The sequence below is a fragment of the Necator americanus genome, chromosome IV (assembly GCF_031761385.1).
Source record: "Necator americanus strain Aroian chromosome IV, whole genome shotgun sequence".
Lineage (NCBI taxonomy): Eukaryota > Metazoa > Nematoda > Chromadorea > Rhabditida > Ancylostomatidae > Necator > Necator americanus.
This window is the reverse complement of record NC_087374.1, coordinates 7,498,772-7,778,921: the sequence shown is the minus strand read 5'-3', so window position 1 is coordinate 7,778,921 and position 280,150 is coordinate 7,498,772. Positions and strand designations below refer to the sequence as shown.

Sequence of the window (280,150 nt, the reverse complement as noted above, 5' to 3'; positions counted from 1 at the left end):
AATCTACGACTTCGTATAGGCATAACCCACCTGAAACCCACACCACCCCAGATTCGTGGAGTGATGCCTTTAAAACGCTGTCTCTTACGCAACCGTTCCAATTCACAACGTGTTTTCACGTGCTATATAATGAAATGCAATGGCTGCTATAGATCTTTCATAAGTAGCGACTATAATCAGAGTTACCCATTGTATTCTGCTACTCCTCTTCTTGGAGGCAAGTGTAGCACAGTCGGTTAGAGGTTTCGCTCTTTGCACAATCAATCGGAGGTTCGAATCTGCCGTAGTGCTCACCAAGCCTTTCATCCCTCTGGAGTCGATAAATTGGTACCAGACTTGTCTGGGAGGATAAAAACACTGACCTGACACATCGGCTAGCCACCGCAAGCCATTGTATAGGCTAGTTACACGTTCGTGAACCTCAAACGATTCTGGTTTGAAGTGAACGTGGTGGCGCATCCCAAGCGGATTGGTTGACTCCAGACACTTTATTCTTTATCCTTTATCGCATTTCTTGTGTTTCTTGTGCTGTTTTAGCGCGGGGTAGCACAGTTGTCAAGATGTTCGACCTCACTGCATGGTCGATGGTCTGAAACCGCCCTAGAGCCAACCGAGTCTATCGTTCCTCTGGGTGTCGTTGATCTGACACCAAGTTTATCTAGTAAGAAAAAAGTGCTTACTTGTTACATCGACTAGGCCCACAGGTCAACCTACGAATATCCATTCGTAAAACTCGAACGAATCCGAATTCGACGCGTTGGCGGATTGATTACCGTTCGGCACCTCCTTATGCTAACCAATATGCGCTACAGAAGGCGAGAAGCCCTTACGCGAGATCCTCTTCCCAAATCCGGAACGCTACATCAGAACAACGGTTACCAGGCTTTGGGTGACCAACTTATCCTAGAATTAAGGAGTCCATCAGGGCCCTTGGGTGAACGGCTGGAGGGTTCGCAAGCAGATGATCTCATTAACTTTGCTTTTACTGAACCAGCACTAGTAGAAAATAAGGGCCAATCACAGGGATGAACGTTAATAAAGAGAATATCAAGGCAGAATTCCAGCTAGCTAGTGCCATAAAAGACCAACAGAAAGGAAAAAAAAACTGAAATTGTGAGTTAAAGCAGTGTTATTTTTATCATATTGAGTTAATGTTAGACTATGCTTTTTAGAATAATGGGAAAAAGCCGCTGGCTAGGAAAGTAAGTAGAAAGAAACCGGAACAATGACACGCACTCCTGGTGCGTCATTAGCGATGTAGTTGGATACTCCAATTCATGCACTCGAAATTCTGGAAAGCGGGAGTATCGAGACATATTTCCATCTACTTTACTGAAAGCACAGTGAGAACTGCGAGGGCTATGTATACTGTCAGGCGTTCATTTAAGAAAAAAAAAACTGTGAATTAGTTGATAGCAATTGTCTAGCTACAAATAAAGCGAATTATTTCGAACGCATGTGGTCTATACAGGGTGCCATGGAAGTCAAGAATGTGGAAATATGAACATAAAGAAACTATTCGAAGAAACATTCATTATTTTTTAGGGTTTCTCACATGTTTCCGTGGGACCATAACACTTATAACCTACTAAGGAACATTTTCTACAAAAAAAAGTAAGTTTGTTACTTCACCCAACTTTTTAGCTTTTCACTCAAACAACTTCTTATGTGCTGAGTTAGAAAATCGGAGTAACCCTGTCAAGATAACCTTTTTTTAAGGAAACCATGAAGAATTCTGAAGTCTGACATTATAGATCTCGAGGAAATTCTCGAGGACCTTTCAGACATTTTTCTCATTTCGATTTTCTACTTAAATTTTTGGGCAACATTACACATGTTGCAAAAGATAAAAGAGTATAACTCACTATGTAGAAAAATATGGATGCATATAATATGCACGAACAACGGAATTGAAAAATCTTTACAGATCAGTTCTGTTTGACTTAACTCGTCACTCGACGAATCTGAGGTGGTACGGATTTCCGGTGGAGTATCCGCATACGGGATCGTAGATTATGGTGAGGGGAGTGATTCCGTCCATTTCTTCCTAATTGCCGTAAAAAACGGCCCGGAAGATGCGGCTTCGAGCGTTCCGGCGCACTATTTTCTACAATGAGTTCGATTGGAGCGCACTAGCCTTGTACACGCGCCGCATCTTTCGGGCCGTTTCTTACGGGAATTAGGAAAAAATGGACGGAATCGCACTCATTCCCATAATCTACTATCCCGTATACGAATACTCCACCTGAAATCCGTACCGCCTCAGATTCGTGGAGTGATGGCTTTAATCCTTCCATAACTGGTGACACATATATATCCCACTGAACATTCAAAAATTCCTGTGGGGAAAACGGCCGTTTAATTTACTAAACGAACGTATCCAATCAGTGCTCGCGACTTTTGATCGTGAGATGAAGAAGAATTGTTTGTACGAAACACTCCAAGTCAGAGAGGTCCTGGATTTTTGACTTAGTCCTTCCATACTTACATAGATTTTAGTTGTAGGACCAACATGTCACAGTGGTTTTTTTTGTGGGCATTAATATTCCTTTTGGTCATATAGGCATTTGTGTTCAACACAATTTGCTAAGCATTTCTATTGAATTTCAGATAAAATATGAATTGCTGATCGCAATTTCTGGGAGAAGAAAAACGTGCGATTCTTCATGAATCAAGTACCGATGATTTTTGATAGCCCTATCATGACGATAATAGATTTGCTTCCACTGACAACAACACATTTGCTACGCAAGATGTGGATGTATTTTCTGGAAGAGTTTTGATGAAAGCACCAAAGTAGCAAATTTGGCATATTTGAAGTGCTCCACAATAGCCTCTTATGGTGAACTCATCTCGCTTTTTTACGGAAAAAATAGAACGAAGAAAAGAGGAGCTGCAAAAGGTGTCTGGCCACGAAGGTTCATCAAATGCACGAACAATCACATGTGACTGATGGGATCCAAGTATTCCATGTTGGTGAGACGCATTTGTCCCAGTAATTTCATTTTAAAAAATCCGAGTTGGCAAAATCTGAAATTTATTGTAAATCGTATTCAAACCTTGTCAACACATTCCATGTGTTAAGTTGCTTAGTGCTCAGAAAAACAAAGTTCCGCTTGATAGGGTTTAAATTCAAAATTTTCCTGAGAAAAATTCCAGAATTCCAGAATAAAATGTTCTCTCCTTCGTTGAGGTCATGCTAAGGAGTAATAAAGTTTGTCCCATTAAAAAAATAAAATAAAAACGAATTAGGAAAGAGGAAACTTCTTAATTGCATAGCGTGTAGTGTATTTGTGAGAAGGAGCTGAACTTTAAAAAGGCTCGGTGGAAATAACTGATGAGAGAGAACCCCATGAAAAGTGTTGGTAGCATTTCAGGAAGTGGTGTTTTCGAAGCTTATTCACAAAAATTACTACATAACTATAATTGCACCGCATCACCGCATTAACATTTCCGGAAAGGAGAAGCCAACTCACGATAACATCAAATCCGTACCACCCCGATACGATTTTAAAGAATGTGGCGAGAAATCAACAGTGGAGGCATCAGTGTCTGGGAAATTGTGATCCATTTCTACCGTGTCCTAAAGAAACTCTCATGCTCATCCGAATTTAACTAACTTTTTACTGAAATCTCTTTTTCAAGACTTCTCTTCTTCCTTCTACCCAAAATCCAGAAACAACATCAAAAATTACAAATACAAACCAACATTCTTTGCCGCTAAAGGATTTCTCATAGATTTTCTTCAAATCTTTGAGGACCTTCTTATTTGCTAGGTTATTTTGCATTGTTTATTATAAATGAGTTCTCGTCGATTTCGCAAATTAACACCCACGGTAATGATGTGAAAATCGGTGCTGACCGCCATTGGCTGCGAACGACCTAATACCATATTCCAATTAGTGGTAAGCATTTACCGATCTTCTTGATCTCATAATGAACCATTAGGACATGGGATGATCATTTCCGATACTCAATAAAATCAATACCAGATCATTAAAGGAGACCTCAGTACTTTGATTCACGCCATTCAATAAAAAATTCATTCAATGGTCCTAGTGAAGGCGTAGATCCAGAAAGTGATCCAATCCACGGCTCAGTGCACAAGATCCCTGCTCATTTTTCCAGAAAAATGCATTTGCAAGGCTTTTTTCAAAGAAAAACTTTCTCCCCTTAAGAATACGCATCAAACTCGATGACACCACTATTATTTAGAAATTGTATCTGTAGTTTTTTTTTCTTGTCTGACCACACCCTCCAAACATATCATTTTCGTTAAATTTGGATTTACATGTGTGTTCTTCGAGTCTTCCATCGTCTCTGAATAGAAAACGAAAACAAGATCATGAGTCAACAGTTTTCAGATAGATGTATGTATTATCGTTAACTTAGTTCTTTTTTTCTAAACAATTCATTTCAAACAAAAATTTCTTCGTAGGTACCAGAATAATCTTTTAAAAATGTTCACAACAGAAATGTATTGTAATTCACATGATCTGCTCAGTTCTGTTAGTTTTATCCTTTTTTTTTCACCGAAGGAAACCTTAAATCTAGTCAACATACCATAAATGTAGGTAAGGTCTTGTGATATCTAAAATACCTCAAACTGATTTTAGAAAGACCATTAATTAAACGAATTATTATTAGGCCATTAGAGAATTAAACGGTAGGAGAGGATTATCTGGTGGAGAAAATTATGTCAAGCACCTTCTCGAGCCTCGATCGCACTCGACTCACCAAGCAGAGCTTACATGCCAGGAAATCAAATTTGAGATTTTAGTTAGAGACTATTTTATCTCTTACGATCTATGTTCGTGAGAAGATAACGTAGACACAATTTTTATTTATTTATCTTAATTTTTCATATTCCTTCAGAGGGTAAAATACCACTAACTATAAAGCTTACGGATGGACTCCCGATTTTTGGGTATTTTGCTTATGTTACTGTAACATATCGTTACTGTATGTCCTGCTAGTTGGTGGAGATTTTCTTGAAGTGCTAATGCTGTACCATTTCCTGTTGAATCGATAAAAATGCCATTGGTAAGTCACCCTCTTTACATGAAGACAATCAACTCAAACTTGCTGGGGTAAAGTCCCACTAAATGTGCATGACTTGTGTGATCGCTGGGTCAACAAATAATTTTATTTACCGAGGAAAAGGAAATCGAGTCCGATTGGCAGTTCTACTCCTCATAGACGGTCTTCTTTTTTTGAATCCTTGCCGATCACCTCTTTGGCCATCGATTTTCACGTCAGTTAAGGATTTTTTAAAGATCAAATGTTGTGTAGTTCAGGGGAGGAAACCATTACCTATGCGCCTATGGTACAATGAAACACTATAAGGTACGGTCATGGAATACTCTGCACACAACGACCACGAGGATCAAATGATGGTGGAAAAAGTGAAACAATGAGTCCTATTGGCTTGTGCAGTGTCGACAATAGCGCTCAATTCTTAGTTTATTTGGGAAAAATCCTACTTCTCCAAGTTTTTTTTTTGCACATCACTTTGTAGCAGTTTTTTTTTCATATAAATGAATGTTCGAACGAGATAACTTGCGCAATTTAAAAATGAAAAAATAAACCATATTTCGATAATTTTCTTATTTTCTTGGGATGTTTTATCGATCAAACAACATCGATTCAGGAACAGTATAATTATTTGTTTTTTCTTAGGAAAAAGATATCATATACAAGATCTGTCAATCCGAAATCCAAAAAATCCTTCCTGCAAATTTGTGTGCTTTCTTCAGGATGAAAGTTTATCCGAATCCAATCAACGACAATTATAATGTTTATGATGAGTTGAGCCTTGGATGAAGGCTAAGGTTTGCAAGTGTAATAAGCTTTTCTTAGCTTTTTACCACTTCACGGTTCTGAACAACTTCTCAGTCAATAAGTTTCTGGTGATGAGTAAATAAGGTATGGTGTTGTGAGTGATGTCGAAACATGGATCGCAACATTTCTGTCTCTCCTCTATTTGAAAAACTCAGAGTACAGCACCGCCTAATTACTCTTGTCCATAAAACTGACAACTTCCTGCATAACAACCTAATGATAGACTTTCTCAGCGGGTAGCCTCGCTTCTAAAGCCGTAAGCAATCTCTGATTTATCCTTTATGTCGGTGAACTGACCGTCTAATCCATAAATCAAAAAGCCGTTCCGACAGTTATCATCGTCCACAATTAACCACATCGTTTTGACTTCATGTGGTACTGTAACATTCATAGATGTGCAATTCCAGGACAAACGTTTGAAGCGACTTTTTAAGTTTTTAATTCATCAAAAAGTTGAAAGAAAGGAAAATTCAATTAAAATTTGATGTAATTGATTGGTTTTGTTGGTCGAAGTGAAGTTAATCCTACACAGTGACAGTGACTTACAAAAAGCAGACGGAAAGGATTTTCAAACGTTTCGTACTTTTTCCCAAACAAGGAAAGAAATCGAAGGAATTATCTCGAGCACAATTCTCAAAAATTGTTTTTTTTTAATAATGTCTTGAATGTTTATCTCTCATAATTATTAGAAAGATTTTAAGAATTTGAAAGTATCTGTCGGCTAAAAGTCATGTTAGAAATCAGTAATTTATAAAGAAATCATTTTTCAATCCCTAAGCATTCACTGACAATCTTTAAATATACCGTATTCTTTTCCAAACGAGAACAACCACTTGACACCTGACACTAAAGGGATGTATCGTTAAGGTGCTAATACCGGCAGTAAACGAACGATATGAAATTTGATACTCGTCGATGATTCTCGGTTGTCGGTACGACTTTATGATAGAGGTCAATACTTAACCTCTCTTATATCATCCAGAGCATTACAGTACAGTGGAATTCCATTTAGTCGAGTATCACTAGCATTTGGTTAAGTGGTGCTGATGGTGAAGAGGTTGCAAGAATGAACGTAGCAAGCAGATACTGTACTAGAATGCTAGTGTAGTGAGCATCGGTGGTCAGAAGGACACTTAAGCGAACAGACCATGCGCAAGTGTCCGTCCAGATGAACCAACTGGTCGTTTGTCATGCACAGGAACGTTCCAATCTCCTTTCTCTACGAATAATAACGATAAGCAATGGAATCGATTTTCAAAAATTTGAATACTCAACTGAGTTGCTCAAAAACATCTTTCTTTAAACAATTAGACATTCCAAAAATTAGAAATTTTCTTTATCCATGAAATTGTCGAAATAAGTAATATTAAACATATGATGTAATAATAAAGGGTGGCGAAAAATTATCTGCGCCATAAAAAATACCCGAATTTTATTTTTTGCCCACATACAATTTTTTATGATATAATGAAGTAAAACATTTTATAACCACAAAGAATTTTCGAGTTGCAGTCATACAGGCGTCAATTCTTTCCTCATCGAATCGATGGTGGACTGGAGGAATTTAACGTCTAAATTGTTTCAAATTTTCACCAATTCGTTTCGTGAATTCGGCAAATTTTTACGTTTCGATTTCTTGGTTCCTCTTCCATAAACCCCCAAACGGAGAAGTCTAATGGACTGAGTTCCGGGCTGTTCGTAGGATCCAAACCCGTCGCCGAAAAAGAGTCGATTTGGTCTCGCGGAGTGGATCGTTGTTTTGGCAGATAAAGGCATTCCTGGTTAAAAAAAAATCTAGGAACCAATAATTAGCGAAGATATATATTCTAAAAAGAAATGGCACTCATAAAAGATTTATACAGTGTTTAAAATTGAGTTAAATGTCACGCGCACACCACCAGGCATAGTGTCCTAAATATATTAGAAGCACCGAAAAGTTATGCTGTCTTAGCACATTGAAATCTAATTTTTTTTAAAATCTAAAACGTTCTTCGCTTAGCATATTCGTATATTGCTTGCTGCTTGAAAATTTGCTTTTCAGATGGTAGAAGGTTATTTAGAAAAGAGAAGGCGATCGCACCATTAGATTGGAAAAAGTATGCAAAAAAGTAGGTAAAAATCAAGTACTATAAAAAAGTATCGAAATTTCTTTTTTGATTTCACGAAAAGACGAAATTACTTTCTAGTACCTTTAATATATTTTTCGTTACTACCGTATAGTCTCCGCGCTTATCGGTTTGAATGAAATCACTTCTCGTTAACTGGTTGCGGTAGTGGCTCCATTCCGTACGTTGCACGATAATTTATGGTAGAACGCCTTTGTTGCGTACGAAGTCTAATTAGCGCTACTAATCAGTTGTCCACGATGACACCTTCGAAAATCAATGCGCTAGAAGGTAATCGTTCAGGAAGGAGAGCTCGTGCTCTTGCTCACGCCTTGTGGTTTGTGTTTATTGCTAAGTGATTTCATGTCACGCACTTCCTACCGCTGGCAGACAACGTTGCGTAATCAGGTCACCTAAGTAAACTTTAGCGTATGGTACTTCCTTATGAAGGTGATATGCTAATGGTAGGCGATCTCTGGACCTGGTGACCTCAGCACCTTGCAATTCTAACAAAGTAACTGGAACGAATCCTTCCTGTTCTCTTCGTTCATTATTCGAATTTTTGACAATCTATGATAAAAATTTTGACAATTTTCCGAGTTACTGTTTTATTTACCCTGTTACAAACGAAAAATTTCTTTGTCTTAAGGCTACCGCTGACATTTGCCATAAAATATTGAAGGATTTTTTTTGGCTTCTTCGGCAACTCTGTTAGACATTCCGACTCGTCTTCGGTCACTACTTCTTCCATAGTTCATCCAAGAGTAAGGAGAGATTATAATAAATACAATACAATCACCTATATTTTGCAAAAAAAAAAATGCATTTTTTCTGTGGTGTGAAAAAAACTAGTAACAAACAAATAAGAACAACAATAACGTCCAATGATAACGTCAATTTGTGACGAAAATCGCAAAATTACCAGAATATAGGCAATATCTTCAGCATGAGACAATAGATCAGTGCAATGCTCGTCATCTTATTTTGAAATAAATCTGAGGAAGTAAAGAATCGAACTAAATTAGAGAGATATCTAGAGATTTCTGAGTAAATATGAAAAATAGATACAAAATTTTTTCTATACATGTGTTTGTGTGTCAACTAACATTGACATTGTGTCAGTTGACCATCCCATACAAATAACTGTACTCTCCTCCATGCCGCTTCACTACAGCGAACACCTCAGTGTCATCCAAACCTTGCGTTATCGCTCGGGCTGTTATAGAGGTGTCCTCACCGGCTACAGTACTCTTTTAAGGAACCGCCTATCCAAATATGTGATGCAATAAGATTTCCACAAAGTGGAATCGAGCAAAATAATCGACTCAGGTCATCCCGTGATTACGTGGGTCTCTTGTTATTTTAACGCCGAACGAAGCGAATCGTATGAGTGCAGCAGATCATTATCTCGTCATTTGCGGGGAAGGAAACAGTCAGCAGTCATCACGAATCAGGCGACGCTGAATTCAACAAGGGCATTCACTTTTTTAAAACTTGTACGAGTTTTGAAAAAAAAAAACGAACTCCAGTTAATTTGGTTTATGCTGTAAAGTCGCTAATTCTAAGGAACACAACAAAGACGACAGAAAAAGTTGTGGAACAATTAACAATTAACAAGTAGCCCCTTTTCACTGGTTACGCAGACTACTTTTTCGCCTTTTGTCTGAAAAAAAATAGCGACATTACTGTAGTTTACGTTAAGGTGGTAACTAACAAAAGCAAGAAAAAAAAAGATGAAAAGATACATGAAACTCCTCTCTAACAATTAACTCATCAGCAGAATGGTTTAGGGACTGGCTCGGCCAGAAAACCTGATATAACTCAGTAAATAGAGGCTACTTGTTAATTGCCCATTGTTCCACAATTTTTTTGGAATATCTCTAGAAAAATTCATTTTGGATTTCAGAGAGAAGGATATAAAAGCCTTTTCCACTTGCCTTCATTTCCATAGTAGTGAACTTTGCTATTACTCATGATCAGAGGAGATGTTTACGCTTTGGGCATTATGTTCTGAATGGAAACGTCTCGAATAACTACAAAGTGACCCAAAATTCTCTTGACAGTTTAAAATTGGTTAACAATAAGTTGAAGGCTGCAAATTTTATTCAAAAAGATAGCAATTCTGTTGCGCAACATACATACCATTTATCATTAGTTTAGTTTCTTTTTTTCAACGAACTGAGATCCGAAACGACCAGGAAATTTTTTTTGCTGAGTCATTAAGTTTCGACCAAGTGAAAAGTAACTGATCAAATACTTCTGGACAGAATTCTGAGTGTTATTTTAGTAGGTAGATCCAGTTCTGACAAACCTCAAAGTCAAAACTTCCAACCAAACCAGCCTTTTCTGCTAGAGGCACGGGATGCCTTCTACGCCGTTTAAAAAAACACTTGCTCTTCTTCCTTAAAAAAGTCCCTCAAAGCCTGAAAAAAAAAACAAGTCTGAAATAGGAAAATCACAAAATCACTACAACACGTGCCTTCCATAATAGGTTTAACTTTAGGTTCATAGTTTAATTTCGAATAGGTCCTTCTTCTCTCCTTTTGACTCGAAGTTGTTCTCAAGCACAGTTTTTTTCAAAGAATAATCTATAAGACATATGTAAGTGTTATCTTTCCAATGATACTGTAGCTCATTTGCTCCAAAACAAACAAATACGCACACTTCTTCCGAAGAAGATTCATTCCATACCTACTGCTTCATATGCTTGGAATCCTTAAAAAATGAACTAATTTTTTCTCTAGAGGTATTTTTTTTGTTACAAAATCCATGTATCCGTAATACCCCTAATAACAAACATTCGACGACTGATCTTCAGCTGAGAATCAGACCTGGGATCGCTTTAGACAACCACATATGTGTTTACAGGTACAGTTCCCACAAAGATTCTTTTTCTTTCAGGAATGGTCACGCATGACATCCAAATTTAATATTTTCCACAATGTTTCAGAAGCTCGTCCGAACTTTACGAGAATGGACACATTTCCGGAAGGATATGTAACTATCGATATGTAACTTCTCATAAAAAATTATTTTAAATGACATTTTCCTCTAAGTCAGATACGCATGCATTCTCTTAAGTTGGAGATTGATTTTTTTTTCAATTCTTACCATCACCGTGGAGCACGACGCGTAAGGGAAACCGGTCCAATCAAATTGCTTTATTTTTATTCACCTGAGCTTTAGTCTCAGTTTTTGAGTTCATTTCTGAAGTTCACATGGATTTTACTTATTTCTGAACGTTGTATAATGCTCCCTTTATGTCACCTACTACTTTACTACTTCGGGACTCTACTGATCTTTCACCAAACTGCAGTCAATGTCTAACCCTACACTGTGGATTTCTCTTCATTCAACTTTTTTGGATGTATTATCTAACGTGTCTTCACCACTATTGTGACGAATCTACACATCCATCAATTTCTACCATAGTACTATGGCCCGAGGAGTCATGCATGACCTGGAGCGACGAGTGAGGCCTGAGGAAGAGATCCATGTCCAGCTGTCGTATAGTTTGGAGAAGTAATTAATGGTCTCAACTACGGTTATTCGTTTATTTGTCCAACTTTGATGAAAATGGTGAAGAAAAACCCTGTCTAGATAGAAGATTTTGTACGTTGAGGTAGCTGCTTAATACATAATAGTTTAATATTATAATAGAAGAATAGAACACACGATAGTTTACATACCTATTGATTTTCCCTCTTTTTCGGAAAAATAAAATGTCGAAAAAAGAGCTGCAATCCTAGGAACACAGTAACTTGTACTTAGATCCTTTTGTTTAGCCTTTCCAGAGGAAAACTATCGGCCTTCTCGCCTTATTATTTAATTTTTTTTAAGAAGTGTACAAAAAAGAAGGACAAATGCAGATACTCTGGAAAATGAGTTATCCGGCAACCTATTCGACTAATTATTCTGGCACTCCGTAATTGTAGAATATAAAAATTGAATTGAAAACCCCAAAAAAGGTGTACTGTGTCTGACACTACTTTTTTTTAAAATTCATTGCCACTTACAGCAACAATTTGTCCTACATCTGTCGTTGCTGCTACATTCCTAACTCGTTCGAGGCTGATCTCACCTCCGATATGGTCCCGTCAGCGGGGCGGGACGAGTGGGCGGCGCTTGGCGAAGGATCCCTCAACATTTGAACAGCATAGCAGGATTATTGGCATTAAGTGATGTCCTGCTTGGCTATCACCTTCGATGGTCCAAAAACCAAAAATGGTCGACGCCTATTCGAAAATTTCGTCCAAGCGAACAAATACAGTTTCTGGAACAGGTTGGTACTTAATCGTTACTGTTTTCTCTCGTTCTGTTCTGTGTTTTTGTCTCTAGGATTTCAGTTAGGGAATTTTCAGGGAACTTGTTCACGCAGCTGAATCACTGATCTTCATGGGATTCATGCGACCATGTACTGTATTCGTTTCTGCACCGATCACACATCTTCACGCGTTACGAACCGCTTGGGCTCGTCGAGTGTTGAAACCAGCCGATGGTTATCGTATCACTTCACTTGGTATGTGGTTCCTATCACGAAATTACACCACTAATCTTGACATCTCATATTTGTGCTCTTCAAACCGTCATCACCGTTCTACTGTATGGGCATTAAAGGACTAAGAGAATAGTAGTAATCCCCTCCTCTCCGCCAACGGATACTCCTTGAACTCATCTCACCGCCATTTACATCGTCTTTTATCTTGTCGCTAACCGTTTTTCTCGTCCCTGTCCGCGCAAAAAACTTCACCGTAATCCTTATCCTTGCTGAAAGCGTTTTTGGCTCGTGTCGGTACAACTTTGATGTTGTCTTTTGCTAGCGCCATGTTGTGCTAATTGTACACTATAACCACCGCTGTAACACCTTGAGGTCGCCAGATTTATGATCTAATTGACCACCATGTTCTTTTTTCTCGTTTTTTTCCGATGTTTGGTTCCGAGGTGAACAGACGATTGTCTAGAGACAAGAAATTATAAAAAAAGAGTAATCGATGATGGGAACTTGTGGTCACAAACGTTTTCGTTTCCTCTTAGCAATGCTGTCAAACCTGGGCGCCAAATATTCTACCGCTGGTGTCTGCACGTCTTTATATTTATCACTATCTAGATAATTGAGATTTCACCAAACCAGATCATAGAAAAAAAAGAGTCGGTGAAATTCTTAAAAAGAGGTATCCTTTTCAAGAAAAAAAAAACCTGTAAAATCCATGACAATCCAAAAAAGTACAGAACTAATGGAAAAGTTTTCTTGCTGAATTTCTGAGAAAAAGTCGTTTAAGGGCTCGGATAACACAATAGTATTACTCTAATTGGAAGTTTTTTCAATGTTTTAAATCCCTCAGATGGTGCCGATCCATTGAGATCGTTGTGATCGCTTGACTTAGTAAGTTGCCGATGATTGAGCTAGTTTTGCAGGACTTCGCCTAACTTTAACGTTACTGGTAGGGTTTCTGGGAAATTCCCTTTTTGCTTCTTATAATCGCCATCCATGCCTCAGTTAGCCTCCAACTCCCTGAGGACACACAAATGATAAAACTCTTTTGTTCTTAAACCAAACCCTCTTTTTCTTTCGCAGCCTCAAAGAAAAACCCTGGGGTATAGGTTCAAAAGGCTCCCGACAGACCTCGACGTTTCGCGCACCACCAGGACTCTAATAGATCAGCGCTTCACCTCGAGAAACATATGCAAATTTGCGTTACATGCTGCGAAGATATATGGTCCAGATTACGTCAATGCGGTTAATTGCTTTCTTTTGCGGAGTTTCGATCGGTAAGAGCACCTGTTGCCGTACGTGCAATGCGATACGCTTGTACAGGTGCGGAACAGATGTGTTTGGTACTTGACGTTGAAAGTATACGAAGATAAGAGCACAACATTACGACACACACCACACACACAACCAGAAACGTTTCATTTCAGGTGAGATGGGTGCGATACAGACAGTTGAGCAGATGCATTTCGTGCCACTTGCCGATGTACTTTGCGACGCGATCGTAAGTCTAAACCGTACCGGTAAGGCGACAACAATCGCTGCTGTTCGACAATATGTGATACGAAATTGTCCGTATGTGGCTCCACCGACAGTTGAAATGGTGAAATTGACTGTGTCAAATCTTACCGCAACAGGGCTCGTCTATAAAATGGGTGACCATCTGTTCGTTTCCGTTCCAGCACAATCTCCATCTCAAACGAAGGTAAGCAAGAGACATGAGAATAAATTACTTGAAAAATATTCTTGGAAACGTAAACAACCATTTATGAGCTGCTTTAAACATTTAGGACTTGTACTAAACGTACTTCTTAATATAGTTTAACATTTTGACGGCAATTCGTGGCTTCCCTTTTTCATTGAAGTCTCCAGGAACCAGCGTGCTTCTGACCACTGAATATAATAAATAAATGATAATAAAGCCGCCAGAGATAAGAAATAGATTTCCCTTCCCACCTATCCAAGATACCACACCAATTTTTATTTTGAGTTAATAAATCTCTTTGGGAAAAAATACTCTAAAAGATACTCTGCAAATCTGTGGGAGAAGAATAATCCTTTAAGGAAGATATAACCCATCAATGATGCAAAATGTCGTCGGTGTGCTACTAATAGAACTTTCCTAGGGTATTCATCCTCTATGGAAAAATCCAGACACCCTGCACATTTGTACATAAGAAAAATAATCCTTGAAATAAGATATAACCCATCAGTGGTGCAGAGTGTCGTCGGTGTGCTAGTACAGAATATTGCCCTTTCCAGAAAATAGTACACGGCAACGAATTTAAATGGTATCCAAAGCCTATAGGAATGAAGAACAGAGTACTTATTGTCAGCAGCTGAAAATCTCTCGATTTTACGTTTACATCCGTTGCCCTGCGAAAAGAAAACAAATATAAGGCTGCTGCAAAAGAGACAGTAGTTTTGTTCAGCCTGTAGGATTTGTGCTAACAACCTCCTTACCTAACAGAGTTCTTAACGGCTATAGTTGACATAAATACGTTCATGTCGGACTGGCAAGTCATTAGTAGATGTGTATACCAAATCCGGAACAAAATCCACTTTCCACACACACACATCAATATCAGTGAAATCAATATTAAAATAAAAAGTAATGTGAAGTCCTCATGAAGAGCAACGATATCTCTTCAGTTCGTCAAACTTTGAACTGGTCAAAAACAACATTAACGTGAAAATCGTGCACAGAAACAGTAATCCGTAATCCTTCGGCTTCTTTTTTTCTTGGATTAATGAGTGGAACATCCATAGCCACATGCCGCATCCAAACTCCCAATCTTTTGAACAGTTCCATATCAGCATCAGAGGTTCAATAGAAAAAGTAAAATCCATTTCGCATCACGCAGCCTCTCCTCTAAGATCTAGCGGCGGTAAGCTCCACAATCCTTATTCCAGGTAGCCGTAGAGTGCCAGACTGGGATGTCAATCATCCAGCCAGAACCGGAGAAGAAGGAACGTTTCGGTTTCATCGCTCGTATTTTCTCGAGAAAACCACAACAACCTTGCTCACCACAACCCGTACAGTTCTCTGCAAAGATGGCCGTCGACGCATGGAATCGTAAGCCTGCGGCACAAATTACATCCAGGTTCGTGGTTTGCGCCAATCTCACATTCTGACGCGTTTTACATGCGTCCGCCATCGATTCCTTCGCACGGCTCTCACTTTTCTCCCATCTGCTGCTCACTTTAGCGCTCTGGATAGTTTCTGTCAATGTGGGGTCCGTGATGTCGTTGAGAATTGCTAAGAAGTACAGGTGCTAAGTTTGCCACATAGTTAGCTGAGTTAATTAAAATCACCAGGGGGCTCTATGAATCATGATGCTCTATTGTGTTGAGTTGTCCCCGTTTGCCCTTGATGAATAGCATCGATCTCTCTTAATTACCTTGAGTCAAGTGTCACAACATGTCAGAGTTGCTGCGAGCTCTTGACACCTTCAGTTGCTTCTGGACATTCCAATGATGGATGTTGTGAAACAGTTAGATACTGTTTCTCTCATATTATCTCGTCTAGAATCTCTGTGAGATGATGTCAATGATTTTGAATCGTTCATACATTTCCTTTGTTGCTCCTGCCCTCATACGAGCAGGAATTTGACGCTAAATAGTGCCGTATTGAGCATCCGTGGAAACTATTATGGTATGCTGAGAAGTTGTTGCGTAACCGAAGCGAACGTCATCTTAATTGCGGCCTTTGCGTCTCATCCTTGCTTGTCAACCCCTCATTGGTACTTTTGCAGATATCCGAATACACGGGTAAAACATGTCGAAGACCGTGAACATCGACGCATCGTTGCTGAAGAGCGCGAGCCCCGGAGGCATCTTAAATGCGAGCGAATCCAAATCAGCTCTTCTTCGGAGTGTCTCAACTACGGTCCCATTGATCCTCCAGAGTGTTTGCCGGGAAAAGTTGAAGGTAACCAGATTTTATTATGCATAACTGAAACAGTACTTCTAGTCTTTTTAAACATAACTGATCGACAGATAGGAGAGCTCATATTCTAAACGTAGAAGTCGACAGAACTGAAACGGGTAGAGTCTCAAGTAAAAGAAATGCCGACATTGTACTATATGTTCTTTGTCGGGTATTGGATGCGTCATTATCGACGTCGTATTTATTCGTCATGAAATCGTAATGAAAAGCAAATTCAATGAAATTAATTTCCGTTTATCACTTGTAATTCTTGACCAAGATACTCAGACTAGGGTTCATCTGTTTCAGTGATTGAACACATACGAACTCGACGTAGGCGCCGTACCAAGCGCAAAGAAATCCGAACTTCCACTCCTGTTGAAGGTTCAGATTCGGCCTATTCTCCATCTCCCGTCACAGATTCCAATGAAGAGCCAGGGAGTCTAAGTGAACCTGAACAAATAAAAGTGAGCTAGTCGTTTAAAACTGCTTGTCAATAAAGCTCAGCTGTATTACCTCATGAACAACGTTCTCATTCAGGAAAACCACACATATATGAATGTGGCAGCGCACAACTCGACACAATTTGAGGAGATTCCGACAATTGTGTGTCCTTCCGGATATCCTCAGTTCCCTAACCATCTCTAGTGCTGAGCAGGGTTTTCTTCATGGTCATTTCCTAGTCGGGGCACACATCACATTTCTGGTATTCCTCGGCATCGATCATTGACAGATTGTTTTCACATCGCTGCCACTTTGTATTCTCGATACATTTCTCGTTCTTTCTTCTCCATCATGTGATCTTTTCTTGTTCTTTTATCAGCGTATATACATATTATTTTGCATGAATACGATAAACTTTTATACATAAGGAGCTTCAGTCATATGTGCAGGTGTCGTGTTCCAATACTAGACAGAGTACGGTAGCCCTTCAATTTTGTTCAAACAAGAGGTTGTGTGCGTGTGAACGTAGGCGACAGCGTGTTTATGCACATCCGGCAGGTGTCTGTGTAATCTGTGGATTTGGACCAAATAGGTTGTGACTAAGCGGCGTATAGAGGTGGAACGGTTTTGTACGCCTAATAATGTGAAAACTAAGAATTTTGCGAGAGTTCGAACGCCGAACGTTATCGCAGGTGTCATCTTCTCTTACCTTGATAGAAGTCATCTCGGTGTTCGCAACATCAATCAAAATCCCTCCCATCACTCCTCTATGTTCGTGGACGACTTTTCTTTTGGTCATTTTTGTAGATAAAAGTTGCAGATGTCCATAGACGTATCTTCTATGTACAAGATAAACGGGGGTTAATTAGTAGAAAGTGTGCTCCCGTTCTACTTCTTGCCAAGAACATTGTAGAATAGTGTGCGCAACTCCACGAACATGAAAATACAGTGTGATCGTGTTGAATCAATCCGTATTGGAATTCGTTTCTGTCGTACTCCACTGCATATGAACGTTCATTGCTCATTTTACTGCTCTTTATTTGACTTTGTCGATCGTAACGAGATATTTAGCAAACTTGTGCCGTAAGTTAGTATTTTATTAGCAACGGTGGTTTTAAAATGTGTTCGAGTGCAATCCAGTAAAAAAAAAACATCCCAGGCAGTGGCAGAATTCGTCTAACACATGGAAGGTTATGTAAAGTTAGGAAAACGTTTTCACTGCACAACTGAATGGTTTTTGAACTATCTTAGATGCTATTTCGCCGTTTTCTGATGTCTTTATACGTTTTTATCGCGTATAACCTATAAGCGTTATGTTTCTGCAACTGCAATTCTAATAAGTAGAAGTCGCAATCAGAGAGATGTTTTGCTAACCTGTTCCTTTTAAAGTTATCTTTTTTCCTGACAAACGGCCATTAACTTCAGAAACCGTAGCGAGTTTTCTAATCTCAAAATATCCTAACGGTTTATTCGGGGACTACGGCATGACTGCAAAAAGTTGTAAAATTCCCTGATCCAGCATATTGGCTCCTGCCGACATTGACAACCGTCCTGGCTTTGCTTCAAAGCTCCGCTTATGCACGCAGATTTCACAACAACGACAAAAATAGTACCTCCACTGTTGTCGGTGCATGACATTCATGCATTTCTAATGGGCCACACAGTTAATTTCTCTCGTTGTTTTAAGTGAGAGACTATAAGTTGTTTTCATCAAATTATGGTTGGCAACAATCGCGTAAAGGTGGCCCAAACAGTTGTAAAAATTGAAGCGAATCCATCGTCATCAGACCGGTTCTTACATGGAACCGTACCAAACAATTAATTGTTTGAACGTTTTCTTTGTTTCGTTATTATAAATACAGGAAACCGTGCTGAAATTTCATTTTGAATAACATTCAAAGTATTTATCTATTATGCATGGTGCAGTGGTGTACGCTTAGTGAGTTTAATATCTGATATACGTACTGTCAATTTGATGTACCGTCTCGAATTTGGTGTTATTGTGTTGACAAGATTACAAAAATATCAAAAATGACTCATTTCAGTAATCACTCATTTTCGTGAGTTCGTAAAACTTATATTTCTGCGGTCAATGCGGTCGCCTTGCCCAAGCAGTTTGCTGACAGTCATTATTTCGTAACTCAGTTGGTAAGCAAGCATTGACGTTCACATCAACACTGTGCGGTAATACAGACTTCTTCTTTTTTTTATTGATCGAATTTTCAGTGATCATTAGATGGATATACCCGAGCAGGAGTTACCGCCTTCGTATGAATGGTTTGCAGATCAAATTGCTGGTCATCACCCCTCAGTTATCAAAAATGGAAAGAGAGAAATAGGTATGATTTAGAGCGTATCTCGACTTTGAAGCTTCACTGCATTTGCTCTGCTGCCACACCCATCATGTTTGCACAGGTGTTAGCTCATTCAAACGTTATTTACTTCAGTTCTCTCTCTATTAACTCATTACTCACTTCATCATTTATTGTCTCAGGCTCCTCATTCTCAGACCATTTCAGAGTCTCATTGGAATGATTATATTAAAGAAGTTTAGGCATTCTGAAAAAGCATGGCAGCGATAAGATTTTGAAGCCCAAACAAGAAGGATTTCGTGGAGAATGTGAGGTAAAGTGCTACGTCACTCTTTTTTTATCCCTTCAAAGTAAAAAGTAGACTTATATTGATTGAGTTAACAACACATTCGAGTCTATTTGCCTCCACTTAGGAGCCGTGACGTATCGGGAGCAACGTGCGCTCTTTCTCTGCTTAATACTTAATACTAATAACACTTAATACTTAATAATAATAACTCCTTCACACAGCACATTTATCCGGTTGACTATCACATTTATCCGGTTGACATTTATCCGGTTGCGGCGACTGCATATACAACATCTTTTGATGATCGTTGCTAAACGCCAGCTTAACTGCGTTGCAGCCATGCGCAAATGTTCTAAAGCTTAGACTATTGGGACAAAAACGTTGGAAGAGACTGCATGAATATGGCTTATCCTCTAGATTGATAGATTGAAGTTCATTTCACTCTGGGATCGGCTTTATTCTTTGAGTGCAGATGTGGGTTGTGCCCTCTCATCTCGTCTGTTTGGAGAACCAAGTCCCACCCCCTTTTGGGATTTTTTGATATCTCTATATCTATATTATGTTTTCAAATGTTAAACAATTCTACCGCTCACAAAAAAAAAAGAGGAAGAAGAGTGGAAAGGGAATAAACAAGAGGAGATTAACTGAGCAGTGAAAAAAATCAACAGTTCTTTTCTTTTTTGGAAAAGTGCACTTGTTCTTTCATTTGTACTATGGCATTCATGCTATATCACTGCGGTATCCAGGATATTCTCGTGTATCTGCGGCTACGCAATGTTACGCAATGAAGTGAGAGTGACATCTTCAGGTCAATGTCTACAAGATGCTCGAAAGGGCGTTGCGTCAGTCGACTTCCGGACAAGCGAGTGACAGTGGTGGAGGAGATACCAAGTCGACTAAATCAAATTTACGTGTTGGAGTTTTGATGCAAAGATTATTTACTGTTCAGACTAGATGGATGGGCAGAAGTTAATGTTCAAGACGTGAAAGGACTTGCTGAGTTGACTCCTGTCTTTTACGGCCTTACGTCTGTCATGATAGATAAAGAGGGTACGGTAGATTTAGTCTGCTTTTTTTAATAATCTTCTCTGAAATGCCTTTTCAAAGATGTCAAGTTATTTGAGGAAGAGGAGCAACATCCTAGAAGTGTAGACGACTGTTTCCTTCATACAGAAATTAGAAGTCACACATAAAAAATAAACAAAACAACTGTTTTCTTATAATTTGAGAACTCTTTGCTGTTTTAGTGCCGTATACACATTGATGGTGTGCAGTGACGTCACATAAAAATTATTTCTTCCACCTTACATATTATATAATGGTTTCTAAAATTTTGTTTTAGATCACGACTTCATGATCCTCGAGGATGTGACAAATGTTTACTCTCGACCTGCTATTCTGGATGTGAAGATGGGCAAGATTACTTACGATCCTCTCGCTAATGAAGTAAAAAGAGAGAAAGAATTAACGAAATATCCACCACAGAAGATTCTTGGATTTAGACTGCTTGGCTACAGGGTAAGTCAAACTCGTTGGTCACAAGGATCTTCTATTTTGAATCAGCCGGCTGACATCTTCTGAGCCATTCGGCACCAGGTGTCACTTCCGATCGTGTAAGAAAACGAGTTAGAAAGGCAAGGCGATCATTCCGCAACAGCTGTGCGCTGTTTCCGCCGTCTTGATTCGAATCCTAAGCGAAGTACCAGCACATGGCAACAGTCGTGTCGGTGTGATCCCGATCCGTCTCCCTAATTACCGGTTATTCAGCCACTGTTGAAGCGACGAGCCATTGGGAAAAAAGACCCGCCGTTTATGGCGACCACAAGCGAGATGCCGCGAAAAAGATAATGCCGTTCTTTCCGGTCACAAACATCCAAAAGATGCCTACAAGCCTGGCAGTTTTCCGTGGGACTTCCCTGTAGCGTGCATCCCTTCTAATCCTAATCCGCTCCTTGATTCTTTGATGCTTTGCTGTAATTTTGCTGTGATTTACGACTTGAAACGTTGCAAACTTCTTCAGATGCATCGCACTTCTGGCGAAGTAGTTGTCAAAGACAAAGAATGGGGAAAAGCTCATGACGAGAAAAATGTCCTAGATGGTAAACGAATGTGGCATGTAAACGGTACAGATGACAGGTGTATATCTGCCATTTGTATTGTAGCATTCATGTACATTTCGATGAACTTCAAACTTTTATCATTCAGGCCTTCTTGAGTTTCTCAGCGGTCGAGGTGTTGATCCACGTTTGACGTCTGAAGTACTGACAAAAGTGAACGGAGTCAGGAAATGGTTTGCGACTCAGAAGTCATTCCAGTTTTATGCGTCTTCTCTGCTGTTTGTATATGAAAACGATCCTTCCATGCCACCAAATGTCCAAATAGTTATGATCGGTGAGTTCAAGTTCGCGAATATGTTATTTGCATCAAGAAGAGACACCTCAGACATACCTCTGTTAGAGATGAAAAATTAGCATTGAGAGTAGTTCCTCATAGAATAGAGAAAAAAAAGTCATTGTTTCCACTGTACAGCTCCCTGAAATGCGTACAACTACGAACAGAATGACTGCTATTTCTTAGTACGTACGCAAAATACCAACGTATTATGCTTAATACCTTTATCAGTTGTACTTGACCTTATGTTATTTGATGTTTAGCGCTTGTATTCTTATTTTATTTCAGATTTCTCTCATGTTTATCCATCAAACAATCAACTTGATACTAACTACATTCATGGTCTTGACAGATTGTATGCTGAGCTACAGGCAGCCCACAATAAATTCACAACGTTGTCGAAGTCGCAGACTTCCTAAGTGATATATCAACATTCCATTCATGAATTTTAAATCACAGGGGTGATAACCCATAGGCATATGTTTCAAGTATATCTGAATAAAACCATTTATGCGAAATTATTCAAATTAAAGATTCTGAGTAAATTAAAAGCGATTAACACGACGTGTGAGGCAAATAGACTATGTGCGTGATAACATAGCCGAATGGCAAACATCCGCCATTATACACGTTACACATTGGTTTTCTATTTACCAATCAACCACTAGGTATGAGAACATGAAGTACTGTATAGATGCCAATGTGAGGATCGTGAAATGCTTAAAAGAAGATATGTCGAAAAGAAAGAAGCGTAGAGAAAAACGGTAGTTATTCAGTTGAGAAATGCTCAAACATAACATCCATGTTGTCGAGGTCAAGAAGAACAAGAAGTTGAGTTTTTGAGAAACGAGGTACAGAAATCATGAGACATTTTTCTCCGTTCTGCCCTTCATACCACTGAGATTCTGGTAACGGCTGGTTTCCGGCGACAAGGATATGAGGAAATGCACCGTCAAGTATGAGTGGATCTCTGCAAACTATCTAGATATTCGAAGATTTGACGATTTATTTATATGGAGTCAACCTCTTATCAAAGGGAAATCCATCAATTGTGTCAGGACAAGTAGGCGCGATGTGCTGCCAGCAAAGGATGTGCTTCATAAGATCACAACTTGAGCTAACAGCACTCAAACGACGAAGATCAGAGATATTTTGACCTTAAAAAATGGATACTCCGAAAAGGGACATTTTCCAGCGACATTGCTACGACAAATTTGCACCATCGGCAGTTTTTTATGAACTTCTGGGTTATTTTAACGATCACAATTGATCCTAATAGTTAGTTCCCACAATCTCGTAATTTGAATGGGGCCACAAACCGGCTCATCTAGTTGAAGGACGTGCAGAGAGCCGCAAGAGCGATAGCTTCCTGCGCAATCCTAATTACCTATTACGGTTAGACGCGCTAATCATGGTCACGGACTGAGAGTGATGGTTTTGAAGGAACCAGATAAAGAAAAAGGGGATCTCTACGTACATTGAGACGGCGGAAAGAGCATTGTCGCTGTATCCTGAATAAAATTCTACAATAAGAAATCGACCGAATGGTAATTGCTATCGGTTTTTCTCTTCATTAATTTGATGTGCCAGTCCCACAGAACTGATCAAAAGGTCTCGCAGAAGGGTGGCAGCTTTTTCCTTGTCGTTGAAATCGGATCCTTTGCTATAGATTTTTTAGTTAGAGAAAGCCACTTGTCTTGAATAAACTAACCTGAGGTAGCTAGAAAATCCAGATCGCCAAGCGTAAACTCATATGGATTAGTAACCAAAGAGAGAGCAGCACCACTAGCGGAAGTTCGAGGCAGACAAGCACGATGAATAGGTTGTTGAGGCATCTGCTGCATACATGGATCACCAATTCCCGGTACCAGATCAACTTTCACTTTATTCTGAAAGCAAAAATTCAGCGCAACACCTTCACATTCACAACCGATAAGAAGACCAGGTTCAACAAGATCGTTAAAAAAAACTTCTTTAGCACAAAGAGCTATTTGCTTTCCGGGGGAAGAAACTAATCGGTGTTGTCCCATTACTGCTTCTTTTATGCAGTGATTCTATGTGATCTAACTATATCTCATCAATGTAAAACAAGACGCGAGGAAAACAATACTTGAGCCGTTTGCTGCTTATTTAGCGAGATAAAACTGTGCGAATACAGTTTTTTTAGTGTCCATCCACTTGTTCTTTTCTTTTGTCGCTTTCAAATTAATATTTATGACTTCTCCGTATAAAGGAATATCTCGTATGACGATGAGTATCTTGTGAATGCACTTTTGATGGTGCACTGTTTCTAGTGTAAATCTAGTCTAATTTTACTTGGTCCTATCAACAAACTCAGGATTGCAAAGAGATTTCTCAGAGTTTTTAAACGTTTTCTACTTTCTTCCCAACTGTTTTGATCCAACGTTAACCTATCAGTGTCGATACAGATAACACCCACTCACGTGGCTTGTGCTTAGTGGAAAACAAATATCGAAATTTTCATTCATTCCTCAGAAAAAAAAAACTTTTATTTATTCCTCAGAAATAATGCCATTATCTGGGAATTATTGCCAAAGTGAGAATAACGTGTACCAACTTTGAACCATCATCATTTGAAAATGTCAATCTGATATGGTAAGTACTTCGTCACAGCTGTCGCGGAATATGTTCAACCGGCTAGACACGACGCAGGTGCCACTCTCGCTTTGCTTCAAACACGTTCCCTCAGTTTTTTGAAGCTGTTCCAATCGACCAGGGATCTTCCTCACTAGGTCCTGGCTTCTGGTTGAGCAAACTTGATTCCAACTATACGATTTATCAGGAGCTGAGGACATTCGCACTTATCTGAGGAACATTTCTCAGTGGAATTAGGTCAAAATGGATGAGTATTGTTTGTTCGTATCCACGTGATCCAGATAGCAACTCGTCCAAATGAGAAAACCCATTAGCGATTCTGGGCCGTCTTTCACAAGTAGTACGGAGAGATGAGCGGAACCATCTGGTTTTCCGCAACCTACTACCCTGTATAGAAGCTTTCCATGGGAAATCCATACCACGTCATATTCATGATATGCTGCTTTTTAAAGTCAAAGTCAAAAGTTACTGGTGTATCAATCCACTTCGGATAAGTCAATGCGTTTTACTGCAATTCGTTGAGGTTTTGGAACGCGTGTTGGCCTAAGGAATGACTTGCTGTGCCAGCCGATGATCAAGTCAGTGTTTTTATCCTCCCAGACAAGCCTGGTACTAATTTATTGACCCCAGAGGGATGAAAGACTTTGTTTGCACTAGGGCAGTTTCAAACCATCAACTGTACGGCTACAGTGAACCTTTTACAGCGCTATACCCGCCCCTATATAACTAAGCACACAATTGATTGTACTGAAATAGGAGCATTTTTTAAAATTTAGTAGAGCAACCTGACAAGAATTAAAAACCTGATGGCTTTTAACACTAATAAAGAAATATTGTGGGATTTCGGACGATTTTCATACACGAGAAGGTGATCTTCTCAGGTGAACGAACATTACAGAAACTAGTCGTTAAATGAGCTGTTCTTCGACCCTACACATTGAATCCACTATTTTTCGTCAAAAATTAAAAGTCCTTAATTTCTGGACGCCACCATGGATTTAGCACTATCCTCCCTTATCTCTACTAAGCTTCAACAAAATCTGAACGTACTCTAATATCCTGAATTTATGTCTTAGCAAGAAAAAGGTGGTATTATTACCATGTGTTCACTCCAGTGACGCTATCAGGAATTCGATTACATCATGAGGAAGTAATCCTGTATAACCAGCGAGCATAATTATGAACGCATGTGCTAGATCTTGCGCTCAGATGCATCGACCGCTAATCCCTTGATAACACATCCACCAGCATGCAGAAACAGATGGCGCTAAAGAATTGGTCTACGGTTGTAATGGAGGCAAGAAAGTATTTATACTGATTTTATCAATAATTAAGCAAGTGTTTATTGTTAATTTTTCGCTTTGATCAGTACAAGGGAACACCGCACTAACAAAAAAAAAAAATAGAACTGCTACCAAAAACGATAATTGTTGGTTTTTAAATTCTGTTTGGTACCCTCATTTAGTATGGCCAATGCAACTGACGAATTCGTTTTGCATGAGATAAGAAATTAATCCTTAGAGTAACATTAATAGTTCTTCTAACGATCAAGATGTGGGAGAAGAGCTTCGCGACACGATTTTTTACATCCTGTAGGCGTACACCATTTCTGACCTGCTAAAGAATGCGGCTAAATGAAAGCAGGTTTGGAACTGTCCCTTTTGATGCCTCTTCTTCCGCTTTTTCAATAGATCAATCAATGTTTGGGGCAGCGTTCGCAGAACAAAAAAAAAATGAAATAAATGAATATTTTAAAGAAAAACATATGAATCAAGAGCACCTCTGGGAAGAATACGAACACCACCGAGCAAATTTCCGCTGAGATTCTTTACCAGTATTTTCGTAAAGTTGCAACTGTTAACTACAGAAATTGGACTAAAAACGATATGAAAGAAGACGTACCGATACTCGGCTGAGGAGGGTGTCCAGTATAGCGATAGTTTCAACATTCGATGAAGCTTCCTTGTATGTGAGGTTGAGATAGTGAACGGCGGATGCAAATTCTTGTGCCTGAAAGTTGAAGCTGCCATAGTTCCTTGGTAAAGAGAGAAAAAATAAAATCACTTTTTTGCGTGAATAACGAATGAACAGGCAGTTGCTAAGTTTATTTTCTTTGTCATTTCTGAAAACTTTAGTTCAGTGAGCATATACAAACCATAGTTAGACTCAGCTATCTCAAATATTGCAATAGCTCTACCTTAGATAGCTTTCTTATGTGTTAGAAGCCTCTAATTTCATTATGATATATTATCACTGAATTTGCCCCAAAGATACATACGATACAACATCTTTCTTCATGCTCTCTGAAGACAAATTACAGATTCCTACTAGAGCAGAATGTTTCAGAACCTTCCCTCATTCTTTGAACTCAAACAACTTAGAAAAGAGGAAGACAGGATACGGAATAACATACACAGCATGTGGAATTCTAACCTGTCCAATTGCAATACTCTCTCCCAACACAACAAGCCGTTCTATTCGAGAACAAATTGACGTCTGATCAATATGATCGGAAATTTCGTCGTTTAGCCAACGAGACATCAGCTCAAAAGCTGTGGTAACAGCCGCCTATAAATAAGTTAATCTCTTAAGTGATTTTTTATTAATGGCGAGGGCAACTCGATGGAAAACAGACATTTCGAAAAGGAGAATGTTAAACAGACGTCATTGACAGCGTCGCCGGTAAGTTCCAATCCTGAGATGAACGCAACAACGCCTCCTGTTTTCGTGGATGGCCATGGACGCTGAGGGCATGGTGTTGGCCAAATTATTTGCTCAACGTTGAACACATCAGATTTAACCTTAACGTGAATTTGAAAGTTGAATTTGCGGAAAATTTAAAGACAATACAACATGTACCTGAGATCCATACAGCCCTACAGTACAACCTGTTGCCACATCATCCATAGCGATGTTTCCCTGCCAAAAACATTAATATTCACTGGCTACGAGATTAGCTGGAAAACAAGACGTCGAAAACATTTTTTTATTCAGTCTTCATCCCACTCCGATTAAAAAAAAACAGTTCAGCGATTGCTTCATTACTAGTAAAAATCAGACGTACACATACAATTATGCTCACGTTCAATTTAAGGAGACGTGTGGTGGAAAAAGGAAAAAAATGATAAAAGCGTGGTTCGTCGCTATCGTGAACACCGCATGACATGAACACCTCACAATAGAAGGAGGATCAAAAATAGTGATTTTTTTCAATACTTTGATAAGCACTTGAACAAAAAAATCATTTCGTTTTGAGTAGACATGAACTACCTCCAATTTGACTATTTGTTTTTCGTCTTCGAATTCGAGAAAGTCTTTGTTTGATACGATAGACATCATTTCATCGCCATCGTAATCCTCTGGAAGAATAAGTTCTTCTTCAGCAATCTCCTGAATTAAGTGGAAGACGTAAGATGAGGAATATTTCGACAAAATTAAAAAGGATTATGAATGATTATATATAAAAGGAAGTGCATGACTTACCTTCAGCACGCCAGGTCTTTTGCTGATCCTTTTTTCGATGGTTCCAATAACGAAGGCTTTTTCATACATCTCCAGGTCCTCAAGCTGTTTATACTCAATATCGGAACCTAAAGAATACAGCATGACATCCCAGCCTTTCACGACCCATTTCTAATTGAAAACGTCTCTTTCATATCCCATGTTTTATGATGCATTAATTCGGCATCATTAAATCGAATAAAGCAACAATGTCGAAAACACTTCTATTTTGTGAACAAGAATTCCTATTATGAATGCAATCGTAAATAAACTAACCATTACAATTATCTTATTATCAACGTGATCACTGTAAGAAAATTACCAACCTAACATATTCTTTCCGCCTTCCATGATCCTCGGCTTCAAGGCCTCTAATCTGGTGGCATAAACATGGTAATACTGACGTTCAAATGCATCTTGTTTGTCTTGTGGCGTCAAAAGGTACTTCTTGCATCTGTTCATGTAGTTGAGATCAATACGTTCTGATTGAACCATCTATAACGTGCCTCTATTATCGAATGTATTGAAAAGTGTATATCTCGAAACAGAAAAGGAGACCATTACACCACTATCCATAAGCAGTTACTCTCAGACACAGTACGGTCCACTTATCGGAAAGCGCTATCGCGAACGAATGAAAAGAATATGGAACTCAAGAGAAACTTGTGAGTGAGATGTAGTAGTGTTCCAAAAATGTGTCATTTACACATTTTCAAATGTGTCAGCATTTAGGTTTCTACTAGCCACCTGAATTCCGATGCCGAAGCTATGAATCTCTTCTTGTGAATAAAGATGACATTCTATCTTTGTTTTATACATCAACCTTAACTTTCTGTTCTGAATGTTAAACCAGAGAGCAGAAGGACTGCATACTCGACATTACTTGTTATCAACGATAGCTTTAAAAAAAATTGTGACAGAATTTAGGCAAATTCCAGAGTTGGTTTGCCGGGTTCAATTCGGCTAATTCTGCTTTGTTTTGATGAAAATACGATATCACTTTCCGGTACCTTCGGTAGCAGTAACAAGTAAAGTCGCCAAGGCACAAAATCCTCTTTTTGGATACATTTACGGCAAAGAAAGACCTCAAGCGCACTTAAACCACTGAGTTTCAGCTCATACGAATCACAAGGTAAAAGATAAAAAAGGAGAGATGATAGGTGACGGACAACTGGGAGAATCCTTTATGACTATCCACACGTATCCACACGCTTTCTCTTCTCAAAACGTCCTGATTTCTGCAAAAAAAAAAACCGTATATACGGTCGGATCAAGCCTACTTTACTTCAGGTGCAATTGCGTATGCAGTCACCGTTGGATACTCGCCACCTCCACTCAGGTTGCAGCGCACAGCGAGTGCAGCAGCTTGTGCAATTGCACCGCAAGTAGAGTTGCTTTAGGTCAACTTTGCCAAAAACTTAGTGTCATCCTCAAAACGCTGAAAATCTAAGGGTTTTGCAATTAAGAAGGAACTAATTTGTGCCTCAAAAGATCTTCAACTCTGGCTACTTTTGCCTGACACCGACCTCGACTTTAGAATGTAGAAAGTACTTATCCTTGGTAATTATCTTTAACGAACTTCTAAGCGCAACAAAAAAATTGCCTCACTTCAAACGTCATGTTTCAGTCAATAACAGACATCTTGTTTTTCTCTTTTTAAATCATTCCTTTTCATCCCTTCCCTTCTTCCCTATTTCATTATTCTTCTCCATGAAGCGAAGCAATCTTTTCTTTTTTTTGTATGCACTGCTTTACTTAGAGCTGGAAAAAAAAAAGATTGCAAGTGAATTCACTGCCATTCAGATACCACTCACCACTCATGCATCACGCAACTTCTAGTCTTAATGCCATAAAAACATTAAACAATCCCATACCAAAAGTATAGGGATTCTAGGTTCCCAGACAGTACTTTTCTTATTCTTTTCTTTTTTTTTCAACAGCGCGTATAAAATAATCGATTCCGTGTTGAGAATCTGTAGTAAATAGGCAAAACCAAGAGGAATCAAGCCATCATTCAGTACTACGAATTAGACAACAATAAAATTACTCCGCTTCATTAACGGGATCAACCGAGAGCACCATAAAAGAATAAAATACTTTACGTACGCCTACGTTATCATCAATGTACCCTCCCATATTTCTCGAAACCAGATAAGCAACAGTCGAAACAGATAGGCCACCTAAATATTTTACCAAGTAACAGATAAGAAATGTGGGAACAGCTGAAAATTTTGAACAAGTGTAATCTACTCTCCATATAAATAAAATCATTCTATGAACTTAATTTAGTCAGAGTACACATGCATTACCCAGATTATTAGACGCGTAGCATATAACATTATCGACTATAGTTTGAATCACATCAACACCTTAAGCCGACAAAGTATCGCGCTTATCACATAAAACAGAAAGTACGTCTCGGATTTGAGAAAAAAAAAAAAAACTAAAAACAAGTAGAGTATGGTGCGAACAGACAACATTACAACAAAAATGAACAATGCATCACAATAATAATTAGGAGTCATTTAAATATAGATTGTTCGGTTATGAAAGTATATTCCTAATCTCTCGATGAATATAACATAAGAAGTCCACGTAAGACATGACATTTGGCCCAGAACGATCCTGTAACAACAAAATAAAGCTGAGAAATGGAGAAAGTACTAGAAATAGAATCTTTTTTATTACTCACTTCAACCAAAAATTTCTTCATCCATGGTTCTAGCGCATCCTTTTCACGAACGACAAACAATTTTCGTTTTCGGGGACCCACCTAAAGAGCAAAACGAAATAAAGCGCATGGAATTGCCAAATTCATTCTGTATACGAACCTCTTGAAGCAATTCAACTGCTCTTCGAAGCCCTCTCGAACGTGCATTGTCTTTCTCAGGTATCTGGGCCTAAATAAGAATGAATGTATTATCGAATACACATTTCGCAGCCGAACACATAGGAGAACTTCCTATCTCTATTAAATCAGCACCATCTGTTTAATACTAGATGAAAAAAAAATCTGCCAAAAAGAAACCAAATTAAAAAAAAAGAGTAAATGATTTAGGGTAGACAAAATCGCAGCCTAAGTAACAATTCTGATGAAGTCTGAACCAATCCTGTGAAGTGAAAACATTGTCAATTCGTTGAACATAAGTATATGACACTCCTACTCAGATTTGGTTCCATTCTCAATAAAACACATTTTTCTCCCAATCCGGATAATCCTTTCTTAATTTGTAATTAATTTTGATTGCATTATGTAGAAAAATCATCTGAAATATGAATGAACTCCGACTTGACCATCAGGTATGCTTATTCGCATGGTTCATGTATGTCTTTTTCTCATCTTTACTGAGGAATTAATTTGTAAATTTGTACTCATGGGAGAAGAGCACATTCTTGACAATGTTTCAGTTTTTTCTTTAGTTTTGCCAGATTCTTCATTAAAAATATGATAAGAAACCTATCTGCTATTTAAAAGATACAAAAACTTACATTCTCAGTGTCAAGCATGGCAACATTATTAACTCCAAAAATATCTTGCACCCAAGCTTCAGCAACACCAAGTCCAATCCAAAGGAATAACACAATCCCATTATCAATCAAATACGCCTGAAGCAATACACTGTTTAGTGAGATCCAAACAAAAACCCATGCGCACCTTCGAATGAACAAGATTCTCGTAGCTCGCTCTGATGCTTCCAGTAACGTTTGTCAACTCTGAGGGATCATGGAGTTCTAGGTGATCAACAGGAACGATTCTGTAAAACAATTAATTTACATTCTTTTTGTTCACAAGCTGTCAAACTTTAGACGAACTTTGGATACAATAACAACATTGCATGATCTACTCGCATCCCTCGGATCAACTCGATCATCCATACTTTATCGTCGACGGTCATCTCACTGCCTACAAAGGACTTGTTAGTTTTGTTTATTTGTTTAGTTTATTGACATGCATCCAAATTGTACGTAGTGACTATAGAAAAAGATATAGTCATCAATAGCTTTCTAAATTAACATTTTTATCAGAAATGGGACGAATTAAGTGAAGACTGACTTGTTTCCCAGTTGGAAAAGAAATTTACCTAATTGCGTATAATGTACAATTTTCGCTTGTACAAATACACTGTTAAAGAAAGCTACAAGACTTTTGAGCTCCAAGATTCAAAGACCATAATTTTAAAAGTTAACTACTTCATTTCCCACTTCTGAAACCTCCTATGTTAGCATTAATCAAACATTTAAACGAAATGTCACCTCAAAATCCGACCACTTTACTGATATGGCATTCATATTTTTGCCCCTCTACTTCATATGTATCTAACATATCACCCCTTAAAAAACTACAATAGTTACAACCATATCAGAATCTTTTAGAAGTTCTAGGATTTGTTCAACTTTAATGAAGCTTGATGATAATTTTGGAGAAAAAAGCTAACCACCGTTAATCGAGTCATTTTTAACGATGGAGTTGACAAAGAGGGGCAGAAGCTTCAGTGTTTCTGGAAGAATTAGTTGTCCAAGCGGTGCAGATTCACTAACCTTCTCCCTGTAACTTATTATTAATCTTCTCACATAGATATGATTCGTATCTAAAGGAGAATACTGCGAAGAGACAAGAGTTCATAAAGAGACCTATATGTGGCAAGAATCTGCGCACAACGCTGGAAGATTTGCTCTTTCATTTCCTTGTTGCCTTTCTCACGATTCGCTTGGACAGCTGAATAGAAAAATTAGTTTTTTTTTTATCAAACACCGATGAAGAGGAACCCACTCACCATTTTTCAGCAAGTACGATACGAGGGCCCCTTGATCGGCCACTCTGTACAGTTGATTGTAGTCTGATGACACAGGTAGGCAAATGTTGAGAATGCGAAGGCGACGTTGTCCACTTGCAGATGTAAAAAGAACTGCGCACTACAAAAAAAACAGCAGTTTACATTTTAAAAACTCATACAGGTTCGGAAAACAACACAAGCCTACTTGTATGATTGCGTTCTGGTCGGACAGCTTATCGTCATGCTTAAGTTCAGCGAAGAAAGACTGGAAAATAATCACTACCATGATTAACAGTCTACTTAATAAAGATATCAACCAGTAAAACAAACTTTGTCTTCATCGATGGAGGCCATTTCTAGGTCAGTACTGTTTTCCATGTAGAAGGAGCCTTGGAAAAGTACCGGACGAATACCTAAGATTGTAGAGAGAGAAATAAAAAGGATGAGAAGAAATATAACATTATTTAGGAGCACTTCGGGCTACTCAAACTGTGTTATAGAACGTCTTGTACATAAAGATGTGTAGGTACGTTCAGATGCATGTGTTTCACAACTCAACGGGACTCTAAGGCAAATTTCTTGAGCAAAATAAAAAATTTTAAAAAATACAGAACACGAGCCTCGAGTTCATCTTATTCCGTTTTGTGTCCGCTAGACTATGTTGTGAGAAAAAATGGCGAGCTACGGCTGATACAAATATTACCTGCGCTTGATCGAACCCTAGCCATACAATCGAACGCTATTTGACGTGAAATATCATGATCAAGATCAGCAAGGAAACGAGACGCATCCTTATCTGCCTTAACCACAAAGATGAGCCGGTAGCCGGTAATATGGAAATACAACAGTGCCACTGACCACGAAATACTGATATTTGTACACATTGCCACCAGTCACAGCAGATAGTTGGGCTATTGATGCAACATCCATAAAAGAATTCGGGAACAAGAACAAGTCTACCGTAACGCCAGCTTTCACGCACTGTTCACCAAGTTTGGAGTAAAATTCGCCTTGGGGCGTAAGTGCGGTCTGTAAATATTTCCGTGATAAAACATACCAATACAAAATAGCGTGCTGCAAAAAAAAAGAATAGATGAACAACTTGAGTATAATCTAGAAAGGTGCATAAGGACCTTTTCTTTGTCAGTTCCGAGCAGATTTCTTTCATTTCTTGCTTTCAGCTTTCCAGGTGCTTCCAAACTCGGCAGTGAAGTCGAGAAAATGAAGACTTTTCCAGCACGATCGGCACACTAAATTTCCCATCTTCAACAAAAACTTTAACATGAATGTCATCACGGCAGTACGATAAACTAGCTAAAACCCCTTCTTGCCATCCGCAAAAAATCAGACAAAATCTGTTTCACAACTATGTCGCCACTTCCTGTAATGGGAAATCAATGCTAATCTTGTTTCCGAAAGAGAAACTTGGTTTCGTCGACTTTCTAGAATTTTTATGCGGAACAGGTCCCCTCTTCTAATTCAAATTTGAACAACTGACCAAGTACCACAAGAAGTAGCGATCTGAGCAGTTTTGTTTCCGCTAGAACGCCAGCTTTTTGGGAAACTCATTGCGCTAGCAAAAAGTGTTGTAAAAATTCCTACGATTAGAAAAAAAAAGTACCAACGACTGACTGGAATGCTACTGAACCAGAATGAATGATCTGTTCAGTTACGAGTAACACCCGTCAACCACTTAGTGAATTTTCTTACAAGACATTCTGCCCAAGACGAGTAGTGCAAAAAAAAATCGTTTTTATATGAAATTATGTCATTCTTTCTTGGGCTAGATTACGCAAAGGAACCGCAAAGAGGATAAAATTTAAGAATAAGACCTGAAGAGCGTCCAATCCTGCTTGTACAACTGGTCCTAATATGGTTTCAGTAATCTTTGTAGGTGCAAATAAGCGAGGAATTTCTGCGAGCACAGCACGAATTGACGGTGCCGCTTGAGAGTAAGGTAGGAGGAGACCATCAACGATAGGAACAAACATGTCCCCGACATCACCTTAAAGCAAGATTAGTTATTAAAATCCTTATGTAACCATCCTAATCCCTATGTATTTATACACACCTACTACCATCATTGAAGGTTGCGCAGCAGACAAATCGAAGAAATGTACAACCTGGTCGAATGTAGCCAGCCCTACGTGAATAACTGATTCGGAAGCACCAAGTTCCCTAAAAGGAAGAAAATCCACCAAATCTGCAATACGTATAGTATGTTAGGAGCAACCATTGTGTTAACGCACTTGGGCAGACGACTAAGAAGTTTTTCCAAGTTAGAGCAAACAACTTGTAACATGCCATTTTGCACTGCATTGTAGGAAACATCTATCATGAATATAAACGCAGGCTCCTTCGGAGGAAGACCGTTCTGAAGAAAAAAAGGTAACAAAAACTTACATATGGCGAATCGAGAATATTTAACAGAGACTGGAAAGTAAAAAAAGCGACATCTGGCATAAGAAAAAAAAACCTAATCACCTTGCAATACTGTTTAGTGGCAATGAATTCGTAGGCTCCCAAAAACAGTTCTGGCCGATGATCGATATCAGTTCGGCGACCAGTATGGTCCAAATGAGCAAAATAAACATCCTCCACTAAAAGGCAGGAATTGACGTCGATATTGTGAGGAAAGAAGAACTGGAGATTAGTTTGAGACGATTTCCGTGAATTACAATTATGTTCTGATGTTTAAGAAGAGTATCTTACAGGTACCTTTTTGACATATTACTGATATTACTGATACTGACATACAGATATTCATATTTGGAAAATAGAAAGATGTGGAAACACGAATGAAATTATAGGACAAATTAAAATATTGTCTTCAAGCTGAAAAATCATAAACAAAACATATTTTGTCCAAAAGATGGAATTTTGTATCACATTGTTCTTAAGAACAAAAAGTTTGACTCTCAGTTAGAGTAACTTTAATAAAATAGGCCGGAATGGTGAAAATTCACAAGCGGACGATTCACTTCACATTTTAGTCCATCTTATCCAGAATTTAGGGGTTCAGAAAACTGCGATGTGATAAATATGATAAATATCTCAAAATGAAAGACACATGAAGTTCAACGCAGATCTCCGCACAAGTTCTCAGAACAATGATCTCCGAGAAGAAGTATTTTTTCTTATATTTTTACGGTCGAAAAAGGATACTGGAGAAGCAAATAGAACGTGCAATCCCTCTGCTCAAGAAGATCATTCATGCACATTTGAAAATGAAAAAATAAAACAGCCTCATGTTAGGATTTGCGGAATTGTTCGGGAATAGTCAGTCTACACAAAAACGCTAGTTTGTGCAATGTTTTGATAATGTGCATAGAAGAGAGGAAACAGATCCTCTTACGCTAATATGCAGTGAACCGAGAGGAATGCTGGTAACTTTCGTAAGGCAAAAATTGAAGGTTTGAAAAATTGCGTGAATTTTCGGCCTGGTGGTCAGTCACAGGGAGCAGAAATTGTAGGACTTATTATTTGACACATGGTAGAGGATGCACAGTGCTTCTATTCAACAGCTGGTTCGCAGTTTTTCCACAAATAATTTTAATGCCATTGAATTAATGTTGCAAACAATTATTTGCGCAGCAGAACTCTGCAGACTCGACCGAAAATAAACCGCTACTTCCTACCTAAACCAACCAAAATTGCATGAAGCGTCTAACTATGGCTACTTTCATCATTCTTCAGATCAGGACACCGCAGAAGTACGTCCTTAATCTGACTTGGGATTATCCCCTACGAGTTGCTCAGCATTTTCTTTAAAACTTCGTCTTAAATTAATTTGCAGCATGTCGCTTGAACCATGCCGAGATAACTAAGTTATTCAAGTGAGTAATGCAAAATAGCGTAAACCGTATCTTCACAAACAGTGTCTTCCGGCCAATAAAAAAATTCAAATGGATTTGTGAACGGTCTATGAACATGAAATTACAGTTCTGGGAAGAAAAATCGAGTTCCTTGTCCGGTTGTGCCTCCAGCGGATTTACAATGGATATCTGCACGGCACCATTTAACTCCGCCCCCGAGATTGAGGCCACATACAAGGGTGATTGAAAACAGCGCCGTCCTCTCCGAAACCGCTAGGTGAAGACCGCAGCTACCTTTGCGTAGTTTGTTGTGTTTGTTTTTCGTTGGAAAAACATCGAAATAGCATCCCCTTTGAATTAAACATTGCGGACAGGAAGAACAGTGCACGCTTTACAGCAATATGTTAGTTGGTAATATGAGAAAGTGAAGGCGGCATCTTCTTGGGAATAATTTAATTCAAACTTCACTTACCAGGAGTGGAGGCGTGACAAAATGGACAGCGGAATCGCCTTCCTCCATCTTGGAACTCCATGAAAGGACACATATAAGCTTTGCAACGCTGACACCTAACGGGGCCTCCGGGCCCTAAATCGATTACAGAGGGAGGACGCTGAAACAACAAGCACAAATTTATATAGCACTAGAAAAGTACTTCTTAGAATTTCCGACCTCTTGAGAATGAAGCGCAGCAAATGGCGATATAGCTACAGCAAACGGTATCTGCGCTGCTTTGAGCAAGTCGTTTGACGCAGGTGCCATATATATCGTAGATCGCATTAATCTCGGAGAACAATTTCCTACAGATTAATAAACTACAGATTTGAATACAACAATTGCACACAGAAACAAAACAGTAATAAAATAAAGGGAACTGTGACGTGGTTGACCTTGATCGACGGCGTAGAAGTCTGTAGAAACAAGCGGAGGAGGGTTCGCATGTGGATAACCTATAGCGATAGAGCTATGATTAGAAGCATATTAATCAATCTACAATCCCTTTCAAGCTCAAGATTGAAGATAGCCATGCCGACTTAAAAACGAACCTGTAGGAAACTGCCCAGCTTGTGCAGAATCAATTTCCATAACCTCAACCTTAAACAAAGTAAAGATATTTTTTTATTGTACTTTAGTTAGTAAATCTATACGCACAGCACTAGGCATCATGTTCGGATCAAGTCGTTGCTGCGGTTGAGGTTGTGGTTGTCGTGGTTGCATACCTGGAGCTCCCGGAAAGCCAGTGGGAGGACCACCAGGTACCGGTGGAAATCCCGCTGCCATTGGAGCTCCTGGAGGCATAGCGCTAGCTCCTGGAGGCATACCTCCAGGAGGTCCAAAAGATGGTTGACCTCCCATCACTAAAAAGGACGAAACTGCATGCATAATAAGTAGAATCAATTAAATCAAGCTTTTTACAACATACTTGGGTGTCCTGGCGGACCTGAAGGAGCAGAAGAATGGGCAAATCCTGGCTGTGGAAAAGAGGGCATAGCACCACCGTGGACTGGGAAACCTGGAGATGCGTGGGAAGGCACAGAAGACGGGAATGATGGCGGTGGGGGTGCTCCGCTCGGACCCAATTGTGGTTGACGTTGTTGCTGAGAAGGTGCGGGCACAGTTGTGTTGAGAACTCCTGCAGAGTTTAATTGATGTGAAGTCGTCTGAGGATAACCCGGGATCGGAGCATTCTGTTGAGGGCCTGCACTGTAATTAGGTGGAATAGGTAGAGGCTGATTTTGCGTCATATGTGTTGGTTGTGGTGGCCCTGTAGGCGTTGGTATGGGTCCATTCGACTGGCTCACTCCATAAGGATGGTGAGAGCTTGGAAAGTTAGCTACAGATGACGGAGGTTGCACAGGTTGATAACTAGTTGTTGGCGCGCCTGCATGTTGTAGTGGAGGTTGAGATGGCGGCTGCACCGCACTATGAAATCCGTTCACGACAGAAGGAAAAGTAGATGGTTGGTGGGCGGAGGTGGAAACAGGGGCTGGAAAAGGTACCATAGGAGACTGTGCGCTCGTTGCTGCAGGCATTTGCGGTCCGTTGGCAGGATGTGGCGGCATGCCAGGATATCCACGTGAAGCATCCATGGATGGTTTGGGAAATCCACCGATCGCTGAAAATATGGAGAATGTAAGAATCAAAACAGCACAAAAGACATCGACAAAACCAACCAGGTGGAGGTGCGCCTCCTGTAGCCATGTTTGGTGCAGGGAATGTGGCTTGTGGCTGAGCTCCAGGCCCTCCTCCATTTGTAGGAGGGAAAGGAGGCGCAAACATAACTCTAAAACAACTTCAACGTTGGCAGAAAATGCAAATTCCTAGGGGAAATCAGGCGCAGTCGGCACAAAAATCCACGAAACAAATATCTAAGTAACACGAAACACCTATAAGGAACAAAACAACCACGCGAAGAGCAACAGCGCTGAATTCCAAGCTGGATCTTGGATATAAGAAAATGGCTACGCGGAACCTCCACACCGCACAGCCGGAAGGTTTTGGCAACCTTCCAAGTTCCATGTCACTGGTGTAAGAATACCGACGACCAGATAGCTATTCGGGGTGTTCTGTTCAGGACCATCAAACATTGTTCGCCATACCGCCTTCGGTGGTTTCGGGAGTGTTGTGCTGATGATTGTGTGTAGATGTGTTCATCTTCCAACAAGAACTCAAACTAGCTCGTTGTTGTAAGTGTCCTTGGCTTTGTTGTCATGTATTTTGAGTATTCCAGTTCATATTAGTGGGTTCTGCGGTGATTTTACAATATGGGATTCGAAAACTTGGGTCGTTTCAAATGTAGGCATTATAAGACCTCCTAAATGAAGTGAAATAATAGCGGATGGTCTTCATTGCACCCATATTTCATACCTGTTTCGTATCTCAGCTGGTACCGACCTGTCCACGAGCGCGCCGTTTACAATAGTTGTTTGAAATGTCGTGGTTCCAATTATGCATCAGTTTTGCCGTTTTTCTTGAATTGTTAGGGGTCGGATTTTTCTTACCAGCTAGAGTATCTGTAGCTGTGGACTTTGCTTAATGCGAACTATTTCAAAATCGCTTCAATTCTAATAGAAGTGTTGTGGTTATCTCTTCTGCAATTACGACTTTCCACCGTGATGAGATCACCTAAACTGGGTTTATGGCTAGGTCACAGCGATCTGATTAGTTGTGGAATTGGATTGAAGTTCTAGACAGACTGTGTTACTGCAACTGAAGTGATAATTTTACGGTTAGAAGGGGTAGTTTTTTTTTCCAAGAGAACTGTGTGCACCCCGCTTGACAGCACTATCTGAATCTCGGAGAAAAGGCGCAATTCTATTCAGAAATCTAGAGATTTGAGACATTAAAAGCTCTCAGAGCAATTAGAGCACATTACATCTGGGAAAACACAAAATAACATACGCATGCGTCGTCACAAAAGGGATATTTCAAAAAACGCAGCTTTTGAAAGAGTTACCAAGAGGTATGCAAAAGATATTTGTGTTGTATGATACACATCATAGGTGAGCTGTATTGATGTCTGTGTACCGTTTCACCTACCTAAGCAACACTAGAAAAGACAAACATAAACGCTAAGAAGTGGATCTTATCATGATGCAACGATTGTACTATGTTACACATAAGGATTTGATGAGCAAATCTTCATTCGACAGATATATTTCGGATTCATCAGCGTTAGGCGCAACAAATAAATAGGATCCAGAGGTATCACAGTAGTTTGAACCAGAAACTCTTTAAGAGCACTGACAACCAGTAAAAGGAAGAAATTGAAGTGATCAGGACACTCCTATTAACTCGTCAATTTTTGTGCGTAGTGGTTCCAATTCTCTAGTAGGGATCAATTGAAATTGTCGAGCAAAAAGTATGAATTGTTTGAAGGAGGTGTTGAGATGAGGAGTTGCGTTCAGCTCGTTGAATCGGGCAGAGTGGGAAGAGTAGACGTGGGCGTACACGCGGAAAAGACGACGCATTATTCCTTCGCATACTTCGACGAAGTCCCGCGGAAAAGATCGACCTAAGAAAATTGCAGTTAAGTTCAGCAACACTAATGTAAATTAACTTAAACCTTAAACTCAAATTAATTACTAAATTAATTATAACTCAACTACTAATGCTATAAATTGGTTGCGTGAATGAAATTGTGATACACCTACCAATTTGTGAAGGAAACACACATTCATCGTCGAGTTGATCTTGTATCCAAGTCATCATATAATCAATATACATTGGAGCAGAGCAAGATAGGCTGGAATCGAACTTCATTATCAAAATTAGACTCAATCTGAGCGAGTTGGAATGAACTGGCTCAAACGATTCGCCGTCTTAGAGGGCATCATGCACAAATGTAGCCTAGACCACTTGCAGCACAAGTGAAAAGAATCGTCTTCGTATGGTGACAAAAGCATAAGTACAGCACAGCCAAAAATTACATAGACCCAAACAATCGCCCATTTTTGAGAATTCGTTGACATAAAAAAGGTTCATTTTGGATCTGAATTGCTGAAGGGTACAACGAATTCTGTCTAAATGACTCTCCGTTAGAGCCATTACTGAAAAGCTTTCTACTTCTATGATGTACACATAGTTTTTATATGCGAAAAAAATCATCTCAGAGTTGGATTCCTGTCATTTGGGGAATTTTTGCTAAACTAGAAAGTTACCACAAAGCTCTCTTTGGTTTTTTGAACAAACTAGATATGGATTTCTATGTCGAAAGAGGAACATAACTGCGGGAGCGTTTATGAATGCGCCCTTATTGATTTCCAAACAGCTGGATCCAAGTCCTGATTTCCGAGTACAAAGCCCCAATTCCATGTCTTAAGTGGTTTCATATGGTCTCTAGCAGATGAGTTTTCACTTTGAAGACACGATCGGAATGATTTCATAAACTGCGAGACTTTGTTGTTGCACGTTACATCTGCTCTTGCCCAAGAGTATGTTAACAACACTTGCTCACGAAAGATAAGGAGGAACACACAGCAAACTTTCAAAAACCTCAGGTTTTAGCAAAGCAATAAGACAAAGCGACAGTAAATTCGGTTTAGAATAACAAAATATAAAAAAGATAGGAATAAATAAATAGGGAGTTGGATTTGTGCGTACGAGAAAGGAAGAATCTCCCGATAGAAAGTTTTTCCCTTGTCTAAAAAGTTGTGCTTTACTAATTCAACACGGATTTCGGCGGACTCTTAGCGATAGTGAGATGTTAGAAGCAAGAGCACAAGAAATGATGTTTAAAGAACTGGAGAAGTCGTATTTTTGGCCTTAACAGTTGATGTGTGCGAATCATTGTAGAAGAAGCGAAAAACAGCTGTTTCAACAGAACAAGAGCGTGACAATCTAAAGGCATACAACAGACGGACCGAACGGGTTATAACTACTTACATCCTGTCATTTTCAGTCCAGAAATATTCGTGTGTGACCCCAGCTGTCATTTGTGGACAGCTTTCGTTGGTGCAATGGTCAGTAATAGTACCATACAGCATGCGCACTTGATTGAATAGATCCATTACTAAAATAAAAATATGAAAGGAAAAGTGTAAGGTTAATACTGTCATTTTCATTTTTTTTTTTCATGGGACGCGGGGACTGCACAATTTCGAAGAAGCCTTCGTACTCTAAACAATTCTAATTTAACCTATAAAAGGTTATAGCGCCTTGAACAAAATGAAAAGTCGACTTTATTTGTGGTGAAAAAAAAAAACAGAAACAGAAAACTGTTGACAAAACAAAGCAGATCTTATTCCTGTGCACATTCAGTAACGTATAAATGCTCTCTCTCATTTTGAGGACACGTATCTATGTTAACACCTTCTGGACTTCTTGTTTTTTAGTCGTTTCTGCCTCGAGTTCCTTCTATCCTTCTTATTTTAAGCCTCAAAATTCGCGCTACTTCTCGTATTAGTCCTATTACAGATCGGTAGCTGCATAGAGAAGTCAAAAATCTTGAAACATTTGAAAATATCCTGCTTAAACATCTATTCACTTCTCTTACAAATAAGCTAATTCCCATGTAATAAGTCCTAATCTTTTCTCTTTTCGCACTTCAATTATTCTTCAGTGACAGTAAAAAATTTGTAAAAAAATCTCTGTCTGCACCAAATATGCTCCACTTCCGGTAGTGTTTTGAAGTGCTTTATTAACAAAACCATTATGATCTAAGTGTATGCACGACTCAAAAACACTTTCACATATATTTGCGATGGTTCCAGAACGAAGACAGAAATTAAGCTGTTTAAATAAACCTCATTAGTAGTACACTCCAGCGTTATTATTTTGCACGAATCCTCTTTTACTGAGCGCGGTATAGAGGCCTCCACGCTCGGTGGCTCCAATGTTACTAATTTGGAGCTGGATTATTTTAATGCGCACCAAGAATATCAAATGAGTTGTTAACGGTTGAGAGAAAGTTGAAGAATATACTGCTCTTAAAATCTGTTGAATTCGAAACTGTGTTTATGTTCCTTCGTATCTCGGAATGGTAAAGAACGCATCATTTTTGATTTAATCTGGAAAATAAATTAACGTAACAAATCCTTAACAAAATTATCCGAAAAAAAACGAATAGGAAATCTAGATATTGTGAGGAACAAAAGCATAAATATTTCACTTCTATAAAAGTCAATAATTAGAAGGCTCTTTGCTGTGTGAATCATCAATATATTGCCAAACAGAACTAAGCCGTAAAGTATGTTTAGAGTTTTCGTTTGCATGTTCAAAGAAGGATAAAAAAAATCACGAATAATTTCGAGTCATGAAAAACGTTGTGAACAAAGAATGTAAGAAGGTAAGAATAGTTTTAGTACTTGTAGGCATTTCACAGTAAGCGCACAAGCATCAAGGCTATGCTGCAATAGAGGGCAAATCGTGGGAAAATACCCTTTTTTGATCTCCATGTGGACTAGTTTCTATTGAAACTCTGTCAATGATAAATATGCGCTTCCTAGTCCAAGCTCCACCAGCATATAAAATGCCGACAACTGTATTCCAAAATAAAGAAAATGTATGGCGCGTTATCATATTTGTAAGAAACTTTTGTGGGAAAAGGAATTTTGTCAAAATTTGGCATCGAGCATAACCTTTCTTGAACAATGCATTCGACTACATTTTCGTAAGAAATAAGAATTATGCCTTAAAAGAGTGTACTTTAAGCTGAACTGCAAAACGTTTCGAATAAATCACCCGGAGTTACCTCTGTCCGGATATGCAGGATAATAAATCTTATATGATGTACTTACTGTTGACTGCTAGCCACTCGTTAAGGTCTTCTCCAGCTGGTAGCCGGACCACATCATGAAGATTCCCGCTTCCAAGTGTTGGAGCTGTTTGAATAATTGCGTCAGTGTCGTTGCTTGCGTGCGGTGCACGATCAGTACGTAGTCCACTACGCACAGAACTCATCCGCTGAAGAGATGTGCTCCTACTATGTTTGCAGTGCTATTCTTGTTCACGATGTTTAGAATTTTTTTTTCAAAATAAGCGCTTTGTGACTGAAGTGATGAAAGATAACAATCCGAAACGAATCGCCTGAGGAATATCTAAGTAAGCATATTCCATATGAACTAATTTATCCGTAAATAGTGGCTCATACCAGTGACTTGCTAGATGCGATAAAAGTTCGATTTGGTGTAAACAGATCGAGTACAACTGTGGTTTATCCTTCATAAATTGAATAACTTAAACAATTGTAGATAAATCACTCGAGACACATACAACACGCACAATACGGTAAAGAACAGATCCGGAAAGCGTGAAAGGTTAGCAAACGCTAAGCTACCAAGTCGAAATCCTAGAAAATCGCATGTTGTTGTCATCAAGAACCAAATGAGAACAGAAACCTATTTGTGATATTGATCACAATTACATTACTGATACTATAACTGTGAGACATCTTCGCTCTTCATAATGACAGCAGATGTGCGTAAGGATTGCGCGACTGAGGTGTGAAGAAAATGTAAAGATATTATTGACCATGTGTAGGAAGCAACCCACAAATATACTACAGAAAATAGTCCGGTGTTCTTCGCGTTACGTGTGGTTCGCCTCGTCTTGGAGCAGGATCAAATTGCAAGAATGAGTATTTTAATTCATCGTCCAGTTCGACCATAGCTGCTTGATTCCCACATCGATAGCAGTAATTCGGCGCAGAAAATACAGTCACGACGTTGCGATCATGACACCAATTATAACCCTGAATAACGAGAAATAAGATTTATTCGAATAATATGGGAGTCGAAACTACACAGGGTGATTGCTTCAGGAAGATTCTCTTACACAGACACAAAAGTCATAACTCAGCAAGAGATAGCTAGCATCAAAGAAAATGCATGTAACAATTTTGAAACGCTTCGTCTAGCTCAGTAGGTGCACATTTCTATGGACAAGAAAAAATCAGGTCCACAACCTGCGCCTATAACTATATAATACGAAGTCGCCAGAAGTTTTAAACCGATTGCGCAAGCAATCACTACAACTGCAGACAAATTTTGGTGAGCATACGGTGACGAAATTTCGGCTTATTTGTATAGAACTTCAAAAACAATGTTCTGAAGTAGTAAACATAAATAAAAATCAACATCTGTGCGGGAAGCCACCGGTGCTTCAATAAAAAAAAAATAGTAGACCTTTCATCATCGATCAAATAACTTTTAGCTATCTGCTTGAACATTCAAATTGAGGAAAAACATGCTACTGACGAAAAACAAAATCGAGTCCAAACAAAGAGACTCCAAAACTCGAGTATTCGGAGAATTGTAAGAGCGAGGACTAATAAGTGATTCCAGACTTGTAGCATTGTTTAGTGTGCGGCAAGACAGTGGATTACGATCCCAATCGAAATCTTTCTGTTGCTTATAACAAAGACTAGGGCAGCGTTCGGAAAATGGGACAAAACTTAGGAAAGAAGAACAACAACCCTGGAGGGTTTTTTTTTTTAATCAAAATGCACAATTTGTACTTCTAATTGTTAGAACGTAAAACTACTACTGTCATTTTTGCATACATTCAGTTAAAATCACTAATGCATTAGGAAGTGAAGTGCAAAGCTATCTGAAAATTTCGCTGTTGTAAAAAAACGACTAAAAAATTCAAAAACCTTGTGCATTAACCCCATAGTTCCTTACCTTGTCCACGAGCTTCTTTTCCACAAATAAAGTTTTCTTTTGTTAAGGCTTTTTTCTACACCTCGCAATATAAACAGCTGCTGACTTTACAATACTTGAAAGTAAGTGTCTAGCGAAACAATTACCTCCATGACAAGCTGGTGTGCACGGGAAATGAGAGTAAGACCGTTGGAATGATTGAATGTCTCTGATATGTCCTGTCCGAAAGTATAGCCAGCACCGCGAGGAGAGATTCCCCAGCCTCCGCGGTCATCGGGATCGGACCAAAGGAGATCACACATAGGACCTTCGTGTGGAACCTAAACATAGCGGAACCATAAAATTAGTAGTAAAAAAAGAAAAGAAATTTCAGCAAACAATATTTATATACAATACAAATCGGAACTAAAATTTCATGAGTGATGGAAATGTTATAACCCGGTGCGACCAAGATGATAATAATTAAGATAACCAGAAGAACTTTAACATCTTTAAAAAAAGGTCATTGATTACTTCCTTCTACCTAAGAAAAGCCTGACAACTGTAACATCGGAGCTGCACAAGTGAAATACTTCAAGAAAAGTGGCTTAGAAGTTATTAAATTACAAAACTAATGTGATCTTACCATACACAATCGATTCTAGGAACTTAGACTACCGACAAGACTATAAGCAGCAGGGATTTAACATATTTTCATATCAGTTTTCTGAACGTCATCTAACACTCAACTACCAGAGTTTTTTTTTCATAAACTGTTAATAACACAATAGACATCCGTTAACTGAAAATAAGCAGTACTGCTTATCCAAGAGTGAGACTAAGACTTGACTTTTACCTGTAGCACAATCAACATAAGACGTCAGTATCAAAGCTGCATGTTATAGCCCGCACACCTTTGACTGACTGAGCTGAAGATGTGAGAATACTGCCAACGGGAGCCCCGCGAATACATCCTACCCGCATAAAAACAGCCATAAACATACGCGCAACTTATGTGGGAATTTTATCTGTGAGGCCTAATGCAACGTTTAGAACTTCTTCGAACATTCTTCTAGGAAAACTAAAACAAAGAATGCTTTTTTTTTCTTGAAAAAAGGTTTTTTTGTGAAATCCCAACTCCACACACTGTACTACTCAAAGCTTTTGTTCATACAGTTTCTGTACCATGTGGTAGGACTACAACTTCATCAGTAATGTACTGTATATGCATCTACCATTGATTATCTCGCAATAGATTCTCACAGGCGCGTCCTTAATAATATGTATGAGGAAATATGTCCCTAACAAATATAATTCCGCCACCCCTTTTCCGCCTTCTGGTATTACGTTCATCTGCTAATAAGAAATAAAAAAAATAGTGAAGGAAGGAAATAGAGAAGGAGATTGTCTTCACAAACGTCCCAAAATTCCAAAATATTACTGTTTAATACTCGTCTTTTGTGAAATGATAACATGGGAACAGTAATAACGCGACAAAAAGACTGTGGAAGAGGTAAAAGTGCGAAATTCATGCACAAACGCTGAAAAAAAACTTACTTCTTGAATACGATCAAGCGCTCTTATGTGATCAAGTGTGTCAATCGATGGAGATAAACCACCGTGAAGACAAAATATTTGACCATCGACAAGAGCGGTGAGAGGAAAACAGTCGAAAAGATCGGTGAAGTACTTCCATACATTCGAATTACCATACTTGCGCAGGCACTCATCATAAAACCCGTAGACCTGAAAAAAAATTACCCTGTAATCAAATTAATTCTTCGACTGTTGATTGGCTCACAAAGAAGTATTTGTTGAGAAATGGAAAATAATTAGGGTCCCCATAAAAACTGTTGCAACTTCCTTCACATTTGAAACGATCCAGTGTTAAATGTGAGATTTGGTAGGACGACATCACTAGAACATAGCTACGGCCCCTGTATGGTTGACAGAGACCCTTCTCAACTAATGCAAGGACTTCTTAAGCATATTTCCGCTCTATACAGCTATAGGAAAATCTTTCACATCCAAACATTTTTTACTGCCTGTATCACAGTTTTTTAGCGTTTTACAACTGCACATACAATGCAAGTTGAAACACACATTTAAATAGCAAAAAAATATAGCATATGTTTTCTTTTGTACTCCAGATAACACTGGTAGCAAACAACTGGTTAAAGGTGTATATACTCCTGCAACTGCAGCAAATATGAGACGTCGGCCAATACTCTTAGCGGCAGATTACACTCGCCCTTGATAGCTGGCAATTCTACACTTTTCCCAGCAAACCTCACTTGACGTTCTTCGCCGAATGTCAACGAAAAACTTTAAGAGATGAGAAACGAACCCTCTCTACTATTTGCATCATTGCTTGGTATCAGCATTCATACAGAACAACATTAACATCATTTGATCTTCATTCCTATGCTGCTTTTTTTTTCTTTTCTTAAGTTAACCCTTCCACGTGGTTAGTAACGGCTTCGAAAAGTTTGATTTTAGCACAGGCTAAATATTTGGCTAAAAAGCGCAATGTGCAGATGTTGGCGGTTTTCCCTGCAGAAAGACTGGGACCGCAAATCTCACGTTACAAATGAAGTGCTGAAACAAAGCTTCCTGGCCGCGGTATTACATCAAGTAAAATTCTTAGATTGAAAAAAGAAACAAATATTTGTATTTAGAAGTTCTGAAAAGCACATGTGTATGCTTACTGTTGATGTACAACTCAGTATGTTAAACGTAACAACTGTTTTTTTTTTCCTTCTAGCTAAAAGCTCATAAAGTGGATGAAGGATAAAGTGTCTGGCGTTAATCAATCCGCTTCGGATACGCCATTGCGTTCACTTCAATTCAGAATCGTTTTAAGTCTAGGTACGTGTAACTATCCTGTACAACGACTTCTGAGGGCTAGCCGGTGTGTCAAGTCAGTGTTTTTATCCTTCCAGACAAGTTTGGTACCACTTTATCGACCCTGGAGGGATGAAAGTCTTGGTGAACACTCTCGATAGCTGCCATATCGGCGAAAAAAAATATGAGCTACTGGGGCATAATGATACTCCTTAATGATTTTATTCTCTTTTCGTTCTATATAAGGAAAATGTGAATGTAATGCGGTGTTCCATAAGTATTCTGAGACCGATTAACTTCCTCTTTGTAGAACGGAGTAGAGAGAAAACGAGTTCCATACTTCTACTTTGTCTCATGCTGCTATATTTGTGCTGTGAGCACAACTACCTAACCACCAGTGGTGGAATACAAGTGCCGGAGACAAGCGGATGGTGGAGGATCGTTGTAATGAATGATGTCTTAGAAAAATTCATCGTTTGAGAGGAGAAAGCTTTCCGCTTTCAGTTCGCTAATCAAAATATACGAGTACAACATGAATTATGAACGAGACGAACTAAAAGATGGTGTCCTAATTCTTAAACCCATGGAACAAAATAGGGATGATTCTACTCCAACGATCGCACTTATGCCAAAGTATTATCAAAGGGTCCACTGCAGTGAATACACTTTGAGAATCGTCTCAAACACTACGAGAATCAATGTTAAAGAAACAAAGCTTAAATGAGTTCGAATATGATTTTAAAAGTCAGATACATACCTGAGTAATTTGTCGAGACTCGTGATTACCACGAAGAATAGTGACCCTTTCTTTGTACCTTATCTGAAATATGTTCAGTTTTACAGAATTTATAGGAAACATAACTTGATTCTTTGGAATGGAAATAGTAGAAATATTTCATGTCCACTACTATCGTTTAGAACAGTTCCTTTTTTGAAGTGTACAACGAAAAGAAAGATGGGTAGATTCAAAATGACTAGGCTGGCACAGGAACATTAGAGGCCGGTTGTGAAGAAAGGAAATCTCTGGATCTATCTTTGCAAGTTTCTTTTGACGTAAAGAAAAAAGATCAACTATCTGCAAAGGGAAACTGACCTTAAGGCAGACGAGTAGACTAACAGTTTCAACTGAGTAATAACCACGATCAACGTAGTCACCCATGAAGAGATAATTCGTATCTGGGCTTTTGCCTCCCATTTTGAATAACTCCATAAGATCATGGAACTGTCCATGCACGTCACCGCATACAGTCACGGGGCATCGCACCTCTTGCACATTCGACTCCTTTTCCAAGATTTCTTTTGCCTGAGAAACCCAGATAAACAAAGGAAAAAACTTGGACAAACTATAATGACCGCAATAAGCACTCGAAAAATAAAAAACATATTCGGAACCCAAACCTAGCCTCAATTCTCTAAACTTTCAGGAATCCTACCCCTCCAGCTAACAAAACACCTCACAACGTCCGCTCTAAGTATGCAAATAGCAGAAACATTAAATACAGATGAAAATCAGACTTTTCCATGAAACAGTTACGTTAATGTACCACAATAACATTATTTCTTACAACACAACAAAAATATGCAATCTATGTACAGTAAAATGACTATTAGTAAACAGAAATGCTAAATCAGTTAGTAAATGATCATCAATCAAATGCAGTGACCTTCTTTAAATTTCTCTCAGGCGTTTTGTTCACTACTGAATGGAAAGTAAATTTTGAAAAAGTTTATTCATTGGCAAATACGATTTCTCCTGACCACAGATAACTTGGCCTCTCTTTGATCAAAGTCATTGTCGATTTGAACAAATATATGTCACGTAATTTCGAAAGGATATGGTCAGCTATACTATGTGCTAGTACCGATTCAACTCAACGAAAAAAGCTATACAGCGCATGCAAATTTCGACTAAGAACAAGTTTTAAGCACTATAACACGAGGAATGTGATAGTTTTAACTTTGTCTATGATTACGTTTATAAAGCGAGAAAGAAAGAACATCCGCAACCCTCAGCTCGGAGAATGAACAAACCTCCGATTTAAACTGTGGAATTCGAGTAGATGCTCACTCTTCCGTACTAGCTAACAAACTAACCTTTTCGCAAAGGATTTTCACTTGATTCTCAGTAAGTTGCTTGCATTCGTAAAGCTGTTCAATCCACTGATCCACATCTTTAATCATCGCTCGGTCGAGCACGTCTCCCGAAGGCGCCGATTGTACCACGGATGTCATTGGTACTGAACCTTATTGTTAAGAAACAAAATTTACTACAAAATAGTGGGGATGTTGAACAAAATAAAACACGTAACACTGCACCACGATTAAAGTAAGTAGAGAAAACGGAACGTATCACACTGAACGCACGCAATTCTACTAGAGAACAAACAAACAAAGAAGATATATATACATATTTCACGTGTAGAGGTGTTTCACAACATCGAAACCTCTCGAAATCATTGAAGGAAGAAGTAGGTGACCGCGAGTGATACGATGAGTCAACGAAGCGAATCGATGACATTCCACGGCTGGGAAATTATTGAGCGCCAAGTGTGGAGAGCTGTTCCGCCCTACACTACGGCGACGCGTGCGCTCGCGTCGCGTACGCTGAGTATCGTTCTCGGCACGTCTCGAGCGCGAGCACGAACTCAATTCGTAGTTCAGAGGGTTTTTTCCTGGGAATTGATGCCGTTTGGATGTGGTGATTGATTTGCGTCACGCTTGTTCCATCCCATGTTAGGTTGAGGGGAAGTGGTTGATGTCAACATAAGTCTATTTCTCGTGCGGTTGAGGTTTCTCTGACATATTATTGTCCCATGTCAGCATGTTTCTCCTCTACTGTCCGTATGTTTCATTTACTTTTGCGGATGAGTTGTCTTAAGTTTTTTTTCTTTGAAGTTAGTTAGAATTTGGACGGAAGAAAATAAAGGAAGAAGTAGAGCGATATCGTTTTGAATCTCTGCCTTCTCTTTGCCTTTGGTCGAGTTTCAAATGTGTTCGAGTGCTACCAGAAATATTAAACAGTTCAGGAGATTCTATATTTGAAAGAATATCGGTGAGCACTGCTTTTTCTATTTAGGGACTTCAATGTTTCGATTCTGAACGCACACATCATCTGAACGGTGGGGTATTTTTATACGGGATAGTAGATTATGGAGAGGGAGGTGATTCTCTCCATTTCATCCTAATTGCCGTAAAAAAGGGTCCGGGGGATACGGCTTCGAGCGCGCACTTTCTACGAGTCCGATTGGAGCGCGCCAGCCTTGTGCACGAGCCGCATCTTCCGGACCCTTTTTTACGGCGATTAGGAAGAAATGGACAGAATCACCTCCCTCTCCATAATCTACTATCCCGTATAAGAATACCCCACCTGAATTCCGTACCACCTCAAATTCGTGGGGTGATGCCTTTAAGGGAGAAAATCGCGGGTAAAATGTCTGGGGGGCACTTAGTGACGCCCTTATTTCTCGAAGTAAACAATCAAATAAATAGGGGCCCTAAGACCTAAGCATTAATCCTGGAGGACCTATGACATATAAACTGGAGTTAAAAAGAGAAAAAAGTAAGTTAGAGAGTCGGGAAATAAGGGCGATTGCCTCCCCCGCAACTACATTTTCCTGAAAATCGCGCCAAAAATTTTAGTTATCTACGTTTCCCGTTTAATTTGTGTGCCTAGGAAAGTAGGTTTACATGTTTTTAATTGACAGACCTTCTCTTTAAATAAGAACACTGGAAACAGTGTAGTGATGGCTGTAGGTGATAGGGAGGAGCCGGACCCTTCTCAGGTGGAGGGGGTCTAGCTCGTGGGGTGCAGCTCAAATGATGAGGATCCCTTCGCGACCGTCCAAAAGTGAAGGGGTTCGTTCCCCAAACGTCAAAAACTGGGAAGGTCCGTTCGTCAACTGTTCAAAAGTGAAGGGGGTTCGGAGCACTGGGTCCGGATGTCGGATCTCTGGTGATGACAAGGTGGAAACTTCTGTATCCGGACACAGATTAGAAACTACTAGTCATCAACCATTTTTAGTGCGTAGTATGCACTTAAAATGTTTGATGATTAGTTTCTGATTGAATAACTCGTTTTTCTTTAAGTCGTTATAGAAATGAAGTGGTAATGAGAAAACGTCGTAAGCGGCGTACTTACGACGTTTTCTATACATGACATTCAGAACGTCAAGTCAACTACTTCCTTTTTTAGCGGAACCTCATTCAAGGTCAACATTACGGTCAGCATATTAAATTTTACTAGTAACCCTAGCATATGTGGCAGAAAAATGGGGGCTACTTTGCTATACGAAATTTAGGCAAAATTCTAGTAAACTCTGTTCTTCTTTGTTTTTTATTTTATGAATGTTTTCAAATAATTAAATATTATAGTCGTTCGTTGGGCTACTTTGTTGTCATCTACCATACAACTTCTCTAGAAACTACTAATAAAGGCACTAAGGAGAATATTGGCGAAGATTTTCGCATTGAACAGAAAAATGTGAGAGCGAGTATTTGGGTTGACACTTCGAAAAAAAAGAAACGGTTCGTGTGACGTTTTTAAATTCCCGCCCAAGAGTCGACTCAACTTTTTTTAGGGACAAACATTTGAAAGGTGACAACAATGAAAAAAAAGGATCAAAGATCATCAAGGATCCTTTCGGAAGACGATTCCTAGTACTACATTCATCACTGAAAAGTAACATGGAACGTTGTAGAGATCGAGAAGACGAGACGTTGATAGAGATTAGAAATTGTAGTTCAGAAAAGTGATGAGTGAAAAATCTTGTAGCGGCGGTCAGGTTTTCTCCTCTATCTTCACTTCATAGCTCTTAGCTGAAACCTGTTGGGAGCAATTTAAGAAGGTAGGTGTAATGCTCAAGTGGATCTATCTACTGCTTGCCAGATAACCAGCTTGATCTTGCTTATAACATTGATTTTACTGAAGTATTTCTTCTACTAAAAATACAACTAATAGTAGACTCGCTACTGTCCTGACTTACTTGACCTAACCGAGGGGCTGGTATTACTGTCTGACGCAGTTGCCGCACCTTCGCCGAGACTTGTTGTCCCTGAGCATAGCCTTGCTCAAACATTCTCGATCTACAGCAAGAGTTCGTAAAGAAATCTCTCGACTCGTCGACTTTCCATGTACTGCGACGTCTCGCCTGAACTGCCTACCGACACCGAGCGACCCGAGTACCTGAGGTCAACAATGTCCAGCAGTTCAGCGCAAAGAAACCGAGAGTCGCTACCAAAGATTCCATGGTCCGTCTAGGTATTTAACTTATTTGGATCGGACGATGTCTGTGTGCTGGACAAAAGTACATTTTTCTAATATGTGAGTAGATTCTGCCATATAACTGGGCAAGTTATGTAGTCCGTACACAACTTTTAGTATAAACAGGGCCACCGCGAGCAGGTAGCGGCCAAAGTCATATATGTGATCCTGTATGTGGTGCTCAGAACGTTGTCATTTTTCGATTTTCAATTTTTTTTCTATGACACTGCAGTAATTGCACGGTGAAGGCTAGAAACCAGGTTGATTTTACATTATTTTGGTTGCATTCAGCAGTTTTTCTTGGTTTCTTCGACATTTTATGTCTAGGTAGTAGTAAGTATCTTAATCCTATTCCCCGACAAATTTGAAAACCGCTGTTCCGAAAAGAGTACAGTGCTATGCGTGAGGCTGAAGCGATTCACACCAGGAGCAAAAAAAAAAACAGGCCTTCGCTGTTCTTTTGTTCAGGGTTGGGTACAATAAGGAAGGCAGCACACAATAGTTTCCTTTGTTGAAGGGTAATCAGAACAAACGGATGTAGAGGGTAACAATTAAGATGAGGATCACTTCACGACTTCTCAGACGATGCTTTTTTTTCGGTCAGTCTCTTCTGAGGCTCTGGAAGAGGGAGTGAAGAGTGTTCTCAACCAGATAAGAAAACAAGGAAGTAAATAATAAGTACAGGATGAAAAAAGTGTGAGGAAGATGTGGTAAGTAACAAAAATCTGTGTTAAGGTGAGTTTCTAGATTACCTAGGCCGGAATCGTACATGGAACTAATCCCTGCTCCTTTTATCCTCTTTTTTGCGTTTTCACGATGTATTCTTTGTACTTGTTCTGTATTTATCCTTGTCACATCCTTTCTGGTACGCCACTTAGCGTAGTAAATAAGTAAATAAAGAAATAAGCGGAAGACTCTACACAATAAGCTCAGCAGATTATTAGATGTTCTGCCGAGCGGCTTCCATGAACGATCACAAAACATCACAAAAAGAGGAAAACAGCTCCTTTTTTCTTCCAGAAATAAGGAGGGAAAAGAAAAGACAGAAGATAGGATGGAAGGAGCCGTTGTGGAGTTGGTGTGCATAAGGGCTAAATCTGACCGAACGGCATTCGGGTTCTCGATACCCTTCCGTATATTTGTTTCAGGTACATAAACAAGAGCGCGCTCGAGGAGATTACGTATAGGAGACCCCTATTGTTTGATGTTGCTCAACGGGTCGGTATAACACCTCCTTCAATGTTCAATTTCATTGTTTCACAGGACGTACCTGATCACCTTGACTCCCGTTGATCTTCGAACCGGTAGAGCGGGCATGAAATGACGTACTAAGATAGGGAAAAATGCGTTGCGTACAAAAATGTCTGTTTCTCACCATTCACCAACTTTTATACAAGTACAAAAGTTAATGAACGAGGAGGAAATGTGTGTCCGGATAATTAGAGCTTTATTTATGTCGTGGAGCGGGTTTAGCGCAGACGGTAAGAGGTTCCGTTGTCTGAACTGTTGATCGCAGGTTCGAATCCGAACTGGTGCTCACTGAGCCCTTCATCCCTCCGGGGTCGATAAATTGGTACCAGACTTGTCTGCGAGGATAAAAACACGGACTTGACACATCGGCTAGCCACCGCAGGTTATTGTTATAGGGTAGTTACACGTTCGTAAACCTCAAACGATCCTGAATTGAAATGAACGTGGTGGCGCATCCCAAGCGGATTGATTAACTCCACACACTTTATTTACTTTATTTATTTATGTATGTCGCACGACACGTCTAATAAAGGATACAACAACTCCTAAAAAAGATTTTCTCATGCACTTGCTGGAGGTGTACTTGCTCGTGCTGAAAACAATCAGGCATTCATGTATGCGATTTGTGGCGTTCGACCTATATAACCGGTATTGTTATGTGACGGAAGTTTCCCAAAAGGATGAAAGTGAAAAGTGTCTGGTGTTAACCAATCCGCTTGGAATGCGTCGTCGCGTTCACCTCAATCCAGAATTGTTCGAGGTTTACGAACGTGTTTCTGACCCATACAAGGACTTGTGGGGGTTTGCCGATGTATTAAGTCAGTGTTTTTTTTAATCCCCCAGATCATTCTAGTACCAATTTATTGACCCCAAAGGGATGAAGAGCATGGTTCGCACTAGGCCGGATTCGAAACTCTAATCGATTGTGTAGATACAGCGAAGCCTCTTACCGACTGCACTACACCCGTCCTGTGGTGGAATGCTAACCCATATATTCCTAAAAGGGCGCTTTCGTTCAGCACACTGTCAGATTCTATCAGCTAATAGGTTCAATACATTGGGAATATGGTATTTATGGCTAGAAAGACCGATTTCTTCACGCAGAGCTGCAGGTGTTTCCAGATCGAAACTGGAAAAAGTTATCTGACCGAAAACGGAAAATCTATATTGAGAACTTGGATCATCGGAGATTCTAATGATCTTCGACGACATCACGTCGATGAATGCACATAGTTACTTCTATTATAGGACTAGCACCAGATAATTGAGTCAAGATCAAATTCTGTACAGCAACATGGTAGTGATTGTGAGCAAAATTTTGGATTTGATAGTCACATGTGCAATGAGTTTCCGATAAAATCCTGAAAATTGAGGAACTTCTAATGTCGACACTCTGACAGCAGCATCGGCTATAGAGAGCCAAATAGAAGCATCCTTACTTGCATGTGCTTTACTTTGGTTAGTTATGGAAGTCACGTAAGTCAGAGATGTGGAATGCTGACGAATTAAAGGTCTTAGGATATTAAAGACATCCAAACAGCGGAAACTTTTTGCACACCTAGTTCTCGGATAATAAAACCCGTCCGTCAAATGACGACAATAATGTCAACAGTTCTGTCTAAGGTTAAACAACAGAAGTGAAATTCGAAAAAAAAAAACAGAAGATGCCCATAAACTTCCATTGCCTTAAAAACCCCTGCAGCTCCATTTTATATTTTTTTTTTTTTTTTTTTTTTTAATAAATAAAAAAATTTCCCCCCTCTCTTTTTTTTTTTTTTTTTTTTTTTTTTTTTTCATTTTTTTTTTTCCCCTCTTTTTTTTGGGGGGGGGTTTTTTAAAAAAAAAAAAGAAAAAAAAAAACAGAAGATGCCCATAAACTTCCATAGCTTCACACTCTTTGCAGCTTCATTTGAAATAATCAAGACATCAGAATTCCCCCACTTTCATGAGTTTCTGTTTTTCTCACTGGTAAATACTTACTGAAGTTGATTAGCTCTAATAATAATCTATGGTCGGGTAAAACGACGTGAAGCACGGTGCATTTGCGTACGCGCTCGAAACGGGGCGATAGAGGCAGCAGTTGGAACCGAGGTGGGACCATCGCAAACTCCAGCGATGGGTGGTTGTGCCAGCAAGGGTCCCATTGTGCTCTTAACCACTATGTTCTACCGCACCGCTTTGAGAGAAGCAGCGTGCGCAATTGCACCATGTTTCATGTTGTTTTGACCCCACTATATAATACCGTATAATGTGAAGCGCTGTGGAAATTATTAAATACGGTAGCAGTGCTTGTTACATGGAAGGTTTTCCAACGAAATTGCAAAGCAGACCACTATGTTGCCAAGGTACAGTAGACGAGCAGGTGTTGAACTGGGCTAGCACTACTCGTACGCAACGAACACGAGCACTGGTGTGTGGACTGCGCCCGTCGCGCTAAATTGGATGAACACGTTCGGCATCGACTATGCGCTCAGTGCTAGGTTTTTTCTGATTCAATCGTAATCTTCTAGATCTTCTAGGTGGTGCTAACCTTCTATTTTTGCCATTTTTTTAGCTTTAGCCTTCGTCCTCACTTCAAAGTAAGCATCTACCAGTGCGATGCTCCTCGTACTTACAGTCGGGTCAGGACCACTTGATGCTTGGTGCAATTGCGTAGGCGGTTGCGATAAAGGTAGGATCAACCCAATCAGACTGCAAAGATGAGCGAGGACCCCATCAACACCACTTCTAGCGCAGGTGCCTGAGCATTTGCCACATGGTCTTGGCGATTTTGATACGACTGTAAAGTGCTCAGGAAGATCCGAACATAACTCAATGAACGTATAGTGAATCTATGTTCACTACGGTACTCTCACTTTAGAAACCTGCTTGACTGGAACGAGAAATCTCAAACGTTTTGCGCACTAGAGTTAAATATTCTACAGATAGTGTTTCCCTTAAGCTTCCCTTATGGAGGTTCAAACTCAATAGTTTTCACATCGGTCTCAGTGAAGAAGTAGTGTGAGGGATCAAAAAAGTAGTGACTCCTGCAGGAATTTTTATTGTAGGTTTCTGGTCTGAGATTGTCGCTTTCATAGTAATGCGAATATTCGTATAAGGTAATATTCTACAATACCAACTACCGTTCCTAAAAATAACTCAACTATCATTACATAAAAGTAAAAGTATTACTGAAAAGACACAATGGGGAAAAAGATGGTTATGCTATTTAAAGGCATCATCCCACGAATCTGAGGTGGTGCAGATTTCAGGTGGAGTATTCTTACAACGAATAGTAGATTATGGAGAGGAAGGTGATTAGGAAGTTAGGAAGATACGGTTTCAGGCGTTCTGGCGCACTATTTTCCGCAGGGAGTTCGACTGGAGCGCGCCAGCCTTGTGCGGCGCCGCATCTTCCGGTTTTTTTTTTACGGTAATTGGGAAGAAATGGACGGAATCACCCTCCTCTCCATAATCTACTATCCCCTATAAGAATACTCCACCTGGAATCCGTACCACCTCAGATTCGTAGAGTGATGCCTTTAATCCAATGATATTCCATGACTCATCACTATCTTCACTTGTAAACGAAGAAACAAATACAGCTTACATCTTTCTGGAAGGTTCCTGAGAACAAAGAGCTCAAAGAAGAGTAATATATTCTGCTTGTAGACACTAATATTTTGGTTACTTATTCTTATTCTGGAGTTTGTCTATAAGTTTCTCTATGGTTCGAATACGGAATTAGATGGCATGTGTTCAAAGCGAATACGGCACGTTTTGCCAATTTTTCTAATTTTTGAGAATTACTCACGATATTATTGGGGCGGTGTAGCGCAGTCGGTGAGAGGTTCCCCTGTGGCTACAGTCGATCGAAAGTTCGAATCCGCTCTAGTGCAAACCAAGCCTTTCATTCCTTCCTGGTCGATAAGTTGATATCAGGCTGGTCTGGGAGGATAAAAAAACACTGACTTGGCTCGAATGTTCTTTTGTCTTGAAACATCGGCATATTCTGTCTCTGTTTTGTTATAGTGTGCCTGCGAGGTGCGAGGTTTTTAGATGGAACCTTTATTTGCCTGACGTTTCGGCTTTTTCGCCGTCTTTAGAGGCCTGAATAGAGGATGACTGGAGCAATGCTACGTTTATCCCGTCTAGTGCCGCACCACCCTGGGTCAGTGTTTTGATAATCGTTCAGGGTAGTGACAACAGAAACCCATCTACATTGAAAATGGTCTTACGCTTTGCCCCACCGGATGTGGCGCGGCTGGTTGCACGCACTTGCCACTCAGTGTACCAGCGAATGAGTATTACTGCGTGTAGATCACCAGCGACGATATAGATGATTTGATCTACACACAGAATATCAGGCGGTTATAGGTCACAGAGCGGTACAAGTGGCAAGAACTCATTCGTTATCGACAAGCATTCATTCCTATTATTCATTGAAGGGTTCCTTTTAAGAATCCAAAACGTCTCCAACGTCTTCCTTGCCGATATTTCTGTTTCGTGAGCCAGTATAACGCATTTCACATCGTAATCGTTTCCGTTGTGGGCCTCGTGTCTGTGCCTTCCTAGTGGTGTTATCAAACTTTTTCGTCGTTTTCCGGCCATGTGTTCATTAATCCTTACTCCAAGATTCCTACCGGTCTCCCCAACGTAAGTTACATTGCATATCAAGCACTCAATCTCATATATTACCCCCATTTTGGCGCACTCGCCTGTTTTTCCGTAAGGATAAATAACATATCTTTAACAGATGCAGTATCTATCATATAATCTGTTTCTAACAAGCTGGCTTTTGATGCTTGCAATTGGGATATTTACCAAGATCACGTCACTTTGTAATTGTGCTTGGATAATGCTGCGCTAAACAGCGGCACTGACACTGTCAGAGATAAAAGGAAGACAAAGAGAAATTTTGTTTTCGCGCGGAACATTGCTATTTACAGTGCGGGTTCTTCGGTAATGCGGACGTACTGTATGGCCATTAGCACATGCAATTTTCAAGGCTAGTCTTCGTGATTCGTGTCGTTCTTCGTTGCCAATGCATACTTCACTAGCGGTTTTGAGCATATTACGAATCACTGCGCGTTTTGCTGCAGTCGGATGTGCAGATTTGGCGTGCAATATGATGTTCTTGCAAGTTTCTTTGCGATACTACTTTACTCTAATAATGCCGTTTGAAGTACTTATTTGTGTGTTGAGGTACGGAAGCCATCCTTCTTTTGGGGTTTCTCGTGTGAGTCTTATATATTGTGATTGTTGGTTGAGTATTCGGAAACACTCGTCCATTTCGGACTGTGTTGATGTTATGATGCAACAGTCGTCAATATATCTGCAATACGTGCTTGGTCTACGCGAAAGCACTGGTTCTTCGATTCTGCTCATGAAGCAGATCGCCAGTACTGGTGCTAATCGTTGACCCATTACTAGCCCTCTCAGTTGCGCGAAATTATTTCGCAAAATTATTATTAGATTATTAGAGTAAAGTGGTATCGCAAAGAAAGTTGCAAGAACATCGTATTGCACATCCGACTGCAATAAAACGCGCAGTGATTCGTAATATGTTCAAAACCGCTGGTGAAGTATGCACTGGCAACGAAGAACGACACGAATCACGAAGACTAGCCTTGAAAATTGCATGTGCTAATGGACATACAGTACGTCCGCATTACCGAAGAACCCGTACTGTAAATAGCAATGTTCCGCTGACACAAAACACTGACTTGGCTCATCGGCGAGCCCACGCAAGTCATTGTGTAAGGTGCGCATAAACCTCAAACGAGGTCTGAATTGAAGTCGAACGCGTAGGCGCATATTCATAGGGATTGATCAACGCCGTACACTTTATCCTTTATCCTTTAACTGACGATAATTTCAAGAGCTGTTTTCTAACTGCACATGGAAGGTTTCCTCGTCCCTCCTTAGGATCTAAAAAAACAATTCTTCCAGCCACTTTTTAACTTTATCCAAACTTAAAGGCATCACCCCACGAATCTGAGGTGGTACGGATTTCAGGCGTAGTATTCTTATGCGGGATCGTAGATTATGGAGAGAGGGGTGATTCCGTCCATTTCTTCCTAATTGCCGTAAAAAACGGCCCGAAAGATGCGGCTTCGAGCGTTCTGGCGCGCTATTTTTCACAAGGAGTTCGACTGGAGCGCGCCAGCCGTGTGCACAAGCCGCATCATTCGGGCCGTTTTCTACGGCAATTAGGAAGAAATGGACGGAGTCACCCCCTCTCCATAATCTACGATCCCGTATACGAATACTCCACCTGAAATCCGTACCACCTCAGGTTCGTGGGGTGTGCCCATGCTCGTCTATCCTTGAATCTTGGCATTTTGGATTCGTAACTTCTGATTGATTAGCTTGAACTGTGCCCAAAGTTGGTATCGATCCAAACTACCGGCGCTTACCGCCATCTTGGCAGGCCTCTGGCGCTTGTAACACTGTTTTTCAACACAAATGCTAACGTGAGAAAGCAGGTGCGCTTTAAAAAATACTTATATAATAGGATACAATCTCACTCCTCATCATCGCTCACTACAGAACTGTAGAATATGCTGCCCGTCCCCGCGTTCAAATGTTGCCACGCAAATTTAGTCGCACACGCTGAAGCTACATACTTTGGTAGCCTGTATAGTTGGTCGGTCCAATTACCAAAGTTCGAGGCCTTCTTGATCCTTGATTGTCCATACGAATTTGCGTCGGACGAACGGATAATTTTTCGCTTTGTACGGTAGGATTTCCCTTGGTATTTCCGGAAAATGCTTGACGTAGACAAAAAATAATAAGAGCCGAATCCTGCATCACGTTTCACATCGTGTTTATGAAATAAATTCACGGATTTACTATCGTGTTTATGAGATAGATCTATGAGATAGATTCACGGATTTACTGAAAGGATGGATTAAGCTGCGCCAAGCTTTAAAGAGTGGCGCTTAAAGTTTAAATCTTTGAAACATAAATTTTGAAGGTGTGGCAATGTCTTTTTTTATTTCAGAAAGAAATTAAGGCTTCAGTGATTTTCTTCTTGTATCTTTGCATTTGTCTGAGAAACCTGTTTTTCACGCTCCAACTGACACACATACTGCCTACAAACAACTTTTTTTCACGAAAAAAAAACCTTAGAAATAGTCGACAAAAAATACCGAGTGTGCGCTAGCGCTTGTGTTAGAACTCGAAAGAGTGGGAACTCGTGGCTGAATTGCAGAAATGTAATAATGTAATAATGCATTTGCACAAGGTCCCATTAGCGAACGTCCATTTTGAAATTTCGAGATTAAAAGTCGTGAAGACCGACCTAAAATGATCTGTTATGATAAGCTGAAGTGGATTCATGCAGAAATAATTCGAAAATTTTCTACAGAATCTAATTGCTTAAGCTCCATCATTAAAGAGCACGTTAGTGGAATAAGACCTGTTGAGAATTGGGATCTTACCACGCTACTACTCCACAGACAACTCCAACCGTACGTCGCGAAAATTATCCAGAAAGAAATCGAAGAGTTGGAGTGGAATATCACGCGTGATCCGCCGCAAAGTCGCCCTTCATTTGTAGCATTTATCAGAGTTTTCGTTGTTTCTGGTAATGCACGTCATTGACGAAGAAAATAAAATTCAGGAGTCGGGAAGAAGTGTAAAATTGCGTGGTCAGCCTTTTCGAGACAATGTTAGCTGAGCTCTTTGAACAAGGTAGTTTTTAAATCAAAAAGGAAAACATACATTAGAAATTTAGTTAATTTTGGTTGATTTAATTAAGAATTATCATTAAATTAATTGTTATTAAGAATCCGATTAATTTTGTTTTTACTATTATTCTTTAATTACTCTAAATTGGTTTTTAAAGACGACAACAGCCCTGTGAACAATCTAAAAATAATTTCTTTTTTCTATTGTTTTTGTGGATTTGCGTGGTCAACCTTTTCGAGACAACGCTAGCTATGAGCTCTATGAACAAGGTATTTATTCTTTCAGTAATCGATATTGGAAATTTGATAAATTTTAATTGATTTAATTAAGATTATTAAATTAATTATTATTAAGAATTCGATAAATTTTGATTTTACTTTTATTTTTTTAACTACTTTAGATTGATCGTCTTTTTTTAAAACGACCACAGCTCTGTGAACAATCTAACAAATAATTTCTTTTTTCCTCTTGTTTTTATGGATGTGACGTGGATTTATTGACATCATCACCTAGATGACATACATGACCGCTAATTTCAAGAATCATTGTTTACAGCACCTATGGAATTTGCACTGTCCTATTCAGAAAAGCTCGAAGAGAAACCCGAAGTTATCTACGGAGTTCTCGTGCATCCAGACGGAGTTGTTAAGTGCCATACCGCCATGTCTGGCCTATGTACAAGGATTTTTCCCGTCAGGTTTTTTTCCCTTCTCTAGGTGGTTTTTATCATTCAAATTTGGACCTGTCTTTAGTGCCCTGCAAAAAGGACTTATTGGAAAAGTTTATTTCAAAGATGCATATCTACCTGATACAGTACTACTCCATAGTAGTGTATGTTGTTATTCTAACTTGAAACAATTCTTGCACTTCTTAAATTGCTAGTTTTGGCATCCGAAAAAAAAACAACTTCGAAAAAGCTCCTATTTCTGGAAATCTTCCGAGATAAAGACTTAAATGAAGACATTTATGTCAATAATATTCGTCTACCATGTCCGTGGGCGGGTGTAGCGCAGTCGGTTAGAGGGTTCGCTGCCTCCACGATCGATCGGAGGTTCGAATCCGCCCTAGTGCTCACCAAGCCTTTCATCCTTCCGGGGTACGGATAAATTGGTACCAGAATTGTCTGTGAGGATAAGAACACTGACTTGACCCATTGGCTGGCCACCGCAGGTCTTTGAATGGGCCAGTTACACGTTCGTAAATCTCAAACGAATTGACTGAATTGAAGTGAACGTGGTGGCGGATCCCAAGCGGATCGATTAACGCCAGACACTTTATCCTTATCCTTTACTATGTCCTTCACCTGTAAATAGAGGAATATTAACAATTTACGGTCTCCTAAAAGGTTTCTGGAAACAATAAACTTGAAGAAGTCATGAAATGCTCTGTACACGTAGGATCTGCATAGTTTATTATACACATAAAATTTTTATATTCAAGACTCAAAAATGTTTTTTGTGACTCTCTCTGGCTCGAACATAGCTTAGATGATCTGTGTTCGGGGATATCGGATCCGAGAGACGCTTTTTGGGGTTTTTGCAGTTCACGAAAGTAATTGACGACAATTCTAAGAGTTATACACTTCCTGGACTTCGAAAGGATTTGTTCGGCTGATGAGCTTTCTTTTCATCCAAGATGTTCATTTCGTTCACAATAGCGCGACACATATGGCATTTGCATATACCAAAAATACATAAGAAATCTCTCATTTTATCGTCGTGGACCTAAAGAGAACCACATTTTCACTCACTTCTCTTGCTGCACTTTACATATTTGTGATAGGTCCACAAATTTCGACAATGCTTACCTTCCCACCTCTCCTTGTCAGAAGAATTTTATTGTTCTCTTGAGCAGAACAAGCACTTCGCTCCGAAGATGTTCCTTCGGTATTATGCCCGCTTTGAGACGAAACATGAAGCTGTCAAAAACGTAATGATCACTACTTTCAGAACTGGTATCATGTGAAAGATGTGGAAAAATTTGAAGGAAAAAAAAACAAGAAATTATTGTGGATGAACATGGAAATGCAACAGAATATCCGGGTGAACACTATTCTGAGGTGAAGAGGATGCAGGGGAGAATTCTTGTGACGGATGTGAAGGTGAATCCTCACATGAATCATAGCGTGGAACAACACCTGGACCGCATTGCAAATACGCCCAGGATGATAAAAAATGTTGCTTGGAGAAGGGATGCAATTTTCATGGTTCTATGAAGAAGCACCTTCACAAAAAATAGAACTAGGATAAGAGAAAAGGAACGAAAAAACGAATTTCTGCTTCTGAAATAGTTTGAAGCATCGAATTAATTATTTTATTCCTTTTCCGATCGATCTGGTGTGAAAAATTTTGCATTCTTTTTAAAATCAATATTTTTAAATTCACTTTTAAATCAATAATTTTTTCAAAAAATTCATTACCTAGATGAAGCTAATAGTAGCACAGTATACGTTAGGATTCGTCAAATGTAATATATTGCGTCCTTGCGTATCTTTTCTCCCATTTCTGATTTTGAGGTTTTTATTCTATACAGTTTCTTTCGAGAAATTTTTGGCACGGTTAATGGGAAATCGAAGAATCAACGTTGATCTGATGAAGCGAATCCAGAAGCTGGCCGGTGGCGCAGCTCGCGAAAAACGCCGAAAGCTCTTCGATTGCTTCAATAACAACGCGAGACGTCACGCGGCAAAAGCGATGCGGCAATTTTTGCTGGACCTGGGATGGACGACCATGTCCTGCCCTTGCTATAGACTGGAACTTGTCCTATACGAGTACCACCTGTTCCAGCTCTGAAGCTGTATCTGCGCCGCGAAAAGACTTTCAAATACCGCGATGACCTCGAAGACGTACCGGGCGACTTTTTGTCGTCCCAGTCCTCTTCCTTCTCGAATAAAGGCGCTGAGACTTTGCCCATTGAGTGACTATGTGTTGCGGATAATGGTAATTACATTGTCGATCCTTGATTTATACTAATAAAATTTAAAAATTTGATTTCTTCTCTAAAAATGGGAAAAAGATATGCAAAGACCCAATATGAAACATATTATTGATTCTGTGGCAAAAATCTTTGAGGGTGAATAGAGGAAGAATTGTGATTCAACCTCGACCGCATGTAATCAGCAAATTTTGTCATGCCCATTTAAAAAAAATAGTTGGACTCGTTGTTAAATCCAATAAAAAGCGACTCCATTAAGAAAAGACATTATTCTTAGATGCAGCGATCAATTTCATTGTACTTATTTTACCGCGACAATTATTTACACTATTAAGTTGATTTCATTTTACATTTACGTCGACGTTCTATGCCGCGCGTAATGTCTTGCCGATAAGCGCAATTATTAGCGCTTCTGTATTCACGCTTTATCAGCAATAAATCTATTGATACACGTGCCATGCCATATATCTTCAGGACCTCGCCGCCAAGTGATTGCATTGGCTCCACAAGCATTCATAAAGGTCGAACGATTCTGAGTTCAGTCGCATAAGCGCATCCTAAAGGGAGTTAGCAAATGATACCCGCGTCAACCTAATCTTCACGGAACTAAACAGTTTTCTGCAAGGTCTTTTATCAAACAGTCTACCAGAACATGAACGCGTTGGCCTTAGAGCCACACGGAAATTATTGAGAAAAGTTAGTCAGATCGGTGTGAGCAGTTGAAGGAATCATCTCACGAATCTGAGTATAGTACGAATTTCAGGTGGATTATTCGTATATGGGATAGTAGATTATGGAGAGGTGGTGATTCCGTCCTCTCTTCTCTGATTTCTTCCCAACTGCCGTAAAAAAAACGGCCCGGAAGATGCGGCGCGTGCACAAGGCTGGCGCGCCCCAATCGAACTCCTTGCGGAAAATATTGCGCCGGGACGCTCGAAGCCGTATCTTACGGGCCGTTTTTTACGGCAATTAGGAAGAAATGGACGGAATCCCCCCTCTCCATAGTCTCCCATCCCGTGTACGAATACTCCACAGGAAATCCGTACCACCCCAGATTCGTGGGGTGATGCCTTTAAGCGTGAATTGCTATCATCTACTCTAAAAATCTTCATATCAGTGCTTTCAGTAGTTTTCTTTAATTCCAGGAATCTTCACGATATCTTACCACTTCTCGAAACGTTTATATGATAAATTATAGCAATTACACTTGAATAACCACTAGAGTTTTTTCTTCTTTCTATCCGAAAAAACGGAAAATGATAAATAATTTTTGCACATTAAGGGCAGTTTTCTGTTTCTTATTCATGTTTAAAAGAGGAACTTGAAAGAAGTTAGATTAAACCGAGAGAAAAACAAAAATGACAGCATAAACTCGATGAATAAAGAATCCCCTAAACTTTTGTCCCCTAATATATCTATACCTATATCTATATCTATAAAGGATAAAGGATAAAGTTTCTGGCGTTAATCAATCCGCTTGGGATGCGTCTCCCACGTTCACTTCAATTCAGAATCGTTTGAGGTTTACGAATCAATCCAATAAAAAACGATCTGATTAATAAAAAACATTATTATTAGATACAACGATCAATTTCATTGTTCTTATTTTACCGTGACAATTATTTATACTATTAATTCGATTTCATTTTACATTTACGTCGACCTTCTCTGCAGCGCGTAATGTCTGGCCGATAAGCGCAATTGTGCTTCTGTATTCACGCTTTATCAGCAATAAACCTACTGATACACATGCTTATATTCTTCTTTCCACTCTATCGCCTTCCATTTTATCTTCAGAATCACGGTTGAGTTATGGACAAAAACCGTAGAGAATTCTGTGCTAGACTTAATTTTCTTATGTCTATAGCGAATATATTCTCTCTCATCAGTTTTCTCTCCATAAAATATAGTATATAGAACATTTCACTTACGTTTAGAATATGTGGAAGAAGCTCTTCCTTCTCATACTGATCTTATCCGCACAGGTATGAAATATGTGATTGTATCCGTCCATTTTTCCATCTATCAATAGTATTTCAGCTTAATTTAGTTCTTAAACTCTGAATCTATTACTTGGAATAGTGTAAATAATCAAAAATTGCCGGCGTAGTCATTTTTATCAAAGATTTTCACAATAAACATAACATCACTCTTGTAAGATCTCTACCGCAGTAATGAGACGTGCATCTGTTTGTGGTATTTATAAAAGTAATTGAATAATAATAATAATAATAATAATAATAATAATAATAATAATAATAATAATAATAATAATAATAATAATAATAATAATAATAATAAAATAAGATTCATGTAAAGCATGGAATTTGTTTCTAGGACATAGAATTTGGTTGTATGTGAATTTTTAAAACTGAAGCAGAAAAAAAAAACTCACAAATTATTCCTCAACGCTACATTATTGAGTGCGCTAAGATGCGTGGCGCCTCCGGATGGGGAACGAAAATTGATCTACTTGTTATCCATTCCGATATCGCTGAAATGGGAAGAAACAGTTTTCTTATTATCTGATGAAACGCAAGAACAGCGAAGCCTTGGGTCAGCTCTGTCACAAAATTATTTCGTTAATGTATGGGGATGAGAGTGTGGTGGTGTTCACGAGTATGTAGTGATCACTCTCAATCCGTCATAGTCGATCCTGATCCAGAAAAAGCGTTTGAAACACACTTAAATGATCAAATCTCTGCAACGATCCAGCTTATCATAATAGAATAAATAGGATAATAGAACGACGACAGACGTTCAATTCTGGACTACCAGGGAAGGATACTTCTGAAGTACACTTTTATTTCACTCTGTTCGTAGAGAATTTCGTGAAACGCTGTATTTAACTAATTTCAGAACCTTTCCAGTGAGGGAGTCGACGGAATAAACTAGAGATGAGGTTGTATTTGGGATGGTTTCGCTCATCTCTCTAATCGTCGTAAAAAAGCAGCGTGCTGAGGTTCAAACCTATAGTTGTGTCAAAACGACATAAAGCACGGACAGTTGCGTAAGCGGTTGTGCTCAAAGCAGCGCGATGGAGACAGCGATTGGGATCGTGTGAGGAACCTCGCTACCACCACCCAACTCTGCAGTTCTCCATGATCCCACCAACTTCCAACCGCTGTCCCCGCCGCATCGCTTCGAGCGCAGCCACTTACGCAACTGTCCCTGATTCATGTCGTTTTGACCTGACTATACCTCGTAAGAGCAGAAGCGAATCCCACAATTAGGTTTTCTACAGTAGTAGATAAGGATCTGGAACGTAGTTTGCATTTATCACTGGTCCACTGGAATTGGAGGCATACGACGTTGGCCTCAGGTTACGATTACGACTACGTTTTTTTTTGTATACCCACGACTGATGAAATAAAAACTCATAGAATGGAATTTGGGCGGATATAAGGTGGTCCATAAGAGGTCGGCTCTTATGGAGTCTCGAAGGGGGAACTAAGCGAAGCGGTGCGGTGGAGCACTCTGGTCAAGATAAAGTGAGGACTCCTGCTACCGTAGTTCATTGCTGCGGTTCGCGTTGGTCCCTCTTCGATTCCAACCGCTATCTCTAGCGCGTCGCTTCGAGCGCAATCGCTTACGCAACTGCACCGTGCTTCATGTCGTTTTGACCCGACTATACTTCCGCTCCAGACGAAGTAAGACATTTCAAGGTCCGGTTTAGGTGATCGCGAACAAGAGAACCATTTTCTCAGTATCTATTCATTTTACCAGTATGTAAGTGGTTAGCGCTCGGTTAGTTGCCGGAAAAGTAAGCTTGAATTTTGTCCGTGTAGTTGTTACACTTCGTTTCGAAGAGACTTCTTCAGAGGAAATGGACGATTCAATTCACAATCTTAGCAATCAAACCTCTCCGCAACTATCCAGACAAACGCTAAGCCGATTTTTAAAACAGCTAATGTAGCGGTTACATTAAGTCACACATCATTAAATCACGGATTGGAGGACCCTAGCAATGACCGCTGACCTATCGATCACGAGAGCGACTGATTTGAATGCCTTATTCGGACCGGAAGAGCCATCCAAGATATGGTGGTACGAGTTCTGATTGTTCTCGCTGTTCATCTCAAGGTTTTTTGTTTGATATCCAAATTGCTTCTAGTGATTTCCGAATCAAAGTTTTAGATGCGTGCGCCAAGATTCGAACCCTGATTCCAAAATTGGCTCCGTCGTGTTTTTTTGTTTCATCGACACCTAAAAGTGTCGATTCGCCTGACTTATTTTTGCCATTCACATGCTCTTTAATACGAACGTAAAGCGGTCGCGCTGTTCCACCAACATCCAGAGTTTGCGTAGGAAATCAGGTAGGTTACACCGGACGGTTGCAGTTTCAGCATATGTTGACTACAAATATGACAACCACTTCATCCAAGACAGGCAGTCTGCTGGATCGATTTGTTGCTGCTCCTTTAGGGCGGGTGTAGCGCAGTCGGTAAGAGGTTCCGCTGTGACCGAACGATCGATCGGTTGTTCGAGACCGCCCTGGTGCAAACCAACCGTTTCTTCTCTCTGGGGGTCGATGAATTGGTGTCAGACCCATCTGGTAGGATTAAAGAAATCATCCCACGAATCTGATGTACTGATTTCAGGTGGAGTATACGTGTACGGGATAGTAGCTTATGGAGAGGGGATGATTCCGTCCACTTCTTCCTAATTGCCGTAAAAAAACGGCCCGGAATGCGGCGCCGCACAGGGCTGGCACGCTCCAATCGAACTCGTTTTAGAAAATAGTGCGCCGGAATGCTCGAAGCCGTATCTTCCGGGCCGTTTTTCACGGCAATTAGGAGGAAATGGACGGAATCACTTCCCTTTCCTTAATCTACAATCCCTTGTACGTATACTCCACCTGAAATCCGTATTATCTCAGATTCGTGGAGTGATGCATTCAAATCATGATTTGATGCATAGGCTATCCTCCGCAAGTCATTGTATAGGTCAGACACGCGTAAACCTTGATGGATTTTAAATTGAAGCCGGACATTCCAGGCAGATTGATTGACGCCAGACACTATCCTTTATCCTTTGTTGTCTCTTGTTTATCTCCCTGGTCCTGATAAAACCTATGAAGGTTTCCTATACTCTGCCATGGACGTGATAATCGTTTTAGGCAAAATATTCCACATTCCAAGCTGCCAACATTGCAAAACCGTGAGAGACTACTGCGCAACACGCTTTTTATATTCTTTCCAAACAATATATAGTAAAAATAGGGGAGTTTATACTTTCATGCGTAGCGTTTATGGCCAGAAATAACCTGCTAATGCACCTTCATAACATCATATCTTTCCGAAGCACCGCTTTGGTTGAGCTACCCTAGCCCTATGGATGTCATAATGAATGGAATTTTTGCAGGCATGTTAACTGATTCAAAGACTTAACTTACAGAAATAATTAATTAAGTTTCATCACGGTAAATTTTCGGCTTCGTCGCCATCTTCATAGCTTGGATGACAATATGGTGTTTTTTGTTTTGTAGTGATGTGATGTGGTTCAAACATACTCAACGAGTTACTGCTGTGAAACATATAGCAGGGTCAAAACGACACGACGACGAGTACGACAGTTGCGTAAGCGGCTGCGTTCAAAGCGATGCGGGGGAGCGTAGCGTACGGTATTTAGAGCGGACCCTTACTGACACCACTCCTTGCCGATGCTCCCACCTCCATTCCAACCGCTAACTCCACAGCGTTACTTGCAACGCAGCCGTTTACGCAACTGCAGTATGCCTCGTGTCGTTTTGACCCCATTATACTTCTGTTTCTAGCACAACGAACCATTCAAACATTAACGAATGATTTTTCAGTGCATCAACGATGTAGGAGGAAATGATACGGATGGAGGTAAGTGAATATTGATTTTTGTCACCTTCATCCAACTATTTTAAGTCGGTGTAAAAGATTTTGTGTCATGATGATGCGGCACGTACTCGGCGAATGTACGCGCTGAGCCCTCTCTACAGTACGTGAAAAATTCTAGTGTGCCTGTTCTGGCTTTCTACAGTTCTTCATTATCTTTTTTTGTATAATAGTGCATAGACAGGATTATGCAGTTTTGAAAAAGTGTTTTGCTAAACTAAGTTTTATCGTTTGTTCTGCTTTAAAGGCATCATCCCACGAATCTGAGTATGGTACGGATTTCAGGTGGAGTATTCGTATACGGGATAGTACATTATGGAGAGAAGGGTGATTCCCTCCATTTCTTCCTAATTGTCGTAGAAAATGGCTCGGAAGATGCGGCGTGTGCACACGGCTGGCGCGTTCCAATCGAACTCCTTGTGGAAAATAGCGCGGCGGAACGCCTAAAGCCGTATCTTCCGGGCCGTTTTTTTTACGGCAATTAGAAAGAAATGGACGGAATCACTTCCCTTTCCTTAATCTACAATCCCTTGTACGAATACTCCACCTGAAATCCGTATTATCTCAGATTCGTGGGGTGATGTGCCTTTAAGCTCTTAGTCGAAAGGATTTAATTTCGGTCCCAGTTTCTGTGCATTTGTGCATGATTGGCGTTGTTGTAATCGTGATCGAAGTAATATCCGGAAATCTTTCTCGAAAAGGCTAACAATGCAGATAAAAACTTTGAGGAGAAAAGAGAAGTGAATAAATTTGTAGGGGAAATTCCTTAGTAAACAGGTGCAAAACGGTAACAAATTAGGTCACAATTATACAAAAATGTCTGACCGTCTAGCACCGGTGGACTTCCAGACTTGTGGACGTGATCGGCCTTTGACTTTACTAGCACTCATTCAAAAATATCAGAGATCAACGGGAAGATAATCGATAAAAGTGAACACGCAGGAGTGGATGATGTAATTTCCACGTTCTAAAGCATGAGTTTGTAATTTATTATGTAGCAAATGAATTTTAAAAAATTCCCACGATGTTAGCTACCTATAGTTTGCAGTTTCGAGCACATATAACTTATCGTTCTGCAAACAATTTGAGACTCAGGCTTTCGACTTGTTCCGATAACATTCCATAAAAAACCAACACTTACTTTCATCATAAATTTCATTGGGATCGATGTCAACTACTAGTATCGTACTGTTCACATCAAAGTGGAGGTACGAAACGCGCAACACAATCTACTTTCTTTTTTTTCTAACTTCAACCCATAAAGCAATCATTCTCCGAGGCCTTGCGTGAATATGTGCACACGATGTGAAAAATCCTTCGAATACCTCTCGTGTAAAACTAGCGATCATCTCAACAATCTACAGCAATTCTTTCGTCACATCTATTTTTAGGAAAAAATTAAAACTCACCTTCATGTCAACAAATCTGGGAATTTCAGTAGTTAGGATACTTTTTTTTTAGAAATACATTTCAATTACAAGATAAATTGTATAAAACACGATTCTACGAACATTATTGGTGAGATTGGTCCTGGTTCAATGCCGTGCAAGCGTCTTTTGCGGAGCAAATGATTCCGGAACAGTTCCAACAAAAGAATAAAATAATTGTACAGTTGACTACATTAAGAAAAATTCTTTTCTCTTTCTCTTCTTCTTCTTCTTCTTCTACTCATCTTTACTCACTATTTAATAGTGTTTCGTTAATGACTGTATTTTTATGTACCAAAATTATTCCATAAAAGTTCCGGGAATAGTTTGGTTCTGTGCTCTAAAGTTTGCACGATGAAATAAATACATATTTAATAGTTTTTTTCAGCAAGTAGTTCACCAACAGAAAGCACCTCTTCCACATCTCCAGCAGAAGGTGTGTGTTTCGCTAATGACTGTATTTTTATGTACCAAAATTATTCCATAAAAGTTCCGGGAATAGTTTGGTTCTGTGCTCTAAAGTTTGCACGATGAAATAAATACATATTTAATAGTTTTTTTCAGCAAGTAGTTCACCAACAGAAAGCACCTCTTCCACATCTCCAGCAGAAGGTGTGTGTTTCGCTAATGACTGTATTTTTATGTACCAAAATTATTCCATAAAAGTTCCGGGAATAGTTTGGTTCTGTGCTCTAAAGTTTGCACGATGAAATAAATACATATTTAATAGTTTTTTTCAGCAAGTAGTTCACCAACAGAAAGCAGCTCTTCCACATCTCCAGCAGAAGGTGTGTGTTTCGCTAATGACTGTATTTTTATGTACCAAAATTATTCCCCTCCACAACGGTTTACCGCCTCATAGTGGCGTGGAGGTGACACTGGGCGTCGAACTGCGATGCACAGCGGAGGTTCGTCCTCCGGCAGGGTCTCCCAAGCTGAGAAGGAGTTCGACACATCCGACATTCCGACTTCTCGGAATCGGAAGCCTAGCTAAGAGTAAACCACTGCTAAGATTCACCACCGTCTTGGCAAAATGTCGCAAGGTGGTTCCCTGATCCATATAGGTTGGGCGACGACCTGTGGTGGAAGCTAAGCTCGCCGTGGCATGGCTGCTTAGTTTGGGGAAAAGTCTCTTTGCCACTCCAGCATATTCACTGCCTCAGTACCCTGCACACTGGGCCCTGCCGTCTCAGACGTCGGACGGTATGGCGACCGGTGAGAGGCGATCAAATCTCAGGTTGCTCAGGACGTCATTGATTCTGGACCAAGGCGACACACGCACGACTCGCCATGGAGACTGTCTCAGACTGTGTACTTACAACGCGAGAACAGTTTCCACAGACGCCGACCTGCATGCCCTTCTCGGAGCTGCAGAGCGTATCAAATTTCACGTGATTGCTCTGCAGGAGACCAAGTGCAGAAGGAGCGACGTACGACAGATGAATGACGGTACACTCGTCATTCGTGGAGAGAAGGTTCCGTCGCGAAATGTAGGCGGTGTTGGTTTCGTTGTGCACCCATCTGTCGTCCATCTCGTCGATTCACACCAGATCCTGTCACCTCGTCTGGCCATTCTTCGCCTCCGCCCTCTGCGCCAAAAATCCATCAGTATCATCAACTGCTATTCACCAACATCAGCAGCTGATGATTCCGAATTGGACGCGTTTTACGAGGAGCTGGAGGAAGTAGTCCACAACGAGAAGTCCTTTTACAAATTCGTTTTCGGAGACTTCAACGCAAAACTAGGAAAGGCCACAGAAGAGGAATACAGGATTGGAAGATTTGGACTAGGGGACCGGAATGAAAATGGCAATCGTCTCGCCGGGCTGTTGTCCGCCGCTCGCCTATTTCATGGGAACTCTCTTTTCATGAAAAAAGATCATCGTCGGTGGACATGGGAATCGCCCAATGGCGCGACTCGTGCGGAGATCGACCACATACTCACCGACCGGAGGTGGTGTCTACTTGACGTCTCAGTAGTACCATCCTTTTGTAGTGGTTCTGATCACCGTCTCCTTCGTGCGAAAATACGACTTAGCCACACGATGGAAAAGAACATCTGCTATCGGCAACGAAGGAGAAAAGAAGTCGTCTACGACGATTGCGTACTCGAGGACTCCCTGTCCCAAGGTGACTGGCACATCGAGGAGGACCCAAACGTGGACTACGAGATGCTGCTCAGAGGATTACGAGCCTGTGCTGAACGTGCCTCGAAGTCGCGCACGACAAACTTGGATCGAATTTCGAAGACCACCAAGGAATTGTTAGGAAGAAGAAGGGCTTTGAGGCTTGATCCGAATGCATCGCACATTGAGCGGTTAGTAGCAAACACTAGCTGCAGAAAAGCGTTGCAGGAGGATCTTTTGAAGTACAGGCAGAAGAAGATTCTAGAAGCAGCACAAAGAAGAACGAGTCTAAAGAAGTGCCGCAGGGACCTCCGCGAATATAATATTCCGCTAGCAACCTTGCTGAGCGAAGACGGGACTCGCACGTCTTCTCGTCGTGAGATGGAAGTCATTACGGAGAGGTTCTACTCGAACCTTTTCCGTTCATCAACTCCTGTGTCAAGCCCAATCATCCCCACTGGCGATGCTCCACCACGGATTCTCCCTTCGGAAGTACGAGTCGCTATCAAGAGCATGAAACCTGGCACAGCCCCCGGACCTGATTTTATATCAGCAGACTTTCTTCGGGCTGGTGGCCATCCGCTTCATGTAATCTTAGCTGCGCACATGACATCCTATCTTCAGAAAGAAAGGATCCCAGACCAGTGGAAGACCTCGCGAACCGTTCTTATCCATAAGAAAGGTGACCGAGAGGACCTTCGGAACTACCGTCCGATATGCTTGCTGAGCGTGTTATACAAAGTATTCACCAAGATCATCCTCACACGCATATCTAGGACGCTGGATGAAGCCCAGCCTCAAGAACAAGCTGGATTCCGCCAAGGGTTCAGCTGCTTGGACCACATCCAGACCGTGTCGAGGGTCATAGAAGTTTGCCGGGAATACCGCCTGCCCCTTGTTCTAACCTTCGTCGACTATGAGAAAGCCTTTGACAGCGTAGAAACGAATGCAATACTGTCAGCGCTGGTCGATCAAGGTGTGGACGCGTCGTATGTGAGGACATTAGCCAATTGCTACGAACGATGCACGACTAGGATACAGCTTTTCCACCGCCCTCTCACCATACCCATTGGAAAGGGGGTACGACAAGGCGATACTATATCGCCGAAGCTGTTCACGGCTGCATTGCAATGGATAATGAAATCACTATCCTGGGAAGAAAGGGGCATACGTGTTGATGGAAGATTTCTTTCGAACCTTCGTTTCGCGGACGACATCGTTCTCTTTTCGAGCAGTACCAATGAAGCAGAAACGATGCTCAACGAATTGAATGAAGCAGGGAAGAGAATAGGACTACGAATAAACAGAAAGAAGACACAGTTCATGAAGAACGCGCACTGCGAGGACGGAGGAGTACAACTTGAAGGCTCCCAAATCGTGGAAACTCCGTCATAGGTATACCTCGGACGTTCTATGAACATGGAAAACGACTTGAAGGAAGAACTGAATAGAAGAATGAGAGCAGCATGGGCAGCATTCGCAGCCGTCAGGGAAGCTACGGACCAACTGACGGACCATGATCTTCGTGCCCATCTGTTTGACTCGACAGTCCTTCCAGCGCTCTGTTACGCAGCGGAGACGTGGGCAGACACCGCGGCCACGTCTAGGAAGCTACTTACTACCCACAGAGCCCTTGAGAGATGTCTCCTGAAGTTTAACCGGCGCTCGTAGCTCCGACTTAAGAGGAATGTCCCGTCTTCGCGACCCAGCGGAATATGTATCGAAAGCAAAACATAGATGGGCCGGTCACATCATGAGAAGAATCGACGATAGATGGACTAAAAGCACGCTAGAGTGGATCCCAAGGGACGCTAAACGCCCCCGAGGGAGACCGCCAACGAGATGGAGTGACGTGTTCGCTGCACGGATGGACCAGCTGAGAGCTCAGCTGGATACGGCTCAAGGACCTCGTCAACGTCACTCACGAAGCTTGAGAACATCTTGGATGACAATGGCGAGGGAACGAAACGAGTGGAAGAGATGCTGGGGCCCGCACGTCGAGTGAAGACGGGCCATCTAAGTATCTAAGTAAGTATCTAAAATTATTCCATAAAAGTTCCGGGAATAGTTTGGTTCTGTGCTCTAAAGTTTGCACGATGAAATAAATACATATTTAATAGTTTTTTTCAGCAAGTAGTTCACCAACAGAAAGCACCTCTTCCACATCTCCAGCAGAAGGTGTGTGTTTCGCTAATGACTGTATTTTTATGTACCAAAATTATTAGTAAAAGTTCCGGGAATAGTTTGGTTCTGTGCTCTAAAGTTTGCACGATGAAATAAATACATATTTAATAGTTTTTTTCAGCAAGTAGTTCACCAACAGAAAGCACCTCTTCCACATCTCCAGCAGAAGGTGTGTGTTTCGCTAATGACTGTATTTTTATGTACCAAAATTATTAGTAAAAGTTCCGGGAATAGTTTGGTTCTGTGCTCTAAAGTTTGCACGATGAAATAAATACATATTTAATAGTTTTTTTCAGCAAGTAGTTCACCAACAGAAAGCACCTCTTCCACATCTCCAGCAGAAGGTGTGTGTTTCGCTAATGACTGTATTTTTATGTACCAAAATTATTCCATAAAAGTTCCGGGAATAGTTTGGTTCTGTGCTCTAAAGTTTGCACGATGAAATAAATACATATTTAATAGTTTTTTTCAGCAAGTAGTTCACCAACAGAAAGCATCTCTTCCACATCTCCAGCAGAAGGTGTGTGTTTCGCTAATGACTGTATTTTTATGTACCAAAATTATTCCATAAAAGTTCCGGGAATAGTTTGGTTCTGTGCTCTAAAGTTTGCACGATGAAATAAATACATATTTAATAGTTTTTTTCAGCAAGTAGTTCACCAACAGAAAGCACCTCTTCCACATCTCCAGCAGAAGGTGTGTGTTTCGCTAATGACTGTATTTTTATGTACCAAAATTATTCCAGTAAAAGTTCCGGGAATAGTTTGGTTCTGTGCTCTAAAGTTTGCACGATGAAATAAATACATATTTAATAGTTTTTTTCAGCAAGTAGTTCACCAACAGAAAGCACCTCTTCCACATCTCCAGCAGAAGGTGTGTGTTTCGCTAATGACTGTATTTTTATGTACCAAAATTATTCCATAAAAGTTCCGGGAATAGTTTGGTTCTGTGCTCTAAAGTTTGCACGATGAAATAAATACATATTTAATAGTTTTTTTCAGCAAGTAGTCCACCAACAGAAAGCACCTCTTCCACACCTCCAGCAGAAGGTGTGTGTTTCGCTAATGACTGTATTTTTATGTACCAAAATTATTCCAGTAAAAGTTCCGGGAATAGTTTGGTTCTGTGCTCTAAAGTTTGCACGATGAAATAAATACATATTTAATAGTTTTTTTCAGCAAGTAGTCCATCAACAGAAAGCAGCTCTTCCACACCTCCAGCAGAAGGTGTGTGTTTCGCTAATGACTGTATTTTTATGTACCAAAATTATTCCATAAAAGTTCCGGGAATAGTTTGGTTCTGTGCTCTAAAGTTTGCACGATGAAATAAATACATATTTAATAGTTTTTTTCAGCAAGTAGTCCATCAACAGAAAGCAGCTCTTCCACACCTCCAGCAGAAGGTGTGTGTTTCGCTAATGACTGTATTTTTATGTACCAAAATTATTCCATAAAAGTTCCGGGAATAGTTTGGTTCTGTGCTCTAAAGTTTGCACGATGAAATAAATACATATTTAATAGTTTTTTTCAGCAAGTAGTCCATCAACAGAAAGCAGCTCTTCCACACCTCCAGCAGAAGGTGTGTGTTTCGCTAATGACTGTATTTTTATGTACCAAAATTATTCCATAAAAGTTCCGGGAATAGTTTGGTTCCGTGCTCTAAAGTTTGCACGATGAAATAAATACATATTTAATAGTTTTTTTCAGCAAGTGGTTCATCAACAGAAAGCAGCCCTTCCACACCTCCAACAGAAGGTGTGTGTTTCGTCAATAATTACATTTTTATGGATAAGAATTGCTGCCTTACTGTGTCCAACAATCATATGACCTCATTCTTGTGACTTATGACTGTGACTTAGCATAGTTAGTAAGTATGTGTTCCTTTTCACCAACCGGAACCTCAGCAACAGGGATCACTATAGTAAGTCTAAGAACAGGTGTGTTTTATCAATACCGTTTCCATCCGATGCTTGTCTAAGAGGAGGAATTTCTCTATTATAATATACAATCAGGGCGGGTGAAGTGTAGCCATTAGATGTTCTGCTTCCTGCACGATCGATCGGAGGTTCGGATCCGCCCAAGTGCCAACCAAGCCCTTCATCCTTTCGGGATCGATAAGTTGGTACCAAACTTGTGTGGGAAGATAAAAAGCACTGACTTGACACACCGGCTAGCCCCGCAAGTCGTTGTATCGGCCAGTTACACGTTCGCAAACCTTAAGCGATTCTGAGTTGAAGTGAACGTGGGGCGCATCCCAAGCGGATTGATTAAAGCCAGAAACCTTATCCTTTATCCTCAAATATACAACCATGTTACGTATATCAGTCGATTCTATGTATATGTATATATTTGCTGTAAATTTGTAAATTAAAAGAGCGCCATATACAAGTCTGCTACCTGCTCGCGGTAGGTCAGCTTATACTAACTCCAATCAAGGATTTGAGTGTAGAGTCTGGGAACATGCGAGCTAATTGACTTGCACAGTTATAGGTGGAAATTACCTAGATATTGCAAATAAGTGTTTTTGTCCCGTACACCGCCAAAGCTCAACTGAAACAGGTTAAATACCTACAATACCTACCTACCTGCATTTACTGCAGTGTCAAGGATTTGAAAAATGACAACGTTCTGAGCACCACATACAGGATCACATATATGACTCCGGCTGCTACCTGCTCGCGGTGGCCCTGTTTATACTAAAAGTTGTGTACGGGCTAAATAACTTGCCCAGTTATATGGCAGAACCTATTCAGCCATATAACAAAAATGTGCTTTTGTCCAGCACACGGACATAGTCCGATCCAAATAAGTTAAATACCTAGACGGACCATGGAATCTTTGGTAGCGACTCTCGGTTTCTTTGCGCTGAACTGCTGGACATTGTTGACCTCAGGTACTCGGGTCGCTCAGTGTCGGTAGGCAGTTCAGGCGAGACGTCGCAGTACATGGAAAGTCGACGAGTCGAGAGATTTTTTTACGAACTCTTGCTGTAGATGAAGAATGTTTGAGCAAGGCTGTGCTCAGGGACAACACATCTCGGCGAAGGTGCGAGCAACTGCGTCAGACAGTAATACCAGCCGCTCGGTTAGGTCAAGTAAGTCATGTAGATGGAAAGATGACATGGAGGATCAGCGATGTATGCGGTGGCAGCTGTATGTCAACACCGCATACGTTACATCTGCTGTCTTTTCGTAGAGATAGGACGTCAGCTTTAACAATTGCCGATGTTGTTCTAGGCTGACTTCTGTTCCGACAGTAACACCTCATCAGCAGGGAACATTACTGAATCTTCTATAGAACTTGTGTATATGACTAACAAATACGATTTCGCACAGAATCGTCTTAATCACCTCTTGATTTCGTACTTTTTTGCTTTGCTTAAAGGCATCACCTCGCGAATCTGGGATGGTACGGGTTTCAGCCGGGTAATGCCTATGTGGGGCCGTAGATTGTGGGGAGGACGGTGATTCCATTCATTTCTCCCTGTATCAGCGTAAACTGACGACCCCGGAACGCTGCTTCTTACGACTGCTTTTGTTGCATGTAGTATCTAGTTTGATAAGCTGTACTCGAGGTTGTTAAATAAATTTATTAGCTAACGTTTTGGCTCTATCGCCTTCTTCAGAGCCTGAAAAAGGGGGATTCAATCTACAATTCAAACGACCAACCTCTCCACAACTAAACTGATAAACTCCACGCCTACTTTCAATCACCAATTTAATGACTACACTGAATGCTCACCTTAGATCGGAGATGCCTTGCATGGACCGCTGACTGGTCCATCACGAGGGCGAATGGTTCGAATGTCACATTCGGATCGGAAGAACCATTCGAGATATGGCGCGAGTTCCCGCGTTATCGTCAGACATTCGCCCTTGCGGTTCATTTTAGGATTTTTGGCTTGGATCCGAAATGCTTCCAGCGAGTTTCGAGCCAAGGTTTTAGATTCGTGCGCCAAGATTTGGACCCTAACTTCAAAATCGGCTCCGTCATGTTTTTGTGTTCTATGGGCACCTAAAGGTGTCTATTCTCGTAACCTATTCTTGCCGTTCACGTGCTCTTTGATGCTGACTCTACGATCCCATATAAGCGTTACCCGCCTGAAACTCGTACCACCCCAGATTCGTAGGGTAATGCCTTTAAAAAATTTGGAAATATATGCGCTGTTCTGTGATTTTTTCTACAACATTTAGTGGCAGTGATACCATCGCAAAAGCGAGTATTTTCTTGTTTCAAAAAAAAGAGAAGTTTGGGATTGCTTTCAGCGTGAAAATTGATGGGTCTCAACGGATTACTACATTTGTTACCACTTCTGCCACGCGGTAACAGATTGTTACACGTGGGTTGGTGTTTTCGTAAATTAAGAAGAACTAACGAAGTACTGTGAATGCGCCAGGACATATTCATTCCACAGGAGAATGCAATCTTTCCCAATTTTCACCATAAAATGTTTAAAGAGGTAGGCAGAACTTACTGTGCCCCATTACGGTGAAAATTTTGTGTGGAGCGGTTACCATAATCATAGTCAGAGTATGAAGCCCTTTTTGTACTTCAATTTTACTTTAATACGAAGAAGTATGTAAGGGAAATAATAAATTAATAAAATCGGTGTGTACTGGATGTACTGTATCGGAAATGGTTAGCATATTCGTGGTCAGCATATGCTAAGACCTCAACCAGAAAATTCATGCATACTAAGCTTGCTCACAAATCAATAATTCAATAAAGGATAAATGATGAAGTGTCAGGCATTAATCAATCCGCTTGGGATGCGCCACCACGTTCATTTCAATTTAGAATCGTTTGAGGTTTACGAACGTGTAATTGGCCTATACAATGACTTGCGGAGAAAAAAAAGAGAAAAACAACCGCTGTATTTATTTATTGAAAACACCTGCAGGTGTGTCATAAAACAAAAAAAAAGCAAGATGGAAGAGATTTGGATGTCGCTGATGCAAACTGCAGAAATTATGCTCAGAAAAACATAATTCCTTATATGAATTCTTTTAAAGACTGAAACGACAAAGACGACATTTCCTGAAACAACGACTCCGTTACGTACGTTCTATTATATTGTATTTGTTGTGGAACTTGGATATCCTTCTCAACAGGATTGTATTTTTTTCAAAATAGAAAAAGAGGGCGTTTTGGAATGGTCACATAACGTAGTTTGTGGCAGAAATTTGGTCAGTAAGAAATTAGAGGCACCAAATGCCACAACTCTTCCAAATCCTCGAATACTACAATAAGACGTATCCATGTTAGCTTGGTCTCTGAGCACCGCGCACATTACACGCGTATCTGTTCGATTCCCTTTTTCTTATGGTTTGCAAACTTTGTGTATAGATTTTACTAGTATTTTTAGAATAAAAAGGAGTTGCATGTTCAGGTTTCAAGCAACCTCGGCACGTTGGTGACTCAGTGTCTGTTTTTTTTAGTAAAGCCGGATACGAAGTTGTTATAATCTCCTAACGTTTCGGCTAATGTTTTTGTGAGCTCTCCTTCTTTAGAAAAGAAAAAAATTGAAAAGAAAATTGAAAAAAAGTGACTTATCCGATCAAACCCCCGTATTCGTCCAACAATGAAAAACCCAATTCTATTTTTTTTTTTTTGATTTCACAACTGCAAGTGGAACTGTAGATCGGAGGATAAGTCGAAGGATTTCCTGCCAATGCCGGATACCCATGGATGACTACCGCAATCAAATAACGGCGGGTGTAGTGAATCTTAAATAGGAGACGAGTTCCTGCGTAATACAATGGCATTCTTCTTTGCGATTCATCTTTGCTTCTGCAAAATACCTCCAGAGCTTTTTCGGACGCAGTACTGGATCCACACACCAATATCGTGATCTTAAAATCGAAATCGTGTTCGTTGTGAACCCACAGCGTATGTCCACCAATTTGCCTTTGCTCTGCTAATACCCTATCGTCTGTATGATCGTATTTGCACTATGTTGGAGTTCAAAGTAGTCCGGATAACTAAGAAAGTGATTTCATGAGCTGAATCGCGGTTTACCTGACTTCCTATAAACAATGCATGCTAAAACGAATACGTAGGAGAAACTGTTGGAAAAAAAAACAATGCATGCTAAAACGAATACGTAGGAGAAACTGTGTGTTCAAATGAAAGAACACCTGGGCGGCGAAAGCAGATCACAAGGGTCCACGGCATTGCATGCTCATAAGATGCAGCGTCATAACGGAGAAGATTTATTTCTTCGCGCAAGGCTCTGAAGGCGTTTAAGATTCACGCCAAGAGCCCAAATAGAATTGCGAAGAGGAATGTCACTGTATACGAGAAACTCGTTTCCTATTTAAAGACACCACTCCACGAATCTGGCGTGGTATGGATTTTCGATGGTTAAGGACTATACGGGGTCGTAGATATCAGAAACGGGTGGGATAGTGCTCATTTCTTCCTAATTGTCGTAAGAAAAACGGATTGGTAGATGCGGCGGGTGCACAAGGGTGGCGCGCTCCAATAGAACTTCCAACATTCCGGGACGCTGTTTTCTACGACGAGTTCTATTGGAGCGCGCCATCCCTGTGCACTCGCCGTATCTTCCGAGCCGTTTTTTTACGGCAAATAGTTAGAAATGAACATTATCCCACCTGTTTCTGCAATCTACGACCCCGTATAGTCCTTAACCATTGGAAATCCTTACCACCCCAGATTCGTGGGGTGATGTCTTTAAGGCTGTTATTTGATTGTGTTAGTCGCCTCATTACGGGTAGCAGCAGCAAAAAATTTCTCCGACCTTAAAGGCATCACCCCACGAATCTGAGGTGGTGCAAATTTCAGGTGGAGTATTCGTATACGGGATCGTAGATTATTGAGAAAAGGGTGATTCCGTCCATTTCTTGCTAATTGCCGTAAAAAACGGCCCGGAAGATACGGTTTCATTCGTTTTGGCGCACCATTTTGTACAAGAGGTTCGATTGGAGCGCGCCAGTCTTGTGCGGCGCCGCATCTTCCGGGCCGTTTTTTACGGCAATTAGCAAGGAATGGACGGAATCACCTCCCTCTCCGTAGTCTCCCATCCCGTATACGAATACTCCACTTGAAATCTGCATCACCTCAGATTCGTGGGGTGATGCCTTTAAGGTACTGTGTACAATTCCACTTATAGCTGTGAGATCCGAAAGAAGATTTAGGATTCCCTATGTTGGGCGGACAGGGCGTTTGATGGGACGAATCACGTTCGATTTCACCTTCCCAGCGTCTGAAGAAGGCGAACTCGCCGAAACGTCAGCCAAGAATAAAAGATTATAAGCATCTCGTGTTCGGTTGATCTAAAATCACTAAAGAACGAGTATTCAACCGTTTATATTTCACATACATATTTCCGTACACATCCGACTTAGACTTCTGTTTAATACAGAAACCGCGTAGTACAAAATCTGATTTGATCCAAGATGTACGATCAATACATGCAAGAAAAATAATTAAGAAATGGAGCAGAAAGTCCGAGTTTCGCTCGAAACAATTTTGTGATTTTGTGACACGTTTGAGCTACCGATGCTGCAGTATCGGCATGCAACTTATTTTATAAGCGTTATCGAGGTTTTCCTAAAAAAAAAACGCGACTTGACTTTAATATCTCGTCGTTCTTAGATGTGTGCTCTTAGGTGTTGGTGGGAACACAATGGTTTCCATGTTAAAATCCGCGATAGCTACGGTGTCATTCGTGCACGATTCCCACTCAAAATGATAAATTTGAGTGGGAATGCATGCGTAAATGTGCATGTTATCTGCATTAATTGATAAATCTAACGAAAGAAAAAACTATGATTAGGTTTCGTGGATATTTTCCGTAAACGTAGTAGTTCAATGGTAATCATGAGGACGAAATAGTCCCAATTATGTGTATGCAGAGACCGATTACTCATATCTTTCAATTTTTGTGTTTGTATTTTTACAGTAATAAATATATCAGCTAAAATATTGATGAAATGATAATTTTTAGCCTTAACAACCGTTAACGTAAGCAACGACAGAACAGCAATCAATGGGAAACTTTTACTCCAGAAGAGTTTAGCTCTGAGCAACAAAATAAATAGGTATGTTTTGTTTACTACTAAGAATTTTTAGAATTTAAAAATTAAATTAAAGGTAGCAGTATTTCACGAAATTGGCAGTGTTGGGATATATCCAGATTTAGGGAGGAATAGATTAGGAGGATAAACGTGATGACGCTCAGTTTCTCCTAATTTTCCTAAAAAAATACGTGAGTGGGATACGACCTTTGCCTGTGCGAATTTTCCTACGTGGCACTTTATAACATGCCTACCGCGCCACGTCTGCAAGCGTTCGAACAATATTCATGGAAGTTTTCCCGCTAGACTATTTAAATAAGACAAATTCGGAATACGGGAAATTAGTATTTTTGTATAAAATCTGCGGTGAATGTATTTTACGCAATTGAAATTTGAACCACAATTTTTGTAGAAATAAGCATTTAAAAGAGGATTATTTGAACTTGGTCTAAAATGTCTTCATTTCAGCCTAACAAATCAAATCTACAGTCTTGAAGCTGCTATTAATTCCACTAACTCGCCATATTTCACGCAATTGAATCAAATGCGTGAGCAAGCCATTAAAATGAATGCTACACTTGCGACACTTCTAGAAAATCTTGATGTAAGTCTCTGTGATTTAACACTTTTTATCAAAATCACTTCCAATCGGTGTTTTTTTTTTTTTTGATAAAAGTATGTTTGAAGTTTAATTGTTTCCGTTCGGTGAAATTCTTCATTATTTGCCTTTTTTTGAAATTTCTTGGATTTAGGTTCAGCTTAAGCGACAAACCGCTGTCGACATCCAAGTGGCGAATATAACTCGTATGTACGCATGTATGGCAGCGAGTAGCTGTGTCACCAAGGTGAGAGCTCAGTTTTATTTATTTCATTATTATTAATTTTTTTACTTGTTTATTTTTTTTTGTTTATGTTTGCTTGTTATGCCAACGAGGTTTAGGTGAAACTTTTTATTGGCCTGACGTTTCGCCTTGGTCACAATCTTTGAGAACGCGGTGGTTTACCAACCCCGCTTGTCGGTGAAACTCGCCTTTGAAAAAGACGAGTTTACCGAAACGTCAGGCCAATAAAAAGTTTCACCTAAACCTCGTTGGCATAACAAAAAAACATAAATACACTATCAAATTCCGAGGCTTCAAGAAGAGAGGACTTGGAGTTTATTTTTTTCGTTATTATTTATTGTTTATTTTTTATTTTGCAACAATTTTATTTTATTTATTCATTTGTTTTATTTATTTGTTATTATTTGTTTTTTATTTATTATTTTGCAACTATTTATTTCTCAAGATTCCTACTCAGTAAATTTTTGTTTAGAAACCGACTACGACAGTCCCCACAACAACATACCGTTGGTTTTATACCGTTGCAGTTTTTTTTTTCAAAGAGGGGAACGAACAGGTTGTTTCTAAATGGAAAGTTTTTTAGCATTGAGCGTTTGTCCTGACGTGAATCCGCCACCAGCTACTTCAGAAAATCAGACTATTTCTGTGAATGAAACTGAGGTTTGTTTCGCGTTTGCATCTTCCTTCAAGGCAATATCAGCATTGTAATTTTAAGTCAGATTCGGAAGGAAAGTTCCACAAAATATCAGGAATCATTTCCATTTACAAATTCTAGCACACTTAGAGGTGTGCGCCAAAATCTACGGATAAAAAGCAGTTGAGTTGTGAGTCAATCACAGCCCACAGAAAAAAAAAAATATCGAGTGCGCCTTTTGAATCCACGTATCTGTGTCTCAATACAAGAGTCTTCTGTAGCACCAATGCGTAGATCCATGCACAAGTTCCATGAGAGTCGAAAATAATTTAGTGATATACTATACTACAAAGATTTTTGGCGTGATGTATCTCATAACGTAACGTATTCAACACAATAAATAAGGAAAAGAAGACCGTTTTCATACTTTTCACAATCTCTTCATCCTTACCTGACTCCCTGCTTCTTAATATTGCTTGAAGGCATCTTACCACAGAACTGATGGTAGTTGAGAAACCATTAGGAAAATATAGAGTTTGGGATGTAGACTACGAGTACTGATGCGGCACCACAGAATTCCGCCTAATCGTACTGAAAAACAGCGTGGGAACGGCGTTTGTTCCTACGAGATACTTTAGAACAGCCTCCCTTGTACACGCTTCGGTCCCCTCATCAGCCTGTCCCTTAATTTTACAAAAAAAAAGCTGGTGAGAAGACCTTATCGATCTTCGACCACTCGCTTGTGGACGCGGTGCGTGCATAGGGTGTTGCGTCTTCTTGTATCTTGTAGATAGGGACTAATTACGTCAGTTTCTCGATAAGCCGCCCTGGAGCCTTCGGATGTAACAAAATCGCCGCAGGGATTAATCACAAAGCAGAGACCGTTCTTAAAAAAGAAATGTTGAGTCTTTCTTAACTACAACTATACCTGTATTATTATATTTTGTGAATAAAAATGATGGAACATGGATTGTTTTTGAACAAATGGTTCTACCAAAAACCACTTATAAAAGGTTACTACTAAAAAATTATTAAAAGCGTCACCCCACGAATCTGGGGTGGTACGGGTTTCAGGCGGGTAATGCCCTTACGGGGACGTAGACGGTGGGAAGACGATGATTCCATTCATCTCTCCCTCTATCAGTCTAGCAAACGGACGAACAGAACGGAACGCTGATTCTTATGACGTACTCTATTGCAGCGCGCCACCCTTGCGCCCCGCCCCGCCTGCGATTCGTCGAGAACCCATTCGGACGAATCGCAGGCGGGGACGAGACGCAAACGTTGCGCATTGCAATCGAAGCTGTGGGGTGATGCTTTTAACTCATATACAGAGCATACATAGTTGACTTTCAAAGCACTGTTCTCGATTTCGGCTAAGTTCCACAGATTTCGATTACATGAACTAAAATGAAAGTGTAGCGCTTTCCTCATCCACCGACTTCAATCAGTCTAATAGATGAGTTGAAAAATTTTAAAGAATTAGAGAAAAATTTTCCTAAGAAGAAGATTTAGAAAAAGGTAAAGCCCAGACTCTCCTCTTTCTATATAATTAATGTATTTGTATTTGTAGAAGCTGTTAATCGTTTTATATTGACACAACTATAAAAAAGTTTGTAGTCGAATTTTGCTTTCAAGCAATTTCTCGAAGTGTTGGGAATACGGTAACGCGCAGAAACCAGTCTTTTATTTTATTTTCACTTTTTTTAAGTGTTAATATGCAACATATCTCGTGTAATTTACACGAATATATATTATATTATTTATATAATCCTAATTTTCAGAATGTTTACTGTACGGCTGCTTTCTCTTCAGTGAATGCATCGATTGATCTCTACGTGGATGTTGCAATTAATGGTAGCAACGCAGCGCTCAATATTAAAAACGCTGTGACCGGAGATCTGATTATGAAGTTAGTGACGGAGAATTGTTGAAAAATTCAATTCACTCATTTAGTCGATTTCAGTTTCACAAATAGTGATACTGGATTTGTCGAAACCGGCAGTAAGTCTGTAGTGATTGTTTACTCGGCTGATAGGTACTCGTCGATTGGCTTCGACATAACTTACAATACCGTAACAAGTAAGTATTGTTTGGCTTAAAGGCACCACACCAAGAATCTGAGGTAGTGCAGGTTTCAGATGGACAATGCCTATACGGCGGTCGGAGATTGTGGAGAGGAGAGAGATTCCGTCCATTTCTTCCTAAATGCCGTAAAAAGCGGCCCGGAAGATGCGGCTTCGAGCGTTCCGGGGCGCTATGTTCTACGACGAGTTCGGTTGGAGCACGCCAGCCTTGTGCACGCGTCGCATCTTCCGGGCCGTTTTTTTTACGGCTTAATTAGGAAGAAATAGACGGAATCACCCTAGTCTACGACTCCGTTTAGGGATTGCCCACCTGAAATCTGCACCACCCCAGATTCGTGGGGTGATGCCTTTAACTATGCCAGTAGTTGAAATAGATTGAAGATTATTCTTGTTTAAGGTGATCCTTGCAGCGACTATCCATGCGCCGCTAAGAGTGGTAAATGTATGGTGGTGCCTAGCACTGGACTGCCATACTGTCAATGTAACGCGTGTTATTCAGGACAGAACTGTTCAACCGGTATCACCTCATGATTTGGGAGGGAGGGGAGCTTTCAGATAAATTGATACCATGAGAAAGTTCACCGCATAATTTACAATGTTTGAAAAATCCAGAAAACAAGCATCTTTACATTGTTTGGCTGTTCCTTATGCGTCGAATGGAATTGAAAATAACAATCAGGCATTTTTGTGCGGAATTTCTTCTTTAGAGTAGGAAGTTAGTGTGGATTTAAAAAAAAATTGTTAAGACGTCAACAGCTGTTGGATCGTAGCTACATAACCTTGTAGTGAATATGCCGAATAATAGAGTTTGAACGATTGATTCTGATATTCCAAAAAAAAAACTCATAAAGCAGCTCATTCATACGATTTTCTTCGAAATAGAGCTGTTTAGTTATTTTAAAGTCTGAAAATTAGCGAAATTTCTTGTGTACGATTCAAATACGCGAGCATTAAATCGGAACGAAATGAGTTATGAAAAAATTGCGCCCGTGTGTTCCTCAAATAATTCCTCGCAGTTTGCCGCGCTATGATGAATGATGAACAACAGGGAGACGACAACGCCCGCGAACGTTGGGCCTCCACACGCCACGAATTATACTCGGCAAATCAGCTCGTAAGACATTTGATTTCATCGCGTTTAGAAAAAAAAAACTATGAAAGCTGCTTAAAGGCGTCACTAAACGAATCTGGTATGGATTTTCTTGGAGTATATCGGATAGTAGATTATGAATACGGCGGTGGTTCCGCTCAACTCTCCTCGCATCACTGTAAGCAGACGGATTCGGTTCCTTACCGCATTCCGAACCCGTCTCTTTACGTCCTTACGACGTCCTCTATTGTAACGCGCCACCCTTGCGCCCCCCTCCGGCGACCCGTCGAAAATCCATTCGGACGCCCCGATAGGCAATTCGTTTCATTCGACAAGCGGAGGTGGGGCGCAAGGGTGGCGCGTTGAAATAGAGCGCGTCGTAAGAAACAAAGTTACGGAGCTGCCTGTTTACACTGATTTAGGGAGAAATGAGCGGAACCACCCCAGTGTTCATAATCTACGACCCGAATCTACAGGTATACTCTAATGAAAATCCATATCACGCCAGGGGTAGGGGGGTAATTCCTTTAAAGCCGGTGTATTACGAAGTTGACGTGGTACGGAAACACCAGGAAGAAGTTTACCTTCCTGATCGGTTTGTATATTACGAAAACGAGCAAGAAGCCGCATAGTTTCCCCCAATCGTCCTAGAAAACGCAAGTAGAAAACGGCGCGTTTAGTTCCTAAGGGCCTCGTTAGAACGTTGCTCCATGTGCGCGCTCCGATCCCCTCAGCAGCCTACTCATTGGTTTTACTTGAAGAGCCTGGTGTGGAGACCTCATCGATCTTCGACCGTTCGCTCGTGGACGCGGCGCGTGCGCGGGAGTGTCGCGTTGCAGTTGACTTCGTAGGAAAGGACACCGTCTTCCACACCGTTTTTTTTTTACGAAGATTGAGGGAAGATGAGCGATGCCACGCTTTTTTCCGTAATTTACAGATAGAACTCTACGTTCCCCCTTGGGTTTCCGTGTCGCGTCAATTCCGTGATACGGTGGCGTTAAGTACTCATGTTCAAGATCGGATAGTTTCCTGTCGTTTACGGGAAAATCGCAAATATCACTCGAGCGTAGGTAACGGTTAGTTCTCAGTCAGCCTAGAGAGGAAGTGAGTTGAGTGAAGATTTCGCTGCGCCACTTCATGCACTGCTCTTTCCGCAATCTCACCACAAATCATATCGTTTTGATTGTTGTGTAAGTAATAAAGAAATGTGTGCGAGGAAGACAATTACAATTCATTCAGAAACTGATCCTTGCACTATTACTGCTAAGCGACTATGTAAAAATAAAGGGCAAATATGTGGACCTAACCCAACCGTGACAGATTACTGCGGCTATGTCTGTCTTTCTACAACAACAACTCAAGGTCTCGGTAAGTCCATACGCTTCATCGAATATACCGTGTAGATTTTAAAAAGGGTAGATGGAGAAGGATTTTACTTATAAAGAAAAAATAATACTTATATAAGTAGTATGAAATTATTGACGTAGTTCGGGCGTTTACAAAGTACAGATGGTTGTGAAGTGTGCTAAACTCGCATTAACAGTTTGATTTCGCATGTTACTCTCCTAAAAAGTAAAAGCAGTAACTTGAGTTTTTTTCGAGCTTAAGAATGCACACAGAAATAAAGAGCTTTAGCAAAATGTTACATAACATTGGATAGAAAACACTTCAGATGCTCTACACGTTCCGATTTTTAGTTTTTTTTTCTCAATTCTTTTTTTTTCAGATATTTGAAATGAATTGTTAAGTGAAAAAAACGGATTATCTACAACATCGGCTGCTTTTTGCATTTAATCGGGGTGCTGAAATTGCTGAAAGAGCGCTTGAGATCTATGCGGAACGTGAAAGACACCCAATGAGGCTTAAAAAATGGCAGAAAAATGACGTAAGCAAAGAAAAAGAAAGAGATGAGACAGAAAATAGTGAAAGATAAAGTGATTCATGGAAGAACTTGTCCAATAGGTGTAGAACATTGAAAACAATAACTGGAACTATCGATTATTTGCAGTAGTTTTTCTTTATTTCAGAAAAAAAAAGAAGATAAATAGAAAAGTGGATTTTCTCTCAACCTGCAACAATTGGTTCACTGGTTTGTGAACAGTTTTTAAAGTAAAGATTCATTTTCTTCGAATACAGTCTGTGATGACGTTCGAGAATTACTCCTTCGCCATTCACAGCACGGATTTCAGCTTAAGGGGTCTTATCACCCGGATTAAGTGCAAAAAAAAAGGAGAAAAATGCCATAGAAGATACTTTTTTCACATGACAATCGAATTCAATAATCCAAAAAAAGGTGAATCAAAAGAATTTGAAAAAAAGGAGCAGAAACAGAACACAAACCTCTTGTTGTGCGCGAAATTCTCTACCGAACGTTGCATAAGATTTTGTTATTGCGTTTTACGTTTGCGTTTTTAACCTAGCCATTCACTACTTATTCGTCATTCAAGTACAACGTACGGAATACTTTCCATAAATTTCTGAAGCAGAGCCAAATCAAATCACTTAAGAATAGCGCTTTATCTTTTTTTCGAATATCCAGAATATCAGTAATAATGAAAAAGTTCGCAGTGTTCGTTAGAAGATGTCATCTCACAGTCCAGAAAATCATTGGAATTTCACTTCAATTTTGTAGTAATTTGGTACCACCGTAATCCCGAAATATCAGTTGAAACACTACTCGAACCTCTAATCTCCTGCCCGGAAACAGTTCTAAATACAACTGATTTTGAAAGTTTGTCTCTAATGCGATCAAAATATAGACCTTAATGTGTCGATCGGTTAATGGGAACTTGTACCAACTTGCATAACACATATTTGGATCCATTTGGTCCTTGACCGAGTGAGTTTAAGTTCAGCTATTTACTGAAATACTTTTTCAGCACCTACTATTGCTACGTTAACATCATGGTTGCAGTCCTGGAAGATCTGGTGAAGAATGTTTCAGATAACTGAAATAAAAATTTGCATTTTTCTCTGCTGATCTTCATACAATTTCCCCATTCCTCATTTCGGAACAAGAATATGAGTATGAAAAAAATCCTTTCAATTGGGTTGAACAATTTTCGTTCTGCAAAATTCTACAGGTGAGATTTTAGAGAGATTTATGAGAAATAAAGTCGTTGGCAACAAATGGAAAGCAGCAGAACGCGCGTCTTCGATGCGAGAGCTAGAAAGTAGATGTACTGGGAACGTAAACAGCTAACGCACATCATTTTAGGTCTTAAAACATGAACGCTTCTGCTGGGAATTTAGTCTATTTTGCAATTTTTAAATTAAACTCCACATAAACTAAAGAATGTGATTCGCTGGGATGATTTCGAGCGAAGCGATCCCTTCTCTATTCATCTTTTTATTTACTATAATGCGAATCAACTCTTTGTGAGATTGAACAATAGAAATAATAAATAGAACAAATAAAGTAAAAAAACAATAAAGGAACAATAACCCAGACCACAGAATCACTAAGTTAAAATTCATTAGAGGTACCGTCCCACGAATCTGGAGTGGTAAGGGATTCAGGCGGGTACGTGCCTATACGGAGTCGTAAATTGTGGAGAAGAGGGTGATTCCGCTCATCTCTCCGTGTGTCAGCGTAAACGGACGATCCCGGAACGCTGTTTCTTATGACGGCTTCTGTTGCAACAGGCAACGTTTGCGCCCCGCCCACTCGTCCAAACCCCGTGCGGACGACTCGCAGGACGGAGGCGGGGCACAAAGGTTGCGCATTGCACCAGAAGCCGTCGTAAGAAACAACGTTCCGGGGTCGTCCGTTTACACCGATACAAAGAGAAATGAACGGAATCACCCTCTTCACCACAGTCTACGACTCCGAATAGGCATTACCCGCCTGAAACCCGTACCATCCCAGATTCGTGGGGCGATGCCTTTAACACGTCCTCTGTTGGATCAGTTATGAGGACAATTGGCGAGCGTCCAATTTCTCCATATTTTTTGATCAGAGCACTATTATAGACTAGTTGAAAGTTTGCATATGGAAGAGCAACCAACACGCCGCAACTACTGCACAATAGCGCAGTGTGGAGTTACTTGTGAACGGATAGAAGCTCCTACTCCTTAATCTTCCTAACTAGCAGCCTTCTTATAAAATACAAGTCTGATCGTCCGGCTTACGCCGGACTCTCAGACTTTGTGTGGTGTTCGCTTCGCTCACTTTCATCAACTAACCAAAATATACTTTTAAATTGAAATTCAAAAATTAGTGGTAGTGATATTTTCTGTAAATAATAAGAGTTCTGTTTTCATGTTGTATGTTTGATGTTTTCATGTTGTTTCTGTTTGATCCATGAAAGCTTGCAAATAGGTTTCCTGGATTCGACAAAGTGAGATTTGATGAGGTAAATAGCACAGCCCGAAACAGAAGTTTATTGGGAGTAATGAAATAAGTCAAACATACTTGCTATTAGTAGGAAATGAAAAGAGTCAAAACTTTTTTAAAATCTATTGCGCTCTCAGCGCGCACCTACGTTTTAAAATAAGAGCAAAGCATTCTTCACAGCAAGTTGATTTTAACCCCCTAAAAATTATAGTCCATGAAAATGGTGCCATCTAAGGTGCTCGAACAATACGGTTATTAGAGGTACGTATGTACGTATATGTGTATATACATATATATATATATATATATATATATATATATATATATATACATACATACATACATACATACATACATACATACATACATACATACATACATACATACATACATACATACATACATACATACATACATACATACATACATACATACATACATACATACATACATACATACATACATACATACATACATACATACATACATACATACATACCTCCTGCTCTCTGCAAACAGCTACCAAAGAATGAAGTTTTGGCATAAAATGACGTGGAAGACGTCATCTCACTGATAAAGATAAAGTTCCACGTCAAATCGCGCAAACTTTTAGCTCAAAACACTCATTCGTTTTCGTTCCCTACACAGTGTAGACACGATTTGAAAGTGGTATTCGAAGAATGGGTTTTCCTGTTGTTTCTCCCTAACAGTTACGGCAGAATAATGTTTAACATGAAATGACGTGGACAACATCATCGTACTGATAAAGATAGCGTTCCACGTCAGATCACATAAACAGCGTGCTACTATTTAAGCAGCTGTTTGAACGTGTATATCCAGTTTCTGAGGAACAGCGGAGCCGAGTAGGTGGAGCGCAACGCCGAAAGTGGTTACAACTATAAAACTTTTACAACGTCCCTAGCTTTACGACGCCGGCACACCAACTCGACGCCATTGGACCCGTCACACCCCCTTCTAAAGGTATCTATCATCGGTGCACCAACTCTACGCCATTGGACCCGTCGTACCCCCTTTTATAGGTATTTGGTGCCGGTGGACCCGTCGCACCCCCTTCTATAGCAATCCGACGCTGTGGACCCGTCGCACCCCCTTCTAAGGCTATCTGGCGCCGATGGACCCGTCGCACCCCCTTCTATAGGTATCCGACGCCGTGGACCCGTCGCACCCCCTTCTAAGGCTATCTGGCGCCGATGGACCCGTCGCACCCCCTTCTAAGGCTATCTGGCGCCGATGGACCCGTCGCACCCCCTTCTATAGCAATCCGACGCTGTGGACCCGTCGCACCCCCTTCTAAGGCTATCTGGCGCCGATGGACCCGTCGCACCCCCTTCTATAGCAATCCGACGCTGTGGACCCGTCGCACCCCCTTCTAAGGCTATCTGGCGCCGATGGACCCGTCGCACCCCCTTCTAAGGCTATCTGGCGCCGATGGACCCGTCGCACCCCCTTCTATAGGTATCCGACGTCTTGGACCCGTCGCACCCCCTTTTAAGGCTATCTGGCGCCGATGGACCCGTCGCACCCCCTTCTATAGGTATCCGACGCCGTGGACCCGTCGCACCCCCTTCTAAGGCTATCTGGCGCCGATGGACCCGTCGCACCCCCTTCTAAGGCTATCTGGCGCCGATGGACCCGTCGCACCCCCTTCTATAGGTATCCGACGTCTTGGACCCGTCGCACCCCCTTTTAAGGCTATCTGGCGCCGATGGACCCGTCGCACCCCCTTCTATAGGTATCCGACGTCGTGGGACCCGTCGCACCCCCTTCTATAGGTATCCGACGCCGATGGACCCGTCGCACCCCCTTCTAAGGCTATCTGGCGCCGATGGACCCGTCGCACCCCCTTCTATAGGTATCCGACGTCTTGGACCCGTCGCACCCCCTTCTAAGGCTATCTGGCGCCGATGGACCCGTCGCACCCCCTTCTAAGGCTATCTGGCGCCGATGGACCCGTCGCACCCCCTTCTATAGGTATCCGACGTCGTGGGACCCGTCGCACCCCCTTCTAAGGCTATCTGGCGCCGATGGACCCGTCGCACCCCCTTCTATAGGTATCCGACGTCTTGGACCCGTCGCACCCCCTTTTAAGGCTATCTGGCGCCGATGGACCCATCGCACCCCCTTCTATAGGTATCCGACGTCGTGGGACCCGTCGCACCCCCTTCTATAGGTATCCGACGCCGATGGACCCGTCGCACCCCCTTCTAAGGCTATCTGGCGCCGATGGACCCGTCGCACCCCTTCTATAGGTATCCGACGTCTTGGACCCGTCGCACCCCCTTCTAAGGCTATCTGGCGCCGATGGACCCGTCGCACCCCCTTCTAAGGCTATCTGGCGCCGATGGACCCGTCGCACCCCCTTCTATAGGTATCCGACGTCGTGGGACCCGTCGCACCCCCTTCTATAGGTATCCGACGCCGATGGACCCGTCGCACCCCCTTCTATAGGTATCCGACGTCGTGGGACCCGTCGCACCCCCTTCTATAGGTATCCGACGCCGATGGACCCGTCGCACCCCCTTCTAAGGCTATCTGGCGCCGATGGACCCGTCGCACCCCCTTCTATAGGTATCCGACGTCTTGGACCCGTCGCACCCCCTTCTAAGGCTATCTGGCGCCGATGGACCCGTCGCACCCCCTTCTAAGGCTATCTGGCGCCGATGGACCCGTCGCACCCCCTTCTATAGGTATCCGACGTCTTGGACCCGTCGCACCCCCTTCTAAAGCTATCTGGCGCCGATGGACCCGTCGCACCCCCTTCTATAGGTATCCGACGTCGTGGGACCCGTCGCACCCCCTTCTATAGGTATCCGACGCCGATGGACCCGTCGCACCCCCTTCTAAGGCTATCTGGCGCCGATGGACCCGTCGCACCCCCTTCTATAGGTATCCGACGTCTTGGACCCGTCGCACCCCCTTCTAAGGCTATCTGGCGCCGATGGACCCGTCGCACCCCCTTCTAAGGCTATCTGGCGCCGATGGACCCGTCGCACCCCCTTCTATAGGTATCCGACGTCTTGGACCCGTTGCACCCCCTTCTAAGGCTATCTGGCGCCGATGGACCCGTCGCACCCCCTTCTAAGGCTATCTGGCGCCGATGGACCCGTCGCACCCCCTTCTATAGGTATCCGACGTCGTGGGACCCGTCGCACCCCCTTCTATAGGTATCCGACGCCGATGGACCCGTCGCACCCCCTTCTATAGGTATCCGACGCCGGTGGACCCCTTCACACCTCATTTTATAGCTTCCTAGCTTCGAGGCATTAACTCGACGCCGGTGGACCCGTCGCACCCCTCATTTTGAATTTCGTGACTGACACACACACACCACACACACACACACACACACACCACACACACACACACAGACACACGTGACAGAATAAGCCCGTTATTATATAGTAGATTCTTAAAGAAGAAGTTCGAAAAAAAAATTCCTTGCCTATGTTTATGCGTCCAGCGAGAGATTTGGAGACAAGACGGTGTCGAAAACATCGCAGCGTAACAATTCATGGTCCTTTTCACCATTAAAAAAAATCGAAAAATCACTAGAAACAAACACACATTAAAAACTCAAGGGTTATTTCCGACTTTCAGGATCAGGGACAATCCAGTAAATAGTATATGCTTTTTTGTTACGCCAACGACCAACCTTATTGTTGGCCAGACATTTCGACAGCGTCGTGTTTATCAAACGCATGAAAATGGTTTGATGTTTTCTGGCGCTATGCATATTCCATCAAACTCTTCCTCACTCCTTGCCAAACTTCGATATCCCTCTAAGTACACATGAACTCCGAACAGGAAAACAAGCTGACCAGTCTCACCTACTAGTGGCGCTGATAAACCACCGCGTCCTTACAGATTGTCACCTAGAACGAATGAGATCTACACACCGTGCAGTATCCTTAAGTACTTATCTCTGGATAGTGTCTAGGAACTGCATGTGGGAAAATCTTATAGCTCACAGGGTCTCACAGGGAATGGCATAAAGTCACTAGCAATAGCTGAGCACTCATTTTTATTTATTTTATTTTTACAAGCTTGTTCGGCTCCACACTGACGTATTAACTGTAAAGGTTTCGGAAATATTCGTGTTTTATTCACAGATAGATTCCTGACGGAAATGCGAAACGCTTCCAGCGCCTTCCTAGCAGATATTTCTTTTCTAATATCGTACACTCTATTTCAAACTCATTTCCATGTTTCTCATTCTTTTAACGCCCCCATAGTGTCACCGTATTTCCACGCTATCTGCATGTGAATCCAGTGAATAAATAACGGAACAAAGATCAGTCACTACCTGATTTATTTATGAAATTACAGCGGCATGGCGGCAGGCTCAATAGAACATGATCTCAGAGACTGCGTGAGGATTGTACTAGCATAGCCCACTACTCTTAAAGGGATCACCCCACGAATCTGAGGTGGTGCAGATTTCAGGTGGAGCATTCGTATACGGGATGGGAGACTATGGAGAGGGGGGGGGGGGTGTTTCCGTCCATTTCTTCCTAATTGCCGTAAAAAACGGCCCGGAAGATGCGGCGCCGCACAAGGCTGGCGCGCTCCAGTCCAACTTCCTGTAGAAAATAGTGCGCCAGAACGCCTGAAGAGTGATCGTGGAAAGATGCCTTTAAAAAAATCTGATTCGCAATAGAATGTGAAGTTCTCTTTGCACAGTTACCTGCTACTTAGTGTGTTTATTCGTTAGGAAAGGCGATTGCAAGGTAATAGCTCAGCATACTCCTAGTTCTGTCGAATATTTGAGAAGCAATATAGAGATTACATCTTCTGTTTTGGATTTTAATGAAAAGATATGTATGGCGCAACAGAATCGAATGTGATTATGATCGTGAACTATGCAGTGAATAAATAACTCAACAAAGACCAGTTTCTGCTTGATTCCCACATCAGGTGACAAGATATCTGACCTCGTTGAGAGTGAATCGCAGAAGTTCCATTAGGAAGCTACTTAGGAAATAGGTGGAAGTATCTGGTCATAACCAGACAAGTAACTTTTGAAAGTAGCAAATTCTATTACCTTTAGCTAAGTGATTTTTCACCATGAAAATATAGTCGGGTCAATACGACATGAAACACGAGTGTAGCTGCGGTGCATTTGCGTACGCGCTCGAAATGGCCCGGTGAAGGCAGCAGCTGGAACCAAGTTGGAACCGTCGCAAACTGCTGCGATGGGTGGTGCCAGCAAGAATTTCACCACGCTCCTAGCCACTACGCTCCACCGAAGCGCCTCGAAAAAAGCCGCGTACGCAATTGCGTACGTGTTTCATGTCGTTTTGACCCTACTATACGTGAGCATCACGAGAGCATTCTCCGGCAATAAGCAGAGTGGTCATAGACTTTTTTGACTCTGGTTCAAGGCACAATCCGTTACGAATTTTTCCCATTATACAATTTTTTACATACATATTACAAAAAGGTAAGTTGCATATTGGCTTGACGTTTCAGGCTTCAAAGAACGGGAAAGGAAGTAGGAACAGAGATGTTAGCTAATCGAAACGCATTAGTAGGTATGAACGCGTGCTAACAATTTCGGTTTTTGCTTCACAGACTCAGCACACATCTTTGGATTCTTCCTGCTTTGCGGTCTATCCGATTATGGATCCGATTCCGCCTATCAATCCATTAGTATAGGCGGCTCGAAGTGTACGTAGGAGGACCTTCATCGTAGCAGTCAGAGCGAAGCTAGCGATGATCCCACCCCGATTCCAACCGCTAGCTCCACCGGGGCGCTTCGAGAGCAGCCGCCTACGCAGCAGCACCGAGCTTCAGATCTTTTTCAACATGGAGTTAAGGTATAAAGAGGAGGAGTTAAAAGCTTATCAGTGGCAGTTGTACTTTGCTTCCAAATTTACCGTTCTACAGTAATCTAACAAAGTTTATATATTACTTAAAAACTTCGGCTCATAACAATATTTGTCTACGGGTAGTTGATTACCATTCATAGTTACTGATCCCTTTTATAATCATGTAAGCAATAAGTGAAAAACATGATCATGCTGTATAATAGCGGACCCATTCTGTCACGTGTGTATAACGAAGATCCTAAAAGCCCGTGAGAGGGGTACTTCAGATCACGTGAATTGTTGGCCATTTGCATGCGTGTTTCCAATTTCTGAAAGAAGGAATACAATACATGCAGTTTTCATGGCTGTGAGACGGTTGACATCTTATTCAATTTTTGAAAAATTCATTAGAAATTATTCCGCGGCACTACCGCACCGCTGCACACCAAATGGATATTATTGAACCGGCCTCACCGCTTTTAATAATACAGACACAGATACAGCAGAGTCAAAACGACATGAAGCACGGTGCAGTTGCGTAAGCGGTTACGCTCGAAGCGAGACGGCGGAGCGCAGCGGTTAAGAATCGAGTAAGGACCCTTGCTACCACCATCTATTGCTGCAGTTTGCGACGATCTCTCTCCAATTCCAACCGCTGTCTTCATCGCGCTGCTTTGAGCACAACCGCTTACGCAACTGTACCGTGCTTCATGTCGTTTTGACCTGACTATAGATAGGCAGGCAGATAGAGAGACACATACACGCATGTGACAGAATAATCTCGTCACTTTATAGCATGATTATACGGAAACGTGGAATGACATGAACCATTATCATAGTGACAAAAATAAGGGTGCTGCATCATATCAGTAAACTGCTGAGTACTGTTAAAGGCAGCATACCACGAATCGGGTAGTGGTACGGATTTTAGGTGGAGTATTATTATAAGAGAAAGCAGATTATGGAGAGGGGAATGATTCCGTCCATTTCTTCATAATTGCCTTAAAAAACGGCCAGGAAGACGCAGCGCCGCACAAGGCTGGCGCGCTCCAATCGAACCCCTTGTGGAAAATAGTGCGCCAAAACGCTCGAAGCCGTATCTTCCGGGCCGTTTTCTACGGCAATTAGGAAGAAATGGACGGAATCATCCTTCTCTCAGCAATCTACGATACCGTATACGATAGAAGCAAGCGCCTGACAAACATGGTAAAGGTAACTACAGGCAAATAGACATATGGAGGCGTACATTAGGCTGCATGCAGTTATCGTGACCATGGAACGGTTCACAGTTTCTAACTCACTTTTTAACGAAACTGTTTCGAACGATTGCGCACATTAGTCCTCTGATTCAAATTTCTGATACTGACTCACCAATCCGACGCCATGGGACCCGTCTCAGACCATTTCAGCGCTTTTTGGTGCCGGTACACCTGCTCAACGCTATAAGGAACCACCGCACATCATATTACCGCTCTTTGACGCTAGCACCCCTATCTAACGCATTTTTTTTCTTTTTTTCTTACCCTTTTTCTTATACGGCCAATAGTTTAAGTGATCTAGAGTAGAACTTCACCTTTATCAATACGATGATGACGTTCATGTCAGTTCGTATGTAAGGAGATCATTCTGCGCTAATTGTTGAGGAGAAAGGGAGAAAAACTCATACTTCGAATTATGATTACAAGTGGTCACGGTATCGAAGGAATATATAGTCGAATCAAAACGACATGAAGCACGGACAGTTGCGCAAGCGGCTGCGTTCGAAGCGGTGCGGTGGAGACGGTGGTTGGAATTGAGCTGGGACCATTGCTACCTGCAGAGATGGGTGGCACTAGCGAGGATCCTCACACGATCACAACTGCTGCGCTCAAACGTAGTACATTTAGGAATGAAACTATGGAATCATCGTTTCGTTCTATCATCATTTCATCCGTGCTTAAGTTTAAAAAAAGTTAGAAGTAAAGTTTAAAATTTAAAAATTTTTCACTAAGGGGCGGGTATGGCGCAGTAGGTTAGTGTTCCGTCGTAGCCACACGGTTGGAGATTCAAAACAGTCCTAGTCGGAACCAAGCCTTTCATCCTTCCGGGGTCGATAAATTGGTACCAAACTTGTCTGGGGGGACAAAAACACTGACTTGACTCATCGGCTGGCCCCCTTCCCCCCCCCCCCCCCCCTAAGTCATTGTATGGGCCAATACGCGTTCCAAAACCAAAACGATTACGAATTCCAGTAAAACGCGTTGGCGCATCCTAACAGGATCGATACGCCAGTGACTTTACTTTACTTTTCAAATTTTAAAAAAAGGAAAAAGAAGGCATCGTTGGAAAAGTATATATTTAGTTTTTTTTTTTTTACTGAAAATGTTACTGCTTTTAATTTCTATTTTACTTCAATGAAGGTGAGCGAAGCAAGCACAATAAGTCTGATGTTCGGTTTTTCGTTCAAATTGGGAGCACAATAAATAACGGAAGAAAACTAGTGCTCTTCTTGCTAGATTTTTCAATTGTTAGCTGATACTGTTTCAATTTTCCTGAGTTCAGAGAAGTTCTAACAAGTAACAGTACACTAGTAGAAAAAATGAATGCAAGATCTAGTTCTCTTTTATGAAATTCTATTGTAAGTGTTCTTTTTCTGCTTTAGTTTAGGATGTTACTGTAAACATCATTGCTTGTATTTTTGTGGATCGCATCTAAGATAGACTAAGGAGAGTTGGGAATTATTTAAAGTTTTACAGAAACCTTGAAAGTTCAGATAAAGGTGGGTGAATGTTTCGTGATTTGCAAAAGATACATTCCCCATTCTGATTTTGACTCTCATTTATCTCTTGGCGTAACACAAATTCCAAAGGGCAACTGCACTTGTGTTCTGGATTCTTTTTATTTTTGTCTAGTTCTCAACACACTTTACCTATTAAAGTTGATGTCTCTGAAGACGAATATATCCAATTTGAAACGAAATGAAATTTTCTGGCGTCGCAGTACATGTGTGTACTCTTAGATCGCCGCCGAACGTGTTGCCTGGGCGTCCTTAGCAGAGACAATCACATACTTATCGATTATCATCCCATTGATCGGAGACAGCTACCCGCATTCTCCGATCAATTGGATGATAATCGATAAATAACACACAATGATTCGAAAAGCCCTTCCCGGCCGTTAGTAATGAGAAAGAGCTTTTCTTATACGTCTCCGTGACACAATATTATGAAATCGACTTTTACGCGACACTAAAAGACGTAATGCTATCATAGTCGGGTCAAAACGACATGAAACACAGTGCAGTTGCGTAAGCGGTTGCGCTCGAAGCGACAGGGTGGAGCTAGCGGTTGGAATCGAGTTGGGACCATGGGGAACTGCTGCGATGAACGGTGATGGCAAGGGTCCCACAACGATCGTGACCGCTACGATCAAGCACACCGCTTCGAGCGCAGCCACTTATGCAGCCGCACCGAGTTTCAGGTCATCTTGGCAAGACTACATTTTCGGTGGCAACTATTCAATCAGTACAAATAAGCAGTTGAAATGTAAAGCTGGATCCTCATTAACGGTAAGGATCACATCTATCTCCTTATACCGCTCTTAACGGTAAAAAAAAGTCAAGCCACATCAGGATTCTTACTGTTCGAACATTCAAATAATGTATTATATGGGATTTCTTCAGCAAACGGGAATATATTTGTGAACTACTTCATTTCAGCAGACAGCGTCTGCTGTTTACGTCGTGAACAACCGTGCCGCACTGAACCTTCTCATCATTCCCGATGGTGAATGAGTAGATACTCGAACATTTCCCTGAATCCTTCACATTTTGGTGGTTATCTCAGTGGATTGTTTCCCTCACTTCTTGCGGCTGGTTTCAGCCTTGGTGGGTCTTCTCTTTACATATTGTTCTTTCACTTCCATCCTACCCGGATCTAATCCGAAACTCTTAGTTTTTATTTACGTTAATCCCAACACCGGTAGTGTTAGAGTTTGTGTCTATCCAGCTCTTTTCCTCTCTTTCTACTCATGTCTACAATGATTCTCGGATCCATCATTTTTCTCTTCCGTACCTAAGTCTTTTTTTTTCTCGGAGGAACTACCCTGGGATTGAACGCTTGCAGAGGTCAAACTACCCGTTTTTCATGAATCAGAAGAAGAATTTAACTTCTACTTTGTTGCTCACCTTACAGAGTATCTTCTCTTGTGATTTAGATCATTCTCTTGCTATTTTTTACGTTGTTTTTGCGCTTTTACTTTGTGGTAATCGATTTCATCATTTGTGTTTCGAACTTCCGTGTTTTTTTTTTTGAATAGCAATTTTGAAAAAAGTCTATTAATACACACTCATTCAGTTCCTATATTTGGACCCCTTCTTGCGGTTATCTCGTACATTCTTTTTATTTCTCATCCTTTTGATGGAAATTGTATCATACGTTAATTACTTTATTTTCTTTTCTTTTCAAAGTTTAAGGACATAATTCGACATCTTTAAGCCCGTTCTACACGGGATGACAAGAGTCGACGAGCGAGGTTCTGATGAGAATACTCCTATGGATACTGTTGTCGCAAAGAAAAATAATGGTAGAGTAACGTTAAAAGAGTTGAATCGGCTCATCTCCGATGTCCAGGAATATCCTTTGAAGGCTGAGAGCAACTGGTGAGCTTTTCATTTTCTGAATTATATTTATTAGTGTGGAAACAGTTATGAAAGAAAAAGAAAATTTGTCAAAGCTTGAGAAAAGCTCTGGTAAATATTATATTTATAGTAGTTCTTTGGGATTTTTTGGCAGTATTAACGTTCTTCCTCGGCGCTTAGGTCCGAACTATTTGTTTTGTGTTCAGAAATTTGTTGTTTTTCAAATTTCAGAGCTCATCCTTTTTTCCTTTTTCCTCCATTTTTCTTTCACCTACAAATCAAAGCTGTAGAGTCACAGTGTGCGCTTATAACCGATTCCGATACTGTTTCCAAAAAGCGCAACAACCACTTTTTTCGTTTTTAATCCATATTCTTGTATCAAGTTCCAAATACGACATAAATAATCACTGAACGCATAAACTTGGATTATCCTATCACCACCGACATACCTACTGCCATTTAACATTTCTTTGCTATAAATACTCTCCTCAAAAGTGGATTCGTTCAAGTTCTGCGTGCATTATTCGTGCATGATGGATCATGCGCGAAATGAAGAACTTAGAAATCCAGAATTTTCGTCGTGAACAAACTGTTCTTTTGGTACACTAGGTCTAGCCGCGCATTATATTTGTCCTTATATACCTCTTTATGATTTATTACACCATTATCTTTTATCACATCCCAAAATTTCCATTGTTCCATTTTTCGTTCAGGTACGTAGTTAGCAATTCATGGTGGTCCAAAGTTCTTGACGCTGCCAAGCAAGGTTTTGTCGAGGATATTCCTTCAATAAATAACGCTTCTATCTCTTTTAAATGTAAGTGTTCACGAATTTTCTTTTACACCCCGATGATTCTGATGTTACTTTAATAAAAAGTGAAGGTAAATGTACGATATAAATATATGGTGATGCGCTCAATTTTCTGGCATCACCGCCTCATCGAAGTTCCTATTTATTCTACGGTACAATAATATATCAAAATATATGTTGCAACTTTGCATATAGATGTTATTTGGTTTGCTTGCGTTCTATGGATATTCTATCTGTGTTGTATCGTATAATCTATTCTGGATGGTTTTGCTAGAAAAACAAAAGGTACCTTGTCTCCCAGCTTCGGTCAGGCGGGAGGTTAATCTATAATTTTTTTGAGGTGGTGTCCACAATTCGGCATTCGTTCTGGATAATAGCACAACTTTTTGGGAGTACAGCCTATGCACATTCGCAGCTAACCTTTTTGCCGATCTGTACTTAGACCCACCAATGGGGACACCCAAGAGAAGGGGCGAGAGGGAGGGAGAGAGAGACTTTAGTAGAGCAGTGCTTATTTATTTTGGAAATTTGATTTTTGGCTAATACCTTCTGATTGCAAATGTTTTTCCAAAAAATGTTTATACACTTTGGATAACTGTTCAATTGATGTTTATTGCAATTTCACATTATGAAGTAAATATACTTATCATTCTTCAACTTTTTATTCGAAGTGGATTCGATGAGGTTGTTTTGTTTCGACTGTTATTGTCCAGGCGTTTTTGATAATGTACGACGATCGAAATTCTGCAGTACGTTTTGATACATCTAGTAGCACTATGGAACGAATTTTCTTCCCTCAAAGTAGCTGGAACTTCACAATAACGGAAACTTAGCTAGTCATCAGCGGCAGAAATTTGTACTAATTTTTTGGAATTTTTGACATGTGTGGAAATACTCAAGTTGTTCATTTCAGCTGGAAACGCATACTTTTTGCGTTCGAACCTGGCGGAATCTATTGATTTTCATCTTCTACCGGAGCCTGTGTTCAACCGCTTCAAGGAGGTCTATGGTCTCGATCTGGCCGATCGTGATTACATTTGTCGGAAAGTCGTCTCTAAAAATGGGAAACCTGTCGTAGAAGTTTACCCACGTGTAGTCATGGTAAGGTTCTTCCTTGACTGTAGGTTTTTGACGAGAATCTTAGTTGATTCAGGTTCATCTTGCCAGAGATACCTCGAAATGTTGCGAACTGAGACTAACTGGGAGTGACACATTAAGTAAGGTTACCGTTATGCTCTATAATTTCCCCTTTTTCTCTCTGCCTAAACTATTTCATTTAGTGGACCTAAGGGATCGCGCACTCAAGTCCTTGGGATTATCTTCCATACCTCCCGATAGGCTCCGTTTCTACATAGCTCATGGCGATAAATACGAGTTGATAGATATTTCACAGCAGAATATTGATAGCTATTTCGATACTGCTCAGAAGGTACGATTTCTGCTCAACTACCGTTTCTTTTTCAGTCTCCTTTTTAAGGTTTATGTAGATGTATGTAATTCTGACGACGGATGGTTTATAAACAACGATAAGCAGTCAGTTTCGAGGAGTGACTGTGCTTCGAATTCACTTTCTTCATCATATTCGTGAGTTCTGCGTGTGCATTAGAGTTTCATTATAACAAGAGTTATATCTTTCGTGCTTGCTTTTTTGCATTATTTCTTACTTTATGTTGCATCATACTTTCATTTTGATCTCATTACAATTACGCACACAACTAATCATAGTTTTTCTTTGACATCCTAAAAAAAATAACACCACCTTGTTTCGCTAATAGGTGCGATAGGGAGGGCCGGACCTTCCTCAGGTGAAGGGCATTAGCTCATGGGGTTCAGCTCCAGTGATGAGGATCCCTTCGCCAACCGTCTAAAAGTGAAGGGAGTCCTTTCGCGAACCGTCCAAAAATGCAGGAAATCCTTTCGAAAAAGTGAAGAGGGTCGGAGCATCGCTTCCGACTATCGCATCTATTTTTTCGCTCGTTATCTTTCGGCCAAACACTACACTTCTCGAATTTGTCACTTTTCTAAACTAACATCTGTGAGATTTTTATAGCATTAAGTCAAGCAGCACCAATGGTTTTAAAATTGGTAAAGGGTAAAAACAGGTTTTAAATATTTACAACAAATATAACATTGCTGTCGTGTTTGCAAAGCGATTTGGTTGTTACAATAGCCCGTTCGTATTACGTGACACGCTGTGGAAATAGGAGAGCGATAGAAGATTTGGTTGAGTTGATTTCAGTATAGATTAGCTGCATTTCGGTGTAGAGTTCCTTTAGTTTATAGTTGTAGCTCGTTACCTTATGGAGAGAATGGTTTTTCTTCATAACAACGCAAAATATCACAAATTCGCAAGAACTTTACAGAGATTTTGGAATTTCTATGAAAGGTGCTGCCTCAACATCTTATATAGGTCATATATTCCGCCTCCAGATTACCATCCACAACAAAATACCCTTATAAAATATCTTTAATATGCGGATCTTGAACCTTTGGAATATATCAAACTCCACCTTGACAGATTTTTTGAGGTTAAAGAGTGAGAGTACATCTGTTCCTTTTCGTTCCTTCTTTCCGAGTATACTCTTTGGAACATTTTAGAACAATTTTTGTACTGAATTATTAGGTTAGGTGCTCTTTTTTCACAAACGCACACCTTTCACAATTTCACGATTTCTTAATCACGCATTGTTGTTCTTCCGTCAATGTATTCACCATAATTATTTATTACAGTGTTCTGTCTTTCTGGTCTCTTGAAATTATAGCATTCCCAGAAAATTGGAACACTGTGATAGAGACACGGTGCGAACTTATCGGCGCGTGATTAGCAATGCGTGTTTGTGTTGTTAAGCAACCATGAAATTGTAAAGGGAATGCGTGTTTAAAAAATAAGTACCCAACCTAACATTTTCAGTTTTGCGATGCTAGGTGGTGCGAACAGAGTAGCGCTGGTCTGCTGATTACGGATAAGTTGTTCTACGAAAGGCAACAACTGCAATTTATCACTTTAGAGTGTAGTATGTTTCGTTCAACTTTGTTTTAATTAGTGTGCTTGCGGGTCACGTGCGAATACAAACGCGAGATTTGTTGTCTAGAACTTGCCGTAGTGCGCAAATACTGCATACTTTTCTTTTTGCCGAAACTTCGCAGTTTATGAGTCTTAAGAGTATTTTGTAGTTTTTTCTTTCTAAAAATAGCTAAAAGCAATGTTCCGAAACCTAGCATTATTTTATCTCTTTACTTCCTATATTCTCCTTTTGTCATTAGCGTTTAGGTACTCGTGGTGGTCTATGCTAATGCATACGTATCGGTACCTAACGAGTTGGCGTTGGCTGTATGCCATCATTGCATACATACTTCGTGTTCACTTATACCCTATCAGGTCCGTGGGTGGTATATCGATTTGAGTTTTGCCATTACTTCTCTATTTTATACAACCCACGGACCTTACTGCCTATCTAGATGAGTCTGCATTTGGTGGAAAATATTGGTGAATTTTAAAGCATATGGTCCGGGGGTTTCGTCTGTCATTTTTTTCATTCATATCCGTTACGAAAAATCTGTTGTCTAGGAATACTAGATAGCGAAATAATTCATCCACACAAGGATCCTTACACAGCTTTGTTGAATTTTGGCGTTGCACGAAGCAGTGAGCAAGCTATACCAAATTACAGAGAATCTCACTGACGTTTTTACGTTGTTGTTGTGGGGAAATATCTATAGCTGAAGGCTCCTACCCCGAAATGGAGCTCTTGTGAGTTAGCTGGAGTTGTGTGATAAGATAACTGAACGACTAATTTGCAGTTGAACACTGCAAATGATAGTTTGTGTTACTTTAGTGGTTTACACCCTATTTTTTGAATTATAGCCATGAGATTATGGCTGTGGGTGTCACATAAGAGCATGCGATGGCTGCTGAATATAGTCACTAAAGAGGAGGAAATATTACCTTAAAGGCATCACCCCACGAATCTGAGGTGGTACGGATTTCAGGTGGAGTATTCGTATACGGGATGGGAGACTACGGAGAGGGAGGTGATTCCGTCCATTTCTTGCTAATTGCCGTAAAAAACGGCCCGGAAGATGCGGCGCCGCACAAGACTGGCGCGCTCCGATCGAACCTCTCGTACAAAATGGTGCGCCAAAGCGAATGAAGCCGTATCTTCCGGGCCGTTCTTTATGGCAATTAGGAAGAAATGGACGGAATCACCCCCCTCTCCGTAGTCTCCCATCCTGTATACGAATACTCCACCTGAAATCTGCACCACCTCAGATTCGTGGGGTGATGCCTTTAAAGTCATAAACATTGCATGCATATCGAGAGGCAAATGTACCGTAGGTGTTAAGGACAATTAGAGCGTTGCAACTTAGCAGTTGATTTCAACTCAATCTCCTTGAAAGAGCGAGTTTGAGGGTTGTCATCTGTAGACGGTTGAAGTAAAGCATGGCTGCGTTGTCGACAATGGAATGCCAAACAGTTGATTGCCTTAACAGTTGGTCTAGATCGAAAAGTGCTGATATGCGAATAAGTCTCGCTCAAAACGAATTTCCCATGGAACCCAACATATGTCGGATCTTACCGCGGTCTCCTTTAAACCTATTCCAGCAGTAATTGTTGCAAGAAATTTGTAGTGATGAAAACTCGGCTGTGTGATTTTAGGGTAAGTCAAAAAATTACCATGGGTTCAACATAAACTTCGAAGATTACTTACATTTTCTTACAGTCAGTTCATCTTCAAATTTCATTGGTGCTGGATCATTTGAGTCAAGTTTTTGGAGCTGAAACTTTAGTACTTCGGCTTTTTTTGGAAATGTTTGCGAGTTGATAAACTTTCAGCAGAATTGTATGTGGTTGTCATAGAAGTTTCTTTGCTGAATTTATTCCATTGTTCGTCAAAAATATCTTCAGTCACATGTACGTCTTTTCGTTTTGATTACTTATATAATGTGTTCATTTAGAAAAAAAAAACTTTCTTCTATCTCAATACTAAGACGTTAGTGAGCAAACACTTTCATTTCTTTTAACAAAAAAAAAACCTGCGTTGATGTTGCTGTTGCATGCATAAGTTGAATGAAATGCTGTACTCATAGTTCACACTCAGTGCTTAGACACAGCATGTCACAAAACTGACATGGTACGGAAACCTCAGAAAAAACCTAGTTCGGATTGTAGATTACGAAAACGAGCGTGTCCTCAATCAATTCTCCCTTTGCGTGCTGAGAAACGGCGTGGGAACCCCTTTAGTTCCTATGAGGCACGATAGTACGCTCACTTTTGTACCCCATCGCTTCCTCTCAGCATTCATTCATTCCTATTCATTTGTATCATCGATCTTCTACCGCTCGCCCGTGGACGCGTGCACAAAGGTGTCGCGTTGCAAGTGATTTTTTTTTAGAAATGAATGCCATTTTTTTACGATAATGAGGGATGATGAAGGTAACAATGCTCGTTTTTGTAATCTGCATTCCGAACTCTACATTTCCCCTGGGGTTTCCGTGCCACGTCGTCTAGCCGTGATGTACTGCCTTTAATATTCAAGCGTTGTCGTTTGCATTTTGATTCATTTTCAAAGTATCTTCATCTTTGCTAATGAAGTAAGTTGTATGGCAACTTAGAGAAGAAATCGCAAATAAGTAGTGCAAAGTTTTGCGTATCCATTTCTTAGGCGCAGGGGTTAATCGAAAATCAACATCAAACATACGATCTTTGGGAATTTTTTCAGTTTTGGTGTCTACGCATGTCACATCTCTTACCATTTTGTACGTCCCCATTTTTTTCTTTCATGCAATAACCATCGTACTATCCGCTGAAAAGACGCACAACTCCGGAGAGCATGAAGTGCGTCTATAAAACCTTCGACGGTGACTGCATGTAACATGTCGCATTACAACCTTTTACTAGCACTCATTCTCATTTCGCCCTCAAACTCTTGCTTCTTGTTTCTACTGATTTTTCAACAGCGGATGCATTTGCAGCTTTTCGTGAATGTGCTCTCATTAGAATCGTTCTCTTATTAACTTTATTTCATATTGTACAGTAATGAAGTATGTAATAGTGAAGCTGATGATACGAGTTGTGCCAACTACTCTTCTTTTAGGTTCTACGACACATCTCGTGATCGACATGGGACAGTTGTTAAAGGAGCATGCGGTCTTCAAAATCTCGGTAACACATGTTTTATGGCGTCTGCTCTCCAGGTATGTGTTGGTTTCAGCGTGTTTCTTTTATTTCTCCTATCACCTTCATGTTTTCATTTAGTGTCTCTCAAATGTGCCGGAGTTGACAGAATATTTTCTGTCAAATCGATACGTAGCTGATATTAATGAGAGAAATCCCCTCGGAACTCATGGAGAGCTAGCCCGAGCGTATGGGGATCTTCTTCATAACATGTGGTCTGGAGAGAATGTCAGCGTTATGCCGCGCAAAGTCAAGGTATGTCTTTTCGGATAGCTATTATTGGTTTTGACTCATTTTCATCTGCCAATGGGAAGCAAACATTTTTGCTTCTTAAAAAAGTCGAGACATGTTTATTTTATATTTATAATAATGTGTATTATTTTATTTTCACTATTAACTAATAACAAGGCCGATATCTCTAAATAATAATTGACAAGTTAAATGATGATTTTTTTTGGAAGTAACGTTAGAAATAGGAAACAACGCGTGATGTCTCGCATACATCGGTGTATGTCAAGTTAGTTAGTTTGCATGACCTCTTTCAGCAGCCTTTTTTTCAATAGCAATTTTAAGGTAGAATACCACGAATCTGTGGTGGTGCAGATTTCAGGTATAGTATTTGTATACAGGACAGTAGATTATGAAGAGGGGTGTGATTCCGTCCATTTCTTCCCAATTGCCGTAAAAAACGGCCCGAAAGATGCGCGGGTGCACAAAGCTGGCGCTCTCCAGTCGAACTCCTTGTGGAAAATAGTGCGCCGGAACGCTCGAAGCCGTATTTTTCGAGCAGTTTTCCACGGCAATTAGGAAGAAATGGACGGAACCATCCTTCTCTCAGTAATCTACGATCCCGTATACGAATACTCCACCGGAAATCCGTACCACTCCAGACTCGTGGGGTGATGCCTTTAAGCTTTTGCTGAAGTGGAGCTCACGCTGAGGACTCGATTTAATACATGGAAGAAAAAAGTGGAGCTGTTTTTGGTGTAGTATTACACCAAAAACAGCTCCAATTTACATGCCATTACACACTGCTAGATTTGCTAAGAAGTTTCCCGGGTTTTTTCTTTGGAGAATTCCGCTTGCAACATGTAAAGAATGTAACCAGACTTTGTCCAGATTTTGCACAGTTGCGCTGACATTTTTGTTTCCCTCTTATTAATATTTAATTTTTTCGACTTTTCATTTCTGTTACAGATGACCATCGGGCAGTTTGCTCCAAGATTCAGCGGTTATGCTCAACAAGACTCACAAGAGTTGTTGGCTTATGTTCTGGACGGATTACATGAAGATCTGAACAGAATAAAGGTTAAGCCCTATGTTCCTGATGACGAAACATTGGAAAGACTTGAAGAACATGAGGTCTGTTCCGTAGCATATATTGCGTTAGTTTTATGTTTTGAATCCAAAAACATTCATCTACAGCAAGCTGAAAAGTCTTGGCAAGCCTACAAAGCTCGTAATGATAGCATCATAGTTGACCTTGTGCATGGGCAGCTGAAATCGACCTTAGTTTGTCCTGTATGCGCGAAGGTGAGCTTTCGACCGTGTTTCTGAAATTTTCACGCAGATAGGTATTAGGCAGATATTTAGGTCAGCATTAAATTTGATCCGTTTTGCTTCTTGTCCGTCCCCTTGCCACCAAAGGAGAAGGTCAGGCAAATCGTCACTCTAATTTTTAACACAAAGCGGCGATGGGCGAAGGTATAGTATCTTGGTCTTATTTCTTTATGCTGTTAACGTTTTGTCTTAACACTGTTCTTGATTTTGTTTGTTGAATCTTCTTATGTCTCACAAACAACTTTTTCGAAGTAGTTGTGAAGGGTAAAAATTGCATTGCTACGCTTACCTTTTTGCTAAAGTCTGGGATCACGACAGTAGGATAACTGACATCCAACTAACTCAGACTTTTCTGCATTTACGGTCCGCAGAATTTTTCTAGTGAATAAATTAAATTTTCTTCCTCGAAATAGTGTACATTGCTGAGTAAAGGTTTAGGTAATGCTCTCGTAGTAACACCACAGTGAAATTAGTTTAACGGCAGCATACCATGAATCTGACGTGGTGAGGGAATCCGCGGAAAAAAAAAACTTGAGGTGGGATTGTAGATTGCGTGGAAGGGGTGATTCAGCTCAAAAAAAGGACGGCGTGGGAATCGCTTTAGTTCCTATGAGGTACACTAGAGCGCTCCTCTACGTACACGTTCTGGTCCCCTCAGCCGTATTTTTGTTGGTTTTACTTGAAAGGCTGGTGAGGAGAACTCACTAATCTTTGATCGCTCCTTCAGTTTGCGGCGCGTGCACAAGTTTGACGTGTTGCAACTGAAATCGTCGTAAAATAACAATAGATGAGCGGCACCACCCCGGATCTCTCAATCTGCTACTCTATCCCTAGCTTTTCCCGCGGATTCCCTCACCACGTCAGATTCGTGATATGCTGTCCTTAAGTTCAAATCAAGTAGCAAAAATTGGTGCCTCAGTTATGCGCCATATTGAGTAAAGAGTAAAGCGGAGGATTTTAGAGGGATTGTTTGTACATCGAAAATTAAAGGCCATAAATTTGTCATCACCAGGGAACTATTACAGCTGAGTACCTTCAGTGAGAGAGTCTCAACATTTTGGACACGAAGGATGAGCAAAATAGGATTATTTGAAAGGAAACTGACCGTATGCTGACAGTTTCTTTCGGATTGTGAGAGTTCATTTCCACCGTATCGAGGGTTTGCTTGAGAATATAATGGGAGCTAATAACATATCTGGTAGAAGTATCAGCAATGATTTTGTTTTGTTTTGGAAGTTTTTTTTTTATTTGACGCTATTTCTTACCGAAACAAAAGCGAATAATTCCTGGTGGGGAAAGTATAGTATGGCAGCGTACTTCACTGTAGATTTCTAACTCACCTATTCTCAGTTGTTCTTCTTATAGCACAGCCGACATCTGTAAACATATGTCTTTGCAGTTCACGATAACGATGGCTACATCCACAACAGTCCAAGATGCAATCAATACGATGAAGAATTCATTACAAAACATTGGAAACGACTTTACGGGAGAGGTTGTTCTCACACTTATGTCTTCTTTTGAAAAATACGGGACTAATCATCACTATTTTCCAGATTATTGTATACTCGATTGGTACTGGTGATTTTTCTGATGAAGTTCGGTTATTGGACCCTGCAGAGCCTATTTATATAGAGGATAAAACTCAATCGCTTTTTGCTTGTCAAGTTGACCATAATCCTAATACACACAAAGTTGTCGTTATAAAGTATGCTTCACTTATAGAGTATTGTTTTTGGAGGAACTACAGGTAAAAATTGTAGGAACCAAACCCAGACTGGACGCACACTTTCTTTGCCTATGGTGTTCACTCTTCCTAGCCCCGACTACCTCACCAGAAGGTAATAGTTCCATTCAACTCAGTTTTCTGGTGGTACAACAAAGAAATTGTTTAGCTTTCTTGCAAACCGCATTTTGCCTTTCATCTCGGACACATTCATGAAATCGCCTCTAGAGCTGTGCTTATGTGAAGATGATTCACGAAATGGAGAAGAGCGAGGTTAGTTGCATCATTTGATACTATTTACAGTACCTTACATTTCCAAGAAAAACTCCTTTTTTTTGATTTCAGAACGATACAAATTGTTTATAATGCACAATGGTAATGCGGTTCCATTCCCGGAGGCCCCTGATGAACCTGTAGCATGGCCTAGTGGCCTTCCAACACATACTGTTGTTTTCCAATGGAGAGATCCACAATTATTCAATTTATATAAGGGATCCGTAAGTTTATGTTTTCTAGCTTTAATTTTATTTTTAGCGCGATAAATTTATGCGAGTAGTACTGACAAATATTCAGGAAGTTTCTGAGGCCTACCTACCGGTAACTTCAGCTAGCCTACCGTTAGGCCTCAGAAAGCTAGCTGAAGTTAATTTGGTCATGTATAAAACAGTTGGGGCGGGTGTAGTGTAGCGGCTAGAGATTCCGCTTCCTGCACGATCGATCGGAGGTTCCAATCTGCCCTAATGCTTACCAAGCCTTTCATCCCTCCGGGATCGATAAATTGGTACCACACCTGTCTGGGAGGATAAAAATACTGACTTGACACATCAACTAGCCCCGGCAAGTTCTTGTATAGGCCAGTTACACGTTCGTGATTCTGAATTGAAGTGAACGTGGTGGTGCATCCCAAGCGGATTGATCGACGCCGGAAACTTTGTCCACACTTTTATAAAATAGTGAAAATCCTCCAAAACTCCTTCTTATGATTATTCTTGCTTGAAATCTACAAAAAGACCGATGTGTCAAGTCAGTGTTTTCATCCTCCCAGACAAGTCTGGTGCCAATCTAGAATTGTGGTTCTTTTCCTTCTCCATCAATGCCATTGCTGTGATTCTGAGCAGTGATTTTTTTCCTCGTCAAAGCTCTTGAGAATTTTCTCCCGTTTTTTTTCTAGTTGATTTTTTGATATTGCTCCATTCAGGATTTGATTGATCGAGAAGTTTCCGTTTCGTCACGAAAAGACATACATCTTATGGAGTGCATTGATCTGTTTACGAAACAGGAACAATTAGGTGAAGAGGACAGTTGGTAAGCGATGCATACCTCCTAAGATATCTCATAAAATTTGAATACAAACCCAACATTGACTGCTCATTGCTTATTGTGGTCTCCGTGAGCTGAAATAATAGTTCCTATTACTTTCCTATTTCTCTTTCTCTTATTCATTGCTTCTTCATTCTCTTATTCATTGTATTCTCTTGTTCATTTCATCTTAAAACCCATATCTCATGTATGAGTATGTGTGACATACATTTTTCGAACCTTCTCTTTGTTTCCAGGTATTGCCCAAAGTGCAAAAAACACGAAAGAGCAACCAAAAAATTGGACCTTTGGAGTTTACCACAGGTGGATGCAACTAGATAATCCTTTTTTTGTCACCGCTTTACATTTTATTTATCTAAATGTCTAGACATTTTCAGATTCTCATCATCCACTTGAAGAGATTTCAATATAGCAAGTGGCACCGGGACAAAATAGATATACCAGTTGTGGTTCCGGTGAAGTGAGTTTTTGGCTCCAATTTAAACTCAGTTCATCAACCTTTTTAAGAAGAGATCGTTGTTAATGAGATTTCTTTCAATGTTGATCTAATGAACATTTCAGAGGTTTTGAATTGAACTCCAAATTGGCGAATGAGAGGCACGAGCATGTGAAATACGATTTAATAGCTATGAGTCATCATGTTGGTGGGTTAGGTGGAGGACATTACACGGCTTCTGCGCTAAACAAGACAACAGGGAAGTGGTGAGTGGTTTCTTATTTGTGTTTATTTCCTGAACTTTGATGCTTTAAGTGTCTTTGTGGTTTCTTGTAAATCGATTTTGCAAGTAACTACATCTTTTTTTTTAATTTTATTTTTCTTTATTTTTAATTTTTCCTGTTAAGTTACCTTTACCTGGAAACCGCAGCTAATAGCAAAACTCTTCTGGCAACGATATCTTAAATACTTGTTTCTAACTTGTAACTTGTGTTTCGAAGACGAATCTCACATGAGACTCAGCGTCTGTGCTATTCTGTCTTTTGCGATAGAGGACAATATGTTTTTTTTTAATCTGCAGTTGCAGAAATATTTAAAAAGAAACACTGTATTTTCTATTTTGTAGCAAACCTTCGTTCCGTGTAACTGTTTTCTAATGTGAATGTTTGTGATTGTAACAATGAGAAGGCCAAGTTCTGCAAAGCATAGTAGCAAACGTTGTCTTACCAGTACCGGTATGACAACAATTGTATTCCTATATTTTGACCTATTTCATTGCCCAGCCATTGACAAAGTGCAGTTTGCAGCAAAGTGTACCGCTTTATACTCGTATTTGATCCGAGTACGTAAACTTGACCATCCTCGCAGTGTAATAGCTGATGTGATTATTGTTAGTGATTAGAGGATGTTTGTCAAAGCGTTAAGACGCAGCGAGACGATGTCCATGAACAAACGTAAACCAGGTCCGCCAAAAATGCTGTGTTCCCGTCTAGTAAGAGGTAAAACAGATTTTTTGAAACTGCTTCAAACCGCTTACGGATAGCAGTGTTTCAATTAATGTGTGCAGTGGGTGAAATAAGAGATGTATTTTCCTTCTAACTACTGAGCTTGCTATTCTGGTCCACTGGGTTATATGTAGACTAAGAATTCACGAAGAATATGTCTGCGCGTTGGTTCTGTTCCGCACAAAGAGCTACTAAACTTTTATCACGAAAGGGTCGATAAATTGACGCCAACTTTGTCTGGTAGGACACTAAATTCGTTGATGATGGGCCCCACTAATGATCTTATAAGTCGCATACATCCTCAACTAATGCAATGGATTGGTGGACAGTACCGAATTCTTCAAGTTTTTTTTTAATGGCCGACCAATCTTCAATGTTTTAAGTATACTCTATATACCTTTTCCTATATCCTCAAAGTATTCTTTTATTTAAAAAAAAAGAATTAGTTGTGGTATAATCTTATCGAGAACCCCATTATAACCCCTCAGAAGATGGAATTATTGGAATTTTTCGCATTTGAAGTGAACAGCACAGCATACTTTTGTTTTACAGGTACGAATTTAATGACTCTTGCGTTTCCGAGATCGCTGCTCCTGCAGATCCTACCATTGGTCGAACACCGTACATGCTTGTCTATCGGCGTCAACAACCGATCACTGATGGGTTGTTACAAGATGCAAATGTTGAAGAAGAGATGGAAGAATAGATCTGTATTGTGATATTCATGGCAAGTGAGAGCAACAAAATCGTTGCTTTTAAGCCGAAATTTGCGTGCTCAGTAGGGAAGTGGTCTCCTTCTGATGGGCAGGCCCCTGACGTTCGCCTGCATCAGCGCATAGACTCGTTCATAGCTCGCGTTCTCTCAAATTCACATCTTTTGCGAGTTCAAAATGCGACGAACTAGTGTGTGCTTCCTGACTAGTTTCTATCGTTTGCTTCCACAGTTTGAAACTTCATTGTTTTAACTTTGTTTCGAGCGTTTTTAACTTAATAGGGCGTACAAACTTTCTTCGAGAACAAACGGTTTAGTTCCTTTTTTTTTACGTGTCAAGTGTGCTTTTACGAGACAGACATGAAGTCGAGAAGCGTGGCCCTTTAGCTCGATTTAGCTACTCACTGATGCTTGTTTGATATAATGTTTGTACTTGTGCATCGCATCGCTGATGAGTTTGCATTTCGGGCCTTGTAATTTTCTATTGTCTCATGCTAACCCGGTGATACTTTTTAATTTTTCGTGGCCTTTTAAAATCATATTAATTCTTCACAATTCTCGGCACTTGTTTCATTGCAAACCCAGCCGGGGACCATTGCTGTGTTTGTCTTACTTAGTCCTTCGTTTTATTTCTAATGATGTCCCCAATGTCGTCTCTTTCTGAAAATACCGGCGCCCCAGGCTTACCTTGTGATTTCGATTCTTATTGAAGGTTCCGAGTCTATAAACATTTTTAAACTATTGCATTGATTAGTTTTTAATGTTGTGCGAGAATTTTCGTAAAACATCTTTTGATGATTTGAAAGAACGCAATACCAGAAGTCAAGTTTTCAGAAAACATAACCATTTCAATATTATTGCCCGTTTCTCTCTGGGAAAATGACAATCCTATTCTCCACTAGAAACATATAGGCAGGTGATTTATATTTGTTCGTTGGTCTTAAGTTCACCTTAGTTATGATAAAGGTTAAAAAAAAGTACGAGGTGAGTGAACAGAAGGATTGATTTGGGCTAAGTCTTGTCCTACATTGAAGATACGTCGCATCACCTCAATACTTCACGTTTTACGCCGAATATAAGTCCAGATTCATCTAAATGTCGACAAATTATAGAAGGAATAATTTTGACGACTAATAAATCTTCTTTCAATTTTTGTAGACGTATAAGCATAATTGTTTGTTTTTGTTTTCTTTTCAAATAACGTCGCTTAGTCCAAAAGAATAAGCTAAACAGACAGTTACTGCAGATGATCTATCGTGATAGCTCATATTCACTAAGAATTTCCCTGAAAGAGTATTTTTCATCTCAAGGTTGAAAACTAATTTTATCCCCTTAATTGGCATTACTATACAAAAAGTGCAATCCATGACTTATATATGCGTCTTAAGGGCTAAAGTGGTTAAAAAAAAATACGGACGCAGTTGTAAGGATTCTTGTAACGGTAAGAAAATATTAGGGAACTCATGCGAGTTTTTGCATGCAAGCTGTGCACGAACGCACAGTGATATGGTTCAAAATTTTAGCTTTTATTCAGTGATCAGAAAGATTTCGTCCTGACTTTTCCTTGAATTTTCATTGTTCTACTGTAGTCCGCTTGAAACAACATGAACCTCGGTGTAGTTGTTGTTGTATAATTTGCTGCGCTCGAAGCGGTACGAGCGACTCCAGCGATGAGTGGTGCTGTCAAGGGTCCCCTCCCCCCCACTATCTTTAACCGCTACGCTCGGCCGCGCCGCTTCCAGCGCAGCCGCTTACGCAAATGCACCAAACTTCATGTCGTTCTGATCCGACTATAGTACGTTGCACCGAATAGGTTCTTTTTTGGAGAATATCTGACACGGTTTTAGTCTGTCTTTATATATAATCTTTAGGATCTTTATTCTGGAGAGGTAAAGACTCTTATAGAACATCAGTTATTAATGCCAAAGTTTATGCAGCACACATACTTATTATTAGTATACCAACAATTAGATCGTTTCGTTGTATAGCACCGGAGTCCACTAGTTCATGAGACTTCGCTAGCGTCTTATAGGTCCTTCCTTTTGTTTGTTCACAAGGGACATAGTAACAGGAGCTGCTACCCAATACACAATCTGACAACATGGTTCTAAATTCAAATCATTTTCAATTCAATCAAATTCAATCAATTCAAATCGAAAAAAGAAGCTCTGGACACTATATATCTCTACATTGCGTGAGATTGAAATCTGTCGGTAGCTCACTGATAGCAAGAGTCGTCTTCGATAAAATTGTACCAGTTGTTGTATACGCAACCATAATGATATAATTTGACATGTTTCAAAATTGTCGAATTTTTCGTCCGTTCATAAATTGTGAGTAGAACGTTTCCACGTGAAGCTGCGCTTCCATCATCTTCTATATGTAGCTGGAAGAAGCTCTAGTTCTGGTTTTGATTTAACGGACAGATGTATTTTTGAGTTTTTTTTTTTTTGCGGATGCATTTTATCCTTAACGCTACGGTAGTATTTAAACGTCGCAATGCATTGTTTAAGTCCTAGATCTTTGGAAATAAAAAACTAACTGCGGTGATTTTTCGTTTTATTAGAATCTGAATTACATCCTAACAGCAAAATCCAGTTATGTGGCGGAATATAGCGTGGAAGCGAGGTTTATTTATAAATGATTGGGGTTCACACGCTTATTCTTGTGGCGGATGAGTTTCAAATGTGAATGTGATGTTGGGGAAATGCTCTATTGCCCAATGCACGATCGCGATCCGACTACGTTATTGAAGTGAGAAAAACCTTCAAAAATTTTCTGGAAGTAGTGGAAACAGATAGTCTGCAGTTTCATTGATATTTGGGTTTGGGTTCTTGAATAGTTTCATTGGACAATTCTTCACTATTATCAAAGGAGACAGAATGAAAAATTCAATTCATTTTGAAATCTCATGAAAAGGGGGGAGATTTTAAATGGGATCTTTGTGCGAAGCGCATAAGCTCGAAATTGGGTAATCCCTTTAAAAATCAGTTTAGGTGGAATTTTTGGTGCTACGGTCTTTCCATTAGTAGGTGGCGACGAATTTATTCAGAAGTTTAAAGGATAAAGTTCCTGGCGTTAATCAGTGGCTAGCCGATGAGTCAAGTCAGTGTTTTTATCCTCCCAGACAAGTCTGGTACCAATTTATCGACCCCGGAGGTATGAAAAGCTTGGTGAGCACTGAGGCGGATTCGAACCTCCGATCGATCGTGCAGGAAGCGGAACCTCTAGCCGCTATACTACATCCGCCCCGAAGGCATAATCTCCATGAATCTGAGGTGGTACGGATTTCAGGTGGAGTATTTGTATACGGGATCGTAGATTATGGAGAGGTGGGTGATTCTGTCCTGTCCATTTCTTTCTAATTGCCGTAAAAAACGACGCGCTCCAATCGAACTCGTTGTGGGAAATAGCGCGCCGGAACGCTCAAAGCCGTATCTTTAGGGCCATTTTTTACGGCAATTAGGAAGAATAGGAGGAAGTCACCCTCTCTCCTTAATCTGCGATCCCGTATACGAATACTCCACCGGAAATCCGTACCACTCCAGATTCGTGGGGTGATGCCTTCAATACATCAGTTCGCCCCTCAAGTCATTGTAAGGCTGCACGACCGTTCCTTAACGTAAAATGATTCTGGATTGAAGTCGAGCGCGCATCCGCATAAGGATTGATCGACACCATGCCACTTTATCCTTCATTGTGTTGTTTTTGTAGCACAAATAGTATACTGTATTCGAATAGTATACAGTATTCGTGCTCACTGTAACGGTGAACCTGGCTAGTTTCCTTGGAGCAGGAAATGCTACCGAAATACGAAATCTCTACCGAACCTCTATCTCTCATATGATACAATATGCGTACTTTTCGTGAGATACAAGCAGCAACGTCATGTCGCATTACCATACACCATTGGGGTAAATCTAATGATCTAGGCATTTCATTCTTAGTTAGTCGATCTGGATCATCCGTATCCATGTAGCATGAGTTGTAAACGTTGTCGACGCTCTGAAACTTTAACTGAAACTTGCTACTACAATTTACATTTAGCTGTCAACTCGTCACTTACAGAATCAGCTACCACCTCAGCTGAGATCATTGCAGCGACGAAGATTAGTATAGTAACCGTCATTGTACGAGTACAGTTATAAATGAAGCCACCAAGAGGAGAAATGTTTTGATGAGGGTATCATTATTTATCCTATCTTTTTGTTTATAAGATGCAAATATCAACCATCGCGAACTGCAGTGATTGGTGATGCTGGCAAGGGTCCCACCACGAACTTAATCGCTACGCTCCGCCGTTCCGCTTCGAACGCAGCCGCAAACGCAACTGCACCGAGTTTCGTGTCGTTGTGACACGCATGTACAAGAACTGATTCGGATGAGTGTACGACAGAGGAGCGAAGTTATTTCAAGCAGAATTTTGATGACTAAAATTAAATGCAAAATCGTTCTGTAAAATATAGTGGTTACACATCACCATACATATATTACAAAAAAAGTGTTCGACTATTCAGAAAGAAGTAACGAAGTGAGTGTTTCTTCAATGTTACCCTTCGTTGTGAAATATGCATCTTTGGGATTTGAACATATAATCGTCACATTTTTCAGGGATGTAAAGAAGTCCTCTACGAAAGCGTTGTTTTTAAAAGAATATTATTTCCTCATCGGGTGTATAACGTAGTCGGTAAGAGGTCTACTGTCCCGGAACTGTCAATGGTTCGAAACCGTCCGAGTGCCAACTAATCTTTTTATCACTCTGGGGTCGATAAATTGGTAGCAGACCTGTCTTGGTGGATAAAAACACTGATTTCATACATTGGCTAGTGTCCATAAGTCATTGTATAGGTCAGACACGAGTAAGTAAAACTCAAACGATTTTGAATTGAAGCGAACGTGGTGGCGCATCCCAAGCGGATTGATTAACGCCAGACCCCTTATCCTTTTATCGTTTTTATTTTTTCTTCACTGAGAACATTCAGTCCTTTGTTACCGAACTCTAACTAAAAGTAGCCAGTCATACAAAAAGAAATAAGGAAGAAATAAAAGTGATAAAGAGAAGAGTGTAATATTTCATCGTTCAGATATGTACGGTCTTTCATCATTTGGAAAAGCTGCCTCACGGTTCATTCTCCACGAAAGTCGAGCTGCTGAATTGTTGGAGGAGGTTAGCGTTGTATTCGCACAAAGATTTATCCGTATTGAGGCTGCTCAAACGCTAACTAGAGGAGTTAACACCAAACATCATTATTTTGACACTGTTTTTTTTTCTACAGTAATTCACCATACTGCGTTGCTCATACTTAGGCTAGTTGGTAATCCAAACTGTAGTTTTTGTTATTGTTGATTTGCTTGAGTTGTAAACAAGATTAGTATCGACTAGCATCGAGTATAGTAGTAGTCCAACGTATAGAGGTCCAACTTAATGGCATCACCCCACGAATCTGAGGAGGTACGGATTTCAGGTGGAGTATTCGTGTACGGGATCGTAGATTATGGAGAGGGGGGTAATTCCGTCCATTTCTTCCTAATAGCCGTAAAAAACGGTCCAGAAGATGCTGTGTGTGCACAATGCTGGCGCGCTCCAATCGAACTCGTTGTAGAAGATAGCGCACCGGAGCGCTCGAAGCCGTGTCTTCCGGGCTGTTTTTTTTTGCGGAAATTAGGAAGAAATGGACGGGATCACCCCCTCTCCATAATCTACGATCTCGTATACGAATACTCCATCGGAAATACCGTACCACTCCAGATTCGTGAGGTGATGCCTTTAAGCAACAGCCAAAATTGGATTATGGACAAGTTGTAATCTCTATGCCAAGATTTGAGGAAAGTCGAAAAACTTCCGCACTTCTGATTAGAGGTTCGCTTTAGCCACACGGAAAAACCGCCCTGGTGCGAACCAAGTCTTTGATTCCTTCGGGGTCGATAAATTGGTACTGGACTTGTCTGGAAGGATAAAAACACTGACTTGACACATCAGCTGAAATGAAGTGAACGCGATGGCGCATCCGAAGCGGATTGATTAACGCCAGACACTTTATCCTTCATTCTTTATTCTTTATTGAATTGACAAATAATTCATAGGTTTTTTTTTTCAAAATGAAAAGTGCACATTGAAATAAAAGTACTTTTAAAAGTTGTATATAATTCAACAGAGAAGTTCTTACTCCTACAAGACAGTCCCATCATGATTTCTTAAAAATTTTATTGACTTTTCTTTTCAAGTCCGTAAAACTGGGCGTGGAATTGACAAAACTGAGCATTTTCGACACATCCAATTTTTTCCTTCGTAATTAATCGAGATGGTAAGGCCAGAGAATCTGCTTGTGAAATTTCTGTTGTGTATGAGAGGGGCGGAATATTGCATGAAAAATGAAAGAAAAATTGGAAACACTTAAATGCACCATCCACGAATCTGACGTGATAGGGATTTCCGATGGTCAAAGACTATACGGGATCGTAGATTGCAGAAACGGGTGGAATCCCACTCATTTCTTCCTAATCGCCATAAAAAAAAACGGTCCGGAAGATACGACTTCGAGCGTTCCGGCCCGTTATTTTCTGCAATGAGTTCGATTGGAGCGCTCCAGGCTTGTGCATGCGCCGCATCTTCCGGACCGTTTTACGGCAATTAGAAGGAAATGGACGGAATTACCCTTCTCTCCATAATCTACTATCCCGTATACGAATAGTCCACCTGAAATCCGTACCACCTCAGATTCGTGGGGTAATGCCTTTAAAGAAGTACGAAAAAAATTCAGAAAAAAATCAGTCCAACCAGTTTTGTTTCTAAGTTCCAATTTTGAGGTGCTAAAATTTCAGACTAGATTCCTCAAACAAGGAGCTACATCAGTCGAGGTCTTTAATCTCTGGATGATTCACTTTAGAAAAAGATTGATACCTCGCATTTAATAGTACAAAAATTATTGAAGAGGTGCCGCATTTACAGTTTATTATAGTTTTTATAGGTTGATGAGGACGATCTCTTGTTGAATACTGGTCTGAATCCTGAACCGCCGAGTGGAATCCGTCTGACCGTTATTGTTTCCGTGACGGTTCTACTTGTAGCGTACTGTATCGCTTCGGACCATTTGACGCTGTTCTGCTATTTGAGTGTCTGTGCTCTCGTTGGCTTCCTTATCGTGATTGTCGTTAAATGGCGGATCAAATCCTTCGTTAGAAAGTTGGGCGAATTGGATGGAGCGGCCAGAAAAGCGAATCGAGCATTGCTTCAGAGAGAAATGTTAGCTTTCGGGTGTGTTCATTTGTGAAAAGATTAGGTTTTTTTTTTCTCCGCAAATATTTTTTTTAACACTATCTAGGATTTTTTTCAGACTTGGTCTACCCATATCGCAAGCTCTGTCTTCTTGTCGACTTCGTCTTCTTTGTTGTTGTCGAGAGAATATTCTGTGGTTGAATTCGTTAGCACAACGTGTTGTTTCTGCTGGATTCATGTGAGTGCCATTTTTAACTTTAACTTTTTTTCAAACTTTGAATTACCACCTTCTAATGCTAGACATACATTTGTAAAGATATCAATAACTTAAACGGGACCTTTTTCGTTGTCACGGTTCCATAAACTCGAGCGCAAAAATTTTCGGTATTTTTCATACGATTCTTCTTGATGGCAACGTATCATGAGATTTTTCTACGGAACCCTCGGGGAAAACGAAGTGTTCGGGTTACAGATAATAGATTATTGGTTCTGCTCATCGTTGCCTAATCCTCGTAAGGAGAAAACGGCGTGGGAGACGGCGTTCTTTCCTACAAAATCAGCTGGGACGCGCCACCTTTGTGCACGCGCCGCATCCACGAGCGAGCGGTTGAAGATCAATGAGATCTCCTCCTTAAAACATTCAAGTAAAATACATGGATAGGCTACTGAGAAGACCGGAACGTGTACGTAGAAGCGCGTTCTTGCGTGCCTCGTAGGAATTAAAACGGTTCCTATGCCATTTTTGAGGACGATGAGGGGGAATCGAGCGGGGTTACGCTCCTTTTCGTAATATACAATCCGAACTCTACGTTTTCCCTGCGCTTTCCGTACCACGTCAATCTCATGACACGCTACTATTAAATTTTCAGAGCACCCACCTCCATGATTGTCGGATTTTAGAATTGTTTCCTTTCGTTTCTTTTCCTCGTCACTCATCTGTAAAGTCCAAAAACTGCATGAGTGACGTTGAAGGCGTTCAAGTCCTTGAGCCGTATTCGACACAGCTCAGTTGATCTGTCCGACTACCAACTTCCTTTGCGGTTTTCCTCGAGAGCGTTTTTCGTTTGCTGGTATCCAGTCCAATATTAGGGCGTTAGGATTCAGTGCTATAATCTTCGTAAATGTTCACTTTTCTTGTCTTATTTTAATGCCAAACCTCTAGTTTAGCATCGCTACCTCACCGTTCCCATTTCTTATGTTGCTATAAAAACCTGTTGCAGTTTCATCTCGTAGCACTGAGTCCTTGGAATTTTTTTTATTCGAAATTAATGACATAATTATGTATAAGTTATTGCCCATGTTCGACTCTCTTTGAATCTCGGCGTGTTGAAACGTAGTTTTGATTTTTTTGAGCTGTAGCCAAACCCTTGTGACTCGTAGTTGTGGTACGTGGTGGTCTGTTGCGTTACGAAGCCTAGCTAATGAGGTAAGCACTAGCCAATGTGTTGCTGTTTGAGTTTGCCTACCGTTTGGATGCTTTCTGTAAGGTGATGAGGCGCTTGAGAGGATAAATCACTAATAGTTTTGAATTTTCCAGGCTCTGACGAAGGCGATAACGCCAAAACGTTAGCTGTTGTTTAATAAAGGCGATCAATAACAATCCTGGCTACAGCTCAGGAAAATCAATTAAAACTACGTATAATTTGTTTGAGAAAGCGCAACGATGGACAAGTTAAAGATCTCTACCCTTCTTCACTATTCTAAACCAGAAAAAAATCCCGTTTAAACGTTTTCGGGCTGGGAAACCTCGCCCGCAGCATCAGTTATTACGTATCACGTAACAAACGCCAAAGTAATACATATGACGAGCGCCGAATGTGTTCAATGGGATGGCCGCAACGCGTTTGTCGATATGTTTTACCTCTGCTGAACTATAGACTCTCTCTACCTCTTCTTCCCTTGATCTGATCAAAAGCGCATAGCGCATAGCGTAAGCGGCTGCGCTTGAAGCAGTGCAGTAGAGCGTAGCGACTCTCATTCCCATACATTAAAGTACAGTAGCGTGATAACGACTTGAAGAGCGGTGCAATTGCGTAGGTGGCTGCGGTGCAGTTGCGTAGGTGGAGTGTAGCGGTTAGATTCGTGAGGGGACCCTCGCTGCTGTTCGTGACGGTCCCACCTCAATTCGAACCGTTAGGTCCACCGCGCCGCCTCGAGCGCACCCGCTTACGCAACCGCGCCCAGCTTCAACTCGCTTTGACCCAACTACAGTCGAGTTTCAGCGTTGGTGAATGGTGAAAAATAACTAAAATCTATGGACAATTTTATCCAATTATGTTTTCTGGAAATGCGCCTGCTTTTTTGTTTTTTTTTTCCAAACACTGCTTTGCAGGTCAGAGGAAAGTTCTCGTCTGGTGAGCAGCTTCTACACAGGAGAAATGCAGGATCTTGTACACAGCTGTACTTTGGAGACCTCTGAAGTCACTCAAAGAGAGATAGGGGTGCGGCTGTAGATGTTTTTGCTTTTCTGTTTAAATTACTTCTTTTATGTTGTGCTGTGTGAAACATGTGATTTTTGGGGTTATGTTTTCTCTTTTCTTTCGAGGAAGAAGGGCAAAAAAAGTACACTTATTTACCTCGACCCTTGAGTACGTAATTTTTGAACCACCTTTTGTTCTGTCAACAGCTTTACATCTCCTGCTGAACTCATCGATTTGACGAGGCTTTCACGGAATTTTTTTTTTCAGAACTGACTGAGGATTTTATCCTTTTCGAGTGGAAAATAAGGTAGCAAGAACATGTAGAGCTTCAGTAAGTACCAATAGGTGGAAGTAAATTGCAAAACCATCACATGTTAAAAAAAATTGAAGAGAAATGAAGAAGAATGAAAAATTAAATTAAATTAAAGAATTTAAATTCCGAAAATGCATGCGAGAAATTGTCTACCTGTAGCTGTACTTTCAGGCTCTTCTTGATTTGTTTATACTTCATCGAAGCGAAGTTCTTCGTCTCATGGTACTGTACCTGTCTCGTTCTCCCATCTCGTCAACTGTAACTCTTTTACTTCGCGTGTGCTTCCAACTTGATCACGAAATCGACGGTCATATTGAACGGTTAAACGGTATGCACTTTTTATTTCATCTTGTACAAGGTTATTGCTTTGCGACAGTTAATGCAATAATCGCAGATTTCTGGGAATTTTCTCGGAAATCAATCTATCTCTCCTTCGGGTCACAATTCTTCTTCATCCCTTTTTTTACATTTACCTTCGAATAAAACAGATAAAGTGAAAGGTAAAATGTCCGGCCCGGTAAAATGCGTCGATCAATCCCTCTGTGGATGTCCCCACGAGTTTGACTTCAACTCAGAAGGTTCACAAACCCGTGTCTAGCCCATGCAATGACATGCGAGGGCGAGCCAATGTGTCAAATCAGTGTTTGTTTCATCCTTCCAGAAAAGTCTGGTACGAATATACCTGTATATTGACCACAGAGGTTGTGAAAGGCTTAGCTGGCTTGAAGACGGTTTCGAAAGATCGAGCGTGCAGCCACAGCCGAACTTGTTACCGACTGCGTTAAAAGCAGCATACCACGAATCTGAGGTGGTGCGGATTTCAAGTGGAGTATCCGTATACAGGGTCGTAGATTATGGAGACGGAGGTGGTTCCGCTCATCTCTCCCTTCATCACTGCAAACAGCGGCCTCCAGAATGCTGCTTTGTACGACGCCATCTATTGCAAAGCTCCACCTCTTGCGCCGCCTCCGCCCTGCGATTCGTCGAAAATCAATTCGGACTGCTCCGATAGGCAGTAAGGGACGCTACGCTTGCAAAGGTGGCGCGCTGCAATAGAAGGCATCGTAAAAAAACAGCATTCAGGGGCCGGCTGCTTGAGTGATGCAGGGAGAGATCAGCGGAACTACCCCCGTCTCCATAATCCACGACCCCGTATACGGATACTCCACCTAAAATCCGTACCACCCCAGATTCGTGGTATGCTGCCTCTAACCCCTGATAACAAGTTCAAGGCTTCTGTGAAGCGCAGTTTGTGCCACCGCCTTCTAATTGCTTTTATTAAGCTTTGTTTTATTTTTATTAAGGTACCTAACTTCTTCCTTTTATTCTTTTTTTTGTCTAAAGAGAACTTTAAAAAATGTACAGCATTTTATGGTGACGCCATGTTCTTGCAGTTCTTATAAACTCATTATCACGTAAGCGTTCCATTCAACGAAAAATTCGACCGTCATCGGAATTGAAATCTATGGATGAATTAAATGCTGTAGCTTTATCGCTTGAAGATATTATCAGTGGGTAAGTTGTTTTTCCACGTCTTTTTCATCTTTTCCTCCAAGTCATCGAAACCTGAACTGAAATTCAGAATCAATAACGGGGAATTGAGTGCAGATGAAGTGAAGCGAGCACTCAACCGTGTGCTTTCAATGAAAGCCTTTGTTGGTCCCACGTTGAAAAAAGATGTTGATAATGCGATTGAAGACGTCAAACTAGTTGACAGTCATGATACAGTCAAACAGAGTCCGATGATCAGTGAATACGTTCCGAGAGCTCCTGTTTCTGATGAGGTGAGTACTGTAGGGATAAGCTTGCCTTGGAAACTGTTCTATGGGAGCAAAGGAGTGTTCGATTTGGTTGAATTGCTTGGAAATTCGGCCATACTTTAGGTTATATCCTTTCTGACCCGGGTTCTTTTCTAGTTTGAGAATAACGAAGGCGAAAATGAACATGACTTGATCACTTCAATGTATCTCTATATTTTTTTTTGGAATTCAATGCTAAAATTTTTCTTTCATATTTTCCAGAAGGCATTTTTTGAAATTTCCCATGGCGATTCCCGCACAACATGATTGTCAGGACATGAATTGCTTGCGTTGACAATCAGAATTATTAAAATAATAAACTTTTTATTAGGATTTTGTTCTCGTTTTTAATTTGTACTAAAATATGTATAAAAAATGAGAACAAACTTAATGCATCACAGTATTTTGTTGTCTTCCACAACTAGAAACTACAGTAGCTTTCTGAAATTGTCTGAAAAATTAAAAAAAAAAATTACATGATGAAGGAAATCCAGAATTTATAGACTCATATTTCTTGTCTACTTTTGTTTCACTTTTTTAAAACATAGTTTCAGGTATTTGAGGTGATTGCATCACATGAAGATGTTGAGGAACAAGACATTTGCTATTTTGTGGGTCCCGAATTTTTGCAACCATATGGTAATTATAACTTAATTAATTAATTTGTCTAATTAGTCTAGGATATGGAAAACAGTGCTCGCCAGCAAAGTCGTGAACTCATGAATGAGCTGCGCATGATATTGGCGGATCGAGCCACTGAGTTCGCGGCCAGAGAGCGACGCGCGCTTGCCGCGTTCTACGGGATGTCGGACGCTGAGCTGGACGCGCTCGAAGAATCACAGAAGAGTGAGTCCCGGAGGTGTCCTGAGGATAATGAGTCCCGGACAGATGCTGACCTAACTAAGGTGATTTTTTTTCCGAGAATTTGTTTATGTGTTTTTACGTAGACGCCGTAAAATGCAGACAAAAAAATAAATTTACGTGGAATGCATTATTCTATTTTTCCTATATTTTTATTTGATTTTACGCGTCCATCACAAATTGCGATCTTTCTGTGACTGACCACTTCCTCGAGAAGACGTGTCGTGCTTACCAAATTGTACACATTGAACACCGATTACAATTCTTTTCTTGGAAAAATTGAGAAAATGTTTACGGATTCCCCAAGGAAAGCAAGTAATTAGAGGTTTCTTGGCTTCTACCCAGTACCGTATGTATGTGTGTACCCTTTGCTGCTCGTTTTGCTAGTGCTTATTTGTGTTATCTGTTCCTACAATACTACGCCACACACGTGGATAACCATATAAAGAATAAACAAATAAATAAACAATTAAATAAATAAATAGAAAAACTAATTTCTTTTCTTGACACAAAAATTTCATCGCCTCCAATTTAGGCCCCAGCATCGGACACATTTTATGAGTTTTCAAATCAGAACGAACCGTTCACTGTTGAGGACGAGAGCAACTCCGAGAGAGATTCAGGAGAACGACATGCTCGTACTTTACCCAGTGATCTTCTAGCCGCTCTTCGTTTACGGTCGGTCGCTGAGCAAACTATCGGGGACGATGAGGATTAGCATGTGGTGCCGTTGATTCGTGTAATTCCCGTATTGCTCAGTTTTTTTGTGCCTTTAATTGCGTATGTTGCATGGTAATTTGAAAATTTTTCATTGTTCATTCATTTGTAGAACGCCAAAATTCTACATTTTTTTCACTGAAGTGAGGAAAAAATTGTCATATTCAGTCTATTGGGTTTCCCTATACTTGTCCACTAAGGTTCCGGATCTATTGAAACGTGGTAAATCCATTATAGTCAGTTGAGAAGACAAATTTCTTTACTGGAATGACCTTATTGATACCATTTTGAATGAACTTTTTGAATTTGAACACCTAAAAAGTCCTCATGAGTGATGCTTTAGATTTGTTTGTTTGTTTGTCATAATAAATAAAACACTGGTTCATTTCATAGTGTTAATGATATTATTTATTAGCTCATTTTACTTTCTTTCGATAGAATTTTTTTTTCGTTATTTTGTTTTAACTAGGGTGCGCGTAGCGCAATCGGTAAGAGGTTCCGCTGTCTGCACGATCGATCGGAGGTTCGAGTCCGCCGTAGTGCTCACCAAGCTTTCATCCCTCCCCGGGGTCGATAAATTGGTAATAACTGATAGCTATGATTTTACCAGCCTCTGGCGAAGGCGATAACGCAGAAACGTTAGCTGTTAATAAAGGAATATCAATACCAATCTTAACTACATACAGCCCAAGCAAATCAATAATAAAAAACAAAGCAAATCAATAATAAAAAAAATCAAAGTTGTAGCGCAGTCAGTAAGAGGTTCCGCTGTAGCTGCAGCATGATCTATCAGAGGTTCGATTCCGCGCCAGTGCCAACCAAACCTCTCATCCCTCCGGGGTCAATAAATTGGACTTGTCTGCGAGGATGAAAACACGGACCTGACACATCGGCTAGCCACCGCAAGTCATTGTATAGGCCAGTTACACGTTTGTAAACCTCAAACGATTCTGAATTGAAGTGAACGTGGGGGCGCATCCCAAGCGGATTGATTAACGCCAAAAACTTTTTAACTTTAACTTTAAACTGATCACGGATCCAGTGCACGCTTCTCACAGAAACACGGAGGAAGCGGTGAAAGTTCAAAATTCAACGTGTTTGGTGTGGGTTAACCACTTTTGAGTGCAGCAATGCACTGGAACTCCATGGAGGGTCGAAGTGTTCTATGCTTCTACATGCGCGTGTACGTATACACGTACTACGTATATAAGCATTAGCACAGCCAACCGATCAGTCAAGTCGCTTTTCTCATCCTTCCAGAAAAATCTGGCACCAATTTCGAATTTTTTTTTCCAAATTTCCGATTTCGAAAGGATGAAGGGTTTGGTTGGCAAAAAAAAATACCGAGTTTTTTTTTAAAGTTTAGAACGCCTCCAACATTTCGGCAACTACTATTTTGGATTCGTAGGTCAGAATCGATAACCATGCCTAGTAGATGGTGCGATCCGTACGTGATGAAGAAGTAGAGGCGAATAAATGAACTGTGAATTTTCCGATCGAAATTTTACACGCACAACCGCTACTGCAGTAATCAAACTCGAAGATCGAACTCGTGGGCTCCGGACTACCTCACTATAAAACTAGCAGCTTAAAGGCATCACTTCACGAATCTGAGGTGGTACGGGTTCCAGGTGGAGAATACGTATACAGGATCGTAGATTACGAAGAGGTGGGTGATTCCGTCCATTTCTTTCTGATTGCCGTGAAAACGGCCCGGAAGCTACGGCTTCGGGCGTTCTGGCGCACTATTTTCCACAAGGAGTTCGACTGGAGCGCGCCACACTCACTGCATCTTCCGGGCCATTTTTTTAACGGCAATTAGGAAGAAATGGACGGAACCACCCCCCCTTCCCCTCCCCTCTCCATAATCTAGTATCCCATATACGCATACTCCACCTGAAATCCGTACCACCTCAGATTCTTAGGGTGATTCCTTTAGCTCACTCCAGCTAATGATAGGATAAGGTCAGCGACGTTCCCTCCACTTCGTTCCCTTTAATATGTTGCGATTTCATCTCTTCACCATCCATCATCAATGGACTTTCTTTACGATCTCAGCTGTTCCCCGAATAACAATGGATTTCTGGACTCGATTTCAAATCGCTTCGTGATTTACGGAGAAATTTCCCAGAATGAACTGGATCTAGGACTGGATAAAACGATCGATCGATCACAACACTAACACTCTTTCTGACACAATGATCACTTCTCATCCGTTAAATTTTTCTTCTCTTAGAGGAAGATGTTTGAAATCTGACAACACCACAAAGATTCTCAAAGGTGCACATGAGATTTGACCGAATTTGTACTCCTGACTGGAATTTCATCGGAGCATCAAACGCATTTCATGTTCCATATTGAGCGAAGAGCTGAACTGAATGTGATCTCGACAAAATAAAGATGAAAATTTAATAATACTGTATTTGAAACATAATAGATCATTTAGAACATAAAACAGATAAACAGTGAAAGGCTTCTTGAATGGACGATTTCCTAGCGGGGACGCTACTAGCCGATTCGAAATTGATCTTCAGGTAAAACTCTGTGGAATATTCAATCTTCTTACACAATATGGAATCCCATATTCAGTGCATATACCTGAAAATATAAAATTTCAATTGTTTAAAGTTGTAGACAACCTCAAAGTGCTTTGTTGGAAAGCATGATCGGATGTATATTTATAGTGCAGGAAAACGGTTTAACGGAAGTTTTTCATCAAAACTAGAATCTCTGAGGTGAATTAGGCTACTAAGTGGAGTCGCCGCGAAACCATTGCAGATCTTGTACACCAGCGGTAGAATTTTTGCTGCGGGATGACGAGGTAAGCTAATTCCTCGCTCCTCATTCCCTTAACTGCTTCTTTCTTTTGGTTCTTTTTTTACCATTGCATCAATTTATTCAAAAAGTATAAAAATAATCGTGCTGTATAATAACGCACCTAGTAGGTCACATGTATGTATGTATGTGTGTGAAGCGGAATTCCAGAAAGCAAATAAATGGGTCCCACGACATCTGATTAGCGTGCTGGGGAAAATGAGCGATAAAATGAGGTGAGACGGGTCCCGGTGCGTCAATTTCGTGCGTCAGAAAGTACCATATTATATAATAACGGATCAATAATAGTAGTTAGCACACCATTTGTTTGTATGTACAGTAGAATCGCTAATTCTTCGACAGAAGACGGATCCGCATCTTTTTTTTCTGTTGAAGAATCGCTGTACTGCTGATATTTTTTGTAGGAAGATTACAAAGTTATTCATCATTGCTCATTTTTTCTGAAAGGAATAGCGACAAAAGGGCTGTTAGAAAGAACGATTTAAATTCTTTCGCAGAAATTTGAAGAAAATGCCCCTGGCTTAATTTTTCCTTGGTCATTGAAACAGCAGCGAAGTGTTCATCATAAAAATTTTAAGTCTGGCTTTAGCAGGACGTTTAAACTGCTAACACAAGTGCATGGACGTGTCAACAGTTGATGAAAACAAACGATAAAACACTAGAAGCAAAATCCTGACACTGTTACAGTAATCTAGCCACATATTCCAATCGCTGACAGATTCCAAATTCCTGGCTGGAAACAGTCATTATCGAGCGCATAGAAAAATCAAGCAATAATGAGGGGATGGCGATGGTGGTCGGAAGCGGATTAGGGCACGAGTGCCGACAGAGGCACGCACCTCCATCTGCGCCTACACCTTCGATCAAAACAATTTGACCGTTTGGGTCGGTGAAGTTACGTTCAAAGCGACGTAGATTCCAATCGTGCCTGTGTTTTTTTTTTTCTTTAGGGGGAAGTAGAGTAAGGGTGCTACAGTAGGAGTCGTGGACATCCGTCCGTCCGTCCGTCTACAACGCTGCAATTCAACGCCGGATCAAGAACATTCGAGGAGCACACTGTATGTCTAGAGGATGAGGCCACAACGCTCTAGAGGTTCTTCTTTTTCTTAAATACACAGGTAAAATACCTATTCAGAATTAAAACCTTCACGGTGGCTAAGCAAGTAACTCATAGTGTCTTTTGAATACCTCAGTTTACACTTGTTCATTTGCTACAACTGTCAGGGATACGGTAGGAGAAAGCTCTACAAAAGTTCTGCATTGGTAATTTATTTTCCAACAAATTTTTACATTAACTTTTTTTCAAGGTCAACAAAAGGATTAGTAGTTTGTTCTCGCAAAAAAAAAAACCACTTTTGAGCTAGAAACTTCAGCGGGTAGAAAAGTTCCATGTTCAGTTCCGAGAGCTACCTAGTTTTTCTCGTCCCGACATACGATCGAATGATCTAGTTGCAAGAAAAAAAAATAGCTGGCGAACATTTATATTGATGACTGAGCGACATGTATTTCGATCCAAAAAATGATGGATCGAACTATCATGATCCATTTTGCATTTCAATCAAAATTATGGAAAAGTGACAGTTTCGAACGGTACTCTTCGAAATGAAAACGATCGAACTATTGGATTTATCTATAGTTTTGGGCTTCGCGGAATATCAGTGCTGAACACCAGGATTTGCCGGCAAACGGATGCACACATGATCGAGTCAAAACGACATAAAGCTAACGTGCGCGGTGCATAACGAATGCATGAATTGCGTAGGTGGTTACGATCGAAGCGGTACGGTGATGCGCAGCCGCTGGAATCGAGGCGGGACCTCGTACGTAGCCACCTACGCAATTGCAACGCTCTTCATGTCGTTGTGACCCGACCATGTGCAACAGCTGCGCATCGCAATCTGCAGCGGATGGGTGGTGCTAGCAAAGGTCCCACCATCGCACCGCTTTGAGCGCAGTCACCTACGCAATTCCACAACTCTTCATGTCGTTATGATGCTACTGTACTTTAATGTATGTACGGGAGTGAGGATTGAGGGAAAAACATGAAAAATAATTAAAAATCAAGAAAATTCTTTCTATCTGCATTGGAGGTGATATATTATATGATATTATATGATATATATGATATATATTATGTTGATGATGCTTAAGTTTCGCTTGCCTTGCTCCATTTGATGCTTGACGGAACCGTCCTGGTATGACGTCGGTGAACTCGTCGTGAAGAGATCGGCTTACATTCCCACACATCTTCTCGGGTGAAGAACGACACCTACATAGATCGGTCCGTCCATCGGAGTTTAAAATATACGATTTTTCAAGAATTTTCTCTAATTTTTCACTCTTCACCTGAGTAAGTTTATTCACAGTGATGTAGTGTTTGATCAATGCGTGTGCGATTTCGAGAGTCTCCGCGTAAAGTGCAAATATCTGAACGAACTACAAAAGTAGTCGAACAAATTCATCCTTTCATAAAACTACGTAACCGCACCCTATCTCCTTTCCCAGCAATCATTCCATCGATGACACCATCTCCTCCTTTTGCCACAAAAACTGTGGAGTTAGCGGCGACGAACTGAAAGACGTCATACCGCGAGTGTACTTTCACTACAGTAATGTCCTCAATTTCCAGTAATGGAAAAATTACTGGCGTTGCGTTCGACCAGCACGAAGAACAACGGGACTCGAAGGCGATCAAAGAATGCTCTTACCTCAACAGCTTCTTCCCGACTGAATCCACATACGGATGTGTCGAAATCGTGAAGAAATTCCAATTCTTCAGCATTGTACTTTGTGATCGTTGCCTCTGAAATGGAAAAACTTCTTCGGTTAGGATTTTATGGTTCTTTTTCCATTGTCATCTATTTTTCAAGTTGATAGACCAGAGAATGTGTTCAACGGTGTGACTGTCTCGTTTTCTTACTGTTTGCTTTACTGTTTCTTTTTACTTGGTGTTCGAGCGAAAACTTACAAAACTCTACACAAAATATTGCTAATGACACTGGGAAATGTTAGTACCATAAACCCATGTTAGGAATTGCTTGGAAGCAAAATATCAACACGTCTCGAGTCTTTTTTTCATTGTTGAAGTGCTGGAATCGTTACTAGAAAGTAAGAAATTCTTCTGTATTTCACCCTTTTATTTTATTTTTTGGATTTATTCGAAAGACGCAGAGTAGCTTTTCCGACTTGGAATTTTAGTCAATTCCTAGGCGTTCCAGCGATGCCAACTCGTTCGAAAAATCCAACTGTTTTATCCCTTAGGTGCGTCCCCAATTAAAGGCAACAGATCACGAAACCGAGGGACACTGAGGCGTTTGCTGGGCGAATGTAAAGTTCGGGGTGATGATTACGATGGTGGGCGTGGCCCCGCAAAAATCCCCTCAATCGTCCTGAAAGACAGCGTGGGAAAGTGCATTATTCCCTACGAGGTGCATTGTAACGTGCCATTCTTGCACACGCCGCGCGTCCACAAGAAAGCGGTCGAAAATCGGTGAGGGCTCCTCAGGATCCTATTCAAATGAATCAACGAATAAACAGCTGAGCAACCCATAAGTGTGTGAAGGTGGCGCGGTGTTCCGTAGGTAAAAAATAGTTTTCCACGCTGTTTTTTCCTCAGATTTTTCCCCCACAAAGACCCCGATATTTTGCCAGTTCCGCGATATGTTGCCCTTAATGTTACGTCTAGTTCCATTAACTCGTTTCCTGTTCGCATAGTACATCCTACTTAGTCATTCTATCGAATGCACAGAGTATTTCAGCCAGTTCACTAATGATTGACTCAAAGTGCGTGTCGTATGTACTGTTAGGACACACGGTCATACAGGGACGTAGAGACATAGGCACACACACATATATACATATAATTGCACATTGCTACTTGAACCATATACATGATTAAAATTCGATGATTTTTATTATTATTTTATTTTTATTTGCCGAGCCGACTTCTGCGCAGAACCTCTGCAAATATGGCGTCTTACCAAATTGTTTGGTTCATTTCACTTGCAAATGTGACCGGTGAATGTTATTGTGTCGGCAAATACGCGTGGTATTCTTAAAAGGAGGAACTAATGAATTTCCGTGGTCTCTTCAAAACGACCTAAGTGCCGGCGCAGTTGCATAAGCGGCTGATATCGAAGCGATGCGGTGGAGCTGGCATCGGCTGGCATCGAGATGGGATCATAGCGAAATGCAATGATTAACGGTGCTAGCAAGGATCCCACCCGGGTTCTCCGACCGCTCCACCGCACCGCTTTGAGCGCAACCGCAGTGCACCGATGTCGTGTCGGTTTGACCCGACTATAAAACCGCTAGCGTGCGCTGAATAATTAGGACAAGCTGCCGTGCATGGTATGCAAATATGAAATGACTCGTTCATAAATCTCTCAACTTTGCAAAAATTCGCTGAGAAATAATAAGGAATCCCAGATCAAATCATCCTACGACTTTGCAGTATGTACGGACGTGTACGAATAGTGCAGAGGTCTACCGTGAACTCGTCAGTAAACCTCAAAATTGACTTGCCATTTTCACTTGACCTTAGTGGAACAGTTGTTCCTGAGATTATTCCTGATTGTTCGCTGAGACCTCAAGATATAAACGGTTATTTTTTCTACAGTAGTTACGTAGACGTTTCAAACCAGTAGGATCGAGTAAAACTTTAGAAGATAATATTTCCATAGGTTTCTTCCTCAACAATATTATTGATGAAGAAAACTGTTACAAGAGAAATCCATCTTTCAAGAGAATCTCTAAATAAATGAAAAATGTGTATGTTACAAAGCATATTTCGTTCTGTATTTTACCGCACAAACGAATTCCGTCGATTTTGTGCACTAGGATAAGTGCCACACCCTTAATCCAGTTAAAATCACCTTCTCTTCTTCATCAACTGAGAGAAAGCTCTCAAGAATGTGTGGTCAAATAAATTATTGATTAAATAATCCAAATAAATTTTACTACCGCTCCGCCGTTGTAAGGAGCAACGCCCTGATTCCACCAGTTGACGAATTTTTTTTGGACAACATTTCTGGAACGCTTCCGAAGATAGATTTTCCAGGTCCTCTACGTTTCATTCTCATTGTGACTAATAGTTTCCGGATTTTATGGCAATGTACACTATCCTTACGTGTATGCTACAGTACCTATCGCACCTACTCTGAGAGTTAATGGCTTATTGAGAACGATCAGGTGGATTTTCGATTTTGGCTTCTATCCAATAGCAGACAGAAATTTGTAATTTCCAAGTTTCCCAATAACTACTCCAAACACTTCCTACAAATTTAGGAATACTGATTAAGCGGGGCGGGTATAGCGCAGTCGGCAAGAGGTTCCGCTATGACTGCACGATCGATTGGAGGTTCGAATCCTCCTTGTGCCAACCAAGCCCTTCATCCTCCTGGATCGATAAAATGTTCCCAGACTTCTCTGAGAAGACAAAAGCGGTGATTTGATATATCGGCCAGCCCCCGCAAGGCATTGCAAAGCTGGACTTGCGTTCACAAACTTCAAACGATTCTTGGATGAAGTCGAACGTACAGGCGCATCGCTATAGAGATCGATCAACTCCGTGTACTTTATCCTTTATCCTTTTATGGATTAGGAACACGAATCGAAATCACCAAGGACACAGCAGTTTTCCAGATAAAAAAGACGCCAATTTTGCGCCAATATGAAGTTGATCCAGCTCACTAATTGGGTCACTCTTAGTCGTGTGTAAATAGTTGCTTCGTTGGGTATACTGATACTAATGATCCCTTAGGTTCCCAAGAATGTTTGATGTTTCATTTGTGATTGTGAATATGAATGAAATGTGAATGTTTAATGGTGCCAGTTGCGAAGTTTCTACAATCCCTATCTGCCACTAAAGAGAACTGTACGTTGAAAATTCCCATAAATCTATCCCTGAGGAAGTGGCGGCGATTCGTGATTTGCTGGCAGGCGCAAACGGCTGATTGGTGATTGTATTTGCGTCGGTCAGTCGGGGGTACTGTAGGTAGTGAGAGTTTCTACGGATCCGATCTGCATCACGAGAACCGAATGATTAAGTATGGAATTCACTGATAAGGAAAGCGAAATCATCAAGGACAGAAAGTGCGATGTGGATGCGGCTATCAATCACCGTAGTAAGGCGGCGAACCATTACGCTGAAGGACGTTGAAAAAGAAACTCTACTGAAATGTTAACGAGGATTGCTTTCGTACGAGGGGAAAAAAACTCCCGTATCTGACATTGAACACGTTTTGCACGGTGAGCAGATTTCTAACGTAGAGTAACAGAAAATTGCGAGAAAAAATGTGTTAGAGCAATCTCAATAGCGTTTTAATTGAAACTACCATGTACAATATTAGAAAAAAATATTGAAAATCTTTCACAGTAAACAAATAGGCAAAAATTTGACCAGAAAAATTTTTTGAAAACCTAAATACGCGAGTTCTTTTTTTTTTGCGTTTTACCACTAGCGGCGGTTCGACGAACTAATTGAGAGACGTCCAATTTTTCCAATGATCACAACCAATGTGAGCTAATCTATTATCTGTGGAAGTGATTTCCATCATAATTTTTTCTGAAAATAATTTTCTCCTCTTAGGTCTATTGTTATCGAGTCTAATCGATTTCTTGATGTAGGTATAAAGTAAACAAAAACTCTTGCCCCAAAAATTGGATCGTCTTTAAAGGATAGTTGGATGGAAAAAAAGGAAGAAAGTGGATTTATTGGAAGTTTTACAGATTTGATGGCTAATAAGTCTATTTCAAAGATTCATGGCGCATCAAACGAACAATCCCCATAGCCTCTTACGCTCCTTTCAAATCTTTCCATCAAATCAACATTTTCAAAAAGAAAAATTCGAGAAATTTAATTTAATTTGAAATTTAATTTCGAGAAGTTATATCCGGTTTATTTCTATCGCTACATTGAAATCAATGACTTAGGAAGAATCGACGCTAAAGATGATTTAGATGGAAAATTGTGAGTAAATTGAGAAAACTGCGGAATGAAAACGAGTGTGAAAATGTGAAAGAAAAATTGAAATTGCGAGTAAAAATAAAATTGGCACGTTTTTAAGTAGAGAGGACAAAAAGAACCGGTGGTGTGCGAGGATCAAGCAGAGAAGGCGGTTGCGTTGCGGCGGACGCGTCACTGTCACCGGGTGGAACACATTCTGCAGCGACCAACAGCACATAAAGCCTCGAATCGAAAAAATTGAAAAAATAAGAATTGATTAATGCACGAAAATTGCAATGATGTACTATCCACTGACTTTTTATCAAAAATAGTATCATATAAGTTTTCTATAAATTATAATGAGAAAAATCAATGACAGACTACATTTTTGAGTCTGTAGATGGTTCTCAGACTATTATGTCAGATATTTTCACATTTTCTATGTGTTCGTCCAAATCTTCAATCCGTAGCTTATATAGTTTAAAATTATTTTTCCATGATGCCCGTAGCAGAATCAGGGTAGAGAAAAAGCTTACAATTTCCCATAAATTCCAATCACAACATAATATCTTAAAAAATATTTATTTTAAAATAAAAATCACCGATTGGAGATTTTTTTGTGTCATCTTAGAAACTCATCAAATTGGTTAGATCCATAGAATTTATATAGTTTACCAAAATGGAGGGGGAGGCGACAGCGTTTGGGAAAAAAATCGGTACAATGGGGTCGTGATGTAGTTTGCAACTACGCAAAACACTCGCTGCAAATCCAGAAATCAGTGAGATCAACAGCATACGATTGGTGGAAAACATGATTGGGAAATCGTAGACGGGAAGACCACTACACTGTTATAAGCAGCAATAATCCCTGATCTTTTACACTCGCCTCAAATCGCACATCATTTTTTTACTTTGGTAACAAACTAAATCGTAACTTTATTTTGGAACAAAACACTTTAAACAAACGGACGGCCTTCATGCGATCTGCGCTGAATTGATTACTGAAGTGGAACACATAATACAGTCGCTGTAGCAAACAACTTGTCCCAGGTACCATTCCGGTTACCTTTAAAGGCAACGTTTCACGAAACTGGTGCTGGTGGGAAACCTGTGGGGAAAATATGGAGTCTGTAGTGTAGATTACGAGTTTAAGCGTGAGTTCGGACGATTCAGCCTAATCGCACCGAAAAACGGCGTGGGAACGGGATTTGTTCCTACGAGGTACGTTATGACGCATTCCCTTGTACACGCGCCGGTTCCCTTACCAGTATATTCATTAGTTTTATTGTTCCAGTTTCATTAGGCTGGTGAGGAGACCTCATCGATCTTCGTCCGCTCGCTCGTGGACGCGGCGCGTGCGCAAAGATGGAGCGTTCTCACGTACCTCGTAGGGACAAAAACTTTTCCCCACGCTGTCTTTCATGATAACTAAGGGAAATTGAGCTGGGTCATACTCGCAATCCACACCCCGAACTCTATCTTTTTCCATAGGCTCCAAACCACGTCAGTTTTGTGATATGTTGTCTTCAAGTAGCACTGTATCAATACAGTAACCGCAGAGGGTGTTCAACTAGGCTGACGCAGCGCTTCCGCTGTGGTGGCGAGAACCGTGATTGATCGGAGTATTACCACAACAGCAAAAATTCAAATTCATATTTAATTTATTTCATCGACCACGCCAGCTGATTTAACTTGATTTAATTGTCCAAATTCGAGATCGGAAAAAAGTCGGACACCGTTCTAGTTTCTGGAAAAGAAAAGAAAAATGATCCGAATGCGTCAGAAAGAGCGCCAGCGGTGTCGGAACACTTTTTCTTTCGACAATGAAGCATTGTAGTTGTTTTCTAAACAAACAAAATACAGTAGTTACAGATGGGAGCACAGCCTTTTAGAACAAATTCCCATCACGGGAAACATATTTATCATTTTGAAGTGCCATGTATCATTTTTTCGTGAAGCAAAGCGTAGATCACTGGTGATTCGCGTCTTTTCGCCTACAGTAATATGAAACGAATGGATTATAATTTTTCGCAAAAAAAAATATTACAAACATAAGATTAAATTAGGAATATTCAGTATTGAATGCAGATTATTACCTTAGTTCCATCGTGTTTGCATAATTAATTATTAACACTTTCTCCTAATTTCGTAACGACTTTTAAAAAGTTTTGAAAAAATGTTTCTCTCTTCAAAGGGCTCAATGGAAATATCGATTTGCGGCGGATAGATGCACCAAATGCTATTTTTTGGCAATATTGAACCTTTGAATGTTATAACCGCTTTTGTGTCCATAATGCCTTATCGTTGTTCAAAAAAAAAAAAAAAAAACTCGAGACATGAATTCGACAATCGAAATCAAAACCCATTTCGACTCGTTCCATTTGTGTCAGTCGGGTGGAAAAAAAGCAAAAGCAACTTTTCTGGAAAATGTGATCGCATCACGTCGCCTCCTCTTTTTGGACTGGAATGTCCACCACTCCGTATTGCAAGAAGAAACGCGACGGAACAGTGAAACGATAGCGACACACAATAGAACAAGAGAAGTAGTGGTTTGCAAGAGTGAAAGAAAAAGAAACGCTTAAAAAAAACGGGCATCTCACCATCTTTTCCAGAATTAATTCCTTTGATTTCATTCATTTCTTCAAGACAAATTTCAAATGTGTTTCAAAACTCTTTGAGTTCTGTGAAGAAAGAAACTACTTCAATTGAAGTTTTGGGACCATAAGAACAGTATTTGCAGCCTCAGTGCAAGCGGTCATAATTTACTACGAAACGATCGAAAATCCTCCCCTCAGGAAAAAAAAGAGAAGGAAAGAATTCTGTATGAAATTGGTGTTTCGATGTGAGCGCCAACAACCTTCACGCGCAAAGGATAATTCGTAGGATTAGCCGTATGGAACCCACCATTAGCGTTCAATGATTGAAGCAACGACGATGTTTTGAATGTGACGTAGACGAAACGATTCCGGTCGGTCACTATGAAACCAGCCTCATCCCTCCACGAATCTGATTCCTATAAAAGAACTTAAAATGGTCACATGTGTGTCTGTATGGATGTATAGTTCGGCGAATGTTTATCAGGCTGTCCAGGCAGCGAAAACCTGTTGAACACCACATAATCTTCTTCCTCTACTTCTTCTTCTTCTGTAAAGAGCAACGCCCATATAAAATTCCGGACATACCGCGAATGAATCATGTGTGACGTTTTTCTTCAGTTCGAGATTAAATCGACCAAGTGCATGTTCGGCAAGACGATCGACCAGATGCGCTTCTGCTGGTCTTGCCTCCGGAACCGTGTGGAACTGCACGTACAACGGTAGAAGACGTCGATTTTCTTTTTCTGTCTAGAAAGTATAACTTGGAATTTGAAAATTGATGGAAAAAAGAATACCATATCTGAAATAAAATGAGAACTTAAAGGATGTTTCACATAGCAGTTTTCAAAAAAAGAGACAGAGATAAAAGAAAAAAACTGTACGAAAGCGAAGCCACTGTATTTGGAGGTACACGAGAATGGCACGAGTAGAATGAAAACGACACGAAGCACGGTGAAGTTGCGAAAGCGGCTGCTCTCGAAAAGGTACGGTAGAGCGCGGTTCGTGAGGGGACCCTCGCCAGCACCACTCACAAATCGCTGCAGTTCGCAATGGTCCCAACTCTATTCGAACCGCTGGCGACATCGCACCACTTCGAGTGCAGCCGCCGCTTACGCCTCTGCACCCGACACGTTCCGTTTAAACTCCCCTATATCACTCAAAATTGTGGACTACCAAAACTTCAGCAAAATATGTTTTTTTTTTCTTTGCAATTTTTTGCAGTTTTCATCAGTTCTTGGTTCTGTCGATGGAAAATACAAGTAGAGTAATAATAAAATTAATAATAAATTAATAATAAAATGAAAATCCCTAGATTTTTCACCTCCAGATGGATTGAAGTGTGCATAAATGAACGTTTTGATTTATCATGGAAAATCACGGCTTAGAGAAATTTGGAAGGAAGTTACGTACCAATTAAAACAATATTTACAGAAAACAGGATACAGCATAAGAAAATTTACATTACATTACAATATTTACATTATTTGCATGGCAACGGACAAATTTTTTCGTTCGCTGGATCGTATAATTTGATAGCGCAATTGGCAACCATCATCTTTCTGTAGCTCTATAATATTAAGGATTCTGTCCTAATATTTATACTGCGCTCTAATTCTTTCTTTCTTGAATTTTTGTCCTAATTGTTCACTTCTTTTTGTAACTTAGTGTACTTAATCCCCCAAGTTTGATGAATGCAGTAAAATATTTGAAAATTCCGCGTGGGAATCGAGCTTCAATTTACGGTGCATCAGCCGATTTATTATTGTGAGGATACCGAATTTTTCAATTTTTCCAAGTCATATGCATATCATTCATGAATCCCGCTCACATTTCCTCGACGAGAGGAAAACTGCTCCTCATTTTCGAGGACAAACAGCAGCTCACCAGCATCTATTTCTCGTCCTCGTATCAATAATTTCTTTGTCATATTATTACTACAGTAATTCAAAAGCATTTTGTTAGCTTGTGTTTACAGCTACAGCGAAGAGTTGTTGCAGTAAAGTTTGTGTAGAGAACCGGACTTAGCAGGAGCGTTAAGAAAGAAACGTGATGGCGCTGAACACGTCCAACTTCTTCGGCTGCCCATGGAAGTATTAAGACTAATAGCAGCAGTCTAACGAGTTACGTACATACGTAGAGAAGAAGAGGTGAGGTTTCCGGTTCCTCTTTGGAAGTCGAACGCAATCGAAACAGCAATTATCTCGTTCCAAAACACACAGAACGTTCCTGTGAGGCATTCAGTTATGTTGGGATTTGTTCTAATGACAACATTCTCATGGATTTTTGATCTACGATCTATGATGTTAAGTTTTTTCCACTATTAGGTGATGTTCAACGTTCAGTTCTAAAGAATTACAACAAAAATTCGGAACACACTCAGTAAATCCGCGAACAAGAACCGTCAGAAAATCGCAAGAGTTTATAGTGGAGTGAAAGCGACCTGGTGCCTGCTGGTGTAGTTGCGTACATTGTTGCGATCGTGGTGGGACCTTCCACGGGTCCAATCAGATTGCTCAGAGATGAATTTTCACCGCTCCACTTCGAGTGGAACTCTGTACACCACTGCCTCAATCCTAGGTTCTTTTGACCCCACCGTAGATAACCAGTGCCCCATTTACACTCGTCGGAGTGACAGATTGAAAAATATGATCTTCGTATTTCGCCCCATATTAATCATGTACGTAGCAAATTTTTGATCCAAACGCTTGATTGTGGTGGATCGATCGATTGATCACAAAGGACAAAACGTCGATCTAATGCGTATCTACGTGTTTTAAGCTTTGGATATCAGCCCTGATATCAGGATCACGATAGTTAGCCGATGGTTTCCAAACTTCTCTCTAAATCATTCCCTCACATAAAGTACAACTGAGGCTAACATCTGACGGGCAGCGAAACTCGTCCTCACATCCTCCCCTGCTCCTTCTACACTATTGAGAAGGTAGAATAAAAGCCGAGAAAATTAACTTGTTGTAAATTTTTAAGAATTATCTACTAGTTACTGTGAAGTACATACTTATTCGCGTTGTTTACAGCAGAATATAACAGTACGGGGAAGGAGGTCTGTATCAAAATCCATGTAGGACCCACAAGAACAAACTGAACCTATCGAATTTCGTCTTTTTTATTCAAGGCAAAAAAAAACTTTATTGTTATTGACATTTTTCCATAAACAGAAACACGCGCCCGAATATGCCCTTGATCAGAATGTACAAGTGATGAGTTCAAGGAACACACACATGCACTTCTGCAAATACAGCTAAAGAAAAAAATTGGAAGGAAATTTGGTATTTTCCTCCCACTTTTCCGTTTTTTCACCAAACTTTTCTTACTTTTTAAGATAATTCCAACAAATTGCTTATCGTATCCAAAAGTATGTTTAAAGGATATTTGAAGTTATTTAGTTATTTACGTTTAGAAAAAAGCAAAAATAGAAATGAGTAAACAGTACACAAATCTCTTTTTTATGGGGAAAATCCAGCATCGAATGGATTATATGGCTAAATGGGTGCGCATCGAGCAAATTCCAGTATGACAGCCACTCACCTCAATAGAGACTAGTTTCAGATGATGTGGATCCTCCTTTTCCTCTACACGAATATTTTTTCCGGCTATTTCATCGCTACAATCCGCATAAATACAGTACGCTTGCGTTGGTGTATATTTGATAATGGTTTGTTTCGCAAGGAGTGCTCCTGAAATCAGTGTGATATCATGCGTTTTAAGCTTTTTTTAAAAATATTTTTGGATAAGATTCAGTTTGGTTACTGTAAGAAAAAATTTGCAAAAATTGTGACGCATATACGATAGAGATGTAAGAGATGAAACATCGAGATGGTCGATCGGAAGAGATACGACGGTGATTGCGCGAGAATTCGCTACGTTATGAAGAGATACGGTGACGAACGTATGTAATAAAAGTGAAACGAACCGTTCTCATCGTAAATGAACGCCGATTTCGAACCGCTGAACTCTTCAGCTTTCAGGATCGATGATTTGTCTAGTTCAAGGAATGCCATCTGAAAATCGGCAAAAAAAAACTTCGTTGTGTTGAATGGAAAACAATGAATTCTTTTAAGCAAATCCATACCAAATCGCATGGTTTCGATGGTAATTGTATTTGGAAGAGGGACATTTTCGGAATCGACGATGACGGCGACGGTGACTGTTGTGAATGGCTGCTGTCGATGTATGCGTGTGTGTGTGTGTGCGGTTGTTTGTGGTGAAACCACCACCGCCGCCACCGCCACCACAGACTCCGCCGCCGTCGCCGTCGCCGCCGTAGCCGCCGCCGCTGCCGCTGCAGTCCAAAACAGCGCCAGTAGACCCGTTCTTAAGGGGAGAACGCTGCGCCAACACGTACACAAGGCATCATTTTGACCACCTGTGCACGGCTGGTTGCTGGCAACGCGTCACTTTTTTCCCGTCACAGTCACAGGGATTGGTCCATGTGAAACATACTTTGAAACGTAGGATGGAAGATCGAAGGTCCAAGAGGATATTTTGTGGAAAATTCACAAATCAATGAAATGTACATAGACTGATAGAAATATTAGTGTAACCGATAAGATAGGCGCTGGAAGCAGAATTCCGCTAATCAACAACATTTTTCAGTAAGATATCTACCAGGACATCAGGGAATAGTTTTCCATAAACGAGCCTAATGTCAAATCCCTTAAAAAATAGTTGCTGAATTATATCCATGTAAAAAGAGGCGGAAAATTAAAATTCATAGACAAATTGCTGGAATTCACGAATTTCGAGAAAAAAAAACGATCCAAAATTATGAGGATAAGGTTCGAAAATTTTGAACTCGATTTAAACTTAAACTTTAATTTAAACCTGACAAAACATTGTTTTAAACATAGACTTTAAAAGTCCAAAGAGCCAAAAGTTCCAGAGATCAAGGAATTGGAGCAACCGTGTCACAGTCCATGTATAGGTAGCCAGATACATTGCATTCAGCTCGAATCGAATCTTATTGAAAAGGGAATCTTCCGGAAGATTCCAGAAGAACAAATCCCTTGATCAAAATAGGTCCACATGGTTTCACCTTCAAATTTCGATCCATCTGCTCAGCCTTTCAATGTTTGTCGGCGATTTGGTCAAGGCGTATTAACCCTGGATACTCGTACCGATGGGTATTTGATGAGCACAGCATGGTATCGTACAAAACATGCTGAACAACGACCATTGTGACGGTGCCAGCTCGTCCTCCAAAGCCTCGCACAGCCCGAAGTGATCCTCCTTGATCTTAGATCAAGTCGCTGCGACGGGTTCAAAATTTCTGGTGCCGGGAGTGGGGTTGGAGCGATTAGTGACGGTCAACATTTGTGAGATATTCAGGATCTCGTAGAGAGTGAATGAATGAACGAATGAATGAGTGAATGAATGAATGAGTGTCGTATTTCTTTTTTTCTTTCTTTTTGGCTGTCCAAAGTACTGTACTTACAGTGATGCTTCTAAATTTCTACGTTTTTCTCAATTCTCATTCAGTCCAAATACAGATCACAGATCCTTGAGTGTTTCCCGTTCGACGAATGGTGTAAAGTGGAAATCGGAATGAAAGGGAGTTTCTAGGTTATTGAAACTCTTTTAAATGCCCCCTCCCCTCCTCTCCCCCATTTTTGTTGAATTCGGCGTTAAATGTTTCCGAAACGAATTCATTTCGTTTACTTATGTAGACGCGTTCGGCGTCCACCGATTCGGCCAACAGGTTTCGATGATGGCAGGCGAAGGTGGCTGCTATCATCTCTAAGGTCCCCGTCTCATTGCAAATGAAAACAAGTATCAATGGTTATGCTGGGAGAGTTTCTATTGCCACCTTTTCTTTTCCCCCATCTAGCCCTTCATAAAAGTAACAAAAAAACAAGGATCAGGAAGGAAAAACGAGAATGAAGACGAAAGAAAGGATGCGTAACTCGGGTTCGTGGATAGTGAATCGTGAAAACATAATGTAGTTGAGGCGGTAAAAAGCAACTGAAGAAATTTTGCATCTCCCAACACTTTTTGAAATCTTTCATCTTTTTTTCCAAGGTTTGTTTCCAGACGTACAACTATTACTTCTTATTATTATTACTGTTACTGCAATTATTATTATTATTATTACTATTATTATTATTATTATTATTATTATTACAATTGTTGTTAATATTATTATTATTGCTACTGTTGCTATTGTTACTATTATTATTATTATTATTATTATTATTATTATTATTATTATTATTATTATTATTATTATTATTATTATTATTACTATTATTGTTAATTTTATTATTATTGCTACTGTTGCTATTGTTACTATTATTATTATTACTATTGTTATTATTATTATTACTATTATTACTATTATTATTATTAGTACTATTATTATGGGGTGGATATAGTCAATCATGGTCCTGCTGCGACTACACGACCGATGGTTCGAAATCGAAATCGAATAATAGTAATAATAATAACTTTTTAATTAATTATTTTCAAATTAACTAACTTTACTAATTTTTTAGACTACAGGACCGATGGTTCGAAATCGCCCCGAGGTCATCCAGGCTCTTCATTCATCTAGGGTCTAGAAAAGCAGTACAGAATTGTCTTGGACCGCAAAAACATTGCAGTGACGCTTCGGCTGGCCGCCGGATGTCATTCCAGGGCTACACACGAGCTCATAAACCTTAACCTCAGAGTTGAAGTCGAGCGATGGTTCAAAATCGAAATCGAATAATAGTAATAATGATAACTTTCTAATTAAATTAATTAACTTTACTAATTAGAGCTTAATTTTTGCGACTAGAAGACCGATGGTAGGCGCAGATTCCGTAATAAAGATGGATCAACGCTGTGTACTTTAATTTTCTTAAACTTTATCATTACTACTAATGTACTTGTTAGTACTTCTTATTACTACTAACTATATTAGTACTATTACTAGTAATACTTATTACTACTAATTTTTCCTAAACAGGGTTATTTAACCTAATCAGGAGTTCACAAACCCCACCCACACATACCTCACTTAAATGGTTAGTGGGTTACTGTAATGTGTTACTGTTTCATTCCTAACATGTCCTGTTGCGAAAAAACATGTCAGGAATGACGTAAGCGCCTTGTGCGTTAACGTGTTAAACCTGTTAACGCATCCGAATCAACTCGTACAGCGGAGAAGAAATCAGCCCCGTAGGTTGCGACAATCATGGAACAAACGGAAGGGAATGTGATTCCTGAAGACCTAAGAATCTATTCAACCCAGAAAAAAAAAGTAAGAAAAACGAGGCATAAGGAAGAAACGAAGAGGAAAAAGAAAAAGAAGTGCTGAGGAACGTTCTCGACGAGCGGCGCAATACGTGAATCGTTCCGGATTCGTTTGTCTTTATTGATTATTGAATTATCTATGATCTATTCCTTGATCTACTCGGACGCTTACTTAGCAGAATTGTTCGTTACGCTTAATGCAAATTGTTTTGAAGAAAACAATGCGAATTATTAATCGTATGCCGTAGAACAGTATTTAGTCTAAAACGCATAATTGAAATTTACAGGATTTCCAGGGGAAAAAAAAAACTTGAAGGTCATGCGGTAATTTTCCGTGCAGGCTAGTTTTGCTGTCGATGAATGGAACCATATGAGAACCTTCACGTTCATTCTACGAAGATGAATCAACTCAAAAAGTGGAAATCAAATAAATAAAATCGAAATCGGCGGAATATTGGGATTTTTGTGCACGCAAAAGAAGTGAAGAATAGAATGAAATTTGTTTTTTCTTCACTTTTTCTTTTTTTAACTGAATTTTTAGGAGTTTGAAGGGTTTTGGAGCAGAAATCTTGCAACTTTTTACCGCCTGAACTACTACATACGGTTGAGCTCATACGAGGAAAAAGAGTGAATTTTTTATTTATGTTTATGTTAGAATTTTAGAATTTAGTAGCGGTTTGAAAAAATCCAGTTTACTGACGTCAAAATTCGCTTCTTTTGTTGCGTCCTACCGTAAAAACTATAGCAGATCTCTCTTCTCAGATTAGCAAAAGGGAGGAATTTTCAAAATTTTCCGTTCCATTCGAAAAAATCTTCAAATTTTTCGATTTTTAAACTGATCTTCGCTACAATCCACGACTATTAAATCCTTTGTCGGAAGCGATCTGACTCTGGAGAAATAATATGCAGAAAACGATTCAAGAGTAAAATTACAGTAACAGCAATAAAACGAAAATTGTAAGCTGAAATTGTGTGCAGCGGGTTAAACTGTAATTATTTCCTACATGAAGCGTGAGTAATAGTATTTTTGTACTTCATAAAAAGTTAGTAAAAAAAATTGTTGCTTTCAATAGATTTAAATCCTTGGCAGTAATAGTAGACATGTGGAAAATTACAGTAATTACAGTGGGAAGTAAATTATTTGTTGCTGATTGGTTGCTTACATGCTGTGATTACCTCGAAGAAAACATAAATCGCGTTGGAAAAATAGCGGTAGACATAAGATATTTTAAAAAATTTGGTATAAAATACGTAAAAAATGCAAAAAAAAATTGATACTAATGTAGATCTACTTTTACAAACTGTAACTGGTGAAAATATTCGCCATTCTGTCACAGCATTCTCGGAAAAAAAGAATAAGCTAGGATATCTGCATTAGGTATCCAGGTTGAACTGATCCACGGCGCCCTCATACGGCGATTGGTTCTTACACCAGTGTGGCAATATTTTTGTACTTCGTAAAAAATTAGTTAAAAATTTTCCTTTCAATTTAAATAAATCCTTTGTAGTCGTTTGAGTTAAAAGACAACCTTTTCGGAAACCATTCTGATCTTTGTGAGGGAATGTGCGAGTTCTAGCCTGGAAGAGCCTACAAAAAATTCAGCTGAGCCCTAATATCAGGTCGTTAGTAAGTCTCAAGTACAGACATAACGTAGACGTTATGAAAATTTTAGATATTTTCAGTTTCTGAAGTTTCGAGGCGTAATTTAGCATTAACTAATGGATTGAGTTTAATTTTTAGTCAATTTTTCATAAATATTTGCATGACGGAAGGGATACAAAAGAGGTAAAAAGACTCGTTTTGAGGGAAATGTTATTTACAGATATTTTCGAATAAGAGGTGTTTGACGTTTTGAATTCTGCTTTAGGTTTTAAAATATGTTTTACCCTAATTTTTAGTCTATTTTTAACAAGCGTCAAATATTTTCGTCGAAATTTTATTATCTTTGACGTTAACAAAATTTGGTCAGTAGGTTTCCTCAATAATTGTTGTGATCTGCTACATCTGTCTGTACTTAGACGTAGACGATGTGCACTTCCCTATCCCTACATATAAAAATAAATAAATAAATAAATAAATAAATATATATATATATATATATATATGTACGTTTTCGGATTCGTTCGAGTCCATGAAGAAATGTTCATAGACCAATCGTAATGATTTTTTTCTAAAGTTCAGTGCAAAAAAAAGGAGAACCGCAAAGAACTTTAAGAAAGAAGACTTTAAGAAGATTAGGGGTTCATAAACGCACTGAGATGTATGTGGAACCATGACAGCATCCCATCATCTGCTACTAATCTCAGTTCAAAGTAAAATTTCCGGTCGAGCTCTCGATTAGTTGAAGAAAATAGCAAAACTAACTCCACACCGTGCAATTGGTATCGAATTCGTAGCAATCGATTTGCTTCGTGAGGGTAAAAAAAAAATTAAAAGAAAGTACTCTTCTATAAAGAATGAAAAGGAGATTGAAAAGATCCCAGATGATTTTAAGCAACAGTGGGAGCACTGAAATGGAACCAAGGACCGCTTTTTTTCTGGAGGAACGCTGCGAAATCATGCAAATTTTCCTCGTAGTGTATTGTGTGTGCAGCTGTTCTCGGACAGCACTTTTGCCTTCAATGACCTCGCTACCTCACTCTGCTTTCCAATCGCACGACTTTTTTTTGAAGTAAACGATCCACTATTATCCTAAGTCAACGTTAAGGGAAGAATGAATTCTGGTAGTGTTTTAAAAGAGGAGAGAGTGGGACGACGTAAAACGGGTGACATCACCACAAACGGCCATGATCGTGTAGAAAACTTTCCATGAAGGGCGCCGACTGAGAGAAAAGCGAAAAAAGGTGGGCTGAGCAATGATTACGGTGGGCATGTGCGGGGAGAGGTGGCGGGATGAAGGGGGGCGCCGGCTGTGCTGCGAGACAGTCGCGCGAATGGCCTATGGAGGACGCGTCCGCATGACCTAAATCTACCTTTTGCGGTCGCAACCACAATGACCATGCACTCTATTGCGCTTATACGAGGAAGAATCGGAATCATAACCGAAGAACGTGAAATCGGCGCCGGAGAGGCGTCGGGGACAAATCGACTGCCGATGCCGCCGTAGGTCTCGTTCCGACTCCGAAAATCTTTCTACGTCAACTACTGACCTAGTGAAGACAAAGGATACTCACCTCCTATCCTAGGTACTGTAAGTTACGTCGAAGCCGGTGTATACCTCGCCCCGCGGCGACCTACTTCGCCACTTGCGCATAATCGCTTCAAGAGCACAGGAGCATCTTCGGGCGAGTGAGGACAATTCACTTGTGCGGTTATGGCGCCGAAATTGGGGATGTGAATACCACTCAACTCTTCCCTGTTTCAAATATCAGTTGATACCTGAGATGCCAAAGTGAATCAATCCAGAGAAAAATGATATTTCACGTCATTCGAAACAATGTATCAAATCGCCCCTCCTTAGTAGTATTGTTTGAAAACAGCTTTTTTGGATAATATTACTAAGGAGGGGCGGATGTAGCGCAATCGGTAAGAGGTTCTGCTGTGTCTGCACGATCGACCAGAGGTTCGAATCAGCCCTACTGCCAACCAATTGTGCCGGGGTCGATAAAGTGGTACTAGACTTGTCTGGGAGGATAAAAGCACTGACTTGACCCATCTGCTGGGTCCCGCAAGTCATTGTATAGGCCAGTTACGCGTTCGTAAACCTCAAACGATTCTGAGTTGAAGCGAACATGGTGGCGCATCCCAAGCGGATTGAATAACGCCAGACACTTTATCCTTTATCCTTTTACAGAGGATAAAGGACCACGATAAAGTGTCAGTGTCAAACAAGCCTTCCTTCATTCTGGAATTCGATAAATGATGAAATGATGATAAATGACACTTCATCATCACGTTCACTTCAATCCAGAATCTATTGAGTTTCTGAGTTTTGAGGTTTACGGAACACGTGACTAGCCTATATAATGACTTTGCGGGGCTAACCGATGTATCAAGTCAGTGTTTAGATCCATCTAGGCAGGTCTGGTACCAATTTATCGATGCCAGAGGGATGAAAGGCCTTGTTGACACTAAGGCGGACTCGAACCTCCTATGGATGGCGCAGACACAGCAGAACCTCTTACCGACTGCGCTATACTCACCCTAATTTCATCATAGTGATCACTAAAATGCTAGGTAGTCGTTCTGAGGTGTGGTTCGATATATCGCCTATAGTCGGTTCAAAACAATACAAAGCTTGGTGCAGTTGCGTAAGCAGCTGCGACCGAAGCGCTGCGGCGTAGCGTGGCGATTAGGTTAGCAACTGTACCGTGCGTGCATCATGTCGTTTTGACCCTACTATACGCTAGCTAATAGGTGTACAACCTTGCCAAATTCATGGATATTTTACTCCTTTTGGTTGGTTAAGAGCACCAGGAAATTTTTGATGTTAGGATTTCTGGATGAGTAGGTGGTAGAGCTGCAGTTCATGAGAGAGAGAGAAATCAAGCTCAATTCCGAGTGATCACGTCTAATCAACTGCAATAATAATAATAGAATGTGTGGCGTTGATCAATTCCTATGGAAATTTGTCTATGCGTTCGAATTCAAGTCAGTTTTGTTATCCAGACATCACAGACAAGTCTGGTACTAATTTCACTGAGTCACAACCGAACCTATTACCGGCTGACTGGGCCACTTTCACAGCAAATTAACCTCCTTCCTCACCCACATATCTAGAACGCCTTTATAATAGTCCCGTAGGTTTTCCTTCTCCCTCTTCCCAATGGAGCTTATTACGGATGATAGAAAGCGAGCAGTACGAAGCAACGCGTCCGCGATTACGTGAAAGAAGCAGCTTTTGTTGCCTCAATCACATAATCGCGGACGAGTATGTTAACTCGGACGGACACTTGAGTATTAGAATTTAATTGCAGAAATTGACTACTTGAGTATTCCAAAACTCGAATAATTGAAAATATTCTACAGGATCCCGATCGTCAAGCAACACCATTCGCTCGTAAACTCAGTGTTCAGGAAAATTTCTGATGTTGGAATCTCTCCAGTAGTAGAGTTGGCTTCTAAGATTTTTGTTGTCTTCGCTGTGATACCTGAAAACTGCGCCGAATGTATTCAGTCGTGTAGTCAGTCGACACGGATTGAGGCAGCGCAGAAGAAAAAGGGAGTCCGTACAGAACAGGGTGAAGCTGTCAACTGCAGCAAATATGTCACACTCATTTGACTGAATGGATTCGGTACCGGGAGTAAACTCTGTGTTCGGGATGATTGTTTTGTAGAGGGTCACAGAGAATCTACAAAGACCACAACTTCTGTAAACAGGAGAACTGCCACAAAATTGACTCATGGGGAGACCAACGATGACACATACTGAAATTGGTTTGCCTCTAGGCATTGTTATAAAGGCATCACCCCACGAATCTGGGGTGGTGCGGATTTCAGGCGAGTTATGCCTATACGGAGTCGTAGATTATAGGAGGGAGGGTGATTCCGTCTATTTCTTCCTAATTGCCGTAAAAAACGACCCGGAACACACGGCTTCGAGCGTTCCGGCGCGCTATTTTCTACAACGACTTCGATTGGAGCGCGCCAGCCTTGTGCATTCGCCGCATATTCCGGGCCTTTTTTTACGGTAATTAGAAAGAAATGGACGGAATCACCCTCCTCTCCATAATTTACGATCCCGTATACGAATACTCCACCTGAAATTAAGAATTACAATGTTAGTAATCTGCCCTTTGTTCGTATATCATATTTTGATTCATAGTCCGAAAATCCATTGTTATCCACCGCTGTTCCCTCCGAAACTCCCCAACCGAAGACTTCCGAAATATGTCAAAAAGTGCATGTAACTCTATGAAAAAACTATTATAGATATGTGAAAAAGCCATCGGTACTTTCCAACAAGTAAGACAAGAGAGAGGACTCATTTCACGTTGAATCGGAATTGGAATTGGATTGGAAATGCTCCAAATAAATAATAATAAGATGTAATTGAGATCACGTAACTATGGAATCTCAAAAGTTTCGGAAGCTGTTTGGGTGGAATTTTCGGGTGCTCATTGCTGCTTCCCGAGAACATCCCACAAAGTAGAGTTTTTTTTTCTACCTGAGAATTTATTTTATCCTAAAAATTTAGCTGTTAACTTGAAATTTCATCGGAATCTCTAGATCTTTCTCAGGAATCTTCACATCTTTTGCTGCTCGTAGACGCCATCAGGAGGATATTTATTCAGATTTTCTGGATAAAACAAACTTCATTAGACCGCAAACACAGTACTATCTGCTATGGAATTATATTCTACTATACAGGCTTCAGAGGTAGTTGAGCACAGAGATTCTCCCTACATCAATGAAAGAACATTTTCGTGAGCAGCAATACGTTTGTTGAGGGTATAACGAACACTGTTCTCCAGAACATTCTCAAGTCGATACCTGCAAAAATTGTTAAGCATATTGTACGTGCAACACTTACAGTATATCATTGTGTTATCTTGTTAAGAAGTTTTGAAAATAAAGTTTAATTCAGAATGCATTTATTGGTCAATACATGTGACCTCGTGACGTATAATGAACAGAAGGCGTCCTGAAGCTCATCCTATTTCCTCCACGAATCTGAGGTGGTACGGATTTCAGGTGCAGTATTCGTATACGAGATAGTAGATTATGGAGAGAGGGGTGATTCCGTCCATTTCTTCCTAATTGCCGTAAAAAACGGCCCCGAAGATGCTCACGTGCACAAGGCTGGCGCGCTCCAGTCGAACTCCTTGTAGAAAGTAGTGCGTCGGAACGCTCGAACCCGCAGCTTCCGGGCCGTTTTTTACGGCAATTAAAAAGAAATGGACGGAATCACCCTCCTCTCCATAATCTACTATCCCTTATACGAATACTCCACCTGAAATCCTCACCACCTCAGATTCGCGAGGTGATGCCTTTAAGAAAGAGGTATCTAGGAGCGCACAGTTGTTTCCTCCAAATAAGTTGTTAGTTACACCACTCATCGTCCAGCGCATCGAAAAGCGCCGCAGCTTCTCAGGTTCTGTTTGGATTTCCAGATCCTTTTGACCGGGCTATACTCGAATCGAAATATCAACAGCATGAAATGAAGCAATGACACTAACACAGCTCCACCGTTCAGCGGTTTACTCGTCCAGACGGAAGGAGGAGAAACTTTCACTCGTCCAGACGAGCGAAAGACGGATTTTAAGGGCATCTCGTGACATTCGCGTATTGTGGATGGCCCTCACTGGTTTCAGTGAGAACAGAAAGGAAAAAATAAGTTAATTGTCAAGGCGTCTCGGACGGTAGTGACAAAACACTACCGTCAACATTCTAGATTTCTGCTGTTAATTGTTTCGATCCACTAATCACCTTCCGGTGAAGGGAAATTTCGAGAAGTTTTGTGATATGGACTCGACGGGTAACCAACAGCAATTTCAAACCTCCATAGTTCTGGAAAAAGGAAATCGGTTACATGCCCAATAGGTACAGCACTGCTGTAGCACTGCTGTGCTGTACCTATTGGACATGTCACTGATTGTGACTCTAACAATTATGATTGTACTGTAGAGTACTACTGAAAGTAAAATAAAGGAGGAAATAAAAGAAAGTAAAGAACGAGAAAGTCGTTTGAGAGCAACCTAACACAATACTTCAGCCTTCCTAATATAGTTATTAGTTTCATTGTGAAGAACAGTTTCTTTCGTTATGGAAAGACTGTCGGATGTACACAAATTTGATAGCTCCTATACATTAATCAGGATGAAGAAGGATTTGCCTGCGGTGAAATGTATTGGTTGCAAGCGACATATCGAAGGTTATCCAATGATCTTTTTATCAGCAACCAAAATTTTCGGACTTTCTATTTTTTAAACCTTTTTTTACGAAGATTTTCCGATTTTCGGACGGATGGTTTCATAAATATACGTGAACTGAGAATGTTCGTAAAAACTCCATAAATTAATGTTGTTTCAAGCACAAACCTATAGTTCACCATGATCCCAAGACTATTTTCCATGCCTCGAGCGCTAGTGTCGCCCATCCAATTCAACCGATAGAGTTCGGCACCGTTTCTCAGGTGAAAATTAGCTAAAAGGAAAATATTTGTGCTGGGTCAGGAGTACAGCTAAGATGTTCAAGCTACGCACCGACAGGATTTAATACCAATCCATTCGGCCGTCTTGATGTGAGATAATGTGCGCAACAGTGAAGCAGAACATCCTTCAATGGTTCCAACTTTGATGGTTTCACATCCGTTAACATCTGTAAAAGTGAAAACTGAGTTCTAGTTCGTAAAGCGTTTCGATGTACTACACATTTGCAGTACTGCTTTCCAACAATTTCCTACGTGACCCCGGTATTCCCCGTGTTATGACAAAAACTAAGTAAAATCAAGAAAAAAAAAGAAGGAAAATTGTAGTTTTTGGCGACGTTGTGAAAGAGTCAACTTTCGTCCTTTCGCCCTTTTGATTAACGCCAGACACTTTTTTCCTTTATCCTCAAGACGATGATGAGGTAGAAGTTGCACTACCTGTGCAACTTCTACCTCATCATCGTCTTGAGGATAAAGGGTATCATGTGCGAATGAACTGAGTGAAAACGGTGGAAGCAACGGGAAGGTAAAGGGCACACGATCCATTGAGGTAACACCACGGTATGTTGCGTTGTGTAAAATAACTTCAACTCGATTTGTTGGTTCCCCAGGAGCTCCCTTCATGAGTTCCTCGTTCAACAACAGGTAGCTTAACGGATCCAACTATGAACTTTCAATAGCAATTTCGGCTCCCTCTCTGAGGATGGAGCCTTCAATCGGAACATCTTTTCAAACTAAGCACTCTACACACATAAAATTTTCGTGAATTCCACGCTTCAAATGAGGAAGACCTACTTCAAGAAGGAACTGAGTTGCCTCTTCACTTGTGGCCTGCTTTCCTGAGAACTGGGAGATTTTAGCTAGGACCTCGTCATCGACGACTGATCCTAAACCGGGGTCTTACAGATAGTGGGAATGCAATCATTTCAACAGTCTTCAAGAGAGTCTTCAATCCCGTAAACATGCAAAATTTCAGTATAATAATTTCTACGTATTCCCTAATGGATCAGGTTCATTGTTTGTCTAAGACTTCGACTAACTCTTCCTAGATCTTTTTAAAAAAAAAAATTGACTAATAACGTTTTATATGTGTGCTAGACCAACAAACAGCATCATCACCTTGTTAGTTCTTATAATTTTCTCAAGTTCTTTGGTCTGGCACAATTGATACGGAATGAGCAACCATTCATCCACCTTTGTTGCAAAAGATTCCACGGATTACGTTTACAACGACGAAATGGATCCCATCTCAGGATCTGCGCTTGTATATAGTCCACAGCTTGCATTATTTCAAGGTAGGGACGTAGGAAGTCGTTTGTTATGCGTTGACACTCATTCACTGCCAGATTCTTTTCCATGGTTCCAAAATGTTTTAGGAGAATTCCTGACTAAACTTTCAGGCTCGCATGTCATTTACATCTAAAACTAAAATAGCGCAGTACGGAACTGAATTAAAGTAAACTTCCACTGGTGCTGTAGTCAATTCCGTTTTCCAAGCGGTGATCCATTTAACATCTTAATTCTCATTTAATATCTCCCATTTGATACTTTGATTCTGTTTTTGTAGAATGATCCATTTTTCCAAATAAACGCTGCATAAAATGTTCAAATTCTTAACGTGGATCCATTTCACAACCGCAAACGTTTTAACGTTGCTTTGAATCCTTATTGACATGGTATTTTGCATTTTTGCGCCATCTTACAACTAAGCCTCGAAAATACAAAGGATAGCAGCAGTAACGTACTTTAAAAAATGTCTTATTTTATTTCTTTTTAAAAAAAAGCATATAGAATTGCTTGAGCGCTCAATATGGCAACTATCCGTGTGAAAGTTGCTAGATTGAGTAACTGTTGCATATATACGGAAGGGATCCGTTACGATTCTATGCCTTCATCATCATCGCTGTACATTTTGATACTGGATTGCGTCGTGTTGAGGTAGTGAGGCGAAAAGAAACTGGTGTATAGCTTTTTTCTTTGTCGAAAATTCTTTCGAAGGTATCATCCCACGAATCTGAGGAACAGCGGGTTACTTACAGTGTAATTCTTATGCCGTGGATACGTACGGGATCGTAGATTATGGAGAGGAGACTGATTCTGTCCATTTCTTGCTAATTGCCGTAAAAAACGGCCCGGAAGATGCGGCGTGTGCACAAGGCTGGCGCGCTCCAGTCGAACTCGTTGAGGAAACAGCGCGCCGGAACTCTCGAAGCCCTATCTTCCGGGTCATTTTTTGCGGCAATTAGAAAGAAATGGGCGGAATCACCCTTCTCTCCGTAATCTACTACTCCGTATAGGCATAACCCACCTGAAACCCGCACCATCCCACATTCGTGAGGTGGTGCCTTTAAAAAAGCATTCTTAAAAGAAATGGCGAAGAAAACCTAATAAAAAAACCTAAGTTATCAGCTATGATATCTGAAGCCCAGGTTGTACAGTATAGGAACCAAAAGAAATCCTATTTCTGATCCTTTGCAAATTTGCGATTTGGAAGAGTTCGAAAAAGCTTTGAAAATTTGTTTTCGGAAGAATACGTGGTTAAACAAAGAAAGTGAGAATGATCAACGCGACCCACATAGCTTGTGAATAAAGGTTGAAAGAGAAATATCAAGATATCGAGAACCCTTTCGTTTAATATCTAACCCTCAACAAAAACATACCAAAAAATGAGTTCCCGTGTAGGCTTCGAAGCATCCATGCACGGAATCCCGGAATAGGCGACAGTGTGGAATGAGTATGTATTGATGGGAGCTCACTTTGAAGTCTTGTAGCGACTCTCTTGATCAACATGTTACCAAGATCAATACCTTTCAATCCTGAATGATATAAAATGAAGCAGTTAAAATAACACGTGAAGAAAATGGCTTCTTAGAATAACAATAAAGAAGGAGCCGATGTGTCATGTCAGTGTCCTTATTCCTCCAGACAGTCTGGTATTTGATTTGTCTCAATTTGTAGACCCCGGAATGATGAAAGGTTCTAGTTGACACAAAGGGCTTTCGAACCATTCATCGATCGTGCTGTCACAGCCGAACCTCTTACCGAGTGCCCTACACCCACTCCTTCAAATAACAATAATCAACGAAACCAAGTTCTCCTCAACCAGTTTTGAGACACAACGTTTAAGCGAACTGTCGAATGTAATTGAGGTCGGGCTGTAGCTCATGGTTACCTACGTATACGGTAATGATGTTAATTGCTTAGCTTAACCTTTAAATGGAACCCTCCAAACTCTTCCGGTCCTTTTTTTTAGCGATTTAAAATGATTCTAAACTGCTTTTTGCAGATTCATGGAACATAAACGTTCCGAACATTCAGGCTTCGAAAGGTGTAACGGAAGCGGTATCGGAAGGAGCGTTGGCAAATGGAAAGCCTACATAAGCGTCAGCATAATCAATGGTGGATGCTTTAATGAGGGAAAAAAGTTGAGATTTAAATTCTACGCGATTCCATATCTAGCCGTCAAAGTGTTGATAAGCGGATGCAAACCGCAAGTCAGCAGTGATTACAAATGTATTCCGATGATTTTGATTTTCTTCTGTACGCCAAAAAACAAACAAGTCAATGAATAGATACTATGCTACCTTCTAAATGACGGAATGCGGAAAATTATTTCGAAAAAAAAGCCAGATAACAAAGGTCAATTAACAAAAATAAAAACATTGATACCTGGTTCTGTGGATGTTATTGAGTAGTAAATGGCAGTGTCACAATTTTCTTCAGGAACGTCAAGATGTTCACACTGCATAATGCTCTACAAAATAATACTCTACGGTAGAGTTCTATGACTATGGGGATTCGAAGAAATTTTTTCCTACACCTGCACGTTGTCCGCAATCTCATTCAGAAGAGCAACGTGGACAATTACCAAAGGTTCCCTTGGCATCGCTTCATGAGAAAAGTAAAAGCATCTGCAACAAAAAAAGATCAAAATGCCTCATGAATCATGGAAAATCGACAGAAAATGTTACGATAATTCAATAAAGCCCCATGACTCTCTCAAAAATATCCTAGAGAAAAAGGCACTTCCTTAACATATTCCCGGAAACTTTCATCAAAGGAATTTTAGAAAGCAAGCACTGAAAGGATAGCAAAATTCAATTTTTTGAAAAGAGTTATGAAAGTGTTAGTTGAAGCCTCGAAAACACATAAAAATAGGGTTTAGTGAGAGAAATGACATGCCGCAGCCAAGGTCTTAATGCGGTCTCCGGCAACTTCTGGAGCGACTCCACCAAAAGGATCCAAAGATGGTTTTGAATAATAAATAGTGCAAAAAGTTATCCTAAGGAAAGACAGAGTGAAGAGTTCTGAGAAATTGTGAGAAGAAATTGTGCTACATTTTCCTTGTATTTATTCACGATCTTACCAGCTATACCAACTGTTGAGTCGTACTCTTCTAGTTATTATGCGTTAAAGCACCAAAGTTGTATACAAAACTAAGAGAAGCACAAAAGTAGTTGACAGCGTCAAGTATAAGAAATACGATGCCCATTACAGAAGGAAACAGAAGTCCTTTTTCAGTCGAAAGCGGCAATGGGTTAAAGGGAGCATACCACGAACCTTAAGTAGTGGGAGAATCCGCTGCAAGAGTTAGAGATGGGGTTATAGATTGCGGATACGGGGTGGTTCTGCTCATCTCTCCCTAAATCATCGCAGAAAAAGACGCGGAAAACAATTTAGTTATTACGAGGCAAGTTAGAACGGTCCTCTATGCACACGCAACGATCCCCTTAACTGTCTACTCATTGGTTTCACTTGAATAGGTTGGTGAGATGTATCACTGATCCTCGACCGACTGCGCTTGGATGTGGCGCGTGCACAAGGGTGCCGCTCTTCAACTGAAATCGTCTTTAAAAAAACGTCATCTTCCACTCGATTTCTTACGACGATCAGGGAGAGATGAGCGGAGCCATCCCGGATCCGCTATCTACAATCCCATCCCTAGCTTTTCCCGCTGATTCCTCCACTACTTCAGATTCATGTTATGCTGCCTTAATCCAGTAAGACATCGGAGTATACGTCTTGGGATCGTGCAGTATTACTCGCTGTCATGTGTCGTAAATTTCCCAAAGATTGTAAAAATATGCTGTTGTCCAGCAAGCTGCCAGACTGCATAATCTGATAGGTTAAATTCCTGGAAGGGACATGGGTTCATTGGCAACTTATATCGGATTCAGCAAGCTCTAACAAGCCGTTTTACTAGGCTACTTGATATTTGCGTGCATAACTTCCTGCATTACAAGAAGCGCTCGAAATTCTTTGATGTAGTTAGCCAAACGAAATATTTGGTAGTTCAGAGAAATTGAAACCTGTTGGCAACAGACATATTTAAAAGGTGCAACGCTTTATATGAAAGATTTAATGGAAAACTACGAAAACAGAATAAAAGCTAAGTTAAAAACAAATTATTAATCTAATATTTTTTCTGCAAGTGCTCCGTAATGCAGAAAACGCTGGAGTAATTGATTGTTACTTTTATATTGAATTAGAAAATCTTGCGCAAAATTAAACCTCACCTTCTGTGAGATCCAACACGCCTTTTAAAATCCGTCATGCCTTGGACAGGGTGAACCGCTTCATAATCTACGACCTGGAAGGAGCCGGGTGTGAAATTCCACAACTCACCCGAACTACAGAAAACCAGAACAGAGCGTTTTCACTTAGTAGGATTTGGTAAATGCGAAAAAAAAATACCTTGTGAAGAATATCTCCTGGTGATTGCCACGTCAACCTTTCAACTTTCAAATTACTTTGACAAAACCAAAGTTCGAGAAGCTCATGAGCAGATCTTTCCAAGCGTCGAAAAGCGGCAGCGACAGATTTGTCAGCTTCAGACTTCATCAGGTGCTGAAGGCAAAGAAGTTATATTATAAAGTGATAATTACTACTCAAGCAGCAACATTCTCTCTTTTTCTCTTGAGAGAGAGAGTTAATTCAAAATATTATAAAAGCTCCGTCATCACTACAACTCATTAATCTTCTGACCTTCAAATGGTAAGTTGAAGTACAATTTCGATGATAAAGTGTTGTTATTGTTTTTTTTTTCAGCTCTTTTTGCAATGCTTGATGTATGTGGTCTTGCTGGCATATTCTAACTCAGCGAACTCATTTGAATCTGAACAGGAAGTTCACCACTGAGAAAAGCACTTTTGAGACTACTACATTTTCTAGTTAAACAGAACGCCAAAATAGAAATATTTTTCTGCTTCCTACAAGGTTTCATTGCTTTCACACGGTCAAGCAATAGGAATCTGTAGAAGGGAAAGATTTAGGAGTCAGCTGTTGTTGTTAGCAAAAGGAATGTGTAGGTTTGATGAACTAAAAGCGAATGTCATAACAGCAGTAAAATTTCAGAGTAGTAGATATCTCAAAATGTAAATAAAGTGTGAACTGAGAATATATTTTCTTTCTTTTCTGTGACCCAAAAGGTTAGAAACGCGAGATCTACTCGCAATTTTGCATAAAGTTCAGACCTTCAAAGGAACACTGACGAGTGGATTACGTCTCCTATTTTAAAGATAATGAGGTCAGAGACTCGAAACAGAATTTCATCGGTAGTTTTTCTGAATTTACATCCACGTCTTCACTTCATTCTTGATATCAGTGTTTGTTTACTCTTTATTATGACATTTCAAACAGTATACCGCTTCACAGCGAGATGAATGTGATTCTAAGTGGCGAAGTACAAAGGTGGCTCGTTTTGTGCCAGACTCCTGCCACAGTAATGGCAAGTCCTTACGTATTCGTGAAGCTTTTCTTCCATAGAATGAAGCAAACAGACTTCAGGAATACATTCAAATTGGACTCACTAGCCAGGTTACTCCTGAATTATTTAGCTCCTTGAAGAATACAATGAAAAGATTGGATTAATTTTACGTATGTGAAATTATACAGTTATAAAAACAGTGTGATTTCACGCAATACTTTTGAAAAAACGTGATCTTTGCTCCAGTTAGGGTAATTTAATGATGGATATTTAAAAAAAAAACATTTTCAGTTACGTATTTGACCCCACGAGTTTTTCTCTAGCACAACTGCTAATGGTAAATGAGATTGGAATGATTTCTCCTTCGGTGGAAAAGGGTTGCATCAGAACAAAACTGTTCCACCAAGCCATAACATAAAATAAATCCTTTAGAATACAAAGGTGAAGCTCTCATGTCACTTGCTCATGGCATGTAAAACGACTACATTACAACTACAAGTTTCAATTAAGGGAACTAAAAAACAAACAAACCAGTAAATGGGCCCTCATATCGCATACAGTTTTTATTCCGTCAGGAAGGTTCCCGATCGATTGTAGAAGTCGAAAATGAACTGGTGTAGCAGCATCACGAACCTCATGAACTAAACCCGGATTCTGGAAAATTTCGATGAACACAAGGGATTTTTCTGTTTCACAATCTTTTTGCTTTTAGAACAGAGTAAGGAGAACGACCTTTTTGTAGAGATGAATAGCGTTGTCAAGAGCTGACAATTCTGGACCACAGTTATTCGCCACCTTGAGCAATATTTCCTTCTTCTCATCTTCTTGGTTTGTCCCATAAGCTTCCACGACTCGCCTTGCAGCTGCCTAAAGCTATTATGAAGAAACGCGGGAACTTCATCCACGAATGCACCTGTATAGATTATATTTCAATTATGCTCTTTGAACCATATTTGGAGTAACCAAAGACAAATTTTTGTTATAAGTGAAGCGCAGGTGCTACAGAAAGAAAGAAGATAGAGAGTGAATCTTAGTGAAATTTCCAACATATTTCCCCGGGATAGGTTCTCATACTCAGGAAATGTACGGTCCTTCTCCGGCCAGTTGACGTTTCCGAACCGAAAAGATGCTTCAAGAAAACTTCATAGATGATAAAGTCCTAGCAGCACTGTTTACAACAACAACAACAACAAAATTCAACACAGATACTCTTTGCTACATCTCCAAAACCAACAATTGACTTTATCGGAATGCTCAAAAGGAAGTACACAGGTCGATTTTCAAAAATCACCCAAAATCATGCTCCGACTTGCCCTTCAGTTAAGCACTAAATTTACTTTATGCGATAACAATAGGGGGAAAGTAAGATTTTCAGACATGATCACACCGTTAGTTATGATTATTCTGCTGTTTCTTGTCATACATCTATTTGTTTTGATCAGATGTATTGGATTGTGTTGTTAGAAATATGTTTATTGTTTACTAAATTAATGGTTTCTTTTGCCGTGAGAATGTTATTGTTGGTACATTATTTCTTGTTGGAAACAAGAAAAGACGTCTGCGAATTTTTGTTAGAAAAAAAAACCAACACTGGAAAGGAGACAAAACGAAACATGAATAAACATTATGAATACATAAGAACACATGAATATGGGACTGCTCCTTTTTGCGTTATTTCAGCAGCTGGCACATTCATAAGGATAAAGGATAAAGTGTCTGGCACTTAGGATGCGCCCCCACGTTCACTTCAATTCAGAATCGTTTGAGGTTCACGAACGTGTAAGTGGCCCATGCAATTACTTGCGGAGGCTAGCCGTTGTGCCAAGTCAGTGTTTTTATCCTCCCAGACAAGTCTGGTACCAATTTATCTACCTCGGAGGGATGAAGGGCTTGGTGAGTACCAATGCGGATTCGAACCTCCGATGGATCGTGCAGACAGCGGAACCTCTTACCGACTGCGCTACACCCGCCTCGGCAAATTCAATAGTGGAAACAAAAATCCTGGATGATAGCAACGGCAACGCATACGCATTGCACTGATTTTAATGGTAGAGAAATTTTTCGTGTTTATCTACCTCCAACCAGTGGATACAGTTTGGGAAACAGTTCGTAATGAACGCAGAGGAAAGAAGATCACAACACTGCACAAATCGCAAAAAAAAAAGGGTTCAGTTCATTCGCCGAAACAACTATTCACACCAGCTGCTTCAACATCGCACACTGCTTTAAAGCTGCTCATACCATGATGGTGATAACAAAGCGAGATAAAGAAAAAAAAGCAGTTCAGCGCTACAAACATAATGACGACGACATTCGAGTTCTCTGCAGAGCTGCGAAATCGCATGCTCTAAGAGGTTAATGGTAGATGAAACATATTCAGCGAGATGATGAACAGATAGAGCAAAAAAGGTGAGGATATTTCTGAGATGTGTATCTGGATGTAGATAAATACGATAGAGGCCCAACTTCTTCTTTTTTTTATTCAGTATTTAAAGGCATTATATCGCGAAAATGACGATGTCGTGGTCTCTGTGCTACACTGTGGAACTAGGGTTGTAGATTACGATTATGAGCGTGACCCCACACAGTTCCTCCTCATCGTTCAACCTTGAACATTACCCAAAATACATTAGAAGAAAAAATTAATTCCGAACATGATGAGATGAAAAAGGAGAGAATGAAAAGCAGACTTTCGACTTTAGAATCAAGAGCACAAAGACCGACTGAGATTTTGACTGGAAGATCTAATAACACCTTATGATAGTACGTAGCTAAGAACACGAAACAAATAAAAAACTGTTTGTACATGAGGTGGGAGCAGATAAGAAGTGATGATGCAGATAAATATTGGAACTGGTGTAGTGGGCATTTGGATAAGAAGTGCAAATGCAAAACATCATTTTGCAAAAAACGTGTAAAAACAGACCCATTGCTTGGCTTATTATTCGTGGATAATTTTAGTAATACCTAGTGAATGACAGTGATTACAACCAACTTTGCTTGGAGTAAACTTACTGATGAATGTTTGATTACTGATGGATTCCAAAGGCCAAAGAGAGAAATTTTGAAAGTCATACAAAAATACACCCCAAAGCATAGTAGGTGAAGCTACTGAATAGGGACACAACAAAGAACGAAATAAACAAGATGTCTGTAAAAAGGATCGAACCAAAAATGTAATATCGAGAAGTTTTGGAATTAAAAGTTTTGCTGGAGACAAATAGAATTCAGAAAAAATCCATGAATAAGAGAAAAATAAACAGCTCACCAGGAACTGATAAGAGGTTTTTCTTGGATTGAGTTCTTTCAGCACTTCTGTTAACGACCATGTGTCAGTCTGCACTGACCGTACACACGAACGTATTGGAAACCGAAGCAAATTCCGGAATATCCGCTGGACCATTCGTTCTGAAATCATCAAAACCACAACTCTTCAGCAGCTGGTGACTAAGGAAAAAAACAAGGGGTAATACGGAAGAAGACACAGGTACTGATTATTCGTACCCTTTCCATGATGCTTGCTCGGGTAAAGTGTAGCTAGTGGGGGAACACTCAACAGTGCTCTAATTGATCTGTATTTTTTGAGCGCAAAAACGTTCATGGAGCACAAAAACCGCTTCAAGTAACAAATCGCTTTCCCATTTAAGAAACATTAGAGAGGGTGATAGTTCGCAATCAATAGGTCATCACCGAAAGCGAATAGCTGAGTCAGTTGAGGCCCTAAAATCTAAGCATGAGTCTTGGAGTATCTTTGACCTATAGGCTAAAGCTAATAAGAGAAAGAAAGATAGACTTGGAACTGTGATTTCACCAAAATCTCCAAACAGGGTAACTGGAAGCGAATAGCTAAGGCATAGTATGTCTTTCGAAAAAAAAAAACTAGGAAAAAAACTGAAAACGGTCAGGGAGATGCATTCTCCGGAATCCGCATTTCATTCAAGGGTGTTATTTGTGCTCCAGGAACGATTTTTTGCTCTCTGAGTGTAGTTCGAGTATCGTTCGATTGGAGCAGCTTTGAGCACCCCCCCCCCCAACTACATCTTGCTTCCGGTATCTTCGACACACTGATCTTTGAACAATTGCCCAGAAATCAGCAACGCTCATAAGTGTTTAACGTTAATTGCGTCCAGCCGACCCTTACCAGCAACTAAAGCTACCGCCAGTGTGCAGCTAAATAATTATTATGGAGAGAAAAAACGAGACGTGAGAGATGATAATCTAGTTCCCAGTTGGTAGGAACATAAGAAAGGTTAAATTCACTAATTCCGCAAGTTTTTCTTGTATAGGCGCAAAATGTAGCGAAATTTCTGTGAACAGCACGTGCAGCATTTAATTTTACGCCTAGGTTGAGTTGCGATTGAAACATATGCATCCATTGTGATCAGTGTTGGTATGGGCTGACTAGTTTCTCTTCTGATAACTAATTTTTCCTGCTGATTGTTTTTTCCGGATTTATTAATACGAAATATTTTACCTGGTTATCCTCTTTGATCATCATTAGGATGCAGTCGTGTCAGAATGAGGTGAAGTTCGGTGCAGTTGCGTAAGCGGATGCGCTTAGAGCAATGCGGTGTAGCGTAGCAGTTAGGAGGGACTCTTGTTGGCACTACTCATCGCTGCAGTTCGCGATTGCCGCTCCTCGATCCCAATCGCTAGCTTCAAAGCGCCGCTTACGCAACTGTACCGAACTTCGTGTCGTTTTGAAACGAGTACATCCTCATCATGTTCACTACTTTTATCAGCTGCTAAATAAATTATAGTAGGGTCAAAACGACATGAAGCACGTACGCAATTGCGTACGCGGCTTCTCTCGAGGCGCTTCGGTGGAGCGTAGCGGCTGGGAGCGTGGTAAAACCCTTGCTGGCACCATCCATCGCTGCAGTTTGCGACGATCTCAACTCGGTTCCAGTTCTGCTTCCACCGCGCCGTTGCGAGTGCGTGCGCAAATGCACGGCAACCACACTCTTGTTACCTCCACCGCGTCGTTTTGAGCGCGTACGTAAATGCACCGCAACTACACTCATGGAAAGGTGTGTATCGTGAGGAACCCACACGTGCGACAACTTATCCTTATTGGAAGTGGCTGGCAATGATGATCGGTAATGCCCCGCGCAATAGCTAGTAATTTTTAATAGCAAATCAACAGACCATTGCGCAGCTCCTACTTTAAGCCTTACCCGTCTCCAGTTCGCTTCAACATAGTATCGGCAGAGATGTTTTCAAACTTTCAGTGATTATTCATACTTATAGTAAGTATTTGTACTAACAGTATTATTTAAATTTATAGTAGTAAATACTTATAGTAGGGTCAGAACTACATGAAGCAAGATGCAGTTGCGTAAACGCTCCATTGCGTCGCTTCGAACGCAGTCGCTTACATAACTGCATCGAACTTCAGGTCTTTTTGACCCGACTATGAATAATTTCTCTTCCTCCTTTTTCTTCTTATCTAGACTCTTATTTTCCTAATTGAGTTCTTGGTTTACTTTTTAGTATATCATCATTAATAAATTTACAAGTTCTTCGTAATTTACTATGTATTCTCATCCGATTGATTCTTTCTGCTAATGACTGCCCAACAACGTGTGAAAAATGGTTCGCAGGAGTGCGATTTCTCCGTAAGCTTACTTTAAAAACTCAAATCGAACGGATAGGCATCACAATGCTGACTGTTCAGCTGTGGCTGGGAGTATCGATCTGTTGCGTATGGAAATATCAAACGATTGCTCGTCAAATGAAGCAAATAGAAGATAGCGGGAAGTATAAGACACCAAGGGGATTGAATGTTGAACGATGATTACTTACCTCCTGTTTTTATACAGAGCAAACCAGTAGTAACTACAGTTTAATGTGTTAAATTATTCGTCTCCTAAAACTGGTTTATTCTCTCTTTTACCATTATCATTTTGGGAATTTTGAGCGGAACTTCTGCGACATACAAGAGCTGAAGAGCAAAACTATAATTTTAAGCGGTGACCGTCACTTTTTGTGAGGTGAACGGACAGTAACGCTTTGTTCTTTTAAGTAAATAATTAATCTTTGAATTATTTTCCAGTACTCCAATAAATATTCCATTGTCTCTCCTTTATTTCCCACGAATTCCACATTATTCTAACTTCATGTTTGTTCTTAAACTTTGTCAAAAAGCAATTTTCATCTGTTATTGCACTAGAAAAATGACTTCAGTGGATGGGAGGAGCTTAATTATCACAGCGGGCTGACAGCTTATTCTGGAACCACAGACTCGGCCGCATCTATTCATTATTTATTGTTATTTATTTTCTTATTACCTGGATTTTTCCTACCTTACTCCCATTAAGACCGCATTTTCGAATTCCTACCTTATCGTGAATATCCTTATCCTTACCTTATCTAATGAAGGATCCAATGTATATGTAATAACGAGCGTGCCTTCGAACAAATCTCGAATCCACAGGTTGTGGAAAATGGAATTAAGTTGGTAGTAGATATTCTATGTATTTACGAGTATTTTAGAGGATCATGCGCGCTTTTCGTGAATCGGGACTGTCCCCTCTTCCCTTCTCCGTCTCTCTACTCTTTGTCTTTCCTGATTTGTCTCCGCTTGTCTGTCTGCTTGTTTTCTCTCTTATTTTCAAGAGATTTTTTTTAATATGCCATGCTCCAAAGATCTTGCTAATGATATCATTAAATAAGAACTACTCCCAAAGTTGGCATCAGTATTCCACCTCCTAGAGGGGAAAGGAGAGTCGTGGTACATCCCAAAAAGTGGTAGTAATGGCTACCTAAGCAACCTTCTTGAAGTTTGAGACATTAAATGCATCACTCCACGATTCTAAGATGGTAAAGATTTCCGGTGGAATATTGTTATAAGAGATAGTAGATTATGGAGAGGAGAGTGGTTCTGTCCATTTCTTCCTAATTGCCGTAAAAAAACGGCCCGGAAGATACGGCTTCGGGCTTTCTGGAATTTCTATTTTCTACAAGGAGTTCAACTGGAGCGCACCAGCCTTGTGCGGCGCCGCATCTTCCGGGCGGTTTTTAGGGCAGTTAGGAGGCAATGGACGGAACGGAACCTGGAACCTGCACCACCTCAGATTCGTGGGGTGATGCCTTTAAACACCTTTGGTTGTTTTAGTAATTACGTTTGTTATCATATTTACCTTACAATGGCGTTTGTGGGATTCTAGCGCGCATCTCCACTGTTCGCTCTTGCCTAATTCGTGATTTAAAGGCATCACCCCAAGAATTTGAGGTGGCACGGATTTCAGGTGGAGTATTCGTGTACGGGATAGTAGATTATGGAGAGGGGGAGGGTGATTCGGTCCATTTCTTGCTAACTGGCGTAAAAAACGGTCCGGAAGACGCGGCATGTGCACACGGCTGGTGCGCTCCAATCGATCTCGTCGTAGAAAATAGCGCGCCGGATCGCTCGAATTCATATCATTTGGGCCGTTTTTTTACGGCAATTAGGAAAAAATGAGTGGAATCACTCCCCTCTCCATAATCTATTATCCCGTACGCGAATACTCCACCTGAAATCAGTACCACCTCTGATTCGTGGGGTGATGCCTTTAACGTAGCTACTAAATCGAACAACCCTGTTTAACAGCTCAGATTATAGGAAACTTGCTCAGACAGCCATTTGGAACACTTTTTGAGGTGCCCCTCAACGCCCTTTTCGGCGGTAAACTAAACTATTTTCCAAAACAACACGGTGTTGGTTTCGAGATTGTCATAAATCAGTTCTTCTATTTTTTCTATATTAGATGGCGCCAGGGAAAAAACCAAAAAATCCTTCCGCTGCACTTCAGAAGCAGGCCAAGAATAAGGTTTTTTTCTTATTCCCTTGTAAGAGACTATATGTTCTTCATTCTGCATTAGTTTCAGGGTGCGTTGAGTTGGAGTACTCTTGTTCTAATTAGTGCAGTTGTGGCAACTATTTCGTATCTTACTTACCTGGAATTTTCCGGCACCCGTCAATTACGGAAACTACTTCCACGTATTGAAGGCCTCAACGTTGACAACGTAATTCTCGATGTTGATTTGTTCTTGGAGTACCCGTTATGTAACAGTGAACTTAGTGCAACTATTAGTTCGCAGCATTTGATTCTAGAAAAAATGGGGATCCTATCGTTCTCACACCTATTTCGGTCTGCGCACAAGAGATCCACGATCACCCCTCTTTGGAGTAATGTGGTATGAACAGCCAGACGTGTTGCAGAAACCTCACATGAGACACTGGTGCAATCAAGGTGAGGTGATTTCGTATCACTTTTAAACAAAAATAGGGATTCATGGAAAATTTAGGAGATAATATCCGAGGTTATGGATGGTACTCCGCAGATGGTCGTACTTTTGGTCGCCAAAATGTTTCCGAAATTTACGGAACACTGTCCTTTGACTGGATAAACTATGGTGAATCGTGGACTACAAGATTACGTGCAGATACAAGAACAAGATATTCTGTTATACTCTATTTGGTGGCACAGGTAAATGAATAGGAATTAAATTAATTAGATAGATCCATTCTCATTTCACTTTTTTTTTCTAAATTTTCGGATGTTTCTGTGGTGCTCCCAACCACACATGGGTTAATGAGAGCCGGTGCCCCAACCCCCTTCGTTTTTGAACGGTTCGCGAAGGGATCCTCATCGCTTGGGCTGTACCCTCACCTTCACCTGAGGAGGGTCTTGCTCCTCCCTGTCGTACCTACGCTGCCAACCTGCATTTCCTGACAAACCACACTTTCTCGACATTTTGGAACCGTCTTTTTCTTACTTATCGATAACGACACGCTGATTATGCAACGTTTCGTAGAGTGCTTCGCAACTGAATCAGAAGCCTTCAAGTCGATGAAATCGGTATAGCATCATGTATTGAGATTGAGTTTTCTAACGGTATAAGTACGCTCGATCTTGTTGATTCTTGTTGGAAACAAACTTTGTGTTGTTGGGCTTAATCTATCTCTTGTAGATTACTGTGGAGAGCTTGAAATTTCCCTCCTGTTTTCGAAATGCGTGGAAACATGCAGTGTTCGTTCGGACAGATCTCAGCTCCGTCAATTTGGTGATACCTTGTCCTCAAAGGCATCACCCCACGAACCTAGGGTGGTATGGATTCCCGATGGGCAAAGACTATACGGACATGTAGATTGCAGAAACGGGTGGGATCTCGCTCATTTTTTCCTAATTCTCTTAAAAAAACGCCCCGGACTTTGCGGCGGGTACAGAAGAGTGGCGCGCTCCGATAGAAATTCGAAGAACTCGTCGTAGAAAACCTCGTCCCGGAACGCTCGAATTTCAATTGGAGCGCGCCACCCTTTTGCACGCACCGTATCTTCCGGGGCGTTTTTTTTTTACGGGGATTAGAAAGAAATGAGCGATATCCCACCCATTTCTGCAATCTTTATGATCCCGTATAGTCTTTAGCCATCGGAAATCCACACCACTTTAGATCCGTGATGCCTTAAATGTTGCAGGAACCATAAAGAGCAAAGAAGGTGCAAAAGCGTTTTCTTTCCCTTAGAATTGCCCTATCCCGGAGGGATTCTTTGTCTAGCGTAATCTACAAAAGGAAACGAGTTGAAGTGAGCAGACCATAAAATTTGGAAATGTTATACAGTGAGAAAAAGATAGGTTGGGAAGCAAGGAATATTAATTCTGTTCCTATGCCTTGTTTTCGGCAGAAAAATACTCCAGGTGCACTCATCAGATGTCGTTGGAGACAGTGTATTTCATTTGCATGTTTCGTATACATTCTCCATCGTTCCAGGATCGGCAATCTAAGTTCCGTATAGGACATCATTTAAATGACATTATCACTGGAAGAACGGAGTTGTTTGGAGATATACGATTGAAAGTTAATGTTAAAAATGAGGACCAAGTACTGCATTCTACCCTGGTATGGGACGACGAGGTTCATCTAGATCATCTTGATGATCTCATTTTTATGAACACGGTATGTTTTTTCTCTTTCCTCATTTTACGAAGAAAACGATCATTCCCTTTGGTTGGGTATACCCCGGAAGTTATTCTGGAGGATGTTGAGTCGAGGTGGTATTTCTTATGGTTAATGTAGAGTTATTATGGCGTGTTTTACTAGAGTTATTCCCGGGAAGCAGTTGACCTTATTTTTCAAATCTGCTTGGCGACTCTCTTGAAACTACAACAAATTCTATAGTTGACATTGTTTACCTTCATTTTGTTAACCAAAAGTGAAATAACGCATTCCTTTTGTGCAGGAAAAAAAAAAAACACAAAGACAAAAACGTTGTCTTAATGCTAACTGTACTAGACACTTCATGTGACTAACATTTTCCCTTATGATAGCTGATAGAATTCTTAATTTCTAGTTTTTTTTCATAAACTTACCTTAACTTTCAACTTTTTGGGTGCACATTTGGGTTTCATAGAATTCTCTTTGCAATTTTGATGACTCTTTTTTATCACCTTTATTTTCTAGTCGACGCTATTATTGCTCTATTGGCTAACTTTGTCAAGCGCGAGTGAAAAAGCAGTATTCATCTCCACAGCGTTCTCGTAAATCATAAAACTTGGCATAGGTTCTGGGCTTTGAAATCTACGTGAATCGACACAACTATTCCATTGTTTTTATTTCATCACACGACTCTTTGCTATTTTTGAGCACCTGCTGTTTGTAACAGAGGCGCCATTTTAGCAGTTGATGATCATAGTACACAAGCCTAAAACACCTGCACTCAAAGAGGGCGCAATTCTACGAAGGGTCATCCAAAAACTATTTTTTGTACAGCTTTTGTGGAGCTCTAGAACGAAATCGACAGCTCGTCGCATAACTCGAGTATTTATTGATTTTTACTTCAATATCTACACGATTGATTATTATGAATTCAAGTTTCTATTCTTCCTTTTTCAATCTGATCATTTGCAAAAGAAGTATCATCTTTGAATTAGCATTTGAGCATAAGAATAAGAACCAAAATGGTTGATTACAGCAAGGATTCGAGCTACTATTGTAACTTGGGGAAGAATTCACCAAAATGTCGTTAACTTTCTCCTCCGTACTATCGTAATCGTATGGCACCTAACGTTTTCTAGAGAATCGTTCAGCAGATATGATTAATGGAATCGAGAATATGATGAGGTATATTTCATTGTAGGAAATAGCATCGACTCATTATCCTCTCTGTTATTCCGGAACTTCACAGATTCTTTTTTGTTTCAGCGTGCTTTAGAGTCGGATCGCGGTCTTGTTTATCAGTTAGATCAGCAGAAACCTTTTAACGAAGGTCAATTTGTAGCTATACAGCTCAATTTTTGGACGAAAACGGAGGTGGAGATAGCGTTTAGGTAGGCACAATCAGCACGTTCAATAGTGCATGGTTTTCTTTAATCATTTTCAAAGATCGCGAAGCAGTTGTTGAACTTAGTACAGGTGATGAGGTAGCAACTGTGCCTTAACCGAAGTCTCTCTTGTTTGTGACTAAGTTATTTAACCGATATAGTTGTGTTTCTGACTGTTTTCTTTTCCTCATTACAGCACACGCAACAATTAATCCATTTCATTGTTATCGTTATCTCTAAATTTCAGCACTATCCATCATGGAGCCAAGATGAACGCAGAATTCGAGAAAGAGCTCGTGAAAAGGGAACAGAACTTTAACCGTCAATTCGAAACCAGCTTCAAACTGGGAATTAAGGTTTTTGTTTACTATTTTCCTTGCTTAACTATTTCAAAAATATTTTTTCATTCTGTGATTCCTCAAGTTTCCTTACAGTTATAAATTCTTGCTTTTATTCACTTTCTGTGTTGTACTTCAAAACGTTTGTAGTACTGAGATTTCGCAATCTTTGTACTTTAAATCCTGCATTGTCCTGTCCCACTTCTATCGTTCACGTATATATTTCTTCACTTCGTTTTTTTTTTTATAAAACAAATACTCCAAACCACAAGGCGCACTTTTGGAGATTATTTCAAATGGTTTCACAATTCCTTCTATTTAAGGATGACTCTGGTATCGAACAAAGAATGGCAAAGGTAGCACTGTCCAATATGCTAGGAGGTATAGGATATTGGCATGGGTCTAATCGAGTTTGTTTTCTTTTCCAGATGTTCCTTCAAGTCTTTATCGGTCCAAATAGCACTGTCTTATACTTTAATAATACACTTTAAATGATCTTAAATGTTTGTCACATGTTTTAGGTGCAAGTAACGGGTGCTTCCACAACGGTAACGTACGGTCCGCATGAGCTGTTCTCGGCAGTTCCATCACGCTCATTTTTTCCGCGAGGATTCCTTTGGGACGAAGGATTTCACAATATTTTGATTCGGAAGTTTGATCCAGAATTAAGTTTGGAGGTCTTTTCATTAGTTCTTCTCTTACTGCTAATTTACTGTAAGGAGTCAACTTCTTTCTTCTTAAGATTATTGTCTCTTGGTTGAACACAATGAGCGAGAATGGCTGGATTCCGCGCGAGATGATTCTAGGAGTTGAGGCAGAAGCGAAGGTATAAACTGATATTTTAGTATTCGCTTGTATATTTCATGGCTGTAATTCAATGTAGGTCCCTTCCGAGTTCATCGTGCAGCGCACAAATGTTGCAAATCCGCCTAGTATCTTTTATGTTGTTGACCAAATGCTCGACGATGAAAACGTGAGTGGAAACTTCTTTTGTAGCATTCCTTCCTTCATTTATCGGTTGCCGTGCATTTTTTTTAGTTTGAAAAGAGGAGAAACTCATGTAACGAACATTTACTGTAGTGACAATTGACATCAGAGATTTACTGTTAAGGAAATAATTTGAGATCTTTATTCATATTGTATATTTGTCTTGAAAAAGGACCATTAGAGTCTATTGTTTAAGTGTAATGAGTATTAATTCATCTAAGATTTATATGTTTATTATTTATCATATTTGCGAAGTCGTTACATTGTTGGTAGAGCATGTTTTTATTAATTCTCCATTTCAAGTTTAAAGCCATCATCGCACGAATCTGGCGTGGTATGGATTTTCCTTGGAGTATACCTATATCGGGTCGCAGACTATGTATACAGGGGTGTTTCCACTCATTTCTCCCTATATCCCTGTAAACAGACGGCTCCGAAATGCGGTTCCCTACGACGTCATATATTGCAACGCGCCACCCTTGCGCCCCGCCTGCGATTCGTCAAATGAAATGAATTGCCTATCGGGGCGTCCGAATGGATTTTCGACGGATCGCAGACGGAGCGGAGCGGGAAATATATACATGCATATATATATATATATATATATATATATATATATATATGTATATATATGTATATATATATACATATATATATATATATATATATATATATATATATATATATATATGATATATGCCACCTATATTATATTATATATGGGCTAGCTACAGTGAAAATGACCTTTTATTTGCATTGTTTTTTTTAGCTGCTTTCGAAACATGGTCCCATTCTGGCGAGTATGTACAAGAAACTCGAGAGATGGTACAGATGGCTCCAAAGAAGTCAGGCCGGGAAAAAGAAAGGAACATTTCGGTGGGTTCCAATTTTCAAATTTTGTTAGATTTCGGTTGTTGCTTTTTACCATTTGCCCGCATGAAGAGTGCTGCTTAGGCATGACAACAAAATGGTGTGATTCGTGCCAACACCATTTTGTTGTCATGCCTAAGCTCAGCCTATATAAGAAGAAGGAAAGTTCCTGCACTTAAAATTTTTCATTTTTTCTCTGAGTAGTGAGACGGGTCGCGCACAGTCATTAAGAGGTTGGCTGTGAGTACAAGATCGATCGATGGTTTGAAACAGCCCTAGTGCCAACCGAGCCCTTCATCCCTTTGGGGTCAATAAATTGGTAGCAGGCTTGGGAGGAGTTGACCTCTGGGGAATACATCGGCTGCTACCCCCGCAATTTATTGTACAGACCAGTTACGCATTCGTAAACCTCAGGCGATTCTGAATTGAAGTGAATTGAGAATTCCGAGCGTTAATGAGGATCCCAAACAAATTCATTAACGCCAGACACTTGACCCACGTTGTCTTAATTTCCGTATGATTCTTGTTTCTCGATTTTATGACGATTTAATTCAAAGACTGATAACGTAGCGGCTTTTTTTTATCGGAAATTCGTTATCGATTTCTTATCTTCTACACACAACAACATTTTTAGGTTCTCGTGTTTATAAAGCGAAAATAAGCATTGAAGATGTATTGGATTTTCAGGTGGCGTGGCCGAAATGCGACAACGGTACAGGAGCTTAATCCAAAGACATTAGCATCAGGACTTGACGACTATCCTAGAGCTAGTCATCCTTCGAAGGAGGTAAGTGCGAACACTAAATATTGCGAACAGAATAAATATCTTTTATTCTGTTCGCAATATTTAGTGTTGTTTAGAATAAAATACAATCTTTAGAATAAATATCGGTCATGAATCTATATAAAATTTGGCGGTAGAAAGTAGTATGTGGAACCACTCATAGAATCCTTCGCGTAAGATTGTTTTCACACCTTTTAACAATTAATACATCCGTTAGAGTTGATATTTGGCTGCTGCGCTTCTTTGCTGTAGGTGCGATGGCTCTCCGATTTGCTCAATGCTCGCCTAGGTTGTTTGCGTTTCCAGTTTTAATGATGACATTTATTTTGCCTATTAACAGTAGTTTGTGAAAGTACTGTTTTTTAGTTGTGCTGTGAAACTATTCAGAAAAAAAAACTCACCTTGCGAATAGAGTGTTAAATTCCTGATCGGCTTTTAAAAAATCCCTCGCTTCCCGCTCGTCCACTCCTCAAAATGCAGTTTTAGATCACTTAGAATAAATTTATGTGGTTAACACTACGTGAATCAGATTTTGTTGATTCTAAATATAGTGGTTAAAAGTATTCTTTTTTAAACTATTTGTCGATGATTATTCGTTCCAGGAATATCATCTCGATCTTCGTTGTTGGATGGCTCTCGGTAGTCGTGTGATGGATCGATTGGCACATCTTTATGGGGATGATAAAAGCAAAAGCAAGTACACTGAAGAGGCATCTGCTCTGGCAAACTTTGATGATCTTGTGCAGTTACATTGGAGTGAGAACAAAAAAGTGATTCTTTGAAGTTACTTCATTTATTGTGGAGTATATCGTATGGAAAAAATGGTGAATTTTGGGCCAGATTTGTAACATCTCGAACAACAATGCCCAGACTACTCCAAAGAAAAGCGCACTGCCCTATTTTTGGTGTACTTCCGAAACACATGAGGTCAAATACACTGTTTCGGCTACGTCAGCTGTAGCTCTCCGCAAAGATCTTTCAGCAAAATTTATTGTGATATTCGAAATACAAAGGAAGTGTTCTCAAAATTAGTCTGCTATCTGTTTGAAGTTCATTCATCTTTTTATTTTCATTTTAGTTCTCATATTTCGCTACAACATTACTATTTTAAAAATTTAATGGGAAATTGGAAAGGGTTACTTCTTTTTATGACAACATTGTCTTCAAGGAAATTTGAATCGATACGTTGAAATTCCGTCTGGGTCGTCTCCTTATTAGCATTTTCATTTCAGAACGTTTAAGGGCTGTCCATTTTATTTACTTCATCGAAAGCATGCTCATCATTTTGCTGATTGATAGTTCATGACTGTAGACGTTAATTTGCGAGCCAAGCTACGCATTAAGCGGACACTCTCAGAACACCACTAGGAAATGCTTTTAACGAGATGACATCCGCATAAAAGATTATCCTACACCGAATGTAATCAAAACGCTAATGAAACATTTTGAGATTTAAAAATCCGCCTTATTTCAATATGAAGAAAGCAATTTGATTTTAAGTTTCCGTTGACAAGAAGACAAGACAAAAGTTACAGGAACCATTATTATTTAATTATCATTTACCACAACGTTTCAGTGCAGCATTAAAAAACTGTTTAAGATCTTTCAGCACATAACAGATAATCACATTTCATAACAATCTCATCAGCTTCTTCTTAAAAGAGTAAAACTGAGCATTGCTCTTCAAGATGTAACTTATCTACTTTTCACCTATCCATATCATATTCATTTCGTTACGAAACAAAAACAAAACCTTTATAAGGGTTTTTTCGACTATGGCCTGCACAGTGACAAGGTGAAGCTCGTGAAGAAGCCAGTGAAAGGAGCACCAGGCCAATACGTGGTCGAGAGGTAAACTGTGCAGTTTTTTTTTCAATATGCTAGATCCCCATTTCATATTGATTCATATTTTGATCGTGGTCGTGTAAGGATGCTTCTTGAGGCTACTTATTTCCGGGGCTACTTCTTGAGTTTTTGCTTGAAGTTGTAAAGGATAACATGCAAAACCTAAAAGAGTTGTTTAGATCCGTTGTCAACAAACCTCGTTTGGGTTTCGTAGAAGATGTGTTTGGTTACAACAGCCTTTTCCCATTAATGCTTCGCTTAATTCCACACGAATCTGAGCAGCTGGGTCATATACTGGACAAACTAGCTGATCCTGAGGTTCTGAAAATTTTCAGTTCGAAAGAAAATTGGTGTTGTTTATTATTTTTTCTGATTTTAGCTCTTGTGGACAAAATACGGGCTTCGCTCATTATCAAGGACTTCTCCGTATTATGCGGCTAGAAATACAGAGCATGATCCCCCTTACTGGAGAGGGTATGGAATTTAAAATGAAAGAAAGAATTTACTCTGCTATTATCTTTCCTAATGATTTTTTTCTGCACATTTCTAGCTATATCTGGGTAAATGCCAATTACATGGTACTATCTGCGCTGAAACATTATGGTTCCCTCTCTGGATCCTATCAACTTAAAGCTCAAAATATATTTAGTGCACTGAAGGAGAATTTGGTATCGAACATGGCTAAGGTTTGTCGCGTTATTTTTTCGCTTATTGACACGTCTTTTTTTTTGCAACTCGTACTTTACAATAATTTATTACAGTAATTTAGACCATGCGTCATATCAAGATTTAAATTTGAACAAATTGTAAAAGTTTACAAAAACACCCCTACAAGATTTATAGCATTCATGGATAGAAATTAAGAGTTTTTCTGTGAGCGCCAATTCTATCCTTCAGCTCCTCCAAAATCAATTGTTACTAATGCGATAGATAAGGCTTTACTTGATTCTATGTTTGGTTTTTCTATATGAGTTCCAAGGGACAATTTCCTACATTCAAGGACCGTGGTGTGTCTCTCGTCTAAACGTATCATGAACTAGTGATTTACTCAAAATGAAATGAAACTGGGTGGCTGGTCAACGTTGTAATATGCTAAAAATCTTTAAAAGAGTCCCTACTTTTGCTTCAGTCGTAGCATGGTGGATACTAAACTTTGATAGGGGCGCTTGAAGCATAAACCAAGGTTGTTAGTTTTGTCCTGTCTGTTGGTTTTGTCGACGCTTATTAAAAGGATCACTTGGGGAATTTTTCGAGACTGGAATCAGTTCAGCGTTAGATAGAAGCCCGTACATTTCACAAGTATCACAATGAAGATGTGCAACTGCACCTACAAATCCAGAAAATTAAAGAATTAGGAGCACTCAGAGTCATAAGTTCTCAAAATGGCTGCAAAAAGATGTCAATAAAATGACTTACACTTTCAAAAGAAAAATTTTCGCGATTACTCTCACGGAGGTTTTTAACAGTTTAACAAATTATTCTATTGCTGCAGTATGATACATATTCCGATTTTATGAAGGCGTTTTTTCGCGGAAGTTTTTTTTTGGTAGACGTATGTGGACCGATGCGTCTTAGCGCTCTTGATGTTCTAAATATCCCTGGACTTCTAAAGATATTTTCGTGTTTTGGCCGCGATATTGCGACCACATATCACATATCATTACGTACTCCTATCCAGCAACCTCACTTACTCGCGAACCTCGAAAAGTTTTTCCAACACTGCCCTTAGCGCTTTGTGTTTCTCCGTTTTTGCTTTCCTCATAGCTCGGGAGATCAAAGGTATATTTGATTTATTTTCTTAATCCATAATTACCCTGTATCAAAGGCAGAATTTCACGAAAATGACTATGTTCGTTTCTCTGTGAGATAATATAGAGTTCGAGTTGTAGATGACTGTATGAGCATAGCCACGCCTAATCTCCCTCCAGCCTTGCTGAAAAACGGCGCATGAAAGGCCTTTTTTCCTGCGGGGCGCGTGAAAACGCTCCACTTTTGTGCACGCACCGCGTCCAATAGCGAACTGTTGAAAATGATTGAAATCTCCTCAGGAATCTAATCGAGTCAAAAAAGATGCTGAGAGGATCGGATGGTGCAGAGGAGTGATGCTATTTAACGTACCTCATGGGAGCTGAGGTTGTTCCCACGCCGTTTGTCAAGGGGATTAGAGGAATTGAGCGCTAATACTCGTTGTCTACCGAACTCTACATTGTCCCATACAAACCCAACATCGTATCGTGATATGCTAAATTTAAATACTGAAATAATTAGCACGCTAAACGAACAACACACTTCTTTTGGGATGAAATGGAAGCTTTTGTGATTCATCGATCCAGCTTTTTCATTTAGTTACCATTGAGGACAAAAGATTTTACAATAGTCGAACCTGGAGGCGCTTCGCATAATACCAGAACTTGGTTCTGGAACATTTAGTAGTTTTTGATAACTGCTAGCTATCCAGGAATGTAAACATATTGGAGTGATCAAGCTTGATATTTGTTAAGAGAAGTTAGTTTTCCATTATAAGGTGAAACTGCATAGTCGTATTTCAACTATTCTTCAAGTTGAGAAGAACCGTTAGTTTTGGCGTCCCTATCTCATGAGATACTCGTGAAACAAAATTCCATTAACTGTTACGAAGCGTTCGAATGAACAAGCATTGCGAGCTTCATAGCTGTTTTTGTTCTCCCACAAAGTCTCTTAAGGACATTTCGGGCCGTTCCATGTTCCTTGAACTCGTTCTGGTTCGAGCGAAGGGACCCATCGTTGGAGGTTTTCGTTGAAATTCTCTTCCTAACTGTCTTTGCTATTCTACGATGTTTTTATTCCTTTAATGTACGTTCAATTCCAAGGATACTTTAACAAACAGTGACATCTTCTCTCGAAGCGTAGTCTGATTTCAGCAGTTTTCAGTTCGAAATGCTTTGAACTTACAAGGGGAATCTAAACAAGTTGTCACCTACTGAAGCTTGAAGTTTTTTTTGTGATTAGATTGACCAACATTAAGGTTTTTTTGGAGACCTTTTTTCTTCTTCGAGCAAATGACTCTGCAGTGCACATTATTTCCTCTATTGCATGAAATTTCTTGGCAGAATATTACAATAATCTTCCAGGAGTTTAATCGCACCGGCTACATATGGGAGAATTACGATGACAAAACAGGTCAGGGACGTGGATCACATCCTTTCAACGGTTGGAGCTCATTGGTCTTGATGGTTATGAGTGACAATATGGACATTTGATTGTGGTCGACCATTTTTATGAAGACGACAATGATCTGGTCTCATTCCTTGCTAGTTTTTCTTTGAATTCTGGGAATACTGTTGTTCTATGTATGGATTTATCAGTTCTGTAGAGTCCTTTTATTCCTTAACTTCTATTCGTTTGAGTGAGCCAACTTGCTGGAATCTTGATTTTGTTTTCGAGTAGGGGTCATCAAATGTGATAATTGTTTTTTTTTTCGGTTTTCCTCATTTGTTATGTCGGGTATACAGTTTTTGAATATATATTTGTTAGTAAATTTGTCCTATACGCAGGATTTGTTTCGTTATGTATGTGCGTTCCGCTCTAATGCCTATGTGTCACTAGATCGTAGGTTTTTTTTCTTTTTTCCTTTCTTGGGTGATTTACCTCGCACTGGTGGTGCTTGAGCATTTGTGGACGTCTACGTGCTGAGTCCCTGTTGTCTATCAAACTTCAGAAGAAAAAGGAACTACTTGTTTTAAAGTATCGGACTTCCGGATCTTCATACCTTTGCTTACCGGTTACCCAATGTGAATCAAACTCTCAAGAACGATTTGACCGCAACGGTTTGTGCAGCTCGGATTCAACTCGTGGACTGTTATTTTCTTCGAATCTTTCATCTATACGCAGGATCTACACATTCGTGATTGTCCTCACTCCTCAGTTTGATTCACATTGCATAAATGATCGATCCATGGAAGAAGCGAAAGCTTTTGAAGAGATACATCAGTCGAGAAGAGCGGTACCTGTAGACTTCCATATCTCCGCGGGAACAATTTCAGGCAGCTGCTACGTTCTACTGGTCATCGTTTCCTAATGTTGTATTTCACGATCAGCTTCTAGGAATTACCTGGGCATAAGAGAGTACAACAGTACAATAGGCGTAAAACGCGTTGTAAGGGGTTGCTGTGTCCTTGAAGAAGGCGCGAGATCTCCACAATGTGCGAAATGCTCCATGTACCTCTTTCCATTTTGCTTTTTATAGTTTTTCTTTTTTTTCATATAGAAGTGCATGAATTAGATTACGAATTAGTCCTAACAGAGTTCTCAGTCAGTTTTTAGTCCCATGCTTTGGTTTGCTGCCTGCCTCTGTGCGCATGAGTTGGATAACTCACTATATTTTGCGATTTTATACCCAAGAAAGGAAACAGTGGTTCAGTGGTAATGTTTATCAAAAGAAGCAATGGAGTTAAGAGCACAGAATAATTGCCGGCCTCCCCCGGCTAGTACAAAAGCAACATTAAATACAAGTGCACCACCTCCTTGCCATATGGTCGGCAGAGGGGACAGTATGGCAAGAAACTTTACAAATTATCGTGTTTCGAGATAGGAACAACCTCTAAGATGACAGTTTGTAGAGTTTCGCCTCAATTTTCGTCCCTTCTTTGAGTACTTGTATACAATTAATGTTTGTTGTAATCGGAGTCATCGTAAAATTCTGCAGTCGTTGTAAAATTTGTAGTGAGGAAGTAAGCTAAGCTTGCATAGTTACATAAAGCAAAGGGGCAGAAATCTCGTTCCTACAAACTGTCTGGGAGATGCCCTCGAAGCAGGAGTGACCATCGCACTAGCGGAAAAAAAGGATTTTTTTTTGTACAACGATTACGGAGGGTAATTCTTCAAAATTATACCAAAAAGGGACAGGATTTGAACAACCTACTAAATAACTGACTGAATTTCTGATATAAATACTGGAGAAAAGTGCGTGGAGCTTCACGGAAAGTCCCTTTTCGTTTATTTCTGAGACAAAGTTTTATTATCGTCGTAGCTATTCAGGAGAAGCGGCCATGTAGTGTCATTGTATGTAGTACCTGAAAGAACCCTCAGCAAAAATTGTTCGAGAATTCCGTTCACTTCGTGATCTCTTCGTCAGCGGGTCAGTGTTATTTGCCACGTTATAATTTTATGCGTGTGTAACATAGGACATCACTTGTCTTATGGATGAGTTCTGCAGCTACAAAGATAATGAACACTGAACTACAACATTTGTACTATGCTCTAGTTGACTTCTACAGTAGCGGTTGTGGTTGCGCTCGGAGTGATGAAGAGGAACTAATGGTAGGTACTGCTGTCCGACTGCAGCCAGAAAGGGTCCCACCGCTCTCGAGCGCAACCACTTACGCAAGTGCACCACAACTCAGCTCTTTTCGACTTGACTACTCTAGTATGACTGTACGGAACCACCTTAACTTTCGAATGTGCTTCCTTAATATTGATTAACATCCTTAATTTTGTTTGGAGTGCGTTCAGTTAGTTGGTAAACTTCTGTTTGCTGTTCGAATGTTTTTGAATCGTTTTGAATGTTTTCTCCTAGAACCCGGTCAGTGTGGCACCGAATTGTGTCTCTTTCAAGTTAACTTATTTTTGTTCATAAGTTATGTCTTTTGGTTTTTCTTCATAAATTACATAAGTTCTTTGCATTTTTACTTGCAACATAGAAAATATTGTATAGTACATAACAATTAATTGACTAGAATATGATTTACTTGATTTAATCATGAGGTGGTATTATTATTTACGCGGCCACCTTCACCTTCGTCGAGGCGTGTCGTTTTTGACAGCTCTGCCCAAATCTCGATATAAAGCAAGAGCTCGCACAGAATCCATCCATTCGTCACTGTTTCGTAGCCTGCGAGAGTTGACGTCTGCCTGCCTATCGACACCGACTGATCTGAGTACCCCCGAGTCGAAAATGTTCGGTGGTTCAACGTAACGAAGCGGAGCGTTGTTACCAACGATTCCACGCCCTCTCTATCTTTGACACTGTACTGAGCACCAACACCCTTATGCAATATCTGGATAACCACCATATAACCGTGCAAGTTATATATCTCGCACGTGCCCAGAGCGTATACTCAAATGTCTGATTGCATTTACTGTAAACATAGCTATTGAGCAGATAACAATCAGACTCGTATACACGGATCCGAAATGGTAATAGTGCGAAGTTATACGTAGCTATAGTCAGATCAGAGCAACATGAAGCTCAGTGCACTTGCATAAGCGGCTGCGCTCGAAGAGATGGGGTGGAGCGTAGCGGTTCGGATCGAGTGGGCACCTCCCATCGCTGCAGTTCGCGATGAACCCCTTCCCATTCTAACCGCTGTCTTCACCGCGCCGCTTCGAGCGCAACCGCTTACGCAACAGTACCGTGCTTCATGTCGTTTTGACACGACTATATAAATGTCGATAAGGGATTTCGTTCTTGTCCTGAATGATTTTCAAAATATATCGACCTTATATTTAGAAGAGGCGGTGGTAAAATTCAGTGATTTGAATATAAGCCTACCTCGAAGTCACGGAAGGATTGACTTTAGAAATCTCTCAGTCGCCTTGATTTTTCTACCATGTTGCTTCTCCTGCGTACAACCCAAGGACGAATTCTCTGTTTTTGTAGAGAACGAAAAGACGTGTGTATCGATCGAAGGTAAAATGTAGTTGAGGTGGTGGCTTTCAACCGTGCTCTTATTCCTAGAAGTGAATAACTAAGTTATTCGGCGCCTTAAAACCTATACATTAGCATTAGAGGATCTATTACATGTAGGGTGAAGCTACTAGGAGAAAAAAAGAAGATAGATCTTCTAGAAATAAGAGCGTGGTTGCGTGCCTCCAACCCCAAGTACATTTCCCTCAATCGAATTCTTATAGATTTGGAAGTCAGTGTTATGTTTCAACTAACCATTTATAATATAGTATAGTACTATAGTAGTTTGGCGTGTTGTTACTTTGAAATGTCGCATGTTTGGTGGATGTGTAAACCCAATATATAGGTGATTATCACTTTGCTTAAAAATGGCGATTTCTTGTGCTGGTCCGTAATGTTATCAGTACACTATCACTTATCTTGAGAGATCGATGTGCAGGCTAATACCAACGGCGAATTTTTCTTCTTACAACGTCATTTATTGAAAATTTATTGAAAGCTTGTATTTTTCTTTACTTCTAGTTCTTTTTTTTACTTTTTGCTTCTATGATCATCTCTTACTGATTGCATTTTCAGACGCGTTAACCGCTGCTCGGGTTCGATTTCGATTCATGTCATCGTATGACGTTATCGGCGATGACGAGTGAGTTTCTATGTTCTAAATCACTTTTTTTTTAGATGGAATGCTCGACTTTCCAGCAGTTAATTTTAGTTTATTTCTGCCTTTTTCCTCTTTTAACATTGTTTAACATTGCAGAATATTTTTTCACCGGCTAATGTTTTGTGGGAACATACAAATTATTTTATAATATTATAATATTATAGGTATTTTATAATACTGTGATTGCTCGTCTTTGTTCTAAAGGAATCGAGATTTTACAAGGATAGGGCGATTCATTCAGTTGTGGTTGTGTTAGAAGTTGGGTAATATGTAGGTGGTAGGTCACTCCTTGGCGTCTTTATTTCTGGAAGTAAATAACTAAGTCATTGGGGCCCTAAAAGCTAAGGATTAGTCGTAGAGGATCTATAAAATGTAAGTTAAAGTTATAAGATGAAAAAGGAAGATAGAGCTTCCAGAAATAAGTGCGTCACTGAGTGAAATGGAAGTGGAATAGCGAAAAAAAGCAACCCAGAATTACTAGTGAAAAAAGGGAGGGATATTTTTATTTCTTGCCGCTGAATCGGGCTTCTGAACAAATGCTAAAGATTGACAGCAAAAATTATTTTTAAGAAAAACATGTGAGTTTAATCAAGAATTAAAATTAGTGACGGATAGATTTTTCAGTGATGAGCCACTAGTTTCCAGTCCACCTTCTCTACCGGGCTCATCATCTACACGCGGTCGACGACGTCAGCCTTACCTGTTTACTGGTTTGTATTTATTATCTTCTTTAGAGTTCGACAGTAAACGTATAGTAGGATCAAAAGGACATGAAGCTTGCCGCCGTTAAGTATGGGGCTGCGCTCGAGGTGGAGACGACGGCTGTAATCGACGTATTACCATCGCTAGCAAGCGTCCACACTCGATCCTAACCGCTACGCTCCACCTCGCCGCTTACGTAGCCGCTTACGAAACTCCCCCGTTCTCTGGGTCCACTATACTTCGTGAAACTATATGACTTCGGGATGCCACAACGATTCTTTCTTGAAGTGAAATACGTACATATATGTGATATTTCATTGCGATCTAAGCAGCTTTTATTCGAACCTGGAGGACTGCAGGATTTCTTTTTGCTCCGCCGAAATCTCATTACAAAAACTATTCTTATCATTTTCTATCTGTGAGGCGTTGTATTCATCAGTAATAGAAACTGATCATTTACACAAAGATTATCCTCTTCCCAATCATGTTCTTTTTGTTCTTCTGCAAGCTATATTTACAAACCAACAACTGTAAACTTAGTCACGAGCCATCATCAGCAACTTGATTGATATATTGAGAGGATATTTTGAATTTTACTATCTCCTCTCTATGTGTATTTCAACATATATAAACAGGTACTAATGAGAACACTACTAAATCCACAATGTACTTTAGGAGGCTTAGGCCTTTCGCGAGAAGGCAGCATGGTGTCACTGCATTCTGAGGACGAGTATAGAGACCACAACATGGCACTTCGTTACCGTTTGTACAGCCGACTTGATCCAGGAGGACAGCAGCTTGTAAGTTTTTTTTTTAAAGTTCTTTATATTTCCATTTTTCTTTTCGGTGATTATGTGTTATGAGTTGCTTTTTCAGAGAATGCCTGACCATGTTATTTCATCTGAGTTTTTCTCGATTCTACCATTTGACGATTTGAAGGATAGCAGTGGAAAACAAAACAGCTTGGTCACTATGTACGTTTTTTTTTAATTATTAGTTTTGTTTAGTTATTGGTTTATTGGTAATGAATGTGGATGGAACTGCCGTTTTGGAAAATGAATCACAGTCAGTTTTTTCTCACCTTCACTCCCCTGTATGAGAATGCCATGATACCATGTTACTCCACTTCCACTTTTTTCAACGCTAGCTGATAATAAACGTAATGAAGGAAGTCATCATTGCTTTATAGGACCTTAGTTTTCTGATAGCTATTTTTAATCCATATCTAAAACAAGGCAGTGAAGTATTTGGTTCGAAAACAAGCTTTGAATTCGTTTTTTTTTTAATTTCTTTTCTTCAGTTTCTCTTTATGGAACACAATGATGGGAACGTCGTTGCTAGCGATGCCATGGGCGCTGCAACAGGTTAGTTGTTTATCGCCAGTGTTACGGATGAAATCCATTCATAATTACCATTATTTGCTTTGTACCTACCGTGAAGCAAATAATGGTTCATAATCACCATTATTTGCTTCACGTCCGCTTAGTTTTTTCAAAAGAACAAACCATGAAGTTCGATAGTCCGGATATTTTCCAAGTACTGTTTTCTTATCTATAGATTGCACCTCATTTCTTTTCAAAAATCTTACTTCCATTGCTATTTATTTTTCTTGGGACTAATTTCCTTTTTCTTTGCTTTCTTTTTCTTCTCGCTAGGAGACAGCATACCCCGAATCACTCCTGCGCGAGCGCAGATTCGTAGTACGCTGATTTGAATTATCCTTTTTACTGAGCACTACTCATTGTTGCGTTAAAAATACTAATGTGAGAGCATTAGAGACAACTTGCACTAGATGAGATCTTGAACTTACGATTTGTTCTTCAACTTAAAGGCATCACCCCACGAATCTGAGGTGGTACAGATTTTAGGTGGAGTAGTCGTATACAGGATGGGAGACTATGGAGAGGGGGTGATTCCGTTCATTTCTTCCCAATTGCCGTAAAAAAACAACCCGGAAGATGCGGCGCCGCACAAGGCTGGCGCGCTCCAGTCGAATTTCCTGTAGAAAATAGTGCGCCAAAACGCCTGAAGCCCTATCTTCCGAGCCCTTTTTCACGGGAATTAGGAAGAAATGGACGGAATCACCCTTCTCTCCATAGTCTCCCATCCCGTATACGAATACTCCACCTGAAATCCGTACCACCTCAGATTCGTGGAGTGATGCCTTTAAATTGGCTTATAGTGCTAAAAATTATATGGTTATCTGCTTTCAGGCTGGTTTTGTTTGGGGGATTTTTCTGATGCTGTCATTGGCGTTGCTATGCTTTTATACCGCGTTCCGAGTCTTGGACAGTCCTAAAGGCTTATGTACGTTTATTCAATCTCTTTTTGTGCAACGCAATTATTATTGAGCTCATCTATAGGAGATGTAGATTAAAATACACTTTCTTATTTGTTTTTATCTGTTTTGCAGCAGCTGGAATGGACCCATTTTTAATGGAGTTTTCGGACGTCTGCCGCCATTTTCTCGGAAGAGGCGGGGAATGTCTTGCAGTAGGATTTTCTGTAATTGTGCTCCTTGGTGGTATTATGGTTTATTGGGTTCTCATGTCAAACTTTCTCTTCTACACTGGAACCGTCGTTTACGGTAATTTGGTTCTTGTTTCTTTCGTGAGTACGAAGAGAAAATATTTTATAAGATTTTTTATTTCTGTACTTTATCGCCTCCAAATCATATTGATATAAAAACCAGTGCAAATTCTTTCCTACATATTGTAGTGTTACTCAGATTTCTTTCAGAGGCCCTCCAGCCGAATAGTTCAACAATTCCAATTATGGAGAACAAGACCTTCACATGCGACGGTGCGACTATTTTAGTTGTTTTTTTTTTAATGAAGAACCGATACACTTGGAATTTTTATGGCACATCCTATTTCGCTTATTCTTTGAATCAAATTTTCATACTTCAGTGTATTGTCCCTTAGACGAGTCCTTTCCTCCGATAGTAAAAGAAGAAATGAGTTCACCTTTGACCGGTAGTTGGTTCCCGTCATCATGGGATTTTGACCAATTGTGGCAGTTGCAAGTAAGTCTAGTAATCGGTTATATTTGTTTACTGACCATCCTAATGTATAAGATTAGTTATGGTTGTGTCAATGAGCTCATTTGAGCCTTCACTTTTAATTTTTAATAATATTACTCAACTGGTTTCAAGTGTCAGTCAGTCTCACCACATTCACAGCTTACTGTTGAGTGTTTTAGTCGGTTGGATTCGTAAATTAGAGAAGCAAGTAGGCTTATAAAGTTGATGCGGCTATTAACTTTGGAACAACTTTGAAGCCTTTTCATCGAGTGTTCTTCTGATTTATCAAAAAAGTACTGTTTTAACGTATTTCAGCGCACCGTTCCTGTGTACCTCGCATTTATAACATTTCCACTGATGAACTTCAAATCGCCCACATTCTTCACAAAGTTCAACGTACTAGGAACGTTATCTGTATTTTATTTGTTGATATTCACTGGTTCAAAACTGGTCGAGTGTGGTTTCAACATGAATCTTAGTGATTTCAGTTCTATTCATTACGCCAAACGTAAGATATTGCAGTCGTATGTTAAGTTCTTTTTTTCTGTAGTTCATCATATTTTTATAATTTTCAGCATTCAGTTGGAGGTTTCCCGCTTTAACCGGTACCATGACGTTGTCCTACTTTATTCATAATGCTGTTATTACAATTCTTCGGAATCAGAAAAACCCTGAAAATAACGTGAGTGTTGGAGCATTTCCAAAAATTCAATGTAGACCGCAACCATAAAGCGATGGAAAGGTAGCTGTTTTTATTTTTTTCTTTCTTGCTAATTTTGGATTGCTGTTTTTCGTTATTCCGTTGCGATATGGAGCAAAATGGGGAAATGTAATTTCGAGTAGGGGGAAGGGGGAGGGTGGCACTCAGTGGCGCCCTTATTTCTGGACTCTCCATCTTACTTTTTTCTCTTAGTAACTCTAGCATACTTAGATCTTAGGGCCCCGATTGATACTGTTATTTATTTCCAGAAATAAGGGCGCCAACTATAATCTGTTGAATTCGTCTAGAAAACTGTTCTCATCTGCCTGCAAGTTATTCTTCTGGTTCCTTTCTTTTTGAAGTTCTTAAAAGTTTAAGTTTTTCTTGAAGATGGGCTCTACAGATAAGTTTATTGCATCTCTTAGAAACATAAAAACTCTTGCAGGTACGTGATCTTTCTATTGGTTACTCGTTAGCAGCATTCTGCTACATCTTCATAGGATTCGCATTCTATGCAGGATTTCCAGTGCAGAGGAGTTGCATCAGTGATGTGAGATTTATTGTTGCTAATACATTTTCTTTTTTGTTTTTACAGCAGATTATTACTTTTCTGCGGTCACCATAACGGTTCTGTCAGGGCAAGGTCTACAATAGGGCCCTACCATCGTTAAACAAATTGTAGAGTGCCATAGAAAAATCAAGTTGCAGTCATTGATGACGAAATGCCCCATCAGTACTTTCGAATATAGACTCCAGCACGCTATGGCTGCAGACAGGGCGGACATTTCGAAAACATTATGAATTAATTTCCGGTATATGTCGAAGAGAAATTCTAGCGTGAAGAGATTGTGACATGATTTTTATTCCTTGAAGCAGAGCGAACTTCATTAATGGCTGATTTTTCAGAATTTTCTGAATAATTTCGGCGCCGGAGACATTCTGAGCAGTACTGCTAGGATGTTCTTACTTTTTCAAATGATAACAGTCCTACCACTGTTAATGTACCTTATTCGATCACAACTCTGCTACGCCTTCTTAGGAAAAATATGGCCTGGGTACTTGTTCTTATTTTTAATTCTCATACATTAGTAACCTTTTCGCCTACTTTTAGCCTTGGACCTGTTTTTTTATTGAATTGTGGAATAGTGTGCATAGCTGTGAGCGTTGCCATGTTTTATCCCAGAGTCGGTAGCATCCTTCGGTAAGTTCTAAGTGTTCATGTTTTAATTGTTTCGTTAACTTCAGTTGTCTTTATTTTGCAGATACGTTGGTTCTCTTGCTGGTTTGATTTATGTGTTCGCTCTGCCTTCTATTATCTACATGAAAAAACTGCATTCTGAAGGCAAATTGACGAGTACAAAACGAGTTATTCACATCATCATAATCGTGCTGGGTGTTGTCAATTTCTCTGCTCAGTTTTTCATCTAAACGTACTTTTGTTTCTGAATTTTACGGAGAAAATCTACTGGTGGTGCTACTTGCTTGCCTTAACAAAAGGCGTAGATTCATCTTTTCTTCAAGAAACATCATTTTCGTTACTATTTCACAGAATGTTCCGTTTCTTTATTTCAGTGGTGTCTTTTTTTCTATCATAATTAAAAATAGATAAGAACAAATAGTTCCATATATCAGAATGCATGAATTTTTCTCGAAATACGCGCATGACAAAAATGAACTCAAAACGTCGACGAAAGTTATGGCAATAAGTTTAAATGGTTAAAAATATGCGTAGATTAAATTATGAGTTCAGATAGGCTAAGCACAGTATGATAAGGATAGGTTAAATAGTTTACAGAAATTTCTGGGATTTTTTTTTCCACGTAACTTCAGTTTCAGAGATTAAATATTTGCAACTCCTGTAGAACCAACAGAGAATTGGCGCTGCGCCAAAAGTGTGTCCAATTGCTATTTTTGATTTTTCAAAAAAAGTTACTATCGAATATTTCTATCATCTTTATGTTACAGTTAGTTCTTTCCATGAAGTTTTCTTTTTATTTACACAGGATGACAGGGAAGTTTTAATAGTCGGGTCAAAAAAGGTTGAAGAAATCGAAAAAGTTAGTCGAGAGGAACAGTTATGGGTTGCTATTTATTTCCACGAGTACTGGTGTTTGTCGTTTTTATTGTTTAGTATAGGGTTGTTTTTTTTTTGAATAAATAACAACTTTACCTCAAAATACTCACTTTGTGAAATTGAATGACTTAAAATAATGACTTAAAGATTTGGAAAATATAAATTAAGCAAAGAAAGTGTAGAAGAAAAAGAACAAAGTATTTTTTATTGACAACAAAACGAAATGAGAAAACCACTTCCCTCACAGCAAGTCGGACAGCATCTTCGGGTCTCAGCAATTCGCAATATTTGCAAAGTCCTTGTGTGGTAATAGGATTGGGCGCCATTAATTCAAACCTATGCCTTGATATCTTAACAGCTAAGCGGGAGAAGCGGGTAACATACAGGAATTTCCGTTCGAGAGAATTCTGCCTTCTATTATTTGCACGTATGCTTTGTAATTATCATCCTTATCTTTTTTGTACACTCCCGCGGAGGTGAACTATAGCGTTTTTGTTTGTTTTTGTCATCGGGGCTTTTATCGATTTTATTATTTATTATTATTGTCGCTGTTGCGATATCTGTTGTTTCAAATAACTTTTGTCTGTCGGATGGTACATCACTTTCATACCAGTACTTATTTCTGTGTTATGTTGCAGATTAGTTCTTCTCCATAGGGTTGCTAATTTATTTGATCTTTTTAATGTTGCTAAGCGCTGTGATGAAATAAATCGTCTTTTCTTGAAGAAATGGATGTGATTGTGAATTCCGTGCTATAAAATGTTCGGTGAACAATTGCTTACTTGTACGTTAATCTTTCCAATGATATACCGCCTCGATCTGCGTTTGTTCTATTATTTCGATGTTATTCAGGAACTTAACATTGTGGTGGAATGCGTGCTGCGCAACCATTTGCTACCATTTTGTGTTTCTATCACATTGATATTGCTCTCACTCCCCAAGCTTCAAAATTACTTTAGACTGTAGTTGCCTCCTTTTTGGAAGTAGCTACTTGTTTTTTTTTAAATACAAAAATTTCGAATGTTGTCATCAGTGAATTATTTCATTCAGCTTTCACTAACGCCGTAGGAGCTTTTCAATGACATTATTGAGGAATCATATTCTCCTTGAATTCAACAAGTTCTCTGTGTATCTGAAAGTGGTGCGGTCTCCATTTGGGCAGAGTATGAGTAAAATCAGAACAGTAAGTGGAGAACATGAGATAATGAAGACATATTATTTGAAACTGAAGTATGTGAGAATCCCTCTGTAGAAGTTTCAGTGCATGTCGAAAAACTTTATAGGATAATCAATGAACTATTCAAGTTGATACTTGTTTCCTTTAGAGATGTTTCTTCGACCTCTGCAAGTTTTACTGCAACCTTTGCGGTTTACGTCGACTGACATGCGTTATGTTGAACGAATGCGACTTCTTGAGTACTGGGGAATCAAGGACACTGCGCTGACGAGGTAACCTATCTTGGTAGGTAGACAAAAGGTAGAGCACTACTCGTATCTAAAGTTAGAACCGGCTACGGGAGGATTTGTCCCGTGGATCAACGCTAACGCACATCGAAATTCAAACAGATGATTATGGCGACTTGTTTTCCTCGTTGTTTAGAAAAAATATGCTCAGAGAAAGCTATAAAGTGTCGTGATGAACAGTTTTACAAATGTGGAAGGAAAGCAAGATGTTCGAATTTAAACGAAAATCGAGGGATTGTACTAGAACGTGGAGTTTTCGATGAGTACTCCCATTTTGCAAGTGGCGACATCAGGTTCACATGAAGTGTTGCAGGGAATTTATGGGAAGGGATATAAATTTGTTCATTACCTTCGTTTCTGATGATATAATATCCACACAGCCCGTTATCCGGTCTTTGCTTGGAACAACTTTGGTGTTAGGACCTTACCTTTAGTATTGCAGTCGCTATATTACTTTATTACATTAGCTATTTACTTGAGATCTGATCCATCGAACTGCTTTGAAGAAAAAAAATTGTATCGCCCAAACCGCATCGATGTATGTGTACTACTTTCTTAAGCTGAACCAAGATTGTTATTGATCTTTATTCTGGCTAACGTTTCGGCGTCGTCGCCTTCTTCAGAGCCTGGAAAAATCAAAGACACGTGTAATCTACTCTCTCAAACGCCTCGTCATCCCACAAGATATGATTTAGCAAACAGATTATTTAAAAGCAACGTCAGAAAAGTAGACCAGCGCTCACCTTGATAGCCACGAAATCGTGATGTTAGCGGACCACCAGTTGGAACTTACGCATCGATATAATTAAACGTTATCATAACGGAAATGAGAATGTAAAAAATGAGTTCCTAGACATGAGATTTGCTCAGATATTCTATCAAAACTCCACGATTTACTATCATTTCCCAGCTTTGATTTGGTTTCGAACATTTTCCTTGCTTTTCTTTCTAGTATTTACTACTTATTCCTGTTTTTTATTACACGGTTAAGCAGCTTTTTTCGTACTACAATACCAATAAGGGGTGAAAAGCAAAATCCATGATACAGTAATTGTAAACACAAGGTAGACATAGTTTTCCTTTGCAATAAAGGCTGCACTGAAGGAATCGTCAGGAGAAACTCTTTAGGGCGATAGTGGCGAACACCAGCTTTATCTGTTTCAATTCATATTCATTTCTGCTAATCTCGCGTTGCTTCTGTATCATTGTACGTGTTTGAGTTAGCTGCAATGTCCAAGGGATTCCTCCCATAAGATGCTCGATAAGTTAATAAAGTAGAAGAGTTGAATTTCTGTAAATCCTTACGATTTTCCGTGCATGCTGTAGAAGTGACTAAGTCTAGCGAATACTGAAGAATTTAGATAACTAACACTGACAAATTGACTTCTAGAACTTGATCATTATCAGTCAATACGGAGCCAGAAAACTCGGCTCTTTTTCAAAGGACTCACTTCGTTTGAACTCTAGCACTAAACTACAAAGGAATAGTGTCTTACTTAATACATGAATGTCAACGAACATTTCATCAATGTCATCCTTAAAATTGTGTGATATAGGCACTCCTCCAGTTAATACAATTTCAGTGAATTTCGGCGATCCCAGTTTCTAGTTATGATCGACCGGAAACCATTAGTGAGAAAGAAGGGAAGTAGGATAGAGCTTGCGTGTCTCAGCTATCCAGGTGAGTGCTTTTCCAAGCTGTAATGTTATTAATATATTGTGCGAGAATTTAAAAAAAAAAGAAACTCTTGGTTCCAGAGCTCCAAGGAAGCCTCGGAGAGTATGGATTTTCATTTGATACATCCAATAGCTGTCTTCTAGATGCCATAGATGGTCCAGATAACGGAACGGTACGAAAGTTCGAAAACAACGTTTGACTTTTTCTGAACAAGCTGCATGGATTTTAAAAAGAGATTATAACCACGTTTGGTTCTTCCATTTGTAATCACATTTCACCAACTTTTTCTCTTGGACCATGGTCTGGAATTCGAAGATATCTTTTCAAACGAACACGAACGAACATTATCCTTCCAGATCCAGAGTACTTGCTATTATGAGAGAGTTCTCGAAGAAGTCCTATCAGAGTATAAGATCACAGGATTGCTTTCCGAATGGAAATCGCGTCACTCTTAAAGTTCTTAGAGATTTCTCCAGAAATCATGTTATCTCAGCTTTTTTTCCTACCGTCTTTGCAGCAGGAGTAGATCAGTGCGTTCTTGCTTTTCAGCAATGAAAAATAAGAGAGAAATTTTAAAAAAAATATAGACTGTAAAGGATAGCATTTTGAACATTGTTTCTTCTCACAAAGATAGAAGAATAGAAGAACACTTCCAGATTCTTTTCATTTCAGACTTCCGAAGTTTTTTTTCAAGCCTGTTTTTTTTCTAATATTTTTGGTTTGAGATATAGCTCTTGTGATGTCACCCGTTAGCTCTGCCACCAAAATTGGCCAGAATTAATTTCTAGGCTCCACAAAAAGCAAAGAAAAACAAGCTGTCTTCATCTACATTATGCTTCAGTTCCTACTTTAGTTTTCATTTTGGACCTAAAAGGCCCTCTTTGTGTATTGACCAAGGAACTCAGGCGTTTCTCTCAGCGCTGCATTTGTGAATTCAGAAATTCGTGTAATCACCATCGGTGATGTGTACTTCTTATCTGGTCTTTTGGTTTCATGTACCCCTACTTGGAACTTCCCTGAAAGCTGTTGAACCTCCAGAGGACTCTCCCATACAAAAAGATGACGTACTACGAGAACTTGGCCGATGTCTCGATGCGCAGTTTCTCGACCTGAGGATAGCCATGTTAGGGATTTCAAGTGAGAAAGAAAGGAACCTTCTGGCAAAGGTGATCTCTAGACCTTGAACTCATCAGTCCTCAATACGTTCTACTATCGAATATGTTCAGTTCCAATCGCTTAGCAGATGGTCTCGTATTTTCCTTCGGTGCCCAAAGTGTGGAGCGCCGTTACGGATGCGCGTCAGCAAAGCAGCTGCTAATTGTCCCACTTGTCCACAAATCTACTACCCAACGGTAAGTGCCAGCTGCATTTTTGCGTTATCACTTGTAATCGCTGTCTTACCTCAGTGCTCTCCTGTGGCGATTACTCTTGTATCTGATCCTACCGACTCCTACGCACTACTCGTACGACATAAACGCTCTCCTCCAGGCGTGTACACAGCTATTGCCGGCTTTGCACAGGTGGGTACAATTTTATAAAAATTGGTAGTTTGCATCTATGTGAGTGCTGCTTCAATGATGCTAAATAGTCGGCGCTACTGAACACCAAAGACTTATGCTTTAGAAAGTACACTTCTCCAAAAAAAAGGTCAAAAGCAATTTATAGCCGGGCGAATCACTGGACGAGTGCGTTCGACGAGAAGTGGCCGAGGAAGTTGGATTACCAGTTTCCAAAGTTATCTCTCTCAATCGATCTCAACCGTGGCCGATGCCCGACTCGTCTCTTATGTGTGCACATTATGCTGTCAGTGAGATGTCCTTTAAGGTAAGCAGCAAGCGTTTTCATGTAAGCCGTTAAGCAACCGCTTGTCTGGAACTCATCTATTGAGGAGATTAGTACCATTGCGTAAGCGCTATATAAGATTTCCAAAGAAGAAGAAAAAGATTGCAAAAGACAAGATATTCGCTAGATTCACTATCTGGAAGCAACTGTTTTGTGCAATTAGACATTCGAAATAGGCAACGTTCCATTCACTTATGTGTGCTTATGTGTGCCTCACTAATTTGTCTTTGCTTCGTTTCCAGATTGATGCTTGTCCAACTGAACTGGAATCAGCTCGATGGTTTTCGAGAGACCAAGTAGCTGTGGCACTCCAAAAAACATTAGATGATCCCATGCTGAAGGTCAACTTTTTAAAATTTTCAATTTTTAGCGGATTATTGACGTACGTTAAATATGGAAGATTGTCCTTGTAGCTCAATAGTTTTAGCGGAATTATGCTCCAAACAATTTTCAGGGTATTCCCAAGGATGTGAATGAGCGGCAACAATTAATTTATATACCGCCACAGGGTGCCATTGCTCACCATATTATTAAAGCGTGGGTGGAACGACGTATATGCGTACATGACAGCGAAACCAATCTACACCATGTTTTACCCTGATTTGAGTTGCTAAATGTTTTTTTTTACACACTTTATTTACATGTATTTCAACATAATAGAGCAAAGGGCCTATGCGCACTCCCTTAAAGCTCTCAAAACTTCGGCCATGCTAGCTCCTCATCACTTTTGTATTTTATAATGAGATTTTAGACAGTTTTTCCGTTTTCCGTTCAATTTCCTTCCATGGAAAAGTACAAAAATGGGACCATAGTCGGCGCCGAATGTGTTCAAGCGAGTGAAAGCGACGCTTGACTGCGCCCTCCCCTGCTTGACATGCACTTCGTTTTTTACTTTTTCCTTCCTAATCAAGTGTGAATCGTGCCCATCTTGTTGTACACATTCGGAGCCGACTATAAGCAGCAATCGCTATGCGACGATTACCTCGAGTATGTGATCTTGTGATTTAAAACAATCAGGCAGTGAGAGTTCCATAGGTTACCGTCTTGTGCTCCATGATCATCGTTCTCATCAAGAAGGTGTGTGAGGATTGCACCTTGCTCAGCAGCTATGCCCATGAACACAAAAACTGTAACCTTGCACTGTGATTCTACAAGATATTTCCTTTCTTCTTCCACTAAACAATCTTACTGTCCTTTTTCAAAATTTTTGAGAAATAATTCCACTAAAACTGAGAGCAGAAACCGCCATAAGCTCGAAACGTAGGCGTGAATCACAAGAAAAAAAAGAAATTAAATTTCACCTACGGAGAGCTCGTCCATCCCAGGCGTTTCTTTTTCAGGACCTTATCCTTCTAGCTTGACCTTTACCTTGGTGCCTGAACTGTGTGAATAACAGTGCTGTTATTTTATAATGTAATTTTTGATTCGTGTAATCGTGTGCTCATCATATTTCCTAGGACAATTCGTATCTGCTCACGGTCGTCTTTCGAAAAAAAAGCAATTGTTATTTGATATTTTTGTATCTTTCTACAAGCGTAAAACGCACCTAACATAATGATTATCCTGGTTATAACCATTACGTTGAATAAATTTTGTCACATATGACTGCCAGAAATTTGTAGATTATAATCGGAAAAAATAATGATCTCAACATATGTTAAACTAATTAAGTAGTTAATTAGCAGTCGATTCGTTTGATCTACATAATTGCAGCTCGGTCGACAAAGAGTCTAAAAGTCATTTAAAAAAAGGTGTTTTGACAATGCCAAAAGAAAAGAAGAAAACGTTGCTTGAATATGAAATCAAATGAGGATCTGCGTTCCAAAACCTCTTACAAACTGAGAGTTTGGTAGTGACACGTCTCCTGTCCTTTCGTTCATTCATAATTTTATAGGATCTTGAGACTAAGAAGTACTAGAAGTAGTAAAAATCAAAAGCTTCATCAAATATCACTGAAAGAAAAAAAAAATAGCGGCATCGAAGAAGATGGGGGCAAAATCTCTCGAGTTTTCGCCGAGATATACTCACAGGGCATTATTGCATATCATTCTTCACTAACAAAACCTAACGTGGACTTCTCAAATGGTAGGTTGGAAATGATCAACATAGGTGTCGAGACTAAAATATTACAATATGTATGCCGAAGGGCCACGTGTATTGTGTGATCTAATCCCATTCACGTGGAACACCTTCTTGGATGACGCCATTGTGAGGAAAACGAGAATGGCTGCAGAACTTCTTCAAGATCGTATCAGTATCACCGTGAACCTTGAGAAATTGGACAAACAGCACACCAGGACGCTTCCATGCGGGTTCGTTGCTTTGCAATACCCTATTGTCGTTGGCTTTATTCAGACGTGCTATAAAAAAGAACATTTAGTGTTTTAAGAGATCAATCAGTGAAAAGAAAAAACTCTTCTGAATTCATGGTTGAATATTCGGACAACACAACCAGTTTTTCTAAGGCGTCGAACGTTCAGCTGTTTAGGATTATCGAATTCGAAACTCGGGTTATCGAAATCCGCATTATCGAATGTTCGAATGGTTAGGGCTCTGTGGTTCACAGTTCTGTCAACAGTTACAAACAGAACCTAGTAGAAAGAGTCGGCGCTGCGCGTACAAATGTGATATCAGACTTCATTCTTATAACGGTAGCATAGTGAAAAAAGAGGAAGTTCTTTTTTTGCAAGTTTTAGTTATAGAAACCGTCCAAAAACAAGACGAAAGGTTGATATCTATGGTTATAAGCATGGGTGATAACGAAGGAAGAAGTATTGCGTGTAACTCAAAAGGAGTTAGTAGCGTATAGCTTAAACACACGAAGTAACAAATTATAACTAAGTAACTATAACTATGCAAAATCACTAGGGATGGAATTTCAATTCAGATTCGTTTGAGGTCTACGTGTGTAGCTTACATGCGCATTTGCGGTTTGCGGAGCTTAGGTCTGGTTCCAATTTATTTTCCGTAAAAATTGGAGGCCTGGTTGATCTAGGGATCTGAACCGGCGCTGTCACATTGGAACCTCCTAGCAATTCGCTGCACTCTCCCCATTACATTGCCTATATATAAGAAAATTTTGTTCTCAGCTGAACGTTGTCCCAAAACGGAAACGTTACTCGATGGAGCTGATGTTTCAGTTATGTCCATGACTATGTTTGAACGATTGAACTGATCCAGAAGAGGGGATTGAGAGGATTTGATCCCATGCATTAATTGCAATTACGCAGCCAGTTGAGTACAAAGTAGCCGCTTGGTGGCAATTGCGAGCGCAGCCTTGTTTCTGCAACTGGGTGGCTGACATGAAGTATAAGAGTGGAGCTAAGCAAATATCTGGTCGCATAAATAAGATAAGTCGAATGGAAACAGAATTATCACAAAGCACATTTTCGAGCGAACTGTATTTCTAGTACGAGTTCCACAATTGCAGTAATAAAGGATTAAAACAAATGAAACTATGCAAAAAAAACAACTTACCAACTACTGACATGGACATTGGCAAATCCTCACGAAGAAGTTTCCTCCACTCATTTTTCGCACCTTCACTCCACTCAAGCCGTCCATCAGTGTTGCATGGCCCAACTCCGTACATGCAGAGTTGCATGCAGAGTGGTGGATAAGTACAATGCCTGAAAATGTAAAGAAAAAGCTATATAAAACAGTAATTGCTGTCCTATAAGCAGGAAAAAAAGAAGAAATTCAAACATAGGATGGATTTTGTAAAGACTGTATGATAGGACAAGCTCTGTTCCACCAGAATCGAGGAAGAGGACGTTTGCAAACACGTCACATGAAAGGACCTAAATTTGTGGATCATGTAATATCTGATCGAAAAAACCACAAGCCGCATAGCTGAAACCTCTACACGTTGCCATTCTCCAGTATATACAGCACGTTCCTCTGAACAAGCACAAATTGCAAACACTCGAATATTGTCCTTCAGCCAATTTGCACTAGAAAATTAGTCCTATACAAGTCCTACAAATGAAATAAGTGTACATCTGCAAAAAAAATCGTCATCAACTGACCACTGATTGCTTTCAAGTGGGCTTCTGTTGTCCTCAAGCGAATAGAAGGTGTCTAGGATTGTGGCCTTCTTTTTCAATTCATCATGTGCATTCAGCATAGCTTCTGTTTCAGACTGAAGCTGATCTTCATCACCGGAATCAATATCCGCTGAACACAAATTAAAATTCTTTGTATTTGTTACGTGTGATCTTACTCGTACTTTTAGCCACTCGAACACGTCCTCTGCGGATAGGTCGAGCATAGAACTCGTATGGAGACTGAGTTTGTGAACCCTCAACATTCATGAGGTACTGCTGTCCTAACGTACAGTATCTGAAAATAGTGAAACCTATTTCACAACACAAAGAGAGCAGTAAATGATAAATCATGAGTACAAGAAAACGCGGTAAAGACGTGGCTTAGTGGTGTCAAACATTCTGCTAGGGACTCATTGAGGTCTCAAAAATCATTTTTAGCGTCTAGTACCGTCCCTTTTCTTTGCTGTGTAGCATAAAGTAGGCCCAGCCTAAATGAATTTCAGGGCAAAGTTGAGCCTCAATATCAACGCGTAGATGTGTAATGGACATTCGTCAGTAGCACATGGGAAAGTGACATGATAACTACGAAAGTTTAGTCGCACTGAGACTATTCATACAGCTTTATCCAGAGAGAAAATAGGTTTTTGTCCTTGCCTATGATTCCTCTTGTGATGTAACTTAATAGTATTTGATTTTCCTAATTTTACTAGTTTTCCAAGATGAGGTGTAAACCACACTGCAGCGAGAAGTCGCCTATTTCAAAGGCAGCTTGAAATTGACGTGGTTCGGAGATCACAAGAAAAATGTGGATTCCCGGTTGTAGATCACGGAATACCGACATTTTTCCGCCCATTTTCCGCGAAAAATAATCAAAAATTCGAGTGTTGAGATTTCGGAGTTTGGGTCCTAACCAAATGGGCCCCGTCGATAGCATTTTGAACTGATATTTTGAACTGGACCCTTCCATTATCCCTCCGTTGAAAAAAAAAAGTTCAGGAGCTAACCCGTTATTATCAAGCCATTCCACTTCCAGAGGCGGGACACGTGCAATTTGAGGGGACCAGTCACGCCATTCGATCATGTTTTCATTTAAGGATGCCTGATCACCGGCAGCAGAAGCCCTTTTCCAGTCAGCTGGAAAATGCCTTCGAAATAGAGGGATGTCTTCCAGTCGAGGAGGATTTTCCTGAAAAGAAAACTTGGAAATTAAACTAGTTACAGTTCCAGATAGTGAAATAAATCACTCGTCATTTCTATGGAACAATGAATGTGGAGGACTCGATGACTAAACTCGAGTACTGGATGGCTAGACATACATGGACATGTCGTGTAAATTCCATCTAGGTGTTTTTAGGTCGTACTCCACTACCCTGCCTGTGGGTGAAGTTTGGAAATATGGCACTGCCTCTGCATATCCAGTGCGGAATATTTTTTTTTAAAAAAGTCAACAGTACTTCTTGAATATTCAACGCCGGTTCAAATTCTGCTGCATTTGCCACCCTCTGACTTCGAAGTCGCCCTCGTCGCTGACCGCAAAATAGAGCGGCAATACATAGGCCAACACTTTCAGACGTGTCCGTGTATCCCTCCGGAATTCCATAGAGCTCGACCTGAAGCAAAGAAATCTAAGAGGAAAAAGTACATCAACCTGCCCAGGTGCTGCGTGCTACGCGTAGTTCGGTGAGGCCATTCTACTGCGCAAGGATCATCTGTACTTGTACAGTACTAGAAAAGGAGCAAAAACGTCCGTAGAGCACAGAAACCGTTCTCGTCGTTAAACTGTTTCGTTCGCATAATGGCTGGTGCTGCTAGCTTGCTGGCTCTTCGCGATTTTACTCTGTTACTACGTGGCCGAGGCATCTATTGAAGTTCAAGGAGGGATTTGGCGAACGGCTGATTGCGGATCGTTGTGGAAGGAACCGCTTTGCCCCAACCGTGGAAATCCCTTTAAAATCACGAAGCAAGCGAACGCAAACCGCCTTCACAGAAGATAACCCAACTGTTCTCTTTAGGACCAATAGCTTGCAGATATAAATAGAAAATATTTGAATAAAAGTTGTTGCATATATGCTTGGTGATAAGAATTAGAATCGAGAATTGCTATGGAAGACATATTCGCTTCTTTTTTTCCCTTGAAACTACATGATATGACCTAGCAATTCACTTCTGGTGTGCCTTTTTGGAACGTTTGGTAAAGTTAGAGCAGTAGTAGTTCCAGCTCTGTCTTCCTTTTTCCTTAATAGCTCTAGCCTCCATGTCAAGGGACATCTAAGACTAGCGCTTAAGGTTTACGGCCCCGACTGACTCATTCATTTCCAGTAATGATCTGTCGATTGATGAACTACCGCCTTCTCAAATGCTTTTTTGCTTCTCAAACGAGAAAGCCATGTGTCACTTAGGAACTTTTTTATCTATGGACGATTTTGTGCTCTGTGGAAGTACAGTACGAGTACGCGAGCAAAGTCCGATCCTCCGCGGCAGAGTAGCCCCATCCAACTACCTTAGCACCCCTGCCCAATTCGTTATTCACAAATGATATTCTTAGAAGATGATTCTTCATATCCTGCAGAAAACAGATGTCAGTAGCATTAAAGTCCCATTAAGGTGGGGCCATGTTAGAACGGTTTCTACTGAAAAAGAACATAAAAAAGCATGTATCATTAACCTGTACAGCCTTTCTATAATCATTGTGAACAAAAGAGGACTTCACAGTGCGCGTTTTAAACAAAGGAAACGCATTGAGAAGGCGACGGAAGGAAACACATTCCTTCTCGGTCCACGCAGGTTTTGCCTGAATTAGAACGTTTTATTAAAGTAGCATCGAGAAATACTTCAAGTACCTGCTTGCCTTGACGGAGAGGGTGTCGCACACCGACTCCACATAGAGAAACCATAATGGCTTGCCATGGATGGTACGCCAATTCCAGTGGCATGCACGCTAAGCACTAGAAAAACAGCGAGTAAACAACAGGCTGAAAAATATTCCCAGTCGTCAACTTACATCTTTCGCTACCCAAGCACTAACACCTTCATCGATAAAGAATACCTTAACCCTGGTATCCATCACCTAAACCGTAAATGAAGAAACACTACCATAACCAAATGAAAAAAGGTACGTGGGTACTGCTGACCTCAAGCACTCGACATCGCCCATAAGTCCTATCCATTATAGGTGCCAAACAGTATTCAAATTCTTTGAGATCATTTCCCCCATTAATGCCACCCGATTCACAACGCTGCACAAGATCATATCTAAAAAAATCTTTGTGAATTGGTAACCTTTACAAACAAATAAATAAGATAGCTTACGGTTCTGTGAATGTCAAGCTTTCCGTTATATGATTGGTAAGGCACACCCAAATGCAACTCGGAGATTCTGCATTCAGTATCTGTACCACCGCAGTGCGCATAAGAGGAATACGGTTTATCTGCAAATAATACTAAGTAGCAACAGCAAATACGAATACTCCAATGTACAGAGAAAAAAAAACCTGGCTCAGTTCCTCTACTGAAGTTCACACAGTTATTCAAACTGACAAAAAAAAACACATTCTATTACAATCGCATTCAAACATTGTAGTAATAATTTCATTATGCCGTATGATTCTCTTAATTCCAAATGTTATTATTCCCCCGAGTGGGTGTAGCGCAGTTGGTGAGAGGTTCGGCTCTGATTGCACCTTTAATGGTTCGAAACCGCGCTAATACCAAGCAAGCCTTTCATCCTTCCCATATCGATAAATTGGTACAAAATTCGTTAAGAAAATAGAAACACTGAAGTGATACACCGTATTCCCCCAATCATTGTATACTCTAAACACGCTTCAACGATTCCGAATTGCAGTCAAACGCATTGGCGGATCTCATGCTAGATTGATACATCGATCGATTCAGAGCCTTATCCCTTATTATCAAATACCTATTCCAAAAAAGTTGCCATCCCACAACTGATTTGTAGTGCAATTGTGGGGTTGCACTCGAAGTGGCACTGTGCGTCTTCCCTCATTTCCACAGTCTGATTGGAGTATGATGAAGGTCCTACCGCATGCGTAACCGTTTACGTATTTGCACTGCAATCGAGATCGTTTTTGTTCACTGTATTGAGTGTAACGCTATGAAGTTCAACTTTCCATCCTTTTCAAAGTTTTTAGGTGTCTCATAAGACATATATGTCCCACTAGACATCCAAAAAATTTCTGAAGAGAACACGGCTGTATAAACTAACAAACGAGTCTGTCTCATCAGTGTTTGTGACCTTTTCAGGATTATACGGGATGAATTGCGTGCAAAGATAGAACTGCTCTCAAATAATTACTCTTAGTTCAAAGGATGTGGGACCAGTGTATTACAGCACTATTTTTTGTGTGGACATTTGTGTCCCAGCATTTATATAGGTATAGCGGAGTCAAAACGACATGAAGCACGTATGCAATTGCGTACGCGGCTTCTCTAGAGACGCTTCGGTGGAGCGTACCGGCTAAGAGCGTGATGAAACCCTTGCTGGGACCACCCATCGCTGCAGTTTGGACGGTTCCAACTCGGTTCAAACTGCTGCCTCCACCGCGCCGTTGCGAGTGCGTACGCAAATGCACCGCAATTGCATTCGTGATTCATGTCGTTTTGATACGACTATAATTATGCTCAAAGACCAAACTCTTCCGGTTTGCTGAGATTCCGTTCAGAAGCGCACGTCACATTAACCCTTTGGATACAGCTACAGCACTAACACATCACTAGAACTTGAAGTGAAATGTCCACGTCTTTGTGATAATTTTATCGGGCCGTACACAAGGCATACAATTAATTTCACTACTACATTCATTTTCTCTAGGGCAGCTACTAATTTTGACGTACTCTGCAGCTAGCATTTTGTTCTCGCATAGCTCAGACTAACAGAAACCGTTAAAATCTCAAAAGAAATCATTCCACAACTGGTGCCATCAATCAAAAACATTTAATGAGTTGCGTGAAATTATACACATCTGTTAGTGAACGAGTTCATAATATTACCACCGGCACTGCATAGACCCATCTATGGTGCACTACTACGTGAGCGGTTGCTTTCGACGAAGAAAAATTATGTTTATAATACCAAACCGAAACATACTTTGACCACACCATCTTCTTGCAAGCCATTACGGCACATTTGTGGGTTCTTGAAGTCTGTCGTGAAAATTGGCGAGAGGGGACGTTCAGGGGGTACATTGCCAATGAACATTCTGAGAGAACGAATTCATTCTAAAGTGATCATTCGTTCCCAAGCATTACATTGGGTATGTTAAATAACCATACGCGGACAAAAAATGACCTTATTAAAAGTTTTTCTTTATTCTGAGACTGAACTTCCAATACGAATTATCACAACGGTCGCATGGTATGAAACACTTCAAATAATTTAAACTGCACGTGTTCCGCCCGTCACAAAAACAACAAATTTGAAATACAATAAATAATCTACGCTTAATTCTTGGCAGTGGAAAGGAAAGCTACAAGTCCTGCTGCCCCAATAATGGAAAGAAGAGAGTTGAAAATGGGAGTGAGATTTGCAAGAAGGAAGAAAGCTAAAAACAGCATTATTGATAGGAACAAGACGTTCGTGAAGAAAATCGATAGGTATGTTGCCTCGGAATCAGCCACTTCATTCTTGCGGAACAAGGCACGCTCCTGAAATCAGTTATTTTCATTTATAATTCTATACCACTTAAATCAATACTTTAATGTCAGAGAACGGAACAAAAAAGTACAGCACATGTGGGAGATACTTCTACTGTACTACCAATTTGACTGAACTTCAATAAAGTTGGAAACACCAAAAACATCTACCAACACTAATAATTCTGGTTACCCAGTACCAACCCTGTCGAATTACTACAAATAAATCTACCGTGAAAGAAAGAACCATGGTATAAAGTTCGAGAAAAGGGTGCATATACATCAGATCACTAACAAATAATGGTTTAAGAATAGTTCAATTTTCAAAAAAGTCTAAGATGTTGAGCTTGAACGTTTCTTTCTAGAAGTGTAAGAAGGAGAAGTCTACTGATCTTCAAAATCATAAATTAGAAGGAATTATTCTCTAGGAACTCTTGGAATACCTTCAAGGAAGAAGGATGTCCCCAGGAATATTATTATTTTAGAACGACTTCGGTGTGAAGTGGGAAGCGAAAATTTGGCCACAAATTGCAACTAACACAACACAGCTATATAATTATATAATAGCTATATAATTGTTCTTGTAATGATCAGTAATAATTCTTAAAATGAACATCACAAAAATAGAAAGAAATTTAATACCATAGTAGTGCAACTAAACAGCAATAAAGAGCGGCTTCCTTCAAAACTGTTCATGATGTATGGTACAAAAGAGTTAAAAAAAACATGATAACAGCAAAAAGAGTCCATAAATCGAAAAAAAACAAACCTCTTTTTCCTTTGTGCTCATTTTCTTGTCATTTGCATACTTCTGGTTGATCTCTCTGTCAACAGCAGAGCCACGCTTCATCACAATTCTAAAAAATTAACGTGAACAACCGAGCATATTTAGTCGAAACAAAAGGAATCCTACTGATGTTTCAGAAGCCTCTTTTGATTTTTGCAGGCCATCGAAAGGAAATAAGCTGATGCAACAGCGGAGATAATCCATACAATCCAAGATTCAGCAACCTGAGGATTAATCACTTTTGTAAGTTAGAATATTATTATTCGCATTTTTTTGTTTTTTTTTTTCCTTTTCAGGAAAATGACAACAACATGAAATACCAATCAATCAAAACCAGATTGAAAGGGGTAGAGAACAGAAGTGCTACAACATTTTTATGCCAAACGAAGACGGTCACACTTACGCAGATGCAAATTGCGCACCTTTATTTTTCCCTTCAGTGAGGATGTGTCCTTAAATGTTAGTGGAGAGGTACCTAATGACAGAATTTCAGTTGTTTGTTTTTTTTCCACAAATCTGTGTTACTCTAAAATATAGGCATGTCACTACAATATTCACGGCCTTCAATGTTCTCCATGGATAAGCTTTCTCCTCCCCATGCTCTAAACAATGTCGAAGATATTATCTATGAGTGGCGAGTCAAACCTCTACTGCGAAAATACTTCAAAAAATAATTGAATGGATCTGACATTGGAAAACAATCTCTTGTAATCTTCAACTGTACAGGGACAAAAAACGTTTTCGAGTCATGCTAGCGAAACAGTATTTGTTGCAAGGTCGGAAGAAAGATGTAGCGAGCGGGAAGAGCGAATTCGGAAACGGAAATGCCGGACAAGTTTGCAAAAAGTTTACGATCAAAGATTCATTAAGGTTGTGTTCAGCCAAGTTCTTGTAAATAATTTGCAACCATGATTATGATTTTCAAGCCATGAATCATAGACACCTTAGAAAATTTTGAGATGCACTGATTCCTAGAAGCTAAAGTAGCTGAAACTACAGGAGTTCTCCGCCATTGTGAGCTAGTCTATTCACAATAAAACACAACGATACGCACACATTCGCGATATTCGCGCTTCTCGTAACTGTTGCCCGAAATTCGCATTCTCAACGTTGCATAGCAACCACTTGTTCTAGTTGTATTTCGTAGACATGACAAAATTTCAACTTCGCTCATTCTTCCGTGAACATAATCCAGCCCTACATCAGAGGCGGTAGATGCTAATTGGGTTGCAGGAGCTGGAACCGCCTGAGTTGGTAACAGAATGATGCAGATATTAAAATGTACAAGACCACAAAATTCAAATCTCGGAAAACGCAAAAGTAAAAACATGTTATCCGATGTTATGGACGATATTTCGTCCATGTACACTTTGCCGCAAAGTTGTTAATGAGCACGCAAAGTTTTTCATCTTCGTTTACATTTACATTTGAAAAAATGTGAAAATGTGCTTTTTGTTAGATTTAAATCTTGGTTAAACTATTTCTCATGCTTACTCTGAGTAAAGAACAAGAAGGAGACACGATTTCAAAGCGAACAGTCCTTCATTCATGTTAATGTCCTCATTTTGGACACAAGTGGTCGTTGAAGTCTCCTCCAACGTCATGACTAGGAGGATGAGGTCGAATTTTAAAGTCAAAGTATTATAGGGACCTGGTGCGCCAAATATCCGTCAAAAGTGGACTTGAAGAAGAAAGTACATATGCTTATGCATTCCATATAATTCATGTGCAACGAAACTTCCTGCTCAGTCATTAATAGAGAGTAGAGACCCTACTTTGGAATTCTTCAAAGTTACTCTTACGAAAGAAAGAAAGGAAAACAACCTCCACGCAACGAAGTTACCAAAAAACTGCGATCTGACTAAGAGTGGCTACCTTTGCGAGTGTTCAAAACGTACTTTAGAAGTAGTACAGAGGAACATTTTGCGAAATCTGGCAGTGTTTGCAGTTTAAAAGTAAAATAATACGTTACCATGAGATATTTGCCAACAAAAAGCAGATCATAGGTTCGCAAAGACAAAAACATTTAATGGTATAAACTGGAAAACAACAAGAATGATTCTAACTTCCATTTGGTGTACTCCGTAGAAAAGATAGAGGGGTGCCAATGATATCACCACAGCATTGAGGTAGAAAAGTGCATTGCTCCTAGCAGAATTTGCTGGAGAATAGCTAGATAGCAGAACTTCTTCTTCCCTGGTGAACTTCCCCATTTTCTTATTACCTATAACATTATAAATATATTCACATCATTTGGAAACATATGGATAGCATCACAAACGAGCGAGGCAACGAGGTGAACAAGTAGAGTAACTCTCTTTTCGGATCAATACTAGCGTTGACATCTACATGAAGGGTTCTTGGGTAAAGTGCAGTTGGGAGGAGCCGTTCAACCGCGCTCTTATTTCTGGAAGCTTTATCTTCCTTTTCCTCCAAGTAACTTGACTCACATGTCATAGATCTAAGACTAATGCTTAGGCTTCAGGGACCCTACCGATTTAGTTATTTACTCCCCCCTCCACTACCGCTTTTTGTTTCGTACTCTGTGCATGTATTGTTTTCCCTTCCTATCAGTGAGTTAACCAATTGGCAGCAGCGATCAAAAGACAGAATCGAATGATACGTTTCGAAGACTTCCGTTTCGGATCGTAATAGCTTCCTCTGTGTAGTTATGGTAAATGTATCATGGGACCTTACACCTCATAATGTTTCCTAACTTCATCTTTAGCAAATATTCTGGGTGTTTACACTAACTCTGCTTTGGGACATACGGTGCATCGGGTATCTCTTGTAGTTCTTACAATTTTGGTTATTAGAACTAAAACTAAAACATCATATAAACTCACACTTATAAGGGGTAGTGCTGATACAAAGGTCTTATCGACACAAAGTGCGCATTACACTTCTAACAAGTAAAAGAACTAGCAACAACTACGAATTCAAATTGTTATTAAAATCATACGTTCGTAATAACGGATTAACACCTTCACTGCACCCATTTTAGGGAAGCACCGTTCTGGAGCAAAGACCAATACTAATTCAAGGAATCTAGACCCCACATAGTGCTGAACCCAAAGAAATCAAAATCACCCGTGGAAGAAGGCTGGCAGGAACAGGATCAGCGCTGATATTTCTTAAAGTCTCCTTCAGTTGTTAATCCCATAAGGCAGACAACAATTCAACCGCAGGAATGAAGAAAAACATAAGAAGTGATGTCTGGAATACGGTGATTCTCTGGAACTCGTCGTAGTCGCTAGCAACGCAGCAAGTCGAGCTGACCACCGTGATCGGCCACCCAGACCCCGGAGACTCCCCCAATGGGCGGAGGCAGCTCGCTCGCTGCTTGACTGCCCATTTTGCACGCCGCAATAGATCTGCAGCATCGTGTCGACGGATCCACGCAGTCGGGCTGCAAGAGGTTGGCCCGCTTCCAAGAGCAGTACGGTAGTCGGTGGCCCCCACGTTTGGTCGTGGCGGCCGAGTGCGGTTCCTCTCATCGCTCAACCTTTCTATCCGAAACCTCATAACTAGGAGCTATCTGTCATTGTTTCATCACTTTCCAGAAGTGTCGGTCGTGCACGTTTTTTTTCTTCGTGGTGGTCATGTTGTTCCTGTTCCAGGATAGACTATGTCGGATACTGGTCGCAGTCCTCGTCCTGCTGGATCTCAACTGAGACAACGTCGTGGTGGCGGTGAGTATGGTTTCTTCTTTTTCGTTGCTTAATTTTCACTTCTTTTCAATTCTGAGAGTTCTGGTATCTATTTGTTATTTTTTATTTCGACTTCTCCCATAGAAAGGATTTACTGATAACTATAAAGTAATGTATATAATCAGGAAAACTGGGGTTTCTAACATGACATCTTCAAATATTGGGTTTATTGAACATTTACCTAGAAGTTTTTAGTATTGTATTTTAGTGAAAGAAGAAGTAGTTTAGGTTTTTTTTGTTGACTGTGAAAAATGGGAAATAACCATTCATTCGTGCGATCGTAATTAATTCACCATGCTCTTCTGGAAAATAGTTTGATTCTATTCTATATTCGCCCTAGAGTGATTTGAAAAAGCAAATGTTGTGCTGGATAGGGGCTTTCCTTCTGTTAAACGAGCTAACTAAAGCAAACGATGACAGTGAGATCGATACGAATCGCTTCATGTTTATTTTCACCAGTAATCAGATACTCTTCTGGAAAACAATTTGCTTCATCCTAAGATATAAGATTGGCGATGTGAGTTGAAATTCAAAGAACTCTTTAAGGATTGTTACAATAACGCCCCTTCTCAAGCAACATCTCTTTATAAATATGGACAGTGTAGTCGGGACAAAACGATGTAAATTTTGCTACAGTTGCTGCTGCGCTCGAAGAGGAGCAGCAGCAATTGTTTTGTTTTGCGTGCGGTGTGATAATGAGGGCGCAGCACATAGCAGGGTAACATTCAGAAGCAGCCCTTCATTGCGCCTTCTGCGGCAAGAAGAGCGGATGCTGTTTTGGTATAATTCAGGTGTTTTATTGGTGTAAATATGCAGTAACGAACGTAGTTTCACTGTTTTGTTGGATGTCCACCCTAATTGTGTATTGATTTTACTCGCAGAAAGCAAAGCAGACTAGCTAGCGTTTGGGCGTAGCGTTAGCGTGTTCCTTCCTTAGAGCTGAACATTGTGTATTGTTTCTTTTGCTGCACTTGTTGTAGTGCGTTGAAGTACGATAAAAAAATAAACTTATAGTTAACTGTATATGACGGCCTGCGATGTTGAGTCATCAACAGTATGAGAAATCACTGAGAGAAAGTGCATAGCTTATCGCATCTCGGTTTTTTGAGAGAGCTTCCAACTGCAACACTCGAGCGGTGAAAACAGCGATTGCCTCTCTATATTATTCTCCATATCTTTCGTTTTTTTATCTTTTTGATTCAAAGGTGTTTATTCGAGTTTTCGTTGTTGGCTTCTCTCCAATAGTAAAGGAAGATTACGGCATAGTCAGCAACTGTCAAGTAACTAGGAATATCTTTTACGAGTCCACGAATGAGATGGTTCAAGAGCATCAGATCATTACTCAGTGAGACCACTGTGGACAGGCATAGGAAAGATGAATTGTTGCGTAGGAATGATGAATAAGTTGATTTCACCGTCTATCCGTTTTATGCGTTTACTTATCGTCAGTTCTGTTTGTTGTGTTAATGGCTGCGTTAAAATCACTGTATCAGGAAACTCTCGATTTTGGGGTCTTTGGACAATTATAGAGTCTTGGGTGTAGATTAAAGGCATCACTCCACGAATCTGAGGTGGTACGGATTTCAGGTGGATTATTCGTATACGGGATCGTAGATTAAGAAAAGAAGGGTGATTCCGTCCATTTCTTCCTAATTGCCGTAAAAAACGGCCCGTAAGATACGGCTTCAGGCGTACTGGCGCACTATTTTCTACAAGGAGTTCGAGTGGAGCGCGCCAGCCTTGTGCGGCGCCGCATCTTCCGGGCCGTTTTTTACGGCAATTAGGAAGAAATGGACGGAATCACGCCCCTCTCCGTAGTCTCCCATCCCGTATACGAATACTCCACCTGAAATCTGCACCACCTCAGATTCGTGGGGTGATGCCTTTAAGAGGATGAGCATGGCGCCGCTTAATTCTCCTAATTGCTCTGAAAAACGGTATTTGTTAGAAAGGGAGGGAGAGGGAGGTGGCAACGTTCGCAGAGCAGTAGAAAGTTTTTATTTGACAAATGCGATTGCGAAGAAGCCATCCCTCAGACCATATATGGTTTTATTGAAAGTACTACTTGGTATGAGTTAGTTGTTCACTTTCTAGATAAGTAAGTCTGTTTAGAAAATTTGGTGAAATTAAAGCATTAGTAATGTCGATTGAAGAACTATCGCTTTCTCAGACGGGAAAGCTTTTTTTTTCACTTAAGAGCTGTGCTCTATGAACGTCTTTGGGTCCAAAAGTGCAATTGATTGCCCCCACCACCACCACCACCTCTTCTCCTACTACACTTTACTTTCTGATTTCTAAATTTCAATAGGAATTTTTGCGTTTTCTTTGCGATACTTGCAAACTATGTTGCGATCTATTTTATGACTGTGCAGAACCAAACAGTTCAAATACCTCCGTACACTGCCTTCAAGTTGAGAGTGGAGGACACCACATAAACCGCTGCATCGTGTCATACATAGACCACAGTTCGGCGGAGACGTGCTCTCACTATGAGTCTTTAACCTACTTCAGTTGTGTTTGAGTTTGGGACCAAGATCTTATTTGAGAGACAATTAATTACTTGAGATGTAACTAATTTAATATCGTCAGTAAAGGGAAATCAGGCCACAAAATTCAACAGTTTTTCGACTCATAAGTCTCCTAATTGCGGCATCAAAATGCACTGCGTGACATCGTAGCAAACTAAAGTGTCGCGTAATCACATTTACAGTCGGATAAAAAAGGACTGACTTGTGCCAATGTGTAAGCTTCTAGTGGTAGGGATACTCGCTGAACTTCAGAATTCGAATAGATTGGAGGTAGCGATGATCTGACAGCAAACGCCATCGCTTACGCAATTTTGATTGCTTCGACTTTACGACTTGTATGCCTTGATTAGTGTACTTGTGTTTCGCTACATCTATGGATAGATGTTTTGTTAATTGCGTTGTTTACCCTGAATATTACAGGAGCTGCCGCTGCTTCATCCGGTCGTCCTCGTGCAGGAAACAACGGCGGCCTGTGGCGTTTTTACACTGAGGATTCCACTGGTTTGAAAATTGGGCCCGTTCCAGTGCTTGTTATGAGCTTAGTGTTTATCGCTTCCGTCTTCGTTCTCCACATTTGGGGTAAATTTACGCGAAGCCGTGCTTAATTCGCACTTACTTCTTATGGGTCATCACTACGTTCACCTGTAATCTGATATTTTCTTCAAAAATTCTCTAATTTATTTGTAATAAGGAGGAATGTGATTTGTTTGATCGTTTGTTGAATATATATAGACGAATAACATTATATATCAAGCTTTATGTTCCCACATACGAGAAGAAGATAATAATCGCCATAATGTAGCATTACATACATATGTTAGAATGACTTCTGTGCCCTCATTCGAATAGATGGTCTAAATGCAGGTGTGGGTGCTGCGTGCCGGAGAATTGTCTTAGACCTTCGTAGTTGTGCACGACGGTTTTTTGGATCCTGGAATTACGTAGCTTTAATCAGTTCGAAACAGTTCTGAATGTGTTGAATACTTCTTTTCTTTGAAATTTTCACTTCAACGTAAAACGAAGTCCCACTTAGCTTGAGGATTTCGTGATCAAACAGTCATAAATCTAGAAGCGGATATGAATGGAACTATAGCGAAACACTGTCCAGGTTGAGTGGAAAAGGGTGCTCCGCATCAGGTGGGTCCGCTCATCGAAGGGCCCACGATTTGAGGTGAATATGGATGGGTTGCTATAAAGAGCGACTTGGTTACAGATTTTCCCTATTATCGACATATTGAAATTGGTGAGGTTGTTACCATGAACTGAAATCCATGGAATATACGGTCTGTTTTGTGCACTGAATACCATGATGTATTACTTGCAAAAATGGACTTTTCATACGTCTTTATGAGTGTTGCATTCACCTTACGAATTAGGGTAATTCTTGACAAATCTCCTTTTCCCTAAACAACTACAAACTGTTGTCAAAAGCCATTATCCGCGACTTATAATTGGTGGATTGGTGTCTACCATCGACTTATGTTCCGTTACAGATTAATAGAAGAAAATCTGTCGAACAGCATTGAATCACAAAAAGATAGGAGGAACCTCCAGTTTGTTAATTTCCAGCGATCACAAGAACTTGAATACCGACGCTTTGTCTCCAGAACGGATGCAGAACTGATAACTAAGGTGGATGTTTTCCGCTTCTGATAAGTACAATACAAAAATTAATTCTTCGTAAGGTTGTCAGTTTTCCAAGCTAATTTTTATGCAGCACCATCGTGAAGTGCTAAACAAGAGTTAACAATTGTTTACGTTAGGCTAACAAGTGTTTTTTTTTTTGGATTTTCCCCCCAAAGAAAGAGCTAACAGTGAGTGATGCAAAGCCGTAAACTTTTGGTGGTTTTTTGGTATTCCACTACTTTACGTTGAACAAGTGATTATTCCAAGATGTCTCTCTGTCATAGTCGGGCCAGAACACTTGGACACTTGGACTTGGACACGAGTTGCTTAAAGGCATCACCCTACGAATCTGAGGTGGTGCAGATTTCAGGTGGAGTATTCTTATAAGGGATAGTAGATTATGGAGAAGAGGGTGATTCCGTCCATTTCTTCCTAATTGCCGTAAAAAACGGCCCGGAAGATGCGGCGCATGCACAAAGCTGGCGCGCTCCAGTCGAACTCCTTGTAGAAAATAGTGCACCAGAACGCCCGAAGCCGTATCTTCTGGGCCGTTTTTTACGGCAATTAGGAAGAAATGGACGGAATCACTCTCCTCTCCATAATCTACTATTCCGTATACGAATACTCCACCTGAAATCCGTACCATCCCAGATTTGTGGGGTGATGCCTTTAACCAAGCACCAACATGAAGCACCTCAAGCTGAGTTTATGATATAACCTACACAAGAAAAAAAGTGATTTCGTTTTGAATAGGAAAGCGCATTTTGAAGAAATCACCTATTTTACAAGATGTCTTTTCTGTTGGTGTGGACGTCCATGATCTCCACTGCAGCGAGGTGCAAGCAAACGTACACGTTTTGATGGAAAAATGCACATAAGTAAACGAGTAATGCGCCCTGTTCTTGTTGATCATCTTCTAGGATCCCCGAGATGCTGTTTCCTTCTCAACACCATGAGTAGACCGCAGGAACTCTCATTTACCGGTGTTCTGTGCGCTAATGCTATGTTTGACGAGATTTGTGCACATTAAGCGAGCGCAGCGCATTGGTTTGCTGATGCTATTTACGACTGCACGACGTAACTAACAACAGCCATTGTCAGCCATTTCTCCTAAGGATAAGTTACCGCTGAAGGTGTGAGTTCCCAACGATATTGTTAGGTCAAAATTACCTGAAGCTCGCTGCTGTTGCATAAACGGCCGCGTTCGAAGCGGGGAGAATTGAGAATGAAGCAGTGAGTGAAGGTGGCAAGGGTCCCACCTCGACTCCAACTGCCACAACACCGAGCTTCAGGTTGTTTTGACCCGGCTATCTCTCACCCACCTAAACGTACTCACCTACAGAGAATTTTCTCTCACCTGAGATCTCGAGAACGGAATGTGCATCTCAGTAACTGAATGCTCAAAGACTTCGTCATGTTCTTCCGATGACGCGCTCCCGTTTTGATCTCCACTGAAATTTTTAAGTTAAACTAGTACTCAACTAATCATATTGTAGTTTTAATTTAGTTTAATCTTTTCTATTTAAAGGCATCACTCCACGAATCTGAGGTGGCAAGGACTTCAGGTGGAGTATTCGTATATGGCATCGTAGATTATGGGGAGAAGGGTGATTCCGTCCATTTCCTCCTATTTGCCGTAAAAAACGGCCCGGAAGATACGGCTTCGAGCATTCCGGCGCGCTATTTTCCACAAAGAGTTCGACTAAAGCGCGCCAGCCTTGCGCTCGTGCCGCATCTGGACCGCTTTTTACGGCAATTAGGAAGAAATGGACGGAATCACCTCCTTTCCATAATCTACTATCCTGTATAAAAATACCCCAGCTAAATTCCGTACCACCTCAGATTCGTGGAGTGATGCTTATAATAAAAAAAAGGTCAGTGGAACGAGTACGTGCATGTGCTAATGTCTTAAAAATCGATTAACATTCGACACTTGAGATATTCGTGCCATGACGTGAAACTTAGCAAGGAAGTTTTCATTTCTATGCCTGATTTGAAGAGTGCTGTGAACGATGAAAATATGGCTAGGCGAAATGAAATCCAACCTTTTATAAAGATGTATCTTTTGAATCTTTAGGTACTGAATTTTTGAGCAAGCACCCAGCGAATTCACTCACTAGAAAATCAGAGCCACTCACTAGAAAATCAAAGGGAGTATATCACGAGATTCATGATGTTGAGATCTCTCGTGGATAATAAATGTTTCAAGGCGTATACTACGAGTACGAGCTTATTTGGACTCAATTCTCTCTAACCGTCCTGAAAAGGGGAGCGTGGGATTGGGAAACGACCCGTAAACGCGTGGGTAGGAAGGAACGACCAGTGAGGAGCTCTCACTTCCAATAATTTACGGTGAGGCTTCCGTTCGACTTTCACAGAAACAAAGCTGAGACATATTGATTGAGCATGTGACCGAATTCTCCATAATTGGAAACACATAGGTTTGAGCTTTCTTTGGCCGAATTGTTGCGGCACAAATCTTCCGGAACACTAGTAGAGTAAACACCACTTGCTGCATCCTCTAATTTGGGAACTGTATTTGTTAGACTGAATAGCTCTCGTAGGTCTGGGAATAAGTACAAACAGCTGTACACGTCGCTTCTACTCATGGAAAGGAGTGCTGTCGTAACGTGAATGTTTGAAGTCTTGGCTTTCATACCTGTATAGGCGTAGTCGGCGTCTTTTTCATTCTTTTTTTCGCAATAATGCTGCTAAAAATTGACTGGAGGGCTGGAAGCTGACCTGCTCGTTTATCCGGGTCTGTATCTTGACTTATTTGACTTAATCGGCTGGCTGATGTCATCGTCTGATGCGATTACCCGCATCTTCGCCGAGGTGTGCCGTCCTTGAACACAGCTCTGCCCAACCTTCTCGATCTTCCGCGAGAGCTTGCACAGAATCAATCCATTCGTCGCTATTCCATGTTCTGCGAAACCTTACGTCTCGCCTGAACTGCCTATCAACGCCGAGTGTCCTCAGGTCCTCTTTCACCACGTCAGTCCAGAACTTCCTTTTTCGGCCAGGTGGCTTCTTCCAGCTCAAAAACGGCAAGCTCCTCAGAACTCGCTGAACAAAGCGATCTGCCGGTCTCTTTAATATATGACCAAAGAGACGAAGACGATTTACTTTAGCCACTTTCGATGGTGGTGCAAGATGTTGATATCTTCCACGTGTCATCCACCGGTATACCACATCAATTTCTGCGTAGAGATCTTCATTGTGGCATACCATAGGCTAAAAGTGGTCAAGCAGCAGTCTAAGCAGCTTTCGTTCCGTTCAATCAAGCCTCACCATCACCGTAGATGGTGCTGCCCAAGTCTCTGATCAGTACATCATGATGGGTGAGTTGCGGATAGGTAGACTCGCAGCTTGACTTCGTTGGTGATGGGGGTCGACTACAGACATTTCGTTAAGGAGTTAAATGCAGGAGTGGCCTTAGCGCATCTTTGCTGAACATCTCTCTCGTAGCTACCGTTGTTCTTCAGCGTATAGCCCAGGTAACAGGACTCATCGACGAGTTCTATCGGTTCTCCATCCACTTTGCCCATCCACTCCCGTCTGTATATAATTACTTTAATTACTTTTAGCTAGTTTGACATCTAGATTCTCTAGGGCGTATTCCACAATTGAAGGAAGTAGAGAGAGAATTTTCAAGTTAAAATCAAATTGGCGGCTTGGAGTTGGTTTCCTGAATTTCGCTTTATAAGGTGACAAAGAGGCACTGAAGGAATAAGAAGTCGTTCCCTGGCTCATGATTGGTGCTACGAGGTTGTCGAAGTCCTATCTCGCCTGCATAATGTCGTCCGATATGGTCGAATTGGGATCTTGGTTCACTTTAGAGATCAGGAATAAGGGCGGCGCTCAGCAGTGGACAAGCCGTAATGATTGCTTGCATAACTGATCCTTGATCTCGCCTTTTCGTAATAATGTTGAACCCCAAAACAAAGAACAACCAGATAACACTATTATGAAATCACCCTATGAATCACACTCCTATCACGTGATCCCGGAGCAATACCAAAAATAGCTCAAAAACTGCGGGTATCATACACAATCACTCAAGAAAGCAGCACATAACATTTTCCTGATACGGAAATGTTTCGCGATCAAAACGTGCCGTTTGGATTCTTAAAATTCGAAGCCACTTTGCCGCGCCGTTTTTCAGGAAGATTAGGGCAAATTTAGCATGATCACGTCCATACTATTCGTCTATAACATCGTTATACATGACTTGCCGACATTAATCTTCTGATAGTTAAGAATTCACATCTACTAACACAATCGAAATGTGGACCAAAATTGAAACTGGAAATCCGTAGTTTGGTTCCCGAAACGAATACGTTTAATGTAACAGCAAACTGGGAAAGTGGCGGGATCGTACCTCATAATCCTAGTCTGTGACCTTTCAGAGAAAGTGGAAACTGAGTCTTCAGTTTTGATCTCGTCCTCAATTGAGTTTTGGTGGATAATTTCCCGAAGTCGAGCTAGGGAGTGGTCTGCTGGTTGGATAACAGTGGCGGCCACTTTAACAGCGCCTCCTGAGAAAGTCGTTGGAGGTTCCGTGCTGAAAGTTAATTCTACGGATCTCATCCTCAGGTATATTGCTGAGTAATGCAGAATGCTAGGAAAGGATCGTGGTGAGGAATGGAAAACTGTAAAAGTTTTTTTGCCAGTGTAAGAAAATATATCTTATCTTGCTAATATAAGCAGATATCTTTTACCCTGCTCAGGTCAGCCAACTGGATGAACTGGATAATACCGGTGATTATGAACAAGGTCAAGCTTGTAGTTGGGACGCAATCGTTCCAAAAGCGGACCCTTTCCACTACCCCTAATTGTCTCTAATGTCATGCTCATGTAGCAGCTGAAAATATAATGAACAAATCTTTAAAAGATCAAGCAGTAAAATCAATAATTTTGAGTAAAGCATAAAGGATGAAGTTTCTTTTGTTATTCAAACAGTTTGTGGCGCGCCAACGCGTTCACTTCAATTCAGAATCGTTTCAGGTTTAGGAATGCGTGTCTAGCATACATAATGACTTCCGGGGCTAGCCGATGTTTCAAGTCAGTGTTTCTATTCTCTTAGACAAGACTGATACCAATTTATCGACCGTGGTGGGATGAAAGGCTTGGTGAGCACTAGGGCGAATTCGAACCTCCGATCGATCGTTCAGTCACGACGGAACTGCTTACCGACAGCGCTACACCCGCGTCATAAAATAAATGGGAAAAAAATAGCAGTCATGCTACTGTGCAACGAAATTCCAGAAAGATGCAGTGAGATGGCTCCAACGGCATCACATAGATGTGACGCTTTGTGAGGAACTCCGCTACCGCCATTCATCTCTGCAGTACGCCATGGTCCCATCCCGATTCCAACTGCTCTCTTCACAGCACCGCTTTGAGCGCAGCCGCTTACGCAACTGTCCGTGCTTCATGTCGTCTTGATCCGACTATACTCTGATTTCAATATATTTATATTCCTTCCCTTTTGGGTCTAATCCATATGTTTCTAACACACCCCTCTGATTTCTATCTATCTGTGGAGTTAACACTGAAATATGAATGAAAATAAGGCCAATAGAGCAAGAAGATAATATTCTAGCTAGAAATTCATAACCCGATGGTATTGGTGGGTGGAACTCAGTGGGAAACTCACGTGCTATCTATCCTCGCGAGGAGCGGTCCCATAAGAAGATGGTTAAATACCGGTTGCAATCGTGGTGTTAAAATGGGAATGGCAGCTTTTAGTTTAGAAGAATTGGAGCGAGCGTATTGCGCATTCTGATAAGCGGCTGAAATGAAGCCAATTCGGATGCGTAGACACTAGGTTATTATCGTAAAACTCACTGCTTATAATGACTTTAGCCTGCTTCTGTCTCTGTTTGATCAAAGCATAGCGTTTTTGTAGCTCCCTCAGATCACTCCATGTTGGCGCATCTTTTCTACGACGACCAGAACCTTAACACATTTTAAGCAATCGGACCGAGTCTTATCAATTATATCCTGATTTCTTCAATTCCGCATGAATAATCGTGCTGTTTTCAAAACAAAGAACACATCATAGGTTTATTTGTTGTTTATTTCTTGATTTTTTCTGGAAGTCAAAACTTCGAAAAAAAAACACCAGCACTTATGGCACTTATCAATCTAATACAAAACCCTACTACGTCTTGGCAGCCTTTGTTGCCGTTTCGAAAACTGGAATTAAGCGAAACCCCTCCCCTACCGAATGATACAAGAAGGGTCATTGGTTTTTCGAATCAGCGATTTGGTGTGTAGTTTGCACACACTGCACTTGATTCCCCTGACCGTTTAGGACCTCATAAAAAGCATTTAGAAAGAAAAAAACATCTTTTTTCTTATAATTTTTCATAAATGCAATCGGCGCTGTGAGAAGTATGTTTGTTTTGGCATTAGAGTGGAAGCGAAGGCAACAGGACACGTAGGTCTCCATTTGTACAGTTTCTCCATGAAAACTTACAAGGTGAACAAGAAGGTTCTCCATCGGAATCGTCCTCATGCAAAATGTCAGTGACACTCTTCCGGAACAGTTTGAAGGTTGCGGAAAGCGGATGTATATTCCACGTGTACTTCTCTCGAAGTTCTGCTAAGCCTGGATAGGGGAAGTCGGCCATAGTGTACACTACCTGAGTTTCTATGCTATTATTTTAAACTGAAATTGAATTGAATTTCTTTTTTTTTGAACCATTGTTTTCATACAGTCATGAGATGATTCTGTTCCTCTTCGTCCATTTCAGCAAGTTCTTTGCATAATTTACCCATTAGCGAGTAGAATTCATCTGCAGTAGAGGTTCGCAGAATTTTCCTAGAAACAATGCTTTGAACACATGAGAATTTCGAGGATCATTTCACGCTAGTCGTAAACATCCTTTCTTTTCAAATTAAGAACCCACGATAAGAATTTTTTTTTTGGTTGATACATATCTTCATAGTTGAATTAAAACTCTACTACTTTAACTACTACTACCACAATAATTACGATACTTTTACTACTAATCCTATTCTCTTCATCAGTCACTTTCCTGCGGTGGTACTTATTGCACTTCTGTTTTTAATAATTCATCTATGATAGCGAAAAACCATTCATGTTCATGTGAAACACCCCTTAGCCCAAAATTAGTTTTTTTGGTTATGCTTTGGTTGAAATAATTCCGATCAGTTTTACGTACTGGAACCTCCAGAAATTCTCCAGAAAGTTTCCACAGGTTATCTGTTAACTAACAAGTGTTGAGACTGATGAATGCTGCAGCAGTTATCAGGTGATCGATTCGAACTCATCCATAGATCCATGGACAACGAATTCGAGGCTTTCACATCCAAAAGAACCACATGATTGCTGGTATCTGCACAATCTGCTGTTAATCCATTGGGATCCTTAGCAAATAGACCCGACTACATAAATTACTCTTCGAATTAAATTTTTTTTTTCAGTTTTTCTATTCAGTGATCTCTTTCATACCACGAATCTGGGGTGGTGCGGATTCCAGGTGGAATGTCCGTATACGAGATCGTAGATTATGGAGACCAGGGCGGCTCCTCTCATCTCTTCCTGAATCACTGCAAGCAGCCGGCCCCTGAATGCTGTTTTGTACGATTCCTTCTATTGCAGCGCGCCACCCTTGCACGCGTAGCGTCCCTTACTGCCTATCGGGGCAGTCCGAACTGATTTTCGACGAATCGCAGGGCGAAGGCGGCGCTAGGGGTGGCGCGGTGCAATAGGTGGCGTCGTACAAAACAGCATTCTGGAGGCGGCTGTTTGCAGTGATGCAGGGAGAGATGAGCGGAACTACCCTGTCTCCATAATCTACGACCCCTATACGGGATACTCCACCTGAAATCCGCACTACCTCAGATTCGTGGTATGCTGCCTTTAACCGTACCTGCTCATTTTAGACCATAGCGCTATCGCCGTGCGCAGGAGGATCTCAGATCCCTGCAACATCAGCGCATCCCATACTCGCATTACGCAGTCTCTTGGTAGGCAAGTTGCGAAAAGTGTGAGGAACCAGTGCATAGAGAAGATGTTGGGTAGTGGCGGTTCGTACTCGCTACCTTAAACGAAGCATATTTTATAAAGGGAGGCTCTCTAATCTGTTTTTGAACAATTTCCTCGTTGCCTTTTCCGTACTCCACGTATCCATACGGTTGCAGATTAATTATATCTTCAAAAAGGAAGAAAAACCTGAGGAATTCTTGAGATATTCAAGGTGCTCGATAGTGGTCGGCACTCTCTGCAGCATGAGATCCTTCATGACGGTCATGTCCACGGACAGTGCTCTTAGCGACTGATCGAAGTAACCTCGCGGCAGCACATGTTCGATCAGGAAAATCATCACCTGAAAATGCGTTTTGACATAGAGAATTTTGCATTTCTGTGCTTCTAGTTTTAAGTTTTAGAAAATTTCTGGAAAGAAGTAGATGAACCGAGCACAACATGCTACTAATGATGGATATCTCTTGCGTATTTTTGGATCATGCACTTTTTTATTGAACAAATGGGGAGGGTGTAGCGCAGTCTGCAAGAGGTTCGCTGTTGCCTGTCGCGTGGTTCGAAGCCGGTCTAGTGCCAACCAACCTTTCAATCTTCCGGGATTAATAAATTGCTAAGATGTGTCTGGATAAATAAGAATAAATACGATAAAAACACGGACTTGATGAACGGTTGGCCCCCGCAAATCATTATAAAACGCGTTGGCGGATCCCAGATGGATTGATACGCCAAAGACTTTATCCCCCATCCTTTTTACTAAAAAAAACAACGCTCTTGGAGCTTTTCCTGACAACATGCATGAGGGGGAACCTCTATGTCTCTGCAAGTAACATGCTTTTTCGAAAAGAAAACCTTTGACTTCTATAAATGGCGTCTGAGTACTTCAATCTCCACAACCGTCAGCAGAAGCGTAATCGGTGACGGGATCAGTAACTACTCCTGCGCTCTTTCCTGGTTCACTCATTTCGTTGAAGCAATGGAAGTGCCCTCTCGAAGACGAGTCCAGCTCGGGAAGTTAACGTGTCACGAACCGCTCCGCTGTTGTCCCTGCTGTCCAGCTGGATTCAGATGGACGCACGCGAATCACCAGGAGTACTTATGTTACTTATGTTTACCACAATAAAATCTTCGACTACTTCCAAGCTTTTGGCCACAAGAAACTTCTTTGCTGCTGGATCCTATTATCCTATTATTATTATTACTTTTTCCAGCGTAATATCGGAACGATGGCGTTGAGTGGTTGCAAAAACTTCGCACCGTCAATAAATAATAAATTGTTTTTTAAAAATCGCGAACGAAACAACAAAAGAACATTAACTCACCTTTAGGGCGACATCAGTTCGATATTCGACAACTTGCAGTATCAACGCAGCAATAACATTGAATCCTTGACAGTATCCAATTTCTTTGTTGTATCTTTAATAGAAAAAATTGCAATTTTCAAAAAATATTACTTTGTACTAGCTTAGTGTTCACCGTAGCTTATAACGGAGGTAGATCTTATGCTTGTTCCATACTTTGGAATAAATTCTACAGGTTTAAGCCTTTGACGGGAGCGCGATCCACCGGTGAGCCGCACACTTTTAACTATTATTTTTTGTAATTCCAAAATTTTTTAAAGCGGTTTTTTGTAGTTAATAGGCTTATTTTTTGGGCGATATTTCCAGTATAATATTCTAACGTAACAATAATAGTAATAATAATAATAATTAAGAAAGCCCTAACATTTTTTCCCATCAGAAGTGTGCTGAAGAATTTTTTGAAATCAATTATGGTGCAAAGTCGAAGCTCAATACTTTAATATAACATTCATTATATTATATTATTTCATTTTATTCAATATTTTAATGCATTTTGATCCAGTATTTTGATTCAAAATCAATATTTTAATTAATTTTTCAATTCAATCGATCAATATTTTATTAGTTTCATACAAAATTGAAGGAGTAACGTGCTGGGAATTTCCTGATATGGGAGCAGAATGGTTTCGAATCTTACGCGCTAGATGAAAGATCGCAGCACCGAAAAGTTCTTCGAATGACTTTTTTAATTGCTAGACACCATATCAGCTAACGTAGGAATTTTCCAGTAGACTAGAAACAGCACATCACAAGATGAGATTGATTTTTGAAAGATACAAAAATAAAAATTGTAACATGAAGATATAAATGTGAATAATATTTAGTATGATATATAAATATAGAATACAAGAGTTCAAGGAATGGTAGTAATCCTCCATCAATGACTTTCAACATTTACACAAGGTGTAATTTAAAAACTTCCTCTTCCTTATCTTGACTTTTTTGTTGTCCAAAAAATTTTGCAGAATTGTAAATCTCTTTAAAAATTCGTTAAAAGATATCACCTAGCATAAGCGAGTAGCACCTGCTTGAGCTTCTTCTCGTCGTCGAACCCACTCCACCCCGTACGATGCAGATCCTGAAAAAATTGAATAAATCTGCCGATTTTGCCGAAACGTTAGCCAATAAAATTATTTAACAACGTCGTGCACAGCTCAAAATTAAATCAAAATTAAAAATCAATGCAAAAATTGAACAGTTTACTTAAAACAAAGCCTTATGTTCAAATCTACCTTTAATATCTGAGAATGGATTTCGATGTCATCCGGTTGCACTTGTTCACTGAACGAACTCCGACAAATTTGTTCCCAGTCGAGTCCAGCTGACAAAATGTGTAGTTCTCCGAGCGTGGACCACAACTAAAACCAATTTATTCGGTTGACGTGGATAGCACAATCCCCTACACTGTACAAAATAGAAGTCTGAAAAGAAATTTTCGGAATAGAACACACTAGGACTTTCCACTAACTCTATTTCTAAAGATATCCGGTATTCCTCCAGGTAAACGAGCCATTATTCTCATCGCTCGTTTCCATTCATCCACACCTTCGTGAACTGTCGGTGGCTCAAGACTGAATCTCAGCTTGGAATCAGCACCTGGACTTAATAGCATGTATTTTCAAGGATGACTCACAAACAATCCAAATCGTTAGTGTTTGCAGGAATTTATGACCAACAACAAAATCAGGGTGTTATTTTCACTTGGATATTTATGACGATGCAGCTGCAGTTTTGATGGACAAAAAAAATCCTCTCTGATATAAAAATCAAATATTTGATTATCCGAGTCATTTCAATTGTTCCATCCCCTAGCAGTGGTTGAATTTGGTCAGAACTTTCCGATAGGCTAGAGGGTTTAGATGATCCTAGGAAATGGTGCTCTTAGGAACGCCTAGTTGAGCAGCCATGGTCAGCCTCATCGCGCTGGCGAACTGCTCCAGGAGACCGCACAAATCGTCGTCGATATGAGGGAACGGGTGTTCCGTGCACGGTAAGTCAGCGATGGAGAGGTTCTCCTCGTTGAAGAAGTGGAATCAGAAGTTGCTGACGGTAGCATGGGTGGTGGTTCCTTCGCCCAACGCTCCGTAGGTGTTGGCGACCGCCTGACGTGCTGTATGGCGTTCGGAGATGGCGCTGTTTCCACTCGTAGAAGAAGATCACTCGGGGATGACGTTGATCCATGTGCATTACAACGGTGACACAACAGAGATTTGGCGCTCATACATACCTTTGGCTAGGAAGCTTCCTGAACCATAGATGCGATAGTCTAGCCGGTTCTCCGACACCCTTCAATTCTGGATGGTTAGGTAAAGGAAGATCACTTCACTTTTGAACGGTTGGCGAAGGGATCCTCATCACTTGATCTGCACCCCATGAACTTTACCTCCTACGTCTGAGGAGGGTCCGGCTCCTCCCTGCCGCACCTACATCTGGAACTACCTCGCTTTTACCTGAACACCCAAGAAAAAAGCCTAGCCTCCTAGCTTTTGAAGAGTAATTTTACAAAATGTAAAAAAAAAAACAATCAACCTCATATTTTCAGTAATTACGGATCATGGAATATAACAGTATGGATATATGCGACATGAGCTTCAGTGAACCAACGACTTACTTCGTAAACCAATGACTTACTGGTTTTTGCCGATGTTGCCATGAGGATTGCGCTAAGCACTGCACATTTTGTGTTCTGCTTGGCTCGATAGAAAGCTCTTTGCCGTACCATCCTCACCAGGCGGTGATTGGCTTGTTCGATTTTCTTCTTGAGACCCGCTACCTCGTCGCGTAATTTAGCTTCGTCTACAAAACTAACCGTATAGGAAATTAAAGGAAAAAAAAGGAGAAAAGGAAAAAAAAATAGAAAAGAAAAAATAGAAGTTGAAACATTAATAAATAGCATTAAATGGGTCATTACAGTGAAACTAATAAATAATGATTACTATAAAACGTTAAGGAAAACAAAATTTGGTGATAATCATTATTATTATATTCCGTTATTATTATTATATTCGCTATTATTATATTCCGTTACAGTTTAGTGTTTGATGCGGAACAAAGTGTTCACCACCGTAATGAAAGCACTTAGTTGTAGGGAAAAATTTATGGGAACTATTATGGCATCACTTCCCGTCATAACGTCCTACGTAACGTCGTTCTCGTAACGTAACGAACGTCATCGTAGAGTAAAATGAGATAATTTACTCAAAATATGTAGAGCATGACTGTCGCTCACAGGAAATTTAAAAAGTGCAAAATCAAATTTAAAAAGAACCGATTTTTGGGAAAATGCGAATTCAACGGGGAATGAGTTTTATCCGAAAGTCGAAAATTTACCAAACGTCATAAGCGATTCCGTGGTGAGACGTTTCGGCGAAGAAGCGCTGACATCGGACTGAAAGGATTCCGTCAAGCTGTCTGTTAAGTCTCTAAATTAATCGGCATTAACATTCGTCAACACTCACATAATTATATAATTTTATTATTACGATATATTTTATTTAAATCGTTTATTTCGATATTGATTAAATTATCTAGTCGAGATATTTTTACAAATATTTTTTCAGTAGATCATTTTCACAGAAGAAATCGGTTATTTTCGGTATTGATCCATGGGTCTGAGATTTTTTGTCCTAAAATTTGATTGAATTTGAATCAGATTTGTGCAACAAACGCAAATCAACGCATTTTAATCAAGGAACCTTCGGTTATAAGTCGAAAGAGAACTTAGGAGATTTGCCGCTCTAAGACTTTAGCGATTCAGAATTTCTTTAGATCCGGAAAAGATCTTAACGCGCACTGGAATGTTTCCGAAATTCTCAAACTCTCGTAGAAAAAGAGTAAGAAAACTGACATTTGGTTGTGTGAAGCAAATTAAAGCAGAGTTTCCACTTTCTTGGAAAAAAAGATGTATGGGAAGGGGATCATTGTTCCACTTTTTCGGAACTAATGTCCAGAATTTTAGGATGGGAAATTGTTTTTAAGTCAGCATTTTTTTCCTTTTGAAGGTTTCTACGTCTATACTGATAAAAATCACCTCGTCGAGTTCAGTGTAGAGTTCTCGTGATATATATTTGCGAGAAGACGTTTCAACGACATCACTCTCTCCTCAGGCGTAGTTGGATCGTATCGTGTTATGCGAATTTTGCTGAAATGACACACATAATCTTAAAATTTTTTCATAATCTTAGAATAAATAATATTAAATAACTATTTTTCATCATCTGAAAATTTTAAATCTTAAATTAAGATTTGAAACTATGGCAATTTTACTTACAGTGGTCGTTGACTTTGAATAGGTTGGACCTCAGAAAGTGTACTGTAGAATGAGGTGCAATGTTGAAGAGGTAACGATTGTCCATAATGTAGTGATGTAGCTCCCGCAAATACGGTAGGTCTTTCGGTCCACTTAAAAGTTTCAAAGGACAGAATAGTCTAGAATCAGGACCTTCCATAAAATATAACATCTGCAAACATACGGTAGGATCTATTGTGGTTTGCGGAATGTCACATGAGAAGCAGAGCTGCAAGGAACAAAAATATAAATAAAAAATAAAATGAAGGTATTTTTAGTTCAATTTTTCTAACAAAGAGAAACTCACCTCGTTAGGTGTTAACGTAAGTGAGGGTGTTGCATGAATTTCTGGATGCGAATAACTCCGTCGCCCCATTGGAGAGCTTAAGAAGGCGGCTTTTGTTTTGTTCAGGAGAATTCAATCACAAATGATTTCCGGGGGGTCTCACCTCGACTTACGGCTCTCTTTAGAACCATTGAACGATTTGCCTTTTGATCTCGACGGGACCTTCTTGAATCTTAAACGAAAAATTTGTTGTTTGAGTCATCTGTAGGACAGAAGAAAGCCTAAACATAAGCAACTCTTCAAGGGACCTTCAAAGTTGCTTAGACTTCTTGAGGTATCTCAAATAATATTTAAAAATGTGATTGTAAACGTAGCATGCTTACACATTGAGGCTTTTTCTTGTAGTTTTCAAGAGAAAAGACATTTTTTGTGAGGAACGTTTTCAAACGTTCGTTCTATAGGCAGCATACCACAAATCTGAGTTGGTGCGGATTTCAGGTGGAGTATCTGATACGGGTTCGTACACTATGGAGACAGGGGTAGTTCCGCCGCCTCCTTGCGCCGCCTCCGCCCTGCGATTCGTCGAAAATCGATTCGGACTGCCCCGGTAGGCAGTAAGGGACGCTACGCGTGCAAGGGTGGCGCGCTGCCACCCTTGCACGTGTAATAGAAGGCATCGTACAAAACAGTATTCAGGGGCCGGCTGTTTGCAGTGATGCAGGTAGAGATGCCGAACCACCCCGGTGTCCATAATCTACGACCCCGTATACGGATACTCCACCTGAAATCCGTACCACGCTAGATTCGTGGTATGCTGCCTTTAAACGGAACATATCACGAAATGGGCAGGTGTATGTGAGAGGTCCGCTGTGACCGCACGATTTTTGGAAAGTATGAAAACATTGACGTAATACATTGTTCCAGCAAGCCAGCAAGGCAAGTTGCAGCAAATCATTGTATCGTCTTGACATACGTCCGTAAATGTCACACGAAGTCCGACGTCGAACGCGCAGGCGCATCCCAAGTGGATTGATTAACGCCAGAGAGATATCACGAAATTGTGGGTTCTGGGTTTCCTGCACAAATAGGGCTAAAAAATCAGATGAGGATTTTTTTTTTGAGATCATTGCGGTTGTTGAAATTTCTTTCGTGCAGGTATTGCTCTAGACTACGGGGCATCCGATAGCTGGTACCTTGCCCAATCCGACTATCACCTGTTCGGAGCCCGTCGTTCAGCCCAGGACCTCCAGAAATTCCTGTGTAACATTTAGAGGTCTCATGTCGTCATTCAGAAGCCCTTCGAGGCATTCTGGGCGTTTTTCTTGCGCTGCTGCTCTTCTGGAGCTGCTTCGTGTAGAGATGGGCGTTGATTGCCTTGTTACCACTCAGCTGCTCGCGGAACAGAAACACCTTGCAAATCCCAGAAAATTCTCAGAAAAGAGAAATCAGGAGAGGAAAAAGAGATGCAAAAACCCAATAGACAGAACTTTGAATGATTACGCTTATACTCATGACCTATATTTCTAACTTTATCTATCTATTCGCGGAAAAATCCTAATCCCTTCACTTTATGGCATGATATCTTCAACTGAAAACATTAAATGAACGTTAGAAGGCGTTATTTTTTTTTGCTTCATTAAAAGCACCATGGTGAAGTTATTGGAACTTTTTGAATGAATGAAGAGTACGGAATGAAGAGTAAGTGGAGACAACCTTTACGCCTCATACACAAAATCCCCATCGGCGAACTCAGTTACTACTCGATTGACTTGGTAGTACTGTAACGGTTATTCAGTAACTCGAGTCGACATTTATTTTGTCTAGCAGCCTCGTCAGCCCCTTTTAAACGCACGAATCTGAGATGGTACGGATTTCAGGTGGAGTATTCGTATACGACCCGGAAGATGTGGCGCGTGCACAAGGCTGGCGCGCTCCAATCGAACTCCTCGTGGAAAATAGCGCTCCGGTACGCTCGAAGCCGTATCTTCCGGGTCGTTTTTTACGGCAGTTAGGAAGAAATGGACGGAATCACCTTTCTCTCCATAATCTACCATCCCGTATACGAATACGGCACCGGAAATCCGTACCACCTCAGATTCCTGGGGTGATGCCTTTAATTCATAGACGGTTATACGAACAAAACATGATCAAACAAATTTGAGTGTGATATTTCAGGAAAGTGAAAACGGTTATACTCGGCGTAGAACGATTTCGACCGCGGATCTTCGACTGAAGCAAGGTAAATAGTAGAAGAAGTGTCCAGATAAAAAGAGAAGTTGCTGCGTCAAACGCGCGGCGACGATCTTTCTGGACGCATTTGACACCAAATGCATGTACAGAATGGTTTGAGTTCTCGTTCCTAGCAAGCCCTACAATATAAAGACACGAGCGATTGAGTTTATCCCGAAGAGAGAATTAGAGCGAATTTTTCGATTCGTTCAAATTCAAGTGACATGACAACATGCTGCAAATGTCGCTAAAAAACTCAGCTCAAAATTCACAAAATGAAAATATTTCATAAATTGAAATGTAATTAATGTAAAGCAGATTTTTTCTAAATAAATCCTCGCAGAAGATCTTCCAAACAGCTGAATTCGATGGGAGATTCAAAGTACAAATGGTTTTTTTTTTGGAGCCATTTTATGGATAACTGAACAAAATTCATGTGTGCAATATATTCGGACGACAAAAAATCATATTAGGATTCTAAAAATGTTTTTAAGGAGCATCACAAGGATGAAATATGCCAGAAGCGCTGCAGGTAATTCAAATGACCTCAATACTCCAGTTTCCATAGGTACTGATACGGAAAATGTGCGAAAAAAAAGAGAAAGCAGTTCGGATGTAACCATCTGGATCTGTCGTAGATTAATAAATTATGCCTACCGTAGTTCCGAAGGTGTGTCTATGTAGATTTCATCCAGATCTTCTTCTCGTAACGATCCTAACGAATGCATTCTTCCGCGCTATCCAGTTCGGAATAGTGCGGTCTATCCGGAAGCATTCGAAGGCAAAGCGCAGAGCTCTTACCGTGGTCAGTTACTGATATGAATCGTGGGTTAGTTATTGGCGGGAATTCATCGAAGAGGTGTCGCGAGGCTGTATATTCAGATGCGTTGCACGCGAAATGAATTCATGAATACAACGCTATCGATCGATTCGATGCAGAAAAACAAATTCTGCATCAAATGTAACAATCATTCCTGCGGGGAAACAAACGTTTTCATGATGTTCTTGTTTAGAACTTACTGTCTGGACGATTTGGCAGGGATTTTGGAGGTGTCGTTAACGGACCCACACACATCATCTGGATCAATGCTCGACATGTGGCAGCGGATGGTAGAAATTCTGAAATTCCTGAATGAATGTCGGAGGATCGTAATATTTCGGCATATACACGTGATTCGTTCGCGACGACGCGCTGCACGCCCCCTAGGCAAGTCCTTGCTGGAATCCTGGATTGTTGAAGCGTTCGCTATATGCGAAGGTCCCAAGAACGACATCGACGGTGCGCCAGTCGTTCCGAGCAACTCCCAAGGCCATAAAATTCATGACGGACAGCGGATATCTCGCATTATACTGTTCAAATATTCCCAAAATTACAGGAATGAGTATTTCTATACTGTACTGTGATGTTTTTAAGCGCCTAATGTTGCGGGTTTTTTTTTTAGTGCCGATGGATTAGTGCCATATTTATCGTGCACAGGATTAAGGCTAATATTTTTCCAGTTCCTCACATATCGGATATCGGTTCTTCTTTTTCTAAAAACTTTTCCTCTCAATCTGCTGAAACTTTGCAGAACTTTGCAGAGAACTACTACTACAAGTAATTAATGGCGGAAAATCATTTATTTATTGAGTTCTGTTAGTTTTTTTTTCAATTAAAAAACACAGAAGTGAAGCGTTCAATGAACTTTACTTCGACTTTGTGCTTCTAGGAGTACAGTTGTACTTTTATTCACGGCTGTGGAAATACAAAACAGATTTGAATTACAAAGAATGACTTGAATTTTAATTCAATATAAGTTGGAAAAGTTGGAATAATACGTATTAAACAGCTGATCAATATTCAACATTTTCAATATTCAATCAATCCATTAAAGAATAATTAACTTTTTTGAAATCTACGATGTTATCTCACAACATTTTTAGTCCCAAATGAAATTTTTTTGGGTAAAATTTAGCAAAATAGGTCCCACAAGCTCATCTTTGGTCTCAAGCAACCTTTCAGAACTCTTCCAGCTTGAAGAGGTTCCATTAGTACGTTTACAGTGTATTGCTGGTCGTCGTCGCCGAATGAGACGTTCACCTCACCGCAGAGTGTTTTTGGAATTTTTCTGCAGTTAGCGCGTATTTGTTTAAGACCTGATCAATACTTTTGAGAAATGTTATTAGGCCTTATTCCAGGAGGCCTTATTTAATTTTCCGAAAAAAATAATATTCACAGAAATAAGATATTTTATGGCCTATGTTTTATGGCACACCTGCAGGTGTTTTTAATAAATAAATAAATAAGTATGAAGAGTGGCGTTTGAGCGAATTTTTCCGATTCTCATTGTGTGATTCCATTCGAAGACGGAATTGAGAACAAATATGTGCTTAATAGCTTCTGGGATGTTTGTATTTACTGAAAATTTAATCCACACACTTTAAAAGTAAACATGGAGGATGAAGCTTTGGTTAAAGACATCGTATCACGAATCGGGCGATGTTCCGGTCCCCGTGGGCGAATATAGAGTTCAAGGTGTGGATTTCGACTATGATTCAGGTCCCGTTCAATTTCCCCTGATCATCCTGGGAAAACAGCACTGGGAACGACTTTTGTTCCTACGAGGTATATGAAAAGACATCTCTTGTTGCTTTTCTGATTATGCAACGATCTTTTGCGGTGTATTCAGCATTGCTTTTTCTCCATCTTTCCCAGCGCCGATTTGAATTCGAATGTCGAATGCTATGATTGCGAAATTATCATCGAGTGATTCGAAATCTTTGAGAACCTGAGAAAACTTTGTCAATGTTTTCTTTTTGTTTTTTTTTCTCTTCTTCTTCCCTGTTTCTTGTTTTCTAAGCGGTGCTGTGAAGTGTATAGCAGTTAGGATCGAGATTACCCTTGGTGGGATTTCTCATCGTTGCAGTTCGTGACGGTCCCACTTCAATCCCAATCGTTACGCTCCACCGCACCGATAGGTTGTGATCACGTATTTTACTATTCCGATTACTAGTAACATTTCGCAGTTGTTTACTGTTGTTTTGACAAGTGCTAAGCAGTACTGTTTTGTCGATAGTCAAATTTAAGCAACAGCCAAGATTGTCAATAAACTTTATTACGGCTAACGTTGAGAAAATATATTGCAAATATTTCTTACTTTCCAGGATCTGACGAAGGCGGCAACGCCGAAACGTTAACCGTAATAAAATTTTTTTATTACGGTTAACGTTTTCGTCAACAATCTTGGCTGTTGCTTAAATTTGACTATCAACAAGTTCCAGTCTCTATGCCAAGATTTAAGGAAAGTCGAACTTTCGCACTTCTGGAAAAAGTATTGATATTGGTTTGTTGGCAAATTTTCAACACACCGTATTGATAAACGAGCTAAACGCTTGTCGATTAGTCTGCTTTGTTTCTCGAACTATAGTCTTCAGTTTGAAAGTAAACACCTATCTGTCTCTCTAAGAAACAACCATATAACTAAGTTTCATTTACTTATAATGTCAAAGCTCTGAAGAGGTTCGCTCTGTTGTTGACGGATGCGAAGGAAAACTCGGAGGAACTCGCCTGTTAGAATCTTTTTCATGTTTGATGTTGTTTTTTATGTTTGTTTATGTTAGTACGGGTAGATTAAGTAACGACTAAATTTGCCGGTATTCACAATCTTACAGTGACCAAAAATACCCTCCCGATTTCTGCAAGCATCTCGAGAGAAGTATAGGGAAGTTCATCGTTAACCATTTGTGGAGAAATTACCTTCTATTATTGTCTATTATAACCTATTATTACTATTGAACTAATTATTATTATTATTACTACTTACTAATTATTATTACCTATCACTACCCATTAAATTACCTATTATTACTTATTAAGGATAAAGGATAAAGTCACTGACGTATCAATCCACTTGGGATACGCCAACGCGTTTTACTGGAATTCGTGGTCGTTGAGGTTTTGGAAGGCGTGCTGCCCCATACAATGACTTGCGGGGCCCAGCCGATGTGTCAATTCCGAGTTTTTATCCTCCCAGGCAAGTCTGGTACGAATTTATCGACCCCGGAGGGATGAAAAGCTTGGTGAGCACTAGGGCGGGCTCGAACCCTCGACGGTGTGGCTATAACGGTGATTATTTCTGCGGCATCATGTCCTGGTATTACTGTTTACTTATGTGGCGGCTGACCGCAATAGGCTGGTGTAGTGAATTCGGTAAGTCGTTTCCGCTGTGGTTGCATGATCGATGGTTTGACTTCTTTCTTGTGCTCACCCTTTCACTCCCCCGAGGTCGATTAGTTGGTGAAGTGAAAGTGGTGGCGCATCCCAAGCGGATTGATTAACGACAGACATCTTCTCCTTTTATACTTAAACTCCCCAAATGCTTGCTTTTACTGATTAATTCCCATCGCGACCTCATTTTCTCATGTCAGACCACACCAAATCTTGATCTTGACCAGATTTCAAGCATGGCTCAAAACATGCAACAGATGAGGTGTAAGGAAAATCCCAAAAATAGCTAGCTGTTGTGACCCTAACCCATCAGGCGTACTCCACACTGTTATTGCAATTTCATATTACTGTCTTGGATCTTGTATAATTATTATCTAGTGCACACCGTACTACAACTGCACTGCGCTTCATTTCGTTTTGACCGGACTATACTATGCGGACGATATGGTAGCGAATCATAGGAAGTTATATTTTATCACTTCGTGGAAAAGCATGGATGCCAGTGACATTCTGAGTAGCGAGGATAACTCGGCTTTCAAGCGGGACCTACTGTACCGTTTGTCAAAGCCAGATCCGGTAGAAAGGATAAAGTGTCCGTCGTTAGTCAATCCGCTCGGGATGCTCTCCCAGGTTCACTTCGATTCAGAATCGTTTGAATTTCATGAACGTGCAACTGGCCCATGCAATGACTTGCGGAGGCTAGCCGTTGTGTCAAGTGTTGGCCTCCACAATCAGTTCCGGGGGCCAGCCGATGATCAAGCCAGTGTTTTTAACCTCCCAGACAAGTCTGGTACCAATTTATCGACCCCGGAGGGATGAAAGGCTTGGTGAGCACCAAGGCGGATTCGAACCTCTGTTCGATCGTGCAGGAAGCGGAACTTCGAACCGATGGCGCTACACCTACCCAGATCTTCAATGTTCGTACTAATTTTAGAGAAGTTTAATTTGTTCCCTCCTAACCCTACAGTGACGGTCACTATGTTTGAAAATAAAATACGTAACAACCATGGTGAATTCCATTTCCTACATACAACCTACGTCGTATTTATTCAACCGGATAATACGCCTTCCGGATATCTTGGGGGAATGCCGAAGCAGGTAGGTGGATTATGCAGAGAAAAAGCACGCGTTGCTGCACAGCCGCCAGTCATTCATCCCGTTGGACATATTCAGCGTATATCCGTCCTTTAACGGATGGAAATAGAATTGAAAAGTTAGAAAACAGTCCTTAGGAAAGCATTTTGCAGTAGAAAAGCTAAAACCCTTGGATTTAACGGTGGTCTAGGTTCTTCCATGGTTTTTTTTTGACTACATCACAATCAAGTCATCGCTAAAACAACGGGAATGCGAGCGCAAAGTTCTGGGGAAAACTCCGACATTATTTTACTATTTAAGACCAATATTCACTTCATTTACGTTATGCACAGTTGCCGCAGTCATTTGTCACTGAGAAGCACTTTTTAAGAAATCAAAAGTTGAAATTTCACTTTTTTTTGTCTTTTTATACAGTAGATGAAGATCTTATGAACTATGGGAAACATCGTATTAATTCCAGCATTGTGGTAGTTTCTCCCCCTTTTTGTTTTCTTTCTTTTGTTTACATAAATGGAAAAAACACAAACAGAAAATATTATTTATTCATTCAATCGAAGGTGGAGCTATCGACTAATGTATATAGCGTGAATAAGAGCAGGGCCTGGAATGTTGCATCCATCATCACTGAAGCTCAACAGGAGGAGTGGAACCTTTAAAAAAAATGTTTAGATGGACATAAATGACCAGGTTATAGGAACGGTATATGAGCGTAAGCGGTACGACACAATCAGACACACATTAACCTACATAGATCACACACCTTAGAAACCAATGCGTTTGTCTCTCTCGAAATCTCGTTGCCTCTTAAATTCTCGGATTAATGTTCCGCAAATCCGTCGCAGCTCCACTGGATCCTTAAACTTCTCACGCTGAAATATGCTGTGCTGCTCGAAATGTTTATTACGCCTGAGCGGCAAAAATCTCCTCGGCAATGGAGCGAAACGCACGTTGAGTGGATTCGACAAAGCGGCACGACAGAACATTACAATCGTTTGTTTGTCATCTTTTGAAAGAAACGGTTCTTCTTGTCCTGTGCTTCTCCCCATTTGGTTACCGGAAGCTGAAACGAACTTGGTCATAGGGTCATAAAAGCGGTCCGTGAACGGGATCTGCATTTTTTAAAATCTGGATGTTATGATGCGCTTATAAAGCAACCCAACTCAGATCTGACAGCCTTGAGTGTGGGAAAAGGTAAGTGTGAAATTCTGTACTATTTCATCGGGTCTTTGCAAATCTTCCCTGTCACTTTTGGGAAGAAATTTGAATAGTTAAAATTCTAGTTTTTTTCGGCGCTGATGCTGCTTTAGGGGCTGGTAGAAATAGAATGGAACAAGGTCAGGGTTATAGGGAAAGTGTTGCACGCTCGTTCAGCTAAGGTCCTCCGGGAATTCTCGCATCGTCCTAGCCATGCGGAGTCTCTTGTTACCATGCATCAGTGCCACTTTGGATGTTTTTCGCGCACTGAAGCTTCTGTCAGCTTCTGAAGTTCGTGGCAGAAAAATCAAAAGTATGAGAAGAAAAATATGCAGAGACAGAGTATTTCAGTTATATGCAGCTGCTGTTGTAAACTAACTGGAGCACCTGAAAACTAGATATAAACATAAAAGGAATCGTTTTTGTGATTTTTAATGAAACGAGGAAGATGTTAGCTTTGAGATATCCTCGAAAGGTTCAAACCATTGTTTAATTTCTAACTCTTGTTACGTTGAGAACTGTAGCAGTGGGGGAATTTCTGGATATTTCTAGTATGGCTGGAATACGCAAGATATTCATTCGATTGTTAGCTCTTAATTTCTCCTATCCTTGAAAATCCTTCAAATCTTTAAAAGGACTACGAACAATTTTTTGAACTTTTTTGAAAATATGGTAGATATTCCGGTTTCAGTAATATTTAGAAAGGTCTAAACATAGCGCTAAGTGTCAATAAATGTGAACCTGAAAAAAGAGTTGGAAGATTTCTTTTTCGACAAAAAATCCATTCCTATTAGTACCTGACACTGTATGAAATTTTGTGACAAAAAAAAGAAACTCACTTCCCACAAAGTAGGTCAGCGAATGAGCGGCCGGAAGAAATAATAACAAGAACAGCAAATGCAGGACGAGAGCCCGTTGTCGGCAATCGTAAGGCAGGTAACAACTCTGGAATCGAAGACAAACCACCATAATTGATTTAAATCAAATATTTCTAGAAAAATTTTAAAATGGAAAAGTCGTCACGGAAAGAAATCTCAATATAGGAAGAGAACCAGATCATCCATTTTCATTTTCTTTCTTAATTCCAGAACGGTAAATGTAAATGAAATCTCTCGACTCACCAGAAAGGTGCTTTCTACTTATTTTAACAATATTCTTTCTCATAGCTAAGTTTTTCTAGAAAGTTGGTGCACAGTGCAGTTGCGTATGCAGTTGCGGTCGAAGCGCGGTGGAGCCAGCGGCTGGCACCGAGATGAGACCTTCGCAAACTGAAGCGATCAGTTGTGGCAAAGGTCCCACCACGATCCTAACCGCTACGCTCCACCGTTCCGCCTTGGGCGCAGCCGCTTACGCAACCGCACCGAGCTTGACGTCGTTTTAACCCAACTACAACATTCTATCATGTGAATTAACCATATTTCTTTATGGAATAAATGTCAAAACGTATAAATCTGTTTTTATAGTGGTATATCATAGATCAAATCTTCGCATGAATTCATGAAGCAGACGGAATCCGTAGAATTTCCATTTCTCTTTCTCCATAATTACAAACGAAGAAAAAGAGCTCATACTTGAAGAAACACAATGCTCAATATTATCCTTAGACATCTGTTTTATGCCGTTTTGAAGAATTCTATTTCGTATAATCCGAAAACAACATTCAGATATTTGACGCCGGCTTTTTATGACGTGGATGAAAGTATTTTCGGGACAGAATCATTGTTTTTATCCGAGAACGTTTTTATCCAAGATAAGCGAAGTTGAATGGGTAAAATCTTTTGGTGTTAAATCCCAGGAAGAAGATTATGATTGTAAACTGGATTGGTTGATTGATTTCATTCTATGATCTACTAATTCTATGATCGTAGAGAGATCAGAATCATACCAGCAATGAAGAAGAATGTGTCAAACCTAGACATTCCTTAAAACGATCCCAGTTTCCTAAATCGTTAGGTGAGAACCTCATTAGAATATCTAAAGATGGGTGAGAATGAAAATTGGAGCTAAGCCAAAACTTTAGAAGCACTAAACTTACAGAACAGTTAGGAGAGTTCAGTTTAGAGAGAAGTTGGATTACCGAAATAATTGAAAAAAAAACATGAATGAATGAAATGAAGAAGAGAAAGATATGAATGTAAAAGTAGTTGCTTCGAGCCGAAAACAAACGAGAAATTCAAATTTGAAGCTTGAAAATTGACAAATTTATGAATAGAAAAGAAATCAAAATTTAATTCAATTCGAAATTAAAGTCAGAAATTAAACAGAAATTTTACCAAGAGAATTGTAGAGAGGTAGTTGCTCTTTTTTCATTTAATTTAAAATAGATTATTTTCCCTGCGGAAAAAATGTACCGTATATACTTCCGTCTTTGTACGAATAGATGATTCAAGGGAAGATTTTTTGCAATCAGGATCTAGTTCTCACGAAAACTAACTCCCAAATGCTATAGATTTTGTGCCTAGACCCGTCTAAAAGCTAAATAATCCATAAATTCAGAAATTTTCACTCATAGTTATCACTCATATCACTCATGCTTACTCATAGTTTTATTTTTTGCGTCAGTCACCTGCCAATTAACAAGGGGGTTTTCCAAAATTTCGAGAAAGACAATTAAAAATGAAATTCTAACTCACCGATTGACTGAAACGTGCTGACCGGACCGCTTGCATACCATCTATTCGCATCACCCAGCTCTCTGAAAAATTTCCATTATCTGTTGTTGGATCGGATTGCATCAAGAATAAAAGTGAACGGAAATGTTCTCATTTATGCACTATCGTCACAATGTCATTAAAATTCTAACGTGTACATGAGTGTTTCGGGAAAACCTTGCAAGCAAGAGGATAAGATGCTTTGAATGAAATGCTTTACAGAGAGAGGAGTGCAGCAGAGTCAACACAAATGACGAAAAATTTTTCAGACATGGACTGAAAAAAACGTCCGTGGAACGAAAAGTAAAGTTAAAAGGTTCTGTCACAAGCGGATACGGCGAAATCCTAGATTCAACCATTAAAAACAATGAAGCACAACGAAACACGTAGCTAGCTGCTCTTGTCCGTTTCGTGTACATTTCGTTTCGTGAAGAAGAGAGGTTTAAGATTTCTCCTGAAATATGTAAATAAACGTAAAAGTTTATTAAAGGATGAAAGGATAAAGTGTCCGGGGTTAATCAATCCGCTTAGGATGCTCCAACGCGTTCACTTCATCTCAGAATTGTTTGAGGTTAACTCGGATTCGGGTCTACCGTATACAATTACCTGCGGGGCCTAGCCAGTGTATCAAATCGATGTTTTTATCCTCACAGACAAGTCTCGTACTAATTTATTGACCCTGGAGGGGTGAACAGCTTAGTTGGCACCGAGCCGACTTCGAACCATCGATCGATCGTGTAGCCACAGCCGAACCTCTTTCGGACTACCCTACACCAACCAAGAATTATATAATGATGTTATAATAATGAGACATAACGTATATAAACAGTATGTACGTGAGTAATGTACAAGAAGTTATTTTTATTGATTTTTCAAAAAGTATTTTTTCTAAATTTCTTGTTCAACAAAATGTTTAATGCAACAGGAGGGTATGAATCTGACATAGCGTGTCATATTATTTATGGTTAAAAGACACTCACGATCCTCATCCTCTACGAAACCCCATTATGTCTGTGTGTGGCATTACTATACGTGACATGCGCATCTGTCATACTGTAGAAAACACCCTTTACCGAAAAAAAACCATCTTCGAAAAAAAAGTCGTGAAAGAATTTTGCAACAGCAACTATGACAATAGTTTTAATTAATTCGAGTACGTGTAAAAATATAAATAAATAACAATATAATAAAAATGAAGAAAAATATATAAATTCACGCAATTTTGCGACAAAGGAAGTCTATAATTCGAGCTTGAAAGAGCTATTTAAAGAACAAGAGAAAAACTATCGGATTGTTTGCAAACCATGCATTATTCGGTTCCGGTGACATCAGGATGAGAAAGGATTGAATTCTCATCAAATGAAAAGTGTAGGCGGTGAAATATCAAAAACGTTTATTTTATAAAATATATAATAAACAGGGTGAATCCAATAAGAAAGAGATATCTTAGTTTTTCATCATTTTAATTTAACTAATTAAATCTTAATTTTAATTCAACTTTTCATTCCATTCAATTTATTTAATAATTTTCTTTTTATTAATGAAACATCGGCTAGGTATCTGGTCGTAGTTTATTTCTATTTTTCTAGAATTACTATACTTTTGGTTTTTTCTAAAAAAAAAAAACGTTGAAGAACAAGATATTTAATTGCTTTGAAAATAAAATTCCTTTTTTTAGTGCGATAAGAGAAAAACAACAACGTTCTTTTCTAAAAGAAACACCGTTCTTGCACACATCAATCCTCTGGATTTGTCCCAGTTCTGCATTAATTAATTATTGATTCAATCAATTAATTAACTAATTTTAAGTTCATGCACTACAATAAGTTGTGAGTGTAATTTAAATTAATGAGACGCAAATTGAAAAAAAAAACTGGGACTTAATAAAATAATTTTTTCTTTTGATTGGAAGAAACCAAAGGAGACGGTTCCTCATTTTATACGTAATTAAAACTATTGTCATAGCTGCTGTTACAAAATCTTGCGGCGGAAAATTATCAGGAAAAGATAATTTAATTTTACTTAAAAGGCAGCGTATCACGAAACTGACGACGTTGGGGTCTCTGTGAGCAAAGTGTTCGGAGGTATACATTATGAGTATGACCGCTGCCCGCTCAATCCCCTCTAATCGTCCTGAAAAATTTATTTAATTTCTGTGAGGTACGTCAGAATGCGCCATCCTTGAGCACTCTTTGATTCTCTAGGCAGCGTGTTCATTGGTTCTACTCGATTAGGCTGGTGAGGTGACCTCATTGATCTTCGACTGCTCGCTTGTGGATGCGGCGCGTGCGTGCGCAAGGGTTTTCATTGCAAGTGAGTTCGTAGGGGCGAACGCCGTCTCCCCCGCTGTCTTCCAGAACGATTAAGGGGATTGAGCGGAGGTACGCTCATAGTCGTAATCTATACCTCGAATTTGATATTTACCCACCGACGCAACTTTTTACGAAGTAAAATTTTGCGAGGCATCATGTCGAAAGCTGGGAATAGATAAGCTGGAGACGAGGAGCACGAAATTGGTTCTTTTATCGTAATGCGCCTATCATTTTTGGTAGCATAATGGTCGTGGAAATCGAAAAAAATCCGAAAGCAACTTAAAATTTTCGATTTGCTCGAAATAACACCACCTCGTTCTTATTCGTTCGTGGGGATTTCGGTCTGTAATCAGAGCGAAAATCACTGGCGAAGACAACGCTGGTCACGATATTTTATTTTCCAGTGGCGTAACGTAGACGTGAATATTTCAAAACATTACAGATGTTAGTGTTTATTCGAAAAAACGTGGGCATCAACGAATGCAGACGGATGTTGTTTCCTTTTCCCTAGAGTTTATCCTTTTTTTCTACGGGTTGTTCACCAATTTCTCCTGAAAAAGCTGTTCTATTCTAAGATTCCTAGAATTGTTTTATTAAGTGTACTGTGGAGGACTTCAAGTGCACTCAAAAATATATATGCGAAGAAATTTGCTCAGAGTAACTGAACTGAGTAATTTTTGCAGCCATAAAAAGTTGAATAAATTACATCTCCTGCACTTGCTTTATTCCTCCGGGACACATCCCAATAAAGTAACTCAATAGCGAAGAAATATCGATGAATCCAACGTCGACGTTGGTTGTGTCCGTGAAAAAAACAAATCTTCATTTAAGTTTCCTTTTTTCCTCTGAGATTTATGGGTGTGCGTTGTTACTATTATAAGAGCACACTCCATTAATCTTCTAAGCACCTAAACGGTACTATTTATTTTCTAAAAATCACTTCGTATCTATTTTTATTTTTATTATCAGTAATTAATAATGAAATTGCTAAAATCACTATAATTAAAAACCCATTCCTCTTTTCCGGATGTGATGCAACGTAAATATACTAAGGAATGATTCTCAGCTCCGAATGAAGAACTGTACGAGTTCCGCACTGTTTAGAGGCAGTAATTCTACTTAATAGATACGACTGGAAAAGCGAAGATTGGAGAAAATCACATTTTGGAGCGAAGTTGTCTTAACGGAATTATTTTCGTCCCCGCATTGCATTACAAAGTCCTGTTTTTTCACAATATATCACTATATCCTGATGCAGAATCCTAAATTCCATGTAAATTTCATTTAGTAGGATTTTTTTTTAATATCTAACATCTTCGCCTCTCAGGAGAAGAAAAAAGTGAAAGAGAATCTAAGATTATTTGGCTGATGTGAAACCCTCAAATCAACAAAATCAAGCATCAGCGAAGAGCAGTCGATCTATACAGGGTCTCCATAAAATCATGGTGCCACTTTTGATCGGTCACAGGAAAGCAACAAAACAAGGCAGAAATGTGAGATCTTCAGCAAAATACAAGGAAAACGCTCCAAGTTTTCATAATGCGAGCGTGTGCGAACATAGGTGATGACGCTTCTTGATGCAACATTCCGAATACAACATTCTCCGCAGCGATGGATAGGCGGGGTTCTGTCAATCCGTGTCACGATCACGATCCTCGGATCAGACGCTCTGAAATTTTTACTTGTGGCCTTATTTATAGTAAGATGTGTACAGTGAACGTATCAACGACGTTAATCATTTAAAGGCATCATCCCACGAATCTGAGGTGGTACGGATTTCATGTGGAGTATTCGTATACGGTATAGTAGATTATGGAGATTTTTCACTTCAGATTCGTAGGATGATGCCTTTAAAACAGAGAGTCAGAGACGTTATTCGCTCTCCAATTTCACTCTTCTTGAAACCTCGGCATCGGGAAATGTGTTTATGTTTTCCTTCCATTCCAACGAGGTTTTGGTGAAACTTTATTATTGGCCTGACGTTCCGACAAATTCAGTCTTTTTCAATTCCTAAAAATGGTTCGAGCTCTTTGATGCTAAGTCTTCTAGCGTAGTGTAGCTAATAGTTAGTTAGTAGCTTCGCAAAGAGAGAGGAAGAGTTCGATGGAATATGCATAGCATCAAAGATCTCAAACCATTTTCAGGCCTTTGATAAAGACGAGTTTGTCGAAACGTCAGGCCAACCACGAAGTTCCACCAAAACCTCGTTGGCATAACAAGAAAACATATCGTTGGATCTAAACGACATGAAGCACGGATGGCTGCGCTCGAATCGATGCGGTGGATAGAGCGGTTGGAATCGAGGTGGGACCATGGCGAACTGCAGAGATGGGTTCGGTAGCGAGGATCCCTACCCGACCCCAACCGCTACGCTCCTACCGCGCCGCTTCTCGCGCTGCCGTTTGCGCAACTGTCCGTGTTTCATGTCGTTTTGACTCAACTATAAATACAGCTATTCACTCCATACCAGACATCCTTAACCGCATGTGTGTGTGGGTAAAGCTTGGGCATCGTTTAGATGCGTGTAGGGCATCAAATGGAGGTCACATCAAACTGGATTGAATAGGAAGAAAACGTAAGGAGTTTTCCCTTCATTTGGTGAAGCCTTCGCATTTCCATTCTAGTTCTTTTTTTCGCTTTTTTGTGATCGACCAGAAGTGCACCATGACTTTACGGACCCTTTGTATTTCAACGTTTTTGACGGCGAGTTTTAAAGGCATCACTTCACGAATCTGAGGTGGTACCGAATTCAGGTGGAGTATTCTTATAAGGGATAGTAGATTATGGAGAGGAGGGTGATTCCGTCCATTTCTTCCTGATTGCCGTAGAAAACGGCAAGGAAAATACAGCTTCGAGCGTTTCGGCGCACTATTTTCTACAAGGAGTTCGATTGGAGCGCGCCAGCCTTCTCCATGCGCCGCATCTTCCAGGCCTTTTTTTCCTACAATTAGGAAGAAATGGACGGAATCACCCACCTCTCCATAATCTACGATCCTGTATACGAATGCTCCACCTGAAATCCGTACCACCTCAGATTCGTGGGGTGATGCCTTTAAGTAATGTTGCATGACAAGTACCCCACTCTAAGGGATAGATTACTATGAATTGAAATTGAGTTATTTTCCATAGAACACGGTATGTTCAAGGGGAAAAATCACTCACTTGTTTGCTTACTTTCCAGGGACGGGTCACGAGGGCAAATAAAAAAGACAACTTAACGACATATTACTGAGAACACAAAAATATAAACATTAAATATAATCGTCTTTACGATTCAGGTAAGAAATTATTAATATATGTATGTAGACAACCAAAATATTTATAGCTAACTAGATTTTGAAAAAAAAGATCCCAGTGTATCTCAGATAAAACCTGTCAAGGTAAACTGAGTGGGATACGTCACATTTTTCTATCACTAGCGGAATTATACAACAATGAATCCGAGTACGGGGGCTGAAGTAGTCAATAGATACTGATTAGTTGTTTTCTACTTGTAATATAAGAGGCATTGAATAAATAAATGTAAATGAAGGTTAGAAAACAAGAAAAGAAAACATACTGCTCGAAATCTTGCCTGAAGTCTGAAAATACGCAGCAAAATTATTATACATTCTGTAAAATAAGGAAAAAAGGGGGAAAATAAGGAAATACACGAATTATTTTACTTTATAGCCATGTTTCATCTGGGAACACCAGGAAGTTTTTTCTAGTTGACGAAAATATAGCTAACAAATGCGAATTCAACGATAATGAGCAATTATGAACCGGGCAAACAGTAGTGGTCGTTACGAAAGAAGTAATTTTTCCTTTCGACACAAAGTTTTGTGATCGGTTCGGTGAAGTCGACAAATGTGTGTGGTGAAGCGAGTAAATGTCATTTCTGCCACTCGACGTTGAAATGTCGAAATCACGTTCGACTCAGGTGAGGCCTAGTGGTGGGCTCACGCCCACCCGACAACTTTTAAGACGCAGCGTATCATGAAATTGACGCCATGCGGAAACGTGATGGAAAATAGAGAGTTCAAGGCGTAGATTACAAGTCTGGGTGCTGCTTCACTCCACTCCCCCTAATGGTCCTGAAACACACCGTGGAAAACCGCATTTATTCCTACGAAGCACGTCAAAACAATTGCGAATTCCCGATCCCCTCAGCAGCATATTCATTAGCCTTAATGGGATCACCCCAAGAATCTGAGGTGAGGGTACGGATTTCAGGTGGAGTATTCTTATACGGGATCGTAGATTATGGAGAGGGGGTGATTCCGTCCATTTCTTCCTAATTGCCGTAAAAAACGGCCCGGAAGATACTGCTTCGAGCGTTCCCACGCACTATTTTCTACAACGGGTTTGATTGGAGCGCACCAGCCTCCTGCACGTGCCGCATCTTCCGGGCCGTTTTCTACGGCAATTAGGAAGAAATGGACGGAATCATCCACCTCTCCATAATCTACGATCCCGTATACGAATACTTCAGCTGAAATCCGTACCACCTCAGATTCGTGGGGTGATGCCTTTAATCGAACACGCTGGTGAGGAAACCTCATTGACCCCGCCGCCTGTAGATGCAGCGCGTACGCATGGGTTGCACGTTGTTACTGGCTTCGTAGGACCGAATAGACCAAGCTATTTCCACGCGGAATTTCTTTGTAGAACACTTTTTTTTTGTGGTGAACCTAAGCAGGATCACAATATTATTCATAACCTGCACATTGAACTCTATACTTTCTAATGAGGTTTCCCCTTTACGTGAGAATTTCGCTATACGCTGCTTTTAAACGAAATTACAGAAGTAGAGCTCGCATCCGAAAGATTTACTCATGATTCGGGGTTTAGGAATAAATCATGTGCGTTTTTCTTACAAAATGAAAAGTGCACATAAAAATAAGTTATGATAATATCAATAGGATTTTTTTTCTCACGGGACTAATCCATGCTCATTCTATTCTTTTGTTGCTTTTTCACTGTGCATTTTCTGTATTTATTTGTATTGATCCTTCCCACATTTTTTTGGCACGGCATCGAGCGTAATAAATCAATAAATGGATAATTCAAATTTAGTAATACTATCATATGAATAATGTAATGTAATTCATATTCTTGAAAAAAATCCCAACGCCGGAACGCCCTTCGGCAGGATATTTCTCACTTCACAAGAACGTTCCATTTTGATTTTGGAACTCTATTGACTCTCTTTTTTTTCCAATTCATTAAAATGTAGTACTGTAAAGTTGACAAAATGGAGCATTTGAAATATTTTTTGCGTTTAATTCAGAAGGCGAAACCGCTGGAGCGCTGCTCGTAGAAATAGAGAAAAATATGAGTTTTCCTTCAATAAGCGACATTTGGATGATCCGTTTTTGAGGTTAAAATTCCTAATTTTTTTGAAGTGCGAATAGAAATGTAGAGTGCTATTTTTAGCAGTTTCCGTTTCAGCGCTCTTATCGTTTCGATTAGTTGCAAACCATTAATGAACGAGTAGTATCGAAATTGCTCAATTTTGTCCGCTTGATATCTCATTAGTGAAACGGCAGTTAACTTAAAACTAAAAAATCTTTGTAACATGGTCTTGAAGAGTGGGGAATTCCATTTTGAACAATATATACCATTTGGAGATATTTTCCATCCATATGAGCATTTTTCATTTCGAAAAGAAAAAACGTTCGCGACTTTTTCCTCAACCTAACGAATAAATATACAGTACATGATCTGCGTCGTTAGGATGGAATTTTATCCAACAAAGATTGTACGTGGATAGAAACTTCACTCAGCGGAGATCAGTAGAGGTGTACGAAGGTTGGGGTGCAAAGAAAAATAGGAATACATAAGGTTGAGTCATAAATAAACTCCGTTTTGTTTTTTATAAATTTATTGTGATGATTTATTGTGGTTGTGACGTAATAAGGTTCTCTGCTATTTCTCTCATTTTCTATTTGACGTGAATTTTGTCCAGTACCAGGTTCAGGACATCGTCATTGAACTCTGAAGGGCAACCCCCTCACGCTCGAAACCGCATCTTTCTAGCCGTTTTTGTTACGGCGATTAGGAAGAAATGAGCGGGATTCCACCTGCTTCTGCGATCTACGACCCCGTGTAATCTTTGACTCTTAGAAATCCATATCACGTCAGATTCGTGGGGTGATGCCTTTGAGTACTGATGTCTAGATAGTGTTAAGGAACTGCATGCGGGACAATCTTATAGCTCACAGAGTGTTACGAACAGCATAAAGTCATTGGTAATTGATAAGCACTCATTTCTGTTATTCATGCGTGGATTCCTGACAGAAATCCAGAACGTTTCTAATTCCTTCCTGGCAGATATTTCTTTCTCGTGGGCTAATATCGTGCACGTTATTTCAAACACACTTCGAACACGTTTCTCAAATAAATTGAATATAAAAAGGATAAAGTCACTAGCGTATCAATCCACTCGGGATGCGCGAACGCGTTTTACTGGAATTCGTAATCGATGAGGTTTTGGAACGCGTGTTGGCCTATACAATGACTCGCGGGGGCCAGCCGATGATCTAGTCGGTGTTTTTATCTTCCCAGACAAGTCTGGTACCAATTTATTGACCCCGGAGGGATGAAATGCTTGGTGAGCACTAGGGCGGATTCGAACCCTCGACCGTGTGGCTACAACGGACCTCCAACCGACTGCACCACCCGCCCTAGTAATAAAAGATAAAGGATAAAGTTTTTAGCGTTAATCAATCCGCTTGGGATGCGCCCCCACGTTCACTTCAATTCAGAATCGTTTGAGGTTTACGAACGTGTAACTGCCCTCTACAAATACTTGCGGGGGCTACCCAATGTGTCAAGTCCGTGTTTTTGTCCTCCAGACGAGTCTGGTACCAATTTATCGACCCCGGAGAGATGAAAGGCTTCGTGAGCATTAGGGCGGATTCGAACCTCTGATCGATCGTGCAGGAAGCGGAACCTCTAACCGCTACACTACACCCGCCCAACGTTTCTCATATATAATGAATATAGGTACGTAATAAAAGATGCTTGTAAGAAATAGTATAACAATTATAATTGTGAATGGATTTCTCTTTCACGGATGTGATGCGATATAAACGTATGTACTGAGAATTGACGTTCTACTTAATTCGCGAAAAAAAAACAAAAAGAATTATTATAATCACCACGCTAAAAGGCAATCACATAGACGTTGGAAGACGACACAATCAGATCTGTGTGTTTGTCCCATAACCGAGATAATAATAGTAACATAGGTGACGTCACTGGATATTCGTAAGTAAATAACATTATGTCATTTAATTAGCTTGCAGTTACACCCGCCCTGCTAGTTCTAAGATTTCGAAGAAGCCGAATAAGCAGAAGCATTACCCTAAAACAAATAAAATCCGTAAATCGACCTCGTAAAAGCATTAGGCAGGAAGAAGAAAAACTTCAAACGTTACAACAGTGTACGTGAAGAGTCGCACAGAGCGAATAAAATCACAATAATAAGAAGGATAAGTCTTTGGCGTATCAATCCACTTAGAAAGCGCTAACGCATTTTACTAAAGTTTTTTTTGTGAACCTAATGTACGAGGTCAGTGTTTTTATCCACCCAGCTCTGATACCAATTTATCGATCCCGGAGGAATGAAGAGCTTGGTTGGCACTGGAACGGCTTCGAACCATCGACCGTTTGGGCACAGCGAACCTCTTACCGACTACGCTACGCCCGCCTACTATCACAACAGGGTGTAATAATACCATTGATATATACAGTAAAGAAACATCTTCTTGGGTTATTTCTATTCTAGGCTTCTTTCGTTGGCCGAAACCAAAGCTTTTTGCAAGAGAACTTCGAAAAACAGAAAATCAAAAAAAAAGAATGTGAAGTAGGTTGGGATAAGATTGGAAATAAACACAAATAAAACCATTGATCAATGATTAGTGATTAATTAATTTACCGATTTAAACAATCCCGCAGTCACTAGAAAGTTACTAAAAATAAATCTTTACTATTAGAAGTTTTTACAGAAATGATGTAAGCAAAATGGATCAGAAAAAGTCCACAAATGAATGCTCATTCCAGAGTGAAGTGCCTCAATAAAAGGATTCAGAATGTACATCGGCGAATCCGAGAAGAAAAAAGGAAGCGCTCTAAGCTGCACATTTCTGGTTTTTCCTTCCCGGTTAAACTTCTTGAAATGTGGAGAAGACTTTGGAAATTCCTACCTTACATTGTTGAGATTAAGGTGTGGAATAGACTGGTTTTGTTGAGTATCAGTAGAGTAAATATTCCGATTTGAAGAAAACTGATTGGCTTTTCATGTAAAATTCCAAAGTTTTCCTTCAGACATCGCAACCGACCCTTTTTTTGCAAGCGAACGCATCCATAATTTAACGGCTTCGTTTCCTCTTTATGGTCCGCACCCGTCTCTTTCTTTTCTTTTCACTCTTTCTTTAATACGTAGCTCAGAAAAGGTAGAAGTTTAACTAACACTTTTCTTTTCACTCTTTCTTTCCTTCCCTTCGGTTGACTTTATCCCCTTAACTTTCTGGAGGAGAAAGCTTAGACATTTCAGCAAAGAATGTGGGGGAATTTGAGAGAAAAAAAGGATTCAGATAAAAGAAAGAGGTTTAAAAATCTATTTTTCTCTCCAACTTTGCTTTTTTGCCAGGACAATGAATATGGATTCAGTTAACGTCCTTAAGAATTCTGAGCTAGAAATCCAGAAGCAAGTTAGCTGCGGAAGCATAACGTACATATTATGAGAAATGCTGAAGCAGGTCTGTCAACATTTATGAACTATAGTAATTTCTTAATGGAAAATCCACCGAAATTACCACTTATAACCATAAAATTTGTATGAAAAGAGCGTAGGAAGAGAAAAAAAAGATTCTTCTTACTCCTGACCAACAAAACGCCGAGGAGGAAGTGACGGAGGAACGTTATGATTAGCGGAAGCAGTTTTACGTGTGCTCGTTACTTGTGTCAATGATGCGTATGTGCTGACAAATTCCGCTAAGCACGTAAAAATGGCGATCCCAAGAGTATTATGGTTGTTATTTTGAAAAAAAAAACACGAAAAAATGAAACATTCGAAAATATCAACACTGTATATCGGGGAAAATCATTTTGAAAAATTGCCACAAGACTGCTTGGGTTATTGTTGGGTAGAGGACAAATTGTTATTCCTCGAGCTAACCACACCTATTCCTTAGCATATGCTATAAAATAATAGTAATAATAAAATAAAAATAAATAATAATAAAGATAAGTAAAAATAATAAAATAATAGTAATTGGCAGAAAGATAAGGTGCTCAACGCCGCACCATTTCACTCCATTGCAGAAGGCACGGGAATTCTTTGCCAGAAAATGAAAGAAAAACATGGATCCGCGTATTAACGTTTAATTACCGTGCCTAGAGTACGTAGTAGTACAGTAGGCAAGGAAAAGATCAATGAAACATCTTCCTGACGTTTCGGGAAAATCTAGTAACACTTTATCAACAAAAGATGGTCTAGGAGACCTAGGTTTCCAAGGACGGTGTCAATCGGTCGGATTACACAGACGTAATATAACTTCGTACAGCTCTCAAATGCTTCTTTTTTTCGAAAATATTTTTGTCCTAAATAATAAGAAACTAAGGAAAGGAAAATAATAAGGAAGGAAATAGCAGTCGCATAAATGTTTTTTTTTAATAAATAAATATGTTCCAGGCGTTTCCTACACTTCCAGCTTATGCGAATCTCTTTTTCTTTTAACATCGAGGAGATTTTACGCCCTGCTATCCTGGAAGAAAAAATGGAAATGGAAAAAAGGATGGTGAAGTAAGAAAATAGGAATGGAAACAATATTTTACCCTCCTTCGTTAAAATCCAGAATAAGCACTGCTAACGTATTTTCCGGTGCCTCAGAGCTATTTTCGCTCATCCACAAAAATCTGCGGATTGACAGTGAAAGCACTGCTGTTACACGAGAGAGATGAAGCAATCGTGTGCGCCGTTAGATCTTCGAGGCACCCATTCCATATAGCTTCTTTTTTTTGCATGAATTTTGCTATCTTGTCACATAATAAATAAATAAATAAATAAGTAACGCAGTGTTTTTTTAAGGAGAACACGAAAACAAAAAAGAAAACAAAAACAAAAAGGAACAAGGAAACAAAGAAAAAACAGTTTTGCTCTTAAGTAGCTTGATAAAATGGTGTCCTTATGTGGAAGGCTTATGATCATTCCAGGAAAGGGACGAAGAATGAAATGAATTCAAGGAAAGGAATGAAGAATGAAATGAATTCCAGGGAAGGAACGAAGAATGAAATGAATTCCAGGGAAGGAACGAAGAATGAAATGAATTCCAGGAAAGGAACGAAGAATAAAATGAAATTATGATGAATCGCATGAGATTACTGGTTACACTACAACAAATGCAACTACCGTAGTCATAAGAAAGACAAAGAAAAATGAGACATCGTCATGGCGGATTTATCGGCCATACACAAACCGGCAGTTCCCCAGAGTTCTCTCATTATTAGCCATCTCTGTAAATATTTGTTGGCAAATACGAGCAACTACGTATAAATAGTGAATGGGAACGTTTTATGACATCACTTCGCTTCTTTTATAGGCTCACTTCATCTGAATGTTGCTATGCACTCTCTTCAAATGGATCACATTCCTAATTTAGAGATATCTCCACAGAAACAACGAAAAAAAAATTTACGACTATGTTCTCGCTAAATATCTCTCTGTCGAATAAATAATATATATATATATATATTTATTTATTTATTTCTCGAATTTGTTTGTTATTCTCGAATAAATGGTTTATATTTCTATTTCTTATTTCTTATTATATTATACTATATTTACTTCTTATTATATTATTTCTTATTCCTTAATTTTTTTTCTCTATTTCCATTTTTATATTTTTGATCATTCATTTCATTGATTTTATTTATTATTTATCAATTCGTTTATTAATGTACTTTTTGGTTGAACAAAAAAAAAACACTTCAAGAGTAATCAGCAAAAATAGTCAACACTTAACTACTAGAAACAATAATAATAATTTTGCTAAATTAATATTTTGATTTTAGGGAGCTCTTAGCAGTAAAAGTTTAATTAGTAGCTCTTAGCAGCTAAATAAAAATCGAACTTTTTGATTTCAATTTCATTTGATAATGGTGAGATCTGTGATTTGTGCTTAACATCGTGTAAAATATTAATTACTGTAATTTTAGTTTGTAATTTTAGTTTTTGTTTGTCTTGCATATTTTCACGCAGAAGACGTCAAATATGCTAACGATTCATAAATCACATACAGGAGGACCAAGAAAATGCACTTTTCTGCTCAGGTTTTTCACAAGCTCAACAAAATTACGCGGATTTTAAATTAGATGCAAATTTCCCCCGTTTGACTCGAAATTCTGGTGATGTTCAGAAAAAATGGAAGGAACTACTTCGCACTTTACATCACTTTTTGATGTGATGAGGTTATCACAAGAAATTCCTCGAAGTAATATTGAGCAGCACTGAGGAGTGCTAGATTTATTTATTTATTTATTGCGCTCAATGATGTGCCAAAAAGAATGCGGCAAAAACAAACACGGAATAAACACGGTAAATACATGGTGAAGAAAAAAAATAACAGAAAAAAGAACACTACGAGCAGGGATCATTTCTTGGTGCGATTCCCGTCTAGGTGATTTAGTTCTCAAATGCAAGTACGTCAAAGATACGTTAGGTACCTTAGACCTGTGTAGTTATCAAATTATAATTTATTTTAAAAAAATTTAATTTAATTTATTATTTATGTGGTAGTATACATATATGTGCGCTTTAGGTAATGATGGCATGAATTCAATTTGGGTGTGGCGGGGGGTGTGGCGCAGTCGGTTAGAGGTCCACTGTGGCCAGATGGTCGATGGTTTGAAACCGTTCCATGGTCAACCAGGCCGCTTATCCCTCCAAGGTAGAGATAAACTGGTACCAATAGATAATCGTACGGGAAGGGTAGAAACGGTGAGTTGATCATCGGCTGATCCCCACAAATCATTGTAATTAGGTTAATCAATTTTTATCGGTTTAATTTAGGTTAATTGGTTTAATTTAATTGGTTAATATAGGATCCAAAATCTCGACTTTGACAAATTCGATTTCAACACGCGTTCCAACATTTAATTATAAGAAGTTACAAAATCAAAAATTAAAAAAAAATTACAAAATTAAAAATTTCAACGATTATGAATCCCAGTAAAACGCGTTGACGCATCCCGAGTGGATTGATACGCCAGTAACTTTATCCTCACTCTAATTCACCTCAGCCAGCAAACTAGAGTCTTCCATCAAAGTCATAGGTGCAACATCGGCGGCTCGGCGAACGGATGTTTATACCAGCACTTCGCCTCGCTCAACCGATATCCAGAGATGGAAGCACTAATATTCTAGGCTCGCCTTAGTCAAGGAATCGAATTCTTGCTAAAAGAAAAAGTAACAGGGAAATACCACTCATCCTCAGCAAAATTCTCAAGCTTAAGGCTTCCGGAAATAACGCAATTGTCTAATCCCTGCTAATAAAGTGGGAAGTTTAGTTTGAATAAGTTTAAATAGTTTGATTTAAATGTATTTGTGAAACAAAACTAACAAAAAACACAGTTCAGCTGCTAGGGACATCTGCAAGGAAACAAAGAAAAACAGGAAATAAACAAGGCAGTAAAACCAACGAATTATAGACTTTGTAAACGTTTGAAAATGTTCCTAATGTGGTGTTAGCGTTGCAATATTTTAAAAAAGTCAAAAATAAACAAGATAGAGGATAAAATTGAAAGATGGATCGTTTCGCCTCAACCTAGGCGATCCATTTAGTTGGAGGCAGCGCTCGATGTTCGCTTCTTTCCACTAATCGTTAGCGTCAAGAAGGTAGTAATAAAGAGTTACGGCGGATATATCCAGCTAGTTAAGGAATCGAATTCTTGAATAGTTGCTAGAAGAGGTTTATTCGCCTCTCAACACTAGCATTCCTTTTTCTTGGGTTTATAAAGCGTTTATTAAGCTTTCGCTATCATTATAGATCCAAATCTGCCCTACTCTCGGGAAAAATCCAGCATCAGAAAAAAAAGTCCGACACCGCGTTGAACTGATATGAGTTGACTTTTTCAGATGGATAAGAAAATGACCTCCTTAATTAATTCATAATTAATTGACCTCCATAATAATGCCGCCACCTCAAGAAACGAGCAAACTTCTCTTGAGGTGGCGGAATCCCCTGTAGACGCCTATATCCAGTAGTACGGTAGTGGAGTGAGTGTGGAAATAAATGAGAGCGAGCAAGAATTTTCTAGCCAGAAGATGTCTCGATAAAACCACAGCAAGAAAAGGAATTCACAATAAGTCATTCACGGATCCTATCTTGGATTAAGGAGGTGGAATAAAATGTGAGACCGCGCTTAGCCTGGACACCATCTAACAGTTAGCGCCATCCGATTTCTTAGAGTATTTTGCGCATGCTGCTATGATATGATAGGTTCTCTTCACAAAATGCACAGTAAGTCCGAGTCTTCCAGACATCCGATACGTAATCAGCTCACAATAATCAGTTCGTAATCGGCTCTGAAATACGCTGATATGAACGCCCACGCAATGACGGTGTTGCTTATCCTAGAAGCACTTACGAGTTATTAGTTTCAAGAGAGCATGAATCGAGCTTAGAAGCGATTATACACCGAGTATGGTTTACATAAAATTGTCAGATACATCCAAGAGAATTTCCTGGACGGAATTTGATCAAATGCGAGAGATAGTCTAAGCACCTAGGGATTATCCAAGAAGCTCACATATGTATCTGGCATGTGCTATCTTTCTGATGTCGAGTGAATGAGAGATGACATTGCAAGTAAAACTAGATCGGCTAAAAGCAAAAAGAGAAGCAAGTTCAATCAGAAGGCAGAAGATGTGTCCCTAGTGACTTGACAGAAAAATTACATCGCAATGATCATGTTTGCAAAGCTGCTGCAAAAAGAGAGGTTAGTTAAGGTCCGGAGGGAGACCTATGCACCTTTCGTAGTTGAACCTTCCACAATAATGGTATTTTCAGTTCATTACTCAGTCACTTTTAACACATAGGAATTAGAAATTCGTTGTTGATTTCCGGTTACTATGAATTAAATTCAAATTATATCCAAATTATAGGTTTGGCGTAGTTAGTCGTGATGAAGTTAACAGTACTGGGAATGAAACCTGATGTTTTTCCACAAAAGCGGTAGCGAAAAAATTGTTTTAGAGATTATATTTTGTCTGAGAAGAGTGCTAGAAAATTAAAAAGAAACAATCTGGGCAAGCTAGAAGGCTTCCTTGCTGACTTCGCCTACTTCCCTTCCCTCATCAGCGTCATTCAGTGGTTTCACTTGAATAAATTGTCGAGGAGACCTCATCGATTTTCGTCCGTTCGCTCGCGGATGCGGTGCGTGCAATGCGCGTGTCGCGTTCCAGCGTTTTAGTAGGAACAGATGTCGCATCCCGCGCCGTTTTCCAGGACAATTACGAGGATCGAGCGGGACCACACTTACACTAACAATCATACACACGGTAATCTACATTAGCCCAAAGAAACCTCACCTTCGTCAATTTCGTGACATATTGCCCTTAAGTCTATGAAGGTATAAGGTGAAGATATGAGGGTATAACAGTTTATTAAATGAGTTCTGAAACGATATTCATATGGTCACATTTGCTGAACCTTTTCGATACAATGCTTGCTCGAATGGCTGTCCTCCATTAATCATTCATCAGTGGTCATTTATGCTCCTCCAATTTTGTTCGGAAGCGGTGCTGTAAAGAGTTTGTGGACAACAGACGTAAGCACACTGATAGTTGCTGTCGTTGTTGTCCTCTGCACCCTTTTCCTATGAAGCAGCATGATTTTTCTGCTCTTTCATTAGTTAGGAACCTTTGATCCCGAGAAGTGGTGAGAAACTCAAACGTGAGTCCACGATTGCCTACGGCTCGCACGCCTTCATTCCGATGATGTCCTACATCGAGAGTTCTTGGAGATTGGCGTCTTTTCATGGCCCTTGAGGTCCCCGATTTCAAGTAGTGTACATCGTCGTTTAGTCCCACTAAAACTGCATAAAAACTGACTAAATAGCAAATCTCGACATTTATTCCTTTTTCTTTGGGAAAAGAGACACGAAATAGCAAAACAAATAAAGAAATTTTTCTTTGCATAGGAAAAGTCAGCTACAAGGAGTTCAAACTTTTTTAAACCTTATCTAGTAGTGAAGGAAGCATTTACATCAGGGTGATCAAATTACGAGAGGACATGACCATCCACTATGCAGAAGGCACACGTAGAAGCAACGAAAAATGTCCGAAAGAAATTTTAGAAAAGAAAGAGCACAGCGACAAGGTTATAGTTGCAGCTGAGCGTGTTCAACCGGCAGCAATCGTCGTGTCTTCAGTTGACGTTCAATCAGAAGAGGACAATTTTTGTCGAGCAGACGAAAAGCATAGCATTGCAGCGACCACTTTAAATTTATTAACAAATGCCTCAGTTAGTTTTTTTTTAGTTTAGTGATACCATAGTAAAAAGGGTACTGTTAAGAAGGATGTACGTAAGCATAAGTAATTCGCAAAGGTTGAGAAAGCTTTGCCTGTTTTCAGAGCACACATCTGTCAAAACTAAATTCTTGAAGCACAACTGAAGTCAGCAGCTTATTTGCTTTCGAATGGTACTTTCAAATCAATTTCAATTCAATTTAGTTTCGCCCACTCCGAAGAATTCCGACCGTTTGCGACGGATTAATTCGTCGGCAACGGATTTTGGGACAGAAGTCAGTAGCGGTGTTGCACGTATTTCCCTTAGAGTCAATAATGAAAATTAGGACAGGTACTCTACGAAACTGAAAACAAATAAAAAAAAATCGAAAATAGTGGAAACTCTTTGCTTCTGAAAGAGACACGTGTAGATCGAAAAGGCAGCATGTGTGAAAAATATTCTTAGTATTCATGCCTTTAAGCACTGAAGATTTCTTTTTGATAGGGGATAAACAAATGCTGAGGTGCGGTCTCCCGGGTATTTGAACGCAATATATGAAGCTTTCTTATAGAAGATGATGAGAAAATGCGTTAAACCTGAATGCTTTGTTTACAACAAAAACAACGAGCATAACAGTAGCAATATTAATATTATTAATGTTAAAGAAAGAACAAAATAAAATAGTTTCATAGTCATGGAAGTAATTACTATGACTATAACAGCACTACTCTACCTGTGTGTGTTCTCTTATCGAAGCCTTATATAGATGTGTTTGCCAACAGAGGATAAAAGTTACGAACTTTTCGTTATTTAGTGACTAATGGATCGGATTAGGCAATCCATATCAGAGGATTACCGTCGCCAAGACGCCTAAGGAAAACGTGAACAATATGTCAGGAGTGCTACACACAACAGAATATCTCACGCTGATGTTTTTGATAATAACTGATATTTACTCCCCGGAAATTGTTCATAATGTAAAAATTCGCTTAAAGTATTCGTAAATATTAATTACATAATAATTCTTCTTATTATTCCTTCCACATTTGAGCACACAAAAATATCTCCTTTACACTTTGATTTCTAAGAATTGATTAGTGTGAACTAGGTGAATGTGAGCACTTAATTCAAAAAGTACGGGAATTAATATCTGACTGGAAAGGTAAAAAAATTTACCAATAATGTTGCTGAAGGAGAAAAATCGGTTTTTTCTCCTGCTAAAAAGGTAATCGAGCTGGGCGAATCCAATTTATAGTCGGCGCAAAACGCGTTAAATATGATCACGCGACGCGTCCTCTATGAGAGTGTGCGCTGAGCTCCTCCAAGAGTACATGTAACACCTTTCGATACGTTTATTCTTGTTTTTCTATAGTTTTCACTGTTTTCGTACGACAGTGCATAGGAGTCTCAACAATCTCCTCTTTCATTCGTTCAAAAAAAGTACAAAACCATAAAAAGCAAAAACTAAGATGATGTTGACGCTATACCCCTGGGATTTCGTTTCTCTTAAATGGCGTACATAAAATGATAAAGGATAAAGTGCACGACGTTGATCAATCCCTGTGGGGATCGCGTCGCGCTTACGTGTTCGACTACAATTCAAAATTGAAGTTTATGAAGGCGTGTGCAGCCTTGCAGTGACTTGCGGGGGCGAACCGACGTGTCAGGTTACTTATTTTATCCTCCCGAACAAGTACCTATTTAGCAATTTATCGATGATGATAAATAGAGGACTTGTTTGGCACTAGGGTGGTTTCGAGCTATCGATTGTGCAGTCACATTTGAACCTTTTAAGTGATTCTTTTCAATCATGTTGTACAAAAGAAATGGGTTAGTTATAGAATAAAATTCAAATTTTTTCAAATACGGCACACAATCACTTCGACATCATTCCTGTTCACAATCGAACATCAAAACGAGCGAGATTTGTTTAAATAAAAATTGGGTGACCATTTGAATGTTTTACCGCCTTCAATAATTAGAAGAAAGCTCCGAAAAGAAGAGAGAAAACGTCAAAAAAAAAGATTGAAACAATTAAGAGAATTGTTAGCTGACTAGTTAGGGTTAGGCTTAGATGGAGGAATTGGTAGGAGCCAGTTAGGACCTTACCAATCGCCACATCCTGCTCGAAAAAAAAACATCCTAGATAAATTTAATTTGCGCGAAAGTGATTAAAAATGGGTGCGGGCGTTTCATTCCCATTTGAAAATAATTATAGAGGAACACCATGTCCTTTCTTCACTTCACTATACACAGGTAGCCGGTTAACTTTATCCTCAATACACAAATAGAATCAGGGGGTTAAAAGTATAAGTGGGCAATCACTTGCAACCTCGCCCACTTGGGTGTTTCCTCGGGCGCCTTCTCTGGCGCAGCGCTACCGCCCCGATTTGCAGCTCTGCGTTGTGTGCAGTTAGTCCTGCACCAATCATTCTGATGCCGTTGAGATGAGATGGAACGCCTTTTCAACCGCACTCCACGAATCTGAGGTGGTACAGTGGAGTATTCGTATACGGGATGGGAGACTATGGAGAAAAGGGTGATTTCGTCCATTTCTTCGTAATTGCCGTAAAAAACGGCCTGGAAGATACGACTTCAGGCGTACTGGCGCACTATTTTCCACAGGGAGTTCGACTGGAGCGCGCCAGCCTTGTGCGGCGCCGCATCTTCCGGGCTGTTTTTTACGGCAATTATGAAAAAATGGGCGGAATCACCCCCCTCTCCATAGTCTCCCATCCCGTATACGAATAGTCCACCTGAAATCTGCACCACCCCAGATTCATGGGGTGATGCCTTTAAGTTAGGGTCCTGCCTTTAAGACCCCAAGGAAGCTCTGAGTCCTGTCTACGACCTCTCACTCGTTATACTCTCGCCATCTGGTTCAGCTACAACCGTCTTCACTTTCGGAAAATTCGGTTGGAGACGCCGTCGTCTCGATCGCACTGCCTTAGGCGTTTCGTTCAAATCTAGCCAAATGTGAAATCACCTACAGTCGTACGACGGCTCTCCGCCACAAGATGTCGCAATGGACTAGACGAAATGACAGACACATCCTTGACTGTGAGCCAGCTTCTTGTATAGAGTCATTCCACGCGTGATATCACGTCGCTGCACTTGACTGGCGCGCACATGACTGCCCAGTACAATTTGAATTCAAACTTACAAACTCGAAAGAGCAACATTATGGAACGGTTAATTGCATGCAACAAACATACATAACCTTCTATCTAAACCAGTACACGGTACTGACAATGCATCAAACCTTCAGCTCACTGCCCGCTTGGTAGAATTTCCAGGAAACGCACATATCCAACAACTATAGGTGCACTAACACTTTTTCGAGGCTACTTCCCATTAGTGATTTTTTTTCTTCTGTGGAAGCAAGATGGTGCATCACTACAGGGAAATGTACAAAAAAAATGGAAACAAAGTCAAATAAATTACGATAAGAAGAAGAAAGTATCAGAGCATGATAAATAAGTAAATAAACTAATACGATTCGAAGAAGTCTAGTCAACTTCTCAACTTCTACATAATCTTTCAACCGATTTTCAAGATGTTGCTACTCTTTCCTACATCTCTCTCAGGAGTTTATAAAGAAGTCCCTCATATGTGTAAATTCTCGCCGTGTTATTACTTGGCTCGGCTAAATTACAAGGTACGAGACCTCTCCGTATAATACAAGAGTAGAAATAAAACAAAAGCCCAGCTCACATATTACAAAAGTACAAAAACCTCAGGGCTCACTTCACGATTTCAAAACGAATGAGCACTTTAGAAAATAATTTTTTCTGCCTCAACCCAATATTTATAGTAAAAATAAAAAAAGATAAAGATAAGGGCGTTAACAATCCCCCGTTCCCTCAACTCATCGTTTGGGTTTACGTTAATCCACAATTCTCAAGTCCGTGATCTTTATCCTCGCAGTAAAAATCCCCCCGGGGGGATGAAAGGTTTGGTGAGCGCTAGGGCGGATTCGAACCTCCGATGGATTGTGCAGTAAGCGGAACCTCTAACCGCTACACTACACCCGCCCCAGTAAAAATATACAAATAATAATAGTGACACAAAAAAACGACGTATATATGAATAAAATAAAAAGAAATTTACATGTATACGAAATAGATGAAACAGAAAATTATAAATAAACTGTTTGAAGGTGAAAACTCACTCTAAATATGGGAGATTTCTGATCTTTTATGAATTACTGACGTGTTCCATTCAAAGTTTTCAACTGTATTTCTAGAACGACAACGCTTAATAAAGGATGGGCATTAAGGTGCACTTTTTGTGAGGGACATTTAATTGCACCATTTCCAAGTTTTGAATCCTCGTCCGCCCACTCGCTTCCCCTCCTCTACACGTCACGAAACGTGCGAGACGGCAAAACTTCAAATATCCATAAGCTCCGACTAATAGTAAGATGAATTACGAAGCGATATGAGTAGAAATATCGAAATGAACGAGGAAGGTCACTGCAATATATTTACACAATGCACACTCTGAAATAATATATATATATAATATGTACAATATATTCCGAAGTATCCATTCCATAAATAAATCACGTTCAACTTCCGTTCAAGCTCTTAAAGGCATCACCCCATAAATCTAAGGTGGTACGGATTTCAGGTGGAGTATTCCGGAGCCCGGAAGATACGGCTTCGAGCGCTCCGGCGCGCTATATTCTACGAGGAGTTCGGTTGGAGCGCGCCATCCTAATCATCATCATCATCATCCCACGCGCCACATCTTTCGGGCCATTTTTCTACGGCAATGAGGAAGAAGTGGACGGAATCCCCCCTCACCATAATCTACGATCCCGTATACGAATACTCCACCTGAAATCCATTCAATTCAGATTCGTGGAGTGATGCCTTTAAGAAGGTGAACCGCAACAGTTAGCCAGCAACAAAGGATTATAACAACCTCTTGTCCGGTTCGACATAACACGACAAAGACTATATTCTGAAAATTTGGTAGATGCGCGTATGAGAAAAATATTGAGCAGCTATGAGCAAATCCATACGAGTACGTGAGTGACCATTGGACGTTGCAAGAGTTGACGATGATTTGATTCAAGACATCATCCACATAAAATCATTTTCTTAAACTTGTCCTAAGAAAGGAACTAAGGTCCTAAATAGAATGAGAAACATGATGGAAATGAGTTTGAAATAAAATGCGCGATATTAGTTCACGGAGTTCATACAAGTATCTTTTATTACTTACTTATATTCATTATATATGAGAAACGTGATGGAAATGAGTTTGAAATAAAGTGCACGATATTAGCCCACGAGGAAGAAATATCTGCAAGGAATGCATTGGAAGCATTCTGGATTTCCGTCAGAAATCTATCCATGAGTAACAGAAATGAGTGCTTATTAATCACCAATGACTTTATGCCGTGCGTAACAGTGTGTAAGCTTTAAGAATGTCCCACAGAATGTTCCCTAACTACTATCCAGACATGAGTACTTAAGGATACCACAAAGTCCTTAACACTATCCAGACATGAGTACTTAAGGATACTGCAAAGTGTGTAGATTTCATTCGGCTTGGTGACAATCTTTAAGAACGCAGTGGTTCACCAGCCCCGCTAGTCGGTGATATTTGTCAGTTTGTTGTCTTTTTGGAGTTCTTGTGTACTCAGAACGATATTGAGACTTGGCAATGAGAGAAGAAGAGTTTAATGAGAAATGCACAAGCCTAAAAAAAACCTCAAACCATTTCCAGGCCTTTGATGAGAATGAATTTGTAAAAATGCGATGCAATAAATGAAGTTTCACCAACACCTCGTTGGGAAAACAAGAAAATATAGCTTTCTCAGAGTGAACATTCTGAATGCGATTTTGTAGCATTATTAGAGCCTTGCTGCATGAGGAAATGCATGAAGAATCTGCTCATTTGATGTCGTTAATGACCAGCCGAACTGCCACACCACGCCGCAGAAGAAATGTGTGTTTAAGTTAACGGGATTCTGTCATTTCTAGGAGAACTAGGATCAAATTAAAGGAAAAACCTTGAATGTGCACTTAAAATATGCGTTTTCTATAAATGTAACACGCTAGAATGAAATTGTATAGTGGATATCAGATTTTATTTGCGCTACCTCCTCCTCATTTTCTGTGGTGCGTCGGGAGCTATAGTAAAGAGAACGACATTTTAACGAAGAGGTTTGTATGGGATTCAAGAAAATGAGTATGCGTGGTTGAAATATTTTCTAGCATCATTTCCTCATGAAGAGCAAAAAAAAAATTCTTTTTTCGAGGTCCTCAGATTATTTTTACACTCAAATCGGCATCCGTTAGTTACGCATCCACAACGATGTTTGTTCTCTCAAATTTTGATGCGTTAATGCTTGAATTCACTATTTGTAAACAGAAATAATCGGAGAATGAGAGTAAATCTGTAGATCACAAAAAAGAGAAGAATGAGGCTGAATCTGTGGACCACCAAAAAAAGGATCTTCCTATATCCCTCCAAAGTATTTTTTTTTGAGACGGACGCGGATAAGCGGAAAAAATGAAAAATTATGATAGTTTTGTGTGAAGAAATGAAGAACAAGTATTACTTTTTCCATCTGGGAGTACGAAGCTGAATGGGTTGGTATACTGTATATGCGACCGCTAAGTTGAATGAAAAAAAAAGAAAAACTGAATAAATTGTGTGGAGGAAATGTAAAGAATGCACAGGTGAGGAGGAGATAAAATAAGTGGATACCCTAACACGTAAAAAAATAGTTTTGCATAGGAAATCAATAATTAATTATTAATTAATCAATCGATCTCTAGGAAGTTTGAAAGGATACGGGAAGATCCTATTTTCTGTAGCTCTCCTGCTAGAATGTGCTTGAGGAGCATCGATGCCATTATTGTGATGACGTCATCGTTCCATTTCTCAGTTCATAGGCGTTATCTCCTTTTCGTTTCCTTGCTACATGGACGTGTTTCAAGGAAAGTACAAAAACATTAAGCCATCAGCTTTACTGAATAACTAGTACATGTGTTTCACAAGAACATAATGCGGAATCCCAGTATTTTTTATTTTATTTTTTATTTGATATTTTTTGTTTTATTTTTCTATTTTTTTTCGCAATGAACAGAACAAACAAGGGCTCAGAATTTTTTCTTCCAAAAATAGGACGGAAATGCTCATTGAATTAATCTTCCTTTTCAGATGCATCAAAGACGAGATTTATTTATTTATTTATTTATTTATTTATTTATTTGAAGATAATAAAGGATAAAGGATAAGGTGCACGGCGTTGATCGTTTGAGGATCCATTTGTGGTTCATAAAATAAATCAGAATCAGAATGAATTACGAGAGCTAGCCGATGTGTCAAGTCAGTGTTTTTAAAAATCCCCCTAGAGAATTCTGACATGAAATGAATGGTTGGTTGTAGGACGGCATCGAACCATCCATTGACCACGCAGTCTAAGCCGAACCTCTTACCGACTGCGCTACACCACAAGATGAAATAATACATAAATATATAAATTTTATTAAACCAGTGTAACTCCTACTTTTTTCTTTTTATCACACTCCGTCCTGCTAACACAAGAATCAGGTGAATCGGAAACTGAGAGATGTAATGACATGCTGAGACGATTATTAGCAAAAAAAAACTAAGGATTTTAGGATTTTAACTTACGTGCGTTTTTACGGAAACTAAAACAACAAAGAGGATTATTTGAAGAACAGTGGGAAATTGTGATTGGAAAAAATGTCTGAAAAGAGCATACGAAGGAAAAAAAACCAGTTAATTCAAGAACTTTAAGCAGAAGTGGATTCGATGCTTCACATAGGGATATCAATTGGTATGTGGGATCCCTTTGAGGGAAATAAATAAGTCATAAACAAAATAAAATATACATTTACATTTGTATTATTATGCTTATTATGTCAGGAATTCGACGTATAGACAGTAATTTGCTTTTTTCCGCGATATATATTGTACAAAAATTCAGACGATAACACAAATGTAGTAATGTAATGTAATATAAATACGGTACGGATAGATACGATCATACGGTAGAAACACCACAAAAGGGACAAAAGCATATTTTACGTGTGGTATTAAATCTTAAGAATGTTGAGCCTTATCGTTAGTATTTTTAGTATTTAGTATTTTTAGCTCCTGTCAAGAGATACGGGAGCCTATTTGTAGAGAATCATTATGCTCATCTGAACAATTTTCCACTTCTTTTGATAAATGTCGTCACGTCATCACATGCTTCACTTGAAGCGGATAACTCTACGCATTGAATTCTCATTTTAGAAAAAAAAGAAAGAAAAGAAGAAAACAAAGGTTAATATCCAAGAATAGCTGGAAGTCCAAATACCCCCTCTGTAGAGCCGTTTGAAAAATCTTGTCCGATCAAAAACGTGGACAGAAAGGTGCCGGGAAAGCAATCGAGAAGAAAATGAGCGATGGCGGCTGTTTAATGATGTCGCTTTTTTTTAAAAAAAAAACAACCGTCATCATTCTAACGCTGCACCGTTGGGTTTTTAAAAACGATCAGTTTAGCAAGTTCCAAGTTCGACCTTTAATCTGGCCGAGAGTTGTCACACACCAACGAGCGGCCCATCAGGACCTGCGGGTTTGACCACGGGGCAGAGGCGGGGCATCGTTACATTACTTTAGCGGCCAACTCCCACGGTGGTCCGCAACATCACGATTTCGTGGCTATCAAGGTGAGCGCGTCTGCTTTCTACGTTCTTTTAAATAACTGTTCTAAATCACGTGGTGGGTGGGGTTTTGGGGGGTTAATTTTATTTTTTTTTTTTTTTTTTTTTTTCTGAAAAGAAGGAGGCGGCGGGAAAATTTTATGAAAAATAAAATAATAACAATTTTGGTTCAGCTTAAGAAAGTAGTACACAATCAGTTTAGCGTTTCGAGTTCATAGCTGCTTTGCTCGTTCCGGACTGACTACTCATTAGAGGCATTGCAGAGAAAATGTATATAGAAGCAATAGAATCAACTATGAGTCAATTTTCCATGAATTCTGAAGATTAACGGTTCAAAGAGGGATGGAAGAGCTGTGAAATTTGATAACGAAAGCCGCATGAAGTGTACAAATATCCAATCATGTAAACATGTGTATAAAACGTATACAAGAAATCCAATGATCTAAAAAGCATCAGAATCGAGTCAACAACAAGTCATCCACAAACGGATTAGCAAACAAGAGCAAGCAAGAGCAGAGCGGAAAAAAGAGCAGAAATTTAAAATTCTGGAAAATCAGTGAAACTGAACAGTATTTTTGGACAATTTCCTTTTATTCAACACTGTATAAATCCCCATGTTCGACTGTCCTTGAATCTTGACATCTTGAAAGCGTAGCTTTTAACTGTTAATAAATATCAATACCAATCTTGGTCATAACTTAAGTAAATCAATAAAAAAAAGCTACTGTATAAATGTTTTAGATTCTTATTGTGGACACCCACATCTCTTCGAAGGTAAAAACTGTCGATCTTCATCGGCTTTTTCTCTCGAATAACCCTTAAGATATCACAGAAGGGAAAAATACAAAAATAGTTAAATTAGTTTTAAAAATATAATTAGTTGAAAATTAGTTCAAAAAATATAATAAAAACCTAGTACAATAAAAATTTGATAAACTAAAATGAAAATTATAAAATTAAATCTAAAAATTAATTAAAATTATTTAGAATTATTAATTTAAATTATTTTTTTAACCAAAATTTTAAAAATTATTATACAGTATAATAAAAATAAAAAGTACTGGCGTATCAACCAGTAACGGTCTTACGAAGTCAAACCGTTGAGGTTTTGGAACCGTGCTGCCCTAGACAAATCTGGATTTTTATCCCCCAGCAAGTCTACAATTTTTCAACCCCGGAGGGATGATAGGCTTAGTGAGCACTAGGGCGGATTCGAACCCTCGACCGTGTGGCTATGACGGGTCTCTAACCGACTGCGCCACACCCGCCCATAATATATATTTTCTTATTATATCATACTATAATATTATAACATATTTTATTATGCTTCATACTTTATTATACTTTTTATTACTGTATCTGGATACAGTAATAAAAACAAAGTATTATAAAATACATAATAATATTATAGTATAATATAATAAAAAACATATATTGAGACTTTAAGATATTAAGATATTATTATTATATCAAGATATTAAAATATATTGAGAAAAAAAAAAGATTTTTTTACCCTCAACAATGAACAGAAAGTGTTGAATAAATGGTTACTGTCTAAGATGCGCCGGCGGCTTTTATCTATTTATTTGTTTTATTTTTGTTAGCAGCCCACGAGCGCTTGTGTACATACATCCATCCACTACTATTACCTAATTTCCCGATTAATGTAAAGATGGGTATAGAATGTACGGAAGGGGAAATATCGCATGTTTTGAGGCTATCCACAGATGTTTAGCCATAGAACACGATATAAAAATGATTAGCTATAATGCAAAAAAAAATTTGTGGTGAAAATAGCCAAGAACAAATCGATAGACAAAAAAACACCCACACACCGAGAACCAGTTCATGTGTAAAAAACTTGAAAATGCTCCAGTTGAAACTAGGCGATTCATCTAATAGCTTACGCATTTTTTTTTCCACGAAAATCCTTAAACCCTTCAGCTTTGACTACTTTCCAGAGGACGTGTTTCGAACAATAATTAATTATGTACGTGACGCTGGATTCTATTGTGGATTTCATTGCATTAAATTCCTTTAGGAGAACAAAAACCTTACACTGAAAAAAGAGCAATTCGCCCAATTCCAATATTATTCTCTAAATTTAGTTACTCAGTATATATAGTACGTAGGCGAATGTATCACGCTACCAGCGAATATTGCTGCTAATCTTAGCGCACTGGATTTCCCAATGATTTTGTTAATATATCCACGCATAAACGTTTTTTCCTGTTGATCAAATCGGAAAAGAAATATGATTATCGAAATATGCCAAAGTGGGGCCGCGCCTACGAGTCCGATTGCTACCTGCCAGCGGTGGCACTGCTTGTAGCGGATGGAATCAGATGTTTGAGTGTACGTTCTGTGCACGTGCAGGCTACATAACGTGCACATTTATACGACGGAAATTACATAAGAATCGCAAAAAAAGAGCCATTTTCTAAACGCACCGCCAAAGCCGAACAAAAATAAGGCCAAACATCTAGGGGGAGCGTGGAACCCTTGGTAACGAACTTTCCGGTTCGTTGCGCTGATTTGCTGGACATTCTGTCGATCCGAGCTGATCCGGGCATTTGGTGTCGATAGGGAGTTCAGGCAAGACGCCACGTCTCACAGGATATGGAACAGCGAGGAATGGATGGATTCTATGAGAACCCTTGCTGTAGATCAAGAAGGTTGGCCTGAGCGATGTTCAAGGATGACACGCCCGGGCGAAGATGCCGTCAACCACGTCAGGCCAGCCCACCGATTAAATAAATAAGTGAATATGCCAAAGGTATAATATCAGAATTCCCCATCGGATCCAACGGATCGTAAAAATGGGGTCCTCTCCAAGAATGTTGTTAGCTTAATGGAATCATTAATTATAGCGGAGGAAAAAAATTTTATTGGAATAAAAATTCATGCAACGGTAAACACACGTGCATAACATTGCCTACTCATACTAAAAATAGCAAATGAAGACAAGCTCGTGAAGGGATTAACTTGTTTTTTTCCGCATTAAATCAATCACTCATCTACCGTTTACAACCTCCAACGATCCACCCTCGCATTAAAAGCAACATACCATAAAATTTACTATATTAAGATCTCACCCGCAAGAGATAGCGTTATGGGTAAACATCACGTGTACACGAGTAGTATGAACGTGATCTCACTTAATCTCGCCTGATCGTTTTGAGAAAAAAAAACGGCGTGGAAAATGACTATCAGCTAATATTTTCGCCACGAGGTTGCCCTTATGTATAACGCGCCGCCCGCAAACACGCGCCGCGTCCACAAGCGAGCGGACAAAAATCAATGAGGGCTCCTTAGCACTCTATATAGGTAAAGTCGATGAATACTGGGAGAAGCAGAGCGAGTACGAAGATGTCGAGTTATAAGGTGCCTCGTAGAAGTTAAGCCGTTTTTCACGGCTTTCTTCAGAACGATTGGGGGTAATCTATACTAATAATCCTATTTCTTCCTGATGTGATTTCAACGCCGTCGGTGTCGTGTGTACTGTCTTCAAATATATAGATCTGTGGTTATACTACGACTGTGACGTATAAAATTGTCCATGCAAAGAGAGTTTTATAGAGCGCTCTTTGAATAAGCAGAATACAAGCACAACCTAAGGAAAGGAAAGAAAAGAGTGGATAAAAGATAAACCTCCCGGTATAATCAATCGGCTTAGGATGCGCCACCACGTTCACTTTAATAAGAATCGTTTGTGGTTCACGAACGCATGTCTAACCTATACAATGACTACCGGGGTTCAAGTCAATGCCTTATCCTCCAAGACAAGTTTGGTACCAATTTATAAACTCTTGGAAGGATGAAAGGCTTATTTGGCACCAGGGACGGTTTCGAACCATTGATCGATCGTGCAGCCATAGTTGGACCTCTTACCGACTGCGCTACACCCTTCCAAAACAAAGCATACAGAATTATTTTAAGACCTTTCTTCTCTGAAGATAATTCACATGTTAGTTCTTCGTGTAATCATTTCAAACCAATTCAAAGAAGGTGCTCATTAAGCTGAAATAGAAAGTATAATTCCACGTATGCGGAAAGAACAAAATTATGGGTTGTGAGATCGAAGAGCACTGTCTATGAAATGAGAGGCGCACAGGGGATCAAATCAAAGAATGATATCCTGCGGGATCCTCGTTGAATGTAAAAACAGTGTAAACAGTCCAGAAACTAAAAGTCCAGAAGCGACAGAGAAGGTCTGTTTTTTTTTGTTGATTTTTGACAGTTTTTGGCGGCATATCAGTAAACAATAAGATGTGAAACATGAACACACACACAGTTCCGATAGTTCCGTAGCCATTATGGTGTTTTACTCTCTTCATTAAACCTCGAACGAGATGTCCTATCCAGGAGCGCTTAAGGTGTAAACATTAAAAGAGTAAATGAGAACTTTAAGGGGGAAAATAAATAGAACAAACTACATCACTTCCCCTTTAAAAAAGAACTCCATTATGTCAAATGCAAGTTCCCCCCGCCGTGTTCATTTATGGACGAATAAGTGTGGAAAGAAGCCCATCTATCGGCTATGCCATTTGCTCCCTGTTTTTTTCCGCCTTTGATTAATTGCTACATACTTTGAATAGCATGCTTTTACGTGGACAAGTTATAAGTTGCATCCAACAAATTGCCTTCGTCATCAAGAACATTTAGTTGACGCCATTTGAATGTAAAAAAAGATGCTTTGCAAAAGCTGATGAATTTGCAACGCTCTGCAGGAAAACAAGGATTTCTGATCTGAGTCCTGGTGATTTTTCGAAAATGTCTCAGGGAAAGTAGAACATCACAGTTTCCAAAAAATTCTCCAACATTTCAAATTCGAAAACGTTTCCTGAAGTTCTGAGACTAGATTTTTTAAGGGATAAGGGAGAAACGTTGCCACAGCCTAAAATTTTTGCGAGTCTCACATTGTTTCATACAAATATCTACGTCGTGAATGTTTTGCGAGTGCGATGATATTAAGACTCAAACGGTGTAAAAAAAGTAATTAGAAGTTTTGCTACGAAGTTTCCCACTTCTCTTTTTGGATTCGCATAGGGCTGGTGTAGCGCAATCGGGAAGAGTTTCGGCTGTGATTGGACGATCGATCGACGGTTCGAGACCGCCCCAGCGCCGACCGAACCTTCCATTCGTTCGGGACAATGAATTGGTACCAGATCAGAATCATTGTATAGGCTAGACACGCGTTGATAAATCTCGAACGACTCTGAATTAAGGTGAACATGGTGGTGCATCCCAAGCAGATTGATTAACGCCGGACACTTTGATTGACTCCAGACACATCCTTACCCTTTACTTCCCCATTGTCAGCAACTTTGAAATCTCCGATGTTGGGATCTCCGCGCTTACATATTTGGTGTGATTTGACTCACTAGTATAAAGGGAAACGCCCGGTTCTCCCAGAAATCCAGAAAAACTCGTGTACAATAGCTCTACACGTTTCCTCTCCCCAACGATGCAACTTATTACGCGCCACAGTGATGGAGTGCGTGCAGCGCGTCTGCGATACAATTAGTACGCGTTCTGATCAGAGTTCCAATGTGCGTATCCACCTCCGACGTACTGTTATAATTAAAAATGCGTCTACTTAGACGAAAATGGTTCCATAAAGATCTCCTATGGATGCAATCTGAAATGCAAAATCTTGCGAGGAAAAAAATTGGGTAGATTCGAGGTAGAGGACCAAAGAGAAGGAGCGAGGCGATGATAGAACGCGCGCAATCCGCGACGCGTCTACGACATTCTGCTGCTTATAAGGGTTAGAGTACGGTCAAAACGATTCGAATCCCGGTGCAGTTGCGTAAGCGGCCGCACTCGAACCGGCGCGGTGAAGCTGGCCTTTTTTTTTTGGTATATCTTGAACATTCTGAAGAACTAATAAACACTATTGTAGCAAATCTTATCGTAAGATAAGCAGCAACATCCACGAAAAATAATCACCGGAATTAATTCTGGATTTGAGGTTTCTGAAACTACTATTTATGTATTATATATTATTGTGATGGGAGTAATGCAGTAATGACCATTAGATCTCTACGCTCCATAGTTCAACACCGCGCCAGCCAGTGGTTTTGTTCCCTCCAGGTAGTGTTAAACTACTCTGAGAGGATAACAACGCTGATTTGATACTCACGTGGATAGACCTCGTAAATGATTTGACATTCTGCTTACAACACACAAATCTCCATTATTGCGAATAAAAGTGGGATAAATTAGTCCAGGGGCGGGTGTAACGCAGTCGGCAAGAGGTTCCGCTGTCAGGACCATCGACCGGATGTTCGGATCCGCTCGGATGCAAACCAAGCATTTTATCACTCTGGGGCGATAAATTGGTACCAGACTTGCCTGGGAGGAGAAAAACACTGACCGGACACACCGGCTAACCCCGGCAAGTCATTGTAGAGGCCAGTTGCACGCTCGTAAACCTTAAACGATTCTGAATTGAAGCGAACGTGGTGGCGCATCCCAAGCGGATTTATTAACGCCAAACACTTTATCCTTTTTACATCAGTCTATTCCAGGCCATAGTTAACGCCAAGCACCTCACATTTTATCCTTTATTACAGTTTAATCCATCCTTTATTGCTGTTTAATCCTAACTAATAAAAGATATGTGATTTAAGAAAATTATAAGGGTGCGCTGCTATTGAAACTACATATTTTCTTAAATTACATTCAACGGGTTGCACGGATAGGATAAATTCATAGGAATATTTCAACAGGTCCCAAGAACTGCTGGTTTATCCACTGCATCCATGTTAACGTTGGAAAAAATCAGTGGAATAAAATCAATTAATAGTAGATTCACGTTGGAGAACATGCTGTGAGCGGTTACAGGAGGTGACATTGCATCAGTGACACATTGGCGTTTCCTACGCTTCCGCTTCTTAGGTTCCTACGTCACCACCTACGTGAATTGGTTGCAAACAGCGGCTAAACAGGAAACATGGCAGCTCAACTTCACTAATCCTCACTAATGGAATCTCGGATCCGATCAAAAATCTAGTGTAGCATGTATCGAGTGAGAAATGCGTCGGATTTTGAGTCTCCAAATTAATTTCGGGGATTCATACGGGATTCGAGTACTCTGTTTGAGGGTCGAAAAAGAGAAGAGAAAGTGCTGTAATTTTCATCTTTTTTTTTAGCAGACTGCTCCTAAAATATTCTGCATACAAAAGCAGTTTGCCAAGCAAATCGCTTTATACCCTTATGCAGAGTAGTCTTGAGAACGTGGTTTTCTCTAAGAAATTCTGGATGAATATGCATTAGGCGTCAAGAAATTCTGAAAGAAGTTACACGAACCACTGGAGCCCTTCAGCCTTATGATTTAAATGTTCAAGCTTTTCTTTTTCAATTGAGCTATTCGTTTTTCCAAGTTACATAACTTACTCTTATTCGTCATTCTCAAAAACCATCATTTTCACAGATCAGTTTGTAGCAACGGAGACTTAGTTGTGTAACAAGTTATATTTTCACATTGCTCCAACACAAAACGCTTTCGGATAATGAAAATTTAACAGGAGAGGTTATAAATTTTCGAATTTCGGCTGGGATCGAGCTCTCGACCGTTTGTAATCACTGCCAAAAGAAAAATTGTGTCTTCGGACACACGCTGAGAGCATCCTCATCGTTTCAACTTATATTTGCACATATGTGCTGACGTCTCTAACTCTTGCAGTGAGCAACATATCTGTGGCGTTTGTATCACATTCTTGTTTTATTATTTTATTATTATTTATTTATTATTCTACTATATTTATTATTATTGTCTATTACTATATTTTTCCTATTTTATTATTATTATTTACATATTAATATATCCTTATTTTTCTTGCAGAACTGCATATTAGTATCTTTTTCTCGTCCACAAGTGAGCAGAAATATTGGAACTGGACGCATCTGAAATCCAACACGCAAAAGATCACTCAGAAATAGCTAAATAAAGGGATGAAACAAATTCTGGATGTGAAGAAAGTTTGTTGTTCCGGAAAATGCTGGCAGATGCTTAATGCATTTGCTTTCAAATCTCAAATCTCTCAAAAGACAAAATTTATCAGAAAAACGCTACCGTACAATAATTAACTGTCCTTTTACCGTCTCTCCTGGAAGGAGACAGGAGAGACGTTGAAAGATAAAGACACAAATTAGATAGGATGATGATAAAGGCAAGTCGGAAACTTATCTCATTCAAGTATCCCAACATCGTCGAAGACATCCAACATTCGATGTCATCAAATAACGGAAAGCACTTTTGAAGATGACTATTGTGAAAAGGAAAAAAAGAAAAAAAAAGAAAGAGAAAATTTTTTCTGTACGTTGTAACGCTTGGAACAAAGATAAAAGCAAAAGTTCGTTTTTCAAATGTAAATGGTTCTAAGGAGCATAGAGACCGACAGAGCTTTTCGTCTTATTTTACCGGAGAACATGGGTTTTCTCATGATTACCTTAACAAATCGGATAGTGGTTTATGGATGCGGAGCGCCGTGAGACCTTCAAAAAGCGAGTATCGGTTCTTAGAATACTGCCACGTTTCGTACTGGCGCCTTCTAAGTCCTCCTACGCATACAAATAGAAATCTGGTAACGTGTAACGCACGAAAGGTACCGATTCCGAGTTCCGAGTCGGATGAGATAAGCCCTCTTCATATTTTACTCGTAAAAGCCTCAACATGTCCACAATGTGAGGGGATATGTACGCATCAAATGTGGATGGCAAACATCAAGAATGTTAGTTTTCTATTTTGCAAACCAAGATTTTAAAAAACCGTATTCAATCAATGAATCCATATACGCCGATGGAGTATAAAAGGATTAAGTGTCTGGCGTTAATCAATCCGCTTGGGATGACTTGCTGCGGCTAGCCGATGTGTCAAGTCAGTGCTTTTATCCTCCCGGACAAGCCTAGCA

The 280,150-nt window shown here is 40.0% G+C and overlaps 21 protein-coding genes across 38 annotated transcripts; 11 read left to right on the top strand and 10 right to left on the bottom strand.

Moving 5' to 3' along the window:
• Positions 1 to 12,127: 12,127 nt before the first annotated feature.
• RB195_000622 (uncharacterized protein) lies at positions 12,128 to 17,011 on the top strand (the record flags this gene model as incomplete). Its single annotated transcript, XM_013450105.2, has 7 exons — positions 12,128 to 12,228; positions 12,308 to 12,465; positions 13,866 to 14,140; positions 15,349 to 15,539; positions 16,191 to 16,366; positions 16,673 to 16,830; positions 16,904 to 17,011. The coding sequence occupies 7 exons, from the start codon at positions 12,128 to 12,130 to the stop codon at positions 17,009 to 17,011; spliced, it is 1,167 nt and encodes a 388-aa protein (XP_013305559.2).
• Positions 17,012 to 18,724: 1,713 nt separating this feature from the next.
• On the top strand, positions 18,725 to 22,218 carry RB195_000621 (uncharacterized protein; the record flags this gene model as incomplete). Of its 2 annotated transcripts, XM_064197060.1 has the most annotated exons (12): positions 18,725 to 18,746; positions 18,853 to 18,867; positions 18,953 to 18,955; positions 19,034 to 19,084; positions 19,120 to 19,146; positions 19,362 to 19,432; positions 20,217 to 20,299; positions 20,358 to 20,458; positions 20,751 to 20,926; positions 21,429 to 21,507; positions 21,614 to 21,799; positions 22,088 to 22,218. In XM_064197060.1, the coding sequence occupies 12 exons, from the start codon at positions 18,725 to 18,727 to the stop codon at positions 22,216 to 22,218; spliced, it is 945 nt and encodes a 314-aa protein (XP_064052941.1). The 2 variants fall into 2 exon arrangements, with proteins under 2 accessions (XP_064052941.1, XP_013305558.1); XM_013450104.2 differs by lacking the exons at positions 18,725 to 18,746; positions 18,853 to 18,867; positions 18,953 to 18,955 and having other exon boundaries at positions 19,044 to 19,146.
• Positions 22,219 to 22,567: 349 nt separating this feature from the next.
• On the bottom strand, positions 22,568 to 30,052 carry RB195_000620 (uncharacterized protein; the record flags this gene model as incomplete). Of its 2 annotated transcripts, XM_064197058.1 has the most annotated exons (12): positions 22,568 to 22,769; positions 22,824 to 22,956; positions 23,511 to 23,688; positions 26,318 to 26,425; positions 26,849 to 26,983; positions 27,079 to 27,216; positions 27,275 to 27,334; positions 27,686 to 27,805; positions 27,899 to 28,005; positions 28,243 to 28,411; positions 28,927 to 29,011; positions 29,964 to 30,052. In XM_064197058.1, 12 exons carry the CDS (start codon positions 30,050 to 30,052, stop codon positions 22,568 to 22,570), a joined length of 1,524 nt encoding a protein of 507 aa, XP_064052939.1. The 2 variants fall into 2 exon arrangements, with proteins under 2 accessions (XP_064052939.1, XP_064052940.1); XM_064197059.1 differs by lacking the exons at positions 28,927 to 29,011; positions 29,964 to 30,052.
• Positions 30,053 to 30,460: 408 nt separating this feature from the next.
• RB195_000619 (uncharacterized protein) lies at positions 30,461 to 43,905 on the bottom strand (the record flags this gene model as incomplete). 4 transcript variants are annotated; one of them, XM_064197056.1, is made up of 30 exons in its annotated part: positions 30,461 to 30,541; positions 30,609 to 30,689; positions 30,748 to 30,816; positions 31,406 to 31,522; positions 31,572 to 31,671; positions 31,730 to 31,820; positions 32,353 to 32,462; positions 32,549 to 32,633; positions 32,692 to 32,830; positions 32,897 to 32,956; positions 33,022 to 33,104; positions 33,395 to 33,491; positions 33,550 to 33,720; positions 33,825 to 33,941; positions 34,524 to 34,696; positions 34,763 to 34,869; positions 34,941 to 35,065; positions 35,176 to 35,291; positions 36,979 to 37,117; positions 37,177 to 37,304; positions 37,395 to 37,454; positions 37,551 to 37,599; positions 37,657 to 37,862; positions 37,928 to 38,620; positions 38,679 to 38,788; positions 39,373 to 39,399; positions 40,288 to 40,519; positions 40,659 to 40,750; positions 41,890 to 42,016; positions 43,743 to 43,905. In XM_064197056.1, the coding sequence occupies 30 exons, from the start codon at positions 43,903 to 43,905 to the stop codon at positions 30,461 to 30,463; spliced, it is 3,948 nt and encodes a 1,315-aa protein (XP_064052935.1). The 4 variants fall into 4 exon arrangements, with proteins under 4 accessions (XP_064052935.1, XP_064052937.1, XP_064052938.1 ...); XM_064197057.1 differs by lacking the exons at positions 39,373 to 39,399; positions 40,288 to 40,519; positions 40,659 to 40,750; positions 41,890 to 42,016; positions 43,743 to 43,905 and adding exons at positions 38,892 to 38,929; positions 38,991 to 39,092; XM_064197055.1 differs by lacking the exons at positions 39,373 to 39,399; positions 40,288 to 40,519; positions 40,659 to 40,750; positions 41,890 to 42,016; positions 43,743 to 43,905 and having other exon boundaries at positions 38,679 to 38,784.
• Positions 43,906 to 44,503: 598 nt separating this feature from the next.
• RB195_000618 (uncharacterized protein) lies at positions 44,504 to 50,660 on the bottom strand (the record flags this gene model as incomplete). Its single annotated transcript, XM_013450100.2, has 6 exons — positions 44,504 to 44,695; positions 45,752 to 45,925; positions 47,142 to 47,330; positions 49,186 to 49,248; positions 49,522 to 49,731; positions 50,523 to 50,660. The coding sequence occupies 6 exons, from the start codon at positions 50,658 to 50,660 to the stop codon at positions 44,504 to 44,506; spliced, it is 966 nt and encodes a 321-aa protein (XP_013305554.1).
• Positions 50,661 to 60,482: 9,822 nt separating this feature from the next.
• RB195_000617 (uncharacterized protein) lies at positions 60,483 to 65,533 on the top strand (the record flags this gene model as incomplete). The annotated part of the gene is made up of 4 exons (XM_064197053.1): positions 60,483 to 60,578; positions 63,199 to 63,305; positions 63,366 to 63,444; positions 65,363 to 65,533. The coding sequence occupies 4 exons, from the start codon at positions 60,483 to 60,485 to the stop codon at positions 65,531 to 65,533; spliced, it is 453 nt and encodes a 150-aa protein (XP_064052934.1).
• Positions 65,534 to 74,046: 8,513 nt separating this feature from the next.
• Positions 74,047 to 76,362, top strand: RB195_000616 (uncharacterized protein; the record flags this gene model as incomplete). Its single annotated transcript, XM_064197052.1, has 1 exon — positions 74,047 to 76,362. The coding sequence occupies one exon, from the start codon at positions 74,047 to 74,049 to the stop codon at positions 76,360 to 76,362; it is 2,316 nt and encodes a 771-aa protein (XP_064052933.1).
• A 24-nt stretch (positions 76,363 to 76,386) lies between these two features.
• RB195_000615 (uncharacterized protein) lies at positions 76,387 to 91,576 on the top strand (the record flags this gene model as incomplete). Of its 3 annotated transcripts, XM_064197051.1 has the most annotated exons (15): positions 76,387 to 76,547; positions 76,651 to 76,883; positions 78,153 to 78,200; positions 78,330 to 78,377; positions 78,506 to 78,553; positions 78,682 to 78,729; positions 85,120 to 85,213; positions 85,658 to 85,793; positions 85,942 to 86,034; positions 86,504 to 86,537; positions 86,615 to 86,691; positions 88,450 to 88,577; positions 88,632 to 88,747; positions 89,150 to 89,269; positions 91,082 to 91,245. In XM_064197051.1, 15 exons carry the CDS (start codon positions 76,387 to 76,389, stop codon positions 91,243 to 91,245), a joined length of 1,548 nt encoding a protein of 515 aa, XP_064052932.1. The 3 variants fall into 3 exon arrangements, with proteins under 3 accessions (XP_064052932.1, XP_064052931.1, XP_064052930.1); XM_064197050.1 differs by lacking the exon at positions 78,682 to 78,729; XM_064197049.1 differs by lacking the exons at positions 76,387 to 76,547; positions 76,651 to 76,883; positions 78,153 to 78,200; ... (1 more) ...; positions 78,506 to 78,553; positions 78,682 to 78,729 and adding exons at positions 79,980 to 80,043; positions 91,569 to 91,576 and having other exon boundaries at positions 91,082 to 91,210.
• A 4,924-nt stretch (positions 91,577 to 96,500) lies between these two features.
• On the top strand, positions 96,501 to 118,362 carry RB195_000614 (uncharacterized protein; the record flags this gene model as incomplete). 2 transcript variants are annotated; one of them, XM_064197047.1, is made up of 25 exons in its annotated part: positions 96,501 to 96,607; positions 96,688 to 96,767; positions 103,258 to 103,553; positions 104,482 to 104,645; positions 105,338 to 105,441; positions 106,349 to 106,536; positions 106,589 to 106,652; positions 106,716 to 106,864; positions 106,913 to 107,019; positions 110,270 to 110,347; positions 111,531 to 111,630; positions 111,692 to 111,865; positions 112,808 to 112,972; positions 113,036 to 113,143; positions 113,204 to 113,314; positions 114,570 to 114,665; positions 114,727 to 114,878; positions 114,934 to 115,011; positions 115,066 to 115,169; positions 115,242 to 115,393; positions 116,095 to 116,201; positions 116,453 to 116,519; positions 116,594 to 116,676; positions 116,778 to 116,918; positions 118,209 to 118,362. In XM_064197047.1, the coding sequence occupies 25 exons, from the start codon at positions 96,501 to 96,503 to the stop codon at positions 118,360 to 118,362; spliced, it is 3,129 nt and encodes a 1,042-aa protein (XP_064052928.1). The 2 variants fall into 2 exon arrangements, with proteins under 2 accessions (XP_064052928.1, XP_064052929.1); XM_064197048.1 differs by lacking the exons at positions 96,501 to 96,607; positions 96,688 to 96,767; positions 110,270 to 110,347 and adding exons at positions 103,704 to 103,770; positions 103,831 to 103,871 and having other exon boundaries at positions 103,368 to 103,553.
• A 1,860-nt stretch (positions 118,363 to 120,222) lies between these two features.
• On the bottom strand, positions 120,223 to 122,497 carry RB195_000613 (uncharacterized protein; the record flags this gene model as incomplete). 2 transcript variants are annotated; one of them, XM_064197045.1, is made up of 5 exons in its annotated part: positions 120,223 to 120,242; positions 120,309 to 120,475; positions 120,591 to 120,754; positions 122,230 to 122,373; positions 122,435 to 122,497. In XM_064197045.1, the coding sequence occupies 5 exons, from the start codon at positions 122,495 to 122,497 to the stop codon at positions 120,223 to 120,225; spliced, it is 558 nt and encodes a 185-aa protein (XP_064052926.1). The 2 variants fall into 2 exon arrangements, with proteins under 2 accessions (XP_064052926.1, XP_064052927.1); XM_064197046.1 differs by lacking the exon at positions 120,223 to 120,242 and having other exon boundaries at positions 120,298 to 120,475.
• A 957-nt stretch (positions 122,498 to 123,454) lies between these two features.
• Positions 123,455 to 131,695, top strand: RB195_000612 (uncharacterized protein; the record flags this gene model as incomplete). Its single annotated transcript, XM_064197044.1, has 10 exons — positions 123,455 to 123,535; positions 125,337 to 125,623; positions 125,703 to 125,822; positions 127,917 to 128,025; positions 128,489 to 128,645; positions 129,712 to 129,832; positions 129,900 to 130,101; positions 130,671 to 130,727; positions 130,797 to 131,021; positions 131,513 to 131,695. The coding sequence occupies 10 exons, from the start codon at positions 123,455 to 123,457 to the stop codon at positions 131,693 to 131,695; spliced, it is 1,542 nt and encodes a 513-aa protein (XP_064052925.1).
• Positions 131,696 to 134,256: 2,561 nt separating this feature from the next.
• On the bottom strand, positions 134,257 to 148,207 carry RB195_000611 (uncharacterized protein; the record flags this gene model as incomplete). Its single annotated transcript, XM_064197043.1, has 10 exons — positions 134,257 to 134,292; positions 136,691 to 136,798; positions 136,876 to 136,956; positions 137,018 to 137,101; positions 137,238 to 137,332; positions 144,380 to 144,488; positions 144,658 to 144,819; positions 147,619 to 147,767; positions 148,004 to 148,091; positions 148,163 to 148,207. The coding sequence occupies 10 exons, from the start codon at positions 148,205 to 148,207 to the stop codon at positions 134,257 to 134,259; spliced, it is 957 nt and encodes a 318-aa protein (XP_064052924.1).
• A 908-nt stretch (positions 148,208 to 149,115) lies between these two features.
• On the top strand, positions 149,116 to 150,640 carry RB195_000610 (uncharacterized protein; the record flags this gene model as incomplete). The annotated part of the gene is made up of 4 exons (XM_064197042.1): positions 149,116 to 149,213; positions 149,331 to 149,376; positions 150,121 to 150,496; positions 150,582 to 150,640. 4 exons carry the CDS (start codon positions 149,116 to 149,118, stop codon positions 150,638 to 150,640), a joined length of 579 nt encoding a protein of 192 aa, XP_064052923.1.
• A 7,025-nt stretch (positions 150,641 to 157,665) lies between these two features.
• RB195_000609 (uncharacterized protein) lies at positions 157,666 to 169,522 on the bottom strand (the record flags this gene model as incomplete). Of its 2 annotated transcripts, none has more annotated exons than XM_064197040.1 (12): positions 157,666 to 157,756; positions 159,304 to 159,409; positions 159,469 to 159,583; positions 160,209 to 160,300; positions 162,074 to 162,229; positions 163,083 to 163,167; positions 163,234 to 163,324; positions 164,930 to 165,003; positions 165,108 to 165,260; positions 166,651 to 166,773; positions 166,852 to 166,986; positions 169,388 to 169,522. In XM_064197040.1, the coding sequence occupies 12 exons, from the start codon at positions 169,520 to 169,522 to the stop codon at positions 157,666 to 157,668; spliced, it is 1,356 nt and encodes a 451-aa protein (XP_064052921.1). The 2 variants fall into 2 exon arrangements, with proteins under 2 accessions (XP_064052921.1, XP_064052922.1); XM_064197041.1 differs by having other exon boundaries at positions 166,678 to 166,773.
• A 2,164-nt stretch (positions 169,523 to 171,686) lies between these two features.
• Positions 171,687 to 200,324, top strand: RB195_000608 (uncharacterized protein; the record flags this gene model as incomplete). Of its 4 annotated transcripts, XM_064197039.1 has the most annotated exons (43): positions 171,687 to 171,737; positions 171,797 to 171,904; positions 173,723 to 173,785; positions 173,868 to 173,930; positions 173,989 to 174,126; positions 174,215 to 174,353; positions 174,409 to 174,590; positions 175,873 to 176,058; positions 177,304 to 177,428; positions 177,670 to 177,778; positions 178,084 to 178,170; positions 178,282 to 178,437; positions 178,503 to 178,586; positions 178,644 to 178,733; positions 179,517 to 179,623; positions 180,305 to 180,404; positions 181,004 to 181,171; positions 182,164 to 182,252; positions 182,426 to 182,564; positions 182,626 to 182,720; positions 182,797 to 182,932; positions 185,357 to 185,458; positions 187,314 to 187,362; positions 189,487 to 189,553; positions 190,196 to 190,281; positions 190,949 to 191,073; positions 191,150 to 191,247; positions 191,574 to 191,637; positions 192,487 to 192,580; positions 192,687 to 192,860; positions 193,013 to 193,075; positions 193,183 to 193,298; positions 193,611 to 193,803; positions 193,871 to 193,977; positions 194,441 to 194,545; positions 194,902 to 195,050; positions 195,107 to 195,196; positions 195,258 to 195,390; positions 197,249 to 197,252; positions 197,395 to 197,518; positions 199,117 to 199,214; positions 199,292 to 199,383; positions 200,250 to 200,324. In XM_064197039.1, the coding sequence occupies 43 exons, from the start codon at positions 171,687 to 171,689 to the stop codon at positions 200,322 to 200,324; spliced, it is 4,623 nt and encodes a 1,540-aa protein (XP_064052917.1). The 4 variants fall into 4 exon arrangements, with proteins under 4 accessions (XP_064052917.1, XP_064052920.1, XP_064052919.1 ...); XM_064197038.1 differs by lacking the exons at positions 171,687 to 171,737; positions 171,797 to 171,904; positions 173,723 to 173,785; ... (19 more) ...; positions 199,292 to 199,383; positions 200,250 to 200,324 and having other exon boundaries at positions 185,357 to 185,485; XM_064197037.1 differs by lacking the exons at positions 171,687 to 171,737; positions 171,797 to 171,904; positions 173,723 to 173,785; ... (23 more) ...; positions 199,292 to 199,383; positions 200,250 to 200,324 and adding an exon at positions 187,452 to 187,548 and having other exon boundaries at positions 195,258 to 195,423.
• On the top strand, positions 200,174 to 201,654 carry RB195_000607 (uncharacterized protein; the record flags this gene model as incomplete). 2 transcript variants are annotated; one of them, XM_013450088.2, is made up of 6 exons in its annotated part: positions 200,174 to 200,377; positions 200,438 to 200,563; positions 200,618 to 200,731; positions 200,877 to 201,035; positions 201,296 to 201,394; positions 201,508 to 201,654. In XM_013450088.2, the coding sequence occupies 6 exons, from the start codon at positions 200,174 to 200,176 to the stop codon at positions 201,652 to 201,654; spliced, it is 849 nt and encodes a 282-aa protein (XP_013305542.2). The 2 variants fall into 2 exon arrangements, with proteins under 2 accessions (XP_013305542.2, XP_064052916.1); XM_064197035.1 differs by having other exon boundaries at positions 200,333 to 200,377.
• Positions 201,655 to 201,955: 301 nt separating this feature from the next.
• On the bottom strand, positions 201,956 to 210,317 carry RB195_000606 (uncharacterized protein; the record flags this gene model as incomplete). Of its 2 annotated transcripts, XM_064197033.1 has the most annotated exons (17): positions 201,956 to 202,035; positions 202,094 to 202,228; positions 203,243 to 203,413; positions 204,531 to 204,682; positions 204,759 to 204,853; positions 204,913 to 205,006; positions 205,082 to 205,229; positions 205,282 to 205,394; positions 206,104 to 206,285; positions 206,554 to 206,709; positions 207,600 to 207,662; positions 207,765 to 207,890; positions 207,940 to 208,044; positions 208,101 to 208,166; positions 208,231 to 208,351; positions 208,409 to 208,527; positions 210,207 to 210,317. In XM_064197033.1, 17 exons carry the CDS (start codon positions 210,315 to 210,317, stop codon positions 201,956 to 201,958), a joined length of 2,037 nt encoding a protein of 678 aa, XP_064052914.1. The 2 variants fall into 2 exon arrangements, with proteins under 2 accessions (XP_064052914.1, XP_064052915.1); XM_064197034.1 differs by lacking the exons at positions 201,956 to 202,035; positions 202,094 to 202,228; positions 207,600 to 207,662 and having other exon boundaries at positions 203,220 to 203,413.
• A 242-nt stretch (positions 210,318 to 210,559) lies between these two features.
• RB195_000605 (uncharacterized protein) lies at positions 210,560 to 214,893 on the bottom strand (the record flags this gene model as incomplete). Of its 2 annotated transcripts, XM_064197032.1 has the most annotated exons (7): positions 210,586 to 210,660; positions 210,722 to 210,763; positions 211,521 to 211,608; positions 211,665 to 211,762; positions 213,605 to 213,762; positions 214,629 to 214,641; positions 214,840 to 214,893. In XM_064197032.1, the coding sequence occupies 7 exons, from the start codon at positions 214,891 to 214,893 to the stop codon at positions 210,586 to 210,588; spliced, it is 528 nt and encodes a 175-aa protein (XP_064052913.1). The 2 variants fall into 2 exon arrangements, with proteins under 2 accessions (XP_013305540.2, XP_064052913.1); XM_013450086.2 differs by lacking the exon at positions 214,629 to 214,641 and having other exon boundaries at positions 210,560 to 210,763; positions 214,818 to 214,893.
• Positions 214,894 to 215,166: 273 nt separating this feature from the next.
• On the top strand, positions 215,167 to 218,381 carry RB195_000604 (uncharacterized protein; the record flags this gene model as incomplete). The annotated part of the gene is made up of 2 exons (XM_013450085.1): positions 215,167 to 215,230; positions 218,197 to 218,381. The coding sequence occupies 2 exons, from the start codon at positions 215,167 to 215,169 to the stop codon at positions 218,379 to 218,381; spliced, it is 249 nt and encodes an 82-aa protein (XP_013305539.1).
• A 212-nt stretch (positions 218,382 to 218,593) lies between these two features.
• RB195_000603 (uncharacterized protein) lies at positions 218,594 to 236,308 on the bottom strand (the record flags this gene model as incomplete). The annotated part of the gene is made up of 21 exons (XM_064197031.1): positions 218,594 to 218,707; positions 220,760 to 220,853; positions 223,784 to 223,966; positions 225,062 to 225,197; positions 225,253 to 225,363; positions 225,887 to 226,052; positions 226,126 to 226,231; positions 227,307 to 227,478; positions 227,609 to 227,762; positions 228,739 to 228,832; positions 229,782 to 229,855; positions 230,010 to 230,135; positions 230,246 to 230,373; positions 231,409 to 231,573; positions 232,108 to 232,199; positions 232,808 to 232,918; positions 233,048 to 233,178; positions 233,250 to 233,294; positions 233,373 to 233,448; positions 233,515 to 233,583; positions 236,238 to 236,308. 21 exons carry the CDS (start codon positions 236,306 to 236,308, stop codon positions 218,594 to 218,596), a joined length of 2,418 nt encoding a protein of 805 aa, XP_064052912.1.
• A 5,137-nt stretch (positions 236,309 to 241,445) lies between these two features.
• Positions 241,446 to 244,811, bottom strand: RB195_000602 (uncharacterized protein; the record flags this gene model as incomplete). Of its 2 annotated transcripts, XM_064197030.1 has the most annotated exons (6): positions 241,446 to 241,532; positions 241,643 to 241,685; positions 241,744 to 241,751; positions 241,830 to 241,942; positions 242,916 to 243,021; positions 244,710 to 244,811. In XM_064197030.1, 6 exons carry the CDS (start codon positions 244,809 to 244,811, stop codon positions 241,446 to 241,448), a joined length of 459 nt encoding a protein of 152 aa, XP_064052910.1. The 2 variants fall into 2 exon arrangements, with proteins under 2 accessions (XP_064052910.1, XP_064052911.1); XM_064197029.1 differs by having other exon boundaries at positions 241,504 to 241,532; positions 241,652 to 241,751; positions 244,710 to 244,760.
• Between the last annotated feature and the right edge of the window lie 35,339 nt (positions 244,812 to 280,150).